The following is a 280,838-nucleotide window of genomic DNA, read 5'->3' on the forward strand; positions in this document are numbered from 1 at the left end:
GAAGTTGGAAACGGGGAGGCAGTCAGACTCCCGCATGTGCCTGACCGGGATCCACCCGGCATGCCCACCAGGGGGCGATGCTCTGCCCATCTGGGGCGTCGCTCTGTTGCAACCAGAGCCATTCTAGTGCCTGAGGCAGAGGCCACAGAGCCATCCTCAGCTCCCGGGCCAACTTTGCTCCAATGGAGCCTTGGCTGTGGGAAGGGAAGAGAGAGACAGAGAGGAAGGAGAGGGGGAGGGGTGATGCAGACGGGCACTTCTCCTGTGTGCCCTGGCCGGGAATTAAACCTGGGACTCCTGCATGCCAGGCCGATGCTCTACCACTGAGCCAACCGGGTTGTATTGACTTTTAGAGAGAGGAGCGAGAGAGAAAAAGTGGTCAGGAGGAGCAGGAAGTATGAAGCCATAATGGTTGCTTCCCATATGTGCCTTGACCAGGAAAGCCTAGGTTTTCAAACCAGCAACCTCAGCATGCCAGGTTGAATGCTTGTGCCACCACAGGCCAGGCAGCTTTGTATTCTTAATAAAAGAAATAGGCGTGGCCTGTGGTGGTACAGTGGATAGTGCGCCAACCTGGAATGCTGAGGGCGCCAGTTCAAAAGCCTGGGCTTGCCTAGTCAAGGCACATACGACAAGCAACCAATGAAAAGCTAGAATGAAGTAACTATTTCTTGTCACCACTCAATCTCTTGGTAAAAATCAATAAATAAAATCTTTAATTAAAAAAAAATAAGGGAGAGAGAGCTTTTTGTGCAACTCTTTGTGATATGAAAAAAATTTTCAAAATGTGGAACAGTATATTAATATGCTATAATTTATATTTTAAAAAAACACATACGAATATATTTGATGACATAAGCCCGTAATGCCTTTGGAGGGACCCAAGAAGCTGGTAACAATGTCCTCCTGTGAACGACTGGAGGACAGATTCCAAGGGAGACATAGCTTTAATTTTATATCTTTTTTGAAAAACTATTTTTTTGTTTGCACCTTTAGCAATTTGTGAGTTTGTAAATACATATAGTTCTCAACCATTTGTCTGCACTTCAGATGTAGTTTTGTTTTTGTTCTCCTGCATGCTGATCTCTTACTTCTCAAGAGTCTTCCACAGATTCTAGTGGGCCCGCAGCTCTGCGTTTGTGATTGGACCCTGCCTTGGCTTCCCTCCTGACACTGTCACCCCCACCTGCCCCAGCCCCGCCCCACCCCAGCCCCAGCCTAGGACTACTGAAAGAGAAGTCTGGGTGGGACTCATGGTTGGCTATCGGGTGGCAGGCAACCCCCAGTGTTCGCTCAGTGGGTGGTCTGGCCAAGTGGATCAAGAATGAGAACTCGGGCCTGACCAGGCGGTGGCACAGTGGATAGAGCGTCGGACTGAGATGCGGAAGGACCCAGGTTCGAGACCCCAAGGTCGCCAGCTTGAGCACAGGCTCATCTGGCTTGAGCAAGGAGCTCACCAGCTTAGACCCAAGGTTGCTGGCTCCAGCAAGGGGTTACTCGGTCTGCTGAAGGTCCCCGGTCAAGGCACATATGAGAGAGCAATCAATGAACAACTAAGGTGTCACAATGAAAAACTGATGATTGATGCTTCTCATCTCTCTCCATTCCTGTCTGTCTGTCCCTATCTATCCCTCTCTCTGACTCTCTCTCTGTCCCTGAAAAAAAAAAAAAAAAAGAATGAGAACTTGGTTCTGTTTTCCACCTTGTGACCCTAGGCATGACAACCATGGACAGGTACAAATGATACTTCTAGGGAGCTATTGAGGCTGTATTTATCAATGCAAGCATTGTTAAAATATCAAAGTGGGAGGGAGTGCTTAGGGACTTCATAATTTAATCCCTTTGTTTTACAGAAAGAAACAGACTCAAGGTGAAGTAAGTTGTTTTGTCTTTTTCTTTCTTTCTTTTTTTTTTTTTTTTTTTTTTGTATTTTTCCGAAGTTGGAAACGGGGAGGCAGTCAGACAGACTCCCGCATGCGCCCGACCAGGATCCACCCGGCACGCCCAGCAGGGGGCGATGTTCTGCCCATCTTGGGGCGTCGCTCTGCCACAATCAGAGCCATTCTAGCGCCTGAGGCAGAGGCCACAGAGCCATCCCCAGCACCCAGGCAAACCTTGCTCCATTGAAGCCCTGGCTGCGGGAGGGGAAGAGAGAGACGGAGAGGAAGGAGAGGGGGAGTGGTGGAGAAGCAGATGGGCACTTCTCCTGTGTGCCCTGGCTGGGAACCGAACCTGGGACTCCTGCATGCCAGGCCGACGCTCTACCACTGAGCCAACCGGCCAGGGCCTGTTTTGTCTTTTTCTTTTTTTTTTTTTTTTTTTTTACAGAGACACAGAGAGTCAGAGAGAGGGATAGATAGGGACAGACAGACAGGAACAGAGAAAGATGAGAAGCATCAATCATCAGTTTTTCATTGTGACACCTTAGTTGTTCATTGATTGCTTTCTCATATGTGCCTTGACCGTGGGGCTACAGCAGACCCAGTAACCCCTTGCTCGAGCCAGCAACCTTGGGTCCAAGCTGGTGAGCTTTGCTCAAACCAGATGAGTCTGCACTCAAGCTGGCGACCTCAGGGTCTCGAACCTGGATCCTCTGCATCCCAGTCCGACGCTCTATCCACTGCGCCACCTGGTCAGGGGCAAGGTGAAGTAAGTTGTAAGTGGTAAAGCCAGGGTTAGAACCCAAGTCTCCTGCCCCTCAGTACTCTAGGGTTAAAGCACCAGGGTGTGGGGGAGAGATTAATTCTTAAAACTGGGTATGAGGTTTCAATCAATGAGAATGTTAGGTGCCAGCCCCTACCTGAGCCGTGCTTTGAGGGAAGGAGTTGTGTATTCACCCCCCAACCTAAGGTAGTGTTACAGTAAGACAGGGAATGTGACTTGGACAGTGGGGCCAGAAGTGACAAAGATGGCACTACTTGCTTTTCTTGAACTTTTCTACAACTAAGCAGAAGGAACCGCTCAGGAAGGGGAGGGCCCAGCAAGGGTCCTTCTTGCCTGGCAGTAGGCTGCCTTGGAAAATCAGGATCTCTTGCATTGTAACAGGAAAAGGATTTGGGGGACCCAAAGTGTGCTCCAGAACTAGCACCAGGTGTCTAAAAGGAGCCTTACTTCCTGGAACAGGCTTGGTCCTGTCCAGACAGGTCTCGGCAGCCCCCACTTCCTTCTAGGTCGCTAACTCCCTTCAGCTGAACCAGCAGAGCCAAGCACCTGCTGCCCAGTGTGGGCTTGTTCCCCTGCCCACCTGCCTGAGCGGATTGCCCAGGCCCTGCCCTGGGAGATGAGGGAGACAACGCCCGCCTCCTCCTCCCCCGTCCTTCCTCCTAACCCACCCCACACAGGCCTGTCCCAAGACTCCTGGGAAACGTGAGGACCGTGAGGGGGCAAAGAGAGCCAAACTCATGTAACCACAGAAGACCTGGACTCACGGGTAGATGGCTTTACCATAAAATTGAAAATAATATGAAAATGTTTTTTATTTCTAAGTACAAAGCCAGATACTATCAAGACGACGAAAAACTGGCCAGAGGCCGTGAAGGACAAAAAAATGACTCTCTTTGGCCTGGTGCTCTGGGTCCCAGGGCCTTGCCACGGGAGGAAGGTGGGAGTGCTTGGGCGTGGCAGTGGCAAAATACTGGAGCCGGCTGTAGAGGGGGGCCGACCCGCCAGCCCCATCACAGGGCCCAGCTCTGCTCCTCGGAGCCTCCCGGACTGGGGACTGGACACTGAGGTTACTCAGGCGCCCGGGGAGGAAGGGGGCAGGGGGGAGGCCGATGGGAGTGGGTGAGGGAGTGCTGGGAAACTGTGCTTGATCCCATCGCTGCGAGGGTTTCTGGCAGCAGTGAAGAATGCCCCCCAAAGCATCCCCCGTCTCTCCCCAATTACAGAGAAAGTCTTGAGCCCTTGGACAGGTGGACATGGGTCTGAGACTGAGGATGGTAGGGGCAGAGGCTATAATGACAGGGGTTTGGAGCCTCCTGGGCAGTGCCTGGGAGGAGTGTGGACAAGCTGGCAGGGATGAGAGGTGCTCGTCCCAGGAGCTGTGTGCAGGCACCTCTGTTCGTGTCTGGGGGGCACTGGAGTGTGTGAAGGTTCAGGCAGCGCCCTCCTCCCCGCTGTCATCCACGCTGACCTGCCTCACCACCTTCCGCAGCCTGGGGGTGGAGGCACAGATGGCATCCCCTGACTCCTGCTCAGGTGCCTGCTCTTGCTCCTGGAAGGCCCGGGCGCGGCTGGCTACCAGGGCGGCGCTGTTGAGGGCAACCACAGACTGGCGAGACTTCAGGGCAGGCCAGGGCCCCTTGCGGGCCCGCCGGCCGCCCTTGGCCTTTGAGAACTGAGGGAAGGGGTGTGGAGGGTCTTCATCTGAAGAGTTGTTTGAGGAGAAAACCTGGAAGGGTGAAAGTATAAGGAAGAAGAATCATGGAGCACACGCCTGGAAAAGGGCAGGTGTAGAATGTTTGTTGACTGAATACAAAAACAAAGTGAGCTGCTCATGAGTCAAACTTCCCTAGGAGGGAAGACAGCATCCCAGTCCTCCGGCCCTTGCTCCTTGGCCCTCACTTGTCTACAGCTTCTTTCTGGCCTCAGAAGCCCTCCTTAGTTCCCCTGCACCTGCCATGTCCCCCTCTTGCCCCTTCTGCCTTTAGACAGTTGGGAAACACCTTCTAGGCGCCAAGTGCTGAGCTGGGGTGGAGTGAGGACACCCGGCCTTTAGGCACACCCATGTCCATCCATCAACCATCCAGCCCTCCCCATCCTCCTGGTGCCACCTCGCCTAGGAAGGCTCTCCCAGGCGTCCCCTCCCTCTGTGAGACGAATCCTCCTGCCAGCAGGTTGGCCAGAACTCTGGTGCACCAGTGCTGTCACCTCTCTGCATCTCCTCTTTCAGTGTGCTGCCTCTCCGATTTGGGAGGGGCTGCAGGATCATCCTGGCTACCCCCATCTAAGGCCAGCAGTCCGTGCTCTAGCTCCTGGCCTGGGGAGGACGCTCCCTGCACAGCCAGGCAGCCCTGCCCCTGAGGAAGCAAGTGCTTTTGTTAGGCAGAGAGCTGCCTGTGGCCTCCAGCCTGAGGCTGGCTCCAGAGGAACCCCCTGGGTGCCTGTGGTGCCATGACTGCTCCCCAGCTCCCACGGAGGGCAGTGCTCACCTGCCCCCGCTAGGTCTCCTGAGCTGCTGCTCTGAGGGCACCAGCGGGAGCTGCCCAGGGCATGGTCCCCCTGCTCGAGGCCAGAAGTCGAGCCCTAGGCCTGGTCTTTTCTCCACCCTCCTGCCACCTGCCTCTCCTTTGGACCCACCCTGCTTGGCCTGGGCTCCTGCCTTAGCCCCAGCCTCACCTCTGGCAGGTCACCAGCTCCTGAGGGGCTCTCCAGCTCTGAGGGGAACTCCAGGAGGCTGATGGACCTCATGACCCCACGGAGGTTGATGCGGGGTCTTGGCACAGGCTCTTTTTTGGGGGATGCCTGGCTGTCCTCCACCCCCACAGCCACCACGTCCCCACTGCCCCCTGGTTCCGGCGGAAGAGGTGGGAATGGTGTAGAGACTTCGGGGGCCAGGGACTCCTCCGGGGAGGCCCCACCCACTTTCTGCTCCCAGACATGGCTCTGCCGGCTGTGAGGAGGTGGCACTGGGTCAGCGTGGAGTGACCCAGCAGCCAGCCCCACGGCCACCCCACGGCCCCGTCCCCTTGACCTCCACTCCGTACCTGGCAGTCAGGATGCCCTGGTAGGTCTGCAGCTGGCGCAGAAAGCCAGGGTTGGGGCGGGCGATGGGCCGGAGCTCCTGCACGTGGCGCAGAGCCTGCTCCAGGCTCCAGCCGTACTGCTTCATGGCATACGCGACCACCGTGGCTGCCGAGCGGCTGACACCCATCTTGCAGTGGACTAGCACTCGGGTGCCCTGTGCTCTGTGGAGGCGAGAAGTGATCAGCCCCCTTCCCTGTCCCTCTCTGGGGGCGCGGGCAGTGGGGATGGGGACAGCCTGACCTTGCGGCCTCCACGAAGCGGTGCGTCTCCTTCCAGTGAGGCAGCAGCTGGGCGGACTCCTCGTCCCAGAGGCGCACATTGTGGTAGGTGAAGCGCTCGGGGTAGAAGTTGTCGATCTCCCGGGCCATGTTCAAGATGTGGCTGACCCTGCAGCACGGAGTGCGAGGCCAGGCTGATGTGGCCAGGTGCCCCAGGCCCAGTGGCCGTGAGACCCGGCCACACTGCGGGTTTCTGTTTGGTTTTGGTTCCAAGGCAGGTAAGGGAGGCCCGGTGATGGTGGGAGGAGGGACGGCTGGGACTCTGAACTGACAGTTTCACCCTGCTGGGCTTGTCTGCCCTCTGGTCCAGGGAGCCGCTGGGCTCAGGTGCAACCCTGGCCCTTCAGTTACTTTCAGAAGTCAGTCTGAGAACAACTTCTGAGTTAAGCTGAAATTGGGTGGGTCTGCAGCAGTTGGGTGACAAACACTGTAGCAGACCTCCCAAAAGTCCGTGGTGGACAAATGACAGGAGCTTCCAGAAGCAGGCAGGCGGGTCCTCCCCCTGGAGAGGGGCGCCTCCATCTTCCCTTCCCAGCACGGGGCAGGGGCAGAGTGGGCCAGGGAGCTGCCGCAGGCCAGCCAGGCGGCCAGCAGGGTCTGAGACCGGGCTGAGGGGAAGGCCCAGGGCGCAGTCAGAAACTGGGCTAGCGCCTGCTGGGGGAGTTCTGGGGGCTCCTGACCAGGTGCTGTCTCTCAGGGAGAACCCATGTCCGGGTGCCCCGCCCTTCTCCCTGGGTCTCCCGCTGGCTTCTCAGGGATTGGCTGCACTATAAGAGTGAAGGCCTCCTGGTGAAGGCCCCAAGCAAGGGGGATGACAGAGGGTGGGCAGTCCTGAGGGGGACAGAAGCCTACTTGTTTCTCTGCAGCTCTTCCAGGTTGGCGGCATTCCATTCGGAGCCCTGTGGACAGAGAGAGAAGCTCCATCCTCCCTGGGCCGGGTGGGCTGCAGCCGCTCTCAGACCCTGCTCCAGGGCCCCCTCCCCCCCGCCCCGCCTGCAGCTCACCAGGTAGAGGTGTGGGAAGATGCGGGAGGCCCGGTCCTGCTGGGCCATGAGCAGCAGCATCTGGTTATCGATGAAGTCGCGGTACTGCTGGAGAGGGCATCCCAGGCGCAGCTCCAGGGCCTGGCGGATCTGCAGGCAGGAAGGAGTGGAGAGGTTCCCGGGGTCCTACCCTTCCCTCCAGGGCTTCTGAGGACGGTGCCCAGCCCGTCTACACAGAGGAGCTGAGGCCGAACCTCCGGGGCTGGCTCAGCCGGGAGGAAGGCTCTGCCGAGAGGAGAACTCAGGCACCAGCCGGAGGCCCCCCACCTACCCAGGCCCAGCTTCCGCCCGGGCCCCGGCCCCCTGCCCACCTCTTTGGAAGTGATGCTCTCCAAGTCACTGGTGTCCAGTACCTTCCAGAGCTCAGCCCGAATGGCCTGCTCCATCTGCTCCTGTTCTGAGGGCCTGGGGGTGCAGCCTGTCAGTCCAGGGGCTCCTGCCCTGCTCTGCCACGGCACCCCCCTGTCCTTCCCCTCCCTCACTGACCGGCCAGGCTCCGCACTGGGAGGCCGCAGAGACTCCAGGTCGGCCATGGCCATCCACTCGTTGAGACAGCTCTGGTCAGAACTCAGTCTGTCCTGGTAGTGGCTGGCCCAGGTGAGGGCACTGCCCCCTGGCACAAGACCACTACCTAGAGCCGCCTCACATGCCTGGTGCAACACCTGGAGCGTGGCCCTGGGACAGAGGAGAGGCTGGGTCACACTGTCCTCCCTGCTGCCCCTGCTGGCCCAGACCCTACAGCCACCTCTCAGGCCAGCCCCAGGTTGCAGTACCCCCACTCCTACCACATGGTCTGGATGGAGACTGGCTTGAAGATTCGGCTCTGCCCACCAGATGTCACACTGAAGCCCCTGAGGGAGACCAAGTGAGGGTGAACCCCACTCCAGGCCCTGAAACAGGGTCCCTGAGAGGCCCACCCATTAGACACCCCGTGAGGCTGATCCTCAGAATATGTACACATCACATGAGCTTCAAAATAAGCCCCCTTTGCCAGATTGGGGTGCCAAGGCCCAGAGACGTTGAGTGATTTGCCCAGGACCACACAGCGGGTCTGTGGTAGAGCTGAGAGTAGGCCTAAGCCCTAGGCCCTAGGCCCCAGGCCCCCCAGCCTGGAGTTCTGCAGCAGCTGCCCAGTGCCCCACTCCCTGTCATATACACCACACCCTCTGCCCTCCTCTGCCCTTTCCCCTCCCTCAGGTCGCCACCTCTTACCCATCTCCATCTAGGTACACCTGGGTGTCACTCCAGAGAGGCAAGACCAGGCCCAGGGTGCAGCTGGGAGAGCTGGCGGGACACAGAGGGACAGCGTTGGCCCCCACCACTGCACTTCCCTGCCCCACACCCTTCCTCTCCCTGCTCCCACCTGCTGTCAGGGAAGTCCACCCCTAGGAGGACTGTCTCGTCCTGGCTCACACGTTCTCTTGTGGAAACTACCAGCAGGTAGCGGAGCCGGGGAGGCCGTGCTGCCTCCAGCTGGGCTGCCTGGGGAGAGAGCAGCCCAGGTTCACAGTGGTCCGTAGGACCCTGCTCCCCTAACCCCCACCTGGGCACACAACCCAGGCCAAGAACAGACAGTGCCTGCTCCCTCCATGTCCACCCCCTTCAGAGATAACAGATAAGTGCTTGCATTTCAGCGGTTCCCGACTTTTGGTTTTCATGGTCCAAAAATGTTTTAAAAGGCTTTTCTGAAAGGGTATGTATATGTGAGAAAATGGGGAGAAGGGGCCTGACAAAGATTGCCCATTTTTTATTTCTGCCTAGGAAGGAGGATGAAAATAAACCCTTTCACTTGCTATTGCCATCATTTCATTCAAGAAATCTTTCTCACCAAAGATATATATATATATATATATATATATATATATATATATATATATATTGACAGAGAGGGACAGATAGGAACAGACAAACAGGAAGGGAGAGAGATAAGAAGCATCCATTCTTCCTTGCAGCTCCTTAGTTGTTTATTGATTGATTTCTCATAAGTGCCCTGACAGGGGGGCTACAACAGACCGAGTGATCCCCTTGCTCAAGCCAGCAACCTTGGGCTCAAGCTGGTGAGCTTTGCTCAAACCAGATGAGTCCGTGCTCAAGCTAGCGACCTCGGGGTCTCGAACCTGGGTCCTCTGCATCCAGTCTGATGCTCTATCAACTGCGCCACCGCCTGGTCAGGCACCAAAGAAATATTAATGACACAATTTCACAATAAAAGATGATGTTTCGGCCTCACCTGTGGTGGTGCAGTGGATAAAGCGTCGACCTGGAAACACTGAGGTCGCCAGTTCGAAACCCTAGACCTGCCTGGTCAAGGCACATATGGGAGTTGATGCTTTCTGCTTCTCCCCCCTTCTCTCTCTCTCTCTCTCTCTCTTTACCCCTCTCTCTCTCCTCTCTAAAATGAATAAATAAAAAAATAAATAAATCACCATTACTGTGGAACCAGTGGGTGGTTAGAAAATTAAAAAAAAAAAAAAAAGAAGAAGATGGGCCCTGGCCGGTTGGCTCAGTGGTAGAGCGTCAGCCTGGCGTGCAGAGGTCCCGGGTTTGATTCCCGGCCAGGGCACACAGGAGAAGCGCCCATCTGCTTCTCCACCCCTCCCCCTCTCCTTCCTTTCTGTCTCTCTCTTCCCCTCCCGCAGCCGAGGCTCCATTGGAGCAAAGATGGCCCAGGCGCGGGGGATGGCTCCTTGGCCTCTGCCCCAGGCGCTAGAGTGGCTCTGGTTGCAACAGAGCGATGCCCCGGAGGGGCAGAGCGTCGCCCCCTGGTGGGCAGAGCATCGCCCCTGGTGGGCGTGCCGGGTGGATCCCGGTAGGGCGCATGCGGGAGTCTGACAGTCTCTCCCCGTTTCCAGCTTCAGAAAAATACAAAAAAAAAAAAGAAAAAGATGGCGTTTCCATGGAATACATTCAGCTTTGCAAAAGACTGACCGCACCTTCTTTTTCTCATTTTGCTGCACTGAGATGACCCACAGGCATTTAGGAACTAGTTCTCCTGCTGACATCTGTGTCCCATCCCCTTGGGCCCCTCCAAGGCACCAGCCTCCCGCAGGCACTTATCAGGCCCCCGAACACCGGTCCATTTGTGGGTAGCTCACATTGTCAGGAAGGTCAGCTGTGGTCACACAGTCACCTGCGCCTGTGTAACCTCAGCTCTGGGGCCTAGTTGGGCCCTACAGACTTATGCAGAACAAACCCCTGGTCCTGTCCCAGCCCTTCAGAGACCTGAAGACAGGACCTCAGCCATTAAAACAACTCCAGCAGGATTGTCAGGGTTTGGGTAACCCCTTCACTACCCAGGGAACCCCTGCCCTCACACCACTGCTTCCCAAAGACACACACACTGGCTCTGTTCTGCCCTCTCCTCCCCCTTGTCCCAGGGGTGGCTCTCTCTCCCCACAAAAGCTCTGTGGGGCTCCTTACCAAGCGGATGTCGTCCTGAGGCCTCAGCAGCTCCACCATGAGGTGGAGGTGCTGGCTCTGCTCCTGCTTCTGGGGACTCGGGGGCCCGTGCCCATTGTCTGTATGGTCCCCGAGGAGCTGCTCTTCTCCGGAGGGTTCCTCCGCTGGTTCCGGGCTGGGCTCCTCTGCGTCTCCATTGTCCCCTCCATCCTGCAGTCCCAGGACAGCCCCATGGAGCACTGCAAAGCTCTGCCTAGCAGGGCAGCAGGGAAACCATTGTGGCTTGTCATACTCCCTTGGGACAGGGGTACACCAGCCACCTGGAGGGCCTGTTTTAAAGGGTGTTGGGCCCTTTCTGCATCGAGTCAGTAGGTATGGAGTGTGGAGACCTGAGAATGTGAACGTTCAACCAGTTCCCAGGGGGTGTGGTGATTATACTTTGAGAGACACTGCCTTGGGGGCTCTTGGGGGCCCCCAGCCCACCTACCTTGTCTGAAATGACTGTGTGTTGCTCCCTTTACCTTCCCACCTGTCTAAATCGAAAGATGCTATAAACTTCATGTGGACTTAGGAGTCCTTAGGCCCTGTGGCCCCGTCCTGCCCTTTGGCTTGACACCACTGGCCTGAGCCAGGGTCTAGGATAGGGTGAAGGAACCCACACAGACCAGAGGAAAGATGAAAAGCAAGGCAGCCAGGCCGGAGCTGCGAGCCAGCCATGCCCACTGGCAACACTGCCCCACATATCCAGTAGTTGACTTTGGCTGCGAGCCCACCGTAATGGCAGAGGCCAGGCGGCGGCTGGATGGTGTCTGCGTTAGGGGGAGGTGCTCACCTTCGCTGGAGCCGGCTTCTACGCTTGGAGGCCTGGTCCTGCTGGGAAAGTGGCCCCCAGGGCAGAGTTAGGGGATGCTGTGTTGGGGGGGTCACCCCTCCCAACCTCTGTGGGGAGTGGAACCAGAAAAGGTGTCAGATACCCTTCGCACCCCAGTCTACTCTCCACCAGAGGCACTGGGGGGCCCAGGTCCAGGTAGGGCAGCAAGGGGGTGTAGGTGAGTAGGGTACTAGGGTTTGGCCCAAATCTGGGCCAGGAAGGGGGTAAGGCCTCCACTGGCTGGTTTGGTGCCCAGGGCTCCCAGTCGTGCCTTGGTCAAAGTTCCTGGGAGCCTCAAGACCCTACCCACTCCACTCCAGCTGACTGCGGTCCCCCTGCCCACACCCCTTTCCTTACAGGGAGGCTGCCGGTAGGCAGGACGTGTTCCCCAGGCCCAGCTGGCAGCCAACTACGTGGGTAGGACCACAGCAAAGCCAGACTTACCGTGGGCCCCACAGGCGTGGAGTACCCGCTGGCTGGTGGAGAGCGGCTCACTGTGACCAGAGCCATGGGATCAGGCCGGGGGCACCTGGCCTGGCACTGGGCACAGAGCCCTCCCACAGAGACACGGACAGTCCCTGCCCCGCAGGACCAGGAAGGAGAGCCTGGAGCCACCACAGCCTGGCACCTCCTTGGGGGCGGCCCTTAAAGGGCCAGATACTCGTCCAGCCCGGCCTGCGTAGCCAGCACTCAGCGGCCGCAGCCCCTCCCTTCGCGTCTTCTCGAATTCTGCCCGCCTCGCCCACGCCCTCAAAACACATTGGGGGCGGAGCCGGGGGCGGGGCGCAGGTACGGAGCCCAGAGACCGGCGGGGAAGGGGTCGGGAGGTTCGGTCCCTCCTCCCAGGAAGCACCCCAGTCCTCCCTGCCCCGCCCAGTTAGGTCACCTGGGCTCTGCATTGGGCCTCCAAGGTTGTTACCTAGCAAAGGTGGGTCCTAGGGAAGGCAGGACTGGGACAAAGGTCTTAGGATCAGATACATTGGGTCTTAAGTTGGGGGGCACCCCGTTTGTATTTCTTCATACTGGTGGGCCCTCGTGTTTCCATTCTCTGCATGAATCACTGGGAGACAGGCAAAGCGTCCGGGGAAATCAGGAGGGATTTAGAACTAACACCTGAGGCTCACAGGGAGCCTCAGGGCCACCTTGGAGGTGAGCAAGAGCAGAGGGGAGACCTTCCCAAAGCTCCCCATAGAACATGGCAGAGTCAGAGCAGGAACCCAGGCCTAGGGTGCAGGGCACTCTGGCTGTAAGGAGAGTCTGAAGACCAGCCTTCCCCTCTCCCGACAGGAGCGTGAGTGGGTTCTGGAAAAGCCAGACTGGGTGGCAGGAACCACGAGATAGGACAGGGCTCAGGAACCACCTGTTCTGTATGGGCACTTGACACATATTGGCTCATGTTACCCTCCCAGCATCCCTGGGGGGGTGGAAAGTGGTCTTACTTTACAGCTGATAAAACTGAGGTTTAGCCTGACCAGGCGGTAGCACAGTAGATAGAGCATCAGACTGGGATGCTGAGAACCCAGGTTCGAGACCCCGAGGTCACCAGCTTAAGCGGGGGCTCATCTGGTTTGAGCAAAGCTCACCAGCTTGGACCCAAGGTCTCTGGCTCCAGCAAGGGGTTACTCAGTCTGCTGAAGGCCCATGGTCAAGGCACATATGAGAAAGCGATTAATGAACAATTAAGGTGTTGCAACAAAAAACTAATGATTGATGCTTCTCATCTCTCTCCATTCCTGTCTGTCCCTATCTATCCCTCCCTCTCTCTCTGTCTCTGTAAAAAAATAAAATAAAAAATAAATTGAGATTGAGAGAGGCTAAAGGGGCCGCAGCCAGGATATGAACTGAGGTCTGAGGCCATTGCCCACAGTGTCGCTCCTCAGTTTACCCCCCCTATTGAGCAGAGCAAGCCTGCTGCTGAAGGTCTCTTTATTTCCATCTTGGTCTCCAATGCAAGCCCACCCCCCTGGGCTCCAGGCCCCAAACTCAGCAGCCGACAGTTTATAAATAAATAAATTACAAAAGCGGGTGGGGGCGTGGCCCGGAAGCCCTCCCAGGGGCGCGGACCAGTGCTCAGAGCTCAGTGCTCTGTGAGTGAGAGGCGCAGGATCCGCTGCAAGTCTTCCTCCTCCTGCTGCCCTCGCCGCTCCCGCTCCTCCTGTTCTCGCGAGGACAACTCCAGGGCCAGGCGTAGCTGCTCCTCAAAGCTTGGGGCGGCTGGGGCTGGGGGCGTCCTGTGCGGGGATCCTGGGGCCCTGGGCTCCGCGGACATCCTCAAGCTTTCCTGGAGGGCCCTTCCAGGGCAGGTGCGAGAGGGAGAGCAGGCGGCTGAGTACTGAGGCCGGGGGGAGGAGGCCAAGGGCTGGGACGTGGTTTTGAGGACAAAGTTAAGCACAGGGTAGCGGGGCCTGGGAGACCAGAGAGAAGAGGCCAGGTGGGGGGACCTGTCTTCCCATCCCACGTGCTGCCTTCCGTGGTGGGCAGTGATGCCGATGGAAGGTGACCTTGAAGAGGGCATGGGGTCCTGGGACCAGCACCTCCCTGCTACCTACCCCCATCCCCACCTGCTGGCTGGGTCCCTGAAGAAGGGCAGGGCTGAGACATGAACCTATTAGGTCCCAGAGGACCTCACCGCTCCAGCTGAAGCTGCTCCTCATAGGCTGTGGCTTGTGGGGGAGGGTGGGTGCCAGGCCGTGTGTTGGTCAGGGCTTCCCAGACAGTCACCTGCAGCAGCCAGAGCCCAGCGCTGTCACCTCTGCCACCCTGCCCACCCCCGGGGCCCAGCCCTGCCCGCGCACCACACCTGCTCCGCCTCCGTGCCCGCCTCAAGCAGGCTCTGCTGGATGGCGAACTGCAGCAGGTCGTCATCCTCGTCGCGGAGGGGCTCGCTGCGCTCCGCCCCCAGCACACTGTACCCCTCCGGCACCTCAAACACCGCGGGATCCACTTCGCACGGGAAGGGGCTCCCTGGGGCAGTGGAAAGGCCACGCTCAGTCCCCGGGACTCAGACACCAGCGAGCCATGCGGCACCCTCCCTCTGCAGAACTACCTGAATTGGTCACAGCAGAGCCGGGGGCCGGCACCCACACCGAGCTCAGGGGCTCATCACAGCCACACAGGTTGCTGAAGGTGATGCGGGCATTGAGCACATGGAAAAGGGGAATCTCTGTGAAGAGACAGCCAAGCCTGAGCCACTGCAGCCACAGGTCCACCTGTGTCTGGCCCTGTGGCCACATCCACCCCCCTCCCTGGAGCTGCCTGAGGCCCTCTGCTCACCCACCACCCTCTCACCAATCTTGACGGGGAAGCCAGGGGGGAGGCGGAGGGTGATGAAGTCCCGCAGCTTGGCAAAGTGAGCGTTGCTGATGGCCATCAGGTCAATGATGGGCGTCACCTGGTCACCCAGGGAGAGTGGGTGCTCCTCACTCAACCACAGTGTTGCCTTGAATCTGCCCAGCCAACCACAGGATGTGGGTCAGGAACCTCTGGTGGTCCCTCTGCTAAAGCCCGCCCACTCTGGACACCTGCCTTTACTCTTGCCCTCCACCTGGCCTGGGGTACCCTCTTTTCCACTCAGCTGCCCCTGCCTGCCTCCCACAGGAGGGGGTGTCCTTCTGGCCCTAGGGTCTGAGTTGCCCCCACCCAAGCCCAGGCTGGAGCCTAGGGTGGTTTGTGCCAGCTCACTTCATCTAGATGAGGGCAAGGCTGGGCTGCTGGCTTCAGTGGGCCTCATCCACAGCCCTGTCCTCCTCCACAGCCTGTAGCTGGCCAGGGCCTCATACCCTGCAGTACTTCTGGGTCCCACATAGCCCATGGGTCAGGACTGCTGGGCCCGTCATAGCTCTATGTCACAGCTCTTAAGAACTCAGGAGAAGATGGCAAAGTGTGACTTCTCATTTACTGAGGACATCGGACTCTCAGAGGGGAAGACAGTTCTTCAGGCCACACACCAGGAGGTGGTAGAGCTGTGGGCCCTTCCCAGTCTTCTCTAAGGGGACCCTCAGCTAGTGCTCATTAAAATGAACAGGAAACAATGCATGGGTGGTGCCACCTGCCCATTCATTCACTCATTCACCAAAGAAGAGTGACCAGTCCTCTGGGCCAAACCCCAAGCTGGGGGCTGATGCTCCTGGGTAAGACAGACCCGGCTCCTGTCCCCATGGGGTGGAATTGAGAGGGAAGTCAGCGGAGTGAGCAGGGCCCCCAATCTGGTGGGCACTTATGTGACAGGAACCTATGTGAAGTCCCCAGTGAGCCCCTGGACCTCACCTCTGCACTTTGCTGGACATCTCGATGGGGCGGCCGATGTTCCGAGACTCCAGACTGAAGTTGGGGTCAAAGTATTCATCGGGGGAAATGGCTGTCGGGTTGGTGGGGCTGGCTGCCTGCTGCACAGGGGCCTGGGGGGCCCCAGGACCCAGCTTAGTGCTCAGGACAGTGCCTGCCTGGCCCTGCCCAGAGGCCCCCCGCCCCCGCCCCCAGGCCTAGCTCACCCCATTGTGGGAGGCGTGCTGCTGGGCCATCCCGAGGAAGGACTGGAACGGAGTCTTCCCCCCTAAGGAGAAGCGTGGGGGCCCCTAAGAGGATGTCAGGCCATTGCCCCCAGACTGTCCTCACCTTCCCTCCACCCTGAGAGCCTCCTGTCAGGTGGGAGATGGAGCAGATGGGATGGGGTGACCTCCCAGCTTGTCCTGGATACTCTGGCCCCCTCAGACCAGGGTGACCCCACCACATGATATGACTGGGCGGCAGGCAGGCGCACCTGGGTTTACCTTTGCTTCTTGACTTGTCCTGATCAGAGAGGTGCTCCGTGCGCGTGCGTGTCACCAGCTCCACATTTGTGGCACTGTAAACCTGGGGAAAAGGGGGTCACGGGGGGACGGGGGGCTCAGAGCCTGTTCCTCACACTCAGCCTCACCAGCACAGGCCCCAAGTCCTGCTGGCCCCAGGAACAGATGAGATCTCATTCCCCATAGGGGAGGAGGTGACAGGGTCCAGACCCAAGGGAGTCACTAATGAGGGGAAATGGTTGTTCCATCTTGGTGCCTCCGTGGGGGCCCACGCTGTGGGGGACCCTACATGCGCAGCAGGGGCTGGGTGCGCAGGCCCCCCCATGGCCGCGCCAGGCTTCTAGAGCCCACAGGTTCCTCTGTCTCTCCTTCCACAAGGATGGGTGTAGAGAAGCAGGGGAGCTCCCGGCCCTTGTCTCCCACCCCAGCCCCCACCACCAGCCTCTCCTGCCTTGGCCTCGTAGCCGCTCACGGTTTCCATCTTCTCAGACCGCCAGCCCCAGATGCCACATTTGTTCCTGAAACAGACCAAACAGGAGGAGCCCATGAGGATCTGCACCCCCCAACCCTAGCCAAAGCTTTCCCTTCCAAAGACTGCCTTCAATGAGCCTCCTCACTGTGATATATGCAGGGGCCTGGAAGAGGATGCCCAGACCTCTGGGGCAATCAAACAAGGACTGGGGACTGGAAAGTACTGAGGAATTGCTGTTAATTTTGTTAGGTATGATAATGGTGTTGGGGATAAGTTTAAAAGCATCTTTATTTAGCCCTAGCGCAGGTGCTAAGAGCCCAATAGCCCTAATAGTCCAAGGTTGCTGGTTCGATTCCCCATCAGGGCACATACAAGAATCAACCTATGAATGTATAAATAAGTGAAACAATAAATCAATGTTTATCTCTCCCTTCCTCTCTCTCAAATAAATGTTAAAAAACCTTTTATAAAAATTAAAAAAAAAAAAAGAGCCTGACCAGGCGGTGGCACAGTGGATAAAGCGTCAGATTGGGACGCAGAGGACCCAGGTTCGAAACCCCAAGGTCACTGGTTTTAGCATGGGCTCACCAGCTTGAGTATGGTGTCGCTGGCTTGAGTGTGGATCATAAACATGACCCCATGGTCGCAGGCTTGAGCCCAAGGTCACTGGTTTGAAGCCCAAGGTTGTTGGCTTGAGCAAGGGATCACTCGGTCTGCTGTAGTCCCCCCGGTCAAGGCACATATGAGAAAGCAATCAGTGAACAACTAAGGTGCCACAATGAAGGCTTGATGCTTCTCATCTCTCTCCCTTCCTGTCTGTCTGTCCCTATCTGTCCCTCTCCTTGTCACAAAAAATAAAATAAAGAAACCTTCTGTTAGAGTCATGTGCAAAAATATCTACCGTTGTAAGGATATGCCATCTGGGATGTGCTTTAAAACAGTCCAGGCTTTGGCTGGCTACTTCAGTCGATTAGAGCATCATCCCCAAACACCAAGGTTGTAGGTTCGATCCCTAGTCAGGGCATGTACAAGAATCAACCAAGAAATATATCAGCCTGACCAGGCGGTGGCACAGTGGATGGAGCATCAGACTGGGATGCTGATGACCCAGGTTTGAGACCCTGAGGTCGCCAGCTTGAGAGCGGGCTCATCTGGTTTGAGCAAAAGCTCACCAGCTTGGACCCAAGGTCTCTGGCTCGAGCAAGGGGTTACTCAGTCTGCTGAAGGCCCATGGTCAAGGCACATATGAGAAAGCAATCGATGAACAACTAAGGTGTCGCAACACTCAACGGAAAACTAATGATTGATGCTTCTCATCTCTCCGTTCCTGTCTGTCTGTCCCTGTCTAACCCTCTCTCTGACTCTCTCTCTGTATCTGTAAAAAAAATAAAATAAATAAAATTAAAAAAATAAAAAGTTCTTAAAAAAAAAAAAGAAATGTATCAATAAATGGAACAGCAAATTGATGTTTCTCTTTTCCCCCTTCCTCTCTCTAAAATCCAATAAATAAAAAAAATATTTTTTAAAAAATCAGGGAATAGGCCCTGGCCGGTTGGTTCAGTGGTAGAGCGTTGGCCTGGCATGCGGGGGACCCGGGTTCGATTCCCGGCCAGGGCACATAGGAGAAGCGCCCATTTGCTTCTCCACCCCCCCCCTCCTTCCTCTCTGTCTCTCTCTTCCCCTCCCACAGCCAAGGTTCCATTGGAGCAGAGATGGCCCGGACGCTGGGGATGGCTCCTTGGCCTCTGCCCCAGGTGCTAGAGTGGCTCTGGTCGCGGCAGAGCGACACCCGGAGGGGCAGAGCATCGCCCCCTGGTGGGCAGAGCATTGCCCCTGGTGGGCGTGCCGGGTGGATCCCAGTCGGGCGCATGCGGGAGTCTGTCTGACTGTCTCTCCCCACTTCCAGCTTCAGAAAAATACAAAGAAAAAAAAAAATCAGGGAATAGAACGCTGAGGTCGCCGGTTCAAAACCCCGGGCTTGCCCAGTCAAGGCACATATGGGAGTTGATGCTTCCTGCTCCTCCCCACTTCTCTCTCTCTCTCCTCTAAAATGAATAAAAAAAAAAATCAGGGAATAAAGATTAAGGAAGATTGACAAAATGCTGATAAATGTTGAGGCTGGGTGGTAAGTATATCATACTATTCTCTCTTCTCTACTATTTGTCTGAAATTTTCCATAATAAAAAGTTAAAAATAGCCCTGGCCGGTTGGCTCAGCGGTAGAGCGTCGGCCTAGCGTGCGGAGGACCCGGGTTCGATTCCCGGCCAGGGCACACAGGAGAAGCGCCCATTTGCTTCTCCACCCCTCCGCCGCGCTTTCCCTCTCTGTCTCTCTCTTCCCCTCCCGCAGCCTAGGCTCCATTGGAGCAAAGATGGCCCGGGCGCTGGGGATGGCTCTGTGGCCTCTGCCCCAGGCGCTAGAGTGGCTCTGGTCGCAATATGGCGACGCCCAGGATGGGCAGAGCATCGCCCCCTGGTGGGCAGAGCGTCGCCCCTGGTGGGCGTGCCGGGTGGATCCCGGTCGGGTGCATGCGGGAGTCTGTCTGACTGTCTCTCCCTGTTTCTAGCTTCAGAAAAATGAGAAAAAAAAAAAAAAAAAAAAAAAAAAAAAAAAAACAAAAAAAAAAAAACAAAAAAAAAAAAGTTAAAAATAAAAATATGCTTGATTCAACAATAATAGTTGGAGACTTCAATACCTCCCTTTCAATAACGGAGAGAATGAGTAGGCAGATGATCAACAAGAAAAGAGAAGACTTGAACAGTCCTATGAACTAGACTGAACAGACTTCCTTCGAACACTCCACCCAACAACAGAATATACTTCTTTCTCAAGTGCACATGGAATACGCTTTAGGAAAGGCCATGTGCTGGGCCATAAGAAAAGCAGACTGACCAGTAGTGGCACAGTGGACAGAGGGTTCAGAACTCTGGGACCATGCTTGAGCATGGGCTTGTTGGCTTAAGTACAGGCTTGCCAGGTTGAGTGCGAAGTCACTGGCTTGAGTGCAGGATCATCAACCATGATCCCAAATTCACTGACTTGAGTCCAACGTCGCTGGCTTGAGCAAGTGGTCCCTGGCTCACTAGAGCCCCCCAGTCAAGGCATGTATGAGGAAGCAATTGATGAACAACGAAGATGCAATTATAAGTTGATGCTTCTCATCTCTCTCCTCCCTCCCTCCCTCTTCCTTCCTTTCTCTCTTTCTTCAAATCAATATAAATAAATTTAAAGGAGAGAAGGAGACTTGACTTGGGGTAGTGAACACACAATATAATATACAGATGATGTATTATAGAATTGTGTACCTGAAACTTTATATAATGTTATTAACCAATTATCACCCCCATAAATTCAATAAAAATTTAAAAATTTTAATGGAGAGAAGTCATACTATATATGCTCTCCAATCACAATGGAATGAAATTAGAATTCAATAACAGAAAAAAAGATTTGGGAAACACAAATATGTGGAAAGCAAACAACAAACTCCTAAATAACAAAAGAATCAAAGAATAAATCCAAAAGGAAAATGAGAAAACACTTTGAGATAAATGGAAACGAAAATACAACATATCAGAACGTATGGAACACAGCTAAAGTAGTGCTTAGAGTGAAATTCATAGTTGTACATGACTGTATTAAGAAAGAAGAAATTGCAAATCAATAACCTAACCTTCCATATTAAGATACTAGGAAAAGAACACAGTAAATCCACAGCAAGCAAAAGAAGAGAAATAATAAATATTAGAGAAAAATTACTAAAACATAGAATAGAAAAAAAATAAAGCCCTGGCCAGAGAGCTCAGTTGGTTAAGAGTACTGTCCCAAAGCACAGAGGTTGCTGGTTCAATCCCTGGCCAGGGCACATACAAGAACAGATTAATGTTTCTCTCTCTCTCTCTCTCTCTCTCTCTCTTCCCCTCTCCCTGCCTCTTTCACTAAAATCAATAAAGAAAAAAATTTAAAAAAAGAAAAATAATAGAGAAAATCAATTAAACCAAAAGCTAGTTTTTTGAAAAGATTAATAAAACTGACCAAACTTTAGCTCGATTGGCTGAGAGACAAGACTCAAATTACTAAAATAAGAAATGAACGAGGGCCATCGCTACTGATTTTACAGAAATAAAAAGGTTTATAAAAAAATACAATAAATGTCTATATTACCCAAAGCAATTTATAAATTCAATGCAATACCGATTAAAATACCAATGACTTACTTCAAAGATATAGAATACATATTCCAAAACTTCATATGGAACCAAAAGAGAACATGAATAGCCTCACAATCTTGAAAAGGAAGAATAAAGTGGGAGGTATCACACTTCCGGATATCAAGTTATACTACAAGGCCATTGTATTCAAAACAGCCTGGTACTGGCATAAGAACAGGCATATAGATCAATGGAACAGAACAGAGAACCCAGAAATAAACCCACAACTCTATGGACAACTGATATTTGACAAAGGAGGTAAAAGCATACAATGGAGTAAAGACAGCCTCTTTAATAAATGGTGTTGGGAAAATTGGACAGCTACCTGCAAAAAAATGAAACTAGACCATCAACTTACACCATTCACAAAAATAACCTCAAAATGGATAAAAGACTTAAACGTAAGCTGTGAAACCATAAGTATCTTAGAAGAAAACATAGGCAGTAAATTCTCCGACATCTCTTGCAGCAATATATCATATTTGCCAATTTATCTCCACGGGCAAGGGAAATAAAAGACAGGATAAACAAATGGGACTATATCAAATTAAAAAGCTTCTGCACAGCTAAAGACAATAAGAACAGAATAAAAAGACAAACTACACAATGGGAGAATATATTTGACAATACGTCTGATAAGGGGTTAATAACCAAAATTTATAAAGAACTTGTAAAACTCAATACCAGGAAGACAAAACAATCCAATCAAAAAATGGGCGAAATAAATAAATAGACACTTCTCCAAAGAGGACATACAGATGGCCAATAGGCATATGAAAAAATGCTCAACATCACTAATTATTAGAGAAATGCAAATTAAAACCACAATGAGATATCACCTTACACCAGTCAGAATGGCGCTCATCAACAAAACAACACAGAGTAAGTGCTGGCGAGGATGTGTTGAAAAGGGAACCCTCCTGCACTGCTGGTAGGAATGCAGACTGGTGCAGCCACTGTGGAAAACAGTATGGAGATTCCTCAAGAAATTAAAAATCGAACTGCCTTTTGACCCATCTATACCACTTTTAGGAATATACCCCCAAAACACCATAGCACTGTTTGAAAAGAGAAAATGCACCCCCATGTTTATGGCAGCATTGTTCACAATAGTGAAGATGTGGAAACAGCCCAAGTGTCCGTCAGTGGACGAGTGGATTAAAAAGCTTTGGTACATATATACTATGGAATACTACTCAGCCATAAGAAATGATGACATCGGCCTGACCAGGCGGTGGCGCAGTGGATAGAGCATCGGACTGGGATGCGGAAGACCCAGGTTCAAGACCCCAAGCTTGCCAGCTTGAGTGTGGGCTCATCTGGTTTGAGCAAAAAGCTCACCAGTTTGGACCCAAGGTCGCTGGCTCCAGCAAGGGGTTACTCGGTCTGCTGAAGGCCCGCGGTCAAGGCACATATGAGAAAGCAATCAATGAACAACTAAGGTGTTGCAAAGTACAATGAAAAACTAATGATTGATGCTTCTCATCTCTCTCCATCCCTGTCTATCCCTCTCTCTGACTCACTCTCTGTAAAAAATAAATAAAATAAAATTTAAAAAAAAGTTAAAAAAAAAAAAAAGAAATGATGACATCACATCAGATCATTTACAACAACATGGATGGACATTGATAACATTATACTGAACGAAATAAGTAAATCAGAAAAAACTAAGAACTGTATGATCCCATATATAAGTGGGACATAAAAATGAGACTCAGAGACATGGACAAGAGTGTGGGGGTTACGGGGTGGGGGGAAGGAGAGGGAGGGGGTTGGGGGAGGGGCGGGGCACAAAGAAAACCAGTTAGAAGGTGACAGAAGACAACTGGACTTTGGGTGATGGGAATGCAGCATAATCAAATGTCAAAATAACGTAGAGATGTTTTCTCTGAACATATGTACCCTGATTTATCAATGTCACCCCATTAAAATTAATAAAAAAAAAATACAATAAGGCCCTGGCTGGATGACTCAGTGGATAGAACATAGGTGGATGTCCTGGGTTCAATCCCTGATCAGGGTACACGTGAGAAGTGACCATCTGCTTCTTTTTTTTTTTTTTTTTTTTTTAATTTTTATTTATTTATTCATTTTAGAGAGGAGAGGGAGAGAAAGAGAGAGAGAGGAGAGACAGAGAGAGAGAAGGGGGGAGGAGCTGGAAGCATCAACTTCCATATGTGCCTTAACCAGGCAAGCCTAGGGCTTCGAACCGGCGACCTCAGCATTTCCAGGTCGACGCTTTATCCACTGCGCTACCACAGGTCAGGCCCATCTGCTTCTTTTCCCCTCCTTCTGCCCCTTCTTTCTCTCTACCCCTGGCTACTGAGTTTGTCCAAGCAGCAGCCTCAGTTGCTGAGGATAGCTCAGTTGATTCGGCCCCAGATGAGGGTTGCCAGGTGGATCCTGGTCAGGGCGCATATGGGAGTCTGTCTCTCTACCTCCCCTCTTCTCACTTAAAAACAAAAACAAAAAAACAATGAACAATTGTACCCAAACAAATGAGATAATTTAGATGAAATGGACAAAAACTACCAAAACAAACTCAAGCAAAAATAATTTAGTATACCTGTAACAAGTAAAGAGATTGAAGTGGTAATAAAATAACTACCCACAAAGAAAAGCCCAGGCCCAGATGACTTCACCAATGAATTCCACCAAATGTTTAAAGAAGAATTAGGCCCTGATCTGATAGCTCAGTTGGTTAGAGCATCTTCCCAATAGGTCAAGGTTATAGGTTCAATCTCCCATCAGGGCACATACAAGAACCAACAAATGAATACATAAATAAGTGGAACAACAAATCAATATTTCTCTCTCTCTTCTCTCTCCCTTCTTCTCTCTAAAATCAATATATAAAAAATATTTTTTTAAAGAATTAATACCAGCCTGACCAGGCGGTGGCGCAGTGGATAGAGCGTCGGACTGGGATGCCGAGGACCCAGGTTCGAGACCCCAAGGTCGCCAACTTGAGCGCAGGCTCATCTGGTTTGAGCAAAAAGCTCACCGACTTGAACCCAAGGTCACTGGCTCCAGCAAGGGGTTGCTCAGTCTGCTGAAGGCCCACGGTCAGGGCACATATGAGAAAGCAATCAATGAACAACTAAGGTGTTGCAACGCGCAATGAAAAACTAATGATTGATGCTTCTCATCTCTCTCCGTTCCTGTCTGTCTGTCCCTGTCTATCCCTCTCTCTGACTCTGTCTCTGCAAAAAAAAAAAAAAAAAAGAAAAGAAAAAAAAAGAAAAAATTACTCACAAACTCTTGCAAAAAATAGATAAGGAAGTAATACTGTCTAACTTATCCTATGAGGCCCAGATACTAAAACCAGACAAAGACATCACAAGAAAAAAACAAAAAAACTACAGACCAATATCCCTTATTAATATGAATATAAAGTACTAGCCTTGCCTGACCAGGTGGTGGCGCAGTGGATAGAGTGTCGGGTGGCCATGTGGAAGCACCCAGGTTGGAGACCCCGAGGTCACCAGCTTGAGTACTAGCTCATCTGGCTTGAGCAAAAAGCTCACCAACTTGGACCCAAGGTTGCTGGCTCGAGCAAGGGGTCACTCGGTCTGCTGAAGCCCCCGGTCAAGGTACATGTGAGAAAGCAATCAATGAACTAAGGTGTCGCAACAAAAATCTGATGATTGATGCTTCTCTCTCCATTCCTGTCTATCCCTCTCTCTGACTCTCTCTCTGTCCCTGCAAAAAAAAAAAAAAAAAAAAAAGTACTAGCCAACCAAACATGACAACATATGAAAAGAATCATACACCATGAATGATCCAAGGAATACAAGGTTGATCAACATATGAATATCAATTGATATAACATATATCAATAGAATTTTTTTAAAAGTTACATGATCTATCAATAGACACAGAAAAATGCATCTGACAAAATTCAAACCTTTTCATGATAAAAACACTTAACAAAGTAGGAATAGAAAGAAACCTCCTCAACATGATAAAGGCCACCCATAACTAACATCACACTTAATAGTGAAAGACTGAATACTTTTCCCCTAAGGTCAGAAACAAGACAAAGATGTCTGCTCCTGCCACTTCTAGTCAATATGTTACTGGAGATTCTAGTAAAAGAAATTAGACAAGAAAAAGAAATAAAAGAAATCCAGGTTAGAAAGAAAGAAGTTATACTATATTATGATGACATAGTCTTACAAATAATCATCCAAAGACATCCACTAACAGCACTGGCTGAGTGGCTCAGTGCATAGTGTTGCCCAGTGCACCGAGGTTGCAGGTTCGATCCCTGGTCAGGGCACATATGAGAAGCTATCAATGAATGTGCTACTAAAAATGGAACTAAGTGGAACAAAGAGTTGATGCGTCTTTTTTCTTTCTCTCTCTCCCTTCCCAGCTCCCTTCCTCTCTCTCTCAAATCAATGGAAAAAATTTTTTTAAAAATTGACTAAAATCCATTATAACTAAAAAGTGAGTTGAGTTTAGCAAGGTTGTAGGATATAAGATCAATACACAAAAATCAATTGTCTTTCTATAAATTTGCAACGAACAATTAAAATATATAATAAAGAAAACAATTTCATTTATCATAGCATCAAAAAGAATAAAATACTTAAAATAAATTTATCAAAAGAAGTGCAAAATGGCCTGACTGGTAGTGGTGCAGTGGGTCAAGTGTCAACCTGGAATGCTGAGGTCCCCAGTTCAAAACCCCAAGGTCTCTGGCTTGAGCGCAGTGGCTGGCTTGAGCACAGGATCATTGCCACGATCCCAAGGTCGCTGGCTAGAGCACAAGGTTGCTGGCTTGAGCAAGGGGTCATTGGCTTGACTGGGCCCCTGGCTAACCCATGGAGAAGCAATCAATAAACAACTAAAGTGAAGAAACTACGAGTGGATGCTTCTCATTCTCTCTCCTATCTCTAAAAGTAAATAAACAAATCGGTGTGGCCCTGGCCGGTTGGCTCAGTAGTAGAGTATTGGCCTGGCATGCAGAAGTCCCAGGTTTGATTCCCAGCCAGGGCACACAGGAGAAGCGCCCATCTTCTCCACCTTTCCCCCTCTCCTTTCTCTCTGTCTCTCTTTTCCCCTCCCCCAGCCAAGGCTCCACTGGAGCAAAGTTGGCTGGGGCACTGAGGATGGCTCCATGGCCTCCCCGTCAGGCGCTTGAATGGCTCTAATTGCAGCGGAGCAATGCCCCAGATGGGCAGAGCATCGCCCCCTGGCAGGCATGCTGGGTGGATCCTGGTTGGGTGCATGCGGGAGTCTGTCTGACTGCCTCCCCCCTTCTAACTTCGGAAAAATACAATAAATAAATAAATAAATAAATAAATAAGTGCAAAATGTGTACAGTTGATCCTTGAACAATATGAGGGTGAGTGGTGCCAGCTCCCATGCAATTGAAAATCTGTACAACTTTTGAATCTCCTGCAAATTTAATGACAGTTGGCCCCTTGAATCCATGGATTCAACCAATAGCAGCTGGGGAATCCATAGTTGGAAAACCATGATTGAAAATTTGAGCCTGCCTGACCTGTGGTGGCGTAGTGGATAAAAGCATCGACCTGGAAATGCTGAGGTCGCCGGTTCGCAACCCTGGGCTTGCCTGGTCAAGGCACGTATGGGAGTTGATGCTTCCTGCTCCTCTCCCCCTTCTCTCTCTCTTTGTCTCTCCTCTCTCTGTCTCTCTCTCTGTCTCTCTCTCTCTCTGTCTCTCCCTCTCCTCTCTAAAATGAATAAAAAAAAAATTTAAAAAAAAGAAAGAAAATTTGAGCCTGACCTGTGGTGGCACAGTGGATAAAGCGTCAACCTGGAAACGCTGAGGTTGCCTGGTCAAGGCACATATGGGAGTTGATGCTTCTTGCTCTTCCCCCTTCTCTCTTTCTCTCCCCTCTCTATAATGAATAAATAAAATCTTAAAAAAAAAAATTAAAAAAAAATTTTTTTAACTAGGGCTCTGGTCAGTTGACTCAGTGGTAGAGTGTCAGCCTGGTATATGTATGTCCCGGGTTCAATTCCTGGTCAGGGCACACAGGAGAAGTGCCCCTTGCTTCTCTACTCCTTTCCTTCTCACTTCTTTCTCTCTCTTTCTCTCTCTTCCTCTCCTGCAGTAATGGCTCAATTGGAGCAAGTTGGCCCAGATGCTGAGGATGGCTCCATGGCCTCTGCCTCAGGTGTTAAGAAGAGCTTGGTTGCTGAACAATGGAGCAACACCTCAGATGGGCAGAGCAGCGCCCCTTAGTGGGCTCGCCAGGTGGATCCTTGCCTCGGGCACAGAGTCTGTCTCTGCTTCTCCTCTCTAACTGAATAAACAAACAAACAAAAAAGAAAATTTGAACCAGAATCCCACCTGACTTCTCTGTAGAAGTTTACTTGGGAATTCATATGAAATTGCAAGGTACCCAGAATACCCAAAACAGTCCTGAGAAAGAACAAAGTTAGAGGACTCACACTTTCTGATTTTAAACTTATTACAAAGCAATGCCAGTTAAGATAGTGTGATGCTGGGACCAGGACAGACATATAGATCAGTGGAACAGAATTAAGAGTCCAGAAATAAACCCATACATCTATGGTCAACTGATTTTCCTTCTACAAGGGTGCCCTGACCATTCAATTGGAAAATAACAGTCTTTTTTAACAAATCAGGCTGGGACAGCTGGACAGCCACATGCAAAAGAATGGAGCTGAACCCTTACCTCCCACCATATATAAATGTTAACTCAAAATAGATCAAAGACACAAATATAAGGGCAAAAATGGTAAAACTTTCAGGAGAAAACATAGGGGAAAATCTTCATTGCTGCTAGACCAGGCGGTGGTGCAGTGGATAGAGCGTCGAACTGGGATGGGGAGGACCCAGGTTCGAGACCCCGAGGTTGCCAGCTTGAGCGCAGGCTCATCTGGTTTGAGCAAAGCTCACCAGCTTGGACCCAAGGTCGCTGGCTAGAGCAAAGGGGTTACTCGGTCTGCTGAAGGCCCACGGTCAAGGCACATATGAGAAAGCAATCAGTGAACAACTAAGGTGTCGCAATGAAAAACTGATGATTGATGCTTCTCATCTCTCTCCGTTCCTGTCTGTCTGTCCCTATCTATTCCTCTGACTCTCTCTCTCTGTCTCTGTAAAAAAAAAAACACAAAAAAAACCACTTCATTGCTTTGGATTTGGCAAAGTATTGTTCAATATGAAACTAAAAGTATAAGCAATGGAAGAAAAAACAGTCAGACTGGACTTCATGAAAATGAAACACTTCTCTGCTTCAAAGTACACCATCAAGAAATGAAAGGACAACCTACAGGATAGGAGAGAATGTTTGCAAATCATGTATCTTATAAGGAACTTACAGCTAGAATTTATAAAGCACTCTTACAACTCAATAATAAAAAGATAACCCATTTTCTTTTAATGGGCAAAGGATCTGAATAGACGTATCTCCAAAGAAGACATGCAAATGGCCAAATAACATGTGAAAAGATGCTCAGCATCATTAGTCACTAAGGAAATGCAAATCAAAACCCCATGAGACACCACTTCACACCCAATAGGATGGTTATAACCCAAAAATAAATAAGCGAACAGTTAGCGTCAGGGAGGATGTGGAGAAAGTGGACCCCACACACTGGGGAGAACTGGACGTCTTCCACACTGCTGGTGGGAATATAAAATGCTACAGCCCCTTTGGTAAACAGCCAGGCAGTTCCTCAAACAATTAAACATCCAGTTACCACATGACCCAGCAAATCCTCGCCTAGGTATAGATACCCATGTCCAGACATATGTGTCCAAACAAAAATTTGTACACTGCAGTTTTCATAATGGTCAAAAGGTAGAAACAATCCTAATATCTGGCAATGGACAAGTGAATAAACAAGATGTGCCACAGTCATACAATGTGTTTAGCCATAAAAACAAATGAAGTAGTTATATGCTACAAGTTGGATGAAACTTGAGAACATTATGTTCAGTGAAAGCCAGTACAAAAGGCCACATATTATATGATTCCATTCATAGCAAGTGTCCAGGACAGGCAAATTTATACAGACAGAGAACAGATCAGTCGTTGCCTGGGGCTAGGGGGAAGGAATGAGAGGATGGGAGTTGATGGGTAAAGGATACAGGGTTTCTTTTGGAGGTGATGAAAGTCCTAAAATTGACTGTGGTGATGGTTGCTTATCTGTGAATATATTAAAAATGTACCACTGCATTGTACACTTGAAATAGGTAAAGTGGGTGGTATGTGAAAATTATATCATAATATAACTGGTTTTTCAAGTATTTCTGAAGTCTGTTATTGGAACGGGGGCATCTGTGTCATAGAAATAACAATCTGCCCATAAGGGTCAGGCTCTCGGGCTACCCGCTCTGGCTCAGACACAGCTGTACAACTGAGGAGCCAACTTGGGCACACACAGCTTGCCTTGTTTTCATGGGAAAATATGCAAGGCCAGGAGTCAAGAAACTGGGCACACCCTGACCTAGCTTCTTCCCCAGGAAGCCAGCTACCAGTAGGGACAGGCATGCACAGGCTGCTTGAACGATGCCACAGGTGACCACTCTTGCTGGGGACACTGGACTTGCAGTGACCTCCCCTTCCCCATCTGAGTAGTCTCCGCAAGTGGCTCAAGCCTCCCAGAGGCCTGAACCAGGAGCCTCAAGGGCACTGCCACCACGTGGCCAGGCCCCAACTAACCTCTCAAAGGCCACATTTCGAGTGTCCAGGTGGGTGGAGACGATAGGAGAGGTGAGGCGACTGGCTACATGCTCCTCACTGGGCCGCATGGCGGCCAGCAGTGCTTCAGGCTCCTGCAGGGCGAGCCCCAGCGTCTCTGTGTGCACCACCTGCCGGTCGTGGTCCACTTCCATCACCAGGGCACCTGCCTCTGCCAGCCGGTGGGGGCGTAAGGAGGAGGGCAAATCAGTGCTAGGCCCTCGGCAATAGGTGTAAGGCCATCAGAGTGCCCTCTGCCACCTGCTGCTAAGTGGGCACAGCCTCGGCCCCTGTGTCCCCGTCACCCCCAACCTCTGCTTCTACCTCTGGAGAGTGAAGAGAAAGGACAGCATGGCCCTCCCAGGCCACAGGAGGATCTCGGGCGCCCACAGTGGTCCCCCAGAGCTCACCCTGGCCCTTGAAGATGAAGCTTCTCCGGCCACGTTGCCAGGTCATGTGCTCGAAGCCCAAGAGACTAGTGTCCACCCGCAGGCTCTCACCCCGCTTCCACACACGGTACACATCGCTGGGGCACATCTTGGACACAAGGGGAACTGCAGGGGGCGCGGAGGTCACTGGGGGTCTTTTCCAAAGGCCCTAGCCCAGGCCCAGGAAAGCCGGGCAGTCCCCACTCACCCCAGCTGGTGAACTCCCACTTCATCTCCACGTAGAAATCGGGGGCCTGGGAGAAACCAGAGCGCCTGCAGGGCCCTGCCTAGCGCTGGGGGCCAGGGGTCTGGGCAGCTCCTTGTCTGCAGCCCCCCTCTCGGAGCCCAGCCCTGCAGCAAGTCCTGGTGCACTGCCACGGCCCTGTGATGCCCCCACCACAACCAAACCCCACCCAGCAAAGGGTGGGCAAGAGGGGCCCTAAAAAGTTCTTCGAGTAATCAGGCTGTAAGTATCTGGAGGTCTGGGGGCCAGTCTCAACCCAGCCACTGGCCCACTGTGGGGTTCTGGGGGAAGTTCTGCCTGCTTTGGGCTCCCAAATCCTTATCTGTAAAGGGAGCACAGGGCCCCCCCTCTAGGCCTGCCCCTAGGGTGGGGGGCAGGAGGTAGTGGGCTCTCTAAACTTCCCCTCCGTACTCTGTGCACTTTGAGAAGCATATTCTAGAAGTCCAGGCCACATCCGCGGAATCGGATGAAATTCTTCCTCCAGAAAATCTATATTCACCAGGAAGTCCTTGGTCTGAACTTCTGATGAGATTACTGGCACCAGGAGACCCCTCAATGCCGGCAAAGGCTTTTCTCCCAAAGGGCCCACTCCCGTCCGGGTGGGCCTGTGCCCCTCTCTTTCCTATGTGACCTTGAAGTAGGGTCGAAAGAGAGGGACTTTAACGACAGTGTTGGGAAAGCCTGCTGTAGACGCTTGGTGTCCTTCTAAGGACCAACAGCATGCACGACCAGGTGACCCCCATGCCGTCTGTCATAGCCCCCTCCCATGGCACCCCACTCCTTACTGGCCACACCTCTGTGCCCTGCCGTACCTGGCGGAGTTTGTTGAGCAATTCTGGAATGCCAGCCAGCCTCTGTGTGGCCCTCTGATAGTCCCGATACTGGAGCACCAGCTGCACCATCTCGGGGTCCCCAGTGCTGACTGCCTCCTGCAGGACTGGGAGCACCAAGCTACTGAGGGGCGCTCTCTTGATGGCCCCAGGCCTGGTCACTCATCAACCCTGCGTCAGCCTCAGGGGAACCCCTTTGCCCTCTGCAGTACCTGCCCAGCCCTGGCAGCTCTCTTTGCCCACGTTGGCATTGTGTCGAAGGAGGACTCTCACAGACTCCAGGTTCCCTAGGGACACAGCCAGCTCCAGAGGGGTGCGCCCCCGGGGGTCCTCCTGTTCAATGTCGTGCTGGGGGAGATGGGACACTCAACACCGGGCATGTAGGGAGAGACAGAGCTAAGACCACTGGGCTGAACAGGGTTGGGAGTCCCTGTGGGAAATAATGCAGACAGGCAGGGGAAATGGCAAACGATGCCCTGGTTGTCCCTGCGGGGATGGGGAAGGGGCAGGCGTGAAGGGCCTGCCCACCTCTCCTGTGTTCTTCCAGGGATAGAGCTGGGGGCCCAGTGGTGGGGCCTGGGCAGGCAGAGGCAGAGCTGCAGACGTCAAGAGTTTGGACCGGGACTGTTCGGTCACATCCTGGCTCAGAGGTGGTGCAGCGAGAGGTCAGGGGCTAGATGAAGCATGAAGCGGGGAGGCGGGCGAGGCCCAGCCCGGGGAGCCTAGGCCAGAGGCTCCAGCGAGGGGGGCAGGTCACCTCGGCTTCGATCCGGCCGGGGAGGCTGAGCCGGGAAGCGGCTGCGGCGCTGAGCAGGGACGGAGGCCTCCAGGATGGAGGCCACGCTTTGGGTGGAGGGCCCGGAGGACGGCCCGGGTGCCCGACGGGCCTCACCTGGCGGCTGTGCAGGGCGGCCTCCAGTTCGCGGTGCCGGTTCGCCCAGACGAGCCGGTGCAGCGGGAAGGTGGGGCCCGGGCCGGCCATGCTGGGCCTCAGAGCTGCATCCCGAGCGGGCGGGCGTGGCGAGGGCGGTCCAGCCCTGCCTGGGCTTCGGCCTGGCGCGGCCGCCTCACCTCGAGTCCTCGCGGCTCCCGAACTACGCCCACCGCAGCCCCAGAACCCCCGCGCCTCGGCGGCAGCCCCGGCGGCGGCGGCGGCGCAAGGGGCGGGGAGCGCCGGCCGGGGGGGCGGGCTGAGCAGGTGCGGGGCGGGGCGTGGGGCCGCGCTCCCCCTTGCCACCCACAGCCATAGCAACCGCACCGGGTCCCGCGCTTGCGGGGGTCCGGCGGGGGCGCGGCCCTGCAGCCGTGCGTGGCAATGACGCTCGCCAGAGAGAAGCCAGGCCCAGCTCTCCACCCGGCCGCGCCGGAACCAGGGTCTGCGGAGGGCTGTCCGGAAGGCGGGGCCTGGCTACAGCTCCGTCCGCGGCCTGCAGGGGGCGCCCCAGGCCCAGCGCAGAACTCCTTGCGGGTCCCTCAGAGGAAGGAGGGGGTCCCGGGTGGGGCGGCACGGCGAGGGGCGGGGACTAGAACCCCGGGACTTGCGCGCGCAGCGGGCCGCGGTTCTGTTGCCCCTTAGTTACCATATTTCTCCGGCAGTCCTCCTGGTCTTCCTGCCCCAGACCCCGCCCGCTTCGTACCCGGGTACACCACGGGTACCCACTCTGCTTGTGTGTGCGAGTGAGGGGTGGGAGGTGCTCGCTCCCACCCTCCATCACCTTTGAGATGCCCCTCAATGATGGCCGGCTTACCATGAAGCACTGTCCCCAGGGACCTGGGCCATGTCTGGCGATAGCTGCACCACAGGACTGGGCCCGGTAAGACAGGGAGACGACCCCCCAGGGCCCTGGTGTCAGGGACGGGAGTGCTGGGGCGTGGGGGGAACAGGCCTGGCTAGTTCTAGACCTCTCCTGGTGGAGGACTATGCGCTGTGAAGGGCCTTCACCCACCGCATGGGTCCCTTTTGCAGAGGCTGCCCTTTGTTGGTAGTTATCAGGAGAGGAAGGAGAGTTTCGAAATCAGAGCTGGCCCCTCCACCCGCACCGGAACCAAGGTACAGGCCTCGCTGGCTGAGCCCTGGCATTGTTACTCCAGCCTTCGCCTGGGGTCTGGTCCTGGTCTTGCTGGGGGCCAAGGCTGACCCTTTGGTCTCAGTCTGTTAGTACAATAATATGACCAGATAGTTTCATCTAGAAGTTGGAGCTGCGTGACTTGCGGTGGCACAGTGGATAGAGCAGTGACCTGGAACGCTGAGGTCGCCAGTTCCAGACCCTGGGTTTGCCTGGTCAAGGCACAAAGAAGCAACTACTGTGATTTGAAGTTTCCCACTCCCCCCACCCCACCCCAAAATCAATAAAGTCTTTAAAAAAATATTTAGAAGTTTGAGCTGAATCTCTGTACTGGGAGGCTGGTTACCATTTTCACCCCGCTCTCTTGTGGTCAGGTGGCACCTGTGCTTTCTGTGGTCACTTTGCCACCCCATCCTGTGGTGTTATCAGTCATTGTAATGTCTTTGGGTCTAACGGTAGCTCAAAGGCCTCTGCATACAGCATCCAGAGCTCTGAGGCTCTGCTGACTGCCACTGCTATAGCCCTTGTTAGCCCTCACCTTCCTTTCTTTCTTTCCTTTTGAGATAGACACACACAGGAAGGGAGAGAGATGAGAAGCATCAGCTTGTACTTGTGGCACTTTAATTCTTTTATTTTTATTTTTCTGAAGTTGGAAACGGGGAGGCAGTCAGACAGACTCCCACATGCGCCTGACCAGGATCCACCCGGCACGCCCACCAAGGGGCAATGCTCTGCCCATCTGGGGCGTCGCTCTGTTGCAACCAGAGCCATTCTAGTGCCGGAGGCAGAGGCCACAGAGCCATCCTCAGCGCCTGGGCTGGGCCAACTTTGCTCCAGTGGAGCCTTGGCTGCGGGAGGGGAAGAGAGAGACAGAGAGGAAGGAGAGGGGGAGGGGTGGAGAAGCAGATGGGCGCTTCTCCTGTGTGCCCTGGCCAGGAATCGAACCTGGGACTCCTGCATGTCAGGCCGACGCTCTACTACTGTGCCAACCATCCAGGGCTGGCACTTTAATTCTTAACTGATTGCTTCTCATACATGCCAGACCGGGTGGCTCAAGCCCAGCCAATGACCCCTTGCTCAAGCCAGTGACCTTGGGTTTCAAGTCAGTAACCCCGCACTCAAGCTAGTGAGCCTGCGCTCAAGCTCGTGACCTTGGGGTTTCAAACCTGGGACCTCAATATCCCAGGTTGACACTCTGCCCACCTATGCCACTGGTCAGGCCACCTCCACCTGTTTTAAAAGGGGCTACTCCTTCCCCAAGCCCTCTTCAACCTCCCATCTAAGAGGATGGGAGGCCCAGCCTCTCCTGTTTGTTTTTTTTTTCTTCATTTTTCTGAAGCTGGAAACAGGGAGAGACAGTCAGACAGACTCCCGCATGCGCCCGACCGGGATCCACCCGGCACGCCCACCATGGGGCGACGCTCTGCCCACCAGGGGGCGATGCTCTGCCCATCCTGGGCGTCGCCATGTTGCGACCAGAGCCACTCTAGCGCCTGAGGCAGAGGCCACAGAGCCATCCCCAGCGCCCGGGCCATCTTTGCTCCAATGGAACCTTGGCTGCAGGAGGGGAAGAGAGAGACAGAGAGGAAAGCGCGGCGGAGGGGTGGAGAAGTAAATGGGCGCTTCTCCTGTGTGCCCTGGCCGGGAATCGAACCCGGGTCCTCCGCACGCTAGGCCGACGCTCTACCGCTGAGCCAACTGGCCAGAGCTCTCCTGGTTTTTGTCGTCATGAACACAACTCCCTCCCCACTGGCTCATCTGACTCCACTGTCCTTTCCACCATTTCCTCTCCCTCCCCAATCTCTACATCAAGCTTCTTCCTTGCTGACGGCTTCTCTCTTCTCATCACCCTGATGCCACCTTTGTGACTGCATTTCAGCTCCCTCTGAGACATCTTTGTGCCCAGTGTCCCATACTATCCCATCAGCATGTCTGAAACCAAATCTGGCCACATTTACCCTCCTCACCTGAGGCCAGCTGTGCTTCACATTGTCATGACTCTGAATGGTACCATGGACCTCCCCAGACGCCTTAGACTCTCACCTCTCTCACCCTCAAGTTGCACCTATTCCTGGTGGGCTGTGCTCTTCCCATCTGGCCTCTTTGCACTTCTTCCTGGTGCAACCTTCACCACTGCCATTACGGTCTCTTTCTGGGGCAGAAGTAGTGGCCCCTAAGCCGACTCCCTGCATCCCCATCCTCGCCTCCCACCAAGCATCCTACACATGGGAAACAGTGACTTGTTCTACAGGCAGCTCCCAACACACCAGCCCCTGTCGAGCCTTCAAGGCCCTCCCCAGAGCCTATTCCAGTTCAGACTCCACATCCATTTCCATCCTTGTTCGGCAGGCACTAAGTGCACGCTGGGCCCTGGGCCAGGTTGAGCCTGACATTCAGGGCCTCCCAGGCCTGGCTCCTTCCCACAGCGTTCCTGTCAACCAGAGCCACTCCCACGGCCTGGCCCTACCCTGCACCAGAAACATCCCCAGCATCGGGGGTCCAACTCAAAGGCCTTTCCCCAGACTTCCACCTCCACCCCAGCCGCCTTCCTTCGCCACCTGCCATGCTGTGCTTCGGCCATGGGCCCTGCCTAGCAGAGCCCTCCATGAGGAGGGCAGAACTGGACATCACCCAAAGTAGCCTGGAGGGCAGGGACCTGGGGAAAAGAAAGTTGACCAGTCTCTGGGTAGATGAGGGGCCTGATGCTGGGGGAGCCCTCAGGCCTCACAGACTGATCCTGGGGTTACAGCCTGAGCCAGAGGGGAGGCCAAAGCCAGAGAGGGCCAAGGGCCCAGAGGCTCACTGTAGCCAAGGGCAGAGGTGCCTGTTTGTCCATGAGGGTGTCCTTAGCACATGCCTGCTGCAGTGTCAGTCCAAATGTGACACTGAGCACAGAACTTCAGGGACTTCCTCCTGCTACCCCAGGGTGGAAGGCAGAGGAGGTGGGTGGGATGGGGGAGTGGGAGCCTCCTGCCCCATCCTGGAGAGGGCTTGGGCCTGGGCAGGCAGGCCCTGGATGCCTGCCACGGAGGTGGAAGGGTCCTGGCACCACCAAGACCCTCTCCTCTCAGGCCCCAGCCCAATGGTGGCTGAAAACAGTCCTTGGGCACAAAAGAGTCTGACACAGCCAACGAGTCGGCACCATTTTTTTATAAAAAACGCATAGTATCATTTTTTCACTCTTTTAAAATCACATTCAAAAATCGGCAAAGAAACGCCCCAGGGAGTGAGCAGATGGGAGAGGAGGGTGAGCCAACCCAGTCCCTGGGGAAGAGGGCGCGATACCACACATGGCAGCGCGACTGGCACAAGGGGGCATGCGGCAGACGAGGTGGCGCCCTGTGGGTAGTGGCACTGACGGGACATGGGGCTGGGAGCTAGGCAGTCCAGGGGGTACACGGACCGGCCTGGGGTGGCGAGGTCTGGCCCCCCTGGTCCCTCTCGCTGCGCTGCCCAGCCCACCAGGCTAGCCCCTGGGCAGACAAAGCCTTGCCCAGGCTGGGGGCAAGGGGACCTCGGGGCCAGGCGAGGCCACTGTGGCACGACCCGTAGTTGCCTTTCTGTGGTCCCTGAGCCCGGGTGCTTGGGGTGAGAGGAAGAGTGGGCTGCGGTGACAGTGACCCCTGCTGCCAACGCCACCCTCCCGGCCGAGCCCCACAGTGTCCAGGGAGGGTGGGAATGGAGACAACCAGTGATGAAGGGGTGCTTCCCGAGTGAGGGTGCAGGAGACCGGGTCACTGTGGGAGGCCCTGGGGCCGGGAGACAATGGGCTCCTCCTCCATCAACTGGCTGGAGGCAAGACAGTGCAGGGCTCTGTCCGTTGCAGGAGGGGCCCAGGTGGGAAAATTCAGGTAGTTTTCCTGCGCTGCGGCCTCCCTGGGATGGGGACGCTGGGCCACCCGGCTGGGCCACAGGCCCAAGCACAGCCCTCGGGGCTCGAGGTGGCGCTATCCCCAGGAAGGGGCAGGGCCTGCTGGGGGCTGCTGCTCTCCCCCCACAGGAAGACACTGGGAGTGGGCAACCCTGCGGGGTCAGGGCTGGTGGCTGGACAGTGGCTGGGTTGGTGGCAGCAGGAACCAAGGCAAGCGGGCCCCTCCCTGGGGGCGGGGGCCACAGGAAATCACAATAATTACAAAATAAAACCTTTTCCGCTTTGCGGGGAAACAAATAATAAAAATTCAACAAAATAAATTAGAGGCTTATAAAAGGCGGCGGGCAGGGGTCAGAGGCCGTTGGCGCTGCCGCGCTGCACCACCGGCACCTTGCTGAGCCCCACCACGGGCGAGCAGGCCTTGTTCTTCATCTTGGGCACTCGCTGCACCAGCTGCTGGGCCTCGCGGTAGGCGTCCCGCAGCTCCTTCTTCCACTGCACCAGCTCCGGGTCGCTCTGCATATGGCCTAGGTCAGGTGGGGCCTGGGTGCCTCGAAGGCCACTCAGTCCCAATGCCACCCCTGCCTGCCAACCCCCACACCCCACTCACATCGCACTGTAGAACGAACTGTTTCCCACCGCGGATCTTGAGAAGGAGGCACTTCCGCTCCTTGATCTGAGTCTCCTCCACAGACTGGATCTCCTCCATGGTCAGCAGGCTCTGCTGCACGGTGAGAGGGCGGCGAGGGCAGTGAGGCGGAGGCCAGACCCAGGCGGCCCCAGCCCCGTGGCTCCTGCCCCCTCTTACCGGAGCCTCGCCCTCGCCCCGCCACTCTAGCCGGTTGGGGAACAGATAGAAGTACCGCCGCTGCCACTGGGTCAGGAAGGGGTTGCCCATCTTGGACATGTAGCCGTGCATGATGCAGTCCTTGCCCAGGGCGTAGTCTGCACAGAGAGCAAGAGAGGCCCCGCCCAGGTTGGAGCCCTGGCTCGGCGCTCCCTGGCTGTGCCCTTGGCCGGGTGGGCTCCTGAAACCCGTGCCTGCTTTTCCTCTCTCAGGCGGGCAATGGGCACCCGCGGTCCCTCACCTTCCTCATGGCCTAGCTGCTTGTTTTTGGTTTTCTTGCGAGTCTCCATTCGGTCTGTCTCAGCGTTGATGGTGTCGAAGACGGTCTCTGCCACCTCCTGCTGCCACCGCTCAGAGATGGTGAGGGGGAAGTTGCGGTAGAGCTCCTGGTCGCTGTCCAGTAACTGCAGCACGGGGACGCAGGCAGGGATATCCATCACCGCAGGCCGGCCCGGCCCCAGGGCGAAGGGCAGGGTGACCGGGCCCACCCCAGGGACATCTGGAAAGGAGAAGCCCGAGGCCCACCAGCAGAAAGGGCCTGCTGAAGGGTCTCACAGGGGCAAAGAAGGGACGAAGATACCCTGGGGCTGGGCTCAGGTGCAAGGCCAGGAGGGTCCAATACCTTGATTCCTTTTGTGTCCTCCTCATCAAAGGAGCCGATGTCGAAGGCATCAGCCGCGTTCACCTCCCCGCGTGGGGGGATCAGTGGGGGAGGGTACTGTCAGAACAGGGGCTGGGGATCAGCATGGGGCAGGGGCTGCAAGGTGCCCTGCCGGCCCTGGCCCTGCTGTTACCTTCTGCAAGAAGACCATCTGCCAGTCCAGGGAGTGGAAGAAAGGGCTCTCCTTCACCTCCTGGGCCCTGTGGGGAGATGCAGGTCATTCCAGCCAGGCCTATGTCTGGGCGTGGGGCAGGTGGCCCCAGCTAACTTCTGGTTCAGCCACTTTCTGGGTCTGTGACCTTGGGCAAGCTCCTTAAACCTGAGCCTGTTTCCTCATCTCTAGAGTGGGGAGAACAGCAGTTCCCACATTGTAGGGCTGTCGTGTTTTAATACTGTAAATCTTACAACATTATGCCTGGCACTTAGTAAATGTTGAATAAACACAAAAAGCTGCTGTCATTATCATCACCATCTTTGTTACAAGAGCCCCTCCGGAAGCCAGTCCCCAGCAGCTGCAACCCCTAAGACACTGGACACTGAGCTGGCTGTGCCCCACCCTGTGAGTTCCTCATAGGACGCTGCTTCCGGTGATGGGACACAGCCCTTATCGTCAGGGGGGCACAGGCAGAGGCCTGAGCAGGCTGGTCCAGCAGCCCTCTGCATAGGCCTGGATACTGCAGCATGCCCGAGTTCCCAGGGTCTAGCCGGAACGCCAGGCCTGAGACAGGGGCCCTGGCCACACTCACCCTCGGCCCAGGCAGCCAAGTCTCCGGTGGACATCCCTCTGCAGGAGCCCCTCCAGCAAGGAACGCAGCTCAGGGGAGAAGGAGTCAGGCAGCTCCACAGCCTGCAGGAAGGAGGGGTGAGGCATTCGCAGGGCCCGAGGAAAAGCCCCTGGCTCCCAGCAGAGGGGCAAACAGGGCCCAGCTTCCTAACCCACCCTAGCAACCACGTTTGCTCTGACAACACAGGGAGGAGGAAGCTACATGGCAGTAGGCCAGAGCGGGGACGAGTGGCCTGCGATCATTGCTACTGAGAACCAAGAGTCCCTGACCCTGATACCCACGGGAGACTCTGCCCCACTGCAGTCAGTCCCCCACGGGCTCCACCCAGCACCCCCACGCAGCAACCCCATTCTCACCATTGTCAACGTCATGCGGTCAATCTCGTGCTTGTCTTTGGTCTTGTGCTGCCGGAAGGGACTGTGCCTGGGCAAGAGAGACCAAAGGCCGAGGTCAGAGGACAGGAATAGGGAAACTGAGGCAGGCAGCATCAGTGATCCTTGTCCAAAGTCAGGTACGCTGCCGTTCCTGACACCCAGGCAGCTATGGGCCCCTCCCCTGCCTCCTCCCTGGAGCGGAAGGAGCTGCTCCGTCGGGTCCTACCCGCCTGCTCGGGGTGACCCACTCACCCCCGCAGCAGCTTGAAGAGCATGCAGCCCAGGGAGAACCAGTCGGCACTGCTGTCGTAGGCCACGCCCTTCTGCAGCACCTCGGGAGCCATGTACCCGTGGGTGCCCCTGGACAAGCGAAGAGGCCATGAGTAGGTTTGGCAGAGGGTTAGGGAAGAGCAGGTGGGGGCTGGGGCACTCACACGCTGGCATGGGGCTTCTTCTTGGAGAAGTCGCAGGCCAGGCCCAGGTCTGAGATGCGCACATGACCATGCTCGTCCAGCAGGATGTTGGCCGGCTGAGGAGGAATCCCAGTAAGCTGCCCCTGGGGTGGCTCAGGACAATGCCCAGCCAGGCAAGATGCCGGCGGAATCACTGCCTTTAGAGCAGTTTTTCAGCCGCCGATCCACCAGAAAGTTTGTGACAGCCCACAAAAGAGCTAACCACACTGATGTATGAAGACAACACCATCTATGGTCGTTGGGTCTATGTTCACACATCAGGTACTTAACTCTAACAAAGATCGTTACTGGTCTGCACACCAGCGGCTGAAAACCACTACTAGAGGATTATGGGTGTTCAGACAACAGGCCCCGGACAGGGTCTTCCCCTCAATCACAACCCGAACCCAGAAAATGGCCTGGTGGGCGGGAGGGGGCAGCAGGAAGGGGCAGCAAGCCCTGTCCCAGGAACACTGCAGCCATGGCCCGGTGGCCAGGTGCACTGCGAGGAGGGACAGGCCGGCAGCTGACCTTCAGGTCCCTGTAGACAACGAAGCGGTTGTGCATGTGCTCCAGGCCCAGGATGATCTCAGCTGCGTAGAAGCGCATGTCGGCCTCGGAGAAGACCCCGTGCTGGGAGAGGTGGTAGTGCAGGTCCCCACCTGAGGGAGGTGGCACTCAGCTCCCGGCTCTGGGCCCCACCCCCAGCTCCTTGGTCCACCCAGAGCCGGGCCACGCACTCACCATTCATGAGATCTAGGATGAAGCTGAGCTTGTCCGGTGTGTGGAATGCATACGACATGCAGACAATGAACGGGCAGTCCTGGGAGGGGACAGGACAGGAAGTCAGGACAGGCTGCCCAAGGGCCCGAAGCCAAAGGCCGCTCCAGGGCCAGCTCACCCCAGTGCTGACGAGGGACAGCATGATGCGCTCGTTCAGGGCCAGAGTCTCCCCCTGCTTCATCTTGATACGCTTTTTGTCCAGACACTTCATGGCATACCTGGGGCGGGGGGGCAGCGAGTCAGTCCAGGGGCCACTGTGCTGCCTAGTGCAGAGCTGTTGCCGGACCCAGGGGGGGGGAGGCCTCAAGCTCTTTTGGGGAAGACTGGACAACATGACAAGCTCATGACACACCGAGACAGAAAGAGTGCAGGAGAAGGTGCTGCTGGGCTGGAGCTCCGTGGCTCAGGGGTGTAACGGTGCAAAGGCCGGGGAGGAAGACAGTGGCGTGGAGTGAACAGCAAGCATTTATCCCTTTGCAGAGACCTGCCCATTCAGGAACCTGCCACCTGGCTCCTGAGGCCCCCGTACCTCTCCCACAGACGCCCATGCCTTCAGAGCACCCCCAGGAGCCCGCTTTTCCCTCAGGCATCCCACCCACTGCCAGCTGAGTGGGAGCTCACATCTTGCCCGTGTCGGCCTTCCGGCACCCATAGACCTCGCCAAAGCCCCCTCGACCGATGATGCGGTGCACGCTGAAGTCGTTCATGGTCAGCTGCGGGGTGGCAACAACTGTGGTGACCGCATGCCACCAGGGACCCTTACCAGGGCTGCCCTCAGCACATGCCTGCCTGCCTGAGCCACCGCCATGGGAAGCCTGGTGCCTCCAAGCCACCACACTGGGGTTGAAGGGCAGAATGCCTGATCTCCTCAGCCCTGGCCAAGCCCTGGGGCCTGGCTCCCACACCCAGAGGCAGATTAAGGTTGGTTGAGGCCCTGGGCACAGAAGAAAATATTGGGCCCTTTTCATTAGAAAAAAATGTCAAGCTGGGGTTTTGCGGGGCCCTTCAGAAGTCGGGGCCCAGGGCGCGTCCGCCGTGAAATCCACCTCTGCCCACAGCCACGCAGCCCACTCACGTGAATGTTCAGCTCCACATTCTTCCACTGGCAAAACCGTGTGAATTTATCGCTGGAAGAGAAGAACCCAGGCTCAGATGAGCCTCAGAAAGTAAACGGAATGATGCTGGGTGCAAGCCTGCCCCACCCTGCCTGTCCCTGGGGTCTTCAGCCTCAGTGTCCTTCTCCAGGACCGGGATTGCCCAGGAACACTGCCATCCCGCACTGGCCCGGTGGGACCTGGCCACCTAAGTTTGGGGTCCAGCTGCAATCAGATAAGCTTAGGAAAGAGGTCTTCCAGCCTCACTCGGACTCCTTGCTACCATATTGTTGACAACGCTCATCTCATCCCTGCTTGCATATCTCTAGTGACATAGCACTCACTCCCTGGGAAGCTCCCACTCCATGGCTGGGGAGTTGAGACCCTAAAGAAGATGCTCCTTACATCAACTCCCACCCACCAGGTAGGCTCTGGGCATGTGGGCAGAGGACAGGGGGGTACAATGTGTCCTCTTGTGTCTGCCCCGACCACCACCCAATGCTTCTCGGCCCAGATAGGTCCAGAAAGATGCTAGCCAATCCGTGAGAGGGAACAGCTTATATGTGATTCCTTGGTCCGTGCAGAATCACATGGGGCAGGCATGGCGGTGGGAAGGGTGGGGTGGGACTATGGAGCAGATGGAGACCCACCCTGCTGAAACTCTCGGGAGGAGTCCCTGCATGGGGGTAGCGAGGGCCCAGGTGCCCCTGCCCAGGCCAGAGCAGGCTGGCTTCTCCCTTCTACACCAGCCACACCCTCCTCAGGATGCCCCTCCTCCCCACCCCGCATGAAACCTGCTCTTACCTCTCAATGAACTTCTGGAACACATCCCCTCGGAGATTCTGACAAATTTCCTCGATGTAGGGCTGAGGGAGGAAGGCAGAGGTTGGTGGCAGTGCCAGAGTGGGAGCTGCCTGGGCTCCCTGGCCCGGCCGGAGGTGACCCCAGTGGAGAGGCAGCAGGGAACAGGCTCAGCACACACCTGGAAGAGGTCCGGAGGCACCTGCCTCTTCACCAGGTGTCCTTGGACGTGCTCAGTGGCACTTTTGGAGAAGGGCTGGGGAAGACAGAGGTGGCTGTGAGCTCTCCACAGGGCCCTTGCATCTTCCCATTGCCCGGGGCGCTGGAGGCCAGCAGGCAGGGCCGGGCACTCACGTGAGAGCAGGCCAGCAGCTCCTTCATGATGTAGGTGTCAAAGATCTCCCGGCTGCAACCTAGGCGCTCCTCCTCCGTTTCCAGCTTCTCATATTTCTTGATCTAGAGGACAAGATCCCCAAGAGTAACCTTTGCTCAGCAGTGCCTAGGGGTACCAGCATCAAGCATCTTTAGCTTCAACAAGGCAGCCCAATCTCGGCCCCCTTCTCCTTCTCCAGGCAGAGCAGAGGCTGGCCTTACCTCCTCGTAGAACTCCACCAAGGCCTTGGCCTCCTCCAGGTGTTTCAGGCAGAAGTCTCGGAAGAGCAGGTACCCTGAAAGCAAGCGTTGGGTCCCACTGAACCATACCACCTCAGAGGCCTTCCCATCAGGGAGGGCGGTGTGGGCTTGGGGCTCCTTGGCAAAAGTGAGCAAGGAGGCAGCAGAGGTGGTCTCTGCCCAGGCAAGGGCTGGACAAGATGGCCTCAAAGGCTGCCACCCACTAAAGATTCTTGGACTTGGGGTCAGGGTGCTGATATTTCTACCCCTCTCAGGATCTGCTTCCTCGGATGGGGGCTGGAAAGTGATGAGCATCATGATGAGGCAGAGGCCAGGCGGCTGGCTCAGGTACCTGGGCCTCCTGCCCTTTCAGGGCAGTCTGGGGACTGGCACCTCCTCCTAGAGGGCGACACCCCCGCCAGGTGGGCTATGCAGGTGTAGTGAGATCCACCGAGGCTAGGCCAGAACTGCGGCATGGAGAAGGCAGGCAGCCTCTGAGGGGACCATCCCGTCTCCCTGTACTTCACAAACCCCTCTACCATCTGACTGAGTCTCAGAAACAGGCAGAGGTCAGGTCCAACTGGGGAAACTGAGGCTCAGGGAGTCTGTCGGGAGGGTGTTACATAGAAGGCAGGAGAACTCAGGTCTCATCTACACAGTGGCAGGGTCTGGGAAGGCAGGTTGGGAAGTGGAGCCCTGAGGGCATGGGCCACTGGGGAAAGAAAGAGGTGAGACAGGGGGCACAAGGGCTCACAGAGGAGCCCAGACAGGCCTGGTCTCAGCCCTGTCCGGGAGCGAGGGCCTCAGGCCTGGCCCTAGGGCAGCCTTGGAGACCGATGGAAAAGTAAGGGTGGCCCCACGCCCTCCAGCACAACCCGGTGACCAGCTGGTACTGGGTAGTCTTCTGTGCCTCTTTGTGGGCACTGCTCCTACTGCCTGGGCACCTCTGCCAGAGAACACAGCTCTCTCTTCCGGCCAGGAGGCCTGGCCCTTCAATATGGTGCCTATAAGTAACTCGTGACAGCCCCGCCCAAGGTTTTTGCTGGCTCCTGACTGGTAGTCCCAGGTGAGGACACCAGCAGCTCCGAGGTAAAGCAGTGTGCCCTCGGTCACAGAGCACAGGCAGGGGACCCACGCTGTGCGCTTCCCCACACAGACTCCCGGAGCCTGATTCCACCAGGCCAGGCCACTCCCTTCTTGGAACTGACATCCTGTTCTCTGGAAAGCCAGATCGGAGCTGCGTGCCCCAGAGCCTGCCCCCAGACCCGCCCCGGCCGGCCAGCCCGCTGCGCGAAGGCCCGGTACCCACTCTCAGGCACAGGCGCTGGAGGAGGAGGAAAGGTGGCCCAGGCCCAAGCAGGTTGCTCGCAGAGGGCCCACAGGCGGGGCGGCCTGACCACAGTGAGCCAGGCGCCACAGGAAGAGCCCCGCCCCTTCCTGTCAGCTCTACCAACGGCCCGGAGCAGCTGTGCCTGCGCCAAGGGGAAGCTGCAACTCTCAAAAACAAAAACCCCAAAGGAGGAACTTCCCCGGTGGCCCTGGAAGACTGCTGGGCCCCCACCCCTTCACAGGGCTCCCCGGGCCGACAGCCAGGGGCTGGGAGGCACAGCGGGTCAGTGCCTGCTGTCACTCAGGGGCGGGCTGGCTGCCCTGCCCAAGTGGAGAGGAGGCCAAAGCCCCTGGGAGCCAGCCTCAGGGGCCGCCTGCCCCCACACCCCAGTTCCCGGGGCTGCCAGAGCCGCCACTGTACTCACCCAGTTTCTGGTAGAAGATCTTCTCAAAGGTCACCTCACCCCGGTCCTCCAGGTACTTCTGCATGACGCTGCGGATGCTGAAGGACAAAGGCCATGGTGACCTGGGGCCTGTGACACCTGTCAGGCCTCTTGGCCCTTCTCTGAAAGGTCACTGCTGGTCGGTGTCACGGCTCCCTCCAGGAAGGTGGCATCAGAGGGACCTGAGGAAGCCTATGCCCGCCCCCTAAGGCTCTGTCCCCAAAAGCTAGGGTGGCCAGCAGGTGGCTGCTCAGAAGTTTGGACCCAGTGCTGCCCCACGCTGGCTTTGGGGACTTGGCCAAAACTCAAAATCCAGGCCTCACCCACCAGCAGATGATGGATAATCAAAATGAAATGTGGCCTGTCCTTACAATGAAATATTCACTTTTTAAAAAAATTAAATTTATTGTGCCTGACCTGTGGTGGTACAGTGGATGGAATGTCGACCTCAAATGCCGAGGTCGCTGGTTCGAGGACCTGGGCTTATCCCATCAAGGCACGTATGAATCCCACTCCTCCCACCCCTTTTCTCTCTCTCTCTCTAAAAATCAATAAATGAAATCTTTAAGCCTGACCAGGCAGTGGTGCAGTGGATAGAGCATCAGACAGGGATGCGGAGGACCCAGGTTCGAGACCCCAATGTTGCCAGCTTGAGCAAGCGGTTACTCGGTCTGCCACAGTCAAGGCACATATGAGAAAGCAATCAATGAACAACTAAGGTGTCACAATGAAAAACTGATGATTGATGCTTCTCAACTCTCTCCGTTCCTGTCTGTCTGTCCTATCTATCCCTCTCTCTGACTTTCTCTGTCCCTGTAAAAAAAAAAAAAAATCTTTAAAACATTAAATTTAGTGGAGAGACATTGGTTAATAGGATCACATATGTTCCCAGTGTACATAATCTATTTATTGTATTGTGTTCCCACCACTCAAAGTCAAATCATCTTCCATCACCACGTACAGTGGTACCTTGAGATACAAACAGACCAAAATACAATTTTTTTAAAGATACGAGCTGCGACTCGGTCTGTATTTTTGTTTGAGATCCGAGCAAAATTCTGAGATATGAGTCGTGATTCGGGAAGCTGCCACTACTTGGCAAGTTGGCACATGGGTCCAGTGTTGGCAGTTTGATATACGAGTTGACTGACTTACAAGCTCGGTGACAGAACAAATTAAATTCATATCTCAAGGTACCACTGTAGTTGGCCCCCTTTACCCCTTACCCCTAACCCCCTTCCCTCAGGAAACCACCACAATGCTGTGTCTATGAGTTTTAGTTCTACATCCCACATATAAAAGAAATCATATGGTTTTCGGTTTTTTCTGACTTATTTCACTTAGCGTGATTTTCTCAAGGTCCATCCTTGTTGCAAAGCCTGCCTGTCATGATGTACATATATGTTACGTGGATGAACCCTGAAAGCATTATGCTAAGTGAAAAAAGATAGACATAAAAAGCCACATATTATATGAGTCCATTTACATGAAGCGTCCAGAATAGGCAACTCTCTGTGGGTTGTGTGGTGGGTGTCAGGGGCCGGGGAAGGAAAGGGGTGTGACTGCTAATGGTCTGGGGTCTCTTTCTGGGGTGATGGAGAATGTTCTGGAATCTGGTAGTGGTAAGGGCTGCACAACATAGTGAATGTACGATTTAAAATGATAAATTTTTTGTTGTATGAATTTTATCTCGATTTTTAAAAATCATTTTAAAAAAAGGCCTGGCCTGTGGTGACACAGTGGAGAAAGTGTCGACCTGGAATGCTGAGGTCGGTGGACTGAATGAAACCCTGAGCTTGCCTCATCAAGGCACACAGGACAAGCAATCAATGAACAACTAAAGTGAAGCAACTATGAGTTGATATTTCTCACTCTACCCACTCTCTCTCCCCTCTATAAAATCAATAAATAAAAATCTTTATTGTCTGACCAGGCGGTGGCGCAGTGGATAGAGCGTCAGACTAGGATGCAGAGGACCCAGGCTCGAGACCCCGAGTTCACCAGCTTGAGCGCGGGCTCATCTGGTTTGAGCGAAAGCTCACCAGCTTGGACCCAAGGTCGCTGGCTCCAGCAAGGGGTTACTCGGTCTGCTGAAGGCCCGCGTTCAAGGCACATATGAGAAAGCAATCAATGAACAAGTAAGGTGTTGCAACGTGCAATGAAAAACTAGTGATTGATGCTTCTCATCTCTCTCCGTTCCTATCTGTCTGTCCCTCTCTCTGACTCACTCTCTGTCTCTGTAAAAAATAAATAAATAAATAGATAGAGAACTAAATAAATAAATAAATAAATAAATAAAACAAAAAATCTTTATTAAAAACAACAGTTAAGCCTGACTGGTAGTGATACAGAGGATAGAGCGTAGACCTGGGGCACTGAGGATCCATGTTCAAAACCCCAAGTTCACAGGCTTGAGCACGGGATCAACCGGCTTGAGTGTGGGATCACAGACATGATCCCATAGTTGCTGGCTTGTGCCCAAAGGTCACTGGCTTGAAGCCCAAGGTCACTGCCTTGGGCAAGGGGTCACTGGCTCAGCTGGAGCGCCCTGGTCAAAGCACATATGAGAAAGCAATCAATGAACAACTAAGGTGTCGCAACTATGAGTTGATGCTTCTCATCGTTCTCCCGTCCTCTCTGTCTGCTGTCCATCTCTCTTTCTCTGTCTGTCTCTCTCTTGCGAAAGAAAATAAAAAAGAACAGCAAAGCCTCAGTCCCCATATCCCTGATACCTACAGCAAGGGAGGAGGTGGCCACTCTGATACGACAACCCACCTCTACGCTCCTGCCTGTTTGTCTCATACCCAACACTGAGCACTGTCTGGGAAAGTGACATTGGACTATACTTCATGCCTCAGACACACCTTTCTGTCCCCTCTCCCCCTCTGCAGGGCCATTGACAGTCCAGCCCTGCGGGCCTGCCAGTCACAATGGCCAGCTGTGGGCACATCTGGTCCTCACTAGCCCAGGACCATGAGGAACACTCTGACCTTCCCATCCTAAAGACCATGGTGCTGGGTGGTCACACTAGTGGCAAAACTCACATGATCCTTAGGATATGTGGGGCCCCTAGCAGGCCACCAGCGAAGAGAATGCAGCTGGTAAGGGCTCGGATTGGAAAGTCCAGGCTCTGTGTCCATAGTTTTGTGTCCCTACGTCCCTCTTAGAACCCAGCATGGGGCCGTGGCCGCTGCGGTCTGCTGTACGTCACCTCCTGGAAGGCAAGATGCCGTGCACCCCTGCTCTCCAGGCAGGCCCTCCCAAGGCACAAGTCCTTGTTCTGCGACACCAGACAGTGTGGCAAGGCCTGAGCGGCACCATCCATTTCAATGAGACTCAGGAAGGGAAGAATGTTCTGGGCCATCGGGACAGGCTGCGTGGAGAAGGCGGAACTCTGGTGGGTTCCTCAAGTGCAAACAGGATGTCAGCAGGTGGTGAAGCCCAGGGCAGGGGGTGGGCTGAGGCCAGGCGGGACGGCCAGGCGGGGACGGGCAAGAAGCCATGGGGGGGGGAGGGTGCGGGGAAGACAACTCGGCAGAGGACACTTCGGAGGAAGCTTAGTCCAAGGCAGGGAGTGGGCAGACCCTCCACGGGGGCGCCCACTGGAGGAAGCACGGGCACCTGATAACATGGCCAGCAAGAAGGGAAAGAGGGGGAGGGGGAATGCATGCAGGGCAACACTAGAATCTACATAAACACAATAAATTAAAATCAGCCTGACCAGGCGTGGCGCAGTGGATAGAGCGTCGGACTGGGATGCGAAAGGACTCAGGTTCGAGACCCCGAGGTCGCCAGCTTGAGCACAGGCTCATCTGGCTTGAGCAAAAAGCTCACCAGCTTGGACCCGAGGTCGCTGGCTCCAGCAAGGAGTTACTCGGTTTGCTGAAGGCCCCCGGTCAAGGCACATATGAGAAAGCAATCAATGAACAACTAAGGTGCCGCAATGAAAAACTGATGATTGATGCTTCTCATCTCTCTCCGTTCCTGTCTGTCTGTCCCTATCTATCCCTCTCTCTGACTCTCTCTCTGTCCCTGAAAAATAAAATAAAATAAAATTTAAAAAAAAATTAAAATCAATTAAAAAAAAAGGGGAAAGAAACAGGACGGGTAGAAGGCTATGGCCGTCGAACGGACTAACGGACAGATGGATGGACAGGCGACAAGGCCCAGGCTTGAAAGAAGGGGCCTCCTGCCTTGTTCACTCGGCACTTCCCTTCTGAGACGGTCTGGGTGGGAGCGCTGGCCCCAGCCTTCCCAGGCCTTTGCTCACGTCTGAGCCACGCAAGAAAAGCTCGGGTGAGAACACGGGTGCACGCAGAGCTGACGTAGCGCAATCCCGCCTCCTTTCCCTCGGTTCCTGGGGACCTCCTCTGAAAACCATCTCCGACAGAAGGGTGCTGAGGACCAGGACGGCCCGCCAGCGAATCCAGCTGATAAGGGGAGAGGGCCCATCTGAGGGCCAGCGGCCTGGTGGCCCCTGCTACCCCTTCAAGCTGGTTATCCCTGGAAAAGCAGACACCCTGTACAATCTGCAGGCACACTTTCCCTTCTGGGCGCCACACACCAGCCTCTGTCAAGGACAGGTCTTTCTGGCCCCATGGGATTCACAGGGACTCAGGAGGGGAGGCCACGTCCCAAATCCCAACAGGCTTCCCTGGTAGCAAGAGCTTGGAAATTCCTAAGACACAGCCCTGCCTGGGGGACCAGAGGCCTCAGGGCAGTCTACACTGAAGCCTCAGGGCTCCCAGCTCTGTGAGGGACAAGCTGGAACCACCTGCTCAGATCCTGGGGAAGGGCCCAGCCCGAGGCAGCTGGGAGTTAGGGGCAGGAGCCCAGGAACCCCACAAGGGCCAAGCGTCTGGATTTGGTCCCCTCACAGGGACCAAGAAGGCAGGGCCCTCACCAGTCCCCGGCTCAGCTGTGGGCTCTCGGTGGTACCCCATTTCTACGAAAAGGGATAAAAAGAAGCAGTCAAGGGAAAATGTGTCACAAAATGTCTATCCTCCTTGGAGGCAGGCAGTGAGGCGGGGTTCTGGCGTGCTAGAGGGAATGCAGACGGCAGGCAGGACGACCCCACCATGGCCCCTGTGATCGTCACTGGGAAGCCCTCCCAAGCCCCAGACTCACTTCCTGGGAACCAGCAAGAATGGCTCCAGCTCTGCCGAGGAGACAAGAAGGGAATGCCCACCGGCTGCCAGGGAGCTGTCCCGCCATGTGACTCAGTGGCCCTGCACAGCGACTGAGAACCGGGCACAGCAAGGCCCCCACAGGGAATCACGCTAAGAGGGCCTGCCCACCGGAGAAAACAGGCCGCGGGCAGCAGAGCCCTCCCCGACCCCGTGGCTCTGCTGTGCCTCAGCCCAGGGACAGCAGAAAGCAGCCCGGCTCTGAGCCGCCTCGGTGGCCAGCCCCGCCCCCACCCCCAGAAGCCGGCATGGAGGCCACAGCATTCTTTCCAGCCCACAGCACTTCACTTTCTTCCTTAAAAAGAAAAAAATGTTTTCTAAATAAAATAAACACGTCCCCCCCCCAACCAAACACAAGGTCAGACTGGAGCAGAGCTCTTGAAGAGAAGGCCCCCAAAGCAAGAGCATCAGGGTTTCCTGCCCATTCCCACAGGGCTGGCACCTGGAGGAGCCAGCAGGTTAGAAAAATGTCACAGGGGATGCCCCCGCCAGGGTGGCAAGCACAGGCTGGCACGGAGGCGGTGACGGCCTCCTGGGCTGGGTCACCTTCGTCTCCAAACCCGCTCCCAGATACTTGCAGAGTCTAGAGGGACTAGGAGCCCAGAGCAGCATTCCTGCCCCCGCCCAAGTCAACAACCCAACAGCCAGGAGCCCGTGGCTCCCATAGCAACTTCGGGTTGTCAAGAGAGCAAGTGCCTGCACCTTCCTGACAGAAGAACCCTGAGGCTCCTGGTCCCTAGGGACCACCTCTGTTCTCATGGCTGGAGGGACGCCCAAGTCTGGGTTCCCAATGGCGCTCCCCACTTCCCCTCCCTGAAGGTCAGACCAAGTCACCAACTTTAAATGTCCAGTTTCCTTATTTGTAAAATGAGGATGTCAACAAAATGCTGAATTGTCACCACAGTGCTGGCCATTTCAAACCCCTGAGAGGCCATGGCAGAAGAACGCTAAGATGCTTGCCTCAGTGTCCCCCTCTTGGAGGGAGCCCACCTGCTGGGAACTCACAGCTTGAGACTCCTTCTGGACTGTGAGCATGAGCTACAGTCTTGTCTGGGTCTCTGTCCACACCTACCACACTCTCGGGGAGGGGGACCTGTGGCCAGGTGGCTCTCGACAGGTGAGCCCTGACCGGGGCCAGGTGTACAGTCTGAGCCGACACGGGGCAGCAGTGCTGCTCTGCTCCCAGACCAGCCCCATGCACGCATGCTGCTCAGCCCGGGGGCCCTGGCCAGAGCCCGGTTCCTGCCCTGCCAAGTGTCAAAGGCCCTGCGGTGGAAGGCCCACCCCATCGTGGCAGGGAGCTGCCTGGCACTGCCACCTGCAGCCAGGGCTGTTCACACCGGTTCCAGCTGCTCCAAGGAGCAGGCCCAGCCTGACACGGGCAGGGGGGGGGGCATTTCCTCCTTCTCAGCCCAGAGAGTGGGTTGGGGTGACAGGACGGCAGGTGGGGAGAGGGTGAGAACTTCCGGTACTTGCTGGCACCACGTGGCTCACAAGAATAGCAAAGGCCCCTGCTCTGTGGCACAGTGGCCTGGTGGGCTGGTCTGGGCCCTCATCAGCGACTCCTGCTCAGGGTCATAGATGGTACCTTATGTGGACTAGGCGGGTCTGCAGGGGTCAGAGATAAACACATCGATTTTGATGGTGAAGAAATTAAGGCTGAAAGAAGCTGTTCCCAGAGTCCCACACAGTGTTAGCAGCAAGAAAATGTCCAACCCTCCCTGAGAAAGGGTATCCCACCAGGCAGGAGTCTCCCCTTAACCACTGTGGAAGAGTGGGGTGCAGGGTCTCAGGGCAGCCCAGCTCATGACCTGGCTACCTTCCCTTCTAACCCCTGCCAGTGGCTATGGGCAGCAGGTGGCATCTCTCCTGGGAGCCCATCCAGTTAGGGACAGCTCTGGCTGGTATGTGGCCGGCCAGGAACCATAGTTTTTGTGTTCTTGTGTGACAAGGATGACAGAGCCTTGAGATCCCAAGATATCCTGACCTGCAGTGGCGCAGCAGATAGAGCATCAACCCAGAATGCTGAGGCTGCTGGTTGGAAACCCCAGGCTTGCCGGGACAAGGCACATACAAGAAGCAGCTATGAGTTGATGCTTCCTGCTCCTCCCCCACCCCACCTTTCTCTCCCTTTCTCTCTCTCCTCTCTCTAAAAATCAATAAAATCTTCAAAAAAAATAAATAAATAATCCCAGGACAACGCAAGCTGGCATGCGGGCCAGGGACTGGCAGGTCTGGGGCAGCCACACTGGAACTGCCATGCTCTGGGAGGTGACAGTTAACAAGCCTCGGAGCGGAGACCGAGGCACTCCACTGTGGCATTTCCAGGAAACCTGGCACCGTGGCAGCAGCGGTAGGAGGAAGTCCCCTGGGGCTTCTTATTAATATTTCTCAATGACTCTCCCTGGGGCTGACAATGTCCTCAGAGCTTGAGGATGGGGCATATTTCAAATGGAAAAGCCCAACCCAAAAGGCCAACTGTGGAGCAAGCCCAGCTGGGGAGGAGAAAACGACAGCTACCGGCACCGCACAAGCAAGCCCACTGTGTCGGCAGCAACCCAGGCTCCCTATGGCATGGTGGCACAAAGTGGCTCCCTGTGGGATGTGCGGGAAGAGGCACTCTGGTGGCCTTGTCACATGTCACAGCTTCTACATGAATATGACACAAGCACCACACCCTGCAATTCACTGCCATCATGTTAGAATGCACCAAGAACAAAACAAACTTCCAGGCTCTGTGCCCCAAGGTCCCCAGGAAGGGGCTGTTCCACTCCCTGAACCCAGGATGGCTCCAGAGTCATAGAGCTGCCCACTCAGAGAACAAAGCTGCTCACACCAGGAAATCCGCTCTGAACCGCTGCTCTTCTGCCTGTGTAGACACTACCCTCCGCAGTAAGCAAAAGCACGTTGTTGTTTTAGAAAAAGCTGCTGCAGTGGGATAAAGCGTCGACCTGGAACACTGAGGTCGCCGGTTCGAAACCTTGGGCTTGCCCGGTCAAGGCACATATGGGGGTCGAAGCTTCCTGCTCCTCCCCCTTCTCTCTCTCTCTGTCTCTCTCTCTCACTCCTCTCTCTCTAAAAAATCAATAAATAAAATATATTAAAAAAAAAGAAAAAGCTGCTGCCAAACACTTCAGTTTTAGTATCTCCTGTTTGAAATAGTTTAGCGATAACTTGAGCATAACTCCATCTTATTTTTTTTAATTTGACTTTTTCTTGGGGGGAAGGGAGAGAGAGGGAGAGAGAGAGAAAGAGAGATCTATGCTCCACTTTATTGGCTGATTTTTGTATGTTCCCTGACAGGATCAAACTCACAACCTTGGCATATCAGGATGACTGCTCTAACCAACTGAGCTACCTGGCCAGGGTATACCTCTGTCTTTTGTGATGAGCCGAGGACACGATCCCCTGGGGCTACCTGAGAGTGGGGAGGGCCACAGGAAGAAAAGGCAGCTGTGACAAAGGCTGTGCATTCCCTAAAGACTCTGTTGGCCTCAAGGCTTCTCGAACCCCCGACCCCAAGCACTCAGCTCCTCTGCAAAGCTGACCTGGGCACTGGCCCGGGGCCGGAGGAAATGCCGGCTGCACAGTGTGCCTGCATCTGACATCAACAGGAACTTACTACTAGATCTCGGTCATGTGTTAACAGGGTGCATTACTCCTGGGCTGACACGAGTCCCAGCCTGTGATGCTCACGTTCCCTCCAATCCCTTGGTAAACAGGCAGGTGAACAACTTCATGGCAAAACGTGAAAGCCAGTGCTCAGGAAAGGAGCGCAGATGGGAAAAGGCAGCCCAGAGACCCATTCCTGGGGAGTGCAGGGCCTTCAGTGGCCCCGAGGGAGCAATGCCAATAGCAGCATCTCATCTTCAGGGGCAGGAGGAGGGAGAGCACTGCTCTGCTCCCGGGGTGGAAAGTTCTGGATTAGGAAGAAAGGCTGGTGATGAAGCAGTGGAGGGCGGAGGGGAGGAAACCTTCCCTCGCACCCCTTCCCCTACACAAATCCAGAGCAGGAAGTTCTGGAGGCCACCAGTTCAGAGGAACGGAGCAGCAGCAGAGGAAGAGTGGCGGGCCTGGGAGACAGGGCAGCCGGAGAGGGCAGGAAGGCGGAAATCCACGGGGGAGGGACCAGGAAAAGGCTGAGAAAACGAGGCAGCTGCAAGAGGCACCCGGCTCTGAGAGTCTGCTGCTGGGGCTGCCGCTGTCACCAGGGAGGGCAGGGGCATCTCCCAGGACTGCCCAGGCGGAGCTCCTCAGCCAGGAGCCCAGGGATTAATTATCCGGGGCCTCCATGGTCACATTAAGCAAATGACGATAATTATAGGACGGCTGCCGCTGCCGGAAAGGGAGGCAGCAGCTCCTTTGAGGAGGGGTGCAGACCATGACCCGAGAGGTCTGTGAGGAGCTAAAGGAGCAGCCTCCCGTTTCACCGAGATGGAAACTGAGGTGGCTCAGCGAGGATAAGGAACATGCCCGGGTCCCACAAGAGCTGGTACTGTAGCAGGATTAGAAGCCGAGTCTCATCTTCCAACTACACGCGGCTTCCTGACATGAGAAGGTGGAGAAATGGGTCTGTTTTCTCGGTTTCTATAGGATGACAGAGGGGAGGCCCCTATGCCAACTCAAAGCGGCCCTGTGCCCAACAGCCCTGAGAATTCAGAGCTGTGACGACAGACCCAGAGCCCAGCCAAGCCGCGGACTGGGCACCAGCCATGTGGAGGCTGCCAAGATGGACCACCAAAGATGGGAGAACTCCAAATGGCACCTTGTCATAGACAAAGCAGAGCTTTTCTCCTGAACCCTGACCGTGTCGGGAGGACATGGCCTCAGGCGTGGAGATGCACCCCTAGGCAGTAAGTGTGCCAGGGCAGCCAACGGGAGGGGCTGGGTCTAGTGAACTAGGGCAGCTGATGGTTCTGGGGACCGCCCTGCGGCTTCCAGGCCACTCCCCAGCCCCACATTCCCCAGAGAAGGGGTGCCTGCCGCGGGGGCAGAGCTGTTGTGGGGTGTATGCAGGAAAGGACCCATAGCCGGCCAAGCACCGAGTTCAGAGTCCAGCTCCCCACATAACCAGTCTCTCCCTCTCTCTGAGCCTCAGGCTCTTCAATTATTAAATGAGAGAATGGCACCTGCTGTGCCCGCTTCCCACAGTTATGAAAAGGATAAAATGGGAGTAAAAAGCTCTTTGCAAACTGGGAAATGCCAGGCAAAGATACCGTCTTAATGACCTTCCAAAGCAGGCGGCATTTGACCCACTAGGTGTAGGAAGCACAAAGCAAAAGCTGGCATGTCCTCTGATGCAGGAGGCCTGGATTCCCTGGAGCAGCCCAAGGCCGCAGCACAGAACAGCTCTGGCCCTTCCCTGGCCTCAGCTCACTGATGCACATTGCTTAGAGCCTCTAGTCCACCTCACAGATGTGGGCAACGTGCCCGACATCGTGCTGCCAGATGGTGACCCTCTACGAAAACCATGACACCTGGCTCTCGGTCTCCTGCTGTGCCCCTAAAAATCACAGCCAACCCGGTTTCAGACACCACACAGTGCTGATCATTCTTGTGCAGCTACTACACGCAAGGCATGGCCTTGCCAACTTTGCAGGTTGGTTTTTGGATCAACTGAGATGACAGGTGTCAAAATAAATAATAAGTTATTATAATTTCCACCATTATTCCTATCACCATCGTCACTACCACAGATGGTAAAGGGGACAGGAAAAGAGGAACATCTCATTTCTTAGGGTGCTAACACCTGCAGAGCCAACTCAGTCTGAGGCCCCATAAGGAGCAATGTATTCTGGGGAGAGAGTACCCAAAGGCAGAGTTGTAGAAAAGGCCCCGCCTCACCCTGTAGGAGGGTCTCCAGGTCCCAGCCACCAAGGAGGGCTGTTGCAAGCCCAAGAAGCTGACTGCCCCATTTCCTCCCCCATGGCTTTGTCATTTCTGAACTCGTTTTTGTTCTAACTGTCACTGCTCCCTGGACAGCCCCCGGCTGACAGTCAATATGGTTCCTGTTTTGAGAAATCCGATTGCAAATGTCTAGAAAAAAAAAGGGCCCTAACGGCCCTTTCAAAACGCACACCAATTTTCCTCTCCCAGCCCCGGTGTTCAGTCAATCTGAAACCCAGTGAACAGGGCCCAGAGGAAGACGCCGGAGACTATATGGAACCCGCTGCAGCTATGGGCCCCACTTCAAAGACGCAGGACACTGCAGTCACAACCTTATTTCACACCTTCCACATTTCACAGATGACAAAATCGAGGCCCAGAACCAAAAAGGGACTTGCCCAAAGTCACATGATAAGACCATGAGGGCTAGGCCAGCCCCAGGCTCCTGGGCTGGCCAGAACCAGCATGCCAACTCTCAGGCAGGTATGGAGGAGTTGCTAGGACTGGCCGGGCCAGGAGGAATCGCAGTGGGCCCATGGCTTTCACAGATGTGGGATGGTCAGGCCCTGGTTCAAGCCAGGGTGGTGTTAGAAATGTAGAACTAGAAGCCGGAAGCCCTGAGCTGGGGCCAGGGACCCCCCTGGGTTACCTGTGACACAGGGCAAGCCACTCACCTCTGGGGTTTCAACTTTCCCACCTGTTCCATGGGCCCAGACCACACCAGTCCTACCTGCCCATGGGTGGCCATGAGGCTCAAACAATGGGAAAATACTCTAGAAGCCATAAAATGCTGGACAAGTCTTGGCTATTGTCGGTATCCTGTATAATGCTGCACTTACATCCTGTACGCACAGTTTAAACTTTGGTATCAGGTGCAATGACATCAGTTGTCTCACAGAGAGGTGGCAGCCGTGGTCCAGCTGCTGCAGGGGTGCTGGGATGTGTCCCCCAGCAAGCAGCACCACAGGGCACCCTGTGCAGGGCCCACCAGAGGAAGGCGAGAAGAGAAGAGCGGTGGCTGCCTCCTCCCCGGGGATGGGGCACACACCACACCCTGCTCGCTGCCACCCTGGCCCCCAGCACTCTCAAACCCCATCCCAAGCCAGTGACCCAGCAGAGGGTGAGGAAGACTTTTGTTTCCCCCAAACCTCACGCAAGTGTCAGGCAGAAGGGGCTGAGACGGAGAGAAGGAACCCCAAGGGGAGATGAGCTGGGAGTAGGGGCAGCAGAAGGATGGGCGCTATAGTCGGGCCAGATAGATGGTGGGAGACAGAGGAGGGGATTGCAGAGGGACCAAGCGCTGCCTGGAGGAGTAGGAGGAAGGGGGCACGGGCTCCTGGGGGAGGAGGCAGAGACGAGGGCCAGGCAGAGTGCATGAAGGGGCTGGGAGGCCGTGTGGGGTAGGGGGCAAGGCGCCGGTGGTGGAGCCGCGGGGACCGGAGAGCTCTGGCGTCGGGGTGCTCCGGGTTCAGGTGCACAGGGCCTGCGGCGCAGGGGCTGGGTCGGCGCTGCTGGCCCCGGAGTGGTGGCTGGGGTGGCAGGGGTCAGCGGGCAGCGCCCAGGCGGCCTGGGGCCCGCGGGGTCCGGGCTGCAGGGAGAGGGGTCGGGGCCGGCGGCCGCCTCACCTGGGCTCGGGCAGCACGATCCTCTTGCTGGCGCGCGCTGCCGGCGTGGCCTTGCTCTTCTCCATGGCCATCAGGTAGCTCACGTCGGCCAGCACCGCCTCCAGGTCCGCCATCTTGGCGGCGGCGGCGGCCTCTCCCGCCGCTCGGCTCCGCTCTGCTCCGCGCGCTCGGCCCGGCCCGGCCCGGCCGCTCCGGCCGCCTAGGGCGCCGCCGCCCGCCCGGCCCCGCTCGGCGCCCGCGGCTTCGCTCGCCGCGGCTCACAGGCGGCGCCGCCCCATGGCGCCGGCTCGGGCCCGGCCCCGGCTCGCTTCGCTCCCGCCGGGACTGCAATCGGGCCGCCGCCGCCGCCGCCGCCGCCACCGCCCGCGTCCCGGAGCCGCAGCCGCCTCCGGCCCCGCCTGCCGCGCACAGCGCCAGCGAGCCCGCGAGGGGCCGAGCGGGCGGGCGGCGGCGCCCCCTGGAGGCCGCGCGGGCTGCACCCGGCCTGACCCTGGCGGCCACCCAGACCCCGTCTCAAGACCCGTCCCGGACCTCAGCCCCTGGGGGGAGCCACCTCCCTGACCCCATACCTGCCACTCACAACTTGAACCCCAATCCGATCACAGCTCGCACCCCAAACTCTGCGATAGACCATTTCTCTGACCCAAGACTTGGTCCCAGGGACTTGGTCTCAGACCCTAACTCTAATCCCTGACTCCCTGATCTTGGACGCAATTCACAATCTGACACCAGACCTGGATAACATTGTGACCCCAGACTCCAAACAGGATCCTAGACCCAGACTTTGGAGTCAGACCCAGACCTCAGACTCTGACCATGACCTTGGTTCACAGCAACTCCATGCCCAGACCCTGACATTGACCCTAGATGTCAGGTCCCCAACAGGACCGCACATCTAGATTTTGGACCATGACCTCAAACACTCTTCACAGTCTCCATCTCATCCTGGTTACTGACCCCCAACCTTGATTCCAACCCCAGACCCAGAGCACTATCATGAGCTGAACCCTGGCAGAGCCCAGATCTGGTCCCAGACCAGACCAGGATATGAGACTCGACACTAAGAAGGTCTGGACACAAACCCAGGACCAGGACATCCAACCAGGACTTAGAAGCCTTAACAGGTCACCATCAACCTGGGACCTGACAACTGTAGTGGCTTACCCCATCCCTAATCCCTACCCTTCCTGTTCTAGACCCAATTCTGGCCCTAGGACTCCCACTCAGGACCAACAACACTGCACCAACCCCTGGACCAGCTTGTAGACCCAGGTTCGTGGCCTGCACCCCAACCCAACTATGGAACCATGATGAAATCATCATAATTCCACTTGTGGGATCCAAACTGTCTCATCTTGGGAGGGCACAGGCATCTCCGTGCTGCCTGGGAAGGGAAACACACTCTGCTGAGAGCCTAAGGGGTTGTGGGGGGTAATCCATGTTTCAAAGCAGGATCCCTATCTCAACATGTCCCTCTCTAGAGCCTCTGCTTTCCAAGGTGACAGGTCCTCTCCCAGTCTGGGACACAGTAACCAGGACCCTTTTGCAAAGCAGGGAGGCCCTCCTGCGCACTTCTCAGGCTACCTTCTGAGATCATCAGCCTCAGCAGACCTCAGAACTGGAGCACATCAGAGGCAAGGTCCCTTCTTGCGTGGGTAGCACCACCATCCACCCAGATACCAGGCCAGGACTCCAGATATCAGTCTTGACTCCTCCTTCTTCCCCTGCCTAATCTAGTTCATTGCCACTCCCTCCTGTTTGGCCTTCTGAGAGTTTTTTGAACCTATCTGTCTCTCAGGATCCCCATGGCTGCTGCCCTGATGCAAGCCCTGGCCAGCGATGCCTTTTCCAAATCTAGAACTGATGCAGCTACAGCCTGTATAGCACCCAGGAGCAGCTCTCCCGGCCAGAGGGAGCTCCAGGCCCCCACCCACTCCGCCCAAAGCAAACCAGATAAGCAAGTTCCTTAACCTGCAAATCAAGGTCTTGGATGACTGTGCCCGGCTCCCATCGTCAGCTGTGTGGCCACCATCCTGTGCACCCGGGGTCCCTCTGCCAGCCCACCCATCAGAACTCAGCTCTGGGCCTTTGCTCTTCCTTGAGCCTGAAAGCCCTCTGTGTGTCCTCACCTTTAAGTCCCACCTCCTCCAGGTAGCCTTCCCCCCCACCCCAACCCTCTGTGTTCATCTCTGATTCTGCACTTACCACTTAGTTCCTTGATTTGAAAATAACCGCAAAATGCATCATATCACGTTTCTGACAGTGTTAGTGGCGGTGAGGGTTGAAGCTTTATTAAATATTTGCATTAATGGGAAAATGCATCCTGATGTTGAAAATGCTAATGTATGGGGAAAAAAAAGGTATATACCATCTCCAACTGTAACTGATACCCCCACTGAATCTCTTACGCTCATGCCCACCACAGAATCTGACACAGAAAGGCCTAGTCAATGTTTGATGAATGAATGAGTGAACGAGTGAATAAGCTCCTCAGCCCAAGGTGGCACAAGGAATTTGGGGCAGAACAGGGCCAGGGGCACACAGAATGACACAGCAGGAGGCTTCTAACCTCCCTTCTTCCTCCTCTTCCCCAATCCTTTGATACTCTGCCTATAAACACATGCTGGCCTGGGTTTTCTAGAGCAGCCCTAATTTTAAAAATTCTATACGTTCCTAAGACAGTATTTCTCAAAAAAAATTAAGAATAGAGTTATATGACCCAGCAATCGTTCTACCGGGAATCTACCCAGAAAACTCGAAAACACTTGTACGCAGACATATGCACCTCCACGTTCATCACAGCATTATTCACGGTGCCAAGACATGGAAACAGCCAAAGTGCCCTTCGATAGAGGATTGGATAAAGAAGGTGTGGGACATGTATACAATGGAATACTACTCAGCCATAAGAAATGATGACATAGGATCATTTACGACAAATGATGGACCTTGAGAACATTATGCTGAGTGAAATAAGTAAATCATAAAAAGCTAAGAATGATATGATTTCACACATAGGTGAGATATAAAACTGAGACTCATGGACATAGATAATGAAGTTACCAGAAGAAGGGGCGGGGGATGTGAATAAAGGGGGTCAGTTATACAATGACTGAGTGTTATGACTTTGGGTGATGGGCACACAACACAATGCTATGAGTTCCTCTGGACTAATGTCTCCCCATTAAATTTTAATTTCTAAATAAAAAAATTTAAATATATAAAAGAATAAATATACTCTTGGTAGACATTCAGAAAAAAAATTTCTTTCTAATGAATTTGTCAGACCAGAGTCCCTGGGGGTTCTCAAATGCCAGCCATCCTGCTCCAGGAGGTGGCCCTCCTCTCCCCCACCACCTGAAAACCCAGATTGGTCTTCCCATCCACATCCCAATCTGCAGTCCCCGCAAGCCTAAAACTGGGGTCCTACCAGGAAGCCAGTATACAGTGTGCCCTTCATTGACTCCTAGGCCCTCGAAAGTGGCTCCTGGAAGCCCTGGCTGGAAAAAGGTTGGTGTGAGTCCTTGGCCTCAAGGAGGTAGTGCCAGTTTCTGGTCTGGGGGAGGCTTTGTTTTTGGATGGTGCTGCCCTCTTGTGGTTGAGGGAAGGCCTACTGTAAACTTGCCTTTTTCAGTTGGCTTCAGTATTCCTACTCTAAACAAACCTTTGTCCAGTGCCCAGATTGTGCCAGCCTCTGGCTGAGGAAGAAGAGTGGAGCCCCATCCCTGTCCAGCTGGCAGACCTGCAGACACATCATTGCTTGGCATCTCCCCCAGATGACTAATAAGTATTGTGAACTTAAAGCGCCCCACACTGAGCTCCAGCTCCCACGGTACAGCCCCTGTCCAACCTGCTCCTCTTCCACCTCCCCATCTCAGTCATGGCTCCTTTATCTTCCAGAAATCTAGGAGTCATCTTGATTCCTCTCTTCCCTCACTTGCTCCACCCCACCCCCGCTTCCGTGTATACACATGCTGTCACCCAGCCTGTCCTGTGCATTACCTGGTGTGTTTGTCTCCAAGGGATACCCTGATCCTTCCACTGTGCCCTACTAAATTCTATCCGATTCCCATCACCTCCCACCTGGTGCTGCCGTCTGCACCAGGCCCTTCATGGGGCTGCCTGCCTCTCCTCTAGATAGAGTCTTTATGGGCCTAAATCAAACCCCACCTTCAGTGACTACCCCTGCACTAAAGATAAAACCCATCCTCTCTTCCATGGTCTGCAAGACCTGCACATCCTGGCCCATGCCCACTTCTCTAATTCAACTCTATCCTCGTTCCCCTTGTCCTTTAGTCTCCAGTCTCTCTTTTGTCACTACAATAAGCCAAATTTATTTCTACCTCAGAGGTCTTGACTTTATAATTCCCCTTGCCTAAAATTCCCCTCCCCCGCTTTCCAGCAAGCTGAGCCCCTGCTCACCCTGCATTTCAGGGGTTGAAAGGTTCCAGCTCAGGACATTCTCCCTCGGTACTCGTTTGTCGTGGTCACTGCTCCATGCCTCAGACCCATCATGGTTCCCAGCACAGAGTTAGGGCCGCAAAGAGAAACAGGATTTAGTAGTGATGGTCCAGTCCGGTGGGGAAGAAGAGCCTACAATGAATCTAGCAAGAGTTATAATTCAAACAGGTATGACATGCAGGAGGGTCACGGGAAGGGTTGGGGAGGACAAGGGAGGAATGGGAAAGGTCTTGAACTGGACATTGACGTAAATATGAATGAGGTTGGGGTTGAGGAGCCACCTGTGCCAAGGCCCAAGAGTGCACCTCTTCACCTCCATCCTGGGCTTTGAAGATCTAGGAGGATGAGCTTGGGAGTTTCCCTGACCACACCAGGGGTGGACAGGTTACTGGGAGAAACTGCCCAACGTGGGCAGCCACGTCTCTGATGTCTTGGAACCAGACAGTGCCAGACTTTGCCTGGGACACCGAGAGTTCATTTCATTCAGCCACTCACGCATCTGACAGCATTTGTTGAGCTTCTGCTACATGCCAGGCACTGGTGCTTGGCCTTGAAGATCCAACACAGGGAGAGAGATAGTGAATGTATGAGCAAACTACACATAATAATAACCACTGACATTTAGTTATTGGGTTCTCACTATGTGCAGTGCACTATCCCTAGAACCCCAATGATCTCACTTTATACTCAAAACATCCTTATGAGGCAGGTGACAAGTTAATGTAAAAGCCAGGAGCTTCCTCAAGTGATGTGAGGAAAGGCCTTTTTTTTTTTTTTGCCAAAGCCAGAGGATAGGATGAAGCAGCTTTGTTAGGGGCAGGGAAGAGTTTTCCAGGCATGTGGAACAGCAAGTGCGGAGGTCTTAGTTATCTAGGAGGCTCTCACATCTTCAGAACTCCCACACAGTCCAAGAACCTTCGGGGATAAAACTCAGCACACAAGCACGGCGCCGGCCCCTGCAACCCTGGGCCCGGCTTCCCGCCGGTTTCGCCCAACTCGCTTCCCGGGAGCAGCGCCTCTTCCTGGAACTCTAGGATGTCACACAGTCGCCGCACTGCCCCAGGCCCGTCTCCTTTTCCACTTCGGAACCTTAGTCCGGACGTGGCCCCAACCTGTAGTCTGTGGCGCCAGGACTCGGGCCGGGTCCCAAATCCTGGGCCCAGCCGGGTCCCGCCCTTGTCTTTGCCCCGGCTCCCCCCTTCCCCGCCACTGGCTCCGCCCCGCTCCCGGATCCGTCCCGCCCCCGGTCCGGACCCCGCCCCTGGCCAGGGCCTTCGAACTTCGGCCGGACTTCGGCCTTCCAGCTCCCGCCCCGCCCCGCCCCCCGCGCCCGCCCGGAGCCGTCTTCAATGCGCATGCGCCCCGTCTCCTTGGCTCTGCCAGGCGGCGGAACGCGCTGGGTGCCCGCGGCACCTTCCGACTTCTCTGTGAGTGTCCAAGGCACGATCTCGTAGCTCCCACCGGCCCCATACTGTGACCACTTGTACTTGCCGTGTCGGGAGGCGGGGCTCTGTGTGTGGACAAGGCACGGGGTGACAGAGGCCACCTCCTGTTGCCCCGGCTGGTTTCCTGGGCAAGTTATTTAACCTTTCTGAGCTTTGGGTTTCACGGGGAGCCTCCAAACTGGCTTCACTGGACTGCTTTGAGGATTTTTTTTTTTTTTTTTTGTATTTTTCTGAAGCTGGAAACGGGGAGAGACAGACAGACTCCTGCATGCGCCCGACCGGGATCCACCCGGCACGCCCACCAGGGGCGACGCTCTGCCCACCAGGGGGCGATGCTCTGCTCCTCCGGGGCGTCGCTCTGCCGCGACCAGAGCCACTCTAGCGCCTGGGGCAGAGGCCAAGGAGCCATCCCCAGCGCCCGGGCCATCTTTGCTCCAATGGAGCCTTGGCTGCGGGAGGGGAAGAGAGAGACAGAGAGGAAGGAGGGGGGGGGTGGAGAAGCAAATGGGCGCTTCTCCTATGTGCCCTGGCCGGGAATCGAACCCGGGTCCCCCGCACGCCAGGCCGACGCTCTACCTCTGAGCCAACCGGCCAGGGCCTCTTTGAGGATTTTTAAAAAATCTTATTTGTTAAGAGGAGAGAGAGGGAGAGAAAGGCGGTGCGGGGTAGGGGTGTGGTTAGTAGCACGAAGCGTCCCCGCATAGTTCCTTCTCAGAGCGGGGGTTTCCAACCGCCGACTTCAACATTCCAGGTCAACGCTCTACCCACTGCACCACCACAGGCCAGGCCAGGATTAAAGATGTGTGTGCAGGGCTGGGCTGGGGGCGGTGGGTTTTTGAGTGGCCACTGTCACATGTGGAGTATCTTGGGCCTCACCTGTCTCCCTCTAGGCGTCCCCCGCGATCTCTTTTCGATTTTGTTTCTCTTCTCAACCCTTTTGTCTACTTTTTCTGTCTTTCCTTTTCTGTTTGCTCTCTGTGTGTCTATCTCTGCGTCTGTCTTGCCTTCCTGGCGTTCTCATGGCACACTCTGCGGGGTTAGCAGTGGGATCCTTTTGCCCCCTGTAGCTCTCTCTGGAATGAGGCTGGCCCACTTGGCTGCTGGCCACCCAAATGGCACGTCATACAGGGTGGGCCTAGGAGGGCAGGGGAAAGCTGGGATTATCCCTCTCCTGAGGACTGGCTACATCATTTGCAGGGCCCACTGCAAATGAAATGCCGGGCTCCTTGTTTAAAAATCAAGAATTCCAACTGGCCAGATAGCTCAGTTGGTTAGGACATCCTCCTGAAGTGCTGAGGTTGCCAGTTCAATCCCAGGTCATGGCACATACAGGAACAGAGCAATGTTCTGGTCTCTCTCTCTTGCTCTCTCTCCCCCCATTCCTCTCTCTCTAAAATCAATAAATGAAAAAAAATTTTTTAAGTTAATTTCAAGATGGTGCCCTGGCCAGATAGCTCGGTTGGTTAGAATGTCCTCCTGTTGCACAAAATTTGTGGGTTCGATTCCCACCCAGGGCACATACAAGAACAGATGTTCCTGTCCCTTTCTTGCTCCCACCCTTCCTCTCTCTAAAATCAATTAAAAAAGAAAGAAAAAGAAAAAAGATGATGACAACAGAGCATTAAACCACGTATGAGGTCCTTCTGAGTGCAGGCCCTGGGTGACTGCATGGGTCACTCACCCACGAAGTCAGCCCTTCCCCTCCCCCCTAGACACCCACCTTTTATCAGTAAACTTCCTTATGTCCCTACTCCTGGGACAGATGAGGGGAAAGGTAGAAGTAGGTCAGGCTAGCCCCACCCTCAAGGATGTGAAAGTGCCACAGGAGAGGGGGGTGGGCACATATCCAGCCCGGATCCTCAGCAGGGCACAAGAGAGCTGGGACAAAGGCTTGAGTTCTAGAATCCCAGGCCTGTGTTCACATATGTACCAATTCTGCCACAGACTCTAGGACCATCGCTTCACTTTTCTGAGCCTTGGCTTGTCATCTACAGCAGTGGTTTTCTTTTTTTTCTTTTTTTGTATTTTTCTGAAGCTGGAAATGGGGAGAGACAGTCAGACTCCCGCATGCGCCCGACCGGGATCCACCCGGCATGCCCACCAGGGGCGAAGCTCTGCCCACCAGGGGCAACGCTCTGCCCACCAGGGGGCGATGCTCTGCCCCTCCAGGGCATCACTCTGCCGCGGCCAGAGCCACTCTAGCGCCTGGGGCAGAGGCCAAGGAGCCATCCCCAGCGCACGGGCCATCTTTGCTCCAATGGAGCCTTGGCTGCGGGAGGGGAAGAGAGAGACAGAGAGGAAGGAGGGAGGGGGTGAAGAAGTAAATGGGCGCTTGTCCTATGTGCCCTGGCCGGGAATCGAACCCGGGTCCCCCGCACGCCAGGCCGACGCTCTACCGCTGAGCCAACCGGCCAGGGCCTACAGCAGTGGTTTTCTATAATCATTGGGTCTATACTCTTCATACAACACCAAAGTGGTTAACTCTTTCACAGCTGGCATGAAGTTTCTGGCAGATTGGCACCGGTCCCTGGACTGGAGGTTGAAAACCACTGATATATAGAAGGAAGACACCTCCCCAGGATGGGGTGTGAGCGTGAAGTGCAATCTCACATACATGGAGAGGCTGGGAGCCAGGGGATAGGACCAACACTCAAGGCAGAGTCCAGGTTTTACTAGCCAAGACACTTCGGGCAAATGGTCCATAACTCAGTTTATCACCTTTAAATTTTATAAGGATTAATAATAGTAGGGTTATGAGGATCATATGAGTTACTACATTAATTACTATGAAAGTGCTTAGAATAGTGGCCAACACATTAGGGCCAACCCAACTGTAAGACTTATTAGATGCCAGCTGTTTTTTCTGTTGCCTACAAAAGCACAGACTGTCTGTCCATGGTAATCCCTTCTGGTTGGAAGGAAAACTGGAGGGGCTTCTGGAGGAAAAGGTGTTTGAAGGAAGGAAAGGTTTTCACTTGTGATGAGGATGTCACATGACACCCTAAACATAGCAAGTCTGGGAACTACAGAGGTGTCAGTTCAGCGTCTTAGGCAGAAGCACCCACCACGAGCCAACCACGGTGCTTTCCATTACAGATGTCAGTGGCAGGATGTTTATTCTGTTTAGACATGATCCTGGAGGGTTACTGAAGATTTTTGTGTGCCTTAGGAAGACTATTTCAAAGCTGAATCCAAGCTAGATTGGAAATAGCCCCCCACTGCCTCGCCAAAAAGAGGCTGAGTAGGTAGTATTGGCGCAATAAAGGAGGGGGATGTTTGAGGTAGTGGAAAAGTGAATTTGGAGAATGTGGCAACAGACTGGCTGTACTGGGGAGGGACGGTCCTCTGGGTATCTGAACTACTGGGAACACTCAACAGTATTTCTTGGGCATCTATTATGTGCTAAGCTCTGTGTCAGCTTCTGGGGATGACATGGTGAGAAACACAGACTGATCTCTGTCTTTTCTAAAATTTTTTTATTTATTCATTTTTTAGAGAAGAGATAGAGAGAAGGAGGGAAGAGCAGGAAGCATCAACTCCCATATGTGCCTTGACTGGGCAAGCCCAAGGTTTTTGAACCGGCGACCTCAGTGTTCCAAGTTGATGTTCCATCCACTGTACCACCACATGTCAGGCCTGATCTCTTTGTGGAGTCTCCCGATAGCTGAGAGACTGATTTATGTGAGTCCTGATAACCAATAGGATACTATGGGAACATGTGATCTGGTCTTTTATTTCTCTTAAGTTTTTTATTAACTTTAGAGAGAGAGGAGGGGCAGAGAGAACCATTGATTTACTGTTTCACTTATTTATGCATTCACTGGTTGATTTTTTTTTTTTTTTTGTATTTTTCTGAAGCTGGAAATGGGGAGAGACAGTCAGACAGACTCCCGCATGCGCCCCACTGGGATCCACCCGGCACGCCCTCCAGGGGGCGACGCTCTGCCCACCAGGGGGCGATGCTCTGCCCCTCTGGGGCGTCGCTGTTGCAACCAGAGCCACTCTAGCGCCTGGGGCAGAGGCCAAGGAGCCATCCCCAGCGCCTGGGCCATCTTTGCTCCAATGGAGCCTTGGCTGCGGGAGGGGAAGAGAGAGACAGAGAGGAAGGAGAGGGGGAGGGGTGGAGAAGCAGATGGGCGCTTCTCCTGTGTGCCCTGGCCGGGAATCGAACCCGGGACTTCTGCACGCCAGGCCGACGCTCTACCACTGAGCCAACCGGCCAGGGCCTTTTTTTTATTTCATTTTATTTATTCATTTTAGAGAGGAGAGAGAGAGGGAGAGGGAGAGAGAGAGAGAGAGAGAGAGAGAGAGAGAGAGAGAGAGAGAGGAGAGACAGGGGGAGGAGCTGGAAGCATCAACTCCCATATGTGCCTTGACCAGGCAAGCCCAGGGTTTCGAACCGGCGACCTCAGCATTTCCAGGTTGACGCTTTATCCACTGTGTCACCACAGGTCAGGATTTTTTTTTTTTTTTTTTTTTTTTTTTTAGTGAGAGACAGAGAGAGAGAGAGAGACAGACAGTTACAGACAGACAGGAAGGGAGATAAATGAGAAGCATCAATTCTTCATTGTGGCACCTTAGTTGTTCGATAGCTTCTCATATGTGCCTTGACTTGGGGGCTCAAGTTGAGCCAGTGACCTCGGGGTTTCGAACCTGGATCCTCTGCATCCCAGGCCAACACTCTACCCACTGCACCACCACCTACCTGATCAGGCCACTGGTTCTTATTTGTGCCCTGACCAGAATCGAACCCACAACCTTGGTGTACTGCGATGATGCTCAAACCAACTGAACTACCCAGCCAGGTCTGTGACTCAGTCTTAAGTAGGGTGGGAGATAGATGGCTTTCTAGAGGAAGTAACATATAAATTGAGGGAGGTGTACCAGCAGAAGGAACAGCATGTGTAAAGGTTCAGAGATGGTGGCATTGAGAAAAGTTAGCTATGGTGGAGAGGACAAAAAGGGGCAAATGATGAGGAAGCTTGAAGGCTTTACCTGAGATATTTGATGGGTTTTAAGCATAGTAGTAAAATCTACATTTTTTAAGAGAAATGTTTTGGCTGCCAACATAGAGCACAGGGGTTGGACTAGAGGCTGGGAGGCCTCAGGGCTCTTGCTGTGGTCAAGGTTTTCTGAACAATGGTGGCTTCACAATCTGGATGTCAGGAGTGAGGTTACTGAGAAACAGATGTTTTTCGAGATGTAGGAGGCAAAATTGACATGCTTCCTTTCCTGGCCAAATATGGCCACATCCATCCTCAGGAAACTAACATGAAATAAGCCCCTTGTCCAAGACCCCTGCCCCTCATCCTTTACTAGAATGTGCAGAACTGGAGATGGTCCCTAACGGTCATCCTGGGAAGTAGGTGGCAGAAGTTCCCCAGCTCTCCTGGAGGTAATGGCGACAGCCTACCCAGGACCTCCCAGATGGGATTCCAGCTCTTCTGAGATACAGCAATCAGGATGAGGGTCTGCTGGCAGCACCTAGCACACATTTAAAGGCTGGACGCTTGCACCCAAGTCAAGTGATGAGAGCAGCAGGGATGTGGTGGGACAAATGCTGACTGGAGCCTGTCTGGCCTGACCTTGTTCAGTGACCTGGAGCACCAACTCTGAGGGCCTGCTCTGCAGCTTTAGTGGATGTGGATGGAGGTCGGCCCTGGCCAGCACCGCAGGGGTAGCTCTCCTCCGTGACTCCAAAGGGTCACTCCAAGCACTGCTATATGGGGAAAGGGGTGTGCATGTGCGTATAGGGGACCAGGTCTTCTCGTACTTAGTTTCATATCCATTAAAAAGGTGGGTGAAGTCAAATGTGGTGTTTCTAGAACCTGCTTCTGTACAGAGGGATTAAGCAGGCACCCTGGGCCTTGGCCTCTAGCACGGGAACCTTCTGACTCGTTCTCACTCTCATGCACACACGCACCAAGGCAGAAAGTTTTTTATTTTTTTGTTTTTAAAACCTTTTATTAAAAAAAAAAACCCCAAATCAAAATATTTCCCATTGGAAGCTATTTTTTGTTTCTTAAAAATTTTATTACACAAATATCTCCCATTCCCATGTGTCAGAGGAAAGATGGCCTTGCTTTTTCTAAAACCAAGTGGAGAACGTTTAGAAAACAAAAGTCCAACTATAGCTTCCCTCTTTCCCTGGCCCAAAATAACCCCAATGTGTCAACTGAAATAGTATGACTTGTCCCCTTAATGCTTACATTTAATTTAAAATTTTTAGCACAACATTGGAGATTGACTCTAAATCAGCAACAAAAAATATATATTTACAATATTTCTCCCCCCAAAAAACACAATCAAACCCTTTAAACATAGTGACTTTATGAGTTTTATTTATGGAGCAGTTATTTTTTTAATCACCAAGTGATTTTATATTATATATATATAAATTTTCTTCCTTTCCTTTGTGGTTTTTCGCCCCGGTGCTTGGAAAGATGGAGGCAGGGTGTCTGGTCCTGTGGTCTGAGGAGGTCAGGCTCTCCTGGCAAGGCCGTATCTAAGAGCAGATTGCAGGAAATGCGATGGAACTCCCGGGTTCCTCTGTCCCCAAACAGAGACATTTCTGTCCTCCACATGGACCATCCCTCACCTCTAAAAACCATTTCCCCCTCACAGTCCCAGAGAAAAGGAAAACCCAGCAAAGGCATAGGTCCATCTGCCACCACTCCTGGGTTCCCTTTTCTGCTGACCAATTACGTGCACGGTAAAAATGCTTGTTTTTCCAAACCAAAAACAAACAAAAATAAAAACCAAAACCCAAAACAAACCATCAGCTTGGAAATTTCTGTGGATGAAATGTCCCAAAGTCAGAGGCACTCTCCCGGCACAATCCCTGCTCTGAAGGGGTCTCTCCACCTCCCCTTTTATAAAAAAGACAACACAACAAAACAATTTTTTCAGTATTTTCCACAGGAGCAACCAAAAAAAGGCAGGAAGCTTCCAATTATAGGTTATTAACAATATTAATAAGGTTTTTGCTCAATACCCAGGGTTCTTGACAGAGAAGTTCCCCTAACTGAGGCACTCTGGAATAAGTCACTGGCATTTCCTCACAAGTTTCAGCCCCAGGACACTGGGCCTGGGGACCAACGGAAGGGGCAGAGGGTCACGAGAGCAGACTGCTGCTTTTAAGGTGCAGCCAAGAGAATCAGCAGATTGGAAGAAATAGACACCATGCCACCCACCCCTACCAGGACCCAGTTTTCTCGTAGGAGGCTGGTCAATGCCAGGGTCAAAGCTGGGCTAGGTGGCAAAGAGGGGGCCCCCTCTGCCTCTATTGCTTTGGAAGTGGCAAGGGTACATACAGGTGGCATCTCTCCTCGGGGTGCCTAGGCTCCTAGCCCTCTCCATCGGGCTGCAGGAGAAGAGCCTGAGACAGTGCAGGATGGGGACCTGCGGGAAGGGGGCCGGGAGGGACAGGTGGGGGCTGAGGAGGTGGGCCAGGTTGTGCTATCAACTGTCCTTCCGGAGGGAGAGCAGAGTGCAAATCCGCGTTTGTCACTTACAAGCTCTTGCCACAGGCTGCTGCCATCGAGCATCTCCTCACACATTTCAATATTGACCCAAAAGAAATTCCGACCTTTCTTTTTTTTTTAAAGTGCAAAAAGCTCTCTGCTGCCCTAGAGAGAGGATCTTTGGACAGGCCGTTCAATGAAAAGAAAAGGGGGCAGCTGATGGGGCTTGACACAGGGTGGTCAAGTGGGAGACACCACACTCCCCTCCCCTCCCCACACACACGAGTAATACACTCAGCCACACACACAGAGGCACATGCACACCCCCTTCCACGGCTGCAGGCAGAGGGCAGGTGACTGGCTTCTCAGCAGGAACTCCCCTTACCCCCATAAGGGGCCAGACCAGTGAGCCACTGGGGCTCCACTACACCGGAGGCCTGGTGCCAGCTGGGAGGCCACTGGGGGCCTGGCCCAGGTCCCTGCTCCCCTCGGAGGACACGCGTCCCGGGAAAGCCCTAGAAAGCCCTATTCAGGCAGGTATCAGGTTGTGAAGGGCAGTGGGAGGCTGGAAGGGGAGTGCGAATAAGGAGAGGGCTATCTCAGAATCTGCTTAGGAAGCAAAAAAGTGGGGGTGTCCCTGGGATACATACAGTTCCAGCTCCTCTGAAGCGTCTCAACCCCAGTTAAGTGCAACAGGACCTCATAGAGACTAGCGGGAAGGTCTGGGGGTGGGGGAGCCTCATCACTTGAACTACCACGGAGCAGTGGAAAGGGCCAAGCTACCGGGAGGAGAGGGGAGAACAAGGACACGGACGGAGGTCTTATACCTCAACAGCACCAGTGTGATCTGTATGGGTCTGCCATTCCTGGGGCTGCCGCCCCTCCTGCATAAGCCGGGAGAGTGTGATGGAGGAGAGACACGCACTGGGCACCACAAGGAAAACCCGGCCACCGAGACAGGGCCACTTTCTTCCCTGGGAGTTTGCTCAGAACCAGGCACTGCTGGGGACCATGGACAGGGAGGAGGGCCCCAGGGCCCAGAGCAGATGACAGTCGCATAGACAACCCAAACTTGAGAGCCTGGCCCCCTGACAGGCAGGTAGGTAGGCGAGCGGGCGGGCGGGCAGGCGAGCAGGCACCTTGACAGCACACAGCCTATGCGTTCCCCTTGGATCAATTTGCTACTCCCTTTTCCTTAGGTGGGAGAGGAGCAGGCAGGTAAGCCTGGTGTCCACCACACTCTCTGCCCTGCCTGCAGGGGAAGGGCTCAGGGACAGAAGAGCAGAGAGGGAGTGTGACGCTGGCCTCAGAGCCTGTACGGGGTCGGGGAGAGGCTCTCCTGGTTGGGAGTCAGGGGAAGATCGGTTTCCTGTGCAGTCTGGGCTGGTGGTGTCTTAGCTGATCTTCTGTATCAGCTTCTCATCAGACAGGCAGTAGAGACTGTTGATGGACAAGTCTGAGATGAAGTGCTCACAGGCTTTTCGAGTGATCTGCTTGCATCCTCGAAGGTCAATCAAGGTGACATTGGCAATGCGCCGTAGGTAGATCAAGGTCTGGTCTGTCAATTTATTGCAACCTGCGGAGAAAGTGACCACAAGGGCAATGCTAAGGTACACACAGCCACAGGAGCTTGCCTTTGCTGCTCAATTCCCAGCTCTTTCCCTCAAAATGCTAAACAAAAGCCCTCTTTGTCCCATAACTACCTGGCTCGGAGACCAGAAGTGCCACCAGCACTGTGGAGTCTGAAGGTTCCCTGCCACCTCACTCCCTGCACTGCAAAGCTGACCAAACTGCAGCTGGGTGGTGGCTGTGCTCTGAGGCCCAGATAATTACTCTAGGCCTCAGTCCCTCATCAGTTAAAAAAGGGATAGAAATCCATCTCCTTGTCTAGATGTGAGGAAATGAGGAAACACCGTTTAGTCAACAGACCTAAGCTTTTTCGGTTCTACTGGTCAAGCTCTAGGGAGGGCTGGGCTGTGCAAGAGGCACAGGGCACTGTCTGCCAGAAAACATCGCAGCAGCGTACCTGCCATATTGAGCTCTGTGAGGGAGTAACGAGTGGAAGATCCGACAGCAGTGAGTAGATTGGAGGACTGATCTGTCAGGTGGCTGCAGTGACTGAGGTCGAGTCGAGACAGGAGGGGCATGTGGCGAATGATGAGGCGAAGTGTGGCATCTGTGATGTCAAGGCCTGCCAGCCGGAAGTCAGTCATGTTTCGGAGCTTGCTGCGATTGTCCTGACCTGCACAAGAAACAGAAGAGCCTAGATCAAAACTCTTAACTTGACTCCAGCTCTAAAACTGTAGGAAGCTTCAGCTACTCACTGGCCAGCCCCCGTTGCAGGGGTTAGCAGAACTGCCCACACCCAGGCCTACCTTCAGAGTCAGCAGTGTATGGAGGCAGTTTCTAGGAAACCAGACACATTTTCTTTCTTCCTGCTAGATTATGCCTCACACAGCAAAAGGGTATGTGAGGAATGCCCCTCCCCTTCCCACACTCCTACACTTTTCTAGACCATCATGCAAACAGCTCTCAATGTTCCACCTCAACCAGGAAGCCTTCCCAGACTTCCTGAGGCTTTATACTCTCTGGATCCCAAAGGCCACTGACCCACAAAATGGACTTATTCCTTTGTTTGTGGTAGTTATCTGATTGTAAATTGTTAGCCTGTACTTGTACAGAGTCCATCATGCTGTTCTTAATCTGCACAGCATCTTTTCTGAGACTGCCTTAGCTTCTGAGGATGAAGTGTGTTGAAGGACCAAACTGCATACAGAGTATGTTGAAAGACGAGCACAGAAGCCGGGCCCAGACCATACCTGGTTTATCAGCCGGTGGAGTCAGTAAGTCCCGAATTTGAGGGTCCTTGATTCCTACTGCCCACCGAAGATCAAGAGTCCTGAGAAGGGGGCAGCTGGAGGTGCTGAGGGCAGAGACAGCAGACCAAGAACAGCCGGCTAGGAGGAGGTCTTTCAGTCCTGCAACACAAGGAAGACTTGCAACAATATATACTCTATCAGCACATCCAAAGCCTTAACGAGCAGCTGATCTGACTAAGGTAAATGGATCCCCAGTCTAATGGAAGAGGGACTATGTCCTTATCTTATTTTAGTAATCCAGCTCAAAGATTCCTCTGAGTACTCTCCTATATTACATCTTCTAGTTTCGGTGGTAAAATCAAGTACTTAGTTCTCAGCAGAACAATGCAAACATGACCTCCTGTCTTTCCAAGACCTCAAAATGCTAAAAGGAACAGGGCCTTACAAGGGGCTGATCAAAGCAACATCTTACTGAAATTCTCTCTTCTGTAGCTATGCTGAGGAGCTCTGCAGGGCTGTTAGCAGCACCTGGTCCCATTCTTTTCGTTGTCTAGTGCAGTGATTGGTCTGCTAGTCCAGAGTGTCGCTTGGGGATTAAGGTAGCCCTGTGTAAATCTCTTGCTAAGCAGAAAGGTGACTATGGTATGGGACTGCTGCCCTAAAATAATTTTTTTTTTTTTTCATTTTTCCGAAGCTGGAAATGGGGAGGCAGTCCGACAGACTCCGCATGCGCCCGACCGGATCCACCTGGCACGACCACCAGGGGGCGATGCTCTGCCCATCTGGGGCGTTGCTCTGTTGCAACCAGAGCCATTCTAGCGCCTGAGGCAGAGGCCACAGAGCCATCCCCAGCTCTGCCCATCCGGGGCGTTGCTCTGTTGCAACCAGAGCCATTCTAGCACCTGAGGCAGAGGCCACAGAGCCATCCCCAGCGCCCGGGCCATCTTTGCTCCAATGGAGCCTCGCTGCGGGAGGGGAAGGGAGAGACAGAGAGGAAGGAGAGGGGGAGGGGTGGAGAAGCAAATGGGCGCCTCTCCTGTGTGCCCTGGCCGGGAACCGAACCCAGGACTCCCGTACGCCAGGCCGACGCTCCACCGCTGAGCCAACAGGCCAGGGCCTAAAAGAATTCTTAGAAGCATTGTCAACAAAGCAGTTTTCCCTGCCTGCTCCTGGGGCCTTGGAAGGACAGTGGCAGGGCTGCTCACCTGGCAGCCTATTGACGAGCCATGTCAGCTGCTTTTTGGAGATGTTGGTCCAACTGAGGTCGAGGCTAACCGGCTGCCTCTTAATGATGCCACTGAGAGCCTGGGGTACAATGGCCTTACACCTACTCAAGTCAATTTTTGTCCAAAGTCTCTTGTCGCAGCACCTGTGACAGAAGGAAAGAGAGCTGGCTGTCAACAGTCCGATACCCCTTGTCAGAGGAACTCCCATTGCAGGCTGCTGGAGGCTTCTGGGGAAAGCAGAGCACCTGGAGGGTCCTTCTTGGCTTCTTCTACAAGTTTACAAGGATCAGGCCTGTTGTTTTTTTGTCTCCAAGAATAGTGCTTGTCCTCTCTGGCAACCCTGTCAAGGTTAAGTGGTGGATAACCTGACCAGTTCACCCTGGTTTATTGTGGATGGGCTGAGAACACCAGACAGTTGTTAGGGACACACAGCAAATAATATACTATAATTTCCCATTTACATTAAAATGGTATGACTCCCACCATAGTGCATATAATGGAGTATTAAAAAATGACTTATTGCCGAAAGCTAGGCTTGCCTCTACTCTCTCCCTTGTCAGTACTCCCAGCTTCCTGGAGATGCAGGCTGTTACTGGGCACATCCATGGTTCATCCTGCCTTAAGTTTTACAAGAGTCCATGACTGTATCAAGCCAAGAGAGGGTCTTTATAACCAGGCCTGGAGAGTCCTTTCCCACCCTGGGTTTCTGCCTCAGTGCTATCTTTACATTTTCTAGCCAGTCTGACCAGAACTGAAAGAGAGAGGCCTGCCTTTCCACTGCAACCTGCAAGTCCATAGGCCACAAATAATGCTGCCACATGCGGGCTTCTGTTTAATATTCTACAGTACCAGCTCCCAAAGCCCAGCTCAGAGTCTGGCTGGCAGAAGGGGAGACAGCACATAATGAGTCTTATGTAGTACAGCCTGGAAACTGAGGGACAGAGCCAGGCAGGCCCACTAGCCCTAAAAAGAGAAATATTAGGAGAATTTGGGTAGATCACATATTAATTCAGATTTGGGAAATAAACTCATGTTTGTGAAGAATGGGGTCTTTATATGCCTGGCCCTACCCCCAGAGGTTGTGCCAGGAGGTCTGAGATGGGCCCTGAGAACTTACATTTCTAACAAGGTCCCAGGTGATACCACTGGCCAGAGCATCAACTTTGAGAACTATTATAAATTGAGTTAGACCCACATACAAAGTTTATGTCCTAGGGTACAGGAGCTTGAGGAAAAACAATGCCCTATAGAAACCTTTGTTCATCATCTCTAGGGACCCCCCCCCCCCCAGTTTCTTAATGTTTAACTTGAGAAGAATCTGTCAATCTTGTTAAGGACAGCTAAGTCTCAGGAAGTTTCAAACCTGGACACTGTTTGCTGGAGAAAGCAATTTTGGTCCAGGTTTGGGGAAAGAGAATTAAAACTGGAAAATTGTGAGCACCTTCAAATTCTTCGAAAAGCATGTCTACCTCTCCTGTTAGCTGGAGACACAACTGAGGTGGGGGTTTAGTGGACGTCATCCACCACCAGTACCAGGAGAGGAACTGGCGTGTCACAGGCTCTCAACAAATGAGTGAGGAGTTCCACTGACTTGGGTGGAAACTTACAACTGAAATTTGGGCACAAACTGTACAAATCCGCTGCCTCAATCAGTGTCCTATGTCCAATGAAACGAGATGGAAAAGTATGGAGCAGAGAGGAGGCAAAGGGCCAATTTCCTTGGGACACTGCAGGCACAAACGGCCACATCTTGAGCAGGACCCCAGACTGGGGACTAAGTTGATTCCATCTTTTAGGACCCGACAAGCCTCCAGATGCCAAGACACATGCTTGGCTCCTGTGAAAAGCCTGCCACCTACTCCCGTGCCCCTAGTCCTGATCCCTGTATCCCTGCTCACCATTTATACCACGTCTTGCACACTCGCATACATTCACAAAGTTCTCTGCGGCTGAGGTAGCGGAAGACAGACATCCAGACCTCCCGCTGCATCCAGCTTTCGTCTCCATCCTGAGCCCAACTGCCCCGGCCATTCAGCCTGGCCGCACCCCCCTCCTCTGCACTGTCATCTTCCTCCTCCTCCTCCTCGTCCTCCTCCTCACCCCCCAGCCCCTCCTCATCCCCGCGCTGGGGGGTTCGGGCTGGGCAGTGCTGCACTAGCACGCGGGGGGAATGGCGAAGGTTGGCAGAGGAGGCCGTGATGGCCTGCAGCTTGGGCACAATGGATGTCCCGTGGAGCTCTTTGGTGGGCCTCTGCAGCGTGACAGTGAGGTACGATCCCCGGATCTTGGCTTTCTCAACTTCAGACAGCTCCTTTTTGCCGCTGGGATTGTTCTCCTTTTCCCGTACCATGGTGCGCTCTGTGGCCTGCAGCCGCAGCAACTGCCGCCGTTTGAAGCGCTCATCGCGGCTGGCACTGTGGTGGTCGCTGGGGCCAGCCCCAGGGGATGACCGAGTCACCATACCCCGGGGGGAAACTGGGTCATGGATGAGCTGTAGCATGGAGGTGGGCGAGTGAGGCGGGGGCGTGAGGGGCTCGTCGCAGCTCCGCAGGGGCCGCAGGACTTTGGCTTGCACGGCTTCTTCATCGCTCTCTTCCATCTTCCGCTTCTGTAAAACAGGCCCGGGAAAGCCACGTCAGTGCCTCCCTGTTGCTGTCAGGAGACCAGCGAGAAGACAGATCACTGCTTTTCTATGGAGAAAAGCACCAAGACACTTCGGGTGGAAGAGATGCAGTAAAAGAAAAGAGGCCTTAAAGGAAAGAAAACAAAGAGGCCTCCACACACCGTTTAGACCAGGATACAGAAACAGAGCAGTAAGCAGCATGGACCTTTAGCCCACCATTGTCTGAGCTCACCTCCACTGGGCTGCTCCCTCCACTCAGCACCCCACTCTGTCCCTAGAGACCACGGGCATATACAAGAGAAAGCAGAGAATGAGAACCTCTGTGAGAAACCCCACTGTTCCCAGAGGAGTCGGCTCAGGATGGAAACAAGGAATTCAGGTCGGGTGAAGGCATCCTTCCACAAAGGAACACAAATTCATCCTATACCACCTGTGCTCTCCAGTCTCTTGTCCCTTCCTGGACCCCATTTTGGCTAGGCTGTGATGAAGCCTAATCAGTGTGTTCCATTAAGCATCATAGCAGTACAGGGGGTCCTCAGGTTACGACAGTCTCAACATACGATGTTTTGAGTTTACGACACTCACTCCCATAAAAACTTAAAAAAAATTGAGATGTGAGTGTTTTGGCTTACACCATTAGCATCGTATTTACGGACTATGTGGGCAAACTAGTTTGGTTGCGCACGACAGAATACACAGTACAGTGTCTAGTGCAGTATATTTATGTCCTTTACCTTTTTCTGTGGCTTAGTTGTGTTTTTATGTTGTAGAGTATGATTTTACAACTGTGTTAGGATAGATAAGTGACAGGCTAGGACAGTGGTTGGCAAACTCATTACCCAACAGAGCCAAATATCAACAGTACGACAATTGAAATTTCTTTTGAGAGACAATGTTTTAAAATTTAAACTATATAGGTAGGTACATTCCTTATCGAGGTAGCTAGCGCCTGCACGTGGTATTTTGTGGAAGAGCCACACTCCAGGGGCCAAAGAGCCGCATGTGGCTTGCGAGCTGCAGTTTGCCAACCACTGGGCTAGGGTGTGTTTCGACTTACACCAAAATTTGGGTTATATATCACTGTTGCAGAAATGGAACCATGTCGTAACTCGAGGACCCCCTGTAGTTGATTTTCCTGAAAGAGATGTTTTCTATCTCCATGCAACTATCATGCTCCCTTTCTTCCTTACATTTTTAGTTCACTACAGTTGGAAGGAAATGACCACCTTTTGGGTACTGGTTTTTACAACCTATAGAAGGTAAAACTAAAACACAGCACCTGCCAAGCCATCTGCTACAGCAGGGAAGCAAGTGCCCACTACCACCAGTGAAGACAAATGTAAAATCTGCTAGGGCAAGAACCTGCTCCTAGTATAAAAACTTGGAATAAGGAGAACCTTAATGCTAATCACCTTTAGAAATCTTTGCCCTCAAAGATCTTTAGACTGAAAACTAACTCACTGCCTAAGGGGAAAGAAAGATGGCACAGTATACCTAGAGGAGACCACCAGGGCCTGGGTGACTGACACCAGCCCAGCTGCCTCCTCCGCATGTGCCCTTAGCAGGCCTGTCTTGCTGGCCTGAGTAACCAGAGTCCTTTTGGCCCTTTGACATTACTGCTGACCACTGGGCCAGCAACCACAGCTGCTCAGAGCCAAGGTCATGAGACAGGCCTCTGGGGGAGGGGCTGCCTCTGTAGACACATTTGGGCCCATGGGCAGACTTTCTGTGAGGCACAAAGGTGAAGATGACAAAAATGTGAACCTGCCTAACCGGAAATGCCAGCACACCACTGTGTTTACCAGCTGCCTTGTCACTGCCTCCCCTTAAGTTTCCTTCCCCAGGAGCAGTGCTGCTCATCAGCTCCTTGCCCTCCTCACATGGCCCAGCAGGGCTCCCCCTTTCCCAAGGCCCCAGAGTGTACAAAGACCTCAGCCATTTGAAGACTCCAGTGGAACAATGTTCAGAAACACAAAAACCAAACATTAATTAAACAAAAGAAAAAATACCAAAAATAAATAAATAAATAAAATTAAAATACCCCTGAAAAACCACATGAATCAAGTTGCAAAGGCAAACATATAGCCACCCCCTAGGCTTGACACTTCCTCCTTTCTTCTCACAGGGCCAATCTGGACAAAGTTCCCTTACCTGGGCCTTCTCTGAGCTGTCCTCCTGGTAGCACTTTGGACACTCCCAGCAATTTGGCAATTCCTCGTTAAGCAGCCCCTCTCCATCCATCTATAGGTAAACAGGGATATTAAAAATCTGACTCATAGAAATAAAACACACACACACACACAACCCTGTTTCTTAGGCCTCCTTTGTGTGTTTGTTTTTTTGTATTTTCTTTTCTGAAGTTGGAAACGGGGAGGCAGTCAGACAGACTCCCACATGCGCCCGACCGGGATCCACCTGGCATGCCCACCAGGGGGTGATGCTCTGCCGATCTGGGGCACCGCTCTGCTGCAACCAGAGCCATTCTAGCGCCTGAGGCAGAGGCCATGGAGCCATCCTCAGCGCCGGGCAACTTTGCTCCAATGGAGCCTTGGCTGCAGGAGGGGAAGAGAGAGACAGAGAGGAAGGAGAGGGGGAGGAGTAGAGAAGCAGATGGGCGCTTCTTCTGTGTGCCCTGGCCGGGAATCAAACCTGAGACTCCTGCACGCCAGGCCGACGCTCTACCACTGAGCCAACTGGCCAGGGCCTAGGCCTCCTTTATTAAACAATAACCACCATATAGTTGGGAAGAACCAGGAAGAGTTATCCATTCCTAAATACACTGGTTCATACAAGAGAAAAAATAAGAGCCATTGAGTCCCACTTTAGCCACTGGAAAACTGGCTACCTTCACTCTTGGTTACTTGATCAAAGTTAGGCTCCATGAGGAAATTCCTAAGAGTCTGGGGTCTCTTCTCCTGACACACGTACTCCTGAAGGTCTCATGCCACTTTGCAAAAGAAACGGAAAATCCAGGAATGGTACCAGACCTGATCCTGATAGTGGGGTATAGTCATGACGCTTGGGTTCAGACTAGTGACCTCGTCACTGTGACTCAGGGTTCTCAATGTGAAGTGAGGATAAGTAACAAGTACCTACCTTACAGGGCTGTAAAGAAGATGAATAAATTACATATTATGTAAAGTACTTAGGAAAATGCCTGGCATACAGTAAATGCTTTGTATCAACAATTATCATTATCATGGAGATAATACCCTATTTTATCAATTCTAGGATGTATATTTTTCACATCTGGATCTTTCTGCAATTGGGATCTTATCATAATTAACAGTGTCTTATAATCACTGTCATCCAGGTGGTAGTCCTGACATAATCGACACCTTTGGGAAGACCAGAACGTACCAACATCAAACCCTTTAGATTTAATGAAATATGAAGAAATGGGGTAGATCCAACTTCACAGGGTTCTCTTAAAGATTAAACAAGAGAATGCAGCATGTAAACCAGCAGCTCTCTGACTCAGCTGCAAATCAGAATGACTTGGGGAGCTTTTGAACACCTCAGCCCAGGGTTCAGGCTAAAAGAGTTGATTCAATCTCTGAAGCTGATGTTTGAACTTACTACTTTTTCAAAGCTTCTCAGGTATGCACTGAGCCTGATGCAGATTGAGCACTCTTTTAATGTTAGCTAATATTATTACTCTCACTATCTTTTAGGAACTAATATTCAGAGATACAATGAAGAAAAATCACTTCTTGGCCTTTTGCTAAGATCAAGTACAGAGATACAACAGGAGAAATGCCTACAGACACAAAGCATTCCAAACAGATCTGGCAGTTCATGATGGCCTGGAGACTCCAAACACATTTTCCAGAAGCCAGAATATAAACTCCATTAGGGCAGAAAACCAGACCTGGACTTTTCTGTGTAATGGTCTTCAAGGTCTAGCCCAGTGCCTGACACATAATATAGACATTTGGGTCAAGGGCAGATGTTAGATCACTACATGGCCCACAGCTGCTGGCCCACAAACAATATGGGTAGTGGCAGCCTCTCGTGACACATGTCCCAGTCTCCTCTGCTTCATTTCAGGGTCTTTAGACACTATTAGCTGAGACTTCAGGCCCCTCAGTCTGCTCACCTGGAGGCAGCCAGGATGGACAATCTCGTTGCAGATACAGCACTCCATCAGCTTCTTCTCAAAGTCCTGGGTCTCCTCATTCTGATCCACCTCTCCACAGAGGGAGCACGTGACGGAGTGAGGCAGTCTGGGCTATGAGAGGGCAGAGACAGAAACCAAGGAAGAAGCGGGCTTAGATCCTGATCGTTTCCGCTTCCCTTTAGCGGAGATGGGTGAGCTGGCTCCTGTATTCTCTAATAAACACCCAGGGAGCACGGAGACCAGGCAGAGAAGTGGCTGAGGAAGAAGACAGAAAGAATCAGCTAGCTAGAGACCAACAGAGATCAGCTAATTTTTAGTCAGCCTGTCCTTGGTCTCGAGGTCCTTTCTTTCTAATCTACTTAAGGAGGGAGGGGACAGATGGCAGTGATTTGCCCTTCAAATGCTAGTTTCTCATTTGAAAATTGGGTAAGGCTGAAAGATTATATTAGCTGATTTTTAGTACTAGATTAGATACATTTCTTTAGAACCCAGGGAGAAAAGGAACAAAACAAAGTCAAAAAGAGCGAGTAACTTTTTCTTTCCAGTTCTAAAGTCCTATGACTCCATACTGGGTATTTGCATCCCTCTGGCACCACCACCCTCCCCCAACTTCTTTACCCAGCAGATCACTCACTGCCAAGCACTGCCGGAGGACACAGGACTGCTTCATGCGACCAGGCCCCCCAAACTTCTTCATGTCCCTGCAGTAGTGGCAAACACCACACTCTCCTTGCACACAGGCTTTGCACTTCCGACATCGCACTCGTCTCCGCCGGGCTCCGGACACTATGGGTGAGGCAGCCGCTGGCCTCACAGGTGTTAACCGTGGGGCTGGTTTCATAGTGTGAGGCTTTGTGATGGGGATGGTAGGAACCCGCACCTTTGGCCGGGCAGGGAATTTAAGCTGGAACAAGAAAGCAGTGAGGTCAAATATATCAGGTAGCTTTAAAGACTGGAGAAGGTAGAAGATTACATGGCTTGGCAAACTACTGCCCATGGGCAAATCTGCCCGCTGTTGGTTTTTTGTAAAGAAGTTTTACTGGAATACAACCACGCTCATTTGTTTAGGTATTTTCTATGGCTGCTTTCACGTGCATTGGCGGAACTGAGAAGCTGTGACAGACTGGATGGTCTGCAAACCTAAAATACTATCTTTATTACATTTATTATCTACATATTACTGTTACAGAAAAAGATCACCAATCTTTTGTATAATAGCCTTCGGGCTATTACTTCAGCCAGGTCCCCCACTCTGCTGAGCTATCTAGGCACCCCAGTCACTCCGGGGACCCTCCAACATCCCCGTCCTCAATATTACTCAATATACTCCTAAAGAAGACAATAAACTACCTGAGAGTGAGATGGCTCTTGTTCATTTCTGTACTACTCTGAATCTAAGCACAGAACCTGGTACACAGCAGATGCTCCAACCATCCAGAAATGGCTAAACTGTTTCGAGGCAACCCCATGCAGCCAAGCAGAAGCCCAACGGGACCCCTGCGCTAGGAACACAGCCTTCAGCTACAGCACACCTTTACACTCTGCCCGACATTCCTGAAATATGATGGCCCTGTGATTTCAGCTGGGGACACCAGATAAGGGCCTATTTTATCTACCAGACTCAAGCTCAGGATCAGAATGCTATCACTTATAACTTTGACAAAGAACAATATGAGAAAAAAATTACACAGGGCCTAAACGAAGAGTCATAAAAATTCATAAGTGACAATTTATTAGCTAATAGGTAATGACCTTTTTCTCTTTTTAATTTGATTCTGGAAAGTCCAACTTAAGGGAAAACTTGAGAATGTGGTCTCAATTCAATATAGAAACACTCTGACCTTTTAAATATATATTTAATTATTTTAACTAGTTTCAAATCATTCTGTGAAAATAACTGAGTCACTGGGCCAGAAGGATAGGAACTGATGAACCAACCATTCTGATGTACAAATGCATACCTTGGCATCCAAACCCGGAGACAAGTCTAATTTGTTAGTTAAGAGAATCACCTCCAAAGACAGCGAGTTACCCTGACCTAAGAGTCAGAGGAAATAATTTTGTCTGTTTATATTAATGCACCAAAAGCTGTCTGCTTCTGCCCGACCAGGCGGTGGCGCAGTGGATAGAGTGTCAAACTGGAATGTGGAGGACCCAGGTTTGAGACCCTGAGGTTGCCAGCTTGAGCATGGCTCATCTGTCTGAGCAAGGCTCACCAGCTTGGACCCAAGGTCGCTGGCTCAAGCCACATATGAGAAAACAATCAATGAACAACTAAGGTGTTGCAACAAAAAACTAATGATTGATGCTTCTCATCTCTCTCTGTTCCTGTCTGTCCCTATCTATGCCTCTCTCTGACTCTCTCTCTCTGTCTCTGTAAAAAAAAAAAAATGCTGTCTACTTCTAGGCGTGCTTTCTCTTCTTGGAAGGATAATGGTCAGACAGCGAATGCGTCAGAACCTGAAGGTCAAAAAGAATAGTTTCTTACCTTATCCCTTTTTGGCCACTGTACGATAGGGACTCCCGTGAGGGCCAACTTGGGATCGCTGTTGGCAAGCTCCTCCAGCAAAACCTAAGGGTAGAAGAGGAGGAAAGAGGAGGAAAAAGCAGGCCACAGTGAACAAAGAGCCAACCACTCCCATCCGCACCCAGACTTAGTCTCAGTCCCGCAAGTACCAAGAGAAGGACAGGGAAGCGGCTGCATTTTTACTTCATATATAGGCAAGTACTGAAGCAAAAGAGGAAACTTAAACACTTTCACTGAAGCAGCTAGAGCTACCATGGTGACAAGTGTTACTTGTCACACAGTTCTATGTGACAGTAAAACTTTACTTTGCCCTCTATGCCAGTTAATGAGTACTACTATCAGGTAGTAAGTACTGCCTTCATTTTGCAGATATCAGCAAAATTGCAAAAAAAAAAAGAAAAAAAAAAGACTGCCTAATTGGCTAATACTGAATTAATAATATGTCTGGTTCAAAACAGGGCTCTGTTCTTCTAAGGCCAATTACTGAAATCTCAATCTCAAAACTCCCTTACACACACACACACACACACACACACACACACACACACACACTTATGTGCCTTTATTCCTATAAACAGGGCAGGAACAATCTTAGGGGCAATAGTTCTCTCATGGCTTTAGCCAATCTACTTTATATGACTTAAGGAACAACAGTACAGTAAGAAACTGCCACGTAAGTGAATCACACTGGTTGAGTTTTATTTTGAAACAAACTTTAAGTTTTAGGCATAAATTTCTGAACCCCAAAACTAGGTGAATAAAATCCCTTTTTCTCTGACCTCATGAGTCTTAAAGCAATGACATCAGCAAAAAGCACATATCCAGAAGACAAGTGACACAATTCCTTAGATGAGTGTTGGATACTGTTTCAGAGAACACTAAACTTTGATCCTGGACAGGTAGATAAGCATGCTTGAGCCATCTTTAATAGTCATTCTCATAATCCTATGAGCTCTGTGCCTAGAGACCAGGACTTTCTGAAGCACGAGGCATTTCCCTACCAAGCACTTTCCTCCTGAATCTAAGGATCAAGTTCCAAATCCCAGACTTGTGACTCAGAGAGACCCTTTAATTCATAACCATGAAGGTTCTCTATGAAGATCCCCCTTTGCCAAACCTCCAGATGTCTCTCACCTTCCCCCAAACTCATTTCACTTCCAGCCGTTTTATTTACTCTGAGTTGCTATGGCACCCTATTCTGGAGCCTCCTGTTAGCACCACACTGCGTGGGGGAAAGAGGCAGGGTGCGGTGCCTCCTGGGACAAGGCTCTGGTATGGGTTCTAATCTCCCCAGGGTGAAAAATTCAGGTCCATTCACAATGTGTGTGCTAGAGAGTGCACAGCTCCCCTCCCCCACTTCACACTGCCGAGGAGCAGAACGCTGCCCATTTCCTCTCCCTGAGCACAGAGCTGTCCACAAACAGGGACTTTCCACTTACAGCAAAACAGACTGAACAGAGAGATCGCGATTGTTGAAGAGTAGAAAAGGAACCTAACTCTTCACCCAAAGCAGTCTAGTGCTACCAGCAAGATTTTTGTGGGAAGTAGGGTAGGTGGAGAAACTGTCTGCATGGGGCAGGGGCGCGGGGGGGGGGGGGGCAGCTGTTCACACATACAGACTCAGTTATTGGGGTCTGTGTCGGTGTGGAGGGAAACAGAGATTGGCCTCCAAGCTTTATTTTGCTGGGGCCACACCACCAAACACGCCTTGCTTTAAAAAAAACGGGCAGACTCCAGCTGAGGCCCTTCAAGAAACCATATAAAGAAGCCACCAACCTCACCAGAGGTTTGGGACAGGGAGCGGGGGCGGAATGCGGAAAGGCTAACGCCTATCTAGAATCCTGGCTTTCGGTAGAACACTCAAACACAAGCCCACACCCCACACAGTACAGGAAGGAGGCGAGAACAGCGGGAGGCTGGGCAGAAAAGGGGAAAAGGCGACCCAATTCAAAAGCACATCCAACCAGGCAAGGGAACAAGTGCAATGACGGCTCCACCAAAACGAAGTAACCTAAGCATTGTCCTGGACTCTCCCCACAGGCAGTCCCTTCTGCCTGTTCGCCAGACAAAGTCCCCACAGTCACACGCCCGAACCAGGAAGGGACTGCCGCCGCCCGCCCGCCTGCCTGACCTTGTGTTTCTCGTCCCTGTGGAGCTGCCGAGCTTTCGGTTGAAGTTTCCCCAGCGTCTTTGTTTTGTTTTCTGTATTGGAAGTTGTGGTGAAGGAGTTAGGTTTTCTGTCTCTAGAAAAATCCAATTTACTTGAAAATTGTGGAATCTCCCAAAGTACATAAGGCAAGGCAGTCCAGGCCACCCAGAGGGAGAGCGTGCAGCGCTCGGAGCTCCTTCTCGAGACCTTCAGCTCAGCCGTGGCTTCCTCTGCCTGTGAACAATGCTGCTGCGTCACCCACATGCAGCTCCCAGAAATGCTTTGCAACGGAAGATGGCAGGAGGGGGAGCCGGGCTTGCCGGCAGAGGGCCCAGGCGGCCTGCTGCAGAGTCGGGAGGGTGTGCTCTGCAAGCCTCTCTCCTTGGCCATTGGAGGAGAGCCTGCCCGAGGAGCTAGGGCCCGCCCCGCCTGCCCACTCCCTCCCACCACCACTGCAATAGGAGAACCTGGGGTGGCCCGAGGGCGCTGCTGGCCGACTTAGGCAGGCGCCAGCCAAAGGGAGGGAAGGCTTTAACCCGTTCAGCATCTGGTCCTGCATTAGTCCTCATACTGGTCCACACCCTGCCCTCAGGGTCACCTCTTGTTAGTTGGCCAGCACTCACCAGACTGCACACACAGGACTCTTCCTGCACACAGTGAGTGGCCCAAGGTTCGGGCTCTGCGGAAGAGCCAGGCGGAAGCTGAGCCCCTCTGCTTTCCCGTCCACAGATTTCTTTCCCCACACACGGCCGCTTCAACTGCCCCCACTGTCACTTTCCCAGCCCAGAATCCACAACCCGCATACAGGTTTTCAGAAAAAACTTCAGAAATGACACATTCCAACCAATACTGAGATACTCAAAACAATGTTTCTGTTTAACATCAACAACTTCTAAAACAGATGCCTGCCTCCAGTTGGGACTGGGAGCCACCAGGTCAGAGCCATACCAGGGCAGTTCTTCTAGCAGTTCCCACTGTGGCTGAGTCAAATTAGCTGAGGGGTGACCTCAGGCCAAGGCACTCTCCTGCCCTGGGACCCGGCTTGGGGAGCCAGCAAAAGTACATCTGCCAGTCTCCTGGGACCCAAACTGCCTGTCCTGGTTCTGCCCCTCAGATACTTCCATCCTCAGGACACCGGCACTCCTCACATTTCTTGGTCGAAGAGTTTGTCCTGCTGGCCTCATCCTCGATTCCCTACATGGAGCAGCCTCGCCTCCTGCCAGATCACTAGATGCCACCTCGGACAGCCACTGGAGTGAAGCGTGGCACCCCTGCACCGATTCACACACAGGGTCAAGCCCTGAACAAGTACTCTCTCAGGCCACAGTGGATCATACTTTGAGTCCAGATTCATGCAATTTTTAGACTTGAGTTTTTGGAAATTATAGATGCTGCTCTGAAATAAACATTTCAGGCCATGAAGAACCTAGCTCTCACCACTGGGAACATTCTTATTTCCAGGACTGCTGCTGCAGTAAGTGTCTGGTGCAGTCACCAGCCTGACAGTCTTTCTGGGGCCAGGGCTTTGCTGCCAGGAGTCGCAGATTTCATTTTTACAATAGTTTACCAAGGAAAAGAGGGACTTTGTGCTCTTAGGAGGAGCTCTTCCTGGAAATATTTATATGGTCACTCTATCCTAAACCTCTCCTTGGAACTTATTCTTAAGATTCAAAGACTCAATCAGCCTATTATGTGTGAAAAACTTTCCTTAACTGTGTGAGAGGTTCCTGGAAATGCCCATTTTGGTCTTAGTGCTATCTAACCTAGAGGGGTGATAAAGGAGGAACACTTAGGAGAAACATGTTACACTGAAACAAAATGCATATTCAAGTTGTAGCGAGGACAAATTCTACAGGCCACCCGGAAAGAATAAAAACGGATAGGGCACTAGGAAACTCCAAGTTTCCAAATCACAAATTAAACAAGGCCTATTTTCCCCCTCTCCTATTAATTCAGAATAAAAGATAAGCAATAAAAATGAGAATTAGTAAGAACATGGCATTATATAATATAAAGAAAACATTTTAAAGAAATCTATTTTAACCTAATCTATCTACATGGTTTGTAGCTGAGTTAAATTATTATTACTATTTTATTTTTTAAATTTTATTTTATTTTTTTACAGAAACAGAGAGAGAGTCAGAGAGAGAGATAGAAAGGGACAGACAGACAGGAACGGAGAGAGATGAGAAGCATCAATCATCAGTTTTTCGTTGTGGCACTTTAGTTGTTCATTAATTGCTTTCTCATATGTGCCTTGACCATGGGGCTACTGCAGACCGAGTAACCCCTTGCTCGAGCCAGCGACCTTGGGTCCAAGCTCGTGAGCTTTGCTCAAACCAGATGAGCCCACGCTCAAGCTGGTGACCTCAGGGTCTCGAACCTGGGTCCTCCACTTCCCAGTCCGACGTTCTATCCCCTGCGCTACCGCCTGGTCAGGCTTATTACTATTTTAAAAAGATTTTATTTATTGATTTCTAGAGAGTGAGGGGGGGAAGACAGGGGAGGAGAACAGGGAAGCATCAACTCGTAGCAGTTGCTTCTCATATGTGCTTTGACTGGGCAAGCCCAGGGTTTTAGACCAATGACCTCAGCATTCCAGGTCACTGCTTTATCCAATGCGCCACCACAGGTCAGGATTTGGATTTTTTTTTACAGAGACAGAGAAAGAGTCAGAGAGAGGATAGATAGGGACAGACAGGAACGGAGAGAGATGAGAAGCATCAATCATTAGTTTTTCGTTGCGACACCTTAGTTGTTCATTGATTACTTTCTCATATGTGCCTTGACCATGGACCTTCAGCAGACCGAGTAACCCCTTGCTCAAGCCAGCGACCTTGGGTCCAAGCTGGTGAGCTTTGCTCAAACCAGATGAGCCTGCACTCAAGCTGGAGACCTCGGGGTCTTGAACCTGGGTCCTCCGCATCCTAGTCTGACGCTCTATCCACTGCGCCACCGCCTGGTCAGGCCAGGTCAGGCTTTTTTAAAAAAATATTTTATTTATTTATTGATTTTATAGAGAGAGGAGAGACAGGGATAGGGAGAAGAAGTCAACTCATAGTCGCTGCACTTTAGTTGTTCATTGACTGACTGATTTTTGTATGTTCCTTGACCAAACAAGCCCAGGATTTCAAACTGGCGACCTCAGCATTCCAGGTTGACACTCTATCCACTGAACCATCACAGGCCAAGCGAGTTAAATTATTTAGAATTTTCTACTCAGTAAAAAGGTATGAATTATTACAAATATATTGTCAGTAAAAACTGAAAATGAAGTTTTATTACACAGGTTGCTTTTTCCCCCTTCATAATCTGGCTTAATGGATTAAGATCTAATTATACTGGGTCCTCGACCAGCTATTCTCTTTATTAGTGTCAGATAAAGAAAATTTCTTATCAGTGCTTCTGTATTTATTTGTAACCCTAATTCTGGTTTCAATCCCATCATACTCATCATACTCCTGGGATGGAGTCTAGAGTAAATGTTTAGATTATAATTATATAATAACCTTAGATCAGAGCAGCAGTAACCTACTGCACCACAACAAGTTTTCAAATTTATAAAATTAAGAGCTTTAACCACTTATGTAATGTTGTAGTAATCCATTTGTACCATCTAACTGGAAAGCTGACTAACTGGTGAACTAAAAAGACGGGCACTTCCTTTCCCTAGGACAGAATCTACTCCTCAAACCTGTGTGCTCAGTGCCCTCTGCCATGTACAGCACTTGTAAACCTAGAATGCACTTAACTTTCTCAGCCTACTTACATGCCTGTTCCACTACTGAACTATAAGCCCCTTGAGGATTTGGTCCTGGCATGTTTGCATATTCACACTAAGCCTGGTTCCTGGCACAGAGTACGCAGGTATCATTCAAAGTAGCAAAATAAATGAACTTCATACATTTGTAACATCTCATTATTTTTCTGTAATAATGATACTATTTGTTAAGTACCTTACTAACATCATTCATTTTCACAACAGCCCCACTGAGGTAGATGTTATTTGCAGAGGAAAAACAGGCTTGCCCCAAAGTCACATGGTTGCCAAGCTTATCAAAATGTTTTAGAGCAAACAAGAAAAGAGAAAAATATTAAACACTGCATTTTTTCATTAAGTGAGTTAGGCAGCCAAATATATTGATATATTAAGTTTCTTTTCTTCTTTTTTACATATGTACATATATTAAGAGTTCCTTTATTACCAAAATAAACACAAAACAATCAAGTCTGATTAAAAACTCAGTCTTCAGCTCTCACCCCCCTGTCGTGACCCACTGTCAGCAGCTGATGTGCCCTCCCCTGCCACCCCCCCTCAATGCCATACAAACAAAGAGACTCTTTCTTACATTAATGGAACTGTACTGTACATACCGCTCCAGGTCCTGCCTCTTTATCCAACATCTATCAAGGACACAACTTCTTAATTTTAGAAATGCGAGAAAATCTCACCGCAGGAGAGAACTCCATTCTATCTTTAGTCTACTTTTAGTATTCTAAAGCTACCCACACCTCTCCTAACCAGGACTTTATACATACTGATTACATGCCCTTGAACTTGACCAATAAGTCAACAAACACTTTTAATGCTCCATTTTTCATCTAAGCCCCTTCCAACTCTGTATTTTATGATTTTCTCTTCAACACTGTAGAACTTAACATTTTGGAGTCTTCAAAGCCCTTTTACCACATAACTAAATCTGACATTTCTTCCAGAGAATATGTTTATGAACAGTGCATCTTACCCCTTTTCCTCTCACCACTGTGAGAGCCACACAGGCTACAAGAAACAATTCCTTTCCCTGCAGGAAGGGTAACGAAGCTCGCTCTGGTCCTCCACTGCAGTATAGCTTTCTGTGCTACAAACACTGAGTTTTCTAGCACTGCAGTCTCCAGTTGTGCAGTGATTCGGCACCTACCCAATCCAATGCTTTTTTTCTTCCAACTGATGCTCAGATTTCCAAAGGATTCAAGCTCTAAACTCACAATTATCTGAAGCTCAGATTAAACATAACTAGTCAAATGTAGGAATAATTAATCCATTTGACCTTAAGTGAAAATACATGCAGAGCTGGGATCTATTTCTGTTTGTTGTCTCCTGGCATCAGCTGCATTTTGACAATGGTATTCAGTAAATAAGAAAAGGTGTGGAGAGGCCCTGCAGGGAGAATTTAAACACTGTCAACCAATGCAGTCATCCTCCTGGCCACTCATTCCTCCTGCTCTGGTCTTCATAGCACTCTATCTTAGCCAGCAACGGCAGCCATGTTTTTCATGATTCCTGAGAAACAAGGACATTCTCTCCAGACACTGTCATAATGCTAAGAGTCCTCTTTAGATGTCTCTTCTGAAATCATTTCCTTCTGGTGGCCTCCTTTTAACCTGCTTAATATATATATTTTTAAGTGATAGGAAGATAAAGAGACAGACTACCACATGTGCCCAAACCAGGATCTACCCAGCAACCCGTCTGGGGCCGATGCTTGAATCAATCGAGCTATCATTAGCGCCTGAGGCCGATGCTTGGACCAACTGAGCTATCTTCAATGCCTGGGGCCAATCCTCGAACCAGCTGAACCACTGGCTGCTAGAGGGAAAGAGAGACAGAAGGGGGAGAGGAAGGAGAAGAGAAGCAGATGGTCACTTCTCATGTGTGCCTGACTGGCAATCAAACCTGGGATATCCACATGCCAGGACAGTGCTCTATTCACTGAGCCAACTGGCCAGGGCCCGATCTCTTTAATATTTAGCCTAAATCTTCTACATTTCCCCCTACTACATTGCCTTCTTAAATATTCTTCTTTACCCTAGTTAAGGGAGTCTGAGTATTTCCTTCATGACTCTTGACCTTGTATAAATAATTAGTGAATTACAATATGGCTTCCTACGACTGGATATAAAAGAGTCAAATTCACCTATAGCCATCCCTTAGAAATGAAAAGATATTTTTCTCTTTCATAAATTAGAAATACAGATACCCAGGCCAAAAAAATGTTAGTGAAATATAAACTTAGAAAGCTTTCTTCTTACAGTTCTTAAAGGCAATTATACAAGTTAATCCCCAAAGTCATAATTTTATTTTTCCCACATGTATTCATGATAGCTTGCTACATTAAAAAAAAAAAGACACTTCTATAGAAAAAAAAGAAAAATGGTACACTCAAAGTCTCCAGAAAATATAATTATAAGTGTCCTATTACAATGGAAAAAATAAATAAATAAAACTTGTGTTCTTTGCTTACTCAAGGATGGAAGTGAATTTGGGATCTAGTTTGTGAGTCTGGAAGAGTGGCTAAGTTTGTTTTGCTGTACATTAATCATTATAGAAACAGGACCTCACCTACCTGGAACTCTGTCATTTCCTCCCCTAAATACAAGTCACAACAATACCATCTGCCTCCTCTAGAACAAACCTTATAAAACCAAGCTATAAAACAAACTGTCCAGTTTCTATCACTAGTGGAAAGGACCAACTTCACAAGGTTTGAACCTTTTTAGCCTAATTTTTACCTTTACACTGATGCATAAACAATAAGATAAAATGAAAACATCAATCTTAAAAAGAAAAGTAAGAGGAAAAAAAGTCCAAGTCTTATTCCAGTCCTTGGACTTCTTCCTTGAGATGGCTGCAGGAGGTAGGAAGCACCTCAGCGGGCTACTGGTGACCAAGGAGAAACCTGAATCAGGATTCAGGGATGGGAAAATACCTACTATGAGATATTTAGCATGTCTTTTCTTAAGGTCACATAAAATTATTCCCTATATTGCTCTGGCCGGTTGGCTCAGCGGTAGAGCGTCGGCCTGGTGTGCGGGGGACCGGGGTTCGATTCCCGGCCAGGGCATATAGGAGAAGCGCTCATTTGCTTCTCCACCCCCACCCCCTCCTTCCTCTTTGTCTCTCTCTTCCCCTCCCGCAGCCAAGGCTCCATTGGAGCAAAGATGGCTCGGGCGCTGGGGATGGCTCCTTGGCCTCTGCCCCAGGCGCTAGAGTGGCTCTGGTCGCGGCAGAGCGTCGCCCCTGGTGGGCGTGCCGGGTGGATCCCAGTCGGGGGCATGCGGGAGTCTGTCTGACTGTCTCTCCCCGTTTCCAGCTTCAGAAAAATACAAAAAAAAAAAAAAAAAAAAAAAAATTATTCCCTATATATTTTTGGTGTTCATAATACTGGTTATGTATGAGAAAAGACTTAAAAGAACTCCGTATAGTTTAGAAGGCTCAAATCTGGATCCATTAAAAATAAGCTCATTTATTTGAGACCAGTACATGAGGAGTGGGAAAGGCTTTGAAGATTACTAATACTGGGAGACCCTTGTAAAAGAATAAAGATATGCAACATGAAGAAACTTGATACAGCAATTGGATGAATTATGTTTAAAATGATACTTTTCTTAGAAGTTGCCCTAATATATTTAAGTCTTAATACTAGATAAATTTGAAACTATGCTAATCCTACCTAATATAACTCAATTAGAACAATTTCTTTCTACTCTGCTGCTTGGAGTAAGACTGTTAGACATCGTTATTGGCTGCTTTTGTTCTCAAACCACTCTTTATCTGAGGGTAACTTAAATTTAAAGTAGTATTTCTTTTTTTTTTTTCCCCTGAAGCTGGAAACAGGGAGGCAGTCAGACAGACTCCTGCATGCGCCCGACCGGGATCCACCCAGCATGCCCACCAGGGGGCGATGCTCTGCCCATCTTGGGGCCTCGCTCTGCCGCAATTAGAGCCATTCTAGTGCCTGAGGCAGAGGCCACAGAGCCATCCTCAGCGCCCGGGCAAACTTTGCTCCAGTGGAGCCTTGGCTGCGGGAGGGGAAGAGAGAGACAGAGAGGAAGGAGAGGGGGAGGGGTGGAGAAGCAGATGGGCACTTCTCCTGTGTGCCCTGGTCGGGAATCGAACCCAGGACTCCTGCACGCCAGGCCGATGCTCTACCACTGAGCCAACCGGCTAGGGCCTAAAGTAGTATTTCTTAATACAAACACTATCTCAGGCTCTCCTTTATTTTAGGATCAGCCTGAAATTTGTGGGGTTTTTTTTAAAGTAACAGATTTTGCCTGACCAGGTGGTGGTGCAGTGGATAGAATGTCAGACTGGGATGCGAAAGACCCGGGTTCGAGACCCTGAGGTTGCCAACTTGAGCGCGGGCTCATCTGGTTAGAGCAAAAGCTCACCAGCTTGGACCCAAGGTCGCTAGCTAGAGCAAGGGGTTACTCGGTTTGCTGTAGCCCCACGGTCAAGCATATATGAGAAAGCAATCAATGAACAACTAAAGTGTCGCAATGCGCAATGAAAAACTAGTGATTGATGCTTCTCATCTCTCTGTACCTGTCTATCCCTCTCACGGACTCTCTCTGTCTCTGTAAAAAAATAAAAAAATAAAAAAATAAAGTAACAGATTTTATTCATTTTTGTTTTTTGTTTTTTGTTGTTTTTTTTAGAGACAGAGAGAGAGTCAGAGAGAGGGACAGATGGGGACAGACAGACAGGAACAGAGAAAGATGAGAAGCATAAATCATCAGTTTTTTGTTGCGACACCATAGTTGTTCATTGATTGCTTTCTCATATGTGCCTTGACCACGGGCCTTCAGCAGACCGAGTAACCCCTTGCTTAAGCCAGCGACCTTGGGTCCAAGCTGGTGAGCTTTGCTCAAGCCAGATGAGCCCGCGCTCAAGCTGGCGACCTCGGGGTCTCGAACCTGGGTCCTCTGCATCCCAGTCCAACGTTCTATCCACTGCGCCACCGCCTGGTCAGCCTGAAATTTGTGTTTTTAAGTCTAAATTTAAGCCCTAACTGAAGATATAAATGTTAGTAATAACAGGGACTTAACCTCTTTCTAGGACCTGAAATACTGTGTAGCACAAACATACACAAGCACATATTAATTTCCATCTGGTTAAATGAGAAAGTATCCAAAATTCCTGTACTTTCTTTCTTGGAATCCTTAAACTGACTGCCCTAGCCAGATCAGCAGCGGTCATGCAACATAGCCAACTCTTACCTTTACATCAGCAATAAGAGCGTCTTCATCTTCTATCCCTGTAGGGACACATTTCTTGTGCAGTGGCAGAGACTCCAACTTATCTACAAGGCAGCGAAGGCCTTCAAGCTCAAAATGGGTCAGATGCACTTGCCTGTCCTTTCGGGGACTACACTGGGGGTCCCACACTTGGCCATTGTGGGAGCCCCGACTAGAGTCAGATGATGCATCTCCAGGCAAGCTTTTCTTCAGACTTGGAAGACTTCGGCAGGTTTTGCCCAGTCCATCATAATCTAGGTTGACTCCATTGGCTACAGGGCTAGTGAGGACAGAGCGCCTACTGCTTAAGCGCCGGGGTTCTCGATCCACTGCTTCCTCATCCCCATTTCCTGATTCCAACCCATTTAACTCCATATCTGCCGGAAGAAAAAAAAAATGCAATAAGAACATGCCACTTGGCCATGTGATCAATGAGAGAAATAGGCAGCATGGGAGCAGCTTTCAGGTTATAAATGAAGTTATAACATTTTCAACATGGTCTCTACTTATCCCAACACCTGTCTGTCCACTGTTGAAAATCATGGGTACAGGTAAAATACTGACAGTATCCTGAGCTGGTAAGACAAATAAGGTAGGTAATGGTTAATTGGATTTTCAAGATTGGGAAGGGCCCAATTTTGTGTACTAGAAGTAAGTTACCTATGAAAATGGCTGTAAATTAGTTTCAAGTTCAAGTTCAAATTCAAATTTCAGGTTATGATTTCATTATATTTTGAAAAAGTAGAGAGCATGAAGCACAGATATTGAAAAAGTAGTTTTGTATCTGACCTGGAACGCTGAGGTTGCCGGTTCGAAACTCTGGGCTTGCCTGGTCAAGGCACATACAGGAAGCAACTACTATGAGTTGATGCTTCCACTTCTCCCTTCACTTTCTCTTTTCTCCCTTCCTCCCTCTCTCTCCCTCCTTGTTCTAAAATCAATAAATGAAATCTATAAAAAATAAATAAAAAGTTCTGTAAATTAAGAATTGAACTACCAGCAGTTAGTTTTCTAGATATCTACCAGAAAAATTTGAATACACTTATTCATAAAGATATATGTAGTCCTATGTTCACTGCAGCACTATTCACAGTAGCCAAGACATGGAAAGTATCTTTCTCCAGTCACCTAACCAAAGTGTCCTCTGATGGGTGACTGGAGAAAGATGTGGTACATATAGACAATAGAATACTACTTAGCCACAAGAAAGGATAAAATACTGCCATTTGCAACAACATGGATAGGTCTTGAAACTACCAAGAAAAGTAAAATGAGTCAGATGGAAAAGGACAAGAATTATATGACTTCCTTCATATGTAGGATATGAAACTGAAAGCAATAAACAAACAAACAAGCTTTGACATAGACAATAGTATGATGGTTACAGGAGGGGGGGGGGTGAGTGGAGGATGGAGAGGGTGGAGGTGCTCAAATACACGGTGACAGATGGAGACCAGATGTAGGGTGCTGAACACGCCATGCAGTGTGTAGATGATGTATTACAGAATTGTACACGAGAAACTTAGATAATGTTAGTAACCAATATCACACCAATACATTTAATTTAAAAAGGAAAAATTTTTAAGAAGTAGTTTCGTTCAAAATTTTGGTCATAATATTGAGCTTTGGAATTAAAATCCTAGCAACATAGCCAACAAAGCAAAGGGAAAATGACAGTTTTAATGAAAGAAGAATTTTTAAATATCCACTGGTCTTTATTTGAAAGTAATAGAGAGAGAAGAAAAAAAAAAGAAAAAAGAAAAAAAAAGTAATAGAGGTTTACTATTAATAATTTAGAAATATAAGAAAGTACAAATAAATCATTTCTTTCTCCCTCAACCTTTGATAACAACTCAAAAGTTTATGTATTTTCTTTCCATCTTTTTCTATGCATATGTATATGATTATGATTAGATATATTTTTAAATAAAATCGGGACCATGCTGTATATAAATTTGTATTCTGCTTTCATGTGTTGGGTGAGCACTTTTAATTTTCAAATGAGAATTATAAATTATGCTAAAGCAAAAGGTACCTTGCTTGGATTGAACATTCCATGAAACATGTGACCACAGGATATTACCGAGCTCCAGAACAGCCTAAAAATGCATTAATTGAAACTATCCTGACATCCGAAAAAATATTTCTTTTTTGGGGAAACGGAAGTTAAAAAATACAGATTTTAGAGTCTTATCAACCTGGTTCGAACTGCAGCTTTCCCACTTACTAATTTTAAGATCATGGACAAGTTTTTTAACTTCTTCAACCTTACTGTCCCTATTTGTAAAATAAAAATAATACCTACCAGGCAGATATGTAACTTAATGCATGTAAATTGCTTATTATAGTACCTATAACATAGGAAGAATTATTATGATATATTCCTAGTTTTTATTGTGTCAAAGGCCGTTCTTCATACAATGAAACGTACTAGACAACTGATTACTTTCTTGAAGAGCAAAGTACTAACAAACTCAGACAAAGATGAGATGTAGAGTACTTCAATTACCCTAGTAATTCATATTAGGGTAGGAGATGAGCTGTTAAACAGTGTTCAACTCCAACTAATAAATTTGGTACTCCTAGGGTAGATAAGTAAAAAACAAAACCACTGAGCAACAGCCTACTGAATATTCTTGCCTCGCCCTCAGTCCTATAGGGCAGTGGTCCCCAACCTCCGAGCCACGGACCGGTACTGGTCCGTGGGCCATTTGGTACCGGTCCGCAGAGAAAGAATAAATAACTTACATTATTTTTGTTTTATTTATATTTAAGTCTGAACGATGTTTTATTTTTTAAAAATGACCAGATTCCCTCTGTTACATCTCTCTAAGACTCACTCTTGACGCTTGTCTCGGACACGTGATACATTTATCCGTCCCACCCTAAAGGCCCGTCCGTGAAAATATTTTCTGACATTAAACCGGTCCATGGAAGCGTCTACGGCCATACCACCCTGAATGCGCCTATCTCGGTGCATGGCCCAAAAAAGATTGGGGGCCACTGCTATAGGGTGCCTTGAAAGTTCACGAAGGCAGAACACTTACCCATGCTGAGAGACTCTTTCTGAAATTCCTTAGTTAGGTGGGAGCGGTTGGTTATGCAGTACACATAACGCTCCAACACATACCAACACATCTCATAGTAGAATGGATAGCGAAACTTATTTGGAACCTACAGAAGCAAAATAATGAGAAAAGTAAGCTGGTAACAATTTTCAAAGAAAGAGAGTAAAATAATTGAATCACTGCAACAATTAACCTAGGAAAAACTCTCTAGTCAGCCTGGCCTGTGGTGGCGCAGTAGATAAAGCACTGACTTGGAACACTGAGGTCGCCAGTTCAAAACCCTGGGCTTGCCCTGTCAAAGCACATAAACAATCAATCAATAAACAATTAAAAGTGAAGCAATTATGAGTTGATACTTTCCACTCCCAGACCTCTCTCTCTTCTCTCTGTAAAATCAATAAAATCTTTTTTTAAATTTTATTGCTTTTAGCAAGGGAGGGGGAGACAGAGAGAGAGAGAGAGAGAGAGAGAGAGAGAGAGGAATACAGATCTACCCCCATATGTCCCCTAACCAGGGATCGAATTGGCAACCTCTGTGCTTTAGGACAATGTTCCAAACAAGGCAAAATTTCTTTTTTAATGTTTACATATTTTATTGATTTTAGAGAGAGAGAGGAAGGGAGAGAGCAAGAGAGAGATAGGAATATCAATCTGCTCCTGTATGTGCCCTGAGAGGGGATCAAACTGTCAACCTCTGTGCTTTGGGACAATGCTCTAACCAACAGAGGCATTCGGCCAGGGCAAAATATAAAACCTTAAAAGAAACCAAAACACAAAAATACTCTCTGGTCAACCTGCAAGACTAGGTTGGCATTTAGAGCAAGAATTTAAGAGGATCTGACAACCTAGATAATGCTGATCTTTGCAAACAATCACAAGATAAAAGGTACCTGGAAAGACCATTCAAAACAACCAAGAAGCAGTCTTGGTTGAGTAGGAAAGCATCAAAAAGAAGTTCTGGGCCTGACCGGGTGGCGGTGCGGTGGATAGAGTGTTGGACTGGGATGTGGAGGATCCAGGTTCAAGACCCCGAGGTTGCCAGCTTGAGCGCAGGCTCATCTGGCTTGAGCAAAGCTCACCAGCTTGGACCCAAGGTCACTGGCTTGAGTAAGGGGTTACTCGGTCTGCTGTAGCCCCACAGTAAAGACACATATGAGAAAGCAATCAGTGAACAACTAAGGTGTCACAACGAAAAACTAATGATTGATGCTTCTCATCTCTCTCCGTTCCTGTCTGTCTGTCCCTATCTATCCATCTCTCTGACTCTCTGTCTCTGTAAAAAAAAAAAAAAGTTCTGGGACAAAGTAAAATGTTACTAGAGTAAGATAAAATATACTTAACTGAGAAATTTGTTTTAGGGTTCTTAGAATACACAAAGGCATGCCAAGCGCTCATGCTTTTACTATATATACTGCTCACAAAAATTAGGGGATATTTCAAAATGAATGAGGGGATAAAATGTCTCCTAATTTCTGTGAGCAGTGTAGTTTTACCCTGAATAAGGTGGCCATGGAACAAAGAAGCTAATGGAAAAACAGAACATGAGCTGAAGTTACATGTTTTTATTATGTTCTTCCATCTATGACAGTATGATTAGAGACTCACTTCCTAGCTATGTCCAGCTCAGGACCTGAAACTGAGTATTTTCCCCACTATTAATTCTCAACTTGCCTGTTTTACACTTTGTAGTTTGCCAAAATGTAATGTCCACAAATCTAGATTACCATTCCACTGGGCCTAATCAGCTTTATCCACTGCACCATCAGTCAGGCTGAAATTATGTAACTTCTGTCTTTCGAAACATTTTAACTATTATTACAACTTCAAACTTAACTAAACTCCTTACTATCTTTCCTAGTTTCATTATTCTTAACAAGCAGAAATTCCCTTTTATAAAATTCATTTAAAAAGCACATCTCTTTCTTAATTTTAAGAATGTTTTATTGATTTTTTAGAGAAAAGAAGAGGGGGAGGGAAAGAGGGAAAGAGAGAAAGGGGGGGGGTATCAATCTGTTCCTGTATGTGACCAGGGATTGAACCAGCAACCTTTGTGCTTCGAGACAGTGCTCTCTAACCAACCAACCAACCTATCTGGCCAGGGCACCACATCTTTTCTTAACTCTACTAATAAGGGTAATCCCTATAACTCCAACAATATCAATCTGTGTATAAAATAATAAGCAGCTCCTAACCAAAATAAATGTTTAAAACTTGGCACCAGAATAGTTAACTAACCATGTTCACAGTAAACAGGTCAATAACCATTCCTTCTAAAAGGTGTTAATTCTTCACTAATTGATATTTTTAATTTTTAATATTTTCGAATCCACCAAAAAGTTTCAAGTATAGTACCATCAGCATTTCTTCTCCAAGATTCATTTCCTAATATTTGCTAACCTCTATTCATATATGTTATTACTTACTAGAGAGCAAGCTGTGAATATCACATGTCCTAAACGCTCTGCACTCAGTTGTTTAGTGCTGATGCCATTTACACATATGCAGTATAATTCAGCCCTTACCAATTAGGGCCTGCTAAAGAATTAAGCCCTATCTACCCCTAAGGCATGGGTCAGCCAGCAAATAGCAACTAATGGATTTGGTCAGATGCCTGTTTTGTAAGGCCTGTGAGCTAAGAGTGTTTTTTACATTTTTAAATGGTTGGAAAAAGAAAAAAAACTGAAAGAGCATTGTGACACAGGAAAATAAAATTTTAGTGTACATAAATAACATTTTTATCTTATTTGAGCCATGCTTATTTAAGTATTTCATTCTATAAGGAAGAGTTAAATTAAATACTTTCAAAAGATACATAGCTCAGAAAGCCCAAAATATGTACTTTGCAGAAAAAGTTTGACAAATCTTGCCTTCTGGTTTCTACTGCATGTAATGAATAAGTCTAGAATGGTATCAGCTATGTACCATCCTCAGGAAAACAGAAAATAAGACACACAATTCATTTTCTACAGTGCTCAATTCTCACAGAATTTCTCTCAGTTGAGAAAGGCACTAGACACATTTATATATTAAAGTACAATAGTTAGAATGGTAGTAAAGAAAAATATGTGAATTTAAAGTTGTGAATATTGAGTTGATAAATCCCATTACAACAAATTATTCTAAGAACATAAAAATGAAAAATACGGCTCAAGAGATTACTAAATGTCCATCTCTAGAGCTATAAAAATCCAAGATACCAAGAACCTCAAGTAATTAAAGTCCCCCAAACCAAGCATGGAGATCTTGTTAAAACTTTTCTTTCAGTGTTCCCAAAATGTTAACACTGAGTTTTAACTCAAAGAAAATTTGAAGTTTTGAGATAAACTATTAATGACTCTCATCTAGTTAAACTGGAATAAAACTGTTCACATCAATTGTTATACAGAATTACTTACCCGTGTCCGATCTTCAATATTGTATATTTTTAACTGCATGGGGATATTGAAGCTATGCAAAAAATTGCCTCCAAACACTAGCGTATCTGTAGGAGTATACACGGCATGAATCCAGCCTGGAAGAAAGGGAAAGAGGGGAGTGGCTGTAAGCACACGTTACAGTATGGCACTCTCAGAGCACTAGTATGAGACTCACACATCACACTGATTCTGCCTCTTAGTGGTTGGCCAAGTTATTTAATCTCTTGCAGCCTTACCATCCTCCCTAAAACCAGGATAAATGATATGGTTGTTGGTAAGCATTAAATGATAAAATGCATGTAAAGCAGGGGTCCCCAAACTTTTTACACAGGGGGTCAGTTCACTGTCCCTCAGACTGTTGGAGGGCCGAACTACAAAAAAACCTATGAACAAATCCCTATGCACACTGCACATATCTTATTTTAAAGTAAAAAAACAAAATGGGAACAAATACAATATTTAAAATAAAGAACAAGTAAATTTAAATCAACAAACTGACCAGTATTTCAATGGGAACTATGGGCCTGCTTTTGGCTAATGAGATGGTCAATGTCCGGTTCCATATTTGTCACTGCTAGCCGTAACTAGTGCTATGACGCGCTTCCGGAGCCGCGACGCGTGCGTCCGGCGTCGCTAGAAGTAGTACTGTACTTGAGCGACACCACGCTTTGTGGATGCATCCTGTGCTCCTCTCACTAACCACCAATGAAAGAGGTGCCCCTTCCGGAAGTGCGGGGGGGGGGGGAGGTGGATAAATGGCCTCAGGGGGCTGTATGCCCATAGTTTGGGGACCACTGATGTAAAGTGTTTAGCATATAACAAACATTTAGTAAATGCTGCTTCTATTTACTGGAGTACCTACTGTGAACCAGGCTCAGTATAAAAGAATTTACAGCTGTTTTCATTTACTCCTAACAAAATAAGACAGGGGTTTACATACTTGACCAAAGTGGTATTAGCAGGTAAATGCACAGTCAGAATTCTACACATCTGTGACTCTAAAATCTGTGCTCTGAGTACTAACTTTGGAATTAGCAAACTGATCAGAAATATTACTGAGTTAGCACTCTCTCAAGTCTTCAGAGCCAATGTCACCTGCAGAACAAGTTTTATATCCCTAGAGATTCTGAATTTCTAGGGCTAATGTGGGGCCCAAACATATAGAGCTAAAAAACGTCCTTTGGCAATTCTGATATATACCTTTAGTGGAAAACAACTGACTTTAAAAAAAAATCTCAGGATCCACTCCTCAATGATAGGAACGGACGGACACCTTTGTGTTCTGCCTACCCCAGCATCATAATCATTCTTGGTAGTAATCCATCAATTCCTTTTTATTTAAGCAAAAGAAGTGGCTGGAGTAGAGAATCGACTTTTCCCCATCTTGCTTACCTGAGGGAATGACGAAGGTATAGCCCTGCTTGAGCTCAATGCGCTGGCAATCTGACACACGGTCACCCAGAAAGATGTCTCCCTGTTTCCCTGAGAGCAGCCAATTCTCGTACAGCTCCAGGTTGTGGACTGTAGGGGGGATGAGCCAGAAGACCTGTGAGTTAAAAAACTTCAGTCTGTTAACAGCCATTGACATGACCCAGTCACCCCCCTCAACTGACAAACAAATACAAAATCAAGACCAACATGTAGAAGACAGGTAAACGATTCTCCCAGCCCACATCATTGGGAAATTCTAAGTACCCCAAGGAAGGTCTTTTTTTGTCCTCCACTTGATCAAACAGCATTAGGGTTTCCCTGGGGTTTAAATGTAGATTAGAACAAGGAACCCACTCGAGACTCCGAGAGACCTGGGGCATTTGGCCTGTTACCTAGGCAGTCCCTTATTTGCCCCTGGTGTCTGGCCTCTATAGTCCCATTAGTTAGGTACAAAATCTTCAAAAGATAAGCCTCGGTTACTTTGTTCCAAAGCAGCAACCAAGACCAAAAGGTTAAAACTTTAGATATCTCTTAAGGATCCAAAGTAAATAAAATGACTTTGGATTCAGAAGTACAGTTGTTCTAGATTAGGACCTCACATTTTAAAAGCTTTAAAGCTTTCTCTGTTCTCATTCCAGTGTTCCTTTTCCCCTACAGTGCATTCTTCTAAGGAAGGGGAAAAAGGTAGTAATAAGGGTATATTACTATAAATCTCTGATATTAATCCCAGGTTTCCATTCTCATGCGCAGTCAGAAATACAATGATAAGCTGGGATATAGTTCTTTATGAATGAGGACAAACTTTCAAAATCTATATTTTATATTTTCAGATGTCTTAAAGGCTTCCTTTGGCCACATTTCAGACCGATGCCTCCATACAGGGAAAGGTGGTTTGGATCCCAATTTGCTGATTTCATTGTGAATCTACCCAAAATTTGTGTTCCCTTCTATCTTACTATACTTCTACATAGAGAAATTATCTTGTCCTCTTGAAACTACTTTCTTTGCCTTCATCTGGAGAATTCTGCTTTGGGAATCTACAAACAGGACTTTGAGGTTTACTAAGTACTGTGCAAATATTGGCGTGATCATAGTAGCCTAGATGAATACTAATTCCTACTGAACTCTAGCCAAGAAAGTCAATTTAATCTTCAATTCTCTCTAAATACGAGCATGAACGTCTCCTAACAGATGCATTTCCAGGGCATATTAAGCATGCATGGACTGAAGCAAAGTCATATCACCAGTGTCAGATACAAACCCCCATCACAATTACGACCGTACCTTTCCCCCTTGATGGATGTGATACCAAACAGAGGTACCACCGAAGTCGACATGGAAGTCAGTATAGCAGCCTCGAACACTCATTAGACAGTACCTGACCCAAAAAAGAGCAGCAGCATTAGTACACAATTGAGAAAAAGAAAACTTCCCCCATAGTGCCATGCTCTCCCTTGGACACTCTATTTTCTACCTAATCCACTTTTAGCCAGTGAGTGGAGTGTGGCTATAAGTTATCACATTACCAGGATGGGTTTTCTTCTTTAACTGTGATCATGGGCTATGATTCTCCTGCATATACTCTTCCCTTTGGAGCTGTAGAGATTACTCTTTAAAGAATTCGTGTGTTTGAACACTTAGGACACGGAGCAAGACTCCTGAAGGAGGAACCATCTATCGCTATCGCTTTGTTCTCCCATAGCACACTGAGGAAAATGCAGGATAAGCCACTTACTTCTGCACTTTAGGGTACTGCATCTCCAAGATGGCATTTGTTGATTCAGTCTGACTTTCCTTCAAATGCCTTGGCCACATGTTGTCTACCCAGTCAATGAAATCCACCTTTAAAAAGGAAGAGGAAACATTTAGGCTTCAAAGGAAAAGTTGAGATTAAAGAGAATTTTAAAGTAAAAAAAAGTAGAATTTCTCAAAGCACACACCAAAAGACTGACTACAATTGTAAGCAAACTAAAACAATCTGCTGCTGAATCCTAGCATCAACAGGCAAACATTCTAGAAATAATTATTTAATGAGAATAAAGACTAATTGCATTAACATGATCATAAAGATAGCACTAATCAAAATGAAGTCATTAAATGACACAGTAGTATCCAAATAAGCCAATAAGCCGTCTTCTTCTGTGTCAGTACTGGTATAATCAACAGTATATTTTTGATCCAATAAGAAGTGTTATCTGGAAGGTACCTATAAACTCACAGAAAGCTATAACTCTGTGAAAGCAACTAAGAGGGAAACGGGGAGGGCATGAGGGCAGATGGATGGATGGATGGATGGATGGAAGGAAGGAAGGAAGGAGGGAGGGAGGGAGGCAGGGAGGGAGGGAGGGAAGGTGGGCGGAAGGGAGGAAGAAAGGGAAGGATGGAGGAAGGGAAGAAGGGAAGGATGGAGGAAGAGAGGGATGAACGGAGGAAGGGAAGGATGGAAAGATGGAGGGATACAGCATTGGAGAGAGAGAGAGGGATGGAGGGAGAAACAGAAGGAGGGATGAATGGATGGAGGGAGGAAGGAATGGATGGAGGAAGGGAAGGAAGAATGGAGGGAAGAAGGGAAGGAAGAATGGAGGGAGGAAGGGAAGGAAGAATAGAGGAAGGAAGGGAGGGATGGAGGGAGAGAGAAGGACAGAGGGAGGGAGGGAAGGAAAGATGGAAGAATGGAGGGAAGGAGGGAAGGGGGGAAGGGAAGGGAAGGGAAGGGGAGGGGAGGGAAGGGGAGGGGAGGGGGAAGGGGAGGGGGAAGGGGAAGGGGAAGGGGAAGGGGAAGGGGAAAGGAACCCAGTAGGGACTTGTAGCCTTGCATGAGCAACGTGCTACTGAATCTCCATAGTTGCAATCAGAAGTTCCAGGTCTGTCATGTTTTCTCACGACCATACGTGAGCCCCTAGAATTCATCAGTAAAACGAGAGTAATTACCTCAAGGGGATGTTGTAAGGATTACATGTAAACATATGTTAAAATTTTTTGAAATACAGTAATAATATCAGAGTTTAGGAATCTGAAATAATGTGCCAAAAGAAATGACAAGTGAAAGCAATATGCACTTATTTAATTACTTCACACCGAATTGTAACATATCCTGTACCTTCAAATGTCTGCACCCAAGCACTGAACTCTTAAGAAACAGTCTCAGGTTGATTAAAAAACAGTGTGAGCCAAATAACCACAAATGCAGCATAGTAATGACATTGCAAATACCTACCTAATTTATGCCTGTAAATACATGTATTTAATAAGCTTAATGACAACATATATATGTTTGATATATAATATATATTCTAGACAAATGCATACAATCTATGCAAAAGATATGAGGTAAGTGTGCGGTAGACACCCAGATATATAAACTGTGCGAGAGTATGTGGAAGGGATCACCAATGACATGCAAGCTGAAACAAGCGAAATGAGGAGCAACTATGACAGTTAACTTGCTGCTCTATTTCAAAGAACTTCTGCACTGGGAGCTGACAATTTTAATTAGTTAAGAACTGTGCCTAGAACATTCTTTTTTTTTTTTTTGTATTTTTCTGAAGCAGGAGACGGGGATAGACAGACAGACAGACTCCCGCATGCGCCCGACCGGGATCCACCCGGCATGCCCACCAGGGGGCGACGCTCTGCCCCTCCGGGGCATCGCTCTGTCGAGACCAGAGCCACTCTAGCGCCTGGGGCATAGGCCAAGGAGCCATCCCCAGCGCCCGGGCCATCTTTTGCTCCAATAGAGCCTCGGCTGCGGGAGGGGAAGAGAGAGACAGAGAGGAAGGAGAGGGGGAAGGGTGGAGAAGTAGATGGGAGCTTCTCCTGTGTGCCCTGGCCGGGAATCGAACCCGGGACTTCTGCACGCCAGGCCGACACTCTACCACTGAGCCAACCAGCCAGGGCCGAAAGATTCCATTCTTCCCTTCAATCAAAATCTACTTTCTGTCCTCTTAATGTGGTGGCCAGCATCTCCCCATCTCCTGGTACTATCTCCTTTGGAAAGTCTTTATCAAAATAATGAATAATTGTACTTTCTCTATATACTGTAAGTTCTTGTGTCTGGATGGGGCACAGGGAAAGTTAGAAACATGAGTGGCTTTTTATCAAGTGCTCATTCAGAGAAAGCTGAATTACTCGGCCTGACTGCAGCAATAAGTCACTCATCTTGGCCTCCCTTTATTTGTTACTATTAGGTATCATCTGACTACCGAGAGGATATTGTGGTAATGTGTTCATACTTCTCTTTTAGCTTAATCTTTAGGCTGTGGATAGGCTTTTTGTTAAATGGCCTTATCCATTTAAGAGCAAGTCCAATGGGGGTCATCACCAGTCTCTACCTATTCTGCACCAATACACGGCCAAACTGGCAAGAAATCCAATACCTAGGACCTAATCTATTCTGACACCATGCAAAAAAACAGCTCATGGCCTTCCATACACTAATTTCCCCATCACCAAACAAATCTGCATACTGTAACTGTTGCTAATTTTTATCTCATTCTGTTATTGCTGGAATGACAGCAGTAAGGATCTCTCCTTTCGCCAGAGACTCCCACTCCATGCTAGCACCCACAGTGGGCACTTAAAGTTGTCCACCTTACTTTCCCTGCACCGACTTTTACACGTTCTATTCCTCCTGTCAGAAATTCTAATCTTCCTTCTCTTTGCATCATTATTTTCCTCCATGTCAAGTTTAGGCAGCATTTTCTCTAAAGAGCTTCCACCATTCTCCTCCAGTTTAGGTTACCTGGGTCCTTCTTATTGGCTCTTACAACACTCTGTTTATTTACTTTTGAAGCACTTACCATACTGAAGTTTATATGTAAATGCCTATGTTCTGGTCTTCCTTTCCCATAGACTCTAAGCATTCTGAGGAAAAGGACGATCTTATTTTCCACAGTAACGCTCTAGCACCTAGCACACTGCTTAGCCTGCGGTAGGCCCTCGAACTCTGAAAGTGTGAGGATTCATAGTGAACAGGAGATTATCTAGTTTATGTAAAAGATTATATGAATGAATGAATAAAACTCACTGAAACACAAAATGTGTACATTTTATTGTATGTCAATTGTACCTCAGTAAAATTGATTTTAAAAAAGCATTATTGAGATATATTAGAAAAGATCTACATAAATGGAGATACACTGTGAGGGGAAAAACAGTAAATAAATAAATAGTACCCCAGTAGAATAAGCATGTTACTGCCTACATAGAAAGGTCAGAGAAAGCCTGCTTGCTTTTAGGAGGTAATCTTGGTAATAAATAGCTTACTCAAGTTTTCTGGCCATCTTTTAGATTCTTGTGCATTGTTCTTTGTCCTCTAGAAAATTTTCTATTTCTGAGTCTACCATAGATTCTACTCCTCCATTTAATGGTATTCTTCTAATTTTTTTTTTTCTTCTTTTTTTTTTTTTTTGTATTTTTCTGAAGCTGGAAACGGGGAGGCAGTCAGACAGACTCCCGCATGCGCCCGACCGGGATCCACTCGGCAAGCCCACCGGGGGTGATGCTCTGCCCATCCAGGGCGTCACTCTGTTGCGACCAGAGCCACTCTAGCGCCTGAGGCAGAGGCCATGAAGCCATCTCCAGTGCCCGGGTCATCTTTGCTCCAATGGAGCCTTGGCTGTGGGAGGGGAAGAGAGAGACAGAGAGGAAGGAGAGGGGGAGGGGTGGAAAAGCAGATGGGCGCTTCTCCTGTGTGCTCTGGCCGGGAATTGAACCCGGGACTTCCGCACACCAGACCGACGCTCTACCACTGAGCCAACCGGCCAGGGCCTCTTCTAACTTTTTTTTTTCTTTGTATTTTTCTGAAGCTGGAAACGGGGAGAGACAGTCAGACAGACTCCTGCATGCGCCCAACCGGGAACCACCCGGCACGCCCACCAGGGGCGATGCTCTGCCCACCAGGGGGCGATGCTCTGCCCCTCCGGGGCGTTGCTCTGCCGCGACCAGAGCCACTCTAGCGCCTGGGGCAGAGGCCAAGGAGCCATCCCCAGCGCCCGGGCCTTCTTTGCTCCAATGGAGCCTTGGCTGCGGGAGGGGAAGAGAGAGACAGAGAGGAAGGAGAAGAGGAGGGGTGGAGAAGCAAATGGGCGCTTCTCCTATGTGCCCTGGCTGGGAATCGAACCCGGGTCCCCTGCACGCCAGGCCGACGCTCTACAGCTGAGCCAACCGGCCAGGGCTCTTCTAACTTTTATAAAATAATTATTTATCAGTGTTTCTTATCATTAAAACTACGGACAAAAATGAATAAATTAAGGATGCTACAAAGAAGGCTTCATGTATGAATATACATTTCTGCATTTTAAGAAAGGAAATGTATGACCAGATCAAGTTTTCATTTTATAAGCACAATCATATTATTTTAAAATTGAAATTCTAAAAATGCTGAGGAACACATTTATTTATAAAACATGTTATTATGCCCTGGCCGGATAGCTCAGTTGGTTGGAGCATCGATCTGAAGCGCAGAGGTTACTGGCTTGATCTCTGGTCAGGGCGCACATATAGGAACAGATTGAGGTTCCTCTCTCTCTCTCTCTCTTTCTCTCTCTCTCTCCCCCCCCTCCCTTCTCTCATTAAAATCAATAAATAAAAATTTTTTTAAAGTTATTTCAATTATTATTATTATTTTTTTTGTGGCAGAGACGAAGAGTCAGAGAGAGGGACAGATAGGGACAGAAAGACAGGAAGGGAGATGAGAAACATCAATTCTTCGTCGCAGCTCCTTAGTTGTTCATTGATTGATTTATCATATGTGTCTTGACCGGGGGGCTCAGCAGACTGAGTGACCCCTTGCTTGAGTCAGCGACCCTGGGCTCAAGCTGGTGAGCTTTGCTCAAACTAGATGCGCCTGCGCTCAAGCTGGTGACCTTGGGGTCTTGAACCTGGGTCCTCCACATCCGATGTTCCATCCACTGCACCACCGCCTGGCCAGGCAGTTATCGCAATTATTACATCCCCCTCACTGAATTCTTTATTAAAATCATGTTTGGCTATTAACAAAGCTAAATTCTGACCACCTATATTTCCTGTTTTTATTTCTATATGACCAAACAAATAATAATTACTATAAAAAGGACTTTTTGTCATCCTAGGGTGGAACAGTTTTCTTAATGAGAAATCCTGTATTTAGTTACAGCATCTTTGGTAACATGCAATAACAAAAAAATTATACTAGCTCTTCAGATATTAATGAAATAACTGTGAACATTTTCCCGTTGGAAAATGATATAATACGATGTAACTTACTAGTAAGCTAAAAGTGTGTATGTATACACACACGTGCATAATGATATAAAGCAATTACGCTATTTCAATTTTGGAAATTAAAGGACATAATTAAGTTAATTTAAATGGAGATGGATAAAACACTAAGACCTTGACTTTAAAAAAATAATTAGTAAATTCCAAGTTCTGCTATTTCAGGTGGAATATTTGACAAAAAGTGAGTTCCGAGTCAGAAATTAATAAAATCAGCCCAAAAATGATTAGGTAGGATCCAAGGACAATCAGGCTATGACACCTGTCACTCCACTGATCACCAGGGTTGATTCGGCTGACATGGCTGGCTAGGCGGGTGTCCCCTTCCCCTCTCACTGCTCCATATGCGTCCCCCCCGAAGCTGTGTGCTCGGGCGAAGAGGATGACCTTCCCCGATAGAGGAGAGGACCGTTCTTAGGTCAAGGGTATACGAGTAGCTGTGCTCCCTGCTAGAACCCCCAAACAAGCTCTCAAAACTGACTAAGTAGATTTCAAAAGTGAAACCAATCCCCCTCAGGGAAGTAAGTTTTCTGAATGTCTTGCAGACAGTCACTACTTTGCCAAGAAATGGGTAAAATCAGCATCTACCTTCAGGAGGGCTAAGGATGGAAAACAACTTTCCCTTAAAAGGCAGGTGTCAATTTATTGCTGCTAGTCATTCAATAGAATCTACTCGAAATCATTTCATAAAACAATCACTTGGCTCTAAACCAGTTTCCTCTTTCCTCCCAACTTTCTCAGCAAACACAAACTTAATAGGACAGAAATTTATTAGGCAAACTTCCTATTAACAGTACTTATAAGAATGAATTTAAGATTATTCTTCACTATGTGCAAAGGCCAATGTTCCTAAATTAAGTTTGCAGTGATGTAAATAAGAACAACCCCTCCCTACAATTTCAGAAATTAATGATTTTGGAAAAAAATGAACCATCAAAAAATACGTTATTCTTATCAAATTGTCTTGTTCATTTTTATCTTCATCTTAGTATGTACAAAAAGTAATAAATTCTCCTAGTAAATAAACAACCCTCTTGGTAACAATGACAATGTGGAAATGGCTAGACTAACCGTGGAAGGCCTCTGCACCATGTTCTCCAGCCTGGTGTGGCTAAACTCAAGGCTGATGACATTGTAGAGTTTTTCTCGCTCCTCCTCTGGGGTCTCATAATAACGTGTCCACTGAGCCATAGTCATTTCAATGCCTTTCTGTGTGTTCACATCCATGACGTCCACCATGCGACGACTCCCTGCCAGGAAAGATGCATTGGTCACGTCTACCGAGCCACTGATATCCATAAATATATTAAAAATATAAAATACAAGTGAAAGGGAACAATCTATCTTTATTTAGGGTATTCAGTAATAGACAAGGAGATAGTTGTGAATTGAGATAATCAACAAAAATAAAATCACAGACAATGGTTAATATTAAAAAAAAAAAATCACACTAGCCTGTGGTGGCACAGTGGATAAAACATCAACCTAGAATGAAACTGTTGGTTTGAAATCCCAGGCTTTCCTAGTCAAAGCACATACAAGAAGCAACTACTATGAGTTGATGCTTCCTACTCCTCCTCCCCTTCTAAAATCAATAAATAAAATCTTTAAAAAATATATATAAAAAATATCACTCCCTATGGTACGTTTATTATATGGTCAGGTATTGAATCATACTCAATCCTAATGACTCTAAATGCTAAGTAGTAATCTCCATTTCAGAGAGGAGAAAACAGGTGACAGGTAACTTGAAAGACAAAGCCAGACAAGAACACAGCAGCCCAATTCTAGAGTCAGTATGCCATCCACTGAGCTATCTACTACTCTGATGCAGGTTTGAAACAGAACCTAATCTATCCCACAAACGGAATAAAAGACCCACTATTTAGTGAGTACTATGTAGATTAAATGTGAATCTGTTTACTCTTTTGTTTAAAAGGGTTATTTTCCAAACTTGTCAAGTATTTCTAATATAAAACTCCCTTTATGCCCAACCTGTGGTGGCGCAGTGGATAAAAAGTTAATCTGGAACACTGAGGTCACTGGTTCAAAATTCTGCGCTTGCCTGGTCAAGGCACATATGAGAAATAACTACTACATGTTGATGCTTCTTGCTTCTAACCCTTTCTCTTTCCCCGCTCTGAAATCAATAAGTAAAATCTTAAAAGAAAAACCCCCAAAACTCCCTTTTCATGCATTTCACAAATATTTACTAAATGAAAAAAATACCACAACGGACATAAAGATCTATCTATATCAGATTCTCAACCAACCATAATAATTATATGGTTGAAACAGAACCTATGAAACAGAGCATCCGGCAGAATACTACAACAGGTAGCATAAAATAGTAGGGGGAGAAAACAATAGTTTTGGAGCCAAAGAGATCTAATTGCAAATCTCAGCTCTAATACTATTTGGGCAAGTTATTTAACTGCTCTGAACCTTAATATCATCTGTAACTTGGGAATAATATCACCTTGTGGGCTTTTGTGAGAATTTAGTCAAAGAAGTAAAATGTTTAACACAAAGTAGGTGCTCAATTAAAAATAAAAGAAAATTTATTAAAACAAACAAAAAACAGGCCCTGGTCAGGTAGCCCAGTCGGTTAGTGTCGTCACAATATGCCAAGGTTGAGGTTCAAACCCTGGTCAGGGCACATACAAGAATCAACCAATGAGCCTGACCAGCGGTGGTGGTGCAATGAATAGAGCGTGACATGGGACTCTGAGGTCTCAGGTTTGAAACACCAAGGTTGCCAGCTTGAGTGTGGGCTCATCTGGCTTGAGCATGGAATCACTGGCTCGGATGAAGCCCTCTGGTCAAGGCATGTATGAGAAGCAATCAATAAACAACTAACATGCCACAACTACAAGTTGATGCTTCTCATCTTGCTCTCTTCCTATCTGTCTCTCTCTCATTCCCTCTCTCCTTTAAAAAACAAACAATAAAAACAATGAATGCATAAATAAATAAAGCAACATATCAATGTTTCTTTCTAAAATTCATAAAAATAACAATTTTTTTAAAAAAAGGGAGGAAGTGTCACTGAGTTTGGCCCTGAAGAATAGATTTTTGTCAAGAATGATTCAACAGAGAGAATTCTAACCAGAGGCAATAGCATGAGAAGATATGGAAAAGCAGCACAACTAAGAAGTTAGAAAATGGTTGTCAAGGAAGGAAGAAAGAATAAAAAGCTACTGTTGGAATATTAAGAATATTGTTCAACTTGCAAGAAACTAACAAATACCTCCTATATAGACCTGGCCTTAGCATATACAAAGTAGTATTAGAACCTTGTCCCCGGCCTTCAAGGAGTTTATAGTCTAGTTCAGGGGTCCCCAAACTTTTTACACAGGGGGCCAGTTCACTGTCCCTCAGACCATTGGAGGGCTGCCACATACAGTGCTCCTCTCACTGACCACCAATGAAAGAGGTGCCCCTTCCGGAAGTGCGGGGGGGGGGGGGGCGGGGGCGGGCGGATAAATGGCCTCAGGGGGCCGCAGTTTGGGGACGCCTGACTAGTTAAGAGATAAAAGATAACAGGCAAGCTTGAGCAAGGGGTCACTCGGTCTGCTGTAGCCCGCCAGTCAAGGCACATATGAGAAAGCAATCAATGAACAACTAAAGTGACACAACAAAAAACTGATGATTGATGCCTCTCATCTCTCTGCGTTCCTGTCTGTCTGTCCCTATCTATCCCTCTCTCTGACTCTCACTCTGTCTCTGTAAAAAAAAAAGAAAAAATCTACAAAGGTTAAAAAAAAAAAAGATAACAGGCAAGAGGACAAGAATATAGCCACAGTAAAGTAGACATGGCAGAATACACATAAAAATTTAACATAATATAAGGCAATGGACCAAACTACCCTTTATATATATATATATATATTTATTTATTTATTTATTTATTTTTTGTATTTTTCTGAAGCTAGAAACGGGGAGAGACAGTCAGACAGACTCCCGCATGCGCCGGACCAGGATCCACCCGGCACGCCCACCAGGGGGCGACGCTCTGCCCCTCTGGGGCATCGCTCTGTCGCGACCAGAGCCACTCTAGCGCCTGGGGCAGAGGCCAAGGAGCCATCCCCAGCGCCCGGGCCTTCTTTGCTCCAATGGAGCCTCGGCTGCGGGAGGGGAAGAGAGACAGAGAGGAAGGAGAGGGGGAGGGGTGGAGAAGCAGATGGGCGCTTCTCCTGTGTGCCCTGGCCGGGAATTGAACCCGGGACCCCTGCATGCCAGGCCGACGCTCTACCACTGAGCCAACCGGCCAGGGCCAACCCTTTATATTTTAAAAGAAAAAGCAAATGCTAGATCATATATATTTCAAATGACTTGAAATACTACTTCACTCCCACTGGGATGGCCATAATTACAATTAAAAAAAGGAAAATAGTTAAGTGCTGGCCAGGATACAGAGAAACTGAAATCCTCAGACTTTCCTGCAAGGAATGCAAAATGGCACAGCTGCGATGAAAAACAGCTTGTGGTTCCTCATTAAGTTAAACACAGGATGACCATGTAACCCAGCAATTCCACTGCTAGGTATACAGTCAAAAGAATTGAACTCAGGCATTCAAACAAAAATTTCTACATTAATGTTCACAGCAGCTCTAGGCACAATAGCCGTAAAGGTGGAAATAACGTCCATTGACGAGTGGATTAACGAATGTGGTATACCCTCACAATGGAATATTATTCCACCACAAAAATTAAGTACTATTACATGCTACAACAGAAATCTCTAGAATGTTATACTAAGTGAAAGAAGCCGGACACAAAAGGTTACATATTTTGTGATTCCATATCTATGCAATGTCCAGAATAGGCAAACCCACAGAGACAGGAAGATCAGTGGTAGCAAGGGTCTGAGGAAAGGAGGAAACAAGGAGTGACAACTCAATGAGTAAGGAATTCCTATGTGGATGAGAAAAAAAGTTCTAGAATTAGATATTAGTGATAACTATGCATCCTGTGAATATGCTTACTGCTACACTGAGGTGTATGCTTTAAAATTATTACAATGGCCAATTTTATATTATCTGTATTTTACAATAAAAATAACAGTGAATGCTTTTCTTTAAGAACGTAGATCACAGCAAAAACAGTTCCACTCTGCCAAGGTTACCACAGCACTTAGTATACTCTGTGTATATATACCAGAGCCCTTAGATAAAATAATGACATAGGAATAGTTAACATGTACCAAGCATGACTATGTGTGGGAAACTGTTCTACTCCACACTTGAGCAACTGATCCACGGTCACACAGCTGGGGTTTGTAGAGCTAGAATTAAACCCGGACACTTTTGTTTGAGTCCATACTCTCAACCAATATATCCCATCACATAAAGTTTACATGACAGAGTGGTTTTCTTCTGTTTTGAGACATGAACTGACATTGGTAGTGTAACATTCCAGTTTATGTAGGAAAAAAGATTGGATTAAACACAGCAAAGAGAATGATCATGGATTATTGTAATCAGCAATGGTTTGTTCACTGCATTTTGACAACCATTAGCTATCCAAGGGGAGGAAAAAAACCCCCATCTTCCTAAGTATAGGCCTGCAAGTGGAAACTAGGGGACAGAAATCAATTATTGGCAGGTTTTTCCATTTTCATTTGTGGGTAATTTTTAAAACATAAATGCAGGAACATAAGGCATTCACGAAGTCAAATGTTTCAATAAAAAACTTTCACCAGCCTGACCAGGCAGTGGCACAGTGGATAGAGCGTCGGACTGGGATGCGGAGACCCAGGTTTGAGACCTCGAGGTCGCCAGCTTGAGCACGAGCTCATCTGGCTTGAGTAAAGAAAGCTCACCAGCTTGGACCCAAGGTTGCTGGCTTGAGTCTGCTGAAGGCCCACGGTCAAGGCACATATGAGAAAGCAATCAATGAACAACTAAGGTCTCGCAACAAGAAACTGATGATTGATGCTTCTCATCTCTCTCCATTCCTGTCTGTCTGTCCCTATCTATCCCTCTCTCTGACTCTCTCTCTGTCCCTGTAAAAAAAAAAAAAAAAAATCAATGAAAAACTTTCACCAGCGGCCCTGGCCAGTTGGTTCAGTGGTAGAGCGTCAGCCTGGCGTGCAGGAGTCCCAGGTTCGATTCCCGGCCAGGGCACACAGGAGAAGTGCCCATCTGCTTCTCCACCCCTCCCCCTCTTCTTCCTCTCTGTCTCTCTCTTCCCCTCCCACAGCCAAGGCTCTACTGAAGCAAAGTTGGCCCGGGCGCTGAGGATGGCTCTGTGGCCTCTGCCTCAGGCGCTAGAATGGCTCTGATTGCAGCAGAGCGATGCCCCAGATGGGCAGAGCATTGCCCCCTGGTGGGCATGCCAGGTGGATCCCGGTCGGGCGCATGCGGGAGTCTGTCTGACTGCCTCCCCATTTCCAGCTTTGGAAAAATACAAAAACAAACAAAAAAAACTTTCACCAGCCTGACCAGGCGCAGTGGATAGAGCGTTGACTGGGATGCAGAGGACCCAGGTTTGAGACCCCGAGGTCACCAGCTTGAGTGCAGGCTCATCTGGTTTGACAAAGCCCACCAGCTTGGACCCAAGGTCGCTGGCTCCAGCAAGGGGTTACTTGGTCTGCTGAAGGTCGGCGGTCAAGGCACATATGAGAAAGCAATCAATGAACAACTAAGGTGTTGCAACGCACAATGAAAAACTAATGATTGATGCTTCTCATCTCTCCGTTCCTGTCTGTCCCTGTCTATCCCTCACTCTGACTCTGTCTCTGTAAGAAATAAATTAAAAAAAAAACACAAAAACTTTCACCAGTTTAACTTTATAACAATTATAAATAAATCTGTTCAATTTTTCTGGACAATGCCAGCATTTGGGTTTTTTAAAAAACAAGTAAATTTCTTATCCATGGCAAATAAATGGTGTTTGTAGCATTTTTATCATACAACAGATTTCATATATTTACTATATTTTTCTGAGTTGTCCTACATACAAGTACAGACAAGTAGTCAAGTAGGATTTTCTGAGGCCCCCTGAGAGAGCTCTCTCTACCTTGGGAAGAGTACAAAAGCATTATAATTATTCAATAGATTTACTAAGCACCTACTATACTCCAGAGAATGTGCTAGGTACTAGAAAATACCTAGTGACAGGCAGATGGCTGGAATTAAAATTGAAACAGTGAGTAGAAAATACAGGGAATAAGAGAACTTTCCACTACCTGGGTTATCTTCGACTTTCATCTCTTGGATAAACAGGAGTTACCCAGCTGTCTAAAAAGCGCCCTCAAGTGGCCAAGAGGTAGTACTGCAATATTGACTTTCCAAAGCAAGAGATGGCAGTGGGGCTTCAGCATAGAGCAAACTGTATTGGCAGGAGGAAAGCATTAGAAACCTCCTTTCGTTTCATGTCCAGTTGGAAATATTTCAAAAAGATTTTCATCTACATTACTGCCTTATCATATAGAGATGAGTGACCATCTCTGAATTCCTAAGGATCCTGGTGTATCTCACTGAACAACAATGGTCTACAGAAAACTGGCCTGAACCTTCACTGACCCCAGGAAGTTTTCTTCTTTAACTAGAGTGTTCTAACTTGCTTCTTTTTCCTAATTTTGTATTTTTCTGAACCTGGAAACGGGGAGGCAGTCAGACAGACTCCTGCATGCACCCGACCGGGATCCACCCGGCATGCCCACCAGGGGGCGATGCTCTGCCCATCTTGGGGCGTCGCTCTACCGCAATCAAAGCCATTCTAGCGCCTGAGGCAGAGGCCACAGAGCCATCCTCAGCGCCCGGGCCAACTTTGCTCCAGTGGAGCCTTGGCTGCGGGAGGGGAAGAGAGAGGGAGAGAGGAAGGAGAGGGGGAGGGGTGGAGAAGCAGATGGGCACTTCTCCTGTGTGCCCTGGCCAGGAATCAAACCCGGGACTCCTGCACGCCAGGGCGACGCTTTACCACTGAGCCAACCAGACAGGGCCTTTTTCCTAATTTTGAATATAATAAAGTATAATCATATAAAAGACGCAAGTTAACCAGTCACTGATGAAGAGAAATTTTAATGGATCTACTTCTCAGTTTACAAAGTTTCAATCCTTAACCAAGTTATCAAATGTAGCATTGGTAAAAATTTCCTGTAAATTTCTCTACTGGTTTTAGGGGTAAAAGGAATTACAGATAGGAAGGAAGCTTCATTCTTGGCTCAGAGATGTAAAATTTCACTTTCCTGGGTGGGCTGCCCTAGAAGGCAGGCTCTTCATGGAGAAAAGGGAGATGGAGAACATAAGAGATAAAAAGGGTAGGTAGGTAGAAAAGAAGTAGAGGTTCAAATATTCTACATATAATGAATGCTTAACAAAGCAACTTTATAATTCCTTTTGAGAAAACTCTCAGTTGCTAACTAGTAGTTTCCAATCAAGAAACTACTTCAAGTAGTACCTACTTCAATCAAATATTTACATATACTTCAATGTTTCTAAGACTTCAAATCTCAGAGATTTAAGACTCAGTCCTAAATCTAAAACCACTGCCTCAAAGACACAAAGGCCACAAGCTTAATACTTACCCACACACATTTTGACATCATTCACAGTGAAGTCTGGATCTGGCATCCTACGAAACAAACACCTTAAATAAGCACAACTTAAATGGGAAGCACCCACTTCTCTAGTCAGTGTGAGTTTTTTCTTAAAGAACTAAAAAACTATATTAATCATCAATGATCCATACTGCATTGTCTACAGCCCTAGGTGTAACATGGCCATTTTACAACTATATCCAGTCAGGCTGAGAATACTTACTTTATTCCAAGTCCATCGGAATTCTTGAAAATCAGAGGGTCTCTTAAGCCACCCCGCTGGATATATTCTACATTAAAATCTGTCACCATAGGGAAACAATTATTAGAAAGGCAAGAGATATAGCTGGAAAAAGATAACGGAGAAGCAGGACTCACAAATTTGCTAAGTCAATATTTTCACAGTATATTTGTAATTTAATCAACGGGGGTAGTACTATTAATGAGACATCTCATAAATCCTAGGTAGAAATTATCATCACCCTGTCTTTTCACAGCCAAAAAAATCTAATTCTGGGCTCTGGCCGGTTGGCTCAGTGGTAGAGCGTCGGCCTGGCGTGCAGAGGTCCCGGGTTCGATTCCCGGCCAGGGCACACAGGGGAAGCGCCCATCTGCTTCTCCACCCCTCCCCCTCTCCTTCCTCTCTGTCTCTCTCTTCCCCTCCCGCAGCCGAGGCTCCATTGGAGCAAAGATGGCCCGGGCGCTGGGGATGGCTCCTTGGCCTCTGCCCCAGGCGCTAGAGTGGCTCTGGTCGTGACAGAGCAACGCCCCCTGGTGGGCAGAGTGTCGCCCCCTGGTGGGCTTGCCAGGTGGATCCCGGTCGGGCATATGCGGGAGTCTGACTGTCTCTCCCTGTTTCTAGCTTCAGAAATATACAAAAAAAAAAAAAAAAAAAATCTAATTCTGGCTACTACAATACATACCATGACATTCCTGTCAGTGTGCCAAAAAGCAAAGCTGCATAGTACAGATGGAATCACATACCTCAGTTATGGTGGGTGGTTACACACATAAAAGGGGTTTTATTGTACTATTCCTAATTAAACCCAAACCAAGGGAAGGGAGAAAAAGTAAGAGGCCTATAGAAAAAAAATGCCAACAACATTCCTGCCCTAATAAATGCTTGCTTCTTCTAATATAGCAGAGAATGACTCATAGGGTGGGAGCATTTGGGGGTGGTGGTGAAAGGCACTATGTAATAAGAGAAAATAAAGGTAAATAGAATCATAGTATCAACAGGCAATATTCTGATTATATAGATGCTGAGCCACAGCTCCTGGAGTCCAAACTTCCTAAATTACGGAACTGCAGGTCTAAACCAAAATAATACTGACCTTTTCCCTCCATAAAAGTAACAAAATTTGCATTATATTTGTTGGTGTGGAGTTTCTCTTCCAAGTCAAAAGTTCTTTTCCCTTCAATTTCATCATCTGAAATGCCATCATCTTCATAGCGTCGTCGCATGGTACCACGCTGGGGAGAGAGGAACATTAAGGATGAAAGCATGTACTTTCTCACACCTATCTAAAAGTGGTCAGTTTACCCTACATGTAAAAAGTGCTACTTTCACCTTCAGTTGCTATGTTAAGGATCAATATTCCCTGCCTTAAAGATCTTTCTCTTTACTAAATAGCAAGTTTACCAAAAAATGTATAGAATAAAACAAAATTTTAATGAGCCACTGGCTTCTCTACTTGTGATTTGTTCCCTATGCTAACTCTTTTAGCCTAGAGATATAAAATCACAATAAAAATGTGAACAAAAATGGCTCTGGTTGCAACGGAGCATCGTTCCCAGATGGGCAGAGCATAGCCCCCTAATGGGCTTGTCTGGTGGATCCTGGTCAGGGCGCATGTGGGAGTCTGTCTCTGCCTCCCCTCCTCTAAATAAATAAATAAGTAAATGGGGCCTTATAAACATTTTATTTGTCTACGTCACTCATCAGAATGCAGACAAATTGTCTTTATATAGACGTTTCAGGTCAGGATATAAAACAATTTTTTTCATAGGGAAAAGCTTCCTAAAACAATCTTCAAAAATAGACTAAGCCCTGGCCGGTTGGCTCAGTGGTAGAGCATCGGCCTGGTGTGCAGAAGTCCCGGGTTCGATTCCCGGCCAGGGCACACAGGAGAAGTGCCCATTTGCTTCTCCACCCCTCCTCTTCTCCTTCCTCTCTGTCTCTCTCTTCCCCTCCCGCAGCTGAGGCTCCATTGGAGCAAAGATGGCCCAGGCGCTGGGGATGGCTCCTTGGCCTCTGCCCCAGGCGCTAGAGTGGCTCTGGTTGCGACAGGGCGACGCCCCAGAGGGGCAGAGCATTGCCCCCTGGTGGGCAGAACGTTGCCCCTGGTGGGCGTGCCGGGTGGATCCCAGTCGGGCGCATGCGGGAGTCTGTCTGTCTCTCCCCGTTTCCAGCTTCAGAAAAACACACACACACAAAAAAAAAAGACTACAACATTTGAATTAATGAAGCAAAAACTCTTTAACATCAGACAAAGGAAGAAAGTTAATCTGAACAACAGCACTCCAAACAATAACCACCAACATTTAGCTTTAAGGATAGTGTCTTCCCAAAGAAGTTATAAAAATGGCCAATGAACACATGAAAATGCTCAATATCATTAGTCATTAGGGGAAAGTGCAAATTAAAATCACAATAAGAGACCACTTCATATGCACTAGGATGGCTATTATTAAAAAGATGGACAATAACAAGTATTAGCAAGAATGTGAAAAAACTGAAACCCTCATATATTGCTGATGGGAATGTAAAATGGTGCAGCCACTTTCAAAAATAGTTTGGCAGTTCCAGCAATTCCACTCTGAAATATATATCCAAAAAAATTAGAAATGCATGTCCTTACAAAAACTTACATACACCTGTGCATGGAAGCATTCATAATAGCCAAAAGGCAGAAACAAGCCAAATGCCAATCGATAATGAATAGACTAAAAAAATGTGGTATATTAATATTATATAAGGGAATATTATTCAGCCATGAAAAGAAATGAAGTATTGGTAAGTGCAACAACATAAAAAAAATCTTAAAAACATTATACTAAGTGAAAGAAACCAAACACAAAGACCACATATTATAGCCTGAACAGGCAGTGGTGCAGTGGATAAGAGCGTGGCACTGGGACGCAGAGGACCCAGGTTCGAAACACCAAGGTCGCCAGCTTGAGCGTGGGCTCATCTGGTTTGAGCAAGGGGTCATTCTGTCTGCTGTAGCCCCCGGGCCAAGGCACATATGAGAAAGCAATCACTGAACAACTAAAGTGCTGCAATGAAGAATTGATGCTTCTCATCTCTCTCCCTTCTTGTCTGTCTGTCCCTATCTGACCCATCCTCTGTCTGTCACACACACAAAAAAGACCACATATTATATAACTTTATTTACATGAAATGTCTAGAGTAGGTAAATCCATAGAGATAGAAAGTAGATTAGTGGTTGCCAGGCACTGAGGAGGAAAAGGAGGAATAAGAAGTGACCATTAAGATTGTCCTCTTGGCCCTGGCCAGTTGGTTCAGTGGTACAGCGTCGGCCTGGCGTGTGGAAGTCCCGGGTTCGATTCCCGGCCAGGGCACACAGGAGATGCACCCATCTGCTCCTCCACCTCTCCCCCTCTCCTTCCTCTCTGTCTCTCTCTTCCCCTCCCACAGCCGAGGCTCCACTGGAACAAAAGATGGTCCGGGCGCTGGGGATGGCTCCTTGGCCTCTGCCCCAGGCACTAGAGTGGCTCTGGTCGCAACAGAGCGATGCCCCGGATGGGCAGAGCATCGCCCCCTGGTGGGCGTGCCGGGTGGATCCCGGTCGGGCGCATGCGGGAGTCTGTCTGACTGCCTCCCCGTTTCCAGCTTCAGAAAAATTAAAAAAAAAAAAAAGATTGTCCTCTTGACAGCTGATTTAAATCAGAGGGCTCTCTTGCAATGCTCTGCAATTTTAGTTTACATTTCTCTGCCACTTTGCCATCAAGAAAGGCATCTTCCTTTGGTATAGTACTCTATATAATTGTTGGTTACGTGCCAATATTGAATATTGTATATGGTTTTCACAGATAAAACCAACCTGTAAGTATGTAATTCAGGACTGCTGAATTAGTTTAAGTGAACAATTAAAAAAATTTCCAAAAACCTTTTGCTTAACTTTCATTGTAAAAAATATTACCTAATTAGTCTTGCCTGACCAGGCGGTGGTGCAGTGGATAGAGCGTTGGACTGGGATGCGAAAGACCCAGGTTCGAGACCCCAAGGCTGCCAGCTTGAGCACGGGCTCATCTGGTTTGAGCAAAGCTCACCAGCTTGGACCCAAGGTCACTGGCTTGAGCAAAGGGTTACTTGGTCTGCTGAAGGCCCACGGTCAAGGCACATATGAGAAAGCAATCAATGAACAACTAAGGTGTCGCAACGAAAAACTGATGATTGATGCTTCTCATCTCTCTCCGTTCCTGTCTGTCTGTCCCTATCTATCCCTCTCTCTGACTCTGTCTCTGTAAAACAAAAATATTACCTAATTAGTCTTAAAAGACAATTTTCGTATCTTCTTTATAACTATTTAACTGTCATATGGTAATCCACGTGGTTTCTACAATGGTCATTTAGCATTTATTAGAAAAATTACATTTCACTTGAAAGACAGCCAAGGGTTTTTTCCCCTTTCCCCCTACCTTAATGTAAACCAAATTTCTAGGTGTTTTAAAAGCATACTCAATCCTCACAATAACCTGGAAATCAGTAGGTAATAATAACACAATCTGCTCCAGGTGAAACCCTAAAGGTAGGAAAACACACTAAGGAAAACAACCACCAATCTCCTTCAGCCCCCCTTAATAATTCAGAATGGTTTACTAACATGCTGTGCTTTTATTTTGGTGCTTGGCATACAGGTAACTTTAGGCAGCCTAAGAGATGCCTTTATCCTCCCACAGATGTCAGCCCTCACTGAACCAGGGCCACAATAAATAGCAGACACAAACTGAAAGCTATTCCAACTGTATCTACACTCAAAAGCAATTTTAATTTTTAATTCTATTTATTTATTTATTTTTTATAGACACAGAGAGTGAGTCAGAGAGAAGGATAGACAGGGACAGACAGACAGGAATGGAGAGAGATGAGAAGCATCAATCATTAGTTTTTCATTGCGCATTGCAACACCTTAGTTGTTCATTGATTGCTTTCTCATAAGTGCCTTGACCGCGGGCCTTCAGCAGACCAAGTAACCCCTTGCTGGAGCCAGCGACCTTGGGTTCAAGCTGGTGGGCTTTTGCTCAAACCAGATGAGCCCGCACTCAAGCTGGCAACCTTGGGGTCTCGCACCTGGGTCTTCTGCATCCCAGTCCGACGCTCTATCCACTGCACCACCGCCTGGTCAGGCTCAAAAGCAATTTGAACTTTCCAGGGTTAATGACTTGTACCCTTCAATAAGCAATCACTGTTTATTCTATTTAGATGACCAAACTATAAAGTATTACTTGAGCACGTATTCATAAAATAGGGACATGGTGAATACGGAATAACAGCCAGATGCTCGGCACACCAAGATAAAGGTCTTAGTTCTAGCCCTGGGATATCTCTGGCCAGTAGGGGGAGACAGACATGTAAATAAATAATAGTAATATAATTCAACAGGACACGTATTAAGACAAGTAGATACAAAATGTCACAGAAGTCAAAGAGGAAGAACTAACAGAGGATTTGGTGAAGGCTTCACAGAAGTGATGCAAGAGGAAATGTCTATTCATTCAGTATAACTTGAATGAACACCTGAGTTCCCCAAGGACTATGGATCAAGAATGCTGTTCCTCTACAGCAGCGGTTCTCAACCTGTGGGTTGCGACCCTGGCGGGGGTCCAACGACCAAAACACAGAGGTCGCCTAAAGCCATCGGAAAACACATATTTCCGATGGCTTTGGCCACTGAGAAACCACGCTACCGTCTGCAGCAGCGCTATTTAGCTTGAACGCATGCCGTTATGGACGTGCGTTCCAAACTGAATGCCTGCGGTCATGCGCAGACGTGATTGCATCATCCCTCCAGGGCCTAAGGGGCGGGGGAAGCGGGGGAATGCTCCACAGTCCATAGCAGCGCGGCTGCTCGTCCATAGCAGCACATTACGTGTGTCCGGTGCTTGCTGACGTCATCAGTGGGTGGGTGCAGCAAGCGCCGGAGGACAGAAGCCTAGGAGGCGGAGAGGCAAGAGGTGGAGAGCCAAGAGAGCCTGCGAGACAGCCTGCTTGTGTAAAAAGGTTAATAATGTAAAAACAGTACACACACCATACACACAATACTGTGTAACTGTAAGGTGCTTTGTGTGTAATCATTACACAGTACCATACATTTACACAGTGTGAACTACATCGGTCTTATACTATAAGAGACCACTATAAGATGTAATTTACATTGTTCCCCAATGTATAATTATCTCCCATATCTCCCACTATTTTTCCATATTCTGAATGAGGAAACTGCTGAAATCAGCGGTTTCCGGCATTGAATCCGCCTATTGATTTCATTGGGAGTGCAGCGGATTTTGTGGAAGAGAGCTCCCGAGAATCTCGGGTTACCACACAATCCGCCGTAGCCTCCTTTTGATTTCAATAAGAGGCAGAGATATAACAGTTTCCGACACATTTCTTCCTCTCCTATTCAAGTCAATGGGAGGCCGCAGCAGATTCCGCTCAAATATAGAGCATGTTGCTTAATTTTTTCCACGCTAGAACTTTTCCTAGAGCAGAAAAATTCCAAAGGTGGAATCCGCCACCCCAATAGACTGAAAGAGGCCTCACACTGAGGAATCTGCTGTGCGGATTCTGCAGTGTAAAAGATCTGCCTCCTATAGAAGTCTATTGGGTGGCGGATTCCACCTTTGGAATTTTTCTGCTCTAGGAAAAGTTCTAGCGTGGAAAAAATTAAGCAACATGCTCTATATTTGAGCGGAATCTGCTGCGGCCTCCCATTGACTTGAATAGGAGAGGAAGAAATGTGTCGGAACTGCATTTCTGCTGTACAGGGGATCTCTCTTCTGTGGAATCCACGGGTCTCCCATTGAAGTAAATGAGATGTGGATTCCACCGCAGAAACCGCTGCTTTATTGTGTGAAAGAGCCCTGAAAGATACCATGCTGTGCAGAAACTGCAGTGTATCCTATGACGTAGTTCACACTGTTCTATATAGAAAACTTGCCACTAATCTGGAAAAAAACGATCCATTAGTTAAGTAGCTATTTGGTAGCCCCAATACACTAGGCAAGGAGGTCCATTAGTAATAAATATTTCTCAATATATAATTAAATATTGTTTTTGTGATTAATCACTATGTTTAAATTATGTTTGATTTATAGCAATGAGAATACATAATGCATATCAGGTATTTACATTCCGAATCATAACTGTAGCAAAATTACAGTTATGAAGTAGCCACCAAAATTATTTTTTGGTTTGGGGTCACCGCAACATGAGGAACTGGTATTGCGGGGTCACGGCATTAGAAAGGTTGAGAACCACTGCTCTAGAGCAGTGACCTCTTCAATCACTTCTGGGCATCCCTTTCACCTTACTGGATTTCTCAGTATCTCAAAGTTTGCATTTCTTTAGCAGATCACAGTAATTCCAAGACAGAGTAACCCATAAAAGGAAGGCATTATCTATAGTATTTGGCAAAGTTATTCATACCTAAGTCTGTTCTGATTTTAAAAAGCTAAGAAGGCAGAAAGCTCAAAAGAGGTATACAACTCAAAGTAAACTTTCCACTAAAAGTTCTCTCAGAACTAGTGTAAAATACCTCCTATATACAGAATGATCCTAAAATTTCTGGGTCTGGATACACATACCCTGACCACAAATATGCCCCCTATAAAACCAACCACCTAAGAAATGAGTTCAAACACTGGATGTGTTCCCCAGCACTGCTGCTTTTCTATAAACTACTTGGTATATTAGCTATTCAGTGTGCTTACTGCACACTTAACTATGATATCACAATTCAGCAAAGGAAAAAATGTGGCTACAGTAGCAAAACTACTCCTTGAAATTCATGATGAAGATAGGTATCTCAACACCATCTTATATAGAAAAAAATCAAATGTTATACCAAAAGCATATTTTTGTTTCCTGAAAGGTTTTTTAACAGAAATAAATACTCTTCTACTTGGATGCTGGCAAAAGCAGTAACCAGAAATATCACACTTCCTATCAACATGCAAACATTCCGTTGATCCTCCAAAAGCAGCCTAGTAGAACCATCAGAAAAAGAAGAAATAGGGAAGTAACAGCATTTGTCAATGTCCAAGTTTTCTTGGGGTTGCACTTTTTTTTTTTTTTTAGGGACAGAGAGTCAGAGAGAGGGATAGATAGGGACAGACAGACAGGAACAGAGAGAGATGAGAAGCATCAATCATCAGTTTTTCATTGCGACATCTTAGTTGTTCATTGACTGCTTTCTCGTATGTGCCTTGACCGTGGGCCTTCAGCAGACCGAGTAACCCCATGCTCAAGCCAGCGACCTTAGGTCCAAGCTGGTGAGCCTTGATCAAACCAGATGAGCCCGCGCTCAAGCTGGCAGCCTCGGGGTCTCGAACCTGGGTCCTCTGCATCCCAGTCCGATGCTCTATCCATTGCACCACCGCCTGGTCAGGCGAGGGTTGTACTTCTTGAATAACTATGAAATAAAGACTTGCAATTTCTTTACCTTCTGTGCTGCTCTTTCAAATCTTTACTATCTTTTTGTAGCTCCAAGGACTTTTTTTTTTGTATTTTTCTGAAGTGAGAAGGGGGGAGGCACACAGACTCCCGACTGGGATCCACCTGGCATGCCCACTAGGGTCGATGCTCTGCCCATCTGGGGCGTTGGTCAGATGCAACTGGAGCCATTCCAGCACCTGAGGTGGAGGCCATGGAGCCATCCTCAGCGCCCAGGCCAACTTTGCTCCAATGGAGCCTTGGCTTCGGGCGGTGAAGAGAGAGACAGAGAGAAAGGGGGGGGAAAGGTGGAGAAGCAGATGGGCGCTTCTCCTGTGTGTCCTGGCTGGGAATCGAACCTGGGACTTTCACACGCTGGGCCAACACTTTACTGCTGAGCCAACTGGCCAGGGCTCCCAGGGCAACTTTTAAACTTAGTGTTCTTCTGACATTAAAAAAAAAATCAGTGAAATCATAATTCAAAAGGAATATAAAATGTTTGCCTTTTGTAATTACCACCTAAAGCAGAAAAGAAGGAAATTTTAGGTCTAATCACTAGGAAGTAATCTTTAAATTACCTGCATACAATAAAAAAATACCATCCACCAAAAATAAAAATAATAATGAACTCGGAAATACTCAGTTTTCCCCTCAATTCAACCAATTTCTCAACTTTATTTTCATTAGCCAATGAACATGTACTGATATTCAAATACTCCCTGAACATTTCTGTTTAATGCCTGGTTTGTTTCTATAGCAACAGATACACAGAACACAGAAGCAAACATAATGTCTAGTTTTTTCATCATCTTCTGTAACTGATGCAATGATGCAAGCCATCCTATTTCAGTTCCTGGAAGGTAAAGATTAGTGTATTTGTTAGGCAAGAGCAATTTATAGAAAAAAAGAAAACACAGAAGTTTATCTTAAATCTGAAGACAAAGAGTGACTTTTCTGCCAGTCAGTCACTAAGAAAGGTACTATGAACCTTACAGGATAGTCAGAAATAGTGAAAAACACTAACTTTAGACATCTGCTCAGTAAATGACATAAATCATAAAATGTGTCGCATGTTGCTTCACCTAAGTCTTAGGTGAGAGTTTAGGCAGATAGCAAGCAGTCATTCGAAGCCAGAAGATTTTATATAAATAAATGTATCTAGACCAGTGGTTCTCAAAGTTTTTGAAGTTGGGGTGCATTTAAACTCCTACAAATAATTGTAGGCGCACTATATACAAATTTCTGAGAAATATGTTATAATAATTAAGTCAAATATCAAAGAAAAAAATATAAAGTCCAAGCATGCTTTTTTTTTTTTTTTTTTTTTTTTTTTTTTTTTTTTTTTTTTTTTTCATTTTTCTGAAGCTGGAAACAGGGAGAGACAGTCAGACAGACTCCCGCATGCGCCCGACCGGGATCCACCCGGCACGCCCACCAGGGGCGACGCTCTGCCCACCAGGGGGCGATGCTCTGCCCATCCTGGGCGTCGCCATGTTGCGACCAGAGCCACTCCAGCGCCTGAGGCAGAGGCCACAGAGCCATCCCCAGCGCCCGGGCCATCTTTGCTCCAATGGAGCCTCGGCTGCGGGAGGGGAAGAGAGAGACAGGGAGGAAAGCGCGGCGGAGGGGTGGAGAAGCAAATGGGCGCTTCTCCTGTGTGCCCTGGCCGGGAATCGAACCCGGGTCCTCCGCACGCTAGGCCGACGCTCCACCGCTGAGCCAACCGGCCAGGGCCCAAGCATGCTTTTTTGGTAAATGAAATAAGTACAACAAAATTAAATTTATTCTGACATTAAAAAACATTTTTGTTACATATTTTGAGTTATGCTTTTTAGAATTCGTAAAAAAGAAGGGTTAAAAAATACAAAAACAACAAAAAAGTTATCTTTTTATATACATAGATATATTCTTAGTAAGATTTAGTAAATTCGGCAGGTCCCAGCACAAATGAGTTAAGTTTTTTCATTCTTGTGTTTATGAGAAACATGAGCCTGATGTGTCCTAGCAATTTCTTCAATGTTTGGGCATATATTTGAAAGGCAAACTCTTATTTCCTCATCCATACATTGAAGAATTCCTCTCTTTTTACTCTTAGTTGAGTGCAGAAAACCGCCACCATACATATCATCTTAACTTTATACCAAACAAAGGATAGAAGAAACTTTCCTTCAATTTTTTTTTTTTTTTTTCATTTTTCTGAAGCTGGAAACAGGGAGAGACAGTCAGAGAGACTCCCGCATGCGCCCGACCGGGATCCACCCGGCACGCCCACCAGGGGCGATGCTCTGCCCACCAGGGGGCGATGCTCTGCCCATCCTGGGCTCGCCATGTTGCGACCAGAGCCACTCTAGCGCCTGAGGCAGAGGCCACAGAGCCATCCCCAGCGCCTGGGCCATCTTTGCTCTAATGGAGCCTTGGCTGCGGGAGGGGAAGAGAGAGACAGAGAGGAAAGTGCGGTGGAGGGGTGGAGAAGCAAATGGGCGCTTCTCCTGTGTGCCCTGGCCGGGAATCGAACCCGGGTCCTCCACACGCTAGGCCGACACTCTACCGCTGAGCCAACCGGCCAGGGCCCTCCATTTTTTCCAGGTAACATGGGGGGTAAACAATCCAGCACCACAGCTTAACAGCCTTTAGCAACCTAATCAGGCAAGTGAGGTGGGGGGTTGGGCAGACTGTCAGCTTACAGCCAATTCCCCACAGCTCTCTCCCCCAAAAATCTAAACTCCAAAAACCCTGTTGGTTTTTTGGTCCCCAACAAGCACAAATTTCTCTGGAATACCATAGGGTACACCTGGAAATCTTCTAGGGCGCACCAGTGCACCCTGGTGCACACTTTGAGAACCACTGATCTAGGCCCTGGCTTGTTGGCTCAGTGGTAGAGCGTCGGCCTGGTGTGTGGATGTCCTAGGTTCGATTCCCAGTCAGGGCACACAGGAGAAGTGACCATCTGCTTCTCCACCCCTCTCCCTCACCCTTCTCTCCCTCTTTTCTCCTCCCACAGCCATGGTTCGGTTGGAGCAAGTTGGCCCTGAGCACTGAAGATGGCTCCATGGCCTTGCCTCAGGTGCTAAAATAGCTCAGTTGCCAAATAACAGAGCAACGGCCCCAGATGGGCAGAGCATCACCTAGTAGGGGGCTTGCTGGGTGGATCTTGGTCAGGGCGCATGACAGAGTCTGTCTCTCTGCCTCCCGCTTCTCACTTAAGAAAACAAACAGATAAAACAAATGCATGTATTTCCAGACTTGCTACATTCTTTCCTCCATGACCTCTGTGATTAATATATTGATTCATAGACAAAAGTCAATCTCCTAACCAACTATAACCTCTTTTTCAAATTTGAGATATAGAGGAGTCATGAAATTTCATGTCTAGGAATAAATGCTCTACAAGGAATTGGCAAAAGATCAAGAGCTAGTATTTTAAATTGTTTCCCACAAATACACTCCTCCCCTTTATACTACCATGACTATATTATAACCCTGGCAAGATTTTTCTTCTAAGCTTTCAGTCACCCATTTGTGCCAAGTTAAAGCAGACAAAACTATGTCTTCACTTCTGAATTTACTAGAAACATTAGTATAACAGTGGTAAACTGATCCACAGCATTAAAGAGTCCAATAGCAAAAGGAATACTTTAATAAAGCAGTTCTACTCAAGCTATCACAGAAACCAATGATGCAAATTAATGATCACGTTTGTTAAATTTCTCCAGAATTAATAATCACATCTAAACCATTACTTATCACCTTCAACCAAGTTAAAATTCTCAGAGACTAACCTTCAGGTATGGCCCTCAGTATTTATTATTTGCTATCATCAGCAAAACTACATAATGAGAACAAAGCAGATGGAGTTGGAAGTGGATGTGGGCCTAGGTCCAGGTACTGCCCTTGAGTTTTACATTCTTTTAAGTTTCCATTTTCTAGTATGAAAATGTCAATTTCACTTAGCCTGACCAGGTGGTGGCACAGTGGATAGAGCATCAACCTGGGACACTGAGGACCCAGGTTTGAAACCCCAAGGTTGCTGGTTTGAGTGTGGGCTCACCAGCTTGAGCGTGGGATCACTGACATGACCCCATTGTCATGGGCTTGAGCCCAAGGTCGCTGGCTTGAGCAAGGGGTCACTGGCTTGGCTGGAGCCTCCGGGTCAAGGCATGTATGAGAAGCAATCAATGAACAACTCAAGTGCTGCAACTACGAGTTGATGCTTCTCATCTCTCTCCCTTCCTGTCTCTCTTTCGCTCTTAAACAAACAAACAAAAAATCATCTAATGCAAAGGATTGTTATGATGTTTAAATAAGAACATTAAGTACAAGTACTCCTCAAACTGTGATGTAGCCTAAACATTAAAAGGGAGGCTGTGTACAGTAATGGCAGGATTGGGACCAGGCTTCCAGTGTTCAAATCCTGGTTCATCCTCTCACTATATGTGAGCTACTTAACAACTGACTACAACAGAAACCACTGCACGGGACTAGAGGAGGATTAAGTGAGATAAAAGACGTAAAGTAGCCAGCACATGCTCAAGACTGTTAGCAAGTATGGTTTTGAACACGAAGCAACATTGGACTGGGAAACCAACTATCTTTCCCCCTCAAAATGGTCTATATCAGTGGTCCCCAACCTTTTTTGGGCCACGGACTGGTTTAATGTCAGAAAATATTTTCATGCACCGGCCTTTAGGGTGGGATGGATAAATGTATCATGTGACAGAGATAAGCGTAGAGAATGAGTCTTAGACGGATGTAACAGAGGGAATCTGGTCATTTTTTAAAAATAAAACATCGTTCAGACTTAAATATAAACAAAACGGAAATAATGTAAGTTATTTATTCTTTCTCTGTGGACCAGTACCAAATGGCCCACGGACCAGTACCTGTCCGCGGCCCGGGGGTTGGGGACCACTGCTCTATAATATGGCCAGAGATAAGTCATACTTCACATGCCTCATCTCCAATAGCATTAAACATCAGGTAAGATTTTTCCTTTACTACCTCAAGTGGTAGGTTTCTAGTAAGTTTTCCAAGTCCATCTCTTTCAGAATCTCTCTTATGAATCCACCATTTCTAAATCTCCTCAACAAATGTCTAATTCTAGGGATGAAATACAACAACCATATCTTTTCCCCTGTCACACTGACAGCAATTTAACATGAAATGACCATTTCTAGAAGGTGTTATTTGGGAAAAGCCTTTGCTCTAAATGGTAGAATTGGTTCTATGATTGTTTATTTCTGTGTATAGGGAACTTACATGGGAAATGTAGAGCCTAGAAAAGTAGCAATGTGTTTATGCAAAAACAAGTTTCTGGACATCAAGAGTAGAAGGTTGAAGACAGACCCAAAGAGAAAAGAATGACCAACAAAAGTAAAAGATTTAAAAATAGTTCAATCTTTAGAAAATATTCACACCTGCTTGCCTGTGTTGCTCTAAATCTCAGAAGGTACTATAGGAGAAATAATCATTATATACATTTACAAATAATAAGAATTAAAATGTCCTAATATGAATTATTTGGCATGTTGCTAGTATTCTCTTTTATTGTTAGGATGTAATGAGAGAAATTCTGGTAAACCAGTATGCCAATAATGTTACAATTTCATTCTGTAAAGAGAAATGGATTAACCAAAGAAATTGAAGCGATTTAATAAACTATAATTCATCTTCCACTACACCTCCTAGGAAGCCTATTCAGTATTGAAAAGAAAATTCCTAAGAGAGCCAGAGTAAAGAATCAGAACAGGGACCTAAATGCTCTTTTCCCACCATCATCCTCACGGGTATTACAAGTTTGTGTGCCCATGCCTTTGTACTAGGATTTACATGTCTGGAGTGCTTACTACAGGCTGAGTCCAAGACACAACAGAAAAAATAGAATCAAGCCGCTATTTTCAAGATCTTCACAATTTGTTTGGAAAATAAAACCAACTTGATTAAGAAAAGTATAGAGCAGGGATAGTCAACCTTTTTATACCTACCACCCACTTTTGTATCTCTGTTAGTAGTAAAATTTCCTAACCGCACACCGATTCCACAGTAATGGTGATTTATAAAGTAGGGAAGTAACTTTATAAAATTGATAAAGCAGAGTTATAGCAAGTTAAAGCATATAATAATAATTACTTACCAAGTACTTTATGTTAGATTTTCGCTAAGTTTGGCAGAATAAATCTTTATAAAACTTACTATAGTTAAATCTATCTTTGATTGCTCCGCTACCACCCACCATGAAAGCTGGAATGCCCACTAGTGGGCGGTAGGGACCAGGTTGACTACCACTGGTCTAGAGGCACCTACACGAGAAGAATGAGAACAAGAACTTAAGAGTAGGTTTAGACAATCCAATTTCACACAGGTGGGTACTGCTAAGAAATGCTACAGCTAAATATCAATGTGACTAAATGCTTTTACATATTCTATTATAATAATAGCTAATATTTATCAATGCTTCCTATGTGTTAAGCATATTCAAGTCTATTTTTCTAACTCATTTAATCCTCATACCACCCTATGAAGTAGGATAGTAAACATCAATTTTAGTTATAAAGAAAGGTAAGAATCAAAAAGGTTGGGTAACTTGAGCCAGGATGACTTCACAAGTGGCCAAACTAGGACTCAAAACCAGATCAAATAAATAAATAAATAAAATAAAAAATAAATAAAAACCAGATCCAAGTGTTATAAAAAAGCCTCCATTCTAGTCAAACTCATAGAAGCAGAAAGGTGCTAAGGACTGAGGGGAGGGGGAAATGGGGAGCTGTTGTTCATTGTGGGAGAAGTTTGTTATACAAGATGAAAAAGTTCTAGAAATCTGCTGTAAACATGGTGCTTATAGTTAATAATACTGTACACTTAAAAATTTGTTCTAGTTATAGATCTCGTGTGTGTATTTACCATAAAAAAAGAGTGTGGGCCTGACCTGTGGTGGCGCAGTGGATAAAGCGTCGACCTGGAAATGCTGAGGTCACCGGTTCAAAACCCTGGGCTTGCCTGGTCAAGGTACATATGGGAGTTGATGCTTCCAGCTCCTCCCCCCTTCTCTCTCTCTCTCTCTCTCTCTCTCTTTCTCTCCTCTCTAAAATGAATAAAAATAAAAAAATTAAAAAAAAAATTAAAAAAGAGTGTGGCCCTGGCCAGTTGGCTCAGTGGTAGAGCGTCAGCCTGGCGTGCAGAAGTCCCGGGTTCGATTCCCAGTCAGGGCACATAGGAGAAGCGCCCATCTGCTTCTCCACCCCTCCCCCTCTCCTTCCTCTCTGTCTCTCTCTTCCCCTCCCGTAGCTGAGGCTCCATTGGAGCAAAGATGGCCCGGGCGCTGGGGATGGCTCCTTGGCCTCTGCCCCAGGCGCTAGAGTAGCTCTGGTCGCAACAGAGTGACGCCCTGGAGGGGCAGAGCATCGCCCCCTGGTGGGCAGAGCATCACCCCCTGGTGGGCGTGCCGGGTGGATCCCCGTCGGGTGCATGCGGGAGTCTGTCTCTCCTCGTTTCTAGCTTCAGAAAAATACAAAAAAAAAAAAGAGTGTGATACCCTTTCTAAAAAACAAAACAAAAACAAGCCTACATTCTTAACCCCTATATCAGAAGCTCTCAAACTTTTTGGTCTCATGAATTCTGTACACACAAAAAATTACTAAGGATCCCAAACAGCTTTTGTGTATGTATATATATTTATTACAAATTAAAACTGGGGAATTTACTAATACATAATTGTAAAACAAGACAACAAACTGTACAACAGGTCTTTGAAAAACATTGTTTCATTATAATGGTGATGAAAAATAAAAAATCAATTCCCAGCCAAGACGTGTGAGGTTTGCATGCTGTCCTCATGTTTGAGTGGCTATTCTCCAGGTACCTCAGTTTCCTCCTACATCCCAAAGATGGGTGTGCTTGAATATCTAGACTGTCTCAGTTTGTGTGTGTGTGTGTGTGTGTCCCCTGATGGAAGGGCATCCAGGCCAGGATTGGTTCCTGCTTTTTGCCCTGAGCTGTCGAGATAAGCTCTGGACACCTATGACTCTGAACTGGAATAAGTAGGTTAGAAAATAATTATCTTACTTGTTTTTATTCATCATTCTTAAAGGTATATATAGCTCACATTTATTTCAATGTTTATTAGGAGTGTTTTTGATCTTTCTTTAAAAGTTTGGTAGTGTTTTTGTGACCAGAAATATAAGAACTTAAGTTTGTTTATGGCAACTAGTCTATGGCATAACTGGTTTTGTTGTTATACATCATTTTGTTTAGTCACAGTTTCCAAAAACCTATCAATGACGTTAAGTGAGGACTTATTGTACATACTAGTATTTCCACACAGGCTTAAGGAAAACTTCAGGATTTCAAAGTAATGATTTGCTTGACCACACTGAGGTTACAGAGGTTATAGCAGGTATAATCAAAAGTAGCCAGTATGAACCCTGGCCGGGTAGCTTAGTTGGTTCGAGTGTCATCCAGATACGCTGAGGTTACAGGTTCGATCCCCAGTCAGAGAAAATACAAGAATCAACCAATGAGTCCTGGCCAGATAGCTCAGTTGGTTAGAGCATCGACCCGAAGCACAGAGGTTGCCAGTTCGATCCCTGGTCAGGGCACATACAGGAACAGATCGGTGTTCCTGTCTCTCTCGCTAAAATCAATTAAAAAAACAACAACAAAGAATCAACCAATGAATAAGTGGAACGACAAATCAATGTTCTCTCTCTCTCTCTCTCTTCCTTTAGAATCAATCAATAAATTAAAAAAAAATTAAAGTAGGCCCTGGCCGGTTGGCTCAGCGGTGGAGCGTCGGCCTGGTGTGCGGGGGACCCGGGTTCGATTCCCGGCCAGGGCACATAGGAGAAGCGCCCATTTGCTTCTCCACCCCCCCCCTTCCTCTCTGTCCCTCTCTTCCCCTCCCACAGCCAGCCGAGGCTCCATTGGGGCAGGGATGGCCCGGGCGCTGGGGATGGCTCCTTGGCCTCTGCCCCGGGCGCTGGAGTGGCTCTGGTCGCGGCAGAACGGTGCCCCGGAGGGGCGGAGCGTCGCCCCCTGGTGGGCAGAGCATCGCCCCTGGTGGGCATGCCGGGTGGATCCCGGTCGGGCGCATGTGGGAGTCTGTCTGACTGTCTCTCCCCGTTTCCAGCTTTGGGAAAAAAAAAAAAAAAAAATTAAAGTAGCTAATATGAGCACAACATGAATACTGGAAATCTCTGATAAGTACATTTATATCCTAACACTTTAAGAAATTCTCAAAAACATAAGAATATGCAACTACACATTTCATTAGTCCTGAAACTGATACCATCCAGCACCATATAGTTCTGGAAAATTCTACTTTATTTCTGGAAAATCTCCACTTATTTGAGAATGAGAGAAAAAAAGGTAAATAATATTCTAGATTACTATGAAAACAGTTAAACTTTTTAAAATTGATTTTTAGAGAGAGGAAAGGGAGAAAGAAACATTGATTCACTGTTTTACTTATTTATACATTCCATTCACTGGTTGATACTTGTATGTACCCTGACCTGGAATCGAACCTGCAACCTTGACATATTGGGATGCTTTACCCAAATGATCTACCTAGCCAGGGCATTATGGAAAGTTTCTTTCTTTTTTCCCTTTCCTTAAATGAGAGGAGGGGAAATAGAGACAAGTTCCCACATGCGCCCTGACTGGGATCCACCCAGCAACCCCTCTTATCTGGGGCTGACGCTTGAACTAATAAGAGCCACCGGCTGTGACAGAGGCAGAAAGAGAGAAGGGGGAGAAGAAGGGGAAGAAAAACAGATGGCTGCTTCTCATGTGTGCCCTGACTGGGGATCGAACCCGGGACATCCACATGCTGGGTCAGTGCCCTATCCATTGAACAAACTGGCCAAGGCCCTCTATAAAGAGTTTTTGACTGCACAGACTCCTATTAAAGAATCCTGGGCATATACCATACTTTGAGAACCACTGTTCTTCTTATCCAGTGGTCGGCAAACCGCAGCTCGCGAGCCACATGTGGCTCTTTAGCCCCTTGGAGTGTGGCTCTTCTACAAAATACCACATGTGGGCGCTACCTCAATAAGGAATGTACCTACCTATATAGTTTAAGTCTAAAAAATTTGGCTCTCAAAAGAAATTTCAATTGTTATACTGTTGATATTTGGCTCTGTTGCCGACCACTGTATCTATACCAATTATCTTTTTTTTTTTTAAGCAAGAGAGACAAGACAGACAGGAAGGGAAAGAGATGAGAAGCATCAACTTGTAGTTGTGTCACTTTAGTTGTTCACTGATTGCCTTTTTTTTTTTTTTTTACAGAGACAGAGTTAGAGAGAGGGATAGATAGGGACAGACAGACAGGAACGGAGAGAGATGAGAAGCATCAATCATCAGTTTTTCGTTGCGACACCTTAGTTGTTTATTGATTGCTTTCTCATACGTGCCTTGACCGTGGGCCTTCAGCAGACCAAGTAACCCTTTGCTCAAGCCAGTGACCTTGGGTCCAAGCTGGTGAGCTTTGCTCAAACCAGATGAGCCCATGCTCAAGCTGGCGACCTCAAGGTCTAGAACCTGGGTCCTCCACATCCCAGTCCAATGCTCTATCCACTGCGCCACTGCCTGGTCAGGCTGATTGCTTCTTATATGTGCCGTGACTGGGGGGTTACAGCCAAACCAGTGACCCCTGCTCAAGCCAGTGACCTTGGGCTTCAAGCCAGCAACCTTTGGGCTCAATCAAGTGACCTTGGGATCATGCTGATGATTCTGCACTCAGGCTGGTGAGCCTTTGCTCAAGCTGGTGATCTCAGGGCTTTGAACCTGGGATATCAGGTATCCACTGTGCCACCACTGGCCAGATATATATTTTAAAAATTAATAAAATACCTGACCTGTGCTGGCACAGTGCATAAAGCGTTGACCTGGAACACTGAGGTCTCCAGTTCCATACCCTGCGCTTGCCCAATCAAGGCACATATGGGAGTTGATGCTTTCTGCTCCTCCCTCTTTCTCTCTCCTCTCTAAAATAAATTAATAAAAAGAACTGGAAAAAAAAATAAAATAATAGAATGAAGTAAAAAATATCAAAAAACACAGTATAAATAGGTACCATTTCCTGAAAGTTTTGATAGTACTAGGTCAGAACATAAAATGTATTATAATTGCATGTCAGTCAAAAACTGTGAAAAATGCTATGATAAACTGAATATTGTCCAACAGGAAGGCAATTAAAGTTTCAAATGGATAAATTTTCTACACACTAAAGAAAACCACAGTCTACCTCACCATGGTATTGTGCTACTGCTACAGCCATCACTGACACTTTTCCTACCAACTTCTCTTCCCCAGTCAACTCAGGCAAAAAAGGAAGGCTAAGGAAGTTACCTAAGCTCCATCAGCCACAAATTAAAGCCACTTCTTCCTTCCCTCCAAGCAGAACTTCTGCTCTTACTGACAGGTTTACTTCCTAAATGAACGGCCTGCCTTCACAGCAAACTGGCCAATAATAATTTTGCTGCTGACATTATGGTTACTGCTCTCATCCTGAATCTATAGGATTTCTTGGGTCAAAATGACAGCATTAAAACAAAGTTGTAGAACTCTCTCCTTAATCTGAAAAGGCCAGGCCTGCACCGGGAGAACAGCAACAAATGGAAACAACATACAATGAAAGGCAGGGCCTGTCTGCACCAACAGCCGAATCTCCATCCATAGCCTGGGCCCAATCCAGGACACCCAGAGATCTTAACAATGGCTTCTTTCCCTGAGAGGCTACAAAGGCAAACTGTACTGGGGCCAGGGGGTGAATATAACATCACTGCCTCTTCCTCTCTACCAGAACTGAACTATAGAATTTATTTCAGAAAGAGTTTTCCTCTCTTAATTAGTCCAAATAGACCAACAGGAAGCTTGATGAAAAGTTATCAGAAAAAGGGCTCAGTGATACATTATAATTGCACATACTTTTTGAAAGTGTGGTTACATACATGTGACATAAAATTTATCATTTTAACCATTTTATGTGTGCAGTTCAGTGGCATTAAGTACATTCACGCTGTTATGCAACCATCATCAATATACATTTCTAGACTTTTACGTGATTCCATATAGAAACTCTGTACTTACTTGGCGCATATATATTAATATATATGGCTTTTCAGGTGAGAGAAGAGGAGATAGTGAGGCAGACTCCCACATGGGCACGACCAGGATCCACCCCACAACCCCCATCTTGAGCCAGTGCTTGAGTACTGAGCTATTTTTAGAGTCTTAAGCTGATGCTCCAATGCAGATATCCTTAGTGCCCAGGGCCATGCTTGAACCATTTGAGCCATTGGCTGCGGGAAGGGAAGAAGGAGAAAAAGGGGAGGGGGGTAGAAGTAAATGGTAGTTTCTCCTATGTGCCCTGACCAGGACTAAAACCCCAGAAATCCATACAACAAGCCGATGCTCTGTCCACTGAGCCACTGGCCAGGGCCCAGCATTTATTCTTTTAATGATCCTATTTTTCTGATATCACTATACCTTAAGCTGCAAATACTTCCCCCTCCAAGGACAGACCCAATTCTATCACTATCTTCAAACTTGTAGGGAAATCGGCAAATTCTGTGACAGTGGGAATCTTCTTTTTCTTTTCTTTCTTTCTCTTTTTCTTTTCTTGAGAGAGGCAGGGAGAGAGAGACAGGAACATGGAGCTGCTCCTGTATGTGCCCCGAAAGAAGAATATAACAGGCAACCTCCGTGCACCAGAGTGATGCTCCAACCAATCAAGCTATTAGGCTAGGGCTTTTTTCTTCTTTCTTTTTTTTAGAGACAGAGAAAGAAAGAGAGAGAAAGGGGAGGGGGGAGGGAAGCATTCGTTATTGTTCCACTCAGTCGTGCATTCACTGGTTGCTTCCTGCGTGTGCCCTGACCGGGGACTGAACCTGCAACCTTGTCATTTCAAGGCAACAGTCTTTTTCTTTTTTTTCCCCAGAGACAGAGAGAGAGTCAGAGAGAGGGATAGATAGGGATAGACAAACAGGAACGGAGAGAGATAAGAAGCATTAATTATCAATTTTTCGTTGTGGCACTTCAGTTGTTCACTGATAGCTTTCTCATATGTGTCTTGACCGTGGGGCTACAGCAGACTGAGTAACCCCTTGCTCGAGCCAGCGACCTTGGGTCCAAGCTGGTGAGCTTTGCTCAAACCAGATGAGCCTGCGCTCAAGCTGGCAACTTCGGGGTCTCAAACCTGGTCCTCCACATCCCAGTCCGACGCTCTACCCACTGCGCCACCACCTGGTCAGGCGACATGAAGGGAATTTAAATGTGTATTGCTATGGGGAAAAAAGCCAACCTGAAAAGGCTACATATGAGCCTGACCAGTGGTAGCACAGTGGATAGAGCATCAACATGGGATGCTGAGGTCCCAGGTTCGAAATCCCAAGGTCACTGGCTTGAGCATGGGCTCACTAGCTTGATCACAAGGAAACTGGCTTGAGTGTGGGATCATCAAACATGATCCCATGGTTGCTGGTTTGAGCCCAAAGTTCGCTGGCTTGCAGCCCAAGGTCACTGGTTTGGGTCACTGGCTCAGCTGGAACCCCCGGTCAAGACACGTATGAGAAGCAATCAACGAACAACTAAAAAGTGCCACAACTACAAGTTGATGCTTCTCATCTTTCTCTCTTCCTGTCCGTCTTGTCTCTCGCATACATTAAAATAAAATTTAAAAAAAGGCTACACATGATATTATTCCATTTATATGACATTTTGGAAAAGGCAATACTATGGACAATAAAAGGATAAGTTGTTGCAAGAGGTTGAGGGGAAGAAAGAGATAAGAAAGTGGAGTACAGATTTTCTGGGCAGTGAAACTATTCTGTATAAATATTATAATGTGGATATATATCATTATATATTTGTCAAAACCCATATACTGTACAACACCAGAAATGAATTCATATGTAAACCATGGACTTTTGGTGATAATGTTGTGTCAAGTGTAGGGCCATCAACTGTTATCCACTCTGGTGCAGGACTGTGGTAGTGGAGGAAGCTATGTGCATACAGGAGCAGGGGATATATGTGTGACCTCTGTACTGTCCACTCAATTTTGCTGAATCGAAAACAGCTCTAAAAAATTGACTATTTTAAATGTATGTCCACACAAAAACCTGCATACAAATGTTTATAGCAGTTTTATTTATTTCTGCCAAAACTGGGAAGCAACCAAGATGTCCTCAATATGTGAATGAATAAACCTATTCAACAATAAAAAGAAATGAACTATCAAGACACAGAGACATAGAGGAACCTTAAATGCATATTGCTAAGTGAAGAAAGCCAGCCTGAAAAGGCTACACACTGTGTTTGGATTAAAGTTAGAAGGCAGAACTAGAGAGACAGTAAAAACAGCAGCAGCTGCTAGTGCACAGAGGAGGGGAGGAGAGTAAGTGCAGTACAAGTTTCAGGGCAGTGGAACTATTCTGTGTGATACTGTGATGGTGGATACACGACATTATGCATTTGCCATAACCCACAGATCTACAAACACAAAGAGCAAACCCTGGCCCTGGCCGGTTGGCTCAGCAGTAGAGCGTCAGCCTGGCGTGCGGGGGACCCGGGTTCGGTTCCCGGCCAGGGCACATAGGAGAAGCGCCCATCTGCTTCTCCACCCCACCCCCCTCCTTCCTCTCTGTCTCTCTCTTCCCCTCCTGCAGCCAAGGCTCCATTGGAGCCAAGATGGCCCGGGCGCTGGGGATGGCTCTTTGGCCTCTGCCCCAGGCGCTAGAGTGGCTCTGGTCACGGCAGAGCAACGCCCCAGAGGGGCAGAGCATCGCCCCCTGGTGGGCAGAGCGTCGCCCCGGGTGGGCAGGCTGGGTGGATCCCGGTCGGGTGCATGCGGGAGTCTGTCTGACTGTCTCTCCCCGTTTCCAGCTTCAGAAAAATACAAAAAAAAAAAAAAAGAGCAAACCCTAATGTAAACTATGGAGATTGGGTGATAATGTTAATATTGGTTCATCAATTTTAAAATTTACCACACTAATGCAAGATGGTAATAATAATAGGGGAAACTGAGGGGCAGAAGAAGGGTATGTGGGAACTCTGTATTTCTTGTTCAATTTTTCTGCAAATCTAAAACTACTTTAAAAAGTCTTATTAGGCCCTGGCCGGTTGGCTCAGCGGTAGAGCGTCGGCTTGGCGTGCAGGAGTCCCAGGTTCGATTCCCAGCCAGGGCACACAGGAGAAGCGCCCATCTGCTTTTCCACCCCTCCCCCTCTCCTTCCTCTCTGTCTCTCTCTTCCCCTCCCGCAGCCAAGGCTCCACTGGAGCAAAGATGGCCCGGGCACTGAGGACGGCTCTGTGGCCTCTGCCTCAGGTGCTAGAATGGCTCTGGATGCAACAGAGCAACGTCCCAGAGGGGCAGAGCATCGCCCCCTGATGAGCATGCGGGTAGATCCCGGTCAGGCGCATGCGGGAGTCTGTCTGACTGCCTCCCCATTTCCAGCTTCGAAAAAAAGAAAAAAAAAAAAAGAAAGTCTTATTAGTTAAGAATTCAGTGTCACAAAAACAAAAAGATAGAGAGACTGTTCAGAGCCAGTAAACTTTCACTACAGAAGGCCAGAGAATAGTATTTTGAGCTTTGTGGGACATACGGTTTCTGTTACAACTATTCAACTGTCACTGCAGCATGAAAACAGCCACAGACAACATAAGGGGATAACAATAGCTTTATTTATGAACATTGAAATTTGAATTTCACATAGTTTTCATATGTCACAAAATACTATTATTCTTTTGATGTTTTCAACCATTTAAAAATGTAAAAACCAACTGAATAGGTATTTAAAAAATATTTGTACAAAAAGGGACATAGCAGCACTATTCAAAATAGTCAAAAGGTGGAAACCCAAATGTCCATCAACATATGAACAGGTAAACAAAATGTGGTATATCCATATCAATGGAATATTATTCAGTCGTAAAGAGAAATGGAGTACTGATAAATATAATACTACAGTGTGAATGAACCTCAAAATTATATTAAGTGGAAAAAGTCAGACACAAAGATTACATATTACATGATTCCATCTACAAGAAACATCCACAGTAGGAGAATGTATAGAGAAGAAAGTCAACTACTGCTGACCAGGAGCTGGAGGGAGGGCAGAATGGGGAGACTGCTTAATGGTATAGGGTTTCTTTTTTGAGTGCTTAAAATGTCTTGAACTAGTCAGATATAATGGTTACACAACATACTGAATGCACTAAATGCTAATGAATTCAATAGTTTATGTGAATTTTACCTCAATTTAAAAAAACGATATAGGAGCCCTGGCTGATGACACAGTGGATAGTGTTGTCCCAGAGCACAAACGTTGCCAATTCAGTCCCACAGTTGCCAGCTCAACACCCCAAGGTTGCTGGTAAGAGTCTTGTCCTAGTCAGGACTTGACCCCGAGGTTGCTGATTCAAGCCCCAGTCAGCATGAAAAGCAATCAATGACACAACCAAGTACAACTATTGTAAATGATGCTTCTCTTTCTTTCAAAAAAAATAAAAAAAGATATAGAAAAAAAAAGTAAAATTTATTCTTATTTGGTGGGCTGTACATATAAAAACTGACTAGCCAGTCTTGGCACATGGGTTGTAGTATGCCAACCTCTATTGCAGATTAAAAGTAACTAAAGAGTCACAATTATATGCATTGCATAAACATGGATTGAATCCAAGGTTTAAAAAGCCAGAAAAAAGCTATTTAGAACATTTGGAAAAATGTGAATATTAGATATCATGGAACTGTTTAATTTTCTTAGGTATAACAATAGGTTTATGGTATGGTCATGTCCTTATTCTTAGGAGATGTATGCTGAAACATTTTAGGGGTAAGGTGTCACGATGTGCTCATTACTTTCAAATAATTCAACTCAAAAAAAGTATAGAGAAAAATGTGGCATTTTTTTTAAACAAGTGGGAACTCTAGATAAAGGATATACAGATAGATGTTCATTACACTTTTCTGTATTAGAATTTTTTTCAGAATAAAAACATTTTGGGGAAAATGTATTTCATGAATGTACAAAGCTGGCTCTAGACAGCTGAATGTGAAGTTTGATGACACATTAAGCCTAATGTCCCACATTTCTTAGGAGTAAGGATTTATAAGAACTGGGCTGAGGAATATACCTGGTTCCAGGATCCTTTTCTGGGACAGACAAGCATCATTTTTCTAGAAATAGGCTTAATCAGGTAGAAAGACTGAGAACCGTGCCTTGTGAACATGGGTATAAAATGTACGATGAGCACCACAGGAGGCATTCCTGGTAAATTACACACACACACACACACACACACACACACACACACACACACCCATAAATGTAAAACACATGCACACAAACACTCAAATTGGCACTATAATCCTATATGTCCACTGACATAAAATTAAATTTAAAAAATTTTTTCCCCAAAGGGAAACAAAATTGTGGACTAAAAATGGTTTATATGCCAAGGTTATGGGTTCGATTCTGATCAGGGCATATACCAGGAGCAACCAATGAATGCATAAGTAAGTGTAACAACAAAGAGACACACAGAGAGAGGTGAGGGGTGGAGAAGCAGATGGTTACTTCTCCTGTGTGTCCTGACCGGTAATCAAACCCAGGACATCCACATGCTGGGCTGACACTCTACCACTGAGCCCACCAGCCAGGGCCTGTGTCTTTTTTTTTTTTTTTTTTTAATTTTATTTATTCATTTTAGAGAGGAGAGAGAGAAGGAGAGACAGAGAGACAGAGAGAGAGAGACAGGGGGCAGGAGCTGGAAGCATCAGCTCCCATATGTGCCTTGACCAGGCAAGCCCAGGGTTTTGAACCGGCAACCTCAGCATTTCCAGGTCGATACTTTATCCACTGAGCCACCACAGGTCAGGCTGTGTCTTTTTTTTTTCCCCCTGTATTTTTCTGAAGCCGGAAACGGGGAGAGACAGTCAGACAGACTCCCGCATAGGCCCGACCAGGATCCACCCGGCACACCCACCAGGGGGCGACGCTCTGCCCACCAGGGGGCGATGCTCTGCCCCTGGGGGGGGGGGGGTCGCTCTGTTGCGACCAGAGCCACTCCAGCGCCTGGGGCAGAGGCCAAGGAGCCATCCCCAGCGTCCGGGCCATCTTTGCTCCAGTGGAGCCTTGGCTGCAGGAGGGGAAGAGAGAGACAGAGAGGAAGGAGAGGGGGAGGGGTGGAGAAGCAGATGGGCGCCTCTCCTGTGTGCCCTGGCCGGGAATCGAACCCGGGACTTCTGCACTCCAGGCCAACGCTCTACCACTGAGCCAACTGGCCAGGGCCTGTGTCTTTTTTTTTAAGATTCTATTTGTTCACTTTTGAGAGAGGAGAGAGAAAAGAAAGAGAGCAAGAAGGGGGGAGAGGCCCTGGCCGGTTGGCTCAGCGGTAGAGCGTCGGCCTAGCGTGCGGAGGACCTGGGTTCGATTCCCGGCCAGGGCACACACAGGAGAAGCGCCCATTTGCTTCTCCACCCCTCCGCCGCGCTTTCCTCTCTGTCTCTCTCTTCCCCTCCCGCAGCCAAGGCTCCATTGGAGCAAAGATGGCCCGGGCGCTGGGGATGGCTCTGTGGCCTCTGCCTCAGGTGCTAGAGTGGCTCTGGTCGCAACATGGCGACGCCCAGGATGGGCAGAGCATCGCCCCCTGGTGGGCAGAGCGTCGCCCCTGGTGGGCGTGCCGGGTGGATCCTGGTCGGGCGCGTGCGGGAGTCTGTCTGACTGTCTCTCCCTGTTTCCAGCTTCAGAAAAATGAAAAAAAAAAAAAAAAAAAAAAAGAAGGGGGGAGAGCAGGAAGCGTCAACTCCCTGTGTGCCTTGTCCAGGCAAGCCCAGGGTTTCGAACCAGCAACCTCAGCGTTCCAGGTGGACGCTTTATCCACTGTGCCATCACAGGTCAGGCCCAGGCTGTTTCTTTATTTCTTCTGGCTTCTTCCCTTTGATTAAAACAGACTGACAGCTTGAAAGAGGGGGGTTGGAAGGTTGTGTGAAAAAGGTAATGGAAACTGCCGAAGGGAAAGGGGCAGGTGACGGATCCAGGAGATGGTGATGGAGGAAGACTTAACTTGGGGTGGCGAACACACAATACAGTATACAGATGATATATTACAGAACTGTACACCTGAAACCTGTATAATTTTATTAACCAGTATCAGCCCAATAAATTCAGTAAAATATTTGAAAAATAAAACTTTCATGGCTACAAAGAATTCTATAATTTGGCCCAAGATCTGACACTGTGTAACAAACTGCTGAATTTTGATGTCCTTTGGTAACTAAGCCTCTAAAGTACAGTCTAATAAGTGGCAATTGTAGTATTTACAAAATTACTAAAGCACTATCTTTTATTCTTATATTTATTTATTTTTTGCAGAGACAGAGAGTCAGAGAGAGGGATAGATAGAGAGACAGACAGGAACGGAGAGAGATGAGAAGCATCAATCATCAGCTTTTCGTTGTGACACCTTAGTTGTTCATTGATTGCTTTCTCATATGTGCCCTGACCTTGGGGCTACAGCAGACCGAGTAACCCCTTGTTCGAGCCACCGACCTTGGGTCCAAGCTGGTGAGCTTTGCTCAAACCAGATGAGCCTATGGTCAAGCTGGCAACCTCAAAGGTCTCAAACCTGGGTCCTCCGCATCCCAGTCCGATGCTCTATCCACTGCGCCACCGCCTGGTCAGGCTATCTTTTATTCTTGATCTATGAAGTAGAAAATATATACGCACATGTGTGTTTTTGTGTACGTTTATTTTAAAGGCAAAAATAGACTTGGAAGGATATACGAATTGATAAAATGGTTACTTCCAGGGAAAGAATTGGGATTACAGCAGTTAAGGGACTCTTTAGCCTTATCTGTAATCCTTCAATTTTATATAATAATGCATTTCTATTTTATTTGTATAATTAAAACCACTCAGATTTGAAATATGTAGAACTGATCATATAACTTATTAAGTTTTGAAAATCAGAATAGATTTTATTAAAATTTCATTGTTTGCAAAGCATTCAATATTATCCCATTAAATCCTCAAACAATCCTTAAAAATAGGTAACATTATTTCACCAACTTAGAAATTAGTAAACTGAGACTCAGAGAAGTTAAGATGTGTCCTATTCACGGTCACAGAATGTTGGAGCCTGGGACTCCCAAAACCACACTAACGTAAACATACAGGGAATTTAACACATTGATTATAGCCTTGCTAAAGGAATATTCAGTTAATTCAGGAGTAAGGAGAAAATACTTTTTAATGTTTGTCGTTGTTAAAAATTGCCAAAAACAACCTGGCCTGTTGTGGTGCAGGGGACAGTGTCAATCTGGAACACTGAGGTCACCAGTTCAAAACCATGGGCTTGCTCCATCAGGGCACACACAACAAGGAAGCAATCAACAACTAAAGTGAAGCAACTATGAGTTGATACTTCTTGCTTCCCCCTTCCTCTCTCTGTAAAATCAATCAATAAATCTCTTTTTTTAAAAATCTGCTTATCTGTCAGCCTCAATAAAGAAAGCAGTATAAATATTTTGGGGCATTTGTTGACTTATGGCCATGCTGAACATGGTTGTTGCATACTAATCCTATTGAAAGTTTAAGAGAATCCCTGTCCAGTGGCTCAGTGAATAGAGCATTGGCCTAGCATGCAGACATCTAGGGTTTGATTCCCAGTCAGGGAACACAAGAGAAGCAACCATCTGCTTCTCTCCTCCTCCAGCTCCCCCTTCTCACCTCCTGTAGCCAGTGGCTTGATTGATTCAAGGGCCCCAGGCTCTGAGGATAGCTTGGTTTCTCTAAGTGCATCAGCCTCAGGCACTAAAAATAGCTGCCTACTGGAGCATTGGTCCCAGATGAGGTTTGTGGGTGGTCCCAAGAGAAGTGCATGTGAGAGTGTGCCTCACTATCTCCCCTCTTCTCACAAAGGCAAGGTGGGAGGGAGAGAGGAAAAGGGAGGAAAGGAGACGGGAGGAGAGGAGAAGAGAGGAGAGAGGAGAGGAGAGGGGAGGGGGAGGGGGAGGGGGAGGGGAAGAGAAAGTGAAAGGAGAGAAAAGGGGAGAGGAAATGAGAGCAATATCAATTTGTTGTTCCACCCATTTATGCACTCACTGGCTGATTCTTATATGTGCCTGATTTGGGATTGAACCCACAATCTTGGCTTATCTGGACAATGTTCCAACCAACTGAGCAACCCAGCCAGGGCCCAAACCTATAATTGTCTTAAATGACAGCAGCAGTGACAAGCACCAACCATAAATGATCTAGCAAGACTCTATGTTAATCAATCAATATGCGTGTACTAAGTCAGTTGACAATACCACTATAAGATCAGTTGGAAGTCTGCCTACAAGAATGTCTAATGTCTGAGAACTACGCAGTCTCTGTGGAAACTCTTAATCCTTGAAATTCTCTTTCCTTCTTTTTTTAATAAGGTTTCCTAGGTTCACTGACCCCTGAAATTCAGTGAAAAGTACATCTTTTAACCTAACCTTTCCCAGGATGATACAACAAATAAAGTTAAGCCTGAATGAAATAAAAACCATGCTTATTGGCCCTGGCCGGTTGGCTCAGTGGTAGAGCGTCGGCCTGGCGTGCGGGGAACCCGGGTTCGATTGCCGGCCAGGGCACACAGAAGAAGCGCCCATTTGCTTCTCCACCCCCCCCCTTCCTTTCTGTCTCTCTCTTCCCCTCCCGCAGCCAAGGCTCCATTGGAGCAAAGATGGCCCGGGCGCTGGGGATGGCTCCTTGGCCTCTGCCCCAGGCGCTAGAGTGGCTCTGGTCGTGACAGAGCGACGCCCCGGAGGGGCAAAGCATCGCCCCCTGGTGGGCAGAGCGATGCCCCTGGTGGGCGTGCCGGGTGGATCCTGGTCGGGCGCATGCGGTAGTCTGTCTGACTGTCTCTCCCCGTTTCCAGCTTCAGAAAAATACAAAAAAAAAACAAAAGCAAAAAAACAATGCTTATTTCTATTCTCCTATATCATATCTTTCACATTATTTTAAAGATGATTATCTACTCTGGACTTACACAGCAGACACTCATGAATTTTAGTTCTGTTTTACCTTCCACCTTGCATAGCTTTCCTGCCTATTATAATTATATCTGGGTGCAGGAAATCTTTATTGTTAATACCACAAATTAACTTTAGTCCTTGGGCCAGGTTCTGAAGGAGTTTCAAACATATTAACATGATCCGAAATGAAATCAGAAAGCTATATATCTTTGAAAACTTTTTTTAAAGATTTTATTTATTTTAGAGAGGAGAGAGAGAGAGAGAGAAAGAAGAGAAGAGAAGAGAAGAGAAGAGAAGAGAAGAGAAGAGAAGAGAAGAGGGGAGGAACAGGAAGCATCAACTCCCATGTGTGCCTTGACCAGGCAAGCCCAGGGTTTCAAACCAGCAATCTCAGCATTTGAGGTCGATATGTTTATCCACTGCGCCACCACAGGGCAGGCTGAAAACTTTTATAAAACATTTTTATCCTACAGTTAGGAATAACTAGATACAACACATAAAAATGGAAGAGAGAGAACTATGGCATTATAGTTTATAACCAGTATTAAACTAAAAAGTTTCCTGCAGCAAAAAATTAGAAGTGATTATTTTCATCCACAGTTTTTGTGAGTTTTTTTGTTTTCTAATTGAGAGGCAGGGAGGCAGACAGACAAGCTCCCACATTCGCCCCAACTGGGATCCACCAGGTAAGCCCCCTACCCAGCGATGCCCTGCCCATCTGGGGCTGCTGCTCTGTTGCTCAGCAACAAGCTAATTTAGAGCCTGAGGGGAGGCCATGGAGCCATCCTCAGTGCCCAGGACCAAACTGCTCAGATCATTCAAGCCACGGCTGCAGGAGCGGAGACAGGAGGGGAAGAGGAAAAGGGTGGAACAGCAAATGGTCGTTTCTGTGTGCCAACTGGGAATCGAACCTAGGACTTGCACAAGCGGGAGCCTATCTCCCCTCCTCTCACTTGGAAAAGAAGGGGGGGATTTACTTATTGATTTTACTGAGAGAGAGAGGGAGAGAGAGACAAGACCATCAATCTGTTCCTATATGTGTCATCCTGACTAGGGATTGAACTAGCAACATCTATACTTCAGGACAATGCTCTAGTCTAACCAACCAAGCTACCTGGCTGGGGCATTAAATAGATGATCAATGAAAAGTTGTTGGGGAAATCTCAAAGTACCACTGCACAAATTACTTTCTAATTACAAAAGAAAAAATATTTTTATAGGAAAGATCTGACAGTCATACTCTTAACATGATCAAGGCTCACATCATCAAGAGTGACACAATCTGAAAGCATCTCACTCTTGGTGATGCAAGGCTTGTAAATATGCAAGATGGTGACCTGTGAGGTATTTTTGCAAAAATGGTAAACCTGAATCTAATCACCTAATACTCCATAAACCTAAATATTATATATCTAAAATGCCCCTTTCTCATGTTTTTTGTTTTGTTTTGATTTACAGAGACAGAGTCAGAGAGAGGGATAGATAGGGACAGACAGGAATGGAGAGAGATGAGAAGCATCAATCATCAGTTTTTTATTGCGACACCTAAGTTGTTCATTGATTGCTTTCTCATATGTGCTTTGACCGTGGGCCTTCAGCAGACCGAGTGACCCCTTGCTCAAGCCAGTGACCTTGCTGGTGAGCTTTGCTCAAACCAGATGAGCCCGCGTTCAAGCTGGCGACCTCAGGGTCTCGAACCTGGGTCCTCCGCATCCTAGTTCGACGCTCTACCCACTGTGCCACCGCCTGGTCAGGAAGCTTTCTCATGTTTTAATCTTTATTTAGCCACTATCAAAGGGTCTCTGGGAGGACCCCCAACAACTACCAAACAAATGGAGTAATAGAATGAATACGGGTTTGAAGCCAGACAGTCCTAAGTGTGAATCCTGAATTAGCTACTTACTAGTAGCTTACATAAACCACGAATCTCAGTTTCCTTATAAAATAAGGTTGTATAAATACCACCAACTTCAGGGATTGTGCTAAGGGTCAAATGACAAATCTACTATATGTAAAATATCTAAAATACTGCCTGGCATATTAGAGTTGTTAATGTTGGTTGCCCTATCATACCACATACTTGTTATCTATAACGTGTCATGGTTAACAAAGAGTTTTTATATACATATAGTATCTTATCATCTATCCTCCCTGTAAACCACAGTTACAATTCAGTAAAAATACAATGACATTAATTTCCTTGCAAGGGAAGGAAATTTTTATCTAACATGATAAAAATCAAAGCATTTGCTCTCATTCATACATTCTCTTTATACCTGTAGTACCTGCTTTGCATGGTCCTAATATGCACACATTTCAGCTACCACAGTTTAGTTAAATAACATCAATCCTCTAACAACATAGTTCAAATTTGTTATCACTGTATATGAATGAACTGTGAGTAGTCATACACAAAGTACTAACTTGACTGCTAGTTTTCAGTCCACAAATCACCTTGTAAATAGGTGTGCATCATAATCAGTAACCAATCACATTACTTCTTTCAAAGTCTGTTGGAGATGAATCACTGGCACATTATTCAGTTGACACACAAACAGCAAGGCATAGCTGTGTTACCTGCTAGTCTCTCAGTGATAAAGCACATGACATTTTACAAAAATGGATAGTCAAAAAAGAGAATTAGCCTACAAAGATGAAAATAAAGCAAAGAAATAAAGTGATAATGATGGAAATGAGATTTGAATAGAAAATAAAGAGTATGTATCAGAGGAACTTAGTGGAGACATAAATAAGAAACATAAATAAGAAAAGTGATGAAAAGGATAAAGATGTCCCAAAGGAAGCAATGTCAGCAAAAAAAAGAACTCTCAAAGATATTCCATGACATGGAAAGTGCAAAGGATAAACTGCTAGAAGCTGAGACATTCAGAAGACACTTACTCTATTACTTTAAGTTGTATGACAAGCAGGCAAGAACTTTTAAAATTACCTCTGATAAGTTTTTGTGGGTTTTTTTTGTATTTTTCTGAAGCTGGAAACTGGGAGGCAGTCAGACTCCCACATGCACCCGACCAGGATCCACCGGCATGCCCACCAGGGGGCAATGCTCTGCCCATCCGGGGCGTCGCTCTGCCACGACCAGAGCCAGTCTAGTGCCTGAGGCAGAGGCCATGGAGCCATCCCCAGTGCCCGGGCCATCCTTGCTCCAATGGAGCCTCGGCTGCGGGAGGGGAAGAGAGACAGAGAGGAAGGAGAGGGGGAGAGGTGGAGAAGCAGATGGGTGCCTCTCCCATGTGCCCTGGCCGAAAAATCGAACCTGGGACTTCCGCACGCCAGGCCGACGCTTTACCACTGAGCCAACTGGCCAGGGCCACCCCTGATAAGTTTTTGTTTTTGTTTTTTTTTGTATTTTTCTTGGCACGCCCACCAGGGGGCGACGCTCTGCCCCTCCGGGGCCATCGACCAGAGCCACTCTAGCGCCTGGGCCAGAGGCCAAGGAGCCATCCCCAGCACCCGGGCCTTCTTTGCTCCAATGGAGCCTCGGCTGCGGGAGGGGAAGAGAGAGACAGAGAGGAAGGAGAGGGGGAGGGGTGGAGAAGCAGATGGGCGTTTCTCCTGTGTGCCCTGGCTGGGAATCGAACCCGGGACCCCTGCACGCCAGGCCGACGCTCTACCACTGAGCCAACCGGCCAGGGCCCTGATAAGTTTTTAATGAAGGAATAAAACACTCCAATAGTCCAGGTTTCTAATGCTTTAAATTACAGTATAACAAATAAATATTAGTTTTATTATTCATTTCCTCATATATTTATAACCAACAATGAAATAGATCTTAATATTTTGACAAATATTTTAAAGAGCACATCATAATTTTTGCAGTCATTTTTACAGCCCCTCACTACCATGAAAACTGAGATCTGCTTTTACATATATACTGCTCACAAAAATTAGGGGATATTTCAAAATGAATATGGAGCGATAAAATAAGAAGCATTGACCTTTTTCTTAAGAAGCATTTGACTTTTTATTAAACAAGAACATCAGAAAAGCAAACAAGTCAAAGAAGTTGTTTGATTATGCAAATGAGATACAAAACCAACTTTTATTTCATTGGTGAAAATGCATTATACAAAAGGCTGAAAGTACTGGAGTATCTGCACATTCCCTGATCCCCTAATTTTAGTGAACTGTGTATCTGTGGATATACACCAGTGTGTATGTATGCTTTTACCCACTTACTTTCAAACCATCTGAGAACAAGTTGCACATATGATGGCTCTTTACTACTACTTCTCTGTGTATTCCTTAAGGATAATAAAGATTTTATTTTAACCTAACCACAGAACAGCTGTCAAGTTCGGTAAATTCTTTAAAACAATTTTTGATTGATTTTAGAGAGAGGAAAGTGGGGGAGAGAGACAGGAACATCAATTTGTTCCTGTATGTGCCCTGACCGGGGATTGAACCATCAACCTCTGCACCTTCCAGACAACATGCTAACCAACCAAGCTATCCTGCCAAGGCAATTTCAGTAAATTCTGTAAGTTACTTTTTAAGAACCTATTTACTCTTTATGAATGAAAGATGGAATCAAAGCCTGCTGTTCAAAGTCAAAGACAGCAGCTATGAAATTTATAAGTTAGTTTTTCAGATATTATATCTTTCAGGCAATTATATAGTTTAACTTTGAAGTTTAACATACCTTTAATAAGAAAAGTAAATGGATAAAAATAAAGTAAATGAATAAAGAAAACTTCTGAAAGGTAGTCAAATATTCAATTCATTAATTTTTAAAAATATTTCCTAAGAATGCAGAGAATATAAAATTTGTATAACCCTCACTTTTAAATATGTTACAATCCTTTTGGGAATTCAACAATCACAAGTGGAGCCCTGGCCGGTTGGCTCAGTGGTAGAGCGTCGGCCTGGCGTGCAGAAGTCCCGGGTTCGATTCCCGGCCAGGGCACACAAGAGAAGCACCCATCTACTTCTCCAGTCCTCCCCCTCTCCTTCCTCTCTGTCTCTCTCTTCCCCTCCCGCAGCCAAGGCTCCATTGGAGCAAAGATGGCCCGGGCGCTGGGGATGGCTCCTTGGCCTCTGTCCCAGGCGCTAGAGTGGCTCTGGTTGCCCCGGAGGGGCAGAGCGTCGCCCCCTGGTGGGCGTGCCGGGTGGATCCTGGTCAGGCGCATGCGGGAGTCTGTCTGACTGTCTATCCCCGTTTCCAGCTTCAGAAAAATACAAAAAAAAACACAAAAAAACAATCACAAGTGGAACTTCATTATGCTACACAAAAATGATAAATATACCACATTCAAAACTAATATAAAATGAATGTCAAGTGTAATAAAAAAGTTACAAAGCAGTAAATAAATAAACAAATAAATAAATGCACCATAGAGTTTAAGAACACAGCCCAAAAAAAATCTGTCACTCTGGCCAGTGAATCAGTGGGTAACGTGTACTCCTGACACACCAAGGTCATGAGTTCAATACCCCATCTGGGTACCTAAGAGAAACAATCAATGAATGCACAACTAAGTAGAGGTAAGTGGAGCAGCGAGTTGATGCCTCTCTTTTTCTCTCTCAAATCAATGGAAAAATTAAAGAGATATATACACACATAAAAAAATGTCACAAACTTATTGAGGGAGGATTATATTCAATTGAATTCATTATATTTTTTAGCATCTGCCCATGTGCCACACACAATTAATACTCTGGTAAATAAGACTGTTGTGGTTCTTGCACTTAGAATCTAGAAAATACATGGAAATACAGTCGGTGCTATTTGTTACAAGAGCAGAATAAAATCTAGTTAAAGAAATGGGGAGAGCCTGACCAGGCGGTGGCGCAGTGGATAGAGTGTTGGACTGGGATGTGGAAGGACCCAGGTTCGAGACCCCGAGGTCGCCAGCTTGAGCGCGGGCTCATCTGGCTTGAGCAAAAAGCTCCAGCTTGGACCCAGGGTCGCTGGCTCCAGCAAGGGGTTACTCAGTCTGCTGAAGGCCTGCAGTCAAGGCACATATGTGAAAGCAATCAATGAACAACTAAGAAGTCGCATCGCGCAACGATAAAATAATGATTGATGCTTCTCATCTCTCCATTCCTGTCTGTTCCTGTCTATCCCTCTCTCTGTAAAAAAAAAAAAAAGAAAGAAATGGAGAGATAGGCACCTTATCTAGCAGAAAAGGAGAAACATGTTAAAAATTTCCCAAAGGATATAATATCTAAGCCAAAATGTGAAGGATAAATAGAATTAAAGAGAGGAGAGAGTGTTCAACTCAGAAAAAACTGCATATGCAAAGGCCCCAAAGTAAAAAAGAGCATAGAATTTTAAGAAAAGAGAAAGTAGCTGAGTACAGTATCGTTTTCAGGTAATGGGAAAAGAGAAAGGGAGAATACGATGTAATGGAAAGAAATTCAACCTGAAGTTAAAAGACCTGGTTTCCAGGCTTTATTCTACCACTTATTAGCTATTACAACTTTAGGACAAGTTATTTCACATCTCTGGGTCTCTATTTCCTAATGAACAAAATGTGGAACTACCATATCCCCCCTCAAAAGTTTGTCTCAAGAATCAAATTTTATTTTACTTGTTATTTTTTTTTAATTAAGTAAGGGGCAGGGAGGCAGTGAGACAGATTGCCGCATGCGCCCCAACCAGGATCCACTTGGCCAGCCCACTAGGGGGCAATGCTCTGCTCACTTGGGGCTGCTGTTCTGTTGCTCGGCAACCGAGCTATTTAAGCACCTGAGGAGAGGCCATGGAGACATCCTCAGAGCCAGGGCTAACTCACTCCAACCACTGGAGCTATGGCTGTGGAAAGGGGTGAAGGGGAAAAAAGAGAGAGAAAAAGTGGAAGGGCACAGGTAGAGAAGCAGATGGTCGCTTCTCCTGTGTTCCCTGACCGGAATCGAACCAGGGACTTCCACATGCCAGGCCGACGCTCTACGACACTCTACCACTGAGCCAATCAGCCAGGGTCAAGGATCAAATTTTAAAAAGCATGTAACAAAGTATAAAAGAAAAAGAGGTTTTAAAAATTCTCCTCACCACCATTAAGAAAATAAAGCGACAAGTCACAGACTGGGGAAAAGTATTTGGAACACACATGTCTAACAAAGAACTTATATCCAACTATATAAAAACTACAAGCCAGCCCTGGCCAGTTGGCTCAGCAGTAGAGCGTTGGCCTGGCGTGTGGAAGTCCTGGTTTTGATTCCCGGCCAGGGCACTCATGAAAAGTGCCCATCTGCTTCTCTACCCATCCCTCTCTCCTTTCTGTCTCTCTCTTCCTCTCCCGCAGCCAAGGCTCCATTGGAGCAAAGTTGGCCTGGGCACTGAGGACGGCTCCATGGCCTCTGCCTCAGGTGCTAGAATGGCTCTGGTTGCAACGTCCCAGATGGACAGAGTATCACCCTCTGGTGGAAATGTGGGTGGATCCCAATCGGGCCCATGCGGGAGTCTGTCTCTCTGCCTCCCCATTTCTCACTTCAGAAAAATACAAAAAAAACCCACTACAAACCAACAATTAAAAGATGAACAAACCAGTAAAAAAAGGGGGAGGGGGCGGCAAAAGATTTGTACAGAAACTTCATCCAAAATATACAAAGGGCCAATAAACACATGAAAAGGTGTTCAATATTATTAATCATCAGAGAAATACAAATTAAAATCTTGAGATATTTAATACTCACTAAAATGGCTAATCTCAAAAACCAAATGTTGGCGGAGATAAGGAATAAGAACAGCTCTCAAATACCGCTGGTGAGAATATAAAATAGAGTACTTTAAACAGTTTGGCAATTTCTTACAACGTTATACATACATTTACCATATGACCCAGCAGTTACTTCTTTGTATTTCTCAAAGGAAACAAAACATGTCCACATCAAGACTTGTACAAGAATATTTATCACAGCCTTATTCAAACCTGAAAACAACCTAAATGTCCATCATAAAGAGAATAAACAAGTTGTGGTGTATACAACAGAATATATTCAGCAATAAAAACAACTATGGAAACACATGGACAAAATGTCAAAACCATAATGTTAATTAAGAGAAAGAAGCCCCTCACAGAGGAGCACATGCTGGTATTTTATATATATTACATATATATGTATCTGAATGAAAACCAACGAGGCAAACTTATCTATAGTGACAGGAACCAGATATATAGATGGAGGATACTAACTGTAAAGGGGCACAAGGGAAGTTTCCATGGAGATAGAAACGTTTTCTATATCTAGTTCTGAATAGTGATTATGTCAAAACTCCCCCAAATACAAGGTCTGTACATTTTATGGTATGTTATATATATACCAATTTTTAAAAAAATGACACTATGGGTATACAATCAGCAAAATCTATCAAGTAGCAAATTCTACAGGATAAGTGATCAGAATTTTCCACAAAAAAACAAAAAAGAGAGAAGTGACCTATAGGTTAGGAGAGACTTCAGACAAATATCAACCAGATATAACATGTGCATGAACCTGGTATGACTCATGATTCAAACCAACCAACCATTAAAAAAACCCACAGATAATTAGGAAACTTTGAACAATGACGATATTAAGAAATTGTCCATTGGGCCCTGGCCAGCTGGCTCAGCAGTATAGCGTTGGCCCAGCCTATGTAAGTATTGGGTTCGATTCCCGGTCAAGGGCACACAGCAGAAGTGCCCATCTGCTTCTCCCCCCTCCCCCCTCTCTGTCTCTCTCTTCCCCTCCCGCAGCCAAGGCTCCACTGGAACAAAGTTGGCCCAGGTGCTGAGGACGGCTCCATGGCCTCCACCTCAGGTGCTAGAATGGCTCCTGCTGTAACAGAGCAACGCCCCAGGTGGGCAGAGCATCACCCCATGGTGGGCATGCCGGGTGGATCCCGGTCAGGCACATGCAGGAATCTGTCTGACTGCCTTCCCGCTTCTAACTTTGGAATACAAAAAAAGAAAAAAAAAAAGAAAAGAAATTGTCTACTGTTTTACTGTGATATTAGTAATGTGGTTATGCTTTTAAAAAGTGTTTATATAACAGGACAACATGGATGAATCTCACAACGTTGGGTAAAACCAAGCCAGACATAAAAGGATACACACTATATTATTCCATTTTTCAAAAATTCAAAACCGCCTGACCAGGAGGTGGCGCAGTGGATAGAGCATCGGACTGGGGTGCTGTGGACCCAGGTTCGAGACCCCAAGGTCACCAGCTTGAGCCGAAGGTCGCTGGCTCGAGCAAGCGGTTACTCGGTCTGCTGTAGCCCCACGGTCAAGGCACATATGAGAAAGCAATCAATGAACAACTAAGGTGTTGCAACGAAAAACTAATGACTGATACTTCTCATCTCTCTCCGTTACTGTCTGTCTGTCCCTATCTATCCCTCTCTCTGACTCTATCTCTGTAAAAAAAAAAAAAATTCAAAACCAAGTAAAACTAAATTATATTCTTAGATACTGCATTGGGGGAAAAAATAAATAAATTGGTGACTGGGAGAAGCATGAGGAAGCATCTGAGGTGGTAGCAATTTGAAATCCTGATAGTTACAAGGGTATCATTTTGTGATCATTCACTGAACTATGTTTTACATTATTTTCTGCATATGTATTATCCTTCACAAATAGTTTTACTAAAAACTTAGCTATACATAACTGAAGTATGAAAAGATAAAATAAATAAAACAATTAATTCAAAATAACCGAGAAAGTAGAGGAAACGCATGAAAGAAGAGTTCCGCGTATTGATGACCGTTGTAGTTGGTTGACAGGTATGGGAGTTCACTGCATTGGTTACACTGTTCCATAGTAAGTTCTTTTAGTTAAATTTATTGCAGTGACCTTGGTCAACAGGATCACATAGGTTTCAAGTGTATACCTCTATATTTGATCTGTATATCGCATTGTGTGCTCACCAAAGTCAAACCATCTTCCATCAGTATATATTTGGCCCTCTTTACCATTTACTGCCCCCAACCCCCTTCCCTCTGGTGACCATCATACTGTTGTCTGTGTCTGAGTTTCAGTCTTATATCCCACAAGTGAAGTCATATGGTTCTTAGATTTTTCCGACTTATTTTGCTCAGCATTATGCTCTCAAGGTCCATCCATGTTGTCACAAATGGCAATATTTCATCATTTCTTATGGCTAAGTAGTATTCCATTGTATATATGTACCACATATCTTGGTCAAAGGATACTTTGATTGTCTCCATGTTATGGCAACCGTGAATAATGCTGCAAAGAACATATGGAGTGCATATAACTTTGGGAATAAATGTTTTTGAGGTTTCTGGGTAGATACCCAGAAGAGGGATTGCTAGGTCATATGATAATTCTATTCTTAATTTTCTGAGGAACCATGATACTATTTTCTATAGTGTCTGTACCAGTTTACATTCCTACCAGCAGTGAATCCAACTTTTCCAACACTAGTTATCCAACACAATCTAACAGGTATGAGGTGGTATCTCATTGTAGTTTTGATTTGCATTTCTCTAATAGCTAGTGAAGTTGAACATCATTTCATATATCTGTTGGCCATTTGTACGTCATATTGGGAGAAGTGTCTGTTCAGGTCCTGTGTCCATTTTTTAACTGGATTGTTTAGTGTTGAGTTGTATGAGATCTTTATACATATGTTTTGGTATTATCTCCTTGTCACAGCTGTTGTTTGCAAATATCTCCCATGAGCTGGTTGCCCTTTTGTTTGTTGCCTTTTCCTTATGCTGTGCAGAAGCTTTTTATTTTGATATAGTCCCATTAATTTATTTTTGCCTTTACTTCCCTTACTTTTGGGGTCAAGTTCATAAAATCTTCTCTAAGACCAGGGTCCTTAGGTTAATACCTACATTTTCTTCTATGTTTCAGATCTTATATTTAGGTCTTGATCCATTCTGAATTAACTTTTGTACATTGGAACAAACTGTAATTTCATCCTTTTGCACAGTAAGTTTTTAAATGGTTGTAACCTTAATTTCTGCACTTCTAGGAATGATAAAAATATACTCAGAAACAGAAAAATAAATACAATTAAGCTCACTGGGTTTTTATTTTTAATACCCTCCCCAAATGGATACAACCCAGTGTTCAGTAACAGAGAAATAGAAAAACTATAGGAAACCACAGCATAAATTCTACCAGAGTTTTTAATGACATGAAAAATTATATGATAAATTAAGCAAGATATTAAATTATATCAAGCATAACCTCAGCTACATAAAAACACTTTTATACATGGGAAAAAATGGGAAGGCGATATGTTAAAATAGTGATGATGATCAAATTTGGGATTATGACTGACTTTGTTATATTTTTCACACCAGCATATGTAATCTTTATCTCTAAAGGAGGAAAATTTTTTACTCATTCAAAACATCAATTCTATCAAAGTTGAGGGAAGAAAGCAAAAACACTAATAAATTGTGGAAGAACCATCAGTAATACATTCTAAAAGACTGACTAATGTGAAAAAAGACAAATATTTTACCAGTGATAGCTCAGTTGGTTAGAGCATCGTCCCAAAGTAGAGAGGTTGCCGGTTCAATTCCTAGTCAAGACACATACAAGAACAGTGATGTTCCTGTCTCTTTTTATCTCCCCCTCCCTCTCTCTTTCAAATCAATAAATTACAAAAATTTTAAGAAAATTTTCACCCACAGGAAAACCTTACTTGAATTTTTCTCATGTCCTTTGCATTACTTCTGTATTTAATTACAATTTCAAAAGGAGTCTTGTTAATATCAAATTACATAGCTTGCCTGACCAGGCAGTGGCGCAGTGGATAGAGCGTCAGACTGGGATGCTGAGGACCCAGGTTCGAGACCCCGAGGTCGCCAGCTTGAGCGCGGGCTCATCTGGTTAGAGCAAAAAAAGCTCACCGGCTTGGACTCAAGGTCTCTGGCTTAAGCGAGGGGTTACTCGGTCTGCTGAAGGCCCGTGGTCAAGGCACATATGAGAAAGCAATCAATGAACAACTAAGATGTCACAATGCACAACGAAAAACTAATGATTGATGCTTCTCATCTCTCTCTCTCCGTTCCTGTCTGTCCGTTCCTGTCTGTCCGTCCCTGTCTATCCCTCACTCTGACTCTCTCTCTGTCTCTGTAAAAAATAAATAAATAAAATAAAAATTACATAGCTCAACTAACCAATAAAGTACATAGTTTAGAAGTTAAAGCATGATATACACAAAAAAAATTTATTTGTGTGACAGACACAGACAGAGAGAGGGACAGATAGACAGGAAGGGAGAGAGATAAGAAGCATTAATTCTTTGTTGCGGCTCCTTAGTCTCTTTAGTTGCTCATTGACTGCTTTCTCATGTGTGCCTTGACTAAGGGGCTACAGCAGAGCAAGTGACCTCTTGCTCAAGCCAGTGACCATGGGGTCATGGCTATGAACCCACACTCAAGCCAGCAACCCCACACTCAAGCTAGTGAGCCCGCGCTCAAGCCAGATGAGCCCACACTCAAGCCAGCAACCTCGGGGTTTTGAACCTGGTCCTCTGTGTCCCAGTGACACTCTATCTACTGCACCACCACCTGGTCAGGCACCACAAAAATTTTTAATAAAAAAAAGCATTATATCCAAAGGAACCTCTCCATATCAGAAACTGAATAGATTTTCACACCTAAGCCAGTGCACACAGTTTAAAGTCCTGTATCAAATGTTTGTGAAATGAACAGATTTTGAATCAAATAGACATGTATCAGCTTGCCATTCTATTCTCATTAGAGGTATACATAAGCCATTCAAATGACTATTACAATAGAATAAGATCATGAAATTTGAGCCAACAGTTTTTCTGTTTTCACCTGGGTCTTAAAAAGAAGTCTCTCATCAAATTAAGTAGTTAGGTGATCAGAAAACTCTCAATCTATGAAAAATAAGAGAGAAAGCTGTTCTGATACAGGAAAGGCTGAGAGGCCTAGAGATGTGATGCCTTCCCAGGCATAAAACCACTACCACCTCCAATTTGACATTTGGGCATGATGCTAAAAATTCCTATTTTACTTTTACCCAAGGGAGTTAGTTCCTTAGCTCATGGCTGGTAACTGAGAGTCCCTCAAAGTTCCAACTTGACTTAGGATGGCACTAGTATCAGCAGGGTCTTTCCCAGATGTGCCGTTACCAGTGGCTGCATGGATTCCATAAAGGAAGAAATTCAAGAAATACATTTAGAATTATAAATACCTTTAACAATGCTTCTCTATGGAATTTTTAAATTATAGAATATGGAAGAATTTTGTATCACATATAAAGAACTGGTAAAAATAAATAAGGGACAGATGTAAATGGATGTCTGCAGATGTTTGTCCCCACAACATAATGTTTGGAATAGTACCTAATATTTTTATAAAAGATACAGAAGACAACATGGGTTAACATTACAAACAGAGAGGTATAAACTGAGAAAGAGCTTAAAAAACTAAGTTGATAAGAATTATATACTGCTCACAAAAATTAGGGAATATTTTAAAATGAATATGAAATGATAAAAAAAAGCATTTGATTTTTTTTTATTAAACAAGAACATTAGAAAAGCAAATGACAAGTCAAAGAAAGTTGTTTGATTATGCAAATGAGATGCAAAACCAACTTTTATTTCATTGGTGAAAATGTACTATAAAAGACTGAAAGTACTGGAGCACGTTCCCTGATTCCCTAATTTTTGTGAGCAGTGTAGTATTAACTTTTGACTTGAACAAGTATAAAGTAAAAGTACTAGAGAAAAATTAAGTATTCATGGAAATAACTAAAATATATGGTTTGTGAACCAGTTTTATGTTTTTTGTTTTAAGATGGGTATGACTACTACATTTATTTTGGTAATGGCATTATTAACTATTATTTCTTCCTCTGTTATCCTCAAACTAAGAAATAATGGGAAAGATACCCAGAAAAAAAACTCTTAAGAACTAGGCTATAACAATAGTTCAGACTGAGTCAGTAATAAGAGTGGCAGTGGGAACCATAATATAAAAATGCAGCAAGTCTTAGCAACTGACTAAATTATGGAGGATAAGAGAGGAAGGAGTTATAGTTGATAATGCCAATAACAAATAAATGTAGTGGTCACACCCATCTTAACACAAAACAAAACATAAACAAAAACCCAAGAGAAACTTCTTCGGATCTTGCACTTAAACTATGATTTGCACCCCTTCTCTCTTCACAGCCAAACTTTGCTTCATTCATTGTCTCTGTGTAACCTCAGGTTTATTCTGAAGAATGTCTTCTGCCCCAAATAACACTATAACTCCTGTTTAAAGTCACCAATAAACTCTATGTTGCCAAATCCATGACAATCTCAGTCTTCAATATACTCAGCCTCTGAGCAGCACTGATCTCAGCTGACTACTCCCTCCTCTTTGAAACATTATCAGTATAAAGTGTTTAACCCTTAGTAGTACAAAAGTTCATGTACATACTCGTGGCTACTGACCATCCAGAGTACGATTAACATGAAAAAAAGGCAAATGTTCTTCTTGTTTCCATAAATTGGTTATCAAACATTTTAAGTTAATAAAACTGGAACTGGAACTAATTTCACTTTTTGAAAAAATAACACTCCTGGAGGTCAGCGAGCATGAAAAAAACTCACCATTCAAAAGGTTAAGAATAAAATCTGGGCCCTGGCCGGTTGGCTCAGCGGTAGAGCATCGGCCTGGCGTGCGGGGGACCCGGGTTCGATTCCCGGCCAGGGCACATAGGAGAAGCGCCCATTTGCTTCTCCACCCCCACCCCCCTCCTTCCTCTCTGTCTCTCTCTTCCCCTCCTGCAGCAAAGGCTCCATTGGAGCAAAGATGGCCCGGGCACTGGGGATGGCTCCTTGGCCTCTGCCCCAGGCGCTAGAGTGGCTCTGGTCGCAGCAGAGCGATGCCCCGGAGGGGCAGAGCATCACCCCCTGGTGGGCGTGCCGGGTGGATCCCGGTCGGGCGCATGCGGGAGTCTGTCTGACTGTCTCTCCCCGTTTCCAGCTTCAGAAAAATGCAAAAAAAAAAAAAAAAAAGAAAAAAAAAAGAATAAAATCTGGGCCCTGACTGATGAGTTTGTGGTGTTAACACCCCATGTCATCTTTTCTCATTCAGGAGATTCATTCACTTAAATGTTGGTTGAATGCTTACACTGTGCCAGGCACTTTGCTTGGGTCTTGCTTGTTAGACTTAGAAATACTGTACTGTGGTTTCAGATGTGCTGAATGCTTTCAAGAAATAAAGAGGGTGATAAAATTGTTGTATGATAGGTATGACTTCTTGAGATTGGGCTGGTTTGCTCAGTGGCCCGACATGCAGTTGATGGGGTTTGATCCCCAGGTCAGGGCACACATGAGAAGCGACCATTCTACTTCTCTTTTCCTCTCTCTCTCTTCCCCTCCCATAGCCAGTGGCTCTACTGGTTCCAGCATAGGCCTAGGCACTGAGGATAGCTCGGTTGGTCTGAGCGTCAGCCTCAGGCACTGAGGATAGCTCAATTAATCTGAGCATTGGCCCAAGATGGAGTGGCTGGGTAGGTCCTGGTCACAATGCATGCGGGACGGGAATCTGTCTCTCTATCTCCCCTCCACTCACTTAAACTGGAGCCTGACAAACCTGGGTTCAAAAACCAACTTCTCCAGTTACTATCCAGTGGTTTTAGACAAATTATATTGATAGTAAAAACATCTACTTCAGAGAGTTATGAGCATTATATAAGTAAAAACACTAAATACAACAACAGTGCCTAATAAACAGTAAGCACCACAGTCCCTTGGTTTCCAAGACACAACTATTCTCTTGACTTTCCTCACACCTCTGTGGTACTCTCTTACTCCCTTAGTAAGTCACTCTGTTTACCCAACTTCAACTACCGTATACATACCAAGGAGACCCAGCTGCATGCCAGTAAGTCCTTCCTCAGGCCCAGAATCACACTTACCTGCTCAACAGTTCTACAGACACCCCACATCCAACCGTCCAAACTTAATAAAAACTGAACTTATGCTATTTCTCTCAGTCTCCAAAACTGCTCTTCCTTCAGTGTGCACTATCTCAGTAAAAGGACTATACCACAAGCCACCCACGTGAGAAAAACTGGGGCGTCATGCTTGTATGTACCTTCCTTAACCTCACCCTCCATACAGTCAATGAACCAAAATTCTATGATTCTATTTCCTATATTTTTCAAAACCTCTCTAATTCTATTGTTAGCATTCTCCACTAGACCACCACATCTTACCTGAACCTCTGCAGTATCCTCCTAATTGGTCTCACCAAATCCATTCTTGCTTTCTCTTTGGACCTTTCTCTAACTGCAGCCAGCTGGTATCAGTCCAAGTATATTACTCCTCTGTTGAACTTCGCCTTCAGGATAAAGACCTACTTGGACTGACCCCTAACAACCTTGTCAAAACTAACTTTCTCCTCCACTTTCTTCACTCCAATTACAATGGACTTTTTTGGTTGTGATTGGCAGATTTTTCAAATATGTCGGATTCCTTCAAACCTTAGTTTTTGCAATATGCTAATCACTGCTCTGTTACACCTAGCTACTTTAGTCATCCTTTAGGTCTCAGCTTTAAAGGCTTTCTTAGGAAAGGTGTTATCTGATACCTTCTTCCACTCCTGAAGTTTAGATTAGGTCACCCTATTACATATCCTCATTGCATCCTGTATTTACCTTTACTCCTCTGTGTAACTGTAATTAACATCAGCAGTGTAAGTATTTATTTAATGCCTGACCCCCCCACACCAGACTGTAAGCTTCATGAGAGGGACAATGCTTGTCTTGCTTATCCCTGTATCCCAAGAGCCTTGCATGGTGTCTGACACATGGTTAAGTGCTTGCAGTATCTTCTCATCCTTACCACAGGGCTCTGCATTAGCTGGTCCCTCTACTTAGATCTCTGCTGACCCAGATCTGTTCCCTTAAGTCCTTGAACCTCACAAAATCGGCTCCTCATCACTCAAGTTTCAGTGAAGTTACAAAGTGCCATCTTCAAAGGAAGCCTTTATCGATTGCCCAATCTCAATAAGTCATACTTACCATAAAACAATCTTTTTTTTTTTTTTTTTTTTTCCTTTTCTGAAGCTGGAAACGGGGAGAGACAGTCAGACAGACTCCCGCATGCGCCCGACCGGGATCCACCCGGCACGCCCACCAGGGGCGAAGCTCTGCCCCTCCGGGGCGTCGCTCTGCTGCGACCAGAGCCACTCTAGCGCCTGGGGCAGAGGCCAAGGAGCCATCCCCAGCGCCCGGGCCATCTTTGCTCCAATGGAGCCTTGGCTGTGGGAGGGGAAGAGAGAGACAGAGAGGAAGGAGGGGGTGGGGGTGGAGAAGCAAATGGGCGCTTCTCCTATGTGCCCTGGCCGGGAATCGAACCCGGGTCCCCCGCACGCCAGGCCGACGCTCTACCGCTGAGCCAACCGGCCAGGGCCCATACAACAATTTTATCACCCTCTTTATTTCTTGAAAGCATTCAGCACATCTGAAACCACAGTACAGTCTTTCTAAGTCTAACAAGCAAGACCCAAGCAAAGTGCCTGGCACAGTGTAAGCATTCAACCAACATTTAAGTGAATAAATCTCCTGAATGAGAAAAGATGACATGGGGAACACCCCAAACTCATCAGCAAAACATTTGCAAACTGTCCTCCAACAAAGTCAAAGAAGTGGCAGTACAGCTTTGTAGGCTTGAGAACCAGAATGCCTTTGAATCTTGGCTCTTTCCCTTCTTAACTGGATAGGCTCGGATGAGTTACTTAACTGTACTACATCTCAGTTTCCAAATCAGTAAAATGGGAATTAGAACCTACCTCAAAGAGCTGTTGAGAATTAAATTAGTTAATATATGTATGGGCCAAGCACATAGTATACATTCAATATGTACTGTTATCCATCAGATTGGGCTCATCCTCCCAAAGTTACAAATATACAGGGTGACTTTTCCTTTATTTTACCTACCCCAGAAGGGTGATTATTATTTTTGTACACTGCACAACTCCAAGGGTGTCTTTCACATAGATTAAGATATGTGACTGGCACCTTCTGAAATTGTTCTACCTGGTAGCACCATTCCAGAGTTCTTGCAACTCCTTATATGATCAGAAGGTTAAGATGATCAAAAGACACAAGAAACCGGAAGTGCTTTGGAAGCTTAAAAGCACTATAAAATGATCATTATGTTTACAAATCTACATTCTCTTTAGGTCACTGTCAGAATAAAGAGTGAGTTGGCCAGATTACTGCTCCGTAATCCAGGCTACCTTGAATTCCCACTGAGGGCTACAACCAGCTCATGCAGCCGTTACTCAGGAATGGTCATGGGGTATTCAGCTGCAGGGCAATTCAAAATATTTCAATATTTGCTCACATCAAAACTGCAGCTTTTATTCCACTTTTCTATCCTTCAAAGAGAATATCAAAAGAAAATTTCTTGTTGAATTTCTTAATTATTGATCTCAAGACAGTGAATGCTTACTTCGGTTACCCAAATAAATTGATTTTAAGGTAAGTTAAAAGGAGTAATAAATCTGCAACTAGTTTGAGAGGATTTGCCACAACCATGAAGTTAGTTTTGTAAAAATTCAACAAATAAAAATACTTTATATGCTTACTTTGGGCAAAGCCCTAAGAAACACAATTTAATAGCACTTTGGAGATGTTTTGTGGTAGACTTAAAATTCTAAGATGAATAGTAGCTAAACAGGATGGAAGTGTACATAAAACCTATCTACTGGTTTCCAATTTCACACTATTGACATTTTGAGCTAGATAATTCATTGTTGTAAGAAGCTGATCTGTGCATTTAGGATGTTTTAGGAGCATTCCTAGACCCTACTCACTAATACCAGTAACTACTCCCCTAATAAGACAATCAAAAATGTCTCCAGATATTTTTTTTGTATTTTTCTGAAGTGAAATGCGGGGAGGCAGAGAGACAGACTCCCGCATGTGCCCAACTGGATCCACCTGGCAAGCCCACTAGGGAGGGTGATGCTCTGCTCATCTGGGGCGCTGCTCCATTGCAACCGGAGCCATTCTAGCGCCTGAGGTGGAGGGCATGGAGCCATCCTCAACACCTGGGCCAACTTTGCTCCAATGGAACCTTGACTGCGGGAGGGGAAGAGAGATAGAAAGGAGAAGGGGAAGGGTGGAGAAGCAGATGGGCGCTTCCCTGTGTGCCCTGACCAGGAATCAAACTCGGGACTTCCACATGCTGAGCTGATGCTCTACCACTGAGCCAGCCGGTCAGGGCCTCTCCAAATATTTTTGACTATTTCTTGACTGGATAAAAATCACACCCAGTTAAGAAACCCTGATTTATTTTAAAGATTTTATTTATTCATTTTAGAGAGAGGAGAAAGAGGGGGGAAGAGTGGGAAGCATGAACTCATAGTTGCTGTCTGTATGTGTCTTGACCAGGCAAGCTCACAGTTTTAAACCAGTGACCTCAGCACTCCAGGTTGACACTTTATTCACTATGCCACCATAGGTCAAACAGGAAGGAACCCTACTTTAAATAAATGTTTCAACTGTCTAAAACAATGGTAGTCAACCTGGTCTACCTTTCCAGCTTTCATGGTGGGCGGTTCCAGCTTTCATGGTGGGCGGTAGTGGAACAACCAAAGTATAAATAAAAAGATGGATTTAACTATAGTAAGTTGTTTTATAAAGATTTATTCTGCCAAACTTAGTGAAAATCCAACTTGGATCCATAAAGTACTTGGTAAGTAATTATTATTATATACTTTAACTTGCTGTAACTCTGCTTTATAAATTTTATAAAGTTAAGTTACTTCCCTACTTTATAAATCACCATTACTGTGGAACTGGTGGGCAGTTAGAAAATTTTACTACTAACAGAGATACAAAAGTGGGCAGTAGGTATAAAAAGGTTGACTACCCCTGGTCTAAAACATCCACCCATGTTCTCTCACACGCCCACCTTTCAAAAATCCCTCCCTCTGATCTTCCTGGTAACTCAGATTTAATCCCAGAGTCTACCTCAACTCAATTGCCTTTGCCTCCAAAATCCTCAGAAATCACTTATAACTCCCTCAATGACATGTCAGTTCTCTTGTTCAAACCCACAGTTGGTGATGGAGGTGACGCTAGTACTTGGGGCTTGTGATCCCTAATCGAGCATTCTTTTCTATTATAATACACTGCTATCCACCAGTCACCAAGTTTTAGCAGTACTTCACTGTCAACATATCTAATTTCCGTCCCTTACTTTCCATTTCTACTACTTGTAGCCCAGAGCCATGGTTCTCAAACTTCTGTAGGCATCAGAATCACCTGGCTTGTAAGAACACATTTTGCTGGGCCCTAACTCGAATTTCTGATTTAGTCAAGTATGGGGCAGGGCCCAAGCATGTGCATTACTAACATGTTCCCAGATACCCAAGATAATGCTTATGCTGCTAGTGAGAGGACCACACGATGAGAACCACTGCCCTAGAGTCTCAGTACCTTTCACCTTAAGAGGTAACTTATTATGGTATTCTTCTAGACAACCTCCCTGATCTAAAACTGCAAAATGATTACTCCTAAAACTATGATCAATTACTGTCCTATTAAAAATAAATTACAACTATGGCTCTCTATTTTCCATACATGGCTTTCATAATTATTTAAAATGTGTGCCCAACATTATCAACAGCACCTCCCTCCCAAAATAAATCTTTTACTTTAATCCTACTGATCTAATGGCTGTCTTCAGAATAAACCATACAGGCTTCCCACTCCACAGTACGGCTTATTCTGTCTTTACCTCCTACAAGGCCACCCTCTTCCCTCCTCCTCTCTACCTACCTGAAGGAGGCCTTCACCACTGTATTTGCCAAAACCAGGTTTGGTCACTATCTGCTGCCTTTTATCTTTATGGTTTTAGTTTTTACCAAGTACTCACAGATAGAGAAAACCCCCAAGTACCTAAAATTTAAAACAGAAAACAGTGATATGAGTGGCATGCATAAATAAAAGGCTTGACATATATACAAACTACACAGATACTAGTGTTTTAATAGATTAAGTGCAACAAATGCAAAGTTCACAAAAAGAATGTGCCCATCTTTTTAAAAACATGATTAAATAATGGCTATCAAATATTTAAAGCTATATTTCATTTAGGATGTTAGGCAGGCACCTGTTAGAAAAGAAAATTATAAAGTAGTCTCAAAAAGAGAAAGTACTTAGTCTACAACTTCCTACAACAGAAATGAGTATCACTTGTTTTCTGTATAAAATGCATCACAAGAGAGATGGTATGGTGTGAAAGAAGAAACACGGGATTCAATGTCTGGTTCTACCCCTGACCAAATGTGATCATGGGCAAGTCAAGCAAGACCCCTCCCCAAGCTTCCATTTCCAAAAAAAAAAAAGTTCAACTTTAAAACTATACAGTTTACCTTACAGGGTTGCTTTGAGGTAACATACATGAAAGGACCTAACCTAGCATTTGATACATGCTAAATGTTAATTGAATTTTGTTAATGTGAAAGCACAATGCAAAATAAAAAGTACTATTCCAAAATAAAATAAACAGCAAATTAATGAACCTGATTAAGGATGTCCATTTCCCAAGGAGAAAAAAATTTAAGGATATAAAATAAAAAATGTAGCCCTGGCCGGTTGGCTCAGTGGTAGAGCATCAGCCTGGCGTGCAGGAGTCCCGGGTTCGATTTCCGGCCACGGCACACAAGAGAAGCACCCATCTGCTTCTCCACCCCTTCCCCTCTCCTTCCTCTCTGTCTCTCTCTTCCCCCCGCAGCCAAGGCTCCATTGGAGCAAAGTTGGCCCAGGTGCTGAGGATGGCTCTGTGGCCTCTGCCTCAGGTGCTAGAATGGCTCTGGTTGCAACAGAGCACCGCCCCAGATGGGCAGAGCATTGCCTCCTGGTGGGCGTGCTGGGTGGATCCTGGTCGGTCGCATGCAGGAGTCTGTCTGACTGCCTCCCCATATCCAACTTCAGAAAAATACAAAAAAAAAAAAAGTATGTCCCTCAGCATGGTCTAGTAAATATATCAATTCTCTGACTTAATGGCCAAAACCAATACTTGAGAATAACAAAAATACCATTACTTACAGCTTCACAACTTTAAGGTTGTCTAAGAATCAGCAAAAACCTTGACAGTGTTCAGACATTAGAGGTAGAAGAACTTAAAAATTCAGACTGAGCTTTTAAATTTAACTAGACATTTTCTTATTTTTTTCTAATGACTCAAACATTATAAATGTGTTCATCTAGCGTATGTATTAAGCATAAGTTTTTATCTGTTATAGTTTAGACCTTCTGGTTCTTATGTGCACCACAAACATAATATTCAGATCTTTTGCTCCTCCCTGTACACCAACCTCTCCTCAATTCTGATGGTCTATTCCTAGCACTCAAGAAAGCTGGTAGTACAAAAAAGTATCAAGACTTCCAACAACATAAACAAATACTTACTGCACACTTTCTATGTATCAGGCACTATTCAAAGCATCCAAAATACACCATAAACAACAACAACAAAAGTCCTAACTCTCAAGGAGTTTATGCTAATGGAGAGATATACACAAATTTAAGTATAGTAGTAAATTGTTAGTGCTCAGCAAGATAAAACAAGAGAAAATGATAAGAGTTTAAATATAGCCCTTACACTGGGTCCCCAAAATACAACTGATGTAAAAATAAAGAATTAGCTACCTCATTATCTGCATTTTGAATCACCCAAAAATGGGCAAGTTTTCCCTACATCATCAGGAAGGAGGCTGACACACTCAGAACAATGTACTCCTCCACAGACTGAAATTGTTAAGGCTAATGAAATAATTACAAATAAGCAAATTCAACATTCTAAACCATCTATACTTTTTTTCCTAGTTGGTAACAATATGACACTTTCATGCTAGAAAAAAATGGCTTAAAATGAGGATTTTTGCCCTGGCCAGATGGCCGAGTTGGATAGCACATCATCCCAATACACAAAGGTTGTGGGTTTGATCCCTGGTCAGGGCACATACAGGAACAGATCGATGTTTCTGTCTCTTTCTTTCTCTCCCTTCCTCTCTCTCTCTTTAAAATCAATCAATAAAAAAATTTTTAATTGAGGATTTTATTTTGCCTAGTCCATTCCTGGTCAAAAGACCTTAGAGTGGGGTTATTCAAAGTGGTACTGTTCGGGTGGCTCAGTGAAAAGAGCATCATCCCAGCACACCAAGGTCACAGGAGGGCACGTACAAGAAGCAACCAGTGAATGCACAACTAAAATGGGAACTAAGTGGAACAATGGGTTGATGCTTCTCTCTCCCTCCCACCCCTCCACCTCAAACCAATGGGAAAAAAATAAGTGGGACTGTTTATAAAATGGATAATCTGGTAATTGTGGAATATGGGGAGACAATTTCAAGGGTAACCCAAAGAAAGGTGAGAATATCATCATGGCTTCAGTGCTCTCAGTTTCTTACAAAGATAATGATAACAGAACTATTTCAGAGAAAATCATACATAAGGCACATTAACAGGACTGAACACCCAATGATGTAATAATATCCTTTAGAATATCTCTTAATCTCATCATCAAGATTGACAAGCAAAATAAATCCTAAATAAATCAACACCCCCCCCCCCCTTTCAAATAACGCTTCAGGCTTAGGTAAATTCAAGAGGAAAAGAAAATTTCAGGTTACGTAACTTTTTACCCTGAAGTAAAAAACTTCTTTACTTTCTTTGACATTGATTTAGGTGTTCATTTGTTTCTACAATTGCCTTTGGCAAGGGCTAGTGAATTTTACCATACAAGTTTAAGGCAGATATTATAGTCCAGTATAACAAAGGTCATCTTTCCCAATAAAAATGAAAAAAGCTCCCCCCTAGCCAAAAAAAAAAAAATGTCCCAAATTAAAAATGGAGGTCATCATACTACTTAGCATAGAAATCTTAAGCATTTTTTTAAGATTTTTTTTTTTTTTTTACTGATTTTACAGAGAGGGGGATGGGAGCTAGAAGTATCAACTCATAGTAGCTTCACTTTAATTGTGCCTTGCTTGTCATATGTGCCTTGACCAGGCAAGTCCAGGGTTTTGAACCAACGACCCCAGTGTTCCAGGTCAACACTCTATCCCAGGGGTCCCCAAACTGCGGCCCCCTGAGGCCATTTATCCAGCCCCCACTGCACTTCCAGAAGGGGCACCTCTTTTGTTGGTGGTCAGTGAGAGGAGCACATTGACCATCTCATTAGCCAAAAGCAGGCCCATAGTTCCCATTGAAATACTGGTCAGTTTGTTGATTTAAATTTACTTGTTCTTTATTTTAAATACTGTATTTGTTCCTGTTTTGTTTTTTTACTTTAAAATAAGATATGTGCAGGCATAGGGATTTGTTCATAGGTTTTTTTTTATAGTCCGGCCCTCCAACGGTCTGAGGGACAGTGAACTGACCCCCTGTGTAAAAAGTTTGGGGACCCCCCTGCTCTATCCATTGCATGACCGCAGGCCAGGCAGCATTTCCTTTTTTTTTTTTTAAGTGAGAGGAGGTGAGATAGTGAGACTGACTCCCGCTTGGGCCCTCACCTGAATCTACCCAACAAGCCCCCTCCCCCATCTAGGGCCCGTGCCTGAATCAACTGAGCTATCCTCAGCGCCCGGGGCTGAAGCTTGAACCAATTGAGCCACTGAGCCACTGGCTGCTGAAGAAGAGAGCAAGAAGGAGGGGAGGGAGGGGAAAAGCAGCAGATGGTTGGTTCTCATGTGTGCCCTAACCAGGGATCAAACTCAGGACATCCGTATGCGGGGCTGATGCTCTATCCAATGAGCCAACTGGCCAGGGCCCAGGCAGCATTTACTTTAAACACTCATTATTTCGCCCTTGATTTTCTATACAATAAGAATTACTCAGAATCGGTGTGACTTCAAAAACCTAAAAGATCATCAATTATAATTGCTAAGGACTTAACTAACATTTAGACTAAGAAACTGTAAGACATCATATTGAATAGTCCCAATAAATGAATATTTAAATATAAATAAAGTCACAAACATCCAAAACTACTCCAACACTTTGGCTCCTGAAACCAAATGAGAGGGGAAAAAAGTTCCATCTTTAGGACCTGTCAATGTTTTTCAATATGATCCTACATCTAAATTTATTAAAATACAAAAACAAACCATCTTTATCTCAGGAAAACCAAATATCCACCCATCCCCAAAACTGAAGCTTCTGTCCCTCTCTTGAGGTATAGACTGACTTGGAGATCTATCAGGCTTTGTTCTAGGAATTCATACACTAAACCTACCAATCTTTTCATTTAAAAAAAAAAAAGTCTAGGTCTTGCTTTAAAAAGCCAAACAGTGTCATTTACAAGAGCCTTCCCATGTCATTTCTTACGCTGCAAACTAAGTTTCCTGGTTCCAGAAAGTAGAGTTTGTGCTCCAAATCTACACATGCACATCATCTTCAAAGGTACAATTCTCTTCAACATATAATAGGTAAATAACAGTTTGGTAAAAGACAAGCTAATTTTTAAAACTAGTTATTTCTGATTTTTTTTAATGACTTGGCATAAAGATGATATAAACATATATCAAAATTTTATTACCAAATTCATCCTGTGTGCCTGAAAAAGCTATGTAGGTAAAATCACAAATAGCATTCTTATTAGTAAGAATACAACTTTTACCTGACCTGTGGTAGCACAGTGGATCAAGTGTACATCTGGAACGCTGAGTTCCCCAGTTCAAAACCCCAGGCCTGCTGGGTCAAGGCACATATAGGAAGCAACTACTATGAGTTGATGTTTCCCCCTTCTCCCCCCCCCCAACCCCTTTCTGTCTGTTCTTCTACTCTTCCTAAAAAATGAGTAAAACTGAAAAAATACAACTTTTTTTTTAAAGATAGGTAAAGGGTCCTGAGTACAAAAAAGTCATTCTTGCCCTGGCCAGGTAACTCCGTTAGTTAAGAGTGTCTTCCTGATAATACCAAGGTTGCGGGTTTGATCCCCAGTCAGGACATATACAAGAATCAACCAATGAATGTATAAATAAGTGGAAGAACAAATCAATGTTTCTCTCTCTCCCTTCCTCTCTCTGAAATCAATTTTAAAAAATCATTTTTGCTCTGAAATGAGTTTAGACACAAGACCTTTTTTTTTCTTATTTATTTATTTATTTATTTTTACAGGGACAGAGAGAGAGTCAGAGAGAGGGACAGACAGGGACAGACAGACAGGAATGGAGAGAGATGAGAAGCATCAATCAATCATTAGTTTTTCGTTGCAACACCTTAGTTGTTCATTGATTGCTTTCTCATATATGCCTTGACCGCGGGCCTTCTGCAGACCGAGTAACCCCTTGCTCAAGCCAGTGACCTTGTGTCCAAGCTGGTGAGCCTTGCTCAAACCAGATGAGCCCGCAATCAAGCTGGCGACTTTGGGGTCTCAAACCTGGGTCCTCTGCATCCCAGTTTGACGCTCTATCCACTGTGCCACCGCGCAACCGCCTAGTCAGGCCAGGCGCAAGACTTTTAATAGTACAACGTTTCTCTCCCAAGAGGCTATTTTAACGGTATGCTACAGAGGGATGACCATTTAGGTACTGTCCTCCAAAACAACATGAAGTTAACAGTCAGTACCACGATAGTCAATGTACTATGTGATTCAATTCAACTAAATAAATACATACTATATGACACCAACATAAAATTTAATTACTAGGCCAAATTAGTAAACCTGTTGTTTTATCTCTTTTTCAAGCTTTATGTTCCACGGCCAATTACTACAAAACAAACCTAAGTTCTATACTTTGACCTACTTTAAAGGGAGATACAGGGTTTAAAATATATACACACATACACACACACACACACACACACACACACACACTACTATACAGATTAGCCTTTATGCCTTTATGTTAGCCTTAAAATTCCTCAAATAAGATCTAAGTTAATCAGTAGAGAATTCTGTAATGCAAGTACTCAATGAAGAGAGAACAAAAGTTTGGCAGGCAAACTGCCACATAAATAAGCCAACAATATGCGCTCATAGCAAAAGTTATGTTATAGAAGAGATTTTCACTTCAGATATAATTTTGTCATGTAATCTCAGAAAGGAAAATAGGTATCAGTCACCCTAAACTGAAAATTACCCAAAATTCTAAGATTCCCCAACATATCTGATGTACCTTTTTACCTAACATGGCTACAAATGCACATGAACCAAGAGAAAAAAATGTTAAATAAGGAAAGGGGTTATGTGTGCAACAACAGGTAGCAATCATTATAATTAATAACAAAAAATCTTACCAGGACCAAAATCACAGATACCTTGTATCTCCCTACTACTACCTTGTTAAAAAAATGGAAAACTTTCCTTGATGAAAGGCTCTTCCTTTGAAAGATTGGATCCCAATATCCCTCAGATATTTATGAAACAGGGTCAACAATTCTATAAACTTGATATAATAAGCATTCTCTTTCTTTTTTCCCAAAGTAAGTTTAATTCGAGAAAGGTCAAAACAAAAATAAATTCTAAATGTATAAAACTCTACTACTGATACACTTTACTCCTAAAAGTTAGAGATAAAGAATTATAATCTTAATACATGGGTTGGGAGAAAAGAGGCAAATCTCTGAAATAAAGCTTGCTGGAACATAGGCCTGCTGAATATACTTCCCAATATACTCTACATCCTTTTAACAGTCCCATCAAAGGAAAAAAAAGTAATCTTTTCTCAAAAAGAGTGGAAGTCATCAGAAAATGGATTAAAGAATTACTCTTTATCTCCTCCAAACTAAGTCTAAAAACGCAGAGCCAAATAAAACCACCATAAATTCCTCTAGTGATCTTGTAGGTCTTTCAGCCCACCAAATTTCACATAATACATACAATTCTGCGGCTTTCCTCAAATCCCACTATACAAACACAAATTCAAATTTCTGAAATAAATACATGGTAAGAATATTAAAAGCTCTCTTTGACTAAGGAAACAAAATCAAATTCTTGAACTCCAGTAGGGAACCCTTGAGAGGAAAGCAGGGCCTACAGGAGCAAGGATTCATATGCACATAGTACAAGCTAATTCCCTCCAGACCATTACTAAGGAAAAATTTCCTTCAAGATACCAGACATCCATTCCGAAATACAAAATACAGAACTTCATCAGCGTGCAGTATTCTATCTTTTCTCAATCAAACCCCCAAACCTATGAAAGTGTTGTTAAAAAAAAAAAAAAAAAAGACTCCCTAGTTCTACTCCTTAGCTCAGGGCCACAAATTGTCACACCATAATCTTAAAAAAATTATATTAATCAATCCTTCCTCAGTTTTGCCTCTGAAATTTACATTTTAATCTAACTTAATTCAAATTATTACAATGTCAGTATTGCAAAATTAGGAATCCTTGTCACGTTGTAATCCACAAAATCCTGACTACAATGGTTTCTAAAAAGTTAAAGGCTACGTATAACTCCAAACAGGATGAATATTAAGGCTCTAACAACTTGGATAAAACCCAAATGAGTTAGTGATATACCTTCTCTCCCTGAAAAGTTGTAATCAGAGTATGTTCATAAATAGAAACACTATAGTTATTCTACTTCAAAATTGGAGGAAAAAAAGACAAGGAAAATACTAACCAGTCTCTGGCTGTAACGAATCCTTTCTTCTTCGGGTTCCATCTCTCACTCTTAAGTTGAAATTACTGTAAAGAAACCACTCCAGGGCTGCCTTCCTCTTCCTCCTTAGGAACCAGATTGATTGCAACACTAAGAATAATGATATGAGCAGAGATGAGAACTCAAACTCAAGTTTTCTTTTCACAGCAAGAAGTGTTTAAAATAAGTGTAAGTTAAAGGCTCTCTGGGATATCTGATTCCTCTTCATCAGTTTGGGATCTCTGCTCTTGGGCAAGTGGTTCCATGTCATGACCAACATTAATCGCATTACAACAGTCCCAGGCCTAGGCCAAAGGAGATGCTGGTTTCAGTTCCCTGTGGTCGGGCCACACCACTTGTTTCTCCCCACAGAATACAATTAGCAAGGCTCCCCCTTCAAGGCAGCATTAGCACCCGGGAGGGGGGGGGTGTTGGAGGGGGCAGGACTTTTACCTCCAGAGAGCCGACCAGGTGAAGCAGACACTAGACTAATCCAAATCCTAACCAAATTAGTCCTCTCAAACTGGTAAATGAAAGAAGGGCAGATTAACCATATAAAAAGAGGACAAGAAATTAGGATCTGAAGAAAGACTTCAAAACAATTTCCCATTCTCCTCTAGAAGGCGACAATTGTCGCCTTCCTTCCTAGACTCCCCGGATCTTTTCATCCCAAACCAACCCTCCACTCCAACCCAAGATGTGTACAACTCTGAAACAAATTCAAGAGAGTTGCAAATCAGGGACAAAAATTCCATCAGAGCCTTACGAATAAAGTAATAATTGGTTCTACGTATACATATATAAGTAAAATACATCTTTCCCAGAAATTAAATAAAGACAGGTTTGCTCGAGGATCGATCCATAATACCAAAAAAGGTTTCTTTTTTCTAAATATTCTTATGGATAATGGCTTCCATAGGGAATGCAGATTTGTTTTCTTTTTCTAACTACATTACGGCCACGTTAACAGCATCCTTTCAAAAAAGTGCTACGAGACCCAAGGACCCGATGACACAGTTTGCTAAGAACAGTTCGCGGCAGGGCCATTCCGGAGGGAGCCCTGGCCTCAAGTCGGGAGAGAAACCGCGTCTGCAGCCCCTGGCCGAGGGTCGCCCGGGCTTAGGAGCAGCCAGGGCCGGGGAGGGAAAAGGACAGATCGCGCCGGGCTCTCCCTGGCAAAGCCGTTTCAATGGTTCGCCCATCGGAAAAAGAAATAGAAACTTTACATTAAGTCTTTATAGATAACACAGCGAACTAAACTTTCAAGGTGGGGGGAGGGCTGCAGAAGGAAATCTCACCGGGGATTTTTGCTCGTGAGTTGTCCAAGTGAGAAGTAAAAGATTCCAAAAACTGAGAGGAAAAAATTAAATCCCAAACGTCGTCCTCGGCGTTTTCCGTGGATAAACCCAATATCCAGAGAGGGTCAGAGAGACCCGGAGAAGAGAGGAAACAGTTGCTGAATCAAACCTCCTCTTCTGGGTTCGGAGCCCGGGAGTCGGCGGCGTCAGGAGAGGGGAGCGCGACCCTTCGGCGCCCAGCCCGGGCGCCCCCGCCTCCCCCGGACCCGCAGCGGTCAGCAGCCCGAGCCCAAGCCGGCCCCGGCGCCGGGAGCGCCCACCTCGCCGTGCCCTCGCCCAGCAGCCGCCCGGCCGCCTCCGGAGCCCGGGAGCGGCGGCCGATCAGCTGAGACCGGCCGGCCCGAGGCTCCCCGCGCCGCCCCGGCCCCCCGGAACGCGGGCCTCGGCCCCGGGGGGCGGAGAGGGCGGGAGCGGCGCCGCGCGCCGGCCTGGGGGCCCGGTCTCCCCTCGCGTCTCCCCCTCAGCCCGGGCTCCGCGCTACGGGACGAGCCCCCGGCTACTCCCCAGTCGCAGAGGAGGGATTCCGGGGGATGGGCCCCCCTGGCGTTGCCCCTCCTCCCGGAGCGCCCCCTGCCCAGAACAGACAGAGTGGCGACAGGCCCAGGCCCCGGGAAGGTGCTCTGCGAGCCGCAGCCGCCGCTGCCGCCGCCGCTGCCGGGGAGGGGTGTTGTTTCCCTCACACAGGAGGAGCCGCTGAAGCAGCCGCCGCCATTTTGAACCCGTCAGACTCTCACATACACACAGCTCCTCCGCGGCACACTGCGCAGGCGCCGCCTCCCCACCCCTCCTCCGGCTCGCCTCTCCACCCCCCACTCCCCTTCAAGCCTCCCTACGCTTCTTACCGCTCTCCCGGGCGCACGTGAACGCGCACGCGTCACTTTCCTCTACGCGGACACTCCGCCAGCGCGCGCACGCGCGGATGCGTCGGCCTCGAAACGCCCGCGCCCGGCGACACCGACGCGGCTCCCCGCCCCCCCCGCATCAGGCTGCTGGCCCTCCCGCAGGCCCACCGCCCCCACTCCCCGCCAGCCTCCTTCCCGAGTCGGGCCCGGCCCGCTGCTCGCGCCTGCGCGCAAGCCGCGGTTCCTCCTCCGCGCGCGCTCTCCGCCCCCACCTCGGCCCTCGTTGGAACCACACATTCACACACAAACACTAAGCTTGTGACCCCGCCCCTAGCCGGCCAGCTGCGCCGCCGGCCCTCCCCCACCTCTCCTGGGAGGGTGGTGACCCCCGACCCCCCACAAAGCACAACAGCCCCCCCAGCAGTGGGGAGAAGCGCCCAGTTTTCCCGCAACCGCCTCCTACCCCAGTCGGGCCCGTCACAGTCAAACAGTCTAAGGGCCGGGCGGCCTGGGCCAGGGAAGCCGTTGCCCGCTTCCAAGTCGGCTCTCCCGGGGTCAGGCCGCTGGGCCCGACTGGCCCGACCTGGGCGCCCCGCTCGGGCCTGCCCAGGGCGAGGGGGCGCGGGGAGGGGGCGCACTGCCGCCTGCTGCCCTTCTCCTGCGGCCGCCGGTGGGCCGAGGCCGGCCTGCCCGCCATCCCCGGGCAGGCCCCGCACCCCCGCGGCGGGGCCCGTCCGCCCTCGGCCCGGGGGCTCCTCGGTGCAGCGGCCTGACCCCGCCTCACCCACTCCTCGCCGCTCCGAAGGGGCAGGAAACGGGAGGAACATGTCTTTCCCGGTTTCGGCTCCCCGGTGGGGGTGTTCCAAGCGCTTGACAAGGGCGTCCACAGGTACCAGGCACAGGAGTGGTCTCCGCGACGGCCCGAGGGCGGCGGCGGCTGGCGCGCCCACCGCTGGCCCGAGGCGCCCGGGGAGGTGGCCCTGGAAGCCCCCGTTCATCGGCCACATTCAGGTTTCCGCCGCGCCGGTGCCCCCGGCGGCCCGGGTGGGACGTGACCCCGCCCCCGGCGAGTCGGGGCGCCCCCCACGGAGGGGTGCGTGGGCCGCCCCCCAGTCCGGGGTCGGCCTCGCTGCCCCGGGCCGAGGCGGGCGCGGGAGGCCCGACCGGGAAGATGTCTCCTCGGTGCGCGCAGCTTCGCGCGAGGGTCAGCGACGGGGCAGCGGCCGCCCGAGGCGCGCCAGCCCTGCCCACGAACGGGCTCCTGCGGCTCGACAGCTGCCCGACGGACTAGCAAGCAGTGGACGTCGACGGGGCCCGGCCAGAGGTATCTGAGCAACGCCATGCGAGCAGTCCAACCACGATCAGGGCATTCCCCCAGCCAATCTCGCGCTCTGGGGCCCGTTTAAATTATAAATCCCGTCAAGGACTGTGGCTTGGGCGTTACGCATCCGGGTCCGCAATATTGGCTTCGCTGCGCTCTTGCTGAGAAGTTTCCCACAGGGCTTTCTTCTCCCAGCCCTGGTTTTCCCACTCTTTCACCTCTGATTCCTGGGATGCGGGTATGGAGGAGAGAGAAAAGGCATGGAGAGAATGATACGACTTCCATAAACAACCTTCAACTCTTTTAGGAAGACTTTGGGGAAAACAATTGAAAGACCGATACCCCCTGACCTGTGGTGGCGCAGTGGATGAAGGGTCGACCTGGAACGCTGAGCTTCATATGTCCCGGGTCAAGGCACATAGGAGGAGCAACCACTATGAGTTGAAGCTTTCTGCTTCCCCACTTCCCTTTCCATCTCTTCTCTCTTTAAAATCAATAAATAAAACCTTTAAAAAACCCAGAAAACAAAACCTATTTCTATCAAGGTTTGAACTCTAGCATAAAGGCACTATGTAAATCCGAGGTATTATTATCACACTAGGTTTTTCTATATGAGAAATCAGGGTGTTTTACAGACGTTCTGTCCTTTGTTTCACAACATCCTTAGGAGATGAGCTAAAAAGTGCCTGGTAGCATTACACACATTTTAAAGACAGACACTTGAAATATAGAAAGGATCAACAGCTTGCATAGTTACTCTATCAGATAGGAGTCCAGCATCCTATAGTAGCTGGCTGCAACCTCTCACAAACAACAGAGATTTGTTAATTTGGTATCACCCACTTGCATTCCAGTCACTGGGAAATATTCTTTATTATGATACCAGTTTTGTTCAGATGTTTTAGATTTTCAGACCACTGATACCAGGAAGATCTTTACCATAACTTCATCAGGTCTAAAGCCGTTTTAAGTCTTTCAGGCTATATTAATATATATTTAAATGTCTTCCATACTGGCACCACCAGATGTGGTCCCACAGGCATCTGGCTCTCTGCAGGTATAGAAAAAGGCAGCACAGCTTGTTTGTTTTATTTTTAAGTAGGAAAGACTTTTTGCCATTGTCGGGTTAAGTAAGAGTTGGGCCTCATCACTATTTGCAAAATAAACAGTTTTCCTTCCTTCCCACTCATTCCTATCACCCATGGGATACTTGGGGGCAAAGAAAGTGAGGAGGAGGTCTCTAGCAGTAGCTCAACTTGGTCTTGCCCTTTATCTTAAGGTCGAGAGCCTCTTAGGTAATTAATCCTTATCAAACTGAGTTGCTCACCTTCAGCAAACAAGTGCCGTCTACAGGTTTAATTCAGGTGGGTATGCTGGGAGGACACCTAAGAAGCCTTCAACAAAGATTATAGTAATACTTTTTTTGGACAGGACTGCAAGTAAAGGTTTGTTAGATTGCAGCTAGCTCTTTTCCAGTTGTTAACCATTTGTTGTTGGGGGAAATGTTTATACAGACACACCCAGTGGTTTCTCCACAGGCAGGCTTTGTTAATATTCCCAGGCAGATGTGTAGGGTGAAGTTAGAGATAAGCAGATGGTTAGTGATTTCCCCACAATCACAATGGCTGTGATTGGTAAGGGCATAACACAGAGTTCACTGTTTTGTTCTTTTAAAAAAGGCCATTTTCGCGGTGGTGCAGTGGATAGAACGTCGGACTGGGATGTGGAAGACCCAGGTTCGAGACCCGAGGTCGCCAGTTTGAGCGAGGGCTCATCTGGTTTGAGCAAAAAGCTCACCAGCTTGAGCCCAAGGTCGCTAGCTCGAGCAAGGGGTTACTCAGTCTGCTGAAGGCCCGCGGTCAAGGCACGTATGAGAAGGCAATTAGTGAACAACTAAGGTGTCGCAACGCACAACGAAAAACTAATGATTGATGCTTCTCATCTCTCCGTTCCTGTCTGTCTGTCCCTGTCTATCCCTCTCTCTGACTCTCTCTCTGTCTCTGTAAAAATAATAATAATAATAAATAAAATAAAAAAGGCCATTTTCGCCTAACCAGGCAGTGGTGCATAGAGCGTTGGACTGGGACGCTGAGGGCCTAGGTTCAAAACCCCGAGGTCACCAGCTTGAGCGCAGGCTCATCTGGTTTGAGCAAGGCTCACCAGCTTGAGCCCAAGGTCGCACTGGCTTGATTTGAGCAAGGGGTCACTCACTCTGCTGTAACCTCCTGGTCAGAGCACATATGAGAAAGCAGTCAATGATCAACTAAAGTGCTGCAACAAAGAATTTATGCTTCTCATCTCTTGCCTATCTACCCCTCTCTCTGACAAAAAAAAAAAAAAAAAAAAGCCATTTTCAAGGAGAATAGAAGTCGGGGGAGTCCCCAAAAAGGCCAATAGAATTATGAATTATACAGCTTCAACTGCAGTTGCAGGGAAAGCGGGAGAGTGGTAGATGGGAAAAGGAACGAAAAACTCCTTCTAGAGTCACTGAGAAGAGGAACCCTGGCTAAAATAAGCTGGTGCCTTAATAAGGTACTGTATTAACAAATTTCTTCCTTCTTGATGACGCTAAGACCCAACAAACACTGAGAGTCAAAAATCCAGATCATCCACTTCTGTTGGGAGACTTTAGTGGGTCAAGAGAACTCTGTAGTCTGGTCAACTAAATTAAAGTATTTCCGGCCCTGGCCAGTTGGCTCAGCGGTAGAGCATCGGCCTAGCGTGCGGAGGACCCAGGTTCGATTCCCGGCCAGAGCACACAGGAGAAGCGCCCATTTGCTTCTCCACCCCTCCGCAGCGCTTTCCTCTCTGTCTCTCTCTTCCCCTCCCACAGCCAAGGCTCCATTGGAGCAAAGATGGCCCGGGCGCTGGGGATGGCTCTGTGGCCTCTGCCTCAGGCGCTAGAGTGGCTCTGGTCGCAACATGGTGACGCCCAGGATGGGCAGAGCATCACCCCCTGGTGGGCAGAGCATCGTCCCATGGTGGGCGTGCCGGGTGGATCCCGGTCGGGCGCATGCGGGAGTCTGTCTGACTGTCTCTCCCCGTTTCCAGCTTCAGAAAAATGAAAAAAAAAAAAAAAGGAAAAAAAAATTAAAGTATTTCCAATTTCTCTGCACTCTTTCAGTGTTAAGGAGGAAGTAGTGCTGTCTCAGACAGTGGAGGTCTGAAAAAAATAGAGAAGTTGGTCAGTCTTGAAGATCCTCCTGGGAGGTAGCGTAACCAGTAAGTAGTTGAAAAACTCTGGAACCAGAGACTGAAAGTCTGCTCTGCTGGCTACTGCTAATTAGTCCTAATGAACCCCTCAAAGCCTTGGTTTCTCTTCTGTAAAGTTGGAAAAACTCTCAAGATGAAATAATGTCTTAAAGCTCAGTGTCTGGAACATTTACTGTTCCTGTTTCCAACCTGGGCTGGTTCACACCTCCTTAGGCACCCTGGTGGTCCCCTGCTCCCGGGATGCAGTACTTAGTGCGGACACCCAATCCGCATAGCGCACTACAGCCCAGAACTCCTGGGCTCACGCGATCCTCCTGCCTCAGCCTCCTGAGTAGCTAGGACTACAGGCGTGCGCCACCACGCCCAGCCTGTTTTTGATCTCTAGTTTTTAGGGTTTTTTTTTTTTTTTTTTTTTTTTTTTTTTTATTGATGAGAGAGAGAAAGAGAGAGAAACAGCAATTTGTTGTTCCACTTATTTATGCTTTCATTGGTGGATTCTTGTATGTGCCATGACTGGCGATCAAACCTACAACCTTGATGTATCAGGATGATGGTCTAACCAACTAAGCTACTCAGGTAGGGCTTGAACTATCTTTACTTAAAACTTACCTTAAGTCCCGGCGTGGTAGCTCAGTTGGTTAGAGCATTGATACCCAGTCAGGGCACATACAAGAACCGACCAACAAGGCCTGACAAGTGGTCATGCAGTGGATAAAGTTTCAACCTGGAATGCTGAAGTCATCAGTTGGAAACCCCAGGTTTGCCTGGTCAAGGCACATAAGGGAGTTGATGCTTCCTGCTCCTCCCCCATCCTTCTCTCCACCCCCACCCTGCCTCTCTAAAATGAATTAACAAAATTTTTTTAGATTAAAAAAAAATTTTTTTAGCCTGGCCAGGTGGTGGCGCAGTGGATAGAGCATCGGACTGGGATGCAGAAGGACCCAGGTTCGAGACCCCGAAGTCGCCAGCTTGAGCACGGGCTCATCTGGTTTGAGCAAAGAGCTCACCAGCTTGGACCCAAGGTCGCTGGCTCCAGTAGGGGGTTGCTTGGTCTGCTGAAGGCCTGCGGTCAAGGCACATGTGAGAAAGCAATCAATGAACAACTAAGAAGTCGCAAAGCGCAACGAGAAACTGATGATTGATTGATGCTTCTCATCTCTCTTTGTTCCTGTCTGTCTGTCCCTGTCTATCTCTGCCTCTGTAAAAAAAAAAAAAAAAATTTAGATAAAGAACCAACCAATGAAAGCACAAGTAAATGAAAAAACAAATTGATGTTTCTCTCTCCCTTTCTCTAAAAATCAATAAATCTAAAAATCAATAAATAGCCTGGCCTGTGGTAGCACAGTCGATAAAGCGTCAACCTGGAATGCTGAGGTCCCCAATTCAAAACCCTGGGTTTGCTCAATCAAGACACATGTGACAAGCAACCAAGGAAAAACTATGAGTTCATATTTCTTGCCCCTGCCTCACATAAAATCAATAAATAGAGGTAGGAACATGAAGCTGTTCCTATATGTGCCCAGACCTGGGAATCGAACTGGCAACCTCCTGCACTGTGAGGTGATATTCCAACCAACCAAGCTATCCCTCCAGGCAGAAGCAGATTAAGGTTGGTTGAGGCCCCGGGCGCAGAAGAAAATATTGGGTCCCAAGAGAAACAGGAAAAATAAAAATACATGTTAACACCCCGGCTGGTTGGCTCAGTGGTAGAGCGTCGGCCTGGCGTGCAGGAGTCCCAGGTTTGATTCCCGGCCAGGGCACACAGGAGAAGCACCCATCTGCTTCTCCACCCCTCCCCCTCTCCTTCCTCTCTGTCTCTCTCTTCCCCTCCCGCAGCCAAGGCTCCACTGGAGCAAGGTTGTCCTGGGCACTGAGGATGGCTTTGTGGCCTCTGCCTCAGGCGCTAGAATGGCTCTGGTTGCAATAGAGCGATGCCCCAGATGGGCAGAGCGTCGCCCCTGGTGGGCGTGCCGGGTGGATCCCGGTCGGGCGCATGCGGGAGTCTGTCTGACTGTCTCTCCCCGTTTCCAACTTCAGAAAGATAAAAATAAAAAAACATGTTAACTATATATATATATTTTTTTATTTTATTATTAATTTTTTTGTATTTTTCTGAAGCTGGAAACGGGGAGAGACAGTCAGACAGACTCCCGCATGCGCCCGACCGGGATCCACCCGGCACGCCCACCAGGGGCGACGCTCTGCCCACCAGGGGGCGATGCTCTGCCCATCCGGGGCGTCGCTCTGCCGTGACCAGAGCCACTCTAGCGCCTGGGGCAGAGGCCAAGGAGCCATCCCCAGCGCCCGGGCCATCTTTGCTCCAATGGAGCCTCGCTGCGGGAGGGGAAGAGAGAGACAGAGAGGAAGGAGAGGGGGAGGGGTGGAGAGGCAGATGGGCGCCTCTCCTGTGTGCCCTGGCCGGGAATCGAACCCGGGACCTCTGCATGCCAGGCCGACGCTCTACCACTGAGCCAACCGGCCAGGGCCTAACTATATTTTTAAAATTTATTTATTTATTTATTCATTTTTAGAGAGGAGAGAGAGAGGGAGAGAGAGAGAGAGAGAAGGGGGGAGAGAGGAGAGAGAGACAGAGAGAAGGGGGGAGGAGCTGGAAGCATCAACTCCCATATGTGCCTTGACCAGGCAAGCCCAGGGTTTCGAACCGGCAACCTCAGCATTTCCAGGTCGACGCTTTATCCACTGCGCCACCACAGGTCAGGCCTAACTATATTTTTTAATAAATAAAAAATATTATGTACTATTAATGTTAAAATTGCACATATGAAACCAAACTTGGTGTCATTAGAAAAAAAGTGTAAAGTTCGAGTTTTGCAGGGCCCTTCAGAAGTTGCACGCACCTGTTGTGCCCGCAGTTAAATCTGCCTCTGCCTCCAGGGCTTAATTTTTTTTTTTATTGATTGATTTTAGAGAAACAGAGGAAGGGAGAGAGAGAGGAGGGGGCAGGGAAGCATTCATTTGTTGTTCCACTCTGTCCTGCACTCATTGGTTGCTTCCTGTATGTGCCCTGACCAGGGATTGAACTTGCAACTTTGTAGTTTCGGGGCGATGCTCTTAACCAACTGAGCTAATTAGGTCAGGGCCAATAAATAAAATCTTTCTTTAAAAAAATCAATAAATAAAAACGTTTAAAAAGATGCTTTAATATTTAAGCTAATTTACAGAGAATAGAGAATGAGTCATGACTTACTTACACCTTCTCTTTCCTTTCCTAGTTCCTAGTCTCTCTTTTTTTTCTCACAGATGGTTTCTGATCTCCATTTTCCGCTTTTCCCTGGCTCTGTCTTGCTCTCACCGTCATCACCGACCTCCTGAGGCCTCTTTATTCCCACCCTTCTCTCAATCACTCTGCTGCTCCCCCATCTGCAGTTTTCATTCCTCTTTCCGAGCTGGCTGGTGCCATTTATTCTGTCATCAGCGGAGTAGACCTTGCTTGTCCACTTCCCTTACCCATCCGTTTGTTACATGTGCTCTCAGTTTTGTTACTTAATCATTTCCTGAAATTCTCCCTTCACCTACCTCCACTAGACTACAAGTTCCTTGAAGTCCATATTTATATCCCTCAAAACACCTTCCAAAATCAGTCTCTCGTACTGTGTCAACCCTAGGAGGAATGAAAGTTAGGTGTTGAGTGATTATAAGTTTTAAGGGACAGAAATCTTTCTTTTGAGTCTGGAAGCAAAATCTAAATTGATCAGGGGGGAAAAAAGAAAAAAAGAAAGAAAGCCAGAAATTCCCGGAGATTCTCATTATATTATATTAAACATGGATAAGCATGAGATAATGGTAAGTTTCTTTTTTTCTTTCTTTCTTTTTTTTTTTTTGTATTTTTCTGAAGCTGGAAACGGGGAGGCAGTCAGACAGACTCCCGCATGCGCCCGACCGGGATCCACCCGGCACGCCCACCAGGGGGCGATGCTCTGCCCATCCAGGGGGCGTAGCTCTGTCCTGACCAGAGCCACTCTAGCGCCTGGGGCAGAGGCCAAGGAGCCATCCCCAGCGCCCGGGCCATCTTTTGCTCCAATGGAGCCTTGGCTGTGGGAGGGGAAGAGAGAGACAGAGAGGAAGGAGAGGGGGAGGGGTGGAGAAGCAGATGGGTGTCTCCTCTCCTGTGTGCCCTGGCTGGGAATCGAACCCGGGACCCCTGCACGCCAGGCCGACGCTCTACCACTGAGCCAACCGGCCAGGGCAAGTTTCTTATTTTTAAAATTTTTGTTTATGAATTTGAGAGAGAAGCATTGACCTGCTGTTCCATCCATTCAGACATTCATTAATTGACCCATGTATGTGCCCTGACGAGGGTATTTAACCCATAAACCTGGTACCTCTGGAGGACACTCCAACCTACTGAGCTACCTGGCCAAGGAGACACTTGTATGTTCATGGAACGTGGTTAACCCTTTCCTTGGGACTGTGGTACCACCACTCTCCCTCACCCAGTGCCTCTTTGCTGCCATTTCCCCCCCCAAGCATTTGGCATACCTTTGTGTAGACCTGCCTCTCTTGAGTTGTGGGGTTGACTTTGGCTGCTGGGGCAGCTGCACCAGCATCTGGGGTCCACCTGCTCTTTTAGCAGCTTAAACTTCGCCTTGGGGCCATCCTCGCTTCCACTTCTAAAAGGGAAGATTTGCCTGACCTGTGGTGGCGCAATGGATAAAGCGTCGACCTGGAACGCTAAGGTCTCCGGTTCAAAACCCTGCACTTGTCTGGTCAAGGCACATATGGGAGTTGATGATTCCTCCTCCTCCTCTCTCTCTCTTTCTCTCTCTCTCTCTCTCTCTCTCTCTCTCTCTCTCTCTCTCTCTGCCTCCCTCCCTCCCTCCTCTCTGAAATGAATAAAAATAAAAAAATAAAAGGGAAGACTTCCCTGACATGTGGTGGTACAGTGGATAAAGCATCAACCTGGAATGCTGAGGCCGATTTGAACCCCCGGGTCTGCTTCTTACTCCCCTCATGCCTTTCTCTCTCTCTCTCTCTTTCTCCTCTCTTTAAAATCAATAAATAAAATGGTTTTAAAAAGTTTTTTTTTTCAAATAAAAGAGGGACTTCCTCCCCTTCCCGAGAGTGTGGCCTCACTACACCTGTGTTTGTTAGGGAGAGTTTCTTGTCACCCTGGGGTTTCAAAGTCTGTCTGCAACCTTGTGTTCGTTTGTTTGCCAGCTCAGCTGGTGCGAGTCATGCTGGCCCAGCCACATCACTGAGGGGTGATTGGCTAAACACATAAGCCTGTTCCTAGATCCTCCCAGAGGGTCTTATCATTGTCCACCTTCTTCTGGGGCATTTACTGCCTTTTGTCAGCTTCGACTAAGACTGGCACTCATTTGGCTGCTTTGTGAGCAGTCCTTACCATCTGTGTGTTACTAGCCCAGTCCCTTAGCCTATCAGGAACTCCATTCTCTCTTCAGTAGCCTGGGCAGGGTAGCTCAGCTGGTCAGCATCGTCCAGATACACCGAGGGTGCAGGTTCTGGTCAGCATCGTCCAGATACACCGAGGGTGCAGGTTCGATCCTTGGTGAGGGCAAATACAGGTATCAACCAATGAATATATAAATAAACGGAACAACAAATTGATGTTTCTCTCTCTCTCTCTCTTTCTCTCTCTCAAATCAATTTTAAAAAAATACAGATAGTGACTCCTGCTGGATTTCCTCCTAAGGCTATTGTCAGTTGGCCTAAAGGACATGAATGATGCCCTATGGAAACTGGAAGACAGCAGATTTAGAAAGTATTTCTGATTCTTTGATTTCTTTTTATTTTTTATTTCCCTACGTGAAGGTTTGTTTTAGTTACCAAATATCTTGTGCCCAACACTAAATTAAGTGCATGGGTAGAGAAAGTAGATTTGAAGAATTAGAAAGCTTGGTTTTTAGCCTTGAAAGAGCTTCACGTCATGGAGGAGATACCATGAAGGTGTGACTTAGAGAACCATCATCATTATAGTGAGTCACTGAAAGACAATGTAGGCAATAAGGTCTGGGTATAGTTCTGGCTGGCTACATCAGTTGGTTAGAGCATCATCCTGATACACTAAGGTTGTAGGTTTGATCCCCGATCAGGGCACATATAAGCATATAAGAATCAACCAATGAATGCATAAATTAAGTAGAACAACCAATAAATGTTTCTCCTTTCCCCTCTCTCTCTCTAATAAGGAAATAAAACTTTTTAAAAATTAATAAATGGGCCTGTCAGGTGGTGGCACAATAGATAGAACATTGACCTGGGATGCTGAGGTCCCAGCTTCAAAACCCCAAGGTCTCGGCCCTGGCTGGTTGGCTCAGTGGTAGAGCATCAGCCTGGTGTGCAGGAGTCCCGGGTTTGATTCCTGGCCAGGGCACACAGGAGAAGTGCCCATCTGCTTCTCCACCCCTCCCCCTCTCCTTCCTCTCTGTCTCTCTCTTCCCCTCTCACAGCCAAGGCTCCATTGGAGCAAAGTTGGCCCGGGCGCTGAGGATGGCTCTATGGCCTCTGCCTCAGGAGCTAGAATGGCTCTGGTTGCAACAGAGCAATGCTCCAGATGGGCAGAGCATCGCCCCCTGGTGGGCATGTCGGGTGGATCCCGGTCAAGGCGCATGCAGGAGTCTGTCTGACTGCCTCCCCGTTTCCAACTTCAGAAAAAAAAAAAATAAAATAAAGTAAAAAAAAAACAAACCCCAAGGTCAATGGCTTGAGCCCAAGGTCACTGGCTTGAGCAAGGGGTCACTGGCTTGGCTGTAGCCTCCCATTGAAGGCACATATGAGAAAGCAATCAATGAAAATGGAAAATGCCGCAACTATGAGTTGATGCTTCTTATCTTCCTCTCTTCCTCTCTCTCTCTTTCTCAAAATAAAATAAAATAAAATAAAATAAAATAAAATAAAATAATAAGGGGGTTGAGGAAGGAATATATACAGTATTACACTGAGTTGTACACTTGAAACCGTGTCAAAACAATAAAGTTAATAAAAATTAATAAGGACTGAGTATAGATTCTACTTGGGTGTAGACCCCATGGGGCAGGAAGTTTTGTTCATTTGTTCATGTCCATTGCTGCATCCCGTGTGCCTAGAGCAGTGCCAGGCATAGCTGGCACTCATTCTTCATATTTACTGAATTAATGAACAAAGCAATGCAGTGACACTTTTGAGTGACAAGGGAGGGTGAAGGGGTGAGGGAGGTGGCTGAACCCTTGCGGAGCAGTTTGATTTTGAAAGGGTCATAGAGGCACATGTGTCCTGGAGCAGAAGATGATGTGATGGCTATTATTCCAGGCAAACTGTTCCTGCAGCTGTCACTTCAGCTGGAATAGAGGTATTAGCAACTAAAGCCACTGCTGCTGTAAACCAGCTGGGAAGTAAGGATGCAAATCTCAGGCCAAGTTCTTCACCTTCTTTCTATTCCAGCCTCTCCTGCGATCTGCTCTCTGCTCCACTTATCTCTGCTGTCTCCAATTTCTGGATGTCATCTTTAGAGACCTATCAGAGCACAACTTTTGATGTGATATTATTCACTTAGTATCCCCAGTCAATTGCTTTTCACAATGCTTCTTTAATTATACTGTTCATTATATTTGAAGTGTGTGATTTTGGAATGTCAATCTTTTTTTTTTCCAAGGGGTTTGCTAAATATTTAAATGCTGAAATGTATTCAGTCTTCTTTATTTTTCTGGCTAAATCTATTTTTGCACTCTGGGGGACCACAAGAAAATATTGACTGCGTTTAAGGTGAGATTTCCATGTTATATTTTTTGCAATTATACTTGATCTGCCACAGCTTGGAGTTCATGTTTGGTTTGTTTGTTTTGTTTTGTTTTAAGGGGTTCATGTTTTGATTGGTCAAAATTACTAGATATACTTCTACTTTGATCTAAGTATCTTCTTATTAGAAAGCTACATATCCTTATTAACTTTTTATTACTGCATAATTGTACTGGTATAAGAATACATATATATATATATATCATATATATACCTTTGTCCTTTATTATTGAAACTAATTACAAGACTTACCCACCTATGTTTTTTTTTTAATTGATTGATTTTAGTGAGACAGAGAGAGAGAGGGAAGGAGGGAGAGAGAAATATTCATTTGCTGTTCCACTTAGTTGTCATTCATTGGTTGCTTCCTATCTGTGTCCTGACCATGGATTGAACCCACAACCTTGGTGTTTTGGGTTACATTCTAACAAACTGAGTTAACTAGCCAAGGTCTACTCACCTATGTTTTTTTAATATATATATTTTTAGATTTCATTTATTGATTTTTTTTTGCAGATTTTATGCATTGATTTTAGAGAGAGGGGAGATAGTGAGAGAAGGGGGGGAAGAATGGGAAGCATGAATTCATAGTAGTTGCAAGCCCAGGGATTCAAACTAGTGCCCTCAGCATTCCAGGTCAATGCTTTATCCACTGTGCCACCACCAGCCAGGCCCAAATTTAATTTTTTAATGTACTTCTAATTAAAACTGCTTCTACTGTTTCACATCTGATTCACTCTATATGATTATTATCCTCAGCAACCACAAAATACTTGCCAATTTCTAACTATTTGCTGGGTCCTCATGAGTTAAACCATGCCTTCAAGGGGCTTACAGTTTTAAAAGAAAAAAGAAAAAAAAGACGACTTCACAAATGCCGGCCTGCATAGACCGCCAATAGCATGGCAGAATCGGAGGGGGGGGGGGATGAAGACCGTTTCCACAGAGCTTCGGAAGCTGCAGCAACACCTCTCCCTCTTCCCAGACGTCCTGGTGTGTTTACTTGGTGCTGCATTAATTTCTTCCCCATAGAGACTGTTAGGTGCTCATCAATTAAGGGAATATTAGAGCTGAATCACAGGATCTTAGAGCTGGCATGGAGTTTGAAGGTCATTGAATCCAACCAGATATTGTAAAAACTGGCAGTCTGAGGCCCGAAGACGTCAAGCAGCTTGGCCAATGTCATGCAGCTAGGTTAGTAACGAAATTGGAACCATACTATGTCTTCAGATAGCTGCTTTTCCTGCTACTCCTCAAACTGATGCACTTTTAACCATCAGATCTAATGTTTGTTTGTTTGTTCCATTCCGCAAAAAGAGCACCTGCCTGTGCAGGGCACTGTGCTTGGCCCTGGGGCTGCAACATGAGTGTGCAGCAGACCACATTTTAGGTGTGTCAGGCGACCATATAAACTAGCCTCTACACTAAGGCCCTTTGAAACAGTGAAAGAGTCTAATAACTATATGCACACCAGCTATAAGACAGAACAAGTGCCATGATGGACATCAGGTCTGTGTAGGATATACATACCTGGCCTGTACAGGATGGTTACTGTGAGGTCACAAAGCCGGGACAGGCCAATTTTGCTGTGGGGGAGGGTAGTCCAGTCTGGGAAGGCTCTGTGGGGAGGCAATGCTTGAAAGTTACTGGAGTTTTGATAGTCATCAAGCAGACATTGGAAGAAGGGCATTTTCCATGCCGGGCACACTTTGGACACATCAGGACAGCCAAGAAGAGCTGAGGCTGCAGGGAGGAATCCTAGATGACTGCTCCTAACCTATTCAGCACGTGGACAGGGCCTTATCCTTTGTAAATATGGTATTTGGTCATCCAGGCAACATGTATTGTGTACTAGGTAGCAGGCACTGCTGTAGGCACCGGGAATACCATGGACACTACAGGCAGACCCCTGCTCAGACATGGTGTAGTGGTCCAGCACGGACCCTGAAAATACACTGTGTTCCCAGCCCAGCTGCACCATGCAAAGAACACGTCACCTTGCTCAAGTCATGCAGCCCTCAGGATTTCGGTTTCCTCATTTGTCAAATGGGGATCTGAGTCCCTCCTTTGTAGGTCGCTGTCATAGGCCAGAAGTGAATTTGCACTCACGGGTCTAGAACACCCACAGGAACATAGAAAGTGCTTATCAACAAATTCGTGAAATAAAACTGAACTTATGGTTAGTTAGGGCAACTAACTAACAATAAGCAAGTTATTTGTTAGATAAATTATATCAAGAAAACAGAAAGGCTTTTCTGAGGCGATAACATTTGGATTTGAGATTGTGTGACAAAAAGGAACATTCCAAGGAGAGGAAACGGCTTGACCAAAGGCTCTCAATGGGAAAGGCACCTGTGTTCTCGGAAAGCTGCAGGTCAGAGTGACCAAGGTAGAGAGAGTGGTGTGAGATGAAGTCCCAGTGAGGCCAGGCTGGGTCACACAGAGCTCACTAGGAGCTGAGAGGAAATGCCCGCAGTGGCTGCGGCAACAGAACGGAAACATGAAAGCAGAATGCTGGTGAGGAAATGAAGGTGTTCTGTTGGTCCCCACGAGGGAAATAGAGGACATGACCTCAGGCAGTAATATGGGTGTGAAGAGAAGATATTAGAGGACGACTTCACAGGGTCTGGTGGCACATGAGAAGTGTGGGAAGTGCCTAACTGGTGGTGCCACAGTGAATAGAGTATCGACCTGGGATCCTGAAGACCCAGGTTCGAAACCCCGACATCTCCAGCTTGAGCATAGGCTCATCCAGCTTGAGCATGGGGTTGCCGGCTTGAACATGATCCCATGGTCACTGGTTTGAGCCCAAGGTCACTGACTTGAGCAAGGGGTCACTGGCTTGGCTGGAACCCCCCAGCCCGCCCCCCCCCAGTCAAGGCACATATGAGAAGCAATCAATGAACGACTGAAGTGACACAACTACGAGTTAATGCTTCTCATCTCTCTCCTTTCCTGCCTGCCTGTCTATGCCTCTCTTGCCTCTCTCTCTAAAAACAACAACAACAACAAAAAAAAACGTACAGGAAGTGAGGAAGCTGGAGGGGTCACGGGTAGCTGCTGCTTTTCTATTTTGGCTTAATTCACTGTGCCACCCTCTAAAGTGGGGAAGTGAGGGCCTGACCAGGTGGTAGAGCAGTGGATAGAGCGTCGGACTGGGATGCGGAGGACCCAGGTTCAAGACCCCGAGGTCACCAGCTTAAGCGCGGGCTCATCTGGTTTGAGCAAAGCTCACCAGTTTGGACCCAAGGTCGCTGGCTCGAGCAAGGGGTTACTGGGTCTGCTGAAGGCCCGTGGTCAAGGCACATATGAGAAAGCAATCAATGAACAACTACGGTGTCGCAGTGAAAAACTAATGATTGATGCTTCTCATCTCTCTCCGTTCCTGTCTGTCTGTCCCTATCTATCCCTCTCTCTGACTCCCGCTCTGTCTCTGTAAAAAAAAATAAAATAAAATAAAATAAAAAATAAATAAAGTGGGGAAGTGAGGAAGAGCAAGGAGTAGGCCCAGGAAGATGGGGGCATGTTGGGACTTATTGAGGCTGAAAAACTCTATGAAGAGAAGAGCAGTCAGCACCCAATTTGGAGGTCCAAGAATCAACACCAGGTTACGACAATGAGAGAAACAAGATGCCCCTGGAAAAGTATAGAAAGGAGCCCAGAATCTGCCCAGCTCATTGTAGGTGCTCAGTTACTGCTTGCAGAATGAATGTGGCCTTGCCTGGTTTGTTCAGTGGATAAAGTGTTCACCCAACTTATGAATGTCCCGGGTTCAATTCTTGGTCAGGGCATACAAGAAAAATAACCATCTGCTTTGTCCCCCTCTCTGTACCCTTCTCTCCCTCTTCCCCTCCCACAGCCAATGGCTCGATTGGTTTGAGTATTGGCCCTGGGTGCCAAGGATGGCTCGGTTGGTTCGAGTGCACCAACCTCAGGCACTGAAGATAGCTCAGTACTGGTACGCGACCAGTGGCCTCCAACAGGGTTGCTGGTGGATCCTAGTCGGAGCGCATGCGAGTGTCTGTCTCTCTATTTCCTCTCCTCTCACTTAAAAAAAAAAAAAAAGAATGAGTGGATGTAGAAGTGTTGACATGTTTTGGGTTTTTTTTGGTTTTTTTTTTGTATTTTTCTGAAGTTGGAAACTGGCAGGCAGTCAGACTCCCACATGCACCCGGCCCGGATCTACCTGGCATGCCCACCAGGGGGCAATGCTCTGCCCATATGGGGTGTTGCTCCGCTGCAGCCAGAGCCATTCTAGCGCCTGAGGCAGAAGCCATAGAGCCATCCTCAGTGCCCAGGCCAACTTTGCTCCAATGGAGCCTTGGCTGCGGGAGGGGAAGAGAGAGACAGAGAGGAAAGAGAGGGGGAGGGGTGGAGAAGCAGATGGGCACTTCTCCTGTGTGCCCTGGCCGGGAATCGAACCCGGGACTCCTGCACGCCAGGCCAATGCTCTACCACTGAGCCAACTGGCCAAGGCGGATGTAGAAGTGTTTAGCAGAGGAAGAGGAGCTCATGAAAACAGCTGAGAAGGAAAGAGCAGAGAATTAAGATAAAAAAATGAAACCAGTATGGAGGGTGTCAAGCAGGAGGGAGGGACCCAAGGGCCAGATGAAGCTGGAAGACCAGCCCTGCATGGGGAGTCATCATGTCATCACTGTCGACCTTTGACAACAATGTCCGTGCAGTTAGTTAGGGCTGGGGGAATTGGAACACAGTGAGTCAAGAATGAATGAGAAGTAAGCAAAGATGGCAGGTGCACACCTTTCTTTCAAGTGAGAAAAGATGGTGAAGACACCCTGTGAAGAGAAGAGCAAAGGAAAGACCAGAAGGGGGGTGGTAATTGGAAAGAAATGAACTTGCATGTCCTGCAAGAAGATGTTGGTAGAGAAAGGGGGTTTGAAAATGCAACCTGAATATAAGGGATTGGAGGTGGAGTGGAGGGTTCTCAGAGTGGAACAGCCAGGGAGGTGCACTGGCCTGAAACTAGCTCCAGCTGCGAGAAGACATCGGCTTCCTCTGAACCTAGAGCGAGGCCGTGGGCAGAGGTGGGGCAGGAGATTGGGGGGGGTTTACACTTGAACGCCCCTGCAACAGTCATGGGGATGCAGAGGGCAGTGTAACTGTAGTAGGCTTTGAGTTCAACCTCTCACCGTTCTAAACCTCTGTGTAGGGAGAAGCGGGTGGACTTGTGAAGCGGTGCAAGCCATATCCCCCTTCCTGTCACCACCAGTCATTTCAGAGGCCGGTGAGGACCCAAGCTGGGGGGCCGGACAGGAAGGAGGGAAGGAGCACTTAGAATCCACAGCGGGCTGCAAGCGCTCCAGCTGGCGGATAAGCAGTAGTTTCTACCTCCCTCAGGCCCGGCCTCTGCCTATCTCCCCCACCGCTACCCTTGGGTTTTCACCCTTAGCCTTTTCTCCCTTGAAGTCCTCATTTATTCCAACCTGGTGTCTGTGGGGGTGACTCCCACGCTGCCTTGGCCCTGACCTTCCCAAACCTTTACCTGGCCAGTATCTCCACGGTTGGACTTTCCCCTGAACTCTCCCAGAAGAGCCAAGTCTCCTGCGTGATCCTCCCCTCCCACAGGCTCCTTCTCTGCCCCCTCCTCCCGGGGACTCCTCTGCCCCCCACCCGGACACTGCCAGGGCTGTTGTTGCCCCTGTGAATTCCCACAGCTCTGTGAATCACCACCCAGGTGGGCATTTCCTGCACAGCCTCTTGCGTTTTACATCTTGTTCTCCTCACCACACCCTCCTTCCCCCCTCCCGCCGCCGTGGAAGAAACCCCCAAAGACTGAGGACTTGTTTCCTCCACTGTGTCTGGAAGCAGGCCAGGAAAACAGTCATTTCCTCACTCACCAAATGCTTATGGAGGTAACATAAGAGTAAGCCACTGTGTCATGACTGATGGCACAGGGATAGACTAGAGGGCTTGCCAGGAAAGAGGTAGAATTTGTAAAGCAAGTATTACAAGAGGATATGGAAGTTATATAAAGTATTCGCATCTGAGCAAAGACTCACATGGGCTGAAATGATGGGAGGAAGGGGACATCGAGTCACTTTTCCAGGAAGGTCCACCCAATGGCTGCGGAAGAGCCAGCCGGAAGAGAGGGCCTGGGAGGAAGGAGCTGACGGCGAGGCTAGCCCAGGATGGGAATGGGTTGGCCACTGACAGCCGCAGAAGCTCTAGGAAGGGCAGTATCACGCTCAGGGCAAGAGATAGGAAATGCAGCTTTGGCACTGGGCTGAGCACCTGGCAGGCAGTTGCTGGAGGCTGGATGCCTGGGGAAGGAGGTGGTCACGTGCAGGGTTGATAGTCGGAAACTAGACTGAAACAGTGACCGAGCGCTGAAATGGAGCAGAGAAAGACTGGTATTTGGCAGAGGGCATGGAATGACTACGCTTTGCTCTGTGAGTGGGAGCGAAGGGAAAGACAGGCTGATGAACACTGCATTTTTCAGGAGTCCTCATTCAACACACCGGTCAATGGGGTTGTTCCTACAGGTCCCCCGGTCTCTCTCTTGAGGGACAGTAGTGGAGTCTTCCCTTTGCGAAAGCTGGAAGGGCAAGCTCCTTCTCTGCGCCCCCGGTGTAGTCAGCGTCTGCTTGTGACTCAGATTTGACCTGGCAGACTCTCTTTCAGAAAGTTAATTCCTGAGCAGGTGACTTTAGGACAAATAAATAAATAAATAAAAAATAAAAGTTGAGAACACGGTCAGGCTCCTCTGCAGATGTAGAGTCTGTGGAGAACCCCATGTTTGTTCATGTCTTTTTTTTTTTTTCTGAAGTTGGAAAAAGGGAGGCAGACAGACTCCCGCATGCGCCCCACCAGGATCCACCCGGCATGCCCATCAGGGGGCGATGCTCTGCCCACCTTGGGGCGTCGCTCTGCCGCAATCAGAGCCATTCCAGCGCCTGAGGCAGAGGCCACAGAGCCATCCCCAGCGCCCGGGCAAACTTTTGCTCCAATGGAGCCTTGGCTGCGGGAGGAGAAGAGAGAGACACAGAGGAAGGAGAGGGGGAGGGGTGGAGAAGCAGATGGGCGCTTCTCCTGTGTGCCCTGACCGGGAATCGAACCCGGGACTCCCGCACGCCAGGTCGACGCTCTACCACTGAGCCAACCGGCCAGGGCTGTTCATGTCTTTAGTCTCCTTTGTGCCAGGTTCTGTATGCTGGCTACTGGGGACAGAAAGAAATATGACAGGCCCTAGTCTTCATGTAAGCGAGTGAGTGTGTCTTAGTTTTTCACCAGAAGCAAACCCTGAGACAAGGATTCAAGTGCAAGTACTTGATTTGGGAAGTGGTCCTCCAAAGCACCAGCCAAGGAGGAGGACATAGGAAAGGGAACAAGGCCAGCAGAGGGTACCCTATCAAGCAAGCCACTGCAGTGGCACTGGAACTCAGCCTGTCGGGGGCCTCTGGGGGACAGTGTAGAACAGGCTTCAAAGTCTTATTTCTCCACCAACTGACATCTGTCATTGGTGGAGGCTGCTCCAGAGACCGCCTCGCCACCCCGCATGGGTGCACTGCTAGCAGCCTGAGCAGCTCCTGGGCACAGACACTGCTGAGGGGCTGTGACTGGCGACCACGACCAGGGCTGAGGAATGCAATGGAAAGTTCTATGGGTTCTCCAATAGAACTCGGACGGAGCGGAGGGCACCAGAAGAGAACAGTCAGTTCCAGAGAAAAAATGTCTCAGACTTGAGCGACTAAGGCTTTCTAGGCACAATGATTTTCTCTTTTGCCTCGCAAAGCAGAGAGGCAAAGGGAAAGAGATGAGAAGCATCAACTTGTAGCTGTGTCACTTTACTTGTTCATTGATTGCTTCCCATATGTGCCTTGATCAGGGAGAGGGGGGTGCTGGCGGGGGGGGGGCTCCAGCTGAGCCAGTGACCCTTTGCTCAAGCTAGCGACCTTGGACTTCAAGCCAGCAACCTTGGGTTTTAGCCAGCTATCTACCTTCGGGCTCAAGCCAGCAACCCTGGGGTCACGTTGATGAGCCTGTGATGAAGCCGGCAACCTTGAGGTTTTAAACCTGGGTCCTCAGCATCCCAGGTCGATGCTCTGTCCATGTGCCACCACCAGTCGGGTACGATGAGCTTTGAATTTGAACTTGCAGAGGTGGTAAATAAAGAAAAGCCAGATGGAAAGAAAACCTGCAGGCCGAAACCCCGGGCTCGCCTGGTCAAGGCACATGTGGGAGTTGATGCTTCCTGCTCCTCCCCACTTCTCTCTCTCTCTCTATCTCCTCTCTCTCTGAAAATGAATAAATAAAATTAAATTAAATAAAAAAGAAGGAAAGAAAATCTGCTGAGCCTGGGTCCCACCCCAGGAGGCGCCAGTCTGCCAGCCCGGAGGCCACCTGCTGGGCTCTAAGGGAGAGGCAAGAACAAGGAAGCGGGTGCAAGGAGGTGGGCGAGTGGAGGCCGCAGGGCAGCAGCATCTCACTAGCCTTTCTGATCCCAGGGCCTCAGAGACAGAGGCGGATGTAACGGGCGCCAGCACACTGAGCATGCGCACTGGGCTCCGACTTCTGAAGAGCCCTGTAAAACCCCAACTTGACACTTTTTTCTAATGACAAGGGGCCCAATATTTTCTTCTATGCCCGGGTCTTTGATTGACCCTAATCCACCTCTGCCCAGAGATGTCCTTAAACCATTCACCTGTCCGTTTTTTTATTTTTAAACCCTTTAATTTTATTTTATTTTTTTAAATTTTATTTATTTATTTATTTATGACAGAGACGGAAAGAGTCAGAGAGAAGGACAGATAGGGACAGACAGACAGGAAGGGAGAGAGATGAGAAGCATCAATTCTTCGTTGCAGCTCCTTAGTTGTCCATTGATTGCTTTCTCACATTGAGCTTTGCTCAAACCAAATGAGCCCGTACTCAAGCTGGCAACCTTGGGGTCTCGAACCTGGGTCCTCAGCATCCCAGTCCGATGCTCTATTCACTGTGCCACCGCCTGGTCAGGCTCACCTGTCCCAGTTTTTAAATAATTTCATTTATTTATTTTTATTGAGAGAGAGGAAGAAGGGAGAGAGAGAGAGAGATCCTGGGGACCTTGGTGCTCCAGGATGATGCTCTATCCACTGGGCCACTGGCCGGGGCCCTGTCTTATCTCTTCACACTGATCCTTCACTCCCTGTGAGAAGGTGTGAGGATGACCCACTTCAGGGAAAAGCACTAGAAGGTGAAAGGTCTGGCCCAACGTCATGTGGCTGGAGCAAAGCAAAGATAGGGTGTGAATTCAGGTAGCATGGTTCCCAGGCCTGTGTTCCAAGCATCCCTAGAATTATTTAAAACAGGAGAGGTACCTGACTGGTGGTGGTGCGGCGGATAGAGTGTAGACCTGAAATGCCAGGAGCCCCAGTTTAACCCTGAGACCACCAGCCTGAGCGCAGGATCATCAACATGATTCCCAAGGTCGCTGGCTTGAGCAAGGGATCATTGGCTTGGCTTGAGCAACGTGGTTAAGGCACATATGAGAAGCAATCAATGAACAACTAAAGTGAAGCAACGACGAGCTGACTCACACTTCTCATCTCTCTCCACCCTCTCTCTTCCTTCCTCTCTCTCTTAAAAAAAAAAAAAAGAAAATACAGGGGAAGGTCATGTTCCTGTGCTGTTAACACACAGAGGACTGTGTGTGTCAAATGATAAATGACATAAAACAAAGTTTGTAACCTGACCAGAGGTGGCACAGTGGCTAAAGCGTCGACCTGGAACACTGAAGTCACCAGTTCGAAACCCTGGGTTTGCCCGGTCAAGGCACATATGAGAGTTGAGGCTTCCTGCTCCTCCCCCTTCTCTCTCTCTCTCTCTCTCTCTCTCTTCTCTCTAAAGTGAATAAATAAAATCTTTTTTAAAAAAACCCGAAAATGAAGTTTGTGGCTAGTTTCTCAGGTGGCTGCAGAGGGCCTACCCCAGGGACGTGAACAGGAGGGACAGCCGGGCGCGCACGGAGTGCCGGGACATGGGGAGAAAGATGCTTCCCTGGGCCCCAGGCTGGGGCACGACGAGGGGGAAAGAGGACAGGCACTGCTGTGGGCTGTGAAATGAGATGTATCCACAGGAAACAGCGAGGAGCCCAGTGCGGGAGTCACCCTGTCGGGCACCAGTGAGCGCGAGGTTTGCAAAGGTGAAGAAGACACTGCTCTTTCTCTTAAGCAGAACCACAGTCCAGTGGAGGAAATCTTAAAAGGCCACAAGAAATGGTGGGGGGGAGGTGACAGCTGCCACAACAGGATGTGACAGCAGCCTGGGAGTGGACAAGGACCTGGGAAGAAGGGAAGGCAATGTGATCAGGAACCTTCTATGAAAAGTTTCTGGCCCTGGCTGGATAGCTTGGTTGGAGCATTGTGCCGAAGCACAGAGGTTGCCAGTTCCATCCCAGTCAGGGCACATACAGGAAAAGATCTATATCCCTATCTCTCTCCCTCCCTTCCTCTCTTGCTAAATTCAATAAATTAAAATTTTAAAAAAAGGAAGAAAAAGAAAAGTTTTCGGCCGCGGTTGGCAATGATGTGTACTCGGACCCAGATGAGGCCTGGGTGCTCCACAGCATTGTGACAGATCTGAGCACAGCGATCCCGTGGGACACAGCTTAGCCATTGCTGGGGTGATGCTGCAGCTCTCTGGGTCTCAAGGCGATACATCAGGTAAAGAGAGCTGCTCCTCCCAGGGCGCTGGTCTGGAGATACTCTGGACCACACAGCTCAAATTTTGTTCCATCTTGTCCCGAGATACACCACGGTGAGCACGGTGAGCACGAGGCAAGTTTGTTAAAACGAGGCTCTGCCCGCTTCTGAGAGGAAGCCCTGGGGCTCTAAGCTAAGAAGCTAAGATGCCTTTTCTTTAAACCCCTCAGAGATGGTGCCAGACAGGCGGGGGGGGGGGGCCTGCAGTCAAGGTGCAGGTGAGTGTGCTCTGTGCCCACGGACACACTGACCCTGTATCCCTTGGATCCCAGCAGCCTCCCCTGCAGTTTGGAGACTGGGGGTGGGGAAGAAGTTGCCCTCTTCAGGGAGAACAGGAGGGTGGAGGGCAGGCAAGGTGGGCTTACCCGCAGGGCTCAGGGCAGCTTATGCAACTGACTGACTGACTGACACAAGAGACTCTTCTAAAACACATATGTGGCTATGGGGGCAGGGCCCCTCCAAAAGGGAGATTTGGTCTGGGTCTTCCCCAGAGCTCGATGCCAGGTATGTTATGTGGTAGGAGCTGACTGATGGATCAGCTTTGGGGGAAGGGAGCTGGGGCGGGAGGGACAGAATGGGCTTTTGCTTTTTATTTTTTATTTTTATTTATTTATTTTTTTTTTTTTTCATTTTTCTGAAGCTGGAAACAGGGAGAGACAGTCAGACAGATTCCCGCATGCGCCCGACCGGGATCCACCCGGCACGCCCACCATGGGGCGACGCTCTGCCCACCAGGGGGCGATGCTCTGCCCATCCTGGGCGTCGCCATGTTGCGACCAGAGCCACTCTAGCGCCTGGGGCAGAGGCCACAGAGCCATCCCCAGCGCCCGGGCCATCTTTGCTCCAATGGAGCCTTGGCTGCGGGAGGGGAAGAGAGAGACAGAGAGGAAAGCGCGGCGGAGGGGTGGAGAAGCAAATGGGCACTTCTCCTATGTGCCCTGGCCGGGAATCGAACCCGGGTCCTCCGCACGCTAGGCCGACGCTCTACCGCTGAGCCAACCGGCCAGGGCGGCTTTTGCTTTTTAAGGGAAGGGCCTCAGTGCTGTCCCTGACTAGTTTTCAACCCAAACGGATGCTGGAGAGTCCGCCCTCTGGGCGAGTCTGCAGGTCTCTGCGGCCCATCCTGCCAACAGCTTCGCCCTGCCCTGCTCTGCCCTTAGCTGGGCTGCAGAAATTCTCCAAGGTCTTCCCACCTGGCTTACCCCGAACTTCTTCCCTCCCCTCTACCATGACTCCCTCATTCCGGGTCCCAGCCCCACGTCCAGATGACCACAGACCACTGCCCTGTGAGGTGGGACTGAATAAGACTTCCGCCAGAGGAGTAGGAGGCTCTGGTCACAGGAGTGAAGGGATCAGGGCGCCTCTTGGCCCATGGACAGCTGTGCTCCACTGAGTACCAGTCCTCCCTGATGGGGAGGGCCGGTGAGGGGGGGCTGCAATCTCTGTATTCCCCCCTGTATTTTTCTGAAGCTGGAAACGGGGAGAGACAGTCAGACAGACTCCCGCATGCGCCCGACAGGGATCCACCCGGCACGCCCACCAGGGGCGACGCTCTGCCCACCAGGGGGCGATGCTCTGCTCCTCCGGGGCGTCGCTCTGCCACAACCAGAGCCACTCTAGCGCCTGGGGCAGAGGCCAAGGAGCCATCCCCAGCGCCCGGGCCATCTTTGCTCCAATGGAGCCTTGGCTGCGGGAGGGGAAGAGAGAGACAGAGAGGAAGGAGGGGGGGCTGGAGAAGCAAATGGGCGCTTCTCCTGTGTGCCCTGGCCGGGAATCGAGCCCGGGTCCCCCGCACGCCAGGCCGACGCTCTACCGCTGAGCCAACCGGCCAGGGCCCCCACAGGCTTTTTAATACCTGTTGTAGTCCCTTCTATTGATGGGGCTGGCTGGGCCCAGGGGACCCACAGCGCTTAGATCTGATTTGAAAGTATACCTGCATAATTTACTGATGTTAAATGGCATCTCCAATCCTGGGCGAAAGGAACTTGGCTTGGGCAATACACAACACCCAAGAGTAAAAATGTGTGAACAAATACCTATCAAAGGCTGTTTACATTTCTATTGTTTAAACCTCAGGAGGCCCGCCCCACCCTGATCCTGTTCATTTGGGTCTGTGTTCCAGTTCAGAACTTGAATTTCACAAGTAGGTGTGAATTGCACCCATTTTCTCTGTCTCACCTGGATGTGGGGCAGGTCAGGCCTTAGACAGCCCACATCCATTTAATGAACTTCTGCACTGAGGAAGAACCCAGAAGGGCTGTCGCCAGGTCTCTGGGAACTGCCCTTAGCTGGTTTGTCATGTGGTACCATCTGAGAAGCCCCTCGAGGTGTAGGAGACGCAGGCCGTGATGGTTACACTCTTTAGAGTCTCTCAGCTGAAAGGATTACAGGGCCCTAGCCCAGCAAAGATCATTAGACATTCAACTACCTCCAGAGATTTCTCCAGGTAACTACTGGTACTTCGATTTTTATTTATTTATTTTTTTAGAGAGAGAAAGGGAGAGAGATGAGAAGCATCAGCTCTTAGTTGCGGCACTTTAGTAGTTCATTGATTGCTTCTTATACACGCCTTGACGGGGGTTGGGGGGACTCCAGCCGAGCCAGTGACCCCTTGTTCAAGCCAGAGACCTTGATCCCACGCTCAAGCCAGCAACCGCGCACAAGCTGGTGAGCTTACCTTCAAGCCAGGGACCTTGGGGTTTCAAATCTGGGTCCTTGGCGTCCTGGGTTGATGCTCTATCCACTGCACCACCTGGTCAGGCATGATTAATTTTTAAATAGCCTTTGTATTTTAGAACTTCTATATAGATTACAGAAAAAGCGTGAAGATAATACAAAGAGTTTCATATATCCTTGCACCCAGTTTCTCCTGTTGTTAGTTTCTTAGCCTGGTACAATTGTTACAAGTAATGAACCAATATTGGCACATTAGTATTAACGAAAGCCCATATCTTATGTAGATTTCCTTAGTTTTTACTTAATGTCCTTTTCTGTCCCAGGATCCCATCCCAGATACCCCACAGTCTCTTAGGTTGTCATGTCCCCTTAGGCTCTTCTGGGCTGTGACAGTTTCTCAGACTTGCCTTTTTTTTTTTTTTTTTTTAACTGATTGGAGAGAGAGAGGACGAGAGAGAGAGAGAGAGAGAGAGAGAAACATCGACTGGTTGTTCCACTTATTTATGTATTCATTGGTTGATTCTTGAATGTGCCCTAACTGGGATTAGACAACCTTGGCATACAAGGACGATGCTCTAACAAACTGAGCTACCTGGCCATGGCCAGCTTTGCCTTGTTTTTGATGAGTTTGACAGTTTTGAAAAGGACCTGTCAGGTAGTAGGTAGAATGTCCCTCAGCTGGGGTTTGATGTTTCTCTCCTGATTAGATAGAGGTTATGGATTTGGGGAGAAAGATCACAGAGGTACATTGATTAATTTTAATATAAAAGAAAATTATCTTTAAAAAGTTGTATTGATTGATTGATTTTAGAGAGCGAGTGAGGAAGGGAGAGAGAATCATAGATTTATTGTTCTACTTATTTACACACTCATTGATTGATTCTTGTGTGTGCCCTGACCGGGAATCAAACCTATAACCTTGGCATATTGGGACAATGCTCTAACCAACTGAGTTACCCGGCCAGGGTTAAAGTTATTGCTAAGATTGTTCATTTTTCTCTCTCATCTCTTCCTCCCTTCCTTCTTTTTTGCCTTGCACCCTTTTTCTTCCCCAGAGCACCTGCTTTGTAGGCTTCCATCACTTCTTCCATCTCTCTGTTGGGTAGTGAAGCGCTGGGGTTGGCTATGGGAGGACCAGCAAGGCTGAGGCTGCAGGGGGCTGGGGCGGGTGTGGTGTTAAGATCCCAGAGTTCTTGGATTCAAGTCCCGGGAAGTCTTGTATTTTCTCCATCTATTTTAAGCATACCCACCTTGTTAGGGTTGTTGGGAGCATTAAGTGAGCTGTTAGAGAATCGCCCCACCAGAGGAGGTGCTGGAAGTGAGCCCTAACCAGTCTTGTAAGACCGGAGTGGTGGGAAATGAAAGCAACACCCTCTCCCTAGTGGTGAGATTCAGCCGGGTCGCATCAGTTCAACAGAACCAATACCTAATTCTTTTGTGGAGTTTGGTGAACCGGTTGTTAAAATGGCATTCATCATCAGGGTAATCACAAATTTACATTCCTTACTCTTTTTTTAATGTTCATCTGCACAATAATGTATTCTAAGCGCCTGTAGTCATGTTCATTATGTCCATAGGTGAAAAAAATTTAACAGAACTATGCTTGTAATATTTATTTATTCATTTCATAAAACTCATTATACCTTCGATGAGATACATTTTAATTTCCCCACATTTGTTACTTCAGTAAACAAACATATAACATAAAGAGAAAAAGTGCCAAACAACCAGGGTGTGACAAGCTGTCATTGGAAATTTTCTTAACGGTTTTATTGCTTTTTGTTGGGTGTTATTTAATACCTTTTTCATTCATATTTTAAAACTCATTCTTATAACATAATCTAGTTTTGTGTACCGCTTTTATTGTTCTTATTTGAGTATTAAATGCATGAAATAATAAACTACTTTTTGACATATCTTTTTTTTATATACTTAAAGAGAACCAGTTGTTAAATTACTTGAATCTCACCACTTCCCCTCCTCAAGAAGGTTCTACAGCAGAACTGCCCTCTGGGCTGGCTCTCCTGCTGTGGGGACGTCACTAATGACAGAGCAGCCCGGTGGAACACCCAGTAACCTCCCTAACCTCTGCTGAGCGCCCGGGAGCCAGTCGGACTCCGGGAGGAACTATCTTCACCGGCACCTGACAGAAGAGAAAGCCGAGGCCCCACCTACTGGGTTGGCTTCCTTGATTGACAATTAAGTCAATACATCTGAAACCGAGAGTGTCCCGAAAAAAGCCAGAAAAAAAGTTTTCCTCCTTTAAAATCTTTCCCCTTTAGTTTACTGATTCCTGGACTCCCTTTAGCAATCCTGAATAAAAGCCACACTAGCACTCTGACGGGACAGTTTCAATGAAGGGACAGTCAGTCACTCCAGACTTTTAGAGAGGAGAGAGGGGGGGAGAGAGAGAGAGAGGAGAGAGAGGAGCAGGAAGCATCAGGAAGCATCAACTCCATTATGTGCCTTGACCAGGCAAGCCCAGGGTTTTGAACCGGCGACCTCAGCCTTTCCAGGTCGACGCTTTATCCACTGTGCCACCACAGGTCAAGCAATCGTTGTTAGTTTTTGTTTTGTTTTTTTAATCATTAGTTTTTTGTTGCGACACCTTAGTTGTTCATTGACTGCTTTCTCATATGTGCCTTGACTGTGGGGCTACAGCAGATCGAGTAACCCCTTGCTCAAGCCAGCAACCTTGGGTCCAAGCTGGTGAGCTTTGCTCAAACCAGATGAGCTTGTGCTCAAGCTGGCTACCTCGGGGTCTCAAACCTGGGTCCTCTGCATCCCAGTCCGACGCTCTATTCACTGCGCCACCACCTGGTCAGGCTGCATATACTTATTAAAGAAAAAAAATACTGCCAATGTCACCACAATGAATTTAAATACACGTCTTCGTCTCTCGATCCAGATTCAAAGTCCTAAGGAGGGGGCTGGGGAAGAGCAGACAAGTGGATGGTGATGCTGTCCTAGCTGCCCGGGACAGGAGAGAGCGGGCTTTGGTGAGTGGCCCAGCTTCCAAAAGGGGAGGACACTGCCTCCCAGCAGGACCGCACAGAGAACAGAGACGTCAAGGAGGGCCCAGCTGCAGGGCTGGAGGCAAGGGTTTTTTTTTTTGTTTGTTTCTCTTTTTAAATGATTTTATTTATTCATTTTAGAGAGGCGGGGCGGGGGAGGAGCAGGAAGCATCAACGCCCATATGTGCCTTGACAGGGCAAGCCCAGGGTTTGGAACCGGCGACCTCAGCGTTCCAGATTGACGCTTTATCCACTGCGCCACCACAGGTCAGGCTGGAGGTAAGGATTTTGCAGGAAGTGCTCAACAAAGAATTGTGAGTGAACTGATAGACAAACCAAAACAAATGCAGCAACTACAACAAACAGCGGAGCTTATTTGGGATAAGATCTCAGGAAGCAGGAGGAGGGATTTGGGCAAAAGATACAGGAAAAGGGAGATCCCCATGTGTCACAGCGGTGGCCAATGGCCCGTAGGGTGATAGGGGCATTCACGGCTGCCCTACACCCAGTGGTCTGGTGGTCCCGGCCTGGGGGTGGGGCAGATGTGAACGGGAAGTTGCAGAGATGGACCTATATAGCACATGACAATTTACTGTTTATCTGGTCATTTTTTGAGGGTGGGGGTGTAGAAGTTGGGGTGGGAAACCGAAAAGAGGAGAACCCAGGGTTTCTAAAGTGGCATTGAGGGGTATTACCTCCTGGTCACCTGACTTTGCTTTATCACATGACTCAGCTCCTTCAGCTGTTGGGAGCTCCGGGATAAGAAAGTTTGAAACTTTCCCAGCAGCTTCCCGCCCCCGTCACAGGGTCTGGGTCTCCGTGTGGGTCTCCGTAGTTCTTGGGCAGAAAGAACCCCAGGGTCCTCCAGATCCTTGGCCTCTTCTCCTCCCTCCTCCTCCCGCCAGACCCCCAAGATAGTTCCAGCCCCAGGTCCCGGCACACGGCACTTTACTTCTGGGAGCACACTTTGGGGTCCCTTGACATTCTCGGAGAATTTTGATCATCTTCCTGAACTATGTTACAGATTTTGGGGTGAAAATACAGGGGAAAGGAAAGGAGGGACTGAGACCCCTCAGTCCCTACCTGCTTCCCCAAGCGTAGCACAGAGAAAACAGCAAGCCTGGGTCACAAGTGGCCCCGTGGGAAGTGCTTGGCTGGGATGTTTCCTTTGATCTCACTCCAGCCCAAGAACTTGACTATAATCCTGCGAGGTGGTAATTGTATGGTCAGAATTCGAACCCTAGATTCTGACCTAGAACCATAACAAACTGGGGACAGCATGCCCAGACTGGTCAGAATGGTCCAGTCACGTGGCCACTCTGAGCCTGTTGTCTTGCGTACAGTTTTGTGTGGGCGCTGCTCAGCAGGTGGCAGCTGGTGGGAGTGGTGTGTCACCGAAAGTGCCCCAGGTCAGAGCGATGGGGCAGATCTGCTTGTCGGGCCTGCCTGGCAGCCCCCCCCCCCCTCCCCCGGGCTGGAGAAAGGCTCTTCTCCTTGGGCCCTGCTGCCCTCTGCTGGTTAAGGTCCAGCTGCCTGCAAGTGTCCATGGGAGGTCAGGAGCTGGAAGTCCCGACTCATCCTGTATCTAAGCGCCTAGCTCTGCCATTCGCTGCGTTTGGTCCTGTTCTTTAGCTTTCTGAACTTGTTTTCTCATCTGTAAAGTGGGGATTGTAAGGACAGAATAAGATGGGAGGAACAGAATGTCACCTACAGGGCCCGGCCAGACAGGACTCTGTGATGCTCTTCTGGTGGGCAGACAGGAGTGAGGGTCCCAGAACAACCTTGTTTCAGATGAATGGGTGCAGCGGGCAAGCTCTGGGTTGGCTGTGTCTTTCACTCAGTGGGGAGCATTTCCCTGGTCCCCCAATTTCCAGCTCCCCTCCTGTTTATCTTGATGGCAGGAGCAGGCTGCTGCGTGAACTTTGGACATTCCCCTTCCCAGGGGTGCTCGTGTCCACATTGGCACTCCCATGGAGTATGGAGGCTGGGAAAGCAAGGACCACATCCTTGTCAATTTCCCCACCCTCCTGCCCTGCCCTCAACATTAGACCAGGCTTGATGTCATCTCTGCAAACAGGAACCCGGGGGAATTCCAGCCCCATCTTCCTGGCTCCCCTCGCAGGGTCAAGTGGGCCTTACAAAGAGCCGCATACTCCTTGCCCACCCTCCTCTGAGGCTTCCCATCCTTGTGAACAGGAAGGCCTGGGCTCCCTCCCTTCTCCTCCCAGGGTGTGGTGACCCAGATTGGGGAAAGACCAACATCCATCAAACATGTCCACGCTTGCTCCTGCTCTGCAGATCCTGCAGCAACCTTGCAGAGTCAATAATGATCCTCGTTTCATAGTTAACTGTGGTTAGTAGTTAACACTGAGTGAAAAGCACTCGTTGCATGAACTCATTTAACTCAACACTCCAAGAGGTAGGTCCTAGTCTTACTCTCATTTTCCAGATAAGGAAACCGGCACACAGAGAGCCCCAGTGACCCCTCAAGGTAACAAGCTGGTAAATTGCAGAAACAGGATTTGAACCCAGGAAAATCCCATGCTTCCCCCAATCCAACTTTAATCAGAGGCATTTAACTAGGATGTCAAGCCCTGGAATGTAGGGTAGGTGGTCAGCTAGTCAATTTTGGATCTTTCTGCTCAGCCAAGTCACAGGCTCTGTCGATTTCCTAATTCCCGTGCCAGTGTCTTTGGGATGACTTCCTGGAGGCCATGAGTTCTCATCCCCCACAAGAGCAGAAGGAGGTCAGAGAGAACAAAGAGGGTGACCTGAACTAACTGGGGTGATCTACCAGCCACTGTCCTCTCCCTACACCCAGATGTGGGTCCCAGGGTGCTGTCCAGGCAGAGAGGAGAGGGAAGCTTCATGACTCACAGTGCGCTCCACCCTGTTCACTCAACAATGCCGGGAAGTGGCCTGTCCTGGAGGAGATGACCTGGGGTCCCCACCTCCACCTCTGGCCTCCCCGGCAGACAACCCTAGGCCAGGCAGAGGCGGTGTGGAGAAATGAAGACACTGGTTTGTGGCTCAGCCCTGCTGGTCTCTGAGCTTTGCCTTCTGGGCTCCCACCTGTCTGCAGGCACCTGCCCTGCCGGGCGGGGCTGTGAGGAATTGAAACAAAGGTCTGACGGGTGAGGAGGTAACAACCACCTGTAATAACCAGCCTGGCTCCTCGGCAGTGTCTCCCAGTGCTGCCACTCACCGTGCCCTCCCGTGACACCTGGAATGGCTGCGTGTGGCCGATGGTCAGGACCAGGCCTGATGCTGGAAACCAGTCACTTGACAGTCCCACCTCTCCCAGTCCCGGTGTCTCAAAGGGGCTTTCTCATACAGGGGAGAGGCCCGCATTCTTCCCTCCCTCTCAGCCTCCCCACCCTTCCCATAGTCCATCCTTGTCACCAAGAAGTCAGCTGGCCTTGACTTGTGCTGGCTTGTTTCTTGTTTCTGGATGTCTGCAGCTGCCCAACTGGTCTCCCTCTTTCACTTCCGCCCTCCCGCCACTTACCTGTCATCTTCAGGAGTCCAAGCCAAGGAAGAAAAGCCCAGTTCCTTAGCCAGGGGCCCTGCCAAAGACAGTGGGTGCTTTGGTGTGGGTGCAGTGAGGTGGGAGCAAGGAGGCTGGCAGACCCAAGGGCTTGCTGGAGAAGGTCTGTGCTGGACCCGAAGGACTTGGGGGTGAACAGGCAGTGGCTAGGGGGAAGGGTGTGCTGAGGTGCAGGAACAGCCTGATCAAAGGCTGGTAGGCTGGTATGGGTATTAGTGTGCCTGGGTATAATTGGGGTGTCAGGTGTCTCGGACTCCCAGCGGGGAAAATGGGCTGTGATCAGGTGCAGGAGAGCCCAAGTCCCCAGCTGCAGAAGTTGGACTTTCTTCTCTGGGCACAGGGGTTGTGACTGTGCTTCCTGCCTGCTAGGTTCTGTTTGAGGCACAGGTAGATTTCGAACTAACCCCGTCTGTGCTCTACGGAAGCCGGCCATCTGGTGGAGAGACAGACGGGCCCTTGTTAAACGGCCACGGAGGTCTCAGAGAAAGTTACGGTGGAGAAGGTAAGGGCGGGGCCAAGGGAGGGGCTCTTAGTCACCCTGGAATGTGTGCGTAAACAAGAGACGTGCACAATTGACAGATGTCGTTTTAGTTGTTACAGTTACCACTCAGAAAGGCAGGGCAAAGAGGGAAGGAGCCAGGTGTGAGTTCTGGCCGGGGTAGGGGCGGGCGTGGTGCTAAAACCGCCAGGTGCTACCGGAAGTTGCAGCCCTGGGAACAGCCACGAGGTGGCGCCATGTTGCACGACCGCTCCAGGATGTGCAGTCCAGGGCTGGGAGCTTGGAGTGCTAAGTGATTCCAGGGGACTAGCCCTCCACAGGGCTGGTGGGCCCGGGACCCACCCCTCTCCGCCCCACCTCAGGCCTCAGAGGGGTTTCGCTTCAGTTCAGGGATCTCAGCCCCAGAATCAGGGGCCCGGCCTCTGTGGTGACCGTCTGTTTGAGAGGCTGTTTAGTCACAGCCTGGGAACTGGGTCCAGCCTAGACAACTAACTGGGCAATAGGTCAGTGCCCAGCTCCGTCCTGTGCAGCTGGGGTTGGTCTGGGCAGGGAGGACCCTACGCCATCAGGTCAACACGCAGCAGCTCCGGGTGATCCTCCGCCAGAAGTTGCGACTGCGGCTGCTGAGGGCCACCTCGGCTGCCTCCTGGAAGACGGCGTGGACATTTTCTTGGAGCCGTGCAGAGCACTCGAGGTAGGCCACGGCACCCACGGACCTCGCCATCTCCTGGCCCTAACAGGGAGAGCGGGGGCGGGGGGGGGGGGCGCCGTGAGGTCAGGACTGCTAGGGCATGCATTTCATGTCCAGCCTTCCCACAGCCCTCCTGGCCACCCTTGGACAAAAGGGGAAGGTGAGTTTTTCCAGGGTACCCAGAGCTTCTGCCCCTGGCTTGACTGAGCACTCTCATGGCTTCGTTGTGATTCCTGCCTTGGTTCTGGGCTGGGTTTCTGCCTGTCAAGGTACCAACTCACTTCCCAGGGATAAAGCTGAGACGATCCTATGGCCTGAAGAGCTGGGGGTCTTCTCTGGGCCTCAGTTTCCCCACCTGTGATGTGGGTGGGTAGGACCACCTGATGTGCACATCACTTGTTCTCCCTTCTACAGCCAGAACCTTCCAGAGTATTCTAGGTGCTACTTCCGAGCAGCTGCAGTCTCTGAACCATGACTGCCTCCAAGGTGACCCCTGCTCTGTCCCACACCCTGCGTGTGGGGGACACCTGGCGCTGCTGAGGGGCTGTGCTGGCCAGCGTACCCCAGGGGCTCCCTCTCCCAGCTCCCCTTCCTCCAGGCTGGGTTTCCTACCCTGTGGTAGGTCACGGGCTCCAATTGATTCTTCCGTAGCTTCTTCACCAGGGACCTGTCCTTGCGCAGGTCAGTCTTGCAGCCCACGACGACGATGGGCACCTCCTTGCAGAAGTGATTCACCTCTGGGTACCACTGCGGGGGAAGAGGTGGTGTGTGTGTGACCAGTGGGAGTGCGGCTCACTCCACAGAGGGGAGAGTGGGCCGTCCTCCGCCCTGGGCAACTCGGTCACCAGTGTTGCCGATGTTCGGGGAGACTTACTCTGCGCCAGGCTCTAAGACTTTATACCTATGAACTCGTTAAGCTCCCAAGGCCCCCGAGTCCCCATGAAGCAACTGCCATCATCACTCCCATTGTACACATGTGGTAACAGAGGCCTAGAGAGGCTATAAAGCTTGGCCTTGGTCACACAATCAGAAGAGGCAGGATTTGAAGCCAGTGCCCCGCTCTAGCCCCTCTAGAATCCTACCTATCTACAAGGTAAGGCTCCCAAGACCCCTCCCCCCAACTGGGCAAAATGTGTAAGCAGATACGTGGTCCTTTATAGACAGAGCAGCTTACAGGCTTACAACCTGACGGCAGCTGTTTGCCTGTCGGAGGGAATGCTTTCATCCTGTCAGCTGCTCTTTGGAATGTGAGGCTCCAGGTTATTTCTGCCTGGACTACAACCAGGGCCTGGACGCCAGACACAAGGCTTCGCGTGTCCAGGAGTGCATGCCTGTTCTGTTTGTCCGTCCAGGAAAAGCTGGCCTCTAACCAGCTATCTTCTGGAGCCACGTGGGGCCTGTGTGGGTTCTGAGCAGACCCCATCCACCCCCCACAAAACTGTACTCAGAGAGGGTCTGCATGAGTCCACCTTGCTAAATCCAAAGTGAGACCTCAGCCCTCATCACCCTGAGCCCTGACACCAGGGGTCATCGCACCTTCCTCTGAGACCCAGGCTACACTCTGCCCCAGGACCCCGCTCTCCCGGTTCTTCTCGGGTCTTACTGGTGCCCCACCCCTCAAGCTGTGGGCGTGCCTCGCCTCTGGCTGCTCCTTCCCCCCAAGTGACCTCCAGATGACTGCCCCCAGTTCATGGCTCTTCCCCACCAGCAGATCCGAATGGATCTTCCCAGCCTGGCCGAGCCCTCTCCCGGGAACTGGGAGCTGTAGACTCAGACTTCTACCTGCCTGTCTGCTGCTTCCACTGGGGTGGATGTCCAACAGGTGCCCGCCTCTCACCTCCCTATGCCCAGCTTGCTCCTTTTCATCTTTGCAAATGGCAAGATCCCTTCCAGTTACTCTGGTCAAAATGTCTCTCACCCACCCATGTCCAAACCACCTGCAAATCCTGATGGCTTTGCCTTTCAAACAGATTCAGTACCCGCCCACCTCTCACCAGCCCCTCTGCGAGCGCCCTGGTCCCAGCCATCACCATCTTGCCCAGTACCCAGTGCCTAGAATAAATGCACTCGGTCAATATTTCTGAATGACTGTGGAGCAGAATGCTTAGGTTCAAATATCCAGGTTACCATTGCAATAGATGTGTTTCTTGGAGCAAATGATCCAATCTGGGGATAGTAACAGCATCTGCTCCCTAAGGTTGTAAAGGGTGAGATGAGTAAATATGTATGTGCCCAGAACAGTGCCTGACACATGGTAAGTTCTAATGTTTCCATCATCATTGTATTACTATTACTAATGCTGTCACCAGCTGAGCTCGGAGGAACCCAGGAGCACCCAGTTCACACAGAGGCCTTGACATCTGTGTGCAGCTTCTGGAACCCCTGACATAACTGAGGGGCATCCTGGGAGGCCGCTGGGAGGTAACAGTCACACAGACAGGGGCTGAGAGCCGCTAGAAGCTGATAGTTCATGCGACCTCGGTCAGGCCCAAGTCAGGGAGATTCAGAGGCCTCTGGGTCACCCAGAACTCTTGGGCAGGGTCACAGTAAAAGAACCACAGTGTTCTGAGTGTGCAGTAGAGAGCAGGTCAGGAGCACTGGACTGGGAATCAGAGACCAGATGCTGTCACCAATCCCTGTAGAACACCCAGCAAGTTTTTGCCTATCTTTAGGCCTTGATTTTCCCATGTACATGCGTAAGGCACTGGCCTTGATGCACTCTGACAGTCCCCTGGGTCAAGAGTAGGGGTGGAACACTGTGACCTGGCTCTGGGGCTGTGCCTATTGCCCCCCCCCAAGTACCTACCCGGTTAGATATGTTGTCAAAGCTGTGTGGGTTGGTGACATCGAAACAGAGGAGCAGGACACTGGCATCAGGGTAGAACAGGGGCCGCAGGCGGTCATAATCGACTTGTCCTGGGAGAATGGGCATGGTCACACCCTTGAGATCTCCTGCCCACTGTCAGCACCTCCCCCAAATCAAGCCCGGTATCCCACTATGAGTGTGTGTGTGTGTGTGTGTGTGTGTGTGTGTGTGTTTGCACGCGCATGTGCGTGTACATGCCTCAGGGTCCAACATCAATTTGGTACTTAGGTTTCTATTCCACATGAACATCCCCCTTGGGGCAGTGTTCCCCTGGCCAGCCCGCAGCAGCTATGCCAGCCCTGGCCAGAGTCAGCCCATTTGCAGCAATATCCCTGTTCTGGAAGGTTGGGGCATGGTAGAGGCCCAACCTGGAGGGACTGAGGCCATTGCTCAGAAGCCTGCTGTGCCCTGGGCTTTGGGGGCTGAGCAGAAAGAGGCAGGCAGGACCCCAGCAAAGACAACTTTGCCTCTCGAAGATAAGGGCGATCCCTGAGGTTAGCTTTAAGCTTTAAGCTCTGGTGTAAATTTGACTCTAAACCCTTATGTGGGCAAGGTCAGGAGGCTGCAGGGCAGAGGTCAAGGTCAGGCAGATCTTACAGACGCTGGAGCTGGGCTGGAATGCTGAGGCCAGGAATTGTCCACCACTTGAGAGCAAAGAGCTCTCCTCCTCAACCCCCATCTCCAGGACACAGTGGGCTGCCCAGGGCTGGGGGAGGCAGTGGTCACAGGCATAGAGGCAAGGGCGGTTCAAGTCCTGGGGACACTATTCCTGGCCCACACTAATCCCTTGGAGGTTAGCTGGCTTCCCCAGTTCAGAAGGAAGGGGTGGGGCTTGGCTGCTGGACTGGGGGCCCCGCCAACCCCACCCCACCCCGTACCCCAGCCCTGCACACCTACCTGCTGTGTCCCAGATTTGGAGGTGCACAGGTTTGCCCTTCATTTGCAGATTAGCGGTGAGCCGCTCAAACACTGTGGGAGCGTAGCTCTGAGGAAGAAGCGGGCAAGGGCAGGTTGTGAGGACAACTTCTGAAGGGGGGCCGGCCCAGCGTCCAGGCCGGGGCCCAGGAGTGTCCGCGGCACTGCCCTCATCGGGAGTTGGCAGAGTGTGGTAGTTTCTGGAAGTGGTCCAGTGGGGTTAAGGCCTAACGCTACCACTTTTGAGCTGGGTGCCCAGCAAGGCACCGCCTCTCTAGCCTTCCCTCCTCGGATGTAAAGTGGGAATATGAAAGGCACCCACCACAGCATGTGGCTGAAAGGCTTCAATGAGAAGTTCCACGCAGAGCCTTAGCACAGGGCCCGGCACAAAATAAACACTCCATGTATGCTGGCCACTGTTATTTTTATCTTTGTCCCCCTGGACAGGGGACTGTCCCATTTCTGAGCCTTCCTTCATGCTGTCCCCTCCTCCTGGAATGACATTAACCTACATTTGTTCGTCTGCTCATTCATTCATACATTTGGTCATAATACCTTCTCCAGGTCCAGTTCTGGACACCGTGACCAAGAAACGAGCAAGACTCAGTGTCTGCCTGAGGAGCAGCTGTGCTTGGGGCCCCTCCTTTGCTTCTCGACCTCTCACGGTCCAACCAAGACCCCTGCCCAACGCCACCTCCCCCAAGATGCCTCCTCACGGCCCATGCCTGGTTTCTGCCTCTCTTACTTGCCCTGTCTGGGCTCAGGAGGGGATCACCTGGGCCAGACGCCCCTGCCCTGCCCCCAGGCCTGGAGCTGGCTCTCTCTCCATAAAGAAGGGGTGAGTGGAAATAGGATGGGATTTGTACACAGATGCCGGAATCAAAGGGAGCTTTTACAGATGGGGTTCAAGCAATAGGCGAAGAGGTTTTCAAAACTCCGTCACACAAGCTCTCCGCCTAGAAGGGCGCACTTGCCCGCTGCAGCTTGGGTCCCCAGGCCTTGCTCACTGGCTCAGAGCTGCTCAGTGGGGCAACAGCCCAGGACAGCCTGTCCTCCCCCGACTTCCCATGCTGGCTGGGGGACTGCCTGTGACTGGCCCCAAGTCAGGCCCTGGCCTCTAGGAGGAGCGGCCCCTATCCGTGGGTCTGGGTAGGTGCAGTCCTCCAGAGCACGTGGGAAGCCGTAGGGGGAGGGTGGGGAGAAAGGAGGGCCTCAGGGCAGGCAGCTGGGGCAGTTGGAGACATCGAGGACAGCCATGGGGTGGGGGTTCAACTTTCTCTGGACTCGAGTCATTTCTCACCTGCTCTACTAATAGGAACAGAAAAGCCTCCACCCATCTCCCCATGCCCCTCTCCCTGTCCAGGGTCCCTCTCCTCGGGCCCTCTGCCTGGTGGGGGATAGTGTGACCCGGTGGTAGCAGCACTGCTTTGGAATCAGAGGTGCCTCGCTTAGGACCGGCTCTGGGACCTAGGCTCATCTCCTCACCGGTTAAAGGAGAAGAGTGTCACCCCGCAGTGTGATGGGGAAGGCTGGTGGGCAGGTGAGACCCAGCATAAATACCTCCCACTCAGAAAGCTGGTTGCCAGGGACATTCTCCACACTGGCCACTGGCCATCCCTCCAGCTTGTGCCCCTCTCCCCACCAGCCTGCCACTGGAGGGCACTGATGCCTGCCGAACTGCCAGCTTGGCCACCCACTTGCCTGTACAGGAGTCCCGTGCAGGACCCTGCCTGACTTGAGGTGCGGGGCAGCATGCCACGCAGCTCCTGGGAGACACGTGTCAGTACTTTGCAAATGCCTGTTGAAATGACACTGCCACCCATACTCTCTAGGGATTTACTGTGCATGGCCCTATACTCACACCATCTCTGATCCCTGCAACCTTGAAAAGTCAGTACTCTCCCCATTTTCCTGATGAGGACATCGAGGCCCAGAGAGGGGAGGTGACTTGCCCAGCATAACATAATGGACAGCTGGCTAAATATGGAGCCAGGTTTTTTTTCTGGCTCGAGGCCAGGTTTTGTCCTCAGTCATCTGCCTCTCCTGAGGTCACTTGCCTCCTTTAAAGTCACCAACTTCAGCCCCTGCTAACAGGAGTGAGCAGGAAAGCCCCAGTCCGTGATGGAGGGCTGCACTGCTCCTCTGGCTTGTAATTTGGGGATGCCATCCTAGAGACTCCGGCCGTATCTTCTGTTGTGTCCTTTGAACCCCCAGGCAGGGTCACTCTTTGCCCATAGGGTCAATAGCACCTAATCTTATCTACTGAGTTGTCCTTAGCCGGAAAGGCAGGGCAGGGCCTGGACTTGACAAGGCCAGAGATGACTCAGGCTTGGGTCTGGCCTCATGGGGTTCAGAGACAGGTAGACTGATCATCCTAGGATGGGGGACATAGCTCAAGCGAGGAGAGCTATGTCCCCCATGGCAGTCTTCCTGTGCGGACCAGGAAGACTCGGCTGGTTGCGGAAGGCAGGGCCGGTACTGCCTGCCCCCTCCCTGCCCTGTCACCCTGCTGTGGGAATGGTTCCCGCCCCAAATGTCAGCCAGGAGTTCCCCCAGCCTCAGCGGCTCTCCTCCTCCGCTTCCCGCGTCCTGAACCCGAGGTGGGAGCACAGGCGGACAGAGATCGCTGAGGACCCTCCAAGACCCAGCCTGCTCTCTGCTCTTTTTTTTTTTTTTTAAAGAAATATTCTTTTTTTCTTTTTTTAAATGTTTATTAATTAATTGACTTTAGCAAGAGACAAAGTGGGAGAGAGACAGGAACATTGATTTGTTCCTGTATGTGCCTGACCGGGGACCAAACCCACAACCTATCCGCTTCAGGATGATGCTCCAACCAACTGAGCCATCTGGCTAGGGCTGCTCTCTGCTCTTTACTGCAGGCAGGAGGCCTGGGAGATGGGGTCCCAAGTCTCCGAGCTCCTGGCTCCCTGGGCTTGGAAAGCGGCCAGGAGGAGGGGTCCAGGGGCAGGAGAAGGCTGGGTCCAGCAGGCAGAGCACTGGGGGCTGCGGAGAGTGTCCTGGTCAGGGGTGGGGAGACCTGGGTTCTGGGCCAGTACTGCCACTGCTAGGCCCTATGCCCCAAGGCAAGACTATCTCTTTGGCCTCAGTTTTCCCATCAGTGATATGAAGGCCTTTCCAACTCTTGGACCTGTGTTTCTTTTTTTTTTAAGTGAAAGGAGGGGAGATAGAGAGACAGACTCCCACATGCCCCCTGACTGGGATCTACCCGGCAACCCCCATCTAGGGTCGGTGCTCGAATCAACCGAGCTACCCTCAGCACCTGAGGCTGGCACTTGAATCAGTTGAGCCACTGGCTGTGGGAAGGGAAGAGAGAGAAGGGGGAGAGGGAAGGGAAGAGAAGCAGATGGTTGTTTCTTACATGTGCCCTGACCAGGGATCAAACCCGGGACATCCATACGCTGAGCCGAGCTCTATCCACTGAGCAAACTGGCCAGGGCCATGTTTCTTTTAAATGAAGAGGCCTCCCTTGTGCCTGGAGGCAGAAGGGTTCCTGGGAATTCAGGGTCCCAAAACAGGGAGGAGCCTAGACAAGGTCAGGCCCATCCCCTGGTTGACAAACATGCCCTCCTCTCCCTTGGCCAGCTCCAGTGTATCCTTCAACACACACATTTCATCAACTGTGAGATGCCCACTTCCACATTGTAACCTAGCTGAAATCAAGATGGGTCTCATCATCAAGGACACTTGTCTCGGATCCCAGGACACTGGTGGTGAGGCGCTACCCCTCCCAGCCCCTCTCCTGGGACCCACTGGATTGCCCCTCTGTGATGCTCCCCCCACCCCCATGCCATAATTGTTGGGTTCCCATGGGCAGCATGTGGAGGCCCGGAAACACATTCCCCACAACTTTAAAAAAATGTGACTGGCCAAAGGAGGTTACGTCAGCTCCACAAACCACAAGAGTCAGCTCGATGCTACCAGAGTGGAAAGAGGTCTGTTTCCAGGCTTGGTTTCTCCTGCCTCCCCCATCCACTGCCCAGTGCCTGCACACCCCCAGGGGTTGGCCGGGTGCTGGGAGAGGCAGGAGGGAGAAGAGACATCAAAAGCAAACCTACAAACTCCCAGGAGAACTGTGCTGAGAGGTGGCATGGTGGGTGTGTCCAGCTCCTGTCCTGTTACCCGGCAAGTCCTCCTGGCCAGTTAGTGAGCCTGCTGGTGAAGGACTAATGGTCAGCGTGCCCGAACACCAAGAACGGGCCAAGTACCATGTGGGGTCATCGCTAGGCCTTACTCTAACCCCACCTCTCCATTGCCCAGGAGGCCAAATGCGAAACAGAGGCTTGAGAGGCTAAGCGAGTTACTGAGGGCCATGCAGGCCCTTAGAGGAGTGCCAAAGTGCCAACCAGCTGTCTGACTTGAGTCTGATGTGCTCTTACCCTCCAGGGCAGAGCCCAGGGGATGTCTATTGTATGGGCAAAGCTGGGGGAGAAAAGATGACATTTCCCATGAAAGAGGTTTGCCATCTCCAGTGAGTCCTTCCTGTTGCAGGCTTCAAGCTGAGCGCCCCGCCGGTATTAACCCACTCTTCACAGTGACCCTGGTAGGAGGGCACCATCAGTATTCCTATTATGCCATTAAGAACACAGGCACAGGCACAGAGAGGGTAAGGAACTTGCCCAAGGGCATACAGCTGTAAATGGCAAAGTCATGATTCCAGCCCTGGCAGTCTGCCGGAGGTCAGTTTCCCTTAGCTATGCAGTGCCACCAAGCTACCACGCAGGTTACCCGGTGACACCCCTCCCAGGAAGGTGCCATTCTCTCAGATGTTATCACTGAGGTCCTCACTCCCGATGGCAGAGGGAGAACTGCCTCTGGCCCAGCACTCTGCTGGAAGACCCCTCTGCAGGCCAGCGTGGGCACCCATCTTCGACAGCTGGCGCACAGACGGCGCACACCGGGAGCCCATGCGCGACTGCGGTCGGGCGGGAATGCGCGCACAGCGGGGGGCGCCGTGCCCGAGGGCTCTGGCACTCACCTCGGGGAAGGCCCCATCGAGGAAGACCATCAGCAGCGACGTCTTCCCGCAGCCGCCGTCGCCCACCAGGACCACCTTGACCGACCGCGCGCCGGGCGGCGCCTCCTCGCCCGCGGCCTGGGCCGCCTTCATCGCGGGGCCGGCCGAGGGGCCGGGCGCGGAGCGGCGTCCGCCGGGCTGCGCGAAGGCCGGGCGCGGGGCAGGCCCGGCGGGGCAGGAATGTGGAAGGGGCGGGGCGGCGGGAGGAAGTGCGAGCCGGGCAGGGGGCGGGCAGGGGGCGGGCGAGGGCCGCAGGTGAGAGGCCGGAGCGGGATTTCGGCTCGCGGGGCGGCCAGGCGTGGCGGCTGGACACGGGACCTTCTCCTCCCACCCTATTCAGCTACTAAAGAAAAATGTCTTAAGCACCTACTGTGTGCAGGCGCTAAGACCACAAGACGGGGGACCCAGGCTCACTATCTCAGGAGGGAATTCTGGTCTGATGTGGGAGGCGGGAGGACAAGTAGCTGGACAGTGACAGTGAATTTAGGAGTGTGGACAGGGAAAGAGGAGGCACCTGGCCCACCTCCCCTGGAAGGAGGATGGTGGGAGTCAGCCATGTTTGCCTATTAGCTTAGTGGGCACAGGGGCTGGGTTCCAGGTGCCCAATGTAGGTGGATCCCTGAGCAGAAGCTAGTGACTCTTGATGAGGGGATGGATGAATGAATGAATGAATGAATGTGCATTTCCCCAAGGGCTCTAAAGATGTAGTATATCACAGGCCTCCCTCTCGGTGTTTCAGGCCAGGTAGGAATGGGGTGACTTGGGCATGCCCTTATGCATCAGTCACTGGCACTGCCAGGCCTTGCCAGGCCTCCCCCAGCCAGCAACCAGGAAGTTTCGCTGCAGGTGGGTGACCACCTGTCTCACCTCTGGCTGGCTGGAGCGCAATCTCGGGAAAGTGATGGAATCTTCCATCTATAAAGAGTTTAGATCAGGGTTTGGTGCATGGTTGGTGCTATGTGTGAGTGATACTTATTATGTAACCAACACTGATTGTACCCAAGGGCCCAGGGACACCGAACCATTTAAGACAAAGTCCCTACCCTAAGAAGCCCATGCCTAGAATGAGAGACAGGAAGGGCATCAGAGTTATAAGAGCTACAACAGAGGTGGGGACAGGCAATGGGATGGTTGTGGGATAGAGTGGCCCCTCATCTGGGTTGGGGGGTCATAGAACCCTTCTGAAGGACCAGAGTCTTGAGGGAAAAATGAGACAGTCAGTTGGGGGAGGGGACAGTTTTTCCAAACCAAAGGAACAGCACATGCAAAGTATGGAGACAAGAGAGAGGGGGTGCTTTGGGGGCCACAGTCCTTCCTTGTGACTGAGGGCAAGGTGGGCTGGGGAGCTGGTGCCAGGGTGAGGCTGAGGGTTAACTAGCCTGTATAGTGCAGCCCTTTAGATGCCAGGAATAAATGCAGAACTGAAGTGGAAACTCACTGTTACCTGACCTCCCATCCCTGTTAGTGACCAGAATTGAAATGTTTTAAAAATAGACACAGGGGCATCCCCAGATCGTGCACTGAATGTTCCCACTGAAGCTCAAGGAAACAAAGTGCAGAAATCTTGGGGTTTTGCACTGCCCCTGAGCCCACTCAGGTTACGATGTCATCTGCATGGAGTTCAATGCCTAGCAATGGAAAAGCTCCCTCAGCCCCCTTTGAACCTTACTGTGGCCCAAAGAAGCAGCCGGGGCAGGTGTCCCTGCCTCCACTGCACAGAGGCAGAGCTCAGACCCCTGACTCATCTTCTGAGCTCACCCAGGGCCTGGTCAGTAGGCTGAATGGAACCTCACCTGGAGGGAGGGAACATTCCAGGACTTCCCCACCCTTTAGGTGCCCCTGCCTCCCCGAAACTGCCACAGGGCTGGGTAGTGACTTGGCACTGGGCTGGGTGTGTAGCCACTGAGCAGGGCTCTCCACCCCAAGGAGTGGTGGGGAGGGGCCCCAACAATCAGCTGTCAGCCTCGTCATCCCCTGTCCTCCTGACTGCTGCTGTCATCAGGCTTTGGGTGGCAAGACTGGGAGGCAGGTGGGGCCAGACTGAGGGAAGAGGGAGCTGAGAGTCAGGCAGAGGCATTTGGCCTTGGTTGCTATAGGGATAATCACTCTAATGACACCCTTGATGTGTGTCATGCTTTACAGTTTCACTGAACATTTCTTAATAATAACAGCCCCATTAAGGGATCGCTAACCCTGTGCAGGTACCATCTTTGCAGGTGGAGATTGTTAGCCCCATTTCACAGATGGGAAACCTGAGGCCCAGAAGTCCTTGTCTAAGATTGTGCACAGGTAGTAAGAGTCAGAATTCTAAATTGTTTTGTGTGTGTGTAAGAGAGAGAAGCATCAACGTATTGTTCCACTTAGTTGTGCCATTGATTGCTTCTCACATGTGCCCTGACCGGGGCTGGAACCTGTGACTAGTGACCTTGGGGGTTGAGCTGGCACCTTAGGGGTCAGGCCCTGTCTGGGCTCAAACCAACGACCTTGGAGTTGAGCTGGTGCCCTTGGGATCAAGCCGTTGACCTTGGGCTCGAGCCGGCACCACCAGCCAGAGTGGCAGAATCCTAATTTGAACCAGGTCTGGCCACAAAGCCAGGCTCTCTCCAGACATCACAGCTCATATGCATGAATTCATTCAGCCCTCAGATCTACTGACGTTAAACCCCAGCCTCAGCCCCATTCTATGCTCAAGTTCTGCAAGAGGGAGATTAGGGCCTGGAAAATCTGCCGTGGTTGGCATTGCTGGGCCCTGGTCAGCACTGTCTTCCTGGAGTTTATTTTGGAGCGGGGAGGTGGCCCAGGTCAGTCTGTCTGGCCAGGGAACTGTTTACTGTTATCCTGCTTTCTGTGGCTGTGGTTTACTGTCCGCCTGTGGGTGACTCAGCCCTTTGAGGCTCCACTGGTCCCAAGCCCAGCATCCTTTGGAAACTCCTCACAGTGGGTCACTGCCCCAAACAGACCTCAGCATAGCAGAGGTGGCCAGGCTGGCCCTCCTGTGGCTTGGGATGTTATGTCCAGTTGATGGCCTGGCTGGACAAAGGGAAATGGAAAGAAAAATGAGGGAGCAGGGGAGAGAGGAAGGAAAGAAGGAGGATGAACTGACTCAACAAGCAAAGTAAAGAAATGAATAAAAGAACGAATGTTCAATAGATAAGGGAATACAGTGCATGACCTGAGTTCAGGGTCAGCAGGCAGGTGACCACCTTCCAGCCTCCATTGACTGCACGGTTCCCCCCTGACCCCTCTGCCCCATGTTTGGACACCCCACCCCCATCCTCCCTGAGGCTTGGGTGCCCCTGCTGTTCCAGCCGAGTCTCTGCTGCCCCTGTGTGGTGGCTCTGCTCCCTGCACCGTCATCAGCGTTGGGGATGTGGCTGCTTTGCTTGGGGGGTGGGGTGTTCATGCATGGCTGAAGGGGAGGGAAAGTGGGTGCCAGGGCTATGGGACTTCACCGTCCTGTCCTGCCCTTGGAATGCCTTGGCTGGGGACACAGACCCTTTGCTCCTCACGCCTCGCTATGGACCTTCTCTCCCTTTCATCCCAAACTGCAAATCCCAAGAGCTGGAACTCCACCCAGAGCCTTGACCTCACGTTTGTTGAGCACCTACAGTGGGCCAGACACCTGGCATGTGTCATTGCACTCCATCCGATGACATCTGTATACTTCCTCATCCTCTTTGACAATTGAGGAAACTGAGGCCCAGACACCCCACAGCTGGTAAGTGGAGGAGCTGGGGTTCTGAACCAAGCCACGGGACTCTAGAGTCCCTACACACAGAATCCCCCCAAATTATAGGCAACAGGGGGGCCTTTAGAGGCCTTCTTGTCCAATTTGCTTGTTCTTTAATAGGGAGACGGAAGTTCTCAAGGGGAAGGGACTTGTCACACAGCAAGTAAGCAGCAGACCTAGGTCTATGGTAGGCCGAACCCAGAAGGGCCTCTTCTTGCAAGTTCTCTTCTTTGGGCCCCCCAGATCAACTCAACCCTGGCGACCATGTGAGTGGAGCCCTGGGCTGGGGATGCGGTCCTCTGCCCCACCTCCCCTTCCTGCCTCACCATGACTGATGCTTCTGAGTGGGACGAGAAGGTTGATTACGGGGTGGGAGCGGGCAGAGTGTGAGGGAGCCTTGTGGCCCAGCTTTAGTGTTTATTTAGCCTTTTGGATTGTCGCTCGCTTCCGGTGTTGGCAGTCCTGACCGACCGCAGGCAGGGGAGAGGAAGGGAAGTTTGGAGCTGCTGTCAACTGTGGGTGATAAATGGGCTGGTCCTGCCCCTCGCACACGCAGGCCTGGCCTGGCCAATGCTGCTGGTCAGGTCAGCAACCTCCACACCTGTCCCGGTGTGGAGCTCAGGATAGGCGGGGCTCAGCCTATCCTGGACAGCTCCCAGACAGAGGGGGCCTGAGACCTTCAAGGCAGGCCCATGGGCCTGAAGTTGGAGTGGGGGCAAGATGAGGGAGAAGGGGGGCAGGGAGAGATGGGAGCAGCTGGGTTGGGGCCCAGTTGAAGGAACTTAACACTTCTCTTCAACCGAGCGCGCAGAAGGAACTTAACACTTAAAGGCAGCCTGGACTGCTCCTCACTGACCCAGAGCAGCCTGCTGATGTCCCTCATTTCCAGAACTGCTTAGGGGGCTCCCCGTCCTGCCTCCCTCCTGTGACTTGTTCCTGCCCAGGACTCCTCTGTGGCTCCTCGCTGTCAATAGCACCAGGAGCCCCGGCCTCAGCCCGACACAAGCCTCCCCAGCACCTGGTCTCTGCTACCCAGATACATGCAACCCCTGGGTGGGCAGTTCCCCTGCCTGGAGGCCCCTCTTCTTCCTCCCAAGGGTGTAGTCTGCCCCCTGCAAAGCCAGCGCTCATGTTTCTACCTCCTCTGGGAGGCTTTCCCTGATGTCAACCGTCATGGGCTCCTGCCTGTCTCATTGGTTACCTCTGTCCTTCTTGTGTTGGGGGGGGGGTGTCCACAGAAGCTCTTCACCGTCAGGCCTGGCTGGGGGCCAGCCTCCTGGGGGATATTGGGAATGCCCACCCAGACCCCCTCCTCCATGCTTGCCGTGATCTTTCGGGGGAGGCTGGGGTGGGGGAAGGGGGAGGCAGGGAGAACCCAGAGCAGCCTGGGACCCAGAGGGCCATCTCTGTTGCCGCCCAGCCCCACTCTTGAGGAGTTGCGGCGGGCAGTGGTTAGGAGCATGAGCTCTGGAGCCAGACAGCCGAGCTTGAATGCCTGCTCTAAGATTTTCAGGCTGTGCGATCTTGGGCTAGTTACCTAACCTCTGAGCTTCAGTTTCCGTATCTGCAAAGAAGGAGATGACACAGTACCTCCCTCTAAGTGTGGCAGAGTGGCAGGCCGGGCACTGCGCTCGCTGCCTTGTGCGGCCCTTCTCCCCGCAAGCCATTCTTCCGGCTCTTTTCTCCCCCACCCTCCCCTAACTTGGCTCTAGCAAGGTCGATAAATTGGCCAAATTTGTGCCCACTCCTGTCCTTTTCTTATGCTGGTCCCTCTGCCAGGAATGCTTTCTGGGCCTTATCCACCCTTTTCGGCTTTATGGCACTTCATGCCCTGGAGACTTAGGTCAGCAACACCACTGGGAAGCCTTCCTTGATATTCCCTACCGCCACCCTCCCCACCAGGCCTGGCTTTGGGCCCCTTCTCTGAGCTTCCCAGAAGCCTGATGGCATCGGTCCTTGCCATGGTCTCCCCAACCAGATCAGGGCCTACCCCTCCTTCTGGGCACCCAGCAGCAGTAAGCTGGGCAGAGGCCCGAGTCCCTGGTTCCTGAAGGAGAGATGAAGGTGATTCGGGCCGAGCAGGGCTCCCTGGAAGCCCCCTCGTTCCTGCCCCAGCTTTATTTTGGTTCTAGAATCATTCCAGTCAGCATACTCAGTCCCCACCACGCCCATCCCAGGTGCACAGTCAACATTTCATGCAGTTAGAGGGAAGGAAAGAGGGGGGCGGGAGGGGAGTCATGGCCCTGCACAGCACAGCCACTGGGGTGGGAAGAGCTGGGGTCTCCCAGGCTGCAGAGGCTCGCCAGCGGCATGTCCCGGGGTCCTGTGCTGGCCCGTGCCGTGCAGACCTCCCAGTGCTGGCCACAGGCAGCCAGCCTGGCCTCAGGGATGGGCCATAGCTGCGGTAGGTGGGGAAAGCCACAGTCCTGCCTCTAATCCCAATGCTACCCTGGGCCTCCCACTGAGTTGCAGCCAACCCCTCCTGCCACATCATAGGGGATAACTGGTGGGCCTGGGTCTCCATGGCTCACCAGGGCCACAGGCAGCCAGCCCAGGAGCCCATGTGCTCACCCGTGAGTGGCTCCATGCAGTAGATACTGCCCCCTATCCAGTCCCCAGTCCCTTCGAACCCGCAGGGACAGCCAACCTTCAGCTGGTGGGGCGCACAGCTGCCTGCTTCTGCGGGGCTGCCTCTGGTGGGTGGGGCCCCCTCAGTCACAGACCCTTTCTCCAGCGGGCGGTGAGACGGTGGTCCAAGGTGATCCATGAGGGGGTAAGATAGCCCAGCCCCTTAACTTCTGGGCAGGACCCCCCTGGGTGCCAGTCACCCTCCGGCTTCCTCAAGCCACCAGCTTGACACTAGACTCTGGAAGTGACAACTTGCTTGCTGCTCGCGGCTTCCCTCTCTCTCTTACAGGTCTCTCTTGGGGGCTCTCCCTTGATAGACCCCTCGCCCTTGAAGCCTCATCTTAGGATCTGCACGGGGGACTGTGCCCCAGAGCCACTTCCTCCCCAGCCCCACATTCTATCCTGACCCCCTCCCCTCGACTGCCCCTCACAGGCTGCCTCTCTCTCCGTGGCCCAGCCCAAGGGTCTCCTGCTCCACCGAGTCCTCTCAGGGGCCTGCAGCCCACAGAGGCCTCCCCACCAGACACCATGCAGCCCATGTCCTGGCTGTCCCATCGCCCACCAGTCCCTCACAGGCTGAGACACCTCTTCCCAACAGAGCCTGGCCTGGCCGGACTCCACTGGACGCCGTGGAGCCAATGTGCAGTGCACACAGAACCGAATGCAGGGACCTGGGTCTGGGTCTCTGTGGATCTCTGGGCCTTGTAAGGGTTATGGTTCAAGGGAGTAGATTTCATAGAATGACTCCAGAGCCAGTGTCCCAGGTGGCCTGTGGGCCTTTCCTTGGCCTGGTCTCTTGGTCTCTTCTCCTGCCCGGAGAGAGGCCCTTGTGTCCACCACAGTGGGCTGAGGACTGTGTGTGGGGAAGGTCACGTCCCTGCCATGCTGAGCTGGGGTTGCCTGCCTGGGACACTCTCAGTTCTTTCACTGCCCCTCAGACCACAGCTCCCATCTCGTCCTCCAGCCGCTAGAGCCTTCCCTGAGACCACCTGGCTGGGCCACCGTTCAGCACTGAGCCGACCACTAGGACAGGGAATCTTGTCTTCTTAGCAACCTAGGGGTCTGTGTCTTGTTCATGTCACGTCCGCTGGTGACCCAGGTGCCTGGCCCCCAAGACTTGCTTTGTTCCAGTATATGCCCAGCTTGGCACTGGCCTCCAAGCCAGGGTGGGGTATGGGGAGCTCTGAGAGGCCAAGGTCACCCCAGGCCAAGGGACGGACCTGTTCGGGATCTCAAAATGGGAGAACAATAGTCCAGTGCCCAGCTACAGCGGGTCCTCAGTGGGAGAAAGCCTGGGCCTGTTCCCCCACTGCAGTCTAGAGAGAGGGACCAATATGGCTCATGGGGAGTCCACTGGGGGACCCCAGCATTCATGGCTCCAGCTGGACAATGGAGAAGGGTGTCACACCAGAGCTTGTGCCAGGCTCCAGGCAGCACCAGTGCCCACCCTGGCCTTGCCCCCACTGCTAGTTTCGCCGGACTGGGTGCCACATGGACACAGGCCTGCGCAGCGTGGCCAGCATCTGGTTCCAGTGTGTGGTACCCATGCCACTAGCTGATGGCCCGATGATGACATGGCCCACGTTGTCCCCACGGCCATCACTGCTGCTCTCGGCCACTGTCACACGGAGAGACAGGTCCTGGGGAAGAAGTAATAATGGGTAGTAGGGACCAGGGACAGTGCCAGAGGTCCTCCATAGCTCCTGGGGCCCAGTCCACAAACGCCAGGACTCAGTGTGGTACCAGGCATGGCCCACTGAATCCTCACCTCTGACCCGCCTAACCCTACAGGCTCTGTTGCTGCCTCGCTACACCGCAGCAGCACCAGATAGCCAGGTTCAAATGCTGGCCTCTCCACTTCCTTGCTGTGTGACCTTGAACAGTGACCTGGGTTATCCCTTCTTCAGTTTCCCCATCTGTAAAATCGTGATAATAGTAGTCCCTACCTGTTCTGGGAACAAAATGAGTTAAAATGTAAGGCACTTAGAAAGGTGCCTATACACAGAGAGTTACAACGTGGGCTGTTCTTCCTAATATAACTGCAGGTTGGACTCGACTGAGGAAGGGAAAGAACTTGCCTGAGCTCAAAGTAGTAAAGCTGAAACTAGAACCCTGCCTGATGTCCTCTTCGCTCCCACCCCTCTCCCCCTGGTTCCAAGAAGGCTCTGATCCCTGGAGGCTGTGGTGTAGCGATACTATGACCACCCAGGGGGGAGCGAGGGATAGATGGGTGGCAGGGCAAGGTAGCGACATCCAGGACCAACCAGAGAGGCTGGGATGTTTGCTTGGAATAGGATCATGCAGACTGAGGCAGAACTCTGAGCTTTCATATTTAGGGTGTCGTGGGGGAGAGATTAAGTAGCTTTCTGCGCAGCCCCAGGGCTAAGAGGCAGTTTTTGGCTCAAAGTACAAAAGGACTTTCTCACTGTTAGGAATGCCCCAGGATGGAAGGTGGGAGTGAGGAGAGGTGGTGAATTCCCCATCCTCTGAGGCATGCAAGCAGGACCACTGGCATGGCTCGGGCCAAATCCTCTGCAGTTCCCCCACCCTGGGTCTGTGACATCTGTGCTGGGAGGGGGTCACCTCCCGAAGGCCATGGGAGTGTAGGGAGCTCAGCAGGGCCCCTCTGCAGGTAGAACCTCTGGAGACTTAGGGCAGAACTCTGTGCCGTTGGGCTAGTGCTGGCTCATGTCCAGGTCTCTGCAGTTCCCTCCACTGGGAACTAGCTGCCTTCTCCCTACCTCAGCTTAGCTGAGCCCTTCTGCAGAAGCCTCCCCTGACCACCCACGCCTGGCATGCCCTCCGTTGATTAGGATTGCCTGAAGACTTTCCTGCTTGTCCCTCGTAAGCACCAAGGAGGCAGTGCCTGTGTCCCCAGCACCCACCATCGGGCTGGTATCTAGCAGGTGCTCAAAAATGCTTCTCAACTACATGGCTTGAGGCAAAGCATCAGCATGCGCCAGAGCTCCGAGCAGCGAGCAGCGGGGCTGCAGGGGATGAAATGGCCCCAGAGCCCCAGGGCTGGCCGGGCCCTGCCCCTACCCCCCGTGCCATTTCCCCCGCACCTGGAGCACTATGGCTGGCACCGAGAAGATCATGGCTTCATTGAACACTGGGTTGGGGTCGTCCCTCTTCACAGCTGTCTTCTTTTTGCTCATCTTCCTCCCATCCTGCAGCAGGTACACCTTGACGTAGGGGTCTAGGGGGTGGGTAGGTGAGAGGGTGGAGGTGAGGGCCGGTGCCATACTCACTTGGCACAGCTCTGCCCATCCCAGGGGCCCACTGGCTCTAAACTCCCCCAAACTTCACTATTGCCATCCTCTCCTGCAGTCCAGCCACTGGTCCTTTATTTCTTTCCTGGTTGACAGACGAGAAAACAGGCTCAAGTCCGAGTTAGGAGAATGGCTGGGTTTCAGACGCGGGCAGCGTGCCTCCCAACCCAGATGTGTGCTCCCCTCACACGACGCTCGGGGGACTTGGCCAACCCACCACTTTTCATTCTATAAATGGCCCGAGCGCAGACGTCAGCGCTGAGTCACCCGGCACCCGCTCAGCAGGGTTTGACTCAACAATATGGGGCTCTAAAATAACAAGTCTCCGTCTGCTTGTCACCTACCGCCCACTGGTTATCCTTGCTGTGCCCGCCTGGACCCCGGGTCCCCCCAGGTTCCAGTAGGTTGGGCTCCCCCAGTCCTCTGTCCTCAGTTCCCTGGGACTAGAGTCCCCTGCAGACCTGGGACACTGGGTCCTGCTTGGCACCCACAGCAACCCAGGGGCCCTAGTCCCCGTTTGGGATCTGGAATGCAGTCTGATCTCTGGGAATGGAGCCTCCACCAAGAATTCCAGTTCTGGGCAGTGGGTGCTCACCTTGGTTCCTTCCCAGTGCCCCAGCCTTCGGCTCTTAGCCTCCCAGCCTCCCAGCTCTCCGCCTGCAGGGGCTCCCTGCCTCCTTCTGTGTTCCCACGGTTTCCCAGCTAGATTCATCTTTCCACCATGCATGGCTCCTGAGCTCAGCCGAAGCCAGGGCTGGGGGGCCTGGCCCTGTGCCCCGTACCTTCAGATGTGTCCAGATGCCCAGGGCTCAGCAGCTGGACCACAGCTCCCACCAACCCCCCGGAGGAGCCAGGCAGCTGGCGGGACCTTACCTGCTGTGGTCTTGTCATTGGTCCAGATGAGATTCTTGGCCTTCACCACGACCACAGTGAGGCGCTCGGCTGTGGGCAGGTAGCTGAGGGAGAGCAGGATCTCACCCACAGCATCGGCGGCCTGGAGGACAGGGGTGTGGCTCAGAGGGCTTCTGTCCCCTGACGTGTCCAGGGAAAGACAGAGGTATCCTTCTCCACTGAGAACTTGCTGTTCTTGGGGCCCCTCTACCAGGGCAGCAGACTGGTGGGATTGAGAAAGGAGCCCCCCTTCCCACTCCATGAGGCATGTGTCATCCCTCCCTCCCACAGGACAGGTCCTGCCTTAGACAGAGGGCCAGCGGTGGCCTGTTCAGTGCAGCATCCCAATGCAGTTATACTGCCTCATTCTAGGCCAAGAAAGACATTCTGTGGGAGTGATACATAGAGGTCCAAATGGCCTGGCATTAGTAGATCATTTGCTGAAATAACAGCAATGCTCCCCAAGCACTCTTCCATTTATAAAAAATAAACATCTTGGCTGCTGTCTGAAATAATTCACGTCATGGCCAGAGGAGAGCTTCCCTAACAGAAGCTCTGTAGGCGTGGAGTTCCTGCAGGTTTGGAGGCACGAGCAGTAGATGAGCTATGTACAGTGGTCGGGGTGCTTTTCATTTGCATGTGGTAACATGGATATTCTTGCATGAGGCTGGTGTCCAGGCTGCCGCAGAGGACAGTGGAGCCCTCCTCTGAAGTGTGTGTGTGCATGTGTGTGTGTGTGTCACTCTTCATGGGTGGACAGGTGGGCAGACTCACCTTATTCTGGTCCTGCAAGTAGAGCCAGCCTCCGAAGGGCTGCAGCGGGAGGTCAAGGACAGAGAGCTTCAGCTCCACCACGCCCGTGCTGACGTTCCGCTCATCCTCATCAATGCCGAAAACAGAAAACCGCAGGCTCTTCTCCTCTAGGGCTGCAGGGTCCAGGGGGATGGAGAACTTCTCGTCAAAGAAGATGGAGTAGGCGTTCCTCTGGATCTGCAGAGAGAAAGGCTCATGGAGGGCACCTCAAAGCTGGGGAGGGGTGGCAGCCAGGGTCCTGCCGGCCATGGCAGGGGGAGAGCACTGGATGGAGAGTCCAGAACCTGGGCGAGCATCCTGGCTCTGCTGTCCCCACAACTCCAATGCCGATCCTTCTTTTGGTGACTTGGCCGTGATGATCTAACAGCCTCCCTGTTCTCCCCTCAGTGGTGGTCAATCTGGTGGCCTGGCATTCGAAGCTTCTACAATCTGCCCCTAACCAAGTCCCATCCTCAGTGCCCATGGCTCCACAGAAACCTCACAACGCACTAGCTGAGCTGGTCTCAGTACTTCTTGCATGTGTTCAAGTCCGGCCCTGGGCCAGGCATGCGGTGAGTGTGGCTAATTGTCTGTGGAGTTGAGAGCCATGGATGGCCTAGCCCCTCCCGCCCCCAGCCTGGCCCAGGACTGTCTGAACGTTGTGGTGTATGGACAGACAGACGGAATGACTAGGCAACGCTGTGCTGACTCCATCTCCAAGTCCCATCCTGCTGGTGGGTGCCATTGGCCTCCTCCCAGGAAGCGTGGGCAGGCCCCTGGGAAGGTGCACTCGCGGGCACTGCCCCCCTTCCATGCGGGGCTGCCTTAGTCACTGCCTGGCGATATTTAAAGAGAGGCGCTCTCATTCCTGGCTCCTCGCCCAAAGCTGGGGGCTGCTCAACCTTGGGGCAGCTACCCACTCACTGGGATCGGCTGGGCCAGGAGGTAAGAAGCCTGCCTTCATGGGAATAAGTCCACCAGCACCTCCAGGTTCTCTGAACCACACCTGGTGCCTGCCTGGGCTGTGGGAAAGTTCCTCTTATGTGGCTCCAGGGAGCTACATTCCCCACCCAATCAGTCCCCTACTCGAGAAGCGAGGGCTCCTTACCCCGCAGGAAAAGGCCTACCTCTTGGTCCGGCCCTGGGCATTCAGGTTCCTCGTGGTCTTCGTGCCATTTCCCCTTCCTTGGGCCAAGCCAGCCTCTTGGCTGTCCCCTGCCCACAGGGGCCCAGGTTCCCCGACCAGCCGGTCGCTTTGCATTGTGCTTTATGAGCACATGGTGGGGAGGAAGTGGGAATCCCGGGGTCGAGTTCCAGGTCTCCTGCTCACTTGCTGGGATTGTCTTGGGCCAAGCACTTTCCTGAGCCTCAGTTTCCTCATCTGTATGCGGCCCTCAATCCATCACATTAGGGTAATGAGAGAACTGTGGATGTGCTGGGCCCTGAGAACCAGGTTCTCAGCACACAGCAGGCAGTGGCAGCTGCTGTCTGCCAATGTCCTCTCTCAAGGGATGTGTCCAGAACTACTCAGGGTCCTCCAGGCTGCCTTGGCCACAGGCAGTGTGGATCGGGCTCAACAGGAATACTTCACAGTCCTGACAGACGATCTGTTGAGTGTTTACCAAGGGCCCGACAAAGCAGTTTGTATATATGAACACATCCCCTCCTCAAGAATTATGATGCCCATTTGACAGATGGGGAAATAGTCGCAGAGAGCTTAAGTGACTTTACCCAAGGTCACACTGCCAGGAAGTAGGGGACCAGGATTCGAACCTGGGCAGCCAGGCTCCTAACCACCACTGACCTGCCTCTCGGAAGCTGGGCTGCCCTGTTTTGGGCCCTACATGCACATGGCTGGTGGTCAGTTTTAGACCCTTCTAGAATGAGGGGATCAGCGGGAGGCAGGAGAGGGATGACAGTCCGCACCACCGAGGAACAACCAATTTTCAGCATGGTAAAAGGTGACCAGACACAGGTGGGTCTTTGAGGAGTCAGAGCCACTTGGTCCTGTGGGTCCTCGGGCTCCTCCTGCTCTGGTCAGAAGCCATGGTGTGCTGACCTTAACCACTTCAGGACTTCCAGCCACGGCATCTGGACCTGTCCGACCAGCCTGGAGCTCCTGGCCGCTGGTGCTGGGCAGGAGGGTGTGTCTCATGGAGGCTTCGCTCCCTCTGGCAAAGTGGAGGGACACTGGGGGTAGCCTGGGCAGGGTGTGCTGGGTCCCTCTCCTTGCCCTTCCTGGGTTACCTCCACCCCGCTTTCTGCCCCAGGAGCTGACCTCTATGGGCTACATCAGCTCGTTCCCTTGGCCTCTGGCTTCTGGCGGGGTCAGCCAGCCAGTGGTAGTTACTTGGCAGAGGCTGGAGGTCAGAGTGCTTATTCCCCCAGCTCCTCTGCAGTGTTGCTGTGGGCCGACCGTGTCCCCTGGCCAAAGGGCACAGCGTCTATCAAGGTGGCCTTCTCTACATACTTGTCTCTTTTTGGGTCTGGTAACCTCTCTTTCCCCTTATCTTTTCAGACCAGGGTACCAAACCATCCTTGGGTCACCCTATACACTACCCCCACAGCATGGTTACCAGTCCTGTTATTAAGCTCTCCTCAAATCAGCTGACTTGAGTATGTCATCCCTTTCCTGTCAGGGCCCCAAGCTGTGGAAATGGACAGTGACCACACACTGGATTCACGTGGCAGGAACGCTGGGAACTGCACACAGAGGGGGTCAGCACCTCAGGCTCTGGCACCAGCATCCAAGTCCACTGTCCAGCACCCTCCTCTGATCCTGCCTGGCTCTGCAGACTGTCCTGCCCCGGGATGCCTCCGGAGAGCAGGAGCACACCTCTGCCCCGCCCACCCGCCTGGCAGCCCCCGCTTACCCGGGAAATGCCCACGATCTGCTCATCAGGCAGCAGGCTGACGCGCATGAAGCAGGACTCGAAGCTGGCTTCCTCCCGCTCCAGGAGATCCTTGCCCTGCAGCACGGCCACGTGGAGGGTGTGGGAGGCGGCATCGTAGTCCATGCTCACTTCCACCTGGCCCAGCGTGAAGTCCTGCCCAAAGGTGTTGCTCACGGAGGAGATGGAATTGAGGGAGTCAGCTGACTGCGACTTCCGGAGGGTCCCGTAGGGGGCCAGGTCCAGCTCACGGCCCATCAGCTCCAGGGGACCCAGCTCGCTGATGCTCTCAAAGGTGTCCTCCATGCTGAGGCTGTCTTTGCAGCCGGGTGGTCCCCGAGTGCTGGCCCGCTGGACATTCCAGGCAGGCACTCTCTGGGGGTGAGAAAAGGGACATGGGAGCATCACAGGGGCAACGGTGTTGAGACGGCAAAGAGACAAGGAATCCCTGCTCCTTCGAGGCACCTCCAAGTTCCCCTTTTACAAAAACAGGGTATGTCATAGTTCAGAAGGCCCTTGTTTAATGTTATTTCATGTCATTCAGTTTTCTCTCTTTAATCAGGACGTAAGAGAGCGTTTTCTCAAAATATTCCCTTATAGGGACTGACTTCCCTACAGAAAGTGGTTCACTGCAGTGATGTTTATAAAAAGGAAAGATAGTTAGCAATCTAGGTGTCCAGAGAAGGGGAAGGGGTCAGAATACTAGAGCACAGCTACTCCACAGATGATCAAACAGCCTCAAAGGAAGTTTTCAAATAATGTTTGCAACCTGAGATAATATTCAATTTTTCTTTGGTCTAAACTGACCTTCATAAGATTTGAGAAAACAAAAGCGTCTGTCCCACAAGCATCTCTCCTGTAGCTACATAGTTTTCATTACTGTAGTTTTTAATTGCCCCTCCCAATTTTCCATTGAGTGAATAGCTATAATTTATTTTATAATTCCCCTCCTATTGAACATTTATGTTGCTTCTATTTCTTCAAATATGAATAATGCAGCCTTGAGTAGCTTTCTTAAAATCCTGACTTAGAGATCACAGTCTTTTGGAAAGTGTTTGTTGCTTGTCGCAAAAATGCTCTTTAGAGCCTGACAAGGCAGTGGCGCAGTGGATAGAGCGTCAGACTGGGATGCAGAGGACCCAGGTTCGAGACCCCGAGGTCACCAGCTTGAGCACGGGCTCATCTGGTTTGAGCAAAAAGCTCACCAGCTTCAATCCAATGTTTCTGGCTTGAGCAAGGGGTTACTCGGTTTGCTGAAGGCCTGCAGTTAAGCCACATATGAGAAAGCAATCATTGAACAACTAAGGTGTTGCAACGAGCAACGAAAAACTAATGATTGATGCTTCTCATCTCTCTCCGTTCCTGTCTGTCTGTCCCTGTCTATCCCTCTCTCTGACTCTCTCTCTGTCTCTGTAAAAAAAAAAAAAATGCTCTTTAGAAAAGTTGTGTCAATTTACAGTCCCTCCAACAGGGTAAGAGATAGTCCCCTTCAAAACCCCAAATGAGTGAGCATGTGGAACGCGTATCTGGTGACAGATTCTGGCTGTGCTCTCTGGGGCTCTACATCATGTTAGAAAAATTCTCAGCCAAGTATCAAATGATGAAACACACTCAGCAGTAGATGCCGAGAGCCCAGTAAATGTGCTCCCAGCTACGGCAATTCCACATCTGGGCAGCTATTCAAAGCACATAATCCCAATGAAGACAAAGTTTTACCTATAAAACACTCATGACATCATTTATAATGGCATTTAGTAAATTATGGTAGATACATAAAAAGGAATCTTAAAATGATATTTACAATGGTTGTTCAAGAACGTGGCAAAATGCTTCAGTTATAAGGGAGATGAGAAGAGCAAGGGTTACAGTTCTAGGTAGAAACAACACCCATTGTGTAAAACTATGCACAGAAAAAAGACTGGGGGGGCAGATTAAAAATATTGAAAAGAAATAAATTGAAAAAAAATTTAATTAAGTGAGAGGCAGGGAGGCAGAGACAGACTCCTGCATGCACCCAATCCAGATCCACCTGGAAAGCCCCCTACTGGGTGATGCTCTGCCTATCCTGGGCTGCTGTTCAGCAACTGAGCCATTTTAGCACCTGAGACAAGGCCATGGTGCCAGCCTCAGTGCCGGGGACCAACTTGTTCAAACCATTCAAGCTATGGCTGTGGGGGAGGGGAAGAGAGAGACAGAGAAGTAGGAGAGGGGGAGGGGTGGAGAAGCAGATGGGTGCTTCTCCTGTGTGCCCTGACTGGGAATTGAACCCAGGACTTCCACATGCCAGGCCAATGCTCTACCGCTGAGCCAACTGGCCAGGGCCTCAAAATGTTAATAGTTAAAAAACAATGAACTTTTTCTTGCCTCTGGGTGGTGGTATTGGGAGAAGTTTCCTTCTTATTTATATTTTCCTATATTTTTCACAGGATAGTTTTAAAAAGTGAAACCATTCACTCATTCATTCATTCGACAGGTATTCAGGGATTCTCTAGCACCGGGATAGGGTTGAGATATGCCAAAGAGTGAGGGCCTCCGTTCCCGGAGAAAATTAAGCAGGAGGAGGCTAGATGGGGAGGGAGTGGAGGCGGATCCTGAGAGCAGATGGCGGGGGCGTGGCTACACCGCTCCGTGCGCACCTACGGAGCAGAGCGGAGCGCCTCACCTTCTGCCTGGCCTCTGCGTAGGTCTCGCCGTACTTCTGCTGAAGGTACCTGTAGTCGTAGTTGGGGAACGGGGAGGGGCTGGGGAAGCTCCCTGATGTCCAGAGCTTCCACAGGCTCACAGCTGCGATGCCCAGCAGTGCCAGGGCCCCCGCGGCATAGACGCCCACCTCCCACTCAGGTGGGCTCTTGATGACTACAAGGCAAAAGCAGACTCTCATTAGTAGGCCGGGGGGGGGGGGGGGGGGACTCGGTGGTGACAGACCCCCACCCAGGGACCCGATGGTTTAGCACCGACTTGTTCACTGAATGAATATCTACTGAGTGCCTTCTATGTGGCAGGGTAGGTGCTAGGAGCTGGGGATCCAGGGTTGAACAAGAATACACTCTCTGTGATTTCTGCTTTAATCCTCTTTCCCACGAAAACAGACATTTCTAGCATGAGGGACACCTAACTAGAACAGATGAAGAGCTGTGAGCAATTTTATATATTCTTTAGGCTGTAAACAAGTAGGATTGCTCTTGCCTCTTTGAGTTCTCGGACCTCAGCCTTCAGAGGACCTCCTGCTTCTAGATAATCAAGGAGCCTTTTGGGGTCTGGGGAAAGAGGAAAGGGATTGGGAAACAAAATATGATCCCATTTTTTGCCGCAAACCTCATCTAGAACAACCCAATGTCTATCAATGGATGAATGGATAAATAAAATGTAGTCTCTCCACACAATGGAATATTGTTCAGCCATAGAAAGGAACACAGTTCTAGTACATGTTACAACACGGTTGACTTGAAAACCTTATGCTAAGTGAAAGAAGCCAGACATGACAGACCATATGTTCTCTGATTCTACTTTATGTCCAAGACAGGCAAATCCAGGCAGACAGAAAGTAGGTTTGTGATGGTCAGGGCTGGGGGCACACGGAGGAAGGTAGACCAGGGGGTTTCTTTCTGGGACGATGAACATACTCTGGAAAGTGATGGTGCTGATGGCTGCACAATATACTAAAGCCCAGTGAATTGTAGCCCTTAAGTGGCTGAATTTGTATGTGAATTTTATCTCAATCAAGCTGTTACCAAAAAAGAAAAAAAAAATATCTCAGCCAGAAGTGAGAGGTGACTGCAGGCTGTGCAGGGCTTGGGGACAAATCCAGATAATCAAATGCTGTTTGTTCACTGAGAGTAAATAACTTTCCTTATCTGAGCCTCCCCAGCCCCAGACACAGGAATTGACTGTCTCTTCCTTAACTGTGTGGGTGGGTCCTCACCTAGCACAATGCTTGGCACGTGGTAGTCTGTGCATGTTAAAAGGGAGCCTGGCTTTGCAGGCCCCCAAAAGAGCCATAGTGGTTCACGCTTCACATTCTGTAGAAGGTCACACTGTTGTTGGCAAGTACACTTCCCTTGACCATTCTTAGTGTTGCCTCTATGCTCAATTCAAATGGGGAAACAGACATACAAAGAATTTGCCCAAAGTCACAGAGCCAGGAAGGGGTTGGTATTGGGATTCCAACTCTGACAGCCAGACTACAGAGCAAGCAGAGGTAACCACTGCCCCACCAGGTCTCCACCCAGTGCAGTCCCCCGAGTAGCAGGGCACAGAGAGGTAGGGAGGGCATTTCTCATGGCACATCCACTGAGCACCTCCTGTGTGTGAGCACCTTGTGGAGGGAGTCAGCTGCAGGCCCAGCTCACTGTCTAGGGGGTGGGGTAGGCAAACAGACAAATCAGAGTGATGGGAACAGCCCAGGAGGGCTTCCTGGAGCTGGAGAAGGATGTCCCTTCCCAGAGGAATATCTAAGCTGAGATACGAAAGAGGAGAGAGATGTTTGCCAGGCCAAGGTGACAGGGGCTGGGGTTAGGGGAGGAAGAAAAGGGGGGTATACAAGCCCCAGAGTGTTCAGAGTGCCCAGGGGGAGAGAGGGGGTGGGGCATGGGGGCTGGCAGGGCTCCTGGCCTTTGTCCCCTGAAGCCCAGCCACACAGGGAGGAGTCACAGAGCAGTGGAGGCCCCTCTGGCAGTGGGAGGCCTCAGCCTGCCCCTGCTGCCTTGGGCCCAGCTAACTTCAGCCAGCATGGACACTAACCCACTCTGGAGGAGGGCAGGGCCCAGCCTGCAGCCCTGGTGTTCACCCAGCATGCAGCCCCCTGTGTGGTTCCCTACCTCCACTTTCTAGAGAACCAAGGCTGGAGAGGTGAAAGAATGCATCTATCTATCGGCTCAAGGCCACAGGGGTGAGAAGTCCAGGCGCCCTAGCCTTTCTGGGCTCGGTCTCCTCATCCGGAAAAAGGAAATGGCCACAAAACATCCCCATCCAGCGGTTCCACCCAGGGCATTTATTCTAAGGGAAAAATCCCAACAAGTTTTCTGTCTGACATGAGTCATCAAGGCTGTATTTATAACAACAGAAATCTGGAAACAGTCTAAAGGTCTGACTGGGGGCCCTGGTGCTCTTAGAAGGGAATGTCATTGGCCTTTGAGAATAACTGAAGTCATTAGGACGTCACTGTGCAGAAAAACGTTTCAGGCAATGTTAAGAGGCAAAAAAAAAAAAAAAAAAAATCAATCTCTGACTTGGTATAACCACATGGTTTTGATGTGAAGAACCACACAGGAGATGGGTAAGGTCTGGGCGGACCAGGGAAGAATGAGAAGAGCAGGAAGTAAGGATGCAGGGACTGGGAGAAAAGCCTTTGGTTGCTGGAATGTAATTTGTGGTCTAAAAAAACCCACAACAAAGATCTACAGAGGCCCCAGGGCCAGCCCTGCTGAGGTCAGGGAAAGTCCTGGGAGTCCGTCTGGTGAACCGGGGATGGGGTGGAAATGCACCTGTCTGACTGGACAGAGAGAGGCATACGTTGAGAGGCTCCTGCTGAGCAGTGTGCACAGAGGGGCCTGGATGTGGGCAGGGGGCCTGCAAGGTGACAAAGCCCCCTCTGAGAGGGCGGATCCCAGGGAAGCGGAGGACTGAAGCAGAGCCCTGCTGGACAGGAAAGGAGGGCAGGGCCACGGGCATGAAGGGGCAGCCTCAGGAAGGTAACGCGCAATGACGGTAATTGATACTCTATTTATTCATTTACTGTAGCGGCCTTAGGACAGTATGGGAAGAATTCCCAAGAGAAGTGAGGTCAAGGCTGAGACCAGAAGAGGAGCTGGAGTTATAATAGGTTCCCTTCCATTTATTGTTTACCAGGCTCTGTGCCAAGCGCTTCACGTGTATTAACCCATTGGGTCCTCAGAACAACCGTGGGAGGAAGGTTCTATTATTATGCCCCATTTTACAGATGAGGAAGGTGAGGGACAGAGGAGATATTCGCTGCCAATCTTGCTCCAGATCTGTGCTGGTAACCTCCACAGCAGATCTGAGGTCTTAGCCAGGCAGAGGGAGGCAACTCCAGGCAAAAGGAACAGCAAGGCCTGGAGTTGGGGGATAGCTGTGTTTCCACTGTGCTGGGTAATTCACATAGTTTAGCTCATGGAGTCTTCCCAGCAGTCGTTGGGGCAGGCCTCATTGCCCCATTTTACGGATAAGTAAATGGAGGCTCATAAAGGTTTTATCACTTGCCCAAGGCTACACCAGAGCTTGGGCCAGGAACTGGGAGGCTGCAGGTGAGAATCCCTGGCTGGGGGTTGGGAAAGGTGGTCCCTGGAACACCCCTCAGCTCAGCCCTGGGCTGGCTGGGGACCATGCTGGGGCAGGAACTAGAGTGATGGGGACACCAGTCAGGAGACCTGATTCATGTCCTGACCCCATTACCTATACTCACCATCCCTTTCCCTCACTAAGCCTCCCTCTTCCTGTTTGTAAAAGGGGACAGGGCGCCATGCCCACACTCAGTGCCCACCCGGGCACACAGGGGAGGCGGGAACTGTATCCCAGGTATTTGCCATCCCTGGTCTGGGCGATCTCGAAGGTTAATGTCCTGTGGATCTAACACCAACCTTCCTGGGTTTCCTCTCACTTGGCTACTGAGAGGCTCTAGGAATGGCCCTGGTGAGTGGATTCTATGGCACAGGCTTGTCCTTAGGGAGCAGTGGGACATGGGCCTCCTGAGATCCCCTCAAGCCAAATGGGTCACTTCTACGTGGGAGCCACTGGAGCAGAGAGAGGAAGAGATTTCAGACTGGTCCCAGCCCCATGTCCCCAAGGCTTTGTGACCTTGGGCAAGTCACTGATGGTCCTTACCAGTAAAACAGGGCCATGATTGGTGTCCCACTGATCCCCGCACCCCAGGGCTGGTGGGAGGGTCCTGCGAGATGGCATGCTTGCTGCTGGGACTCACCGCTCAGGTGGTGTTCTGCCACATCCACGGCCATGATGCCCGCTGCGGCGGCTGACACTAGAAGGGAAGAGAGAGTCAGAGGAGAGGGCTTCAGAGGGTCCCCAACCCAAACCCTGTGCCCCGGCCTCCCTGGGCCCATGTGCCTGTCATTCAGAGCTGACACTTAGCTGTGAGTGGGGCCCAGGCAAAAGTAGGTGGTTTTTTATTTTTATTTTTTAATTTTTATGTAGAAATTAAATTTCATGGGGTAACATTGATCAACAATAGAACACCGGTCTCAGGTGAACATCTCTAAAGCATCTGAACTGTTGATTGTGTTGTGTGCCCATCACCCAAAGTCAAATCATCTTCCATCTCTGTATATTTGTCCCTCTTTCCTCCCCACCCCCATGTAACCACTTCATTTTTACTTATGTCCATGAGTCTCAGTTTTTTCTGGTTTTGGGGGGGGGGGGGGTTTAGATTTAATTTATTGATTTTTAGAAAGAGGAGAGAGAGAGAAGGGGGAGGAGCAGGAAGCATCAACTTGTAGTAGTTGCTTGTCATGTGTGCCTTGACCAGGCAAGCCCAGGGTTTTCGAACCGGTGACCTCAGCGTTCCAGGTGGATGCTCGATCCACTGTGCCACCACAGGTCAGGTCATGAGTCTCAGTTTTATATCCCACCTATGTGAGATATATCTTTTCCCGCTTTATGCCTCTCCCCTGGTCCTCCCCCTGGAAAACACTTCACTTTTTTCTATGTTCATGAATCTCAGTTTCCTATAGTAGGTGGGGTTTTTTTCTTGTGGGAGAGACTGAGAGAGGGACAGATAGGGACAAACAGACAGGAACAGAGAGAGATGAGAAACATCAATTCTTCATTGCAGCTCCTTAGTTGTTCATTGATTTATTTCTCATATGTTCCTTGACCAGGGGGCTACAGCAGAATGAGTGACCCCTTGCTCGAGCCAGTGACCTTGGGCTCAAGCTGGTGAGCCTTGGTCAAACCAGATGAGCTCGCGCTCAAGCTGGCGACCTCAGGGTCTCGAACCTGGGTCCTCCACATCCCAGTCTGATGCTCTATCCACTGCACCACCGCCTGGTCAGTCTAGTAGGTGGTTTTTAAAATAGCATTTTTTAGCCCTGGCCGGTTGGCTCAGTGGTAGAGCGTCGGCTTGGCGTGCAGGAGTCCCGGGTTCGATTCCCGGCCAGGGCACACAGGAGAAGCGCCCATCTGCTTCTTCACCCCTCCCCCTCTCCTTCCTCTCTGTCTCTCTCTTCCCCTCCCGCAGCCGAGGCTCCATTGGAGCAAAGTTGGCCCAGGCGCTGAGGATGGGTCCATGGCCTCTGCCTCAGGCACTAGAATGGCTCTGGTTGCAACAGAGCAACGCCCCAGAGGGGCAGAGCATCGCCCCCTGGTGGGCATGCTGGGTGGATCCTGGTTGGGCGCATGCGGGAGTCTGTCTGACTGCCTCCCCGTTTCCAACTTCAGAAAAAAAATACACACACAAAAAAAATAAAATAGCATTTAAAAAAAATGGTGTCTAAAACTTTATTTAAGCACTCTGAGACTTCACCTCAGGGTTGCCAGATAAAACACAAGATGCCAATGACATTTGAATTTCAGATTAGTTTTTAGTATAAATATGTCCAAATATTGGAATATACTTTTACTAAAAATGTATTCACTGTTAACTTGAAATGCAAAAATTGCCAGGCATCCCATGTTTTGTATTTGCTGACTCGGCATCCCTACCTCACTTCCATCCTACCAACGACAGGCTGACCAGCACTGCCTCTTTGTTATGCTTTAGAGCAGGCCCCCTGGAGTGCCTGCTGAACAGTACTATGGACCACATTTTCGCGGATGCTCCCATAAGATTATAAGGAAACTGAAAATTCTTATCACCTGGTGACTTCATTAACCATCATAATGTCATAGTACAATGTGTGGCAATTGGCTACAGTATTCAGACAGCAACATGCTGTACAGGTTAGTAGCCAAGGAGCAATAAACTAGACCACATAGCCTAGATGTGCTATGGTAGACTAGACCACCTAGCCTTGTGTGAGCACACTCTGTGATGTTCACCCAATGACGAAATCGCCTCATGACGCATGACTGCACTTCAAATGCTCTTGTTTAAACTGGAAAAGGAAAGGCTGCATTTCTGCAATATTCTGTTCTCTGTCCTCCCCGCCCCACCCTCCAAGGTCTGGAAGCTCATACAAGCCATTACCTGAACTCAGAGACGGCTCATCGTTTTATTATTGCTGTTGCTAAGAAGAAATCTGGCTCACAGACATATTCTAAATGGGTGGGTGGGGGTGCAAAGAGGAATCAGGATGAGTTGTATAGGTCTCAGCTCAAGGGACACGTCAGGACAAGATAACCCCCTCCTCAAACTCTGTGTTCCCTCGTGGCACAGAGAGGTAGTCACAGACAGGTGAGGTGGGACACATGGGAGGCGATGTAGTGTGTGTATGTGTATATATGTGTGTGCATGCATGTGTGTGCGTGTCCATGTGTCCATGTGTATAAACTGTAGAGCGCTTGCCAGCGCAAGGGCAGCGTGTTTCTGTTCCTGGGAAAGGCCGTCCGGCAGCGCCAAACCTTCTTCTGGCTCTTTAAAGAAAGGCTTGGATAGTTTCTGTGCAGTTTCTTGATTTTTAAATGTTGTACCAATTCACAACAAATGTAAACAGCATTCGGGCACAGTGTGAAAGAAAAGCTGCCTGGCTGTGGCTAGCCTGTTTGTAACTCCTCGGAGCACTCTGTGGGCTCCCTTTGGGACTGGGGTCCAATCAGAGGGTGAATATTTTCTTGGGCATTTTCCAGAACCCTGGGGTTCTCCCCAGTCTTTGGCTTTGGAGCCAAGCACTTGAAGTGCTGTGATCCAGACAGGTTTATCCAGAACCTATGGGAGTGCCTCAAGTCCCAGTGCAGGAGGCCTGGAGAAGCAGGGCGGACCAGGCCCTGGGAGAAGGCCTGCCAGGCGTACAGACAGCTCCTTGCTCCCAGCTCCCTGCTGATGCCCCCACTCGCTGAGATGTGGGTTGTCATGGTGATGGGAGGGAGATGCTGACTCAAAGGGGAAGCTCATTCCTGGGACCTGGGCTGGAGATCATCATAATGATCTTAACCCTGCCAAGCACTCCTACACCCAAATGCAGCTCTAAGCACTTTGCCTACAGAGTACCCCATCTCATTCTCTATCACAGATAGGTACTATTATTATCTCTGGGTTGCAGAGGAGAGTCCTGAGGCATGAAAGTAAGGTCATTTGCCCCAGGCCACATAGTTAAGAGATTGTTCGACCCAGGCCATCCAGCTCCATGATCCTACCCTTGTGCCTGACTTGCAGGCAGGTCCATGGTTTCAAAACTTTCCTGAGAACTTGAAGATCAAATAGGGCACTGTGTACAAGCCCAAGGTGGCCCTAGCTCCTGGCAGCAGGGAGTCTGGACACACTGCAACGCGCGCGTTAATGTGAGCACACAGGTCTCAGCCTGTCTCTGCCCTGCTGGGAATCTGATATACCAGCAGCTTTCTTTCCTGCTCCTCTGGCACAAGCAGAATTTTGACAGTGGGGCTGCACTGGGATGGCCTACCCCAGCACTGTGGGCTGGGAATGCCCCTGCAGCAAGTACACGTGGTCTGGGACAGTCTGCTGATCAGACTGCTGGCCATCCAAGGGCCCCCATCCCACCAAGGCTAGTCCAGCTCAGACTCCAGATTCCCACGTTACCCTCATCACAGCCTCCTCCCCCCTTTGCCTGAGAGCTGTGATTTCTGTGGTGTGAATGACTCCAGCCACACCCAGGCCAAAGGTTCCCACACCAGAGCACATCTGCCTGAGAGGACGGAGGACAGATCTGCCGCCTCACCAGTTCTGAGCCTTGGTTGTCTCATCTGTAAAACGGGACTCCTGACAGCCCAATCAGGGTGCCAGGAGGGTGGAATGAGAAGTAAATACGGTCGAGCTTGGCAAACGTTTGCTGTGGGGATCTTGGCCTGGCCATTTGTCCAAAAGGCCTCCTTGCCCCTTGTTTGAGCTGTGGAATCGTGTGGGCAACACGGCCAGCCTGCAGATGTGTTTCATTTGTCTTAAGTTAATGTGATGCCCTGGCTGGCTAGCTCGGTTGGAGCATTGTCCCAATATGTAAGGGTTGCTGGTTCAATCTCCAGTCAGGACACACACAGGAATGGATCAATGTTTCTGTCTGTCTGTCTCTCCCTTCCTCTCTCTCAAATCAATCAATAATTAAAAAAAAAAAAAGTAAGTTGCCAACATTTAAATTTGGTAAAAGTCCCCCCCCCCCAAAAAAAAGATGAATTTCCAGCTTTCCTTTTTTTTATTGTATTTTTCCGAAGTTAGAAGCGGAGAGGCAGTCTGACAGACTCCCACATGTGCCTGACCAGATGCACCCAGCAAACCCACCAAGGGGTGATGCTCTGCCCATCTGAGGCATTGCTCTGCTGCAACCGGAGCCATTCTAGCGCCTGAGGCGGAGGCCATGGAGCCGTCCTCAGTGCCTGGGCCAACTTTGCTCCACTGGAGCCTTGGCTATTGGAGGGGAAGAGAGAGACAGAGAGGAAGGAGAGGGGGAAGGATGGAGATGCAGATGGGTGCTTCTCCTGTGTTCCCTGGCCGGGAATTGAACCTGGGATTTCCACACGCTGGGCTGACGCTCTACTGCTGAGCCAACCAGCCAGGGCCACAGTTTTCCTTTAAAAGTTAGAATATCTGGCCCTGGCCAGTTGGCTCAGCGGTAGAGCGTCGGCCTGGCATGCGGGGGACCCGGGTTCGATTCCCGGCCAGGGCACATAGGAGAAGCGCCCATTTGCTTCTCCACCCCCACCCCCTCCTTCCTCTCTGTCTCTCTCTTCCCCTCCCGCAGCCAAGGCTCCATTGGAGCGAGGATGGCCCGGGCGCTGGGGATGGCTCCTTGGCCTCTGCCCCAGGCGCTAGAGTGGCTCTGGTCGCGGCAGAGCGACGCCCCGGAGGGGCAGAGCATCACCCCCTGGTGGGCAGAGCGTCACCCCCTGGTGGGCGTGCCGGGTGGATCCCGGTCGGGCGCATGTGGGAGTCTGTCTGACTGTCTCTCCCCGTTTCCAGCTTCAGGAAAAAAAAAAAAAAAAAAGTTAGAATATCTTCTGACAATGGGAATGTATCCCCCACAACCCCTCAAAATAGCCCGAGCTGGAGCTGAGCAGGCTCTGCCCCTTCGGACAGGGCACTTGCTCAGCGGGCCTGGGGCCTTGCACCCCTCCATTCACTGCCAGAACCTAATGGTCTCTGGAAGCATCTTCGTTCATAAGCCTGGTAAGCAAGCCTTCAGATGAGCTAGGGGAGGTTCAGAAAGGTTAAATGAGTTTCCCACATCCATGCAGCCAGCATTGGTGGAGCTGGGCTTGGCAGCCATACCCACTGCCGGGTCCAGTGTCTCTTCTTTTTTTTTTTTTCAGAGACAGAGAGAGAGAGTCAGAGAGAGGGATAGATAGGGACAGACAGACAGGAACGCAGAGAGATGAGAAGCATCAATCATTAGTTTTTCGTTGTGACACCTTAGTTGTTCATTGATTGCTTTCTTATGAGTGCCTTGACTGTGGGGTACAGAAGACCAAGTAACCCCTTGTCCAAGCCAGTGACCTTGGGTCCAAGCTGGTGAGCTTTGCTCAAACCAGATGAGCCCGCGCTCAAGCTGGCGACCTCAGGATCTCGAACCTGGGTCCTCCGCATCCCAGTCCAATGCTCTATCCACTGCGCCACTGCCTGGTCAGTCTCCAGTGTCTCTTCTATTAGTAACCACAGCCCCTGTGCCAAGGACTTCACTGCTCCCAAGACCCCTATGGGGCACATCCTATTATTAATTCCAGGAAAGTGAGGCTCAGAGAAGGGCAGTGAATTTGCCCAAGGCACCTAACCAGTAAGCAGGGAGCAGAGACCGAGCCAGATCTGGCTCTGCCTCAAGTGCCTTTCTTAATGGTGCTACTCAGTGTCCCCCAGGACCCCCTGCCTTCATTTCACTGACTAGGACAACCCCAGCAGGCTCCCGCCGGCAGCCTGAAGGTCTGCCAGGCAGAGGGGCTGCGGCTTTGGCTCAGAACAAGATGCTGACATGACATATCTGAGGCCAGGGCAGCCTGTGACCAGAGCTTTCCCCAGCTTCGGACATACAGGAAATGGAGCTCAGCAGGGGTGAGGGGAGCCAGAGCTGTCCCAAACCCAAATCTGAGTTCTTCAGATCCGTGTCCCCTTCCTGACACCCTTCCCCACCCAATATATATTCATTCTGGCCCCAACGCCCCAAACCCTAACCTTCATGGAGCATGCTCATGAAAAAGAGCTCTATGTTCTAATCCAGACTTAATCATACCTACCTGGCAATACCTACCTAATGCTATAAGAATTAGACACAACAGATGCTGAGTGCTCAGCACCATGCTTGGCTCATAGTAGGCACACAATATAGACCTGACGATTGAATGGAAAAATGGACCCCGATTTTAAAGATGAGGAAGCTGGGGCCCCCAGTCACTCAGCATCGGACTGGCAATACGGGGATTGGCACCAAGGTGTGACGGATCTGGGCCGGGGCTCTTGGTCACCATGCTACCTTCTGACTCGACTTTCCAGGGGTGGAGGTAGGTGGGAAGAACTTCCACGGGGCTGCAGAATTGACCACAGTCTAGGCCCCTCCTGAGAATGTCAGAGAAATGGCTTTCCAGGAATTCTGTGCCTCTCTCTGCAATATGGGGCTCCATGTCTCTGCTCCTCACCCCATTTTCTTGCTCATTGTGTCTCTAATCACATCTCTGGCCAGCAAGGGGTTCTTTCTCCCTCCCCTCACTCTGAAGCCAGCAGGTAACGGGAAAGACTGGGGTGGGTACAGGGCAGAACTTGACCTCCCAGACTGCAAAACTCATTAGGATTTTTTTTTTTTTTTTTACAGAGACAGAGAAAGAGTCAGAGAGAGGGATAGATAGGGACAAACAGACAGGAATGGCGAGAGATGAGAAGCATCAATTATCAGTTTTTCGTTGTGACACTTTACTTGTTCATTGATTGCTTTCTCATATGTGCCTTGACTGTGGGCCTTCAGCAGATAGAGTAACTCCTTGCTGAGCCAGCGACCTTGGCTCCAAGCTGGTGAGTTTTGCTCAAACCAGTTGAGCCCGCGCTCAAGCTGGCGACCTCAGGGTCTCGAACCTGGGTCCTCTACATCCCAGTCCGACGCGCTATCCACTGCGCCACCGCCTGGTCAGGCCATTAGGATCTTTAGGTTTGAAATTCTTTTTTTTTTTTAAGATTTTATTTATTGATTATACAGAGAGAGGAGAGTGGGGGGGGGCAGCGAGAAGTATCAACTAATAGTTGCTTCATTTTATTTGTTCATGGCTTGCGTGTTGCTTGTCATATGTGCCTTGATTAGGCAAGCCCAGGAATTTGAACTGGTGCCCTTAGCATTCCAGGTTGATGTTCTACCCACTGCACCACACAGGCTGGGCTTAAATATTTATTTTTATTGATTTTAGAGTGAGAAGAAGGGGAAGGGAGAGAGAAAGAGAAACAGGAATATCAATCTATTCCTGTATGTGCCCTAACTGGGGATCAAACTGGCAACCTCTGTGCTTCAAGACAATGCCCTAACCAATGGAGCTATTAGGCCAGGGCAGAAATTTTTTTCAAGCGTGCCCCACTTCCTGAGACAATCACATCTTACTACCCTCCCCAAAGCCCACAGAAACCACAGTACAGACTGGCTAGGGTGGTGGTGACTGGCATTTATTGGGTACCACTAGGACTTGCTATGTATTATTTCAGCAAATCCTCCCTGCCTCCCTCTGAGGAGGCTGCTACTTTGACCATTGAATGGGTGAGAAAACTTAGGTGCAGTAAATGATCTGCCCAGTCACCCCAGAAGACAAAAGGCAGAGTCCAAGCTTGAGCCCCCACTCTCCCAAGCTTCTTGGGAAAGGTTTCATCTTGGGGAGGACGGGCTCGGGTACTTGGCTTGACCCTTCTCCAGACTGGTTGAGTTACCTGGGGTGGATCACCTGTCAGATCTGGGCCTCAGTTTCCCCACTTCTAGTAGGAAGCAAACAGCGGCTTTCTTTCCAAACTTATCAAGTCTAGGCTAGGGGAAGGGACTGACATTCTAGGGTGTAAGTTTCCCAGACACTTTGGGGTGCAGATGGCCTCACTGACTGAAGAGGGGGCTCACACTTTCTCTGCAGTCCCTGGAAGTGGGGTCACCACGTTGGCTGACTCAGGGCACCTTTGGCTCCAGGTTCTCTTGTTCTGTCCACTCCCACCCCAATCTCAGCTCAAATCTACATCCGAGGCCCTGAGACGCGTAAGTTCCCTCTACCAAAGAGCAGCCGGCGTCGAAGGTTCTGAAGGGCTCCTGGCAAGCCCCCCACCCAGGCTGGTGACATCGGATGGCGGCTGAAGATCCTTTCCTAGGCTCCCGGGCCTCCCAGCGATAGAGTACGACATGTCTCTCAGGGTTGGGGCATTTTCTAAGCCCAGGCACCCTTGCCGCGGGCACCCCCAGGGTCTATGGGGAGGAGTGTATGGAGAGCTGACTGAATTGCTGTGTGAAGCGATTCCGCACAGTGGGGACAGTCAAGGTGCTGTGAATGAGGGGCGTGCGTGCGGCGCGGACGCCGGGAAGGCGTGTAAATGGCCGGGGAAGCTGCGCGTGTTCACACGCGGGGCGGGCGTGCGGGCGCGATGCGATGCGCACTGCTCGGAGTGGCCGGGCCGGGGAAGGGCGCCTGGCTCCAGCGCGGGTGTGCAGACGCGAGGAGTGTTCGGAGCTGGGGTCTGCGGCCCGGGTAGGGGGCCCTGCGTGCGTCCGCGCGCCGTATGCGGGGGTCGGCCGGTACGTACTCACCCCAGCTCCGCGGAGGAGCCGCCGCTCAGGCTCCGGCGTGGACTGCGGCTCCGGGCTCCGGGTTCCCGGCCGACCTTCTGCAGCGCGCACGCACCAGCGCCCAGCTCGGCTGTGGTCCAGCCCGGCTGTTGCCTGCAGCGCCACCCCTGCACTGTCGCCCGGAGCCCGCCTTGGAGGAGCGGGGCGCGGGCCGGGGGCTCGGCCGGGCCGGGGCGGCGGACAGGAGCTGCGCCGCAGTCCGGGCACGCTCCCTGGAGCCCGCCGCGCGCTCCCTCGCGCTCGCCCGCCCGCCCGCTCCCTCTTTAATTTAAAGTGACAACCCCGAACGCTCTCTCTGCACCCGGGAGCTGCGCGACGCTTCTGGGTCTGAGCCAAGATCCCCAAGCGCACCTCGGAGTCCCGGGAGTTTCCTCTAAGAACCCAGCTCCTCACTCCCAGGTCGGGGGACAAAGGTGGAGATGTGCTCACCAGGGCCTCTGAGAGGCTGGCGGGGCACTGGACACAGAGTCCTCAGGCCCGGGGTCTAGCCCCAGCCTACCTCTCTGGATTATCCTGTTCCCTTTCTAGGCCTCAGTTTCTTTTTCTGTAAAGCAGCTGGATACTGCGCACCTCCTTGGAACCGTGGAGAAAGCAGGCGGAGCAGCGGGAGGTGGCCCCTTCTCTGAATGGATAATTACCCTCTCCCACCATGATTGCGCTGTTACTGTAGGCCAATATCAGCTCACTGAATTTGCCTTGGGAGTCGTGTTCACTCCATTTTTTACGTGAGGAAACAGGCTCATCAGTGAAGTGACCTTCCCAAGGTCATAGAGGCAGAGCCAAAGGTCAGAATCAAGACTTGAACCCAGGTCCGTGTGACTTCAAAGTTCATACTCTTAACCACCTAGGGGTCATGCTTTTTCTCCCAAAGGAGTGAATGAATCATTCAGGAGATATTTACGACGCCTCCGTTGGACTCCAGGCACAGTGCCCAGTGTGGGCGATCTTACACTTTCCTGGAACAGGGGACAGGTCCCACTCTGCCAGCGCAGTCTGGTGGGGAGACACGCACACATTAAAAGGGGCTGTGCTGTGCGGGGGACAGTGCCACGTGCAATGGACACAGTAACCAGAAGGGTAGGGATGGCAGGCACCTTAGAAGGCTTCCTAGAGGATCTGGGTGGGGTGGGGAAAGGGGTGAGGATTTCAGGTGGGGAGCGCATGTGCAAAGGCAGTAGTGGTCCTGGACCATCTACTCTCTGGGCCTTTGGGGCTGCGGTCTCTGGAAGAGGTGGGCCTGTGCTGGCTTTGTGGGGACGGGGCTTCCTTGATGTAGAAGGCAGGACCTTGGTCCACAGGGAGCGCCCTTGTTTTCCCTGTTCATTTTCTGGACCTGGAAGAAGACAGAGAAAGGACGTTAATTATAGGGGCTGGACATTGGGTCATGGGCTCTCACTGACATTTCCCACTTAATCTTCACAACTATATGCAGTTAGGTATGATTGAGCCCATTTTCCATGCGAGGACACCACGACCCAAAGAAGGGCAGGGCTCCCGGTTTGAGAGAGAGGGGTGCGTTAGACACACCATCCACACATAAAGGACACACTCAGGTACAGGGTTCTATTGGGACAGCAAAAAAGTGAATTTGAGGCTGGTCTCCTTCTAGTGTCAACCCCCTGGGCTGATGTAGGAACTGGAGTGATGGTGAAGGGAGATCTTGTTAAGTTCAGTTTAAAAACCCTTCAAGGAACAGAAAAGCACACACATGTGCACCAAAGGCAGGGACTGTGAGTGCCAGCAACAGTTGGATGTGAAGTGCATTGTACCATCGGCACAGTGGCATGCCGCTCAGGGGAGAGAGGAAACAAAACTACAAGGTCTGCAACAGGGTGAGCGGATGTCCCCCGCCCTAAGGTGGATGAATTTCGTTTGTAATGTTGAATGAAAGAACTCAGACGCAAAAACACACATTGTATGATTCTATTTATAGAAAGTTAAAAAAACAGGTAAAACGACTCTCTACTGTTACCTGTCAAGATGGCGATTACCATGGGGTGGTGACTGGAAGGGGTCTGTGAGGAATTCTGGGGTGCTGCTCAAGTTCTGGCTCTGACCCCAGTGCCAGTCCCCTGGCTGTGTTCACTCTGTAAAAATTTGCACACTTAGGATTTGTATACTTTTCTGTGTGTGTGATACACTTCAATATAACTTACAAAAACAAAGTGAAAACCTCTTGTGGCTGCCCACAGCACCAGAGTAAAAGCTAAACTCCTTTCTGTGGTTCACAGGCCCTGATGGCCTCTCTGCGCCACCATGATGTCCTCCACACCCACCCAACTCCCCTCCCGCCTCAAGCCTTCTGGTGTTCCTGACACCTGCCAAGCTATTTTCTGCCTGGAAAGCGTTTTCCCTCTTCTCACCCAGACTGCTCCCTCCATCTTCTGCGCATCACCATAAGAAGCCACCTCTTCAGAGAGACCCACCCTCCTGACTACCCCACCAAGGGTCCTGTCCACACTCCACTGCTTATTTCCTTCAAAATACCAGCCATAGTCTGCAGTTATCTTATATGTTTACAGTTCGTTTCCTGCGTCCATCACTGGACTACTTATCACAAACCCGCAGCATGTTTGCCATGTGCCAAGCGCCCTTTCTAACGTGTGTCAAGGTACTGATTCCTCAGCCAACCCCATGGAGAGATTTTATATTTATATCTTTTTTTTTGTATTTTTCTGAAGTTGGAAAAGGGATGGCAGTCAGACAGATATTTATATCTTAATCCTATTTTATAGTTAAGGCAATTGGGAATCCGAGAGGTTATGTAACTTGCTTGTGGTCACATAGCTGAAAAGTAGCAGTCAGGATTTGAATCCAGGCAGACTGGCTTCTGAATCCCTTCTTCTTTTTAAATTTTTTTAAAAGACTTTATTCATTTTAGAGAGGAGAGAGAGAGAGAGAGAAAGGGAGAGAAGGAGGGAAGGAGAAGGAAGCATCAACTCCCATATGTGCCTTGACCAGGCAAACCCAGGGTTTCGAACTGGCTAAATTTTTTATTTCCTGATCGATTTTAGAGAAAGAAAAAGGGAGAGAGAGAGAGAAATATTGATCTGCTGTCGCACTCATCCACACATTCACTAGCCGACTCCTTTATGCCCCCTGACCAGGAATTGAACCTGCAACCTTGGCACATCAGGACAACATTCCAGCTGAGCTACCCAGCTAGGGCCAGAGTCCCTTCTTTTAACTCTACACTTTGACAGATCTTGTCTGTCTTCCTCCCTGTGGTATACCTGGGACAGTGCCTGGCACACAGTTGGCACTCAATAAATGTTTGTTGTGTGAATAAATGAATGAATGGGTGAATAAAGTGCTGGTGGAAGATGGGGGGGCTTGGATCCCAGAGTGGGTGTTGAGGAGAGGGGGTAGGCAATGGTATTTAGAGCCTCAAATGCAAACCAGGGAACTGATAGCAGATAAAAGTTCCCACACTGCTGGGATAACGGCACCTGTGGTCAGGGCCAAGGCTTTACCCACATGAGCCCACCTTCAGCCTCCCCCACAGACCCTGAAAGTTACAGAAGCCATTCCCAGGGGGCCTCTTGAGGGTCCTCATCCTGTCTGGGATCCCTGGCAAGGATGCAAGCCCCTCAGCAGGTGTGTCACCTATCAGATGCCTAGTCTGCGGTGGCCCTGGAGAGAGTGACATGACTCACATAAATCATCTGGCCAGAGGCTCTCTGGATCTTGAATATTTCCAGAGATAGGAAGGTTCCACGTGACTTGGAGTCTAGGTTGTAGCTGCAGTCTGGTCGGTGAAGGCCACAGCCTGCGTCATCGTCTCCCTTGAGCCTATTGTGAAGTCCCCAAGCTCCAGTAACTGAAGCCAGATCCCTTCAGCCTGCCATCGTCTTCACCGGCCTCTCCTGTTGGGGGTGTCAGCAGGGCCCCTACTCATTCTTTATCACTCCCTGGGAAAACTGCAACCAGCCCCTGCAGAGCCGGGTACCTCAGGAGAGGCACTGCCTTGAAGTCTAGATGCTCCATCCTTTGGGCCAGATTATGGTAAGTGTCATGAAGAAAATAGAGCAGGGTGATGTGACAGAGAGTGACTAGGTGGTCAAGGAAGTTTTCTGAGGACTTTTGAGTTAGACCTAACATGTTGGAACTCTGTGGGGCATTCTGGATGGAGGAAACAGCGAGTGTCAATGCCCTGGGGTCACAGAGAGACCTTTGAGTTGCACAAGAAGACAGAGGCTAGGTGGCATCAGGGGATGGTGATGAGATGAGTCAGGAAGGTGGATAGTGGCAGGGCCGGGGGTGATAGGAGCAGGGACTGACATGACTGATGTCAATTCTTGTGACTTCTTTCCTGACTGCTCTGTGGAACAGGGTTAGAGGGCCAAGAGTTAGGAAGCTGTTGTGGATCCAAGTGGCAAACATGGGGGCTTGGGACAGAGTTTCATCAGGAAAAGGAGTAGGCAAATTTAGGGTTGGTCTTGTGGGCACAGCAACTAATTAGGAAGAGAAGGTCCTATTGTTCCTTCCCAGGGGTCGGGAACCTTATTGGCTGAGAGAGCTATAAACGCCACATATTTTAAAATGTAATTCTGTGAGAGCCATACAACAACCTGTGTACATTACGCATTATCCAATAAAAATTTGGTGTCCCGGAGGACAGCTGTGATTGGCTCCAGCCACTCACAACTAACTATGAACACGAGCGGTAGGAAATGAGTGGATTGTAATACATGAGAATGTTTTATATTTTCACATTATTTTTTTTATTAAAGATTTGTCTGCGAGCCAGATGCAGCCATCAAAAGAGCCACATCTGGCTCACGAGCCATAGGTTCCTGACCCCTGTTCTACACCATACCCAAGTGTTGTGGACCGTAAATGGCAAAAAGCCATTGTTAGATTCAAGGCTTAGCAAAAGGCTAAATTCTCCCCCTTTCACCTCCATATTTGGCTTTGATGCTGAGTGTTTGCACCCACTCTACTTGCTTCCTTGGGTTGCTGGAAGCAATATACATGCCCTTCCTCTGACTCTTTGTTTTCTGATGTTGGTAGATTTCACTAATGCATCCTGTTTTATGCCTTGGGAGAGTTCCTGTCTTAGCCTTTGATGTGCAACTTTGTATCAGGTTCCTTGATTTGCATATGTCTATATAATAAAGCAAACTGGGGCTATGAAGCACTCAGATACAGCCAGGCAGTTTGAGGAGTCCTCCTGGTCCCATCGGTTTTGTTCTGACAAAGTGTGTTTCCTTAATTCCGCACCGTTATTTGGAGCTGCGCTGGTCCGCAGCACCCAAGGCTCATAAATCAGAGTGTGGTTCAGAACAAGCTTGCCATGGGGAGTTTTTGCGATGCTCTTTTTGGGATAATACACACTACTTGGAGACTCTGTCTTGACATATTTGAAGAAACAGTAGTCTAGCATCTTAAATGGCTATAGAGTTATTTACATCTTCCCAGAAACCTTTCCAGAAAATGCCAAAGAAGTGCATTCATGATGCACAGCGAAAAACCTGTCTTCCCATCTTCCGTTACCCATGTCTGCTGCTCCCCAGATTTCTCTCTACCTGGCTCCAAACTTCCCTGACTCCCTGTTCAGGACCCCCCCCCCCCCCCGCCTCATTGTGTGTCTGAGGTTTTTCTCAAATCACGAGCTCTCTGGCCTTCCTGGTGAAGTCCAGCCAGGCCTCCTTCTGGCCTCTCCAGCCCTCTTCCTCCCAACCCTGAAATCCAAAGCCCTCCTTGCCAGCAAGGGAGGAAGGAGGGGCTGGGCACTTTTGTATTCACGGTTGTCCTGGTCACATACAGGGAGAAACTTTATAAGGATCAAACACCAGACACACAAAGGGATTCTAGTAATAAAAGCCACAGCCACTGGGATCTGCTGGGCATGTTCCACACTTTCTATTCTCTATCTCCTTTGACCCCGCCAGGCTGATGCTGTTACTAACTCTTGGGGAATCCAGTTCAGGAGGGCTGAAATCTCTGGCCAGGTGGAGCCCACAAGCCCTGGCCCCACATCCTGAGCCCTCTCTCTCCAAGGAGAGAGAGCAACATACCTTTGCTCTTTTTTAAAAATTTATTTTTAAATTTATTGTGCTGACATGGTTTCAAGTGTGCAACTCAATATAACACTATCTGCTCACCAGATCATGTCCCTTGTGCCCCATGAAGATCTCTTGTCACCCCCCTTGCCCCCCTTTGCCCTCTCCCCTTTGCTGTGTGTGTGTGTGTGTGTGTGTGTGTGTATTTTTCTGAAGTGAGAAGCAGGGAGGCAGACAGGCAGACTCCTGCATGTGCCCGACCGGGATCCACTCAGCATGCTCACCAGGGGGCGACGCTCTGCCCATCTGAGGCATTGCTCTGTTGCAACTGGAACCATTCTAGCGTCTGAGGTGGAGGCCATGGAGCCATCCTCAGCACCTGGGCCAACTTTGCTCCCATAGAGCCTTGGCTGCGGGAGGGGAGAGAGAGGTAAAGAGAAAGGAGAGGGGGGAGGGATGGAGAAGCAGATGGGCGCTTCTCCTGTGTGCCCTGGCTAGGAATCAAACCTGGGACTTCTACACGCCAGGCCAATGCTCTACCACTGAGCCAACCGGCCAGGCCCCCCCCCCTTTACTCTTAACTGAGGCATCTATCATTCCACAGCCTGAGGGAGGTGGGCACCCACCTTGCCTGATCTTATGTGCCTCACCTGTCCATACCAGGTAAGGAGGTGCCACCTTCAGTAGCTGTCATCAACACAGCTCCTTGGAGAGTTGCCCTCTAGAGTGTGGAGAGCATGAGGCAGCGGCTTGGGACCCAGGATAAGGGAGTGCAGTGGCAGCAGCCGCGGAAGCCTGGAGGTGCACATGCTGTAGGGCCGGCAGGAAGTTGTCCTCCCAGCGCCGGCCTCAGCCTGCCTGCTCTCATGTTGCAGCGCCCCACCTCGGGGACTACTGATCCCTGCATCCATGAACCACCTAGGCTGCCTCCCTCAGCATTAGCTAAAGGACCCATTGTCAGGGGAAGCTGCCACCGGCCTGAGGGCAGAGGAAGTTCAAAGCGCTGCGGCAGCTCTGGATGGAGGGCAGAGGGCCCCCAGTCCAGCTACCCGGTGCATGCCCAGGGTGACCTGTCTGCTTGCCCCTTCCCTCCTGCTGGGTGTCAGTCTGTCTGTCTGCCCCTGTGGCTCAGAGGCCCAGGGTTGGAGTGACTCTACCCACGCTCATGTTCACCAGCCTCCGGGGAATGTCGATGTTGGGGATGTGAGACTGCGAGGGGTCCCAGCAGCCTGTGGAGGGCAGGACAGGACACCTAGGCCCATCTGTGACCCCAGACTCCTATGCCAAGCCTTGTTGCTGCCTCTATTTGAGTCAAAACAGCTGCGGGGCCAGCACCGTCCACCCCGTCATCCTTTACCCTTTATTCTCCAATCTGGATCGCACCCACATGGCCTCAGGTTCCCACCAGGTCCCCATGGCTGGGGGCCATGGCTTGCTCACAGCCTGGCCTCAGTGCCCAGGCAGAGAGCAGCCTTCCAGAGAAGCTGGTGCCGGAGAGTCAGGAGAGCTAGGCAACCCCATCCCACCCAGCTCCCTGCCCCCCCCCCCCCAGGCATCTGCTCTGGGCACAGTGTTTGAATATCCAGTCACTGAATTAGTCAACATGACCTCTTTTCTTTCAACTAGGATTTTCTATGGGGATGTGGACGGGAAGGAGATGCGGTTCCTGATCCTTGGTGGGATGGTGTTGTGGTTGAATTCTGCCCCCTTCAAAGATATGTCCAAGTCCTAGCTCCCACACCTGAGAGTGTGACCTTATTTGGAAATAAAGTCTTTGCAGAGATAATTCAATTAAAGATCTCAAGGTGAGATCATCCGGAATTTAGAGTGGACCCTAAATCCAATGACTGGTGTCTTTCTAAGAGAAAAGAGAAGATCAGAGACCCAGAGACCTGGAGAGGGGAAAACCACGAGAAGACGAGGAGAGACTGGAGTCGGAGGGCCCCACATTCCGCAGTAAAGGTTGCCAGTCGCCACCAGAGCCGGAAGAAATTCTCCCTTGCGCCTTCTCCATAGGTAACCAATCCTGCTGACAACTTGATTTCGGACTTCTGGCCTCCAGAATTGTGACGGAATAAATGTCTGTTCCTTTAACCCGCCAAGTTTGTGGTCATTTGCTACAGCAGCTCAGGAACCTAATACAGATGTCACAGACCTGTGCCAAAGGCACCGAGCAGAGTGCCACGGCAGCCTGGGAGCAGTGTGGCTCAGACCTGGGGGTTTGACAAGGCTTCTCGGCCAAGGTCATTCTTCATGTGGGCCTGTGACCTCGTCAGGAAGTGATAGGGACATGGTAGGACACGTAGGCAAGAATCCAAGGCAGTGCCTTGGTGTGTTGAGTGCCCAGCTAACCGGCAGGTGGGGAGGGGTGTGTTAACAGGGGCCTGTTGGCAATGATGCCCCCACTTATTTGGTCTCACTCCCTGAAACAAGCTAAGCCAAGGGAATTCCAGGCCAGGGAGTGAGGGGAGAGAATTCGAGGGCCAGAGCCATTTAAGATGCTGTAAGCAGGGAGGGGTGTTGTAAGCAGGAGCCTAGAAGGGTGAATGGAAGGGGCCCAAGGCCTTGAGCGTCAGGGTTGGGGCAAAGAGAAGAGAGATATACATGTTGGCTGAAAACAAGAAAGTTCTGGATGGTTTCCTCGGCTCCTGGGAGGACTGCAAGGAGAAAAGGGAGAAGGGGTTATCCAGGGGGCCTTCGGCACCAGCACACCCGAGAAGCTTCGAGGAGGCAGGTATCAGCCAGCATAAATAAAAACTTTCTCATGATCAGCCCCCCCCCAAAATTGAGAGCAATCCTGGAAGGTAATGAGTTCCCCAGAAAAAGAGGTATGTAAACAAGAGTGTAAGGCAGAAACGTCATTGATGTTTGCTATGAGTGGTCCCATAGGCCCTCTCTATCCTAAGACTATCCACGTTGCCCAGCTGGGCACCTCTCCCCAGCAGCCAGCCATGGACCTCTACCCTTCCCACTCTGGGGGTCAAACTTGAAATTACTCTAGCTCAAGCCACCTACACCCACTTTCCTGCCAGACTACAGAGCCTGTCACCTGTGAAGATGAATGCCATCCCTTGAGGCCAAGAACTAAGGAATAACAGATAGATTTCCTTTCCAAAGAAAAGACTGACCATCCTGGTCTTCACAACCCCAACTTATCTACCAAGAGTCCCCTCCCCTTGGGGAAACAACCACTGCAGCTTTTAGAGTGTGCGTCCCTGATGCTAAGTACCTGGTACCTGTTAGCCTCTACAATGCTCAGAGGCAGCACATGTGGTTAAGAGCACCAAATTCACCCTATGACCTTGGATAAGACTGACATTCTCTGGGCCACAGTTTCCTCAAACTGTGAGTCAGGGCTTTTCAAAGACAGTCCCAGGCAAAAGCCTACATCTGACACCTGGGGAAAATTATTTCCTTCAGCATGAAAAAGGAAAAGAAAATCTAAGCTAATATTTGATCATGCATTAATATTTTGTCAACAAGTAAACTGCACTTCAACATAGCATGATAAAAGAATTCTATTTATTTATTGTAAAATGTGAAGCCTTTTGTAAGATGTGTTATGGAACAAGGCCTTCAGGAGAAAAAAAGACGTGGGGACTCTTAAATGGCTCTGGCCCTCGAATTCTCTCCCCTCATTCCCTGGCCTGGAATTCCCTTGGCTTAGCCTGTTCCAGTGGGTGAGACCAAATAAATCTGGGCATCATTACCAACAGGCCGCCTGTTAAAATAGGGTAGAAGAGCTACAGAAACGCAGACCCTGAGCCACAGCTAAGGTGGCCCTCCCTCAGGACACCCAAGAAGAGGTGTCAGGGCTTCACGGGCATGAGCAGGATGCGTGGCCTCCACAGAAAACATTTGGAGATGGTGGCAGGTGTCACCAGCAGGGAGCTCGGCAGTTGGCTGACTCGCAGCCGGAACAGTCATGGCAAGACAGAGGGGTATGAGCTCAGGGCTGGGCACGGAGCCCAAGAAGTGGCCAGGGGACATGGCGAGTCAGTGGGCCTTGGGACAGCCCACTTCCAGCTAAATCGCGATGTTCCCTGTTTGGACACTCATCCCCCTCTTGGTTCTAGCCTGTCCTGCCTACCTCTCTAGGCCTACACATCACAGCTGGAGCCTGGATTTGGGCAAAGTTGCTAGCTCCAGAAATCATGCTGTGTCCTCCCCCTCACGGGAGCCCAGGATAGAGTTGGCATAGATGAGTCCACGGGGGAGGCATGAATGAGTGAAAATTCTTCTTCAGGGTAATTCTTAGGACTCTGTCATTTCCTTCTCTAGCCTGAGAGGTGGCAAAGTATTTTCTCTAAACGTCTTGGTAAGCCAGAAATTACAGGTCAGATATTTTCATTGTATCTTCTCACCTATCATTCAGCCTCTCACCTACCCTTCACCATCCCTCGCGATGCTTCCATCGCAAGGCCCTGCTGACTAATACCCAGCCCACCAAGCCCTTTCTTGCCTCCAACCTTTTGCTAATGCAATTCCTTTTGCATGGAATGTCCTCTACCTGCCTCTCTCCATGCAAACTCCACTTCACCTTTTAAAACCCTCTTCTGGGAAGCCTTCCACAAGTGCTCCAGCAGGTTAACCCCTCTCCCACAGTTCCTGGACCCCCTCTAGTACATCCTATACCCGTGATGGTGAACCTTTTTATAAAAACCGTCCACTTTTGCAGTGCTGGTCAACCTGGTCTCTCCTGCCCACTAATGGGCATTCCAGCTTTCATGGTGGGCTAGTGGAGCAACCAAACAGCCCTGCAATTGGCCCACCATGAAAGCTGGAACGCCCATTTGTGGGCGGGAGGGACCAGTTTGTCCAGCACTGCAAAAGTGGACGGGGTTTTTTGTGTTTTTTTTTTTAAGTGGGAGGTTTTGTGTTTGTTTGTTTTTTTACAGAGACAGAGCGAGAGTCAGAGAGAGGGATAGATAGGGACAGGCAGACAGGAACGGAGAGAGATGAAAAGCATCAATCATCAGTTTTTCGTTGCAACACCTTAGTTGTTCATTAATTGCTTTCTCATATGTGCCTTGACTGTGGGCCTTCAGCAGACTGAGTAACCCCTTGCTCAAGCAGCAACTTTGGGTCCAAGCTGGTGAGCTTTGCTCAAACCAGATGATCCTGCGCTCAAGCTGGTGACCTCAGGGTATCGAACCTGGGTCCTCCGCATCCCAGTCCCACGCTCCATCCACTGTGCCACCGCCTGGTCAGGCAAGTGGAAGGTTTTTATAAAAAGGTTTGCCATCACGGTCCTATACAGTGTCAGGCCTGGCAGTACTTGTTTCTGTGCCTGTTCCTACTGGATGCTGGCCAGTTGAAGAGTAGATTCCATGTCTCATTTATCTCTCGATTCTTTAAGCCTAGCATAGAGCAGATGCTGTGTCAATATTTAAAAATAAAAAACTCGAAAAAATAAACTTTAGGAAAAAAATAAACAAATAAAAATAAAAAATTCAGCCCTGGCTGAATAGTTCAGTTGGTTAGAGCATCGTCCCGACAGGACAAGTTATGGGTTTGATCCCAGCTCAGGACACATATAAGCATCAACAAATGAATGCATGCATGGATGGAGCAACAAATTGATGTTTCTCTCGCTAAAAAAGGCAATCTATTTAAAAAAATTTTTAATGCATAAAAATCAAAACCTCAGATTTATGAAGTACTTTAGTGCCAGGCACAGTTCTCAGTGTTACATGCATTGACCTATTTAATTCTCCCCACACCCCTATAATGAGTTTCTTTTATCAGCCCCCACTTTACACATTCAGCAGCTGAGGTTAAGGAATGTGCCAACAAGATATGAAAACAACCTAAGTGTCTGTTGACAGGTGAATGGATAAGAAAGATGTGGTATACACAAGGGTGAGCAAAAGTAGTTTTACAATCGTGAGTACATAAAACAGTTTATTCTTGTTTTATTTAATTATTTATTAATTGTATTATTTAATATTTTTAACCTACTTTTGCCCACACCTATATGTACAATGGAATATTATTTAGCCATGAGAAAGAAGGAAAGCCTGCCAGTTGTGAGAACATGGATAAACCTTGAGGAAATTATGCCAAGTGAAATAAATCAGATAGAGAAAGACAAATATTGTTTGATCTCACTTCTATGTGGAATCGAAATAGCTGAACTCATAGAAACAGAAAATAGGGTGGTGGTTGCCAGGGGCTGAGAGAAGTCAGGAGATGTTGGGCAAAGGGTACCAACTTCTAGTTATACACAAGTATGTTTTGGGCATCTAAGGTACAACATGGTGGTTACAGCTAATAAGATTGCATTTTATGCTTGGAAATTGCTACAAGAGTAGATCTTAAATGTTCTCACCCCAAAAAGAAATGGTACCTATGTGACATCATAGAAGCATTAGCTAAGGTTCTGACAGCAATCATTTTATAATATTTCTTGTATCATATCAACATGCTGTACATCTTAAATTTCCACAGTGTTACATGTCAATTATATCTCAATAAAGCCAGGGGAGGGAAGAGTTATTTTTAAAGAAAGAGTGGTTTGCCCTGGCCAGTTGGCTCAGCGGTAGAGCGTCGGCCTGGTGTGCGGGGGACCCGGGTTCGATTCCCGGCCAGGGCACACAGGAGAAGCGCCCATTTGCTTCTCCACCCCTCCGCCGCGCTTTCCTCTCTGTCTCTCTCTTCCCTTCCCGCAGCCAAGGCTCCTTTGGAGCAAAGATGGCCCGGGCGCTGGGGATGGCTCATTGGCCTCTGCCCCAGGCGCTAGAGTGGCTCTGGTCGCGGCAGAGCGACGCCCTGGAGGGGAGAGCATCGCCCCTGGTGGGCAGAGCATCGCCCCTGGTGGGCGTGCTGGGTGGATCCTGGTCGGGCGCATGCGGGAGTCTATCTGACTGTCTCTCCCTGTTTCCAGCTTCAGAAAAATACAAAAAAAAAAAAAAAAAAGAAAAGAAAGAAAGAAAGAAAAGAAAGAGTGGTTTATTATTAGTGAGACCTGATAAGAGAGTTCATGTATTTGATGCTCCTACCATTTGTGCTTAAATGTGGTTTCTACTTTTATCTGGTGGGAGAATAAGTCAAGTGATTTTCCACTAAAAAGAAAGAATGAGAGGGAGGAAGGGAGGGAGGGAGGGAGGGAGGGAAGGAAGGAAGGAAGGGAGGAAGGGAGGAAGGGAGGAAGGAAGGAAGGAAGGAAGACAGGCGCCACCCACCCCAGGGGTCACAGCCATGTGGGGTGACCCTGCTGTGGTCTCTTCTGTCTCCTAACTCGACTTACCCTGTCTCTCCAGCGCCCCAATGTTGGTCCCACCTGCTTCCTTCTATCCCACAGGAACTCCATTCTCCCTCCGTGCCATCCACTCCCTATTTCCTCTTTATCCTTCAGGGCCTCAGCCATTTCCCCCTATTCCGTGAAGCTTCTTCCAACCCTTGCAGGTAACGGAAACCCACTCAAGATGAAGCAAAAAAAAAAAAAGGAGGATTCGCCCTGGCCGGTTGGCTCAGCGGTAGAGCGTCGGCCTAGCATGCGGAGGACCCGGGTTCGATTCCCGGCCAGGGCACACAGGAGAAGCGCCCATTTGCTTCTCCACCCCTCCGCCGCGCTTTCCTCTCTGTCTCTCTCTTCCCCTCCCACAGCCAAGGCTCCATTGGAGCAAAGATGGCCCAGGCGCTGGGGATGGCTCTGTGGCCTCTGCCTCAGGCGCTAGAGTGGCTCTGGTCGCAATATGGCGACGCCCAGGATGGGCAGAGCATCGCCCCCTGGTGGGCAGAGCGTCGCCCCTGGTGGGCGTGCCGGGTGAATCCCGGTCGGGCGCATGCGGGAGTCTGTCTGACTGTCTCTCCCTGTTTCCAGCTTCAGAAAAATGATAAAAAAAAAAAAAAAAGGAGGATTAATCAAAAAGATTCAGTATTTCAAGGCAACAGGGGCAGCACTGCAGCCAGATGTCCATTAAGGACAAGATTTAGGGTGGAAAGACTGTCATAAGCCCGAGTGCATCCCTCTGTGGCGAGGCTTCCTTCTCCCTTCTCTGTCGCCCTTTCACAGGGGAGAATGAGCATCCACAGCTCCTCAGTTAGCACCCTCTTTTAGAATTACAACCTGTGCCACAGAGGGTGCTCTGATTGGCTGATGTTGGTCAGCTGATCAGCCCTGCTCCAATCCCCAGGTCAGGAGTACAGTAATGTAGTACAAACATGGCCACCCAGCCCCTGGAGGATGAGGGAAGCAGTAAGCGCTGTTGATTCTATAGGAGTTGCCTGTACCACCTGATCAGGTGGGCACAGTGGATAGAGCGTCGGACTGGGATGTGGAGGACCCAGGTTCGAGATCCCCGAGGTCGCCAATTTGAGTGCAGGCTCAACTGGTTTGAGCAAGGCTCAGCAGCTTGAGCCCAAGGTTTCTTGAGCAAGGGGCCACTCCGTCTGGTGTACCTCCCCCCCAAGAAATCAATCAATGAATAACTAAGGAACCGCAATGAGAATTGATATTTCTCATCTCTCTCTCTCTTCCTGCCTGTCTGTCCCTCTCTCTGGCTCTCTCTGGCTCTGCCACACACACACAAAAAAAAGAGGTGTCTGTACCACCTGCTCATCTCTCACATCCTCCCTGCCTGTGGGGTTTACTCACAACTAAATAGAATGACTAAGTGGGACAACAAGTTGATGTTTCTCTCTCAAATCATTGGAAAACTTAAAAATAAAAAGAATTACTTAAAAAAATAATTATGTAGTAAAAGTTTCATAAAAGCACTACTTACTGCAATACATTCTGACATTTTCCATTCTGTTTCTATTTTCTATCCTATTCTGTGCTGTTTTATTTGATTCTATTCTATTGTGTTGATCTACTAAATTTTACCAACCACTCATGGGGCATGGAGCGGTTTTCTCCTTGCCCCCTGCCCTCTCCTCCCAGGGCAGATCAAAGCTCTGAGGGTTTAGGTATAGGTCCCACCCAAGAAGGGGTCACCAGGTTTCCACTTCTCTGTCCTCCCCCTGAGGGAGGCTCAGCCCTCAGCTCCAGTTTGTTGGCCTCTGTCCAGCGTTGGCTCTCGCTGCCCAGCGCCTGCCCAGGCCTCTGTCCACAGATCAGCAGGCCACAGAAGGCCCTGATGGGATCCACAATTTCTGAGACTGCACTAGTGACCCCGGGGAGCTCAGGAAACATTTGGGAGTTCCTCCACCCACCCAGGGTGCAGAAGTGGTGGCAGGAGCCCTTTACCTGCCTGGTTTTACCTCCAGCCTGGCTAAGATGCTCTCCCAGGGCCTGCAGGCTCCCCAGCTCTCTTGGGAAGCCAGGGTCTGGGGAGGAGAAAGGGGTGTGGGGTTGGGCATGGCTCAGGGTCCTAGGGCTGCTCTTCCCTCCTACTAGGTGTAGGAAAAGGTACCTCCCTCCCCCAAACCTCCTTCCACTTCGGTGCAGTTGCTGAAAACGTTCTGCTGGGAGTCCCAGTTCATTTCGCAACTGGCCCCTTCTCCCTCAGAAAGCCCCACAACAGAGAGCTCCTTCTGGGAGAAGCTCGTTCTCAAAGCTGTTGTTTCCACTGTGGGCTTTGGAAAGTCTCATGTGAGATGCAAAACTCAGCAACAACCTCTTTGTTCTCCTGTATCCATCCTCCCAGGGGCCAGAAGAGGAAGACAGACCAGTCCCTGGCCAGTGAGTGTGTGGTGGGGGTGGCGGTGGGCTGGATGGAAGAAAATGAAAGGAAAAACATATACAACTGCAGAAGCAAAATAATACTCTTCTGCACAGATACAGTGGGAGCCCCATCCCCTCCCTCCCTCTCCCTCTAACAGTAAGCACATTCATCAGCGTTTGTTTATGCATTTGCACATACATATGTGTGCACCAATTTGTGTGTGTACATATGTATTTTGCTGTTATTTTTGCCACTTAGAGACAGTGTGCCCGAGTTCAGCTTCCCACTCTGCTATTTACTAAGTGTGCGACCTTGGGCCCTGGCCGGTTGGCTCAGTGGTAGAGCGTCGGCCTGGCGTGTGGGAGTCCCAAGTTCGATTCCCGGCCAGGGCACACAGGAGAAGTGCCCATCTACTTCTCCACCCCTCCCCCTCTCCTTCCTCTCTGTCTCTCTCTTCCCTTCCCGCAGCCAAGGCTCCATTGGAGAAAAGTTTGCCCGGGCGCTGAGGATGGCTCTGTGGCCCCTGCCTCAGGCACTAGAATGGCTCTGATTGTGGCAGAGCGATGCCCCAAGATGGACAGAGCATCGCCCCCTGGTGGGCATGCCGGGTGGATCCCGGTCAGGCGCATGCGGGAGTCTGACTGCCTCCCCGTTTCCAACTTCAGGAAAAAAAACAAACAACAAAAAAAACTAAGTGTGCATGCGACCTTGGGAAAATTATTTAACCTCTCTGAAACTCAGTTGTCTCATCTGTAAAATAGGCATAACAATAGTAATGAATTCACAGAATTGTGAAAATGACATTTAGGGAGAGGCCAGTACATATGAATGCCATGGGGTCTGGACTCTGGGCTGTGGGTCTATTTAACGCTTTTTCTTTATTGCAGAGTAGAATCTTCTCTCAGTATCCACGGGGGAATTGGTTTCAGGATCCCTACAGATACTAAAATCCAAGGATGCTCAAACCCCTTATATAAAATTGTGTAGAGTGTTTGCACATCCTCCCATATACTAAGGATCTTTAGTTTACTTATGATACCTAATACAATGTGAATACTATGTAAATATTTGTTATTCTGTAACGTTTAGGGAATAACAACAAGGGGAAAAAATCTGTAGGTGTTGAGTACAGATGCAATCATCATTGGCCCAAACATGTAACAACAGCATAACTTATTTTTTCAAATATTTCCATCCCAGGTTGATGACTCCTAGGACGTGGAACCCGTGGGTCTGGAGGGCCAACTGTATCCCATTGTATGGGTGCATTATACTCCACTGATGGACCAAAGATGTTTCTCGTTTTTGATATTATAAAGAATGGTGCAATGAACACATTAGCCACGTGCATTTTTATTTTATTTTATTTAAAATTTTTAAATTTATTGGCTTTTATTTTAAAATTTTTTCATTAATTTGAGAGTGAGAGAGAGAGAAAGGGGGAAGAGAGAGGGGGGGAGGAAGGAGAGAAAGAGAGAAGCATCAACTCATTTCACTTAGTTGTTCCATTTAGTTGTACACTCAATGATTGCTTGACTGGAGGTCAAACCCATGACCCCTGAGGAGCTGATTTGATGCTTCATCTACTGAGCCACCCAGCCAGGGATTTAATTTGTTGTTTTTAGAGAGAGAGGGTGGGTGGGGGAAGAGAGAGAGATCGATTTGTTGTTCCACTTATTTATGCATTCATTGGTTGATTCTTTTTTTTTTCTTTTTCTTTTTTTTTTTTTACAGAGGCAGAGATAGACAGGGACAGACAGACAGGAACGGAGAGAGATGAGAAGCATCAATCATCAGTTTCTCGTTGCGCGTTGCGGTTTCTTAGTTGTTCATTGATTGCTTTCTCACATGTGCCTTGACCGTGGGCCTTCAGCAGACCGAGTAACCCCCTGTTGGAGCCAGCAACCTTGGGTCCAAATTGGTGAGCTCTTTGCTCAAGCCAGATGAGCCCGCGCTCAAGCTGGCGACCTCGGGGTCTTGAACCTGGGTCCTTCCGCATCCCAGTCCGACGCTCTATCCACTGTGCCACCACCTGGTCAGGCCATTGGTTGATTCTTGTATGTGCTCTGACTGCGGATCCAACCTGCAACCTTGGTGTTGTCAGAATGACTCTCTAACCAACTGAGCTACCCAGCCAGGGCCAGAATTGTCAATTTTGTCATTTCACTTATCTCTATTGATGCTGACTTCAGTCACCTGACTGAAGTAGTATTGGTCTGGCATCGTCACTGTCAAGTTACTCATTAATCCCCATCAGTTGTCTATTAACTGTGTTTGTGGTACCTATGGTTATGTAGCGTGGACAAAAGAACAGCCAAACCTATAGAAAACTTATAAGAATTTGAGCCAGATTTTTTCTTTTTTTTTTTTTTTCTTTCATTTTTCTGAAGCTGGAAACAGGGAGAGACAGTCAGACAGACTCCCGCATGCGCTCGACCGGGATCCACCCGGCACGCCCACCAGGGGCGACGCTCTGCCCACCAGGGGGCGATGCTCTGCCCATCCTGGGCATCGCCATATTGCGACCAGAGCCACTCTAGCGCCTGAGGCAGAGGCCACAGAGCCATCCCCAGCGCCTGGGCCATCTTTGCTCCAATGGAGCCTTGGCTGTGGGAGGGGAAGAGAGAGACAGAGAGGAAAGCGCGGCGGAGGGGTGGAGAAGCAAATGGGCGCTTCTCCTGTGTGCCCTGGCCGGGAATCGAACCTGGGTCCTCCGCACGCTAGGCCGACGCTCTACCGCTGAGCCAACTGGCCAGGGCCTGAGCCAGATTTTTGAGGACATGCCCAAAGAAAGATCTCAATGGATGGAGAAAACGCTCTGGAGAACGGTAGTTTTGTTGCTCATTTTATACACTTGAGTCAAAGGAGAAAACATGAGGAGGGTTACCTGAGATCCACTGGTGGTAGATGGAGGGGGCGGGAGAAAGCACAGTAGGGAAATGTCTGCAGTTGGATAAAAGGAGAAGGCAGAGAGACACACACTTCTTTTCCATTGGTGGGTCCAGGACAGGTAGCATCTAACACTGACAGCACATAGAGGCACGCAGGCAACAAGATAACAGTGAGGAGCTCTGGGCTGTGCTTCTGCAGCCCTGTGCTCTGGTGCAGGCGGCTGTGCCTGCCGGGTCTGGAGAAGAAAAGGACTCCGACAGTTCAAAGGTGTGTTGTCCTAGACGCAGGAGAAGAGCGGGCAGGGCTCACTTAGAATGGAGAGGAACCTTGGCTATGGAGGCTACAGGCTTGGACGTGACTACCTGCCATGGCCTGCCCAGTTAGGAATTTGTGGTCAGACCATCCTGTGTGTAACTTTCCGGTCACTGACCGTGTCAGGCCCTGCTGAGCTTCTCAAATTTATTTTATTCGCAGTAGTGAGCGCTCGTGGAGCATCTACCTCCATGCTAAGACTTCCACACTTGCCTCATTGACTCCTCAGGACAGCCCATGGTTCTGGTCCCCTCAGTGTACCCATTTCATAACTAAGAGAGCAGAATCTCCCCTACGATTTGCCACAGCAGAGCCAGCAAGTGGCAAAGTCAGGATTTCTGCCCAGATCTGTCCAACTCTGGATGAAACTGCTTAGATGTACAAACCAAGATCGAGAGGAGGGATGTTTGTCCCAAGTCCACCCAGCAATCTGGTGGCTCTGCCAAGGCCCTCCCACAGCCAGGCCATCTCTGACCCCACCAAGACCACAGCTATTTCTCGCCTTCTGTGTCCTGCCCTGGCCTCAGCCCCACCCCAGTCTGCCCACTCTGACCCTCCTCTGGTTTGTGTCCTTTGGCTACTCTGGCTCCTACCACCGCCGGGGGACCCAGACTTCCCAGCAAATAAACATGCCCACAGATTTCCAAATATACATAGATAAGTATCAGCTCCCGCCACAGCCAGGGTGGCTGGAAGTCCAAACATCTGTCCTGATTCTGTTCCTCTCTGTGTGAAGTTCAGGACCTGAGTCCTCGCTGAAACGGCGGGTCCCCTCTGCTGTGTGGTGGAGGGGAGACCTGCATGTGGGGCAGTGCCGTCACCAACAGTGGAAGCATCTCAGTTTAGATATATATTCCACTCTTTGTGTTTTATTAATTGTGAGCAAAGTCTTTCCAAAGAACTTGAACAACAGTGTCTTCATCAGCAGACTGAGCCTCTTTGTGACTCGTTGAACAGGGAGGTGTCACCACCCTCCCCCTCCAGCTTCACTCCCAGGGCGCACGAAGCTGTTTGGTGTTAGCCGTCTCCACTTACAGAGAGGGCTGTTTTGAAAAACCTTTTAAGAATTTTAAACACCCCTTCACCCAGTCTCCCTCACCCAGTCTCCACCACCCAGTCTCCCTCACCCAGTCTCCACCACCCAGTCTCCCTCACCCAGTCTCCCTCACCCAGTCTCCCTCACTCAGTCTCCCTCACCCAGTCTCCACCACCCAGTCTCCCTCACCCAGTCTCCCTCACTCAGTCTCCCTCACCCAGTCTCCACCACCCAGTCTCCCTCACCCAGTCTCCCTCACCCAGTCTCCACCACCCAGTCTCCACCACCCAGTCTCCCTCACCCAGTCTCCCTCACCCAGTCTCCCTCACCCAGTCTCCACCACCCAGTCTCCCTCACCCAGTCTCCACCACCCAGTCTCCACCACCCAGTCTCCCTCACCCAGTCTCCCTCACCCAGTCTCCACCACCCAGTCTCCCTCACCCAGTCTCCCTCACCCAGTCTCCCTCACCCAGTCTCCACCACCCAGTCTCCCTCACCCAGTCTCCCTCACCCAGTCTCCCTCACCCAGTCTCCACCACCCAGTCTCCCTCACCCAGTCTCCACCACCCAGTCTCCACCACCCAGTCTCCCTCACCCAGTCTCCACTACCCAGTCTCCACCACCCAGTCTCCCTCACCCAGTCTCCCTCACCCAGTCTCCACCACCCAGTCTCCCTCACCCAGTCTCCACCACCCAGTCTCCACCACCCAGTCTCCCTCACCCAGTCTCCACCACCCAGTCTCCCTCACCCAGTCTCCCTCACCCAGTCTCCTTCACCCAGTCTCTACCACCCAGTCTCCCTCACCCAGTCTCCCTCACCCAGTCTCCCTCACCCAGTCTCCACCACCCAGTCTCCCTCACCCAGTCTCCCTCACCCAGTCTCCCTCACCCAGTCTCCCTCACCCAGTCTCCCTCACTCAGTCTCCCTCACCCAGTCTCCACCACCCAGTCTCCCTCACCCAGTCTCCCTCACCCAGTCTCCACCACCCAGTCTCCACCACCCAGTCTCCCTCACCCAGTCTCCCTCACCCAGTCTCCACCACCCAGTCTCTACCACCCAGTCTCCCTCACCCAGTCTCCCTCACCCAGTCTCCCTCACCCAGTCTCCACCACCCAGTCTCCCTCACCCAGTCTCCCTCACCCAGTCTCCCTCACTCAGTCTCCCTCACCCAGTCTCCACCACCCAGTCTCCCTCACCCAGTCTCCACCACCCAGTCTCCACCACCCAGTCTCCCTCACCCAGTCTCCCTCACCCAGTCTCCACCACCCAGTCTCCACCACCCAGTCTCCCTCACCCAGTCTCCCTCACCCAGTCTCCACCACCCAGTCTCCCTCACCCAGTCTCCCTCACCCAGTCTCCCTCACCCAGTCTCCACCACCCAGTCTCCCTCACCCAGTCTTCCTCACCCAGTCTCCCTCACCCAGTCTCCACCACCCAGTCTCCCTCACCCAGTCTCCACTACCCAGTCTCCACCACCCAGTCTCCCTCACCCAGTCTCCACCACCCAGTCTCCCTCACCCAGTCTCCCTCACCCAGTCTCCACCACCCAGTCTCCCTCACCCAGTCTCCACCACCCAGTCTCCCTCACCCAGTCTCCCTCACCCAGTCTCCACCACCCAGTCTCCCTCACCCAGTCTCCACTACCCAGTCTCCACCACCCAGTCTCCCTCACCCAGTCTCCCTCACCCAGTCTCCACCACCCAGTCTCCCTCACCCAGTCTCCACTACCCAGTCTCCACCACCCAGTCTCCCTCACCCAGTCTCCCTCACCCAGTCTCCCTCACCCAGTCTCCACCACCCAGTCTCCCTCACCCAGTCTCCACCACCCAGTCTCCCTCACCCAGTCTCCCTCACCCAGTCTCCCTCACCCAGTCTCCACCACCCAGTCTCCCTCACCCAGTCTCCACTACCCAGTCTCCACCACCCAGTCTCCCTCACCCAGTCTCCACTACCCAGTCTCCACCACCCAGTCTCCCTCACCCAGTCTCCCTCACTCAGTCTCCCTCACCCAGTCTCCCTCACCCAGTCTCCCTCACCCAGTCTCCACCACCCAGTCTCCCTCACCCAGTCTCCACCACCCAGTCTCCACCACCCAGTCTCCCTCACCCAGTCTCCCTCACCCAGTCTCCCTCACCCAGTCTCCACCACCCAGTCTCCCTCACCCAGTCTCCACCACCCAGTCTCCCTCACCCAGTCTCCCTCACCCAGTCTCCCTCACCCAGTCTCCACCACCCAGTCTCCCTCACCCAGTCTCCACTACCCAGTCTCCACCACCCAGTCTCCACTACCCAGTCTCCACCACCCAGTCTCCCTCACCCAGTCTCCCTCACTCAGTCTCCCTCACCCAGTCTCCCTCACCCAGTCTCCCTCACCCAGTCTCCACCACCCAGTCTCCCTCACTCAGTCTCCCTCACTCAGTCTCCCTCACCCAGTCTCCACTACCCAGTCTCCCTCACCCAGTCTCCCTCACCCAGTCTCCACCACCCAGTCTCCCTCACCCAGTCTCCCTCACTCAGTCTCCCTCACCCAGTCTCCCTCACCCAGTCTCCACCACCCAGTCTCCCTCACCCAGTCTCCACCACCCAGTCTCCCTCACCCAGTCTCCACCACCCAGTCTCCCTCACCCAGTCTCCACCACCCAGTCTCCCTGACCCAGTCTCCACCACCCAGTCTCCCTCACCCAGTCTCCCTCACCCAGTCTCCCTCACCCAGTCTCCACCACCCAGTCTCCCTGACCCAGTCTCCACCACCCAGTCTCCCTCACCCAGTCTCCCTCACCCAGTCTCCCTCACCCAGTCTCCACCACCCAGTCTCCCTCACCCAGTCTCCCTCACCCAGTCTCCCTCACCCAGTCTCCACCACCCAGTCTCCCTCACCCAGTCTCCACCACCCAGTCTCCACCACCCAGTCTCCCTCACCCAGTCTCCCTCACCCAGTCTCCACCACCCAGTCTCCCTCACCCAGTCTCCCTCACTCAGTCTCCACCACCCAGTCTCCCTCACCCAGTCTCCACTACCCAGTCTCCCTCACCCAGTCTCCCTCACCCAGTCTCCACTACCCAGTCTCCCTCACCCAGTCTCCCTCACCCAGTCTCCACTACCCAGTCTCCCTCACTCAGTCTCCCTCACCCAGTCTCCCTCACCCAGTCTCCACTACCCAGTCTCCCTCACCCAGTCTCCACCACCCAGTCTCCCTCACCCAGTCTCCCTCACCCAGTCTCCACCACCCAGTCTCCCTCACCCAGTCTCCCTCACCCAGTCTCCCTCACCCAGTCTCCACCACCCAGTCTCCCTCACCCAGTCTCCACCACCCAGTCTCCCTCACCCAGTCTCCACCACCCAGTCTCCCTCACCCAGTCTCCCTCACCCAGTCTCCTTCACCCAGTCTCCACCACCCAGTCTCCCTCACCCAGTCTCCCTCACCCAGTCTCCACCACCCAGTCTCTACCACCCAGTCTCCCTCACCCAGTCTCCCTCACCCAGTCTCCCTCACCCAGTCTCCACCACCCAGTCTCCCTCACCCAGTCTCCACCACCCAGTCTCCCTCACCCAGTCTCCCTCACCCAGTCTCCCTCACCCAGTCTCCACCACCCAGTCTCCCTCACCCAGTCTCCACCACCCAGTCTCCACCACCCAGTCTCCCTCACCCAGTCTCCACTACCCAGTCTCCACCACCCAGTCTCCCTCACCCAGTCTCCCTCACCCAGTCTCCCTCACCCAGTCTCCACCACCCAGTCTCCCTCACCCAGTCTCCACCACCCAGTCTCCACCACCCAGTCTCCCTCACCCAGTCTCCACTACCCAGTCTCTACCACCCAGTCTCCCTCACCCAGTCTCCCTCACCCAGTCTCCACCACCCAGTCTCCCTCACCCAGTCTCCCTCACCCAGTCTCCCTCACCCAGTCTCCCTCACCCAGTCTCCACCACCCAGTCTCTACCACCCAGTCTCCCTCACCCAGTCTCCCTCACCCAGTCTCCCTCACCCAGTCTCCCTCACCCAGTCTCCACCACCCAGTCTCCCTCACCCAGTCTCCACCACCCAGTCTCCCTCACCCAGTCTCCCTCACCCAGTCTCCACCACCCAGTCTCCCTCACCCAGTCTCCACCACCCAGTCTCCCTCACCCAGTCTCCACCACCCAGTCTCCCTCACCCAGTCTCCCTCACCCAGTCTCCTTCACCCAGTCTCCACCACCCAGTCTCCCTCACCCAGTCTCCCTCACCCAGTCTCCACCACCCAGTCTCTACCACCCAGTCTCCCTCACCCAGTCTCCCTCACCCAGTCTCCCTCACCCAGTCTCCACCACCCAGTCTCCACCACCCAGTCTCCACTACCCAGTCTCCCTCACCCAGTCTCCCTCACCCAGTCTCCCTCACCCAGTCTCCACCACCCAGTCTCTACCACCCAGTCTCCCTCACCCAGTCTCCCTCACCCAGTCTCCCTCACCCAGTCTCCCTCACCCAGTCTCCACCACCCAGTCTCCCTCACCCAGTCTCCCTCACCCAGTCTCCACTACCCAGTCTCCCTCACCCAGTCTCCCTCACCCAGTCTCCACCACCCAGTCTCCCTCACCCAGTCTCCACTACCCAGTCTCCCTCACCCAGTCTCCCTCACCCAGTCTCCCTCACCCAGTCTCCACCACCCAGTCTCCCTCACCCAGTCTCCACTACCCAGTCTCCCTCACCCAGTCTCCCTCACCCAGTCTCCCTCACCCAGTCTCCACCACCCAGTCTCCCTCACCCAGTCTCCACCACCCAGTCTCCACCACCCAGTCTCCCTCACCCAGTCTCCACTACCCAGTCTCCCTCACCCAGTCTCCCTCACTCAGTCTCCCTCACCCAGTCTCCCTCACTCAGTCTCCACCACCCAGTCTCCCTCACCCAGTCTCCACTACCCAGTCTCCCTCACCCAGTCTCCTCACCCAGTCTCCACTACCCAGTCTCCCTCACCCAGTCTCCCTCACTCAGTCTCCCTCACCCAGTATCCCTCACCCAGTCTCCCTCACCCAGTCTCCCTCACCCAGTCTCCACTACCCAGTCTCCCTCACCCAGTCTCCCTCACTCAGTCTCCCTCACCCAGTCTCCCTCACTCAGTCTCCCTCACCCAGTCTCCACCACCCAGTCTCCACTACCCAGTCTCCCTCACTCAGTCTCCCTCACCCAGTCTCCCTCACCCAGTCTCCACTACCCAGTCTCCCTCACCCAGTCTCCCTCACCCAGTCTCCACTACCCAGTCTCCCTCACCCAGTCTCCCTCACTCAGTCTCCCTCACCCAGTCTCCCTCACCCAGTCTCCACTACCCAGTCTCCCTCACCCAGTCTCCACCACCCAGTCTCCCTCACCCAGTCTCCCTCACCCAGTCTCCACCACCCAGTCTCCCTCACCCAGTCTCCCTCACCCAGTCTCCACCACCCAGTCTCCCTCACCCAGTCTCCACCACCCAGTCTCCCTCACCCAGTCTCCACCACCCAGTCTTCCTCACCCAGTCTCCACCACCCAGTCTCCCTCACCCAGTCTCCACCACCCAGTCTCCCTCACCCAGTCTCCACCACCCAGTCTCCCTCACCCAGTCTCCCTCACCCAGTCTCCTTCACCCAGTCTCCACCACCCAGTCTCCCTCACCCAGTCTCCCTCACCCAGTCTCCACCACCCAGTCTCTACCACCCAGTCTCCCTCACCCAGTCTCCCTCACCCAGTCTCCCTCACCCAGTCTCCACCACCCAGTCTCCCTCACCCAGTCTCCACTACCCAGTCTCCCTCACCCAGTCTCCCTCACCCAGTCTCCCTCACCCAGTCTCCACCACCCAGTCTCCCTCACCCAGTCTCCACTACCCAGTCTCCCTCACCCAGTCTCCCTCACCCAGTCTCCCTCACCCAGTCTCCCTCACCCAGTCTCCACCACCCAGTCTCTACCACCCAGTCTCCCTCACCCAGTCTCCCTCACCCAGTCTCCCTCACCCAGTCTCCCTCACCCAGTCTCCACCACCCAGTCTCCCTCACCCAGTCTCCCTCACCCAGTCTCCACTACCCAGTCTCCCTCACCCAGTCTCCCTCACCCAGTCTCCACCACCCAGTCTCCCTCACCCAGTCTCCACTACCCAGTCTCCCTCACCCAGTCTCCCTCACCCAGTCTCCCTCACCCAGTCTCCACCACCCAGTCTCCCTCACCCAGTCTCCACTACCCAGTCTCCCTCACCCAGTCTCCCTCACCCAGTCTCCACCACCCAGTCTCCCTCACCCAGTCTCCACCACCCAGTCTCCCTCACCCAGTCTCCACTACCCAGTCTCCCTCACCCAGTCTCCCTCACTCAGTCTCCCTCACCCAGTCTCCCTCATCCAGTCTCCCTCACCCAGTCTCCCTCACCCAGTCTCCACCACCCAGTCTCCCTCACCCAGTCTCCCTCACTCAGTCTCCACCACCCAGTCTCCCTCACCCAGTCTCCACTACCCAGTCTCCCTCACCCAGTCTCCCTCACTCAGTCTCCCTCACCCAGTCTCCCTCACCCAGTCTCCACCACCCAGTCTCCCTCACCCAGTCTCCCTCACTCAGTCTCCACCACCCAGTCTCCCTCACCCAGTCTCCACTACCCAGTCTCCCTCACCCAGTCTCCTCACCCAGTCTCCACTACCCAGTCTCCCTCACCCAGTCTCCCTCACCCAGTCTCCCTCACCCAGTCTCCACTACCCAGTCTCCCTCACCCAGTCTCCCTCACTCAGTCTCCCTCACCCAGTCTCCCTCACTCAGTCTCCCTCACCCAGTCTCCACCACCCAGTCTCCACTACCCAGTCTCCCTCACTCAGTCTCCCTCACCCAGTCTCCCTCACCCAGTCTCCCTCACCCAGTCTCCCTCACTCAGTCTCCCTCACCCAGTCTCCACTACCCAGTCTCCCTCACCCAGTCTCCCTCACCCAGTCTCCACTACCCAGTCTCCACCACCCAGTCTCCACTACCCAGTCTCCCTCACTCAGTCTCCCTCACCCAGTCTCCACTACCCAGTCTCCCTCACCCAGTCTCCACTACCCAGTCTCCCTCACCCAGTCTCCCTCACTCAGTCTCCCTCACCCAGTCTCCACTACCCAGTCTCCACTACCCAGTCTCCCTCACTCAGTCTCCCTCACCCAGTCTCCACTACCCAGTCTCCCTCACCCAGTCTCCCTCACCCAGTCTCCCTCACTCAGTCTCCCTCACCCGGTCTCCACTACCCAGTCTCCCTCACCCAGTCTCCACTACCCAGTCTCCCTCACCCAGTCTCCACTACCCAGTCTCCACCACCCAGTCTCCCTCACCTAGTCTCCACTACCCAGTCTCCCTCACCCAGTCTCCCTCACTCAGTCTCCCTCACCCAGTCTCCACTACCCAGTCTCCCTCACCCAGTCTCCACTACCCAGTCTCCCTCACTCAGTCTCCCTCACCCAGTCTCCACTACCCAGTCTCCACCACCCAGTCTCCCTCACCTAGTCTCCACTACCCAGTCTCCCTCACCCAGTCTCCCTCACTCAGTCTCCCTCACCCAGTCTCCACTACCCAGTCTCCCTCACCCAGTCTCCACTACCCAGTCTCCCTCACTCAGTCTCCCTCACCCAGTCTCCACTACCCAGTCTCCACCACCCAGTCTCCCTCACCTAGTCTCCACTACCCAGTCTCCCTCACCCAGTCTCCCTCACTCAGTCTCCCTCACCCAGTCTCCACTACCCAGTCTCCCTCACCCAGTCTCCACTACCCAGTCTCCACTACCCAGTCTCCCTCACTCAGTCTCCCTCACCCAGTCTCCCTCACTCAGTCTCCCTCACCCAGTCTCCACCACCCAGTCTCCCTCACCCAGTCTCCACTACCCAGTCTCCCTCACCCAGTCT

General features: G+C 49.6%; 6 protein-coding genes and 1 long non-coding RNA gene across 17 annotated transcripts; all 7 read right to left on the reverse strand.

Annotated features, from left to right (window-relative positions):
• Positions 1-3,458: 3,458 nt before the first annotated feature.
• On the reverse strand, positions 3,459-12,002 carry SSH3 (slingshot protein phosphatase 3). Of its 2 annotated transcripts, none has more exons than XM_066344162.1 (14): positions 11,781-12,002; positions 11,298-11,335; positions 10,487-10,718; positions 8,430-8,548; positions 8,279-8,350; positions 7,852-7,917; positions 7,553-7,741; positions 7,378-7,471; positions 7,028-7,156; positions 6,876-6,922; positions 5,986-6,132; positions 5,706-5,906; positions 5,338-5,611; positions 3,459-4,390 (listed from the first exon to the last, which is right to left on the reverse strand). In XM_066344162.1, the coding sequence occupies exons 1-14, from the start codon at positions 11,844-11,846 to the stop codon at positions 4,094-4,096; spliced, it is 1,971 nt and encodes a 656-aa protein (XP_066200259.1). In that variant the 5' UTR covers positions 11,847-12,002; the 3' UTR covers positions 3,459-4,093. The 2 variants fall into 2 exon arrangements, with proteins under 2 accessions (XP_066200259.1, XP_066200165.1); XM_066344068.1 differs by having other exon boundaries at positions 11,298-11,338; positions 11,781-12,001.
• Positions 12,003-13,176: 1,174 nt separating this feature from the next.
• ANKRD13D (ankyrin repeat domain 13D) lies at positions 13,177-32,378 on the reverse strand. 3 transcript variants are annotated; one of them, XM_066344293.1, is made up of 15 exons: positions 31,888-32,378; positions 31,208-31,343; positions 30,978-31,102; positions 30,130-30,175; positions 29,904-30,047; positions 29,476-29,659; positions 16,575-16,641; positions 16,106-16,187; positions 15,827-15,888; positions 15,603-15,733; positions 14,625-14,782; positions 14,383-14,499; positions 14,137-14,300; positions 13,966-14,057; positions 13,177-13,627 (listed from the first exon to the last, which is right to left on the reverse strand). In XM_066344293.1, exons 1-15 carry the CDS (start codon positions 31,975-31,977, stop codon positions 13,414-13,416), a joined length of 1,812 nt encoding a protein of 603 aa, XP_066200390.1. In that variant the 5' UTR covers positions 31,978-32,378; the 3' UTR covers positions 13,177-13,413. The 3 variants fall into 3 exon arrangements, with proteins under 3 accessions (XP_066200390.1, XP_066200477.1, XP_066200563.1); XM_066344380.1 differs by having other exon boundaries at positions 13,184-13,627; positions 29,476-29,665; XM_066344466.1 differs by having other exon boundaries at positions 13,492-13,627; positions 13,942-14,057; positions 29,476-29,665; positions 31,888-32,377.
• A 3,815-nt stretch (positions 32,379-36,193) lies between these two features.
• On the reverse strand, positions 36,194-58,218 carry GRK2 (G protein-coupled receptor kinase 2). Its single transcript, XM_066344595.1, has 21 exons — positions 57,811-58,218; positions 45,096-45,172; positions 43,324-43,397; positions 43,084-43,185; positions 42,911-42,985; positions 42,733-42,794; positions 41,910-41,961; positions 41,456-41,547; positions 40,953-41,052; positions 40,796-40,874; positions 40,583-40,713; positions 40,034-40,128; positions 39,852-39,959; positions 39,582-39,648; positions 39,187-39,287; positions 38,574-38,640; positions 38,402-38,497; positions 38,021-38,183; positions 37,741-37,877; positions 37,543-37,656; positions 36,194-37,448 (listed from the first exon to the last, which is right to left on the reverse strand). The coding sequence occupies exons 1-21, from the start codon at positions 57,921-57,923 to the stop codon at positions 37,284-37,286; spliced, it is 2,070 nt and encodes a 689-aa protein (XP_066200692.1). The 5' UTR covers positions 57,924-58,218; the 3' UTR covers positions 36,194-37,283.
• An 11,589-nt stretch (positions 58,219-69,807) lies between these two features.
• Positions 69,808-180,914, reverse strand: KDM2A (lysine demethylase 2A). 6 transcript variants are annotated; one of them, XM_066344782.1, is made up of 21 exons: positions 180,835-180,914; positions 178,617-178,745; positions 120,710-120,848; positions 119,599-119,677; positions 119,364-119,410; positions 111,902-112,080; positions 105,309-105,415; positions 104,858-104,951; positions 103,535-103,688; positions 102,122-102,237; positions 98,706-98,832; positions 95,641-96,035; positions 84,456-84,539; positions 82,602-82,871; positions 81,947-82,078; positions 79,999-80,088; positions 77,123-77,832; positions 75,204-75,367; positions 73,999-74,157; positions 73,206-73,421; positions 69,808-72,755 (listed from the first exon to the last, which is right to left on the reverse strand). In XM_066344782.1, the coding sequence occupies exons 2-21, from the start codon at positions 178,656-178,658 to the stop codon at positions 72,574-72,576; spliced, it is 3,486 nt and encodes a 1,161-aa protein (XP_066200879.1). In that variant the 5' UTR covers positions 178,659-178,745; positions 180,835-180,914; the 3' UTR covers positions 69,808-72,573. The 6 variants fall into 6 exon arrangements, with proteins under 6 accessions (XP_066200879.1, XP_066200888.1, XP_066200834.1 ...); XM_066344791.1 differs by lacking the exon at positions 180,835-180,914 and adding an exon at positions 179,933-180,797 and having other exon boundaries at positions 178,617-178,720; XM_066344737.1 differs by lacking the exon at positions 180,835-180,914 and adding an exon at positions 179,933-180,796.
• Positions 180,915-213,625: 32,711 nt separating this feature from the next.
• RHOD (ras homolog family member D) lies at positions 213,626-223,241 on the reverse strand. The gene is made up of 5 exons (XM_066344878.1): positions 223,028-223,241; positions 218,014-218,101; positions 217,057-217,166; positions 214,863-214,997; positions 213,626-214,292 (listed from the first exon to the last, which is right to left on the reverse strand). The coding sequence occupies exons 1-5, from the start codon at positions 223,157-223,159 to the stop codon at positions 214,125-214,127; spliced, it is 633 nt and encodes a 210-aa protein (XP_066200975.1). The 5' UTR covers positions 223,160-223,241; the 3' UTR covers positions 213,626-214,124.
• Positions 218,116-223,011, reverse strand: LOC136378274 (uncharacterized). The gene is made up of 3 exons (XR_010746596.1): positions 222,429-223,011; positions 222,108-222,204; positions 218,116-218,523 (listed from the first exon to the last, which is right to left on the reverse strand). It is a non-coding gene; the product is annotated as an uncharacterized lncRNA (long non-coding RNA).
• A 3,937-nt stretch (positions 223,242-227,178) lies between the features above and the next one.
• Positions 227,179-253,428, reverse strand: SYT12 (synaptotagmin 12). 3 transcript variants are annotated; one of them, XM_066345108.1, is made up of 8 exons: positions 253,092-253,428; positions 244,208-244,264; positions 239,933-240,126; positions 237,253-237,645; positions 234,362-234,577; positions 233,570-233,690; positions 232,490-232,623; positions 227,179-231,064 (listed from the first exon to the last, which is right to left on the reverse strand). In XM_066345108.1, exons 2-8 carry the CDS (start codon positions 244,239-244,241, stop codon positions 230,891-230,893), a joined length of 1,266 nt encoding a protein of 421 aa, XP_066201205.1. In that variant the 5' UTR covers positions 244,242-244,264; positions 253,092-253,428; the 3' UTR covers positions 227,179-230,890. The 3 variants fall into 3 exon arrangements, with proteins under 3 accessions (XP_066201205.1, XP_066201292.1, XP_066201380.1); XM_066345195.1 differs by lacking the exon at positions 253,092-253,428 and having other exon boundaries at positions 244,111-244,232; XM_066345283.1 differs by lacking the exons at positions 244,208-244,264; positions 253,092-253,428 and adding an exon at positions 242,088-242,194.
• Positions 253,429-280,838: the final 27,410 nt, after the last annotated feature.

Source organism: Saccopteryx leptura, chromosome 1, assembly GCF_036850995.1.
Source record: "Saccopteryx leptura isolate mSacLep1 chromosome 1, mSacLep1_pri_phased_curated, whole genome shotgun sequence".
In the NCBI taxonomy this organism is placed as follows: Eukaryota; Metazoa; Chordata; class Mammalia; order Chiroptera; family Emballonuridae; genus Saccopteryx; species Saccopteryx leptura.

What these genes read in the sequence shown, in the direction of transcription:
- SSH3 (XM_066344068.1), bottom strand. Translation starts at nt 11,846, where the DNA reads ATGGCTCTGGTCACAGTGAGCCGCTCTCCACCAGCCAGCGGGTACTCC. An exon ending in AGAAGCCGGCTCCAGCGAAG is followed by an intron (nt 10,719 to 11,297) that starts GTGAGCACCTCC and finishes CTGCCCTGCTAG; the next exon opens with GCAGAGCTTTGCAGTGCTCC. An exon ending in AGAGCATCACTTCCAAAGAG is followed by an intron (nt 7,157 to 7,377) that starts GTGGGCAGGGGG and finishes TCCTGCCTGCAG; the next exon opens with ATCCGCCAGGCCCTGGAGCT.
- SYT12 (XM_066345108.1), bottom strand. Translation starts at nt 244,241, where the DNA reads ATGGCCGTGGATGTGGCAGAACACCACCTGAGCG. An exon ending in GGCAGAACACCACCTGAGCG is followed by an intron (nt 240,127 to 244,207) that starts GTGAGTCCCAGC and finishes TTTGCCTTGTAG; the next exon opens with TCATCAAGAGCCCACCTGAG. An exon ending in AGATCGTGGGCATTTCCCGG is followed by an intron (nt 234,578 to 237,252) that starts GTAAGCGGGGGC and finishes TTCTCTCTGCAG; the next exon opens with ATCCAGAGGAACGCCTACTC.
- ANKRD13D (XM_066344380.1), bottom strand. Translation starts at nt 31,977, where the DNA reads ATGGCCGGCCCGGGCCCCACCTTCCCGCTGCACCGGCTCGTCTGGGCG. An exon ending in GTGGGAGTTCACCAGCTGGG is followed by an intron (nt 30,048 to 30,129) that starts GTGAGTGGGGAC and finishes CGCCCCCTGCAG; the next exon opens with TTCCCCTTGTGTCCAAGATG. An exon ending in ATGTCCAGCAAAGTGCAGAG is followed by an intron (nt 14,783 to 15,602) that starts GTGAGGTCCAGG and finishes TTGGCTGGGCAG; the next exon opens with ATTCAAGGCAACACTGTGGT.
- KDM2A (XM_066344782.1), bottom strand. Translation starts at nt 178,658, where the DNA reads ATGGAACCCGAAGAAGAAAGGATTCGTTACAGCCAGAGACTG. An exon ending in ACATCCATCAAGGGGGAAAG is followed by an intron (nt 103,689 to 104,857) that starts GTACGGTCGTAA and finishes TTTAACTCACAG; the next exon opens with GTCTTCTGGCTCATCCCCCC. An exon ending in AGTGGCCAAAAAGGGATAAG is followed by an intron (nt 82,872 to 84,455) that starts GTAAGAAACTAT and finishes TTCTTGTTCCAG; the next exon opens with CTTAAATTCCCTGCCCGGCC.
- GRK2 (XM_066344595.1), bottom strand. Translation starts at nt 57,923, where the DNA reads ATGGCGGACCTGGAGGCGGTGCTGGCCGACGTGAGCTACCTGATGGCC. An exon ending in AAGGCCGACACGGGCAAGAT is followed by an intron (nt 41,053 to 41,455) that starts GTGAGCTCCCAC and finishes CCCCCGCCCCAG; the next exon opens with GTATGCCATGAAGTGTCTGG. An exon ending in GCAGCTAGGCCATGAGGAAG is followed by an intron (nt 37,878 to 38,020) that starts GTGAGGGACCGC and finishes CTCTCTGTGCAG; the next exon opens with ACTACGCCCTGGGCAAGGAC.
- RHOD (XM_066344878.1), bottom strand. Translation starts at nt 223,159, where the DNA reads ATGAAGGCGGCCCAGGCCGCGGGCGAGGAGGCGCCGCCCGGCGCGCGG. An exon ending in CCAAATCTGGGACACAGCAG is followed by an intron (nt 217,167 to 218,013) that starts GTAGGTGTGCAG and finishes CCATTCTCCCAG; the next exon opens with GACAAGTCGATTATGACCGC. An exon ending in TTGACAACATATCTAACCGG is followed by an intron (nt 214,998 to 217,056) that starts GTAGGTACTTGG and finishes CTTCCCCCGCAG; the next exon opens with TGGTACCCAGAGGTGAATCA.